A 286,058-nucleotide genomic window follows, 5' to 3' on the forward strand; every position below is an offset into this window, starting at 1 on the left:
GTGGCTGATAAAAGTGAAGAGAGAGGAGAGTCTGAGTCCCTATATCTGAACATATTATCTAAAAAGAAAGGTCAGACTAAGGGAAAGACTCTGTGGCTGCATCCCCATCCCTCCACATGTTCACATTCGTTGAGGGACTATAGGGAAAGAGTTTAAAGGCCTAAACTGCTGTCTCGCTTTGGGATAAGTGATCATAACCATAAGTATCAGTGTATCTTCTGGAAGTGGGAACCAGCATTATGCCTGGAGCTGTGAGTAGGGACAGTGCATCTCTGCCTCAGTGTTTTCATATGTAAATTGGTAGTTATTAAAATAGTATCTACCTTATAGAGTTACTGTGAGGATTAATGGGACAATCCAAATAAAACATTTAGCACAGTGCCTGGTACAAAGTTAATGCTCAATAAATGTAAACTGTAATTCTTAAGGGCACTGCATCCATCCATCTACTCCCCCACATTCACCCAGTGTCTGGCTTGGCTTAATTCCCCAAACTAGCCCAGAGTATTGATGTGGAACCCTGAAAATCTGAACATTTTTTGGCCTTACAGGCCACTCCAGGACCTGATACACAATCCCAGATGACCAGTGCATTGAGTACCCAGACAGCCTCAACCATTCTTTCTGGGCCCTAATAATGGTATACAGCTGTGTTTGAGGGAAGCAGAATCTGGATTTGGAGTTGGGAGATTGTCAAGGATGGAACCCAGGCTCTGCCACTTACCAACTTTGTTACCTTGAGCATTTCTCTCCTTCTCCAATCTCTCTGCCTGTGTTACTTGTATCTGAAATGGCTATCCTGGCTATTTCACAGGTGTCCTGAGAGACTCATAATCAGGTAATATTTGCATGATGAAAGTCACATTCTTATAGGTCATTTATATGTTTTCACTCAATCTGCATAACAACTCTCTGAAGTAGTTATTAGCATCCCCATTTTACAGATGAGAAAATCAAGTCACTGAAAGATCAATAATTTGCCTAAAAAAAACACCCAAATAGCAAGTGGCAGAACAGGATTCAAACCAATGTAGCTTGGTTCCCCATCCAGCGGGTGCTTTCAACCTTAGCCTCACCAGTTCTCTAAGTGAGCTAACAGCAAAAACCCCCTTCAGTTTAGCAGAATGCTGGACTATCTCCTGGAGGGGAAGAGGTGAGGGCTGCGGGTAGGGGTTGTTTTGCAGCTCCAGACCTGCCCAGGCGATGGGACATGATCTGCGACTCTAGATTCCAAGGTTGGAGAACGAAGGGAGGGGAGCGCTGCTCTCTTCCCAAAGCACCCGTTCATTTTAATACAGGTGTCTTCGGCTTTGGCTTTCCTCGCTGATGAGGGTAGGTGGAGCGGGGGACACTTCTTTCTTTCCAACGCTGGAGGCTGTGGGTGTGTCTCCTCGAGGGGTGGGGGTACTGAGCCTCCTGCTTTACTCGTCCGGGAACAAATTGCTGTTTTGGCCGCGGCGGCTTTTCTGGGCGCGGGCGGCAGCCGCGTTCGCTGGCAAATCGTGGGAAGGAGGAGGAGCGGCGCTGGCAGCAAGGCAACGGGGACCGCCGCGGCGCGGGAGACGGACTGGAGACAGCAGTGCGTCCCGCCCGGTCCCTGCTCCGCACCTCCTCCCTGTAGCGCAGGGTCCAGCGCAGAGCCGAGCTCCCTGGGACTGACACGAGTGGGCCCGATCTTCCTCACTCCCGAACTGCAAGACCTGCATGCCTAAGATTAGGAAGTTTTCCCCAGCGTCTGATCTCTAGCGGTCTCCGACCCTGTAGCGCGACCTAAGAGCAGAAAAGGTGACAGGCTAGACAGAAGCATAGAGCGAGACAAGGGTCTAGGTTCCTTTCTCCACTGCACTCCTTCTCCACTCTGGAGTCAAACGAAAGCCATCCGAATCACACTCCTAGGGTTACCCACCCTCCAGTTTTCTCAAGAATGCTGCCTGCAGTTGCATCTCCTAGGAGCAGCTCCATTTTCCAGAGTCAAGCTAAGGCTAAGAAAGGCTTGCACGCCCCAAAGCTGTGTTCAGAAGCCCCTCCCCTGCGCAGTTTGAGTTCCTCTGGGGCCTAAACCTCCACCAACCACCCAGTCTTCACCGCCTCCTGGTCGCTAGTCCCCTTTCCTATGACACTCTTCTCTGGAAATGCATCTTCTATCACATACATCCCTCCGCCCCCCCCCCCACACACACACCCGAGCCCTCCTCCAGTCCCTCCAGGGAAGGAGAGGCTGCTAGGAGGCTCTCAGAGAACTCCCAGTCTATAGAGAAGACGCCTCGCCCCTGCTGAGGCTGAGTCAGCCTGAGCAGACCAGGCTGCCGTTCTCCGAGGGGCGGGCGGAGCGGCCAGGGCGGTCTGAGCGTCAGGGACAGTGGGGCGGCAACCTCCCCCTGCCCTCGCCGAGGTCTCGAGGGGAGGGGGACAACTCGGCAGGAGGCCTGTCCCTTTAAGGAGGCGGCCCTGACTGGGTGTGCCCCGTCTCCATGGTTACCCCGGTGCAGGCGGCGGCGCGGGAGGTTGGGAGGGAGGCTGCCGCTTCTCCCCGACAGACGGAGAGAGCTGCGGGGATCCGGCGGTGGCGCCAAGCGGAGCCGCCCGCAGCAGAGACGGGAGCCCAGCGGGCGAGAGGTGCCGAGAGGGCCGCAGCTTCGGAGCTTGGAGCCCGGGATTCGTGGGCGGCGAGGGCGCTAGGGGCCGCGTGTCATGCTCAGGGCCCCGACGGCGCGGACGCCCCCTCGCGCGCTGGCGGCTGGCGGGGCCTGCGAGACCCTGTTGGGCATTGCCCCCCGACGGCTGCTCTAGGGGGCGCAGGGCCCGGAGGGGGGCGGGCGCCCTCCCCGGGCGCTGAGTCCCCGCGCCCCGGAGGGATGGGGCGGGCGGCCGAGGCCGCCTAAGATGCCGGCCATGCGGGGGCTACTGGCGCCGCAGAACACCTTTCTGGACACCATCGCCACACGCTTCGACGGCACGCGTGAGTCAAACCCTAACCCCTAGCTCCCGGACAAACGATCCCCATCCAGGACTGCAGCCAGCCCTAAGCCCCACTTGTCAGCTTGGCGCCCACAAGTTCTCACCTTCTCTCCCTTCCTCGTCCCTCTGAAGCGGGGACCATTGTATTCTTCAAGGCACCGTTTCCCTGAAGGGTTCAGGTCAGTGCAGCTCCTGGCGAGGCAACACTGGGTAGAAGATGTCCCTTGATGTGGAGCCCGGGATGCATTCTTTTCCCGGGAGCATGAATCCGGACCTAATCAATCAGACCCACCTCCTGATCTAGCGCTGTTACAAGGACTACCCTCACCCCAACCGAATGGGGGTTGGGGTGAGCAGTGCTCACCGACAGACAAGAGGGCGCGCGCACACACACACACACACACACACACACAGAGAGAGAGAGAGAGAGAGAGAGAGAGAGAGAGAGAGCGCTTTGCAAACAGAGATAGAGTAGAGGGTACTCCGGGGAGTACCATGTGTCCAAGCCCATCTTACAGCTTAAATGCACCTGCCTCAAGGAGCTAAATCAGCCCCAAAGAAGATGGACTTGGGGACTCCCACCAGGATTGAGGAAATTTGGAGAAGGCAACCTGAGCTTCTGAATCCTGTGTTCCTGGGGTTCTGAGCACAGGGAAAGTCATGAAAGTCAGATCCCTTCTGCACATTCACATTTAGTGGAGCTTTCCAGCTCTCTGCATAGTTCTCCATAGTCTCTCATTCTTAATAGGGGGGTGAGAGCCAATCTCTGAGCTCTCCCCACTCCGGATTCCTCCATCAGCTTTTCCATTATGCTTGGCTTTTGCGGGCCTGCTGATTCAGCACCCCTGCTCCCCGGTACATGCCTGGCTCTAGTTTTCAGCCACCGTTCTTACACCCCCATTCATAATCATATTCACTATTTCTTGAACAGATTAGACAGGTGGGGCTCAAACACTGAGGGCAGATGGACACTGGGCTGGGTTGCTTCCCAGTCCAGGTGGGTCCCAGTGGAAGGAGCCACAGCCAATCTAGTTATCTGGCTTGTGGGTGAGCCTGGAAGAAATAGAGGAGTTGCTGAAGCCAGTCTAGGGCAGGTGGTGTAATCCTTTGGACATCACCAACCCCACTCTTTACCCCAAACTGCTCAGGATACACTCCAGAGGGCACAATGCCCACAAAGGGCTATACTCACCAAACTGTGTTCTTACATGCTTCTCAAATGCATTCAAATACATTGACTAAGAAGGGACCCTTGCAGGGCACTGACATACAGGTGACACACTGAGTGCCATTCACAAACAGCTCTTGCCCAGTACACACTACAGGTTTCCTGGGATTTGTAAAACCAGTTGTAGACTTTTTGCCTCTTCACTCCTCTAAGAGGTGCTCTCTTGCAGATAGTAACTTCGTGCTGGGCAATGCCCAGGTGGCAGGGCTCTTCCCTGTTGTCTACTGCTCTGATGGCTTCTGTGACCTTACGGGCTTCTCCCGGGCTGAGGTCATGCAGCGGGGCTGTGCCTGCTCTTTCCTCTATGGACCAGATACCAGTGAGCTCGTCCGCCAACAGATTCGAAAGGCCCTGGATGAGCACAAGGAATTCAAGGCTGAGCTGATCCTATACCGGAAAAGCGGTGAGGAGCCATCTTGTCTTACCTTTACGGCCTCAGCCAGCCAGACACCTGGTCCATCCGCTGTCCCTCCTCCTTTGCCTTCCCATCTTCCCATGCACCATGCACATTTCCATCCCCTCTTTCTCCACCCCACCTCCTCTCCACCATCCTCACCCTAGCTTCAGCCTCTGCTCAGTTCCAGTCTTGGGTTTCCCACATCCAACAGGAAAACATCCCATCTCAGCAGGACACATGTCTGACAGCCATGTCTGCTCTCCCTTGCTCCCCTTGTCCTGAGTGAAGCAGCACTGTTTCTCCTCCCTCAGGAAGCCCTGCTTCTTCTTATGTTTTGCCCAGCATGTCAGTGGACAGGTCCTCTGTCGTCTTAGGCAGGGCTGAGAATGGGAGGTAGGATGAGTCTGTTTTTATGCCCAGGGCTTCCTTTCTGGTGTCTTCTGGATGTGATACCCATAAAGAATGAGAAAGGGGAGGTGGCCCTCTTCCTGGTCTCTCACAAGGACATCAGTGACACCAAGAACCGAGGGGGCCCTGACAGCTGGAAGGAGACAGGTGGGTGCCTGTTGGGGTATTGCTTTAATTGATGTGGCTGTTTGTTGGGTATCTCAGGCTTGGGCAGGGCCTTAGCATCCAATCTGGGCTTATGGATCCCCCTCCCTCTTGTACTCACAGGGTCCTACTCTGGCTGGCTGAGAGGGCTGTGCTGCTCTCATCTGTGCATGCCCAGGGATGGGAATCTTATTTCCAAATAGGCCTGTTGAGACAAAGTTGGAGTTTTCAAGTTAACTTTATTAAGAAGTTGAAAGCAAATTCCACTCATGCTTATGAAGCACTCCTTTCCCACTAGTTAGTGAGGTTGACCACAGACTTTTCCTTTTCCCCACAGCATACCTGTCAGGGGAGCCCCAGCCCTCTTTTAAATTCTTGGAGTCTTTCCCCCACCTTTTCCCCCCAGAGACATAGACAGAGGTTTATTTAGGAAAGCAAATATGTATTCAAGGGCTATCTCCAGAGAGAAGATAGCACTTGCTCCCTTCTTGTGTCCCTCCAACGGCTGGGGCAGGCCTTTGGGCAGGTCACAGAATTGTCATCAGATGCTGCTCCAAGGACTCTTGGGATATAGGGGGCACACTCCATTCCAATTCTCTACCCCACCCCTGGGTCTGCTTCTCCAATATCATCAATATCACCTTCTGACCCCTGCATCTGAACCCTGGGCTCCTTCTCTGAGCTCCCACACCTCTGATGATGGCTTTCTACTAACTCTGCCTTCCTTCTCTGTGACCAAACTCCCTCTCCCAGGCCTTTCCCTGTAAACCTTCTCCTGTTTTCTCCTGGAAACCTTCTCCTAGAAGTGGTGTCTATAATGCCAATCTGCCCATTGCTATGGTTGGCAAGTGGCTTCAGGAAATAAGGAATGCCTAAGCCCCCAACTCTAAACAGACAAAATGGTCAATAAGCCAGATCAGTCCATGGGCCAGCAACTGGTGTCCCACACCCAGAACCCTGTGATGGGGTATGTGGGTATACCCCACACCATCTTTATGGGCCCCTCTTCTTTTTCAGGTGGTGGCCGGCGCCGATATGGCCGGGCAGGAGCCAAAGGCTTTAATGCCAACCGGCGGCGGAGCAGGGCTGTGCTCTACCACCTCTCTGGGCACTTACAGAAGCAGCCCAAGGGCAAGCACAAGCTCAATAAGGTGGATTAAATACTAGGGTGTGTGTTTGGGATGGGGAACAGGAAGAGGACATGGAAGAGGGGAACTGATCCTACCAGAGAGAAAGAGTCCTGGAAGCCACCCAGGCCCCACCTGCATTTCTGGGGTTAGGACTGAGGGAGGGACTGTCTCATGTCTGACCCATCAAAGGTCTTGGCTTTAGAGTCAGATGTGCCTTAGCTCAATCCTTGCTTGTCCCCTAAATAGCTGTGTGACCTCAGTTAAGTTATTTGATTTCCCAAAACTTCTTTTGTTTTTTGGTACCTGGGATTGAACCCAAGGGCACTTTTCCACTTCCTTGATTGTTTTTTTTTTTTTTTGAGACAGGGCCTCACCAAGTTGCTTAGGGCCTCACTAAGTTGCTGAGGCTAGCTTTGAAACTGCAATTCTCCTGCCTCAGTCTCCAGAGTCATTGGGATTATAAGTGTGTGCCACCATGCCTGGCAAACTCCTTTTTTTTTTTTAAATCTATAAAATGGGGATTCTAATGCTCACCTCAGAGGTTGCTTTGAGAGTGCAGGGAGAGGTAAATGCCTTTCTCAGACACTATCCAAACTCAGCCTGTGCCATTATCCTTTCCTCCCTGACTGGATCTTCCCTGCCTCACTCAGGGAGTATTTGGGGAGAAGCCAAACTTGCCAGAATACAAAGTTGCTGCCATCCGGAAGTCACCTTTCATCCTGCTGCACTGCGGGGCACTGAGAGCCACCTGGGATGGCTTCATCCTGCTCGCCACACTCTATGTGGCTGTCACTGTGCCCTACAGTGTGTGTGTGAGCACAGCCCGGGAGCCCAGTGCCGCTCGTGGCCCACCCAGTGTCTGTGACCTGGCCGTGGAGGTCCTCTTCATCCTTGGTATGTGCACTCTGCTCCTTCCTCTTCATTCCGTCAGACACCTTCGGGCTTTGATGGGAATCATCTATCTGTATGGCTTCCAGTCCCTCACTAGTGTCCCCTTTGCCCTCCCTGTGTTTGTGACTCATGAGCTTTGAAATCAGATCTAGGTTCCAAATGTGTCTCTGCTTCTAATGTGGTATAGGACCCTGAGCTAGTCATAGCCTAGCCAAGCCTGTTTCTCTCTCCATAAAAGAGGCAAAATAATGTGTGCCTGCTTGAGTTACTGTGACAGTTATGTCATACTGTGGCATATGTGAAGGGCTCAGGATAGTGTCAAGTACTGAGCAGGTGCCCAGTGGTAAACAGTGACTGCCCACCCCATACTGACTCCCACCTGATTCCCTGCAGATATTGTGCTGAATTTCCGCACCACATTTGTGTCCAAGTCGGGCCAGGTGGTGTTTGCTCCAAAGTCTATTTGCCTGCACTATGTCACCACCTGGTTCCTGCTGGATGTCATCGCAGCGCTGCCCTTTGACCTACTACACGCCTTCAAGGTCAATGTGGTCAGTGTGGCTGGGCTGGGTAGGGGGGCTTTGGGCTGGTACAGGCACAGCCAGCCTGAGATGACTACCCTTCCCCATCTCAGTACTTCGGGGCCCATCTGTTGAAGACCGTGAGGCTGCTGCGCCTGTTGCGCCTGCTGCCACGCCTGGACCGGTACTCCCAGTACAGCGCTGTGGTACTGACCCTGCTCATGGCTGTGTTCGCCCTGCTCGCCCACTGGGTGGCCTGCATCTGGTTCTACATCGGCCAGCAGGAGATTGAGAGCAGTGAATCTGAGCTGCCTGAGATTGGTACTGGAGGTTGGGGTGGGTGTGTGGATGCTGAGGAGTGATGCCCGGTGTCAGAGACGTGTGCAAGTTTGCAAGTGTGTGACAGATGAGGGGTATACGGGTGTGTATGACAGCCACCATCGTATGGCTACTCTCCACCAGCTGGCCATTGTATAGACAGCCTGGTTGTGTAAGCTGCTTGGGGAGTTTCAGTCACCCATTGTGTCTTCCTGGTAGTCAAACCTTTGTCACATTCCTAAGGCCCTTGCCCAACTGGGAAGGCCAGGGAGGGAGCTGCTGCCCTTGCCTTTCCTCTAATGTCACCCTCTATGAAGCTTGTACCCATCAAGGATCCCAGGCCCTTGCCTCACTGTTGTCACCTACAGCCCACATCTCTCTCAGCTGTGTCCACATTCTCCCTGAGCCTAAAAAAAAAAAAACAAAAAAAAAACATTTTCTGTGTCCCCAGTGTCTTTGCTCTCCTCCATTTCACCTTCACTGCCACAGCTCCTCCCTTTGCTCACCACCCACTCAGTCTTAACTACTTCCAGGAGGGCTTCCACCCCCACCTTCCCACCCAAAATGTTGTGTGAAAGGTTGCAGTGACCTTCTGGGGCCAAACCTTTGCCTTCTGTGAAGCTAACCCTGCCAATCATGCTCTCTTGCCTTGGGAAGGATAACCCTGGTCTGGCCCCCTTCTTCCCCAGCCCCTCCAAGTTCTAGAGACTCCAGATAGGCTTTCCTTCCTTCTTACTCGCCTTGTTTTCCCTTGGCCATCCCACTGAGGCTACTACATGAACATTGCAACTCCCATCTTTTCCCTTTATCAGAACCATTCTGTTCCAGCCATTTCTAACTCTATGCTCTCAGTTCCCAAAATGAGTGCACACCTTCCTCCCACAACCTCCAGCCCTCTGTCACTTTGCAGTAACTGACATTTAGTGCATTTCCAGTGCTCAGGTAGCCTCTCATGTCAGTTTGCTCCTTGGTGGGGTCATCAGGAGTCCAGGTCAGTCTTAGAAACCTGCTCTGATCAGTTCCCCAGAGATGATGAGGCTTCTGCAAATCCTCTCCTCCTTGCCAAGTGCACAGGAGATTGGTGTGTGCCTAGAGGTTCCACTTGGCTATTCCCCGGAGGACTCCAGTTGCTGAGCAGGTGGAAACTGGGACACACCAGCAGTGTCAGCTCCTTGGTGCCTGTCCCAGAGGGAGTCTGTGGTGGAGGCTGCTGTGGGGTCAGCAGATGCCCTGACCCTGTTTCTGCCCCTACAAAGTGACCTAAGACACCAAATCCCCAGGTTGGCCCCATCCCCTACAGCAGGCCAGACAACCTTGGCCTTGAGTCCACAAAGCTCCTCTGTTCCAACCACCTCATGGGGGCTGATGATCTGAAATCAAGAATATCTCTGGCTCTCAAAGAAGCTCTGGGCCCTACCACAATGAGCATGGGAGTACAGGGGTGACTGAGTCTTGGTAATTCTTTCACCCTTGGTCTGAGTTCCAGAGAGGATTCTTTCCGTCTAGAACTTGTACTGGTCCACATTAGAAGATTTTGAAGTCCTTTATATTATCACCTCCCACTTCTTCTGGGAAGCTTCTTCTTTTTTTTTTAATTTTTTTAATATTTATTTTTAGTTTTCGGCGGACACAACATCTTTGTTTGTATGTGGTGCTGAGGATCGAACCCGGGCCGCACGCATGCCAGGCGAGCGCGCTACCGCTTGAGCCACATCCCCAGCCCCGTGGGAAGCTTCTTCTTTATGGCTTTCTTGTGTTGGTCCCCTGTTCTACTGCCTGTGGTGTGGACAGAGTTCTTTCCCCAGATTCCCATTAGCCCAGTGAAGATGAGCAGTTGTTTTAAAAGATTGTGCTGAATACTGAGGAGAAAATTCAGAGCATTTCTCAGTGTGAAAGGCACCAACCTCCAGGAACAACTTTGGCTGGCCTAACCCCCTCATGCACTCTCCTAGCACTAGCTCTAAGGCTGCTGATGTCCCATGAAAATGAAAAGTCCCTTTTTACCCTCATCTCTATCTGGTTGTTTCCTGCCACCACTACTACCCCTTTACCACTGGACATCTGACTACCCAACTAAATAGTGACTGAAGGGTTCTGCATGTAAAACCCCTCCGTCACATCCCCACAGCACACCTGAGAGAACAGGAGTGAAGTCTCATCTTGGTCCAGGCCTTACTGAATCCCACCAAACTCCTTAGCCTGGAATTTGATGCCCTCAGTGTTAACCACACATTCTAGCCACACTGAGCTACTTGACTGTACTTTCTTAAAGTCTCCATCTCCAGGTTTGGCCCATGCCTTTCCCTCTATCAGAAATGACTCCCTCTCAAGTTTGCTTAGATCAAAACCTTCTCTATCCTTTGAAACCAAGCACACACATCCCCCCACTTAGGTTTGAGCCCCCTCATTTGGCACCTCTGGGATGTAGTGCCTACTCTATAGTAGTTACTTGTTCTTCTGAACTAGAGTCCTCAAGAAGCTCCTGGCCCTCAGTGCTGAGAGAATGGGTGTATGCATGACAGGAGGGGTGTGGGGACCACAATGACTGCATGTAATAGGTGTCAGGAAGAGGGTGGTACATGATCTGTGTGTTGAGATGGGAGGGCAGAGCTTGTGTAGAGAGGTGGATCCCGCCGCAGTCTGTGACCCTGCACTTGTCCTCTGCCACTCCATTCCCCATCAGCTAAACTGCCCTCTCTCCCATCCAGCACCATAGAGCTCCCACAACCCTCCAGCCAGGTTCACAGTGACTTCTTGAAGGCATAGGCTTCTTAGAGACCCAGTACACAGCTCTGCCTCCTGCCAAGGCCAGACAAGAAGTGGGCCCATATCTGTGTGTGCATTCAAGCATCTGCTTATGTGCACATGCCTGTGCAAGTGCACAGGTGCCTGCTGAGGCCTCTGAATGTATTCACCTATGTGCAAGTGTGCCCCAGGCCTGTGTGTCGGTGTGCAAGCTCCTATGTGCCTTTGCCTCTCTTCAGAGTATACAGAGGCCATTTCAGTGTGAGTGGCTGTGACTGTGTCTGGGCATCTATAAGGTGCTCACATGTGTGTCCTTGTCATCTTGACTGTGTGTGCAGCATGTGTAAGTCTCAGCAGTATCTGTAACCATATCCATATGGGTGTACTTAAGAGCACCTTTGTGAAGTTGGGTGGCTTGTGTGGTTTGGGTGAGGGATGAGGTTGAATGGTGCCAGGGGGAGCATTTCTGCAGCAGATGGGCTGAGATAGACAGGAAGAAGGGTCTGGGTAGAAAGGGCAAAGGAGATGGCCTCTGTTATCCAGCATTAGAGACCAGGCTGTGATTGAATGCCACGAACCCCAGTCTCTATCCCTCCAGCTAGACCCATTCCCTGAGATTAGTACCAGACATAGGAAAGAGGGTGTGATTCTCCTTGCTCCAACCTTGGCACCAACAGGAGCCAGCTGGGGAGGTGGCAACATTTTCCTTATGTGCTTGTCATGCTGAGGGTTGAGAGGGTGGTTGGGTATGCTGGGCTGGCAGAGAAGGGGAAAAAGTAGTGGCAACTCATGAGGGTGAGTCTGTGTCTGCATGTCCCCAACCCTAGGGGGCTAGCACACCTGTACCCTCAGAGCCGTCAAGTTGTCCTGCCTGCTCAGACCTTTCCCTTGCCCTCTCCCCAGGCTGGCTGCAGGAGCTGGCCCGAAGACTGGAGACCCCCTACTACCTGGTGGGCAAGAGACCAGTTGGAGAGAACAGCTCTGGCCAGAATGACAACTGCAGCAGCAGCAGCAGCAGCAGCGAGGCTAATGGGACTGGGCTGGAGCTCCTGGGCGGCCCGTCACTACGCAGTGCCTACATCACTTCCCTCTACTTCGCACTCAGCAGCCTCACAAGCGTGGGCTTTGGCAATGTGTCTGCCAACACGGACACTGAGAAGATCTTCTCCATCTGCACCATGCTGATTGGTGGTGAGGCCTGGCCTGCAGGTTTCTCTGGGCCCACTCCCAGACTGCTGGCCTCAACCCTCCCCTCTCACCTCCCCCAGGGCCCCAGGCCAGGGGTTCTTCTGCCTTAGGTGGTCTGTGGAATACAAGGCCAGGGCTGGGAGAGACACAGGGCTACACAGATCCCATGCGCCTTGCATAAGAGCATGTGGAGTGGGGAGGGGGCAGAGGACAGATGTGTCCAGCACGGTATCAACCAGGTCAGGCCAGGCCTGCAGATGACCTGCTCTTACTGCCCTCCCCAGCCCTGATGCACGCAGTGGTGTTTGGGAACGTGACTGCCATCATCCAGCGCATGTACGCCCGCCGCTTTCTGTACCACAGCCGCACTCGTGACCTGCGTGACTATATCCGTATCCATCGGATCCCCAAGCCCCTCAAGCAGCGCATGCTTGAGTACTTCCAGGCTACCTGGGCTGTGAACAATGGCATCGATACCACTGAGGTGTGGCGGGCTTCCAGGGTTAGCCCTTCTAGCCTTTTCTCCCTCAAGGGGTTTGCACTTGGCCTAAGGAGTAGGGATGGAGGGTGAGGAATGCCTCCCTGCTTCGGCTCTCCTGTGGGGACAGCAGCCAAGACGGCTTGGAGCTCCTGTGGACCTCAGTTAGGACTGGAGGCTCTGTGCTCGCTGAAATCTGAGCCTGAGGTTGGAGGAGGAAAGGGGCTGCTCAGAGAGGACTAAAGCCAGGTGTGGTAACACAGGCCTGTAATCACAGCTACTTGTGAGGCTGAAACAGGAGGATTGCAAGTTGGAGGTCAGCCTGAACAATTTAGTGAGACCCCATCTCAAAATGAAAGCTGGGTTTGTGGCTCAGTGGTAGAGCGTCCCTGGGTTCAATCCCCAATACTGCAAGGGGGAAAATTCTGTAAGGAATTGAGAGGGTGGCAGGGCTAGCCCCCTTTACTGAGTGCACCCTCAGTGTGGAGCCTCTGTTGTCACCTCCCCTTGCTCCTAAGGCCTGTGAGGATGGAGAGGGCTTGGCTGGCTGGGATCCCTTCTGCCACCCCCAAACCTCTTCACCTGCTTGCCTGCAGCTGCTGCAGAGCCTCCCTGATGAGCTTCGTGCAGACATCGCCATGCACCTGCATAAGGAGGTCTTGCAGCTGCCGCTGTTTGAGGCAGCCAGCCGAGGATGCCTGAGGGCACTGTCCCTGGCCCTGCGGCCTGCCTTCTGCACACCTGGCGAATACCTCATCCACCAGGGTGACGCTCTTCAGGCCCTCTACTTCGTCTGCTCTGGCTCCATGGAGGTGCTCAAGGGTGGCACTGTGCTCGCCATCCTAGGTTTGTGTGGGTGGGAGAGAGGATACAGTGTGTGCTGTGTGTGTGTGTGTGTGAGAGAGTGTAGGGGAGACACCATGGCTCTGATCTGCAGGAAACCTAGACAGGGTGCCACAAGGCCCCAGAAGGGAGAAACAGCCAGGATGGAGTCAGGAATAGTCAAGAGTCCTGGGCAAAGGTCAGAGAAAACCCAATGACTGCACCATGAAGACACAGGAGGTGATCATGATCTTGGAGGTGTGCCTGGGAAAGCCAGTTTTTTAAAAGGAACCAAGCTTGGACTGGCACACATCTGTAATTTTAGCTATTGAGGAGGTTGAGTTCAGAGGATCACAAATAAGAGGCCAGGCTGGGAAATTTATCAAGACCCTGTCTCAAAATGAAAAATAAAAAGAATTGGGGCTATAGCTCAGTGGTAGAGCACCCCTGGGTTCAATCCCCAGTACTGCATAATAATAATTTTTAAAAATAATAAAAGGAGCCAATCTATAAGGAGATAGAAGAGTAGCACTGTCTGGCAATCAAATGCTAAAGATAGAAGTGCTAGGAAGAGTATTCAGACAGGGCTGAAAGAGGAATGAAAGCTGTCCTTGTGTGGGTCCCCTAGGTGGTAGGATGTGACTTCCCTGGGGCAGGTCACAGAGCAGGCCCAGATCCCAGGGTCAGGTCAGCCTTGAAATGGCTAGAGAAACTTGTTCTGGTAGAATGGTACCTGCAGCATGCAGACTTCTCTTCTTAGCAAAAGAAAGGTGAAGATGAGGAACCAATTTTCTAGATGAGGGTGAGGAGATTGCCATTGTGGAATGGCTGTGATAATAATGTTCAGCACAGGGGGCAGACAGCAGTACTAGCCCTGTTCCAGCTCCTTATGTGCCAGATCTAATTCAAACTTTACAGAACAGCAAAGGATTGACTAATGGGTTGGAACCTAGTCTGCTTGACTCTAAATCTCATGTTTACATGCTATTCCCAGGTGCTGTGGGAAGTCATGACCAGCAGAAAGAGAAACATCTCGGGAGGGATAAATGTGCCCCTAGACTTTAGGGAAATATTCAGGCACTTTGGGAAGCATGTGCATGCATCCAGGAAAAGCAATTAAAGAGGAGCATTTCCCTGTGGTTGTGGGAGGCTCTCAGTGGTGACCCCAAAGGATGAGGAACACTAGGACCTGCTTGGGTAAATGATAGACTCATACACAAAATGGAAAGAAGGTGCTGACCTGACCATGACTGACTGCAGCTGAGTACTTAATATGGGGACAACTGAGGCCTGGAGGGACTGAGGTTCATCATTACCTGGTGATCCACAATGAAGACTAGAAGTATGGAAAGGAACCCAGAAAGTGGTGCCATGTTACTAGATGCTCTGGCAGCTACAGGGAGTCCATCCTTGTTCCCTTGAGGAAGAGGGACCTCCAATAGAAATAAGAGGCAGAAATGCCACTAGGAGATCTTGGAGCTTGTGAGAGGTGACAGGCTGTTGATGTCCCACCCCCACCCCCTTTTTATAATCTTTTATGAGTCCAACTTCTAGGCCTATAGGAAATTTATGCCAGGACTGAGAAAATGAGGTTATGACTGGTTGTGGTGGCATGAACTTGTAGTCCCAGCTACTTGGGAGGCTGAGGCACAAGTTCTAGCAACACCCCATCTAAAAAGAAAAAGAAAAAATGGGGTTATACACTCAAGTATGGCTGGTATTTTATGAAGAATTATGGAGAACTAGGGATCAGAAGGATGGAAAGGCAGATTTTGACTATTGAGGACTAGACAATGCAAAGAAAGGTTGTCGAGAGGATTGTAAACAGATGGCATTCAGCTTGGAGCCAAGAAAACAGCATGGTTGGGAGCTGGTATGGGGAACCTCTTGGAGCTGCTCCTTGCTAGTGTCAGGCACCAAGACTTAGAATAGCCACAATCATTGTTAAGTATTCAGATGGAGCTGAGAAAATGGCCCCTGGCTGTGGCCCAGGCCTTGCCACCAGAATATTCCCAGCATCAGGATTTACACCACCTTTGATCTATCCTGTCCCAGCCTGAATCTTCTGCATAAACTATTTCTTTGTTGACTTGGAGGCTCTGGTTGCCCCAATGAATGTTTGACCCCAATCATGACCTGGGTTTTCTACTTTGCCTTCCCTACCATCTCCACATCTGCTGAGCATCTGGGTGCATTCTGCTCACTCCTGGTAGTTGAGACTGGCCCCACATTTTCCAGTGTTGATTCTGGCCCCCACCTGTTTGTGAACTGACTTAGGCTAAGCATTGTGAAGTCCTGTGAGAGAAGGAGATTGGGTGAATTTAGCCTGGAGGCTCTGGCCAAGGTGCCAATCTGGGGCAGTTTCCAGTCTTTGCAACTCTACCCTTAGTCCTTTCCTGTTTGTCATTTTTAAAAAACATATTACCTTTATTTTATTTACTCATTTATTTATCTTTATGTGGTGCTGAGGATCGAACTCAGTGCCTCACACATGCCAGGCAAGCGCTCTACCACCAAGTCACAGCCCCAGCCCCTCCTGTTTGTCATCTTCATGTCACTGCATAGATGAGGACAAAGAACACACGTTTAACCTATTTCAGATGACACAAATGAGAGAGAGAGAGAGAGAGAGAGAGAGAGAGAGAGAGATATTATTCTTCAGAGGATCACTTTGAGATCCATAGTTCTCAAAAGGAACCAGAACTTAAGTGCATTTTTCACCTAAGTTTGAGCAGAAGTCCACAAACATTTCTAAGTTCCCTGTATGATGCCAGCAGCTATCTGTCTTTGTCCTTAAGGATATGGACACTCTTTCTAATTGTGTGAATGATCTGGTGGAAGGCTGAGCTGCCTTTCATGGTAGTGAGTGTTCTGCCTGCCCAGGTTGCACCCTAATCCATGCCAGGAATAATCTAAAGGGGACTCTGCCTGAAGGGAAAGGAAGGAAGATTGTCTCTGTCATATACTTTATCTACATAACTCATTTGATTCTCATGTCCCTAAAAGCAGATACCTTGAGAACATTCTTTCTTCCCTTCCCTCCCTCCCTCCCTCCCTCCCTCCCTCCCTCCCTCCCTTCCTTCCTTCCTTCCTTCCTTCCTTCCTTCCTTCCTTCCTTCCTTCCTTTCCTCCTCCTCCTCCTCCTCCTTCTTCTTATTTTTATTTTATTTTATTTTATTTTTGCAGTACTGGGGATTGAACTCTGGGGGGGCTTTACCACTGAGCTACATTCCCAGTACTTCAAATTTTTCATTTTGAGAGAGGGTCTTGGTAAATTGTGGAGGCTGACTTCAAACTTGTGATTCTCTTGCCTAAGCCTCCTGCACTGTTGGGACTATAGGTGTGTCCCACCATACCTGGTTCTATTTCATTGATTCTAAGACACACATCGTTCCATCCCCTCCAATCCAACATTTTTGAGATTGGGTCCCAGATCATAATTGATGCCATATTAAAGTTGCTATCAGCCAGGTGGCAGTCTCAACCTGATGATGGGAAAACTCCCCATGGAGGCCTTCTGGTGAGATCAATAAAACCTCATTGACTCAGGCAGATGCAGCTTCTCTTGTGTAGAAGAGGCAGCCAGTGCCCTGGAAGATGAAGGACCTCAGCTGCCTGACATTTGGGCCATGCCACTTTAGGTACTAAACTGCTGCTTTTAACCACTGGCCCCTGGATGAGCTGCACCAGAATCATCTATGGGGCTTTAAAAAATAATCAGATCATAGGGTCTCTTATAGAAATAACAATGCTAAAGGTAGGGATGGGGCCTGGGAGTCCAATTGGTTTAACTTTCTCAGGGGATTCTAATTGATGGACTGTCTATGAACTACTAAAATTGATGGCTGTTCAGTCTCAGAGCTAAGATGCTGAGGTTTCAGCTCAGTGGTTTTGATCCTGAAAGTGAGGGCCTGGGCTCCACTTCACCGGAAGCCTATGTGGGGAGTCAGTGAGGCAGGCAACAGTGGTAAGGCCATGACCCTAACCAGGCCTCTGCTTCTCTCCACCTCACTTGAAGGTTTCACAGTGCCACTCCAGCTGGAAAAGCTTGACTCTGTAGAAGAGGGAGGCTCTGTGGTCTCTGGCCCACCTCCCCTCAGTGACTGGGGGTAAGGGTTCTTTGACCTCTGTTTCCTTTCCCCAGGGAAGGGCGATCTGATTGGCTGTGAGCTGCCCCAGCGGGAGCAGGTGGTAAAGGCCAATGCCGACGTGAAGGGGCTGACCTACTGCGTCCTGCAGTGCCTGCAGCTGGCTGGCCTGCACGATAGTCTTGCACTGTACCCTGAATTTGCCCCACGCTTCAGCCGTGGTCTCCGAGGGGAGCTCAGCTACAACCTGGGTTCTGGGGGAGGCCCTGCAGAGGTGAGGGTGCTGGGTTACGTGCATGGAGGGGCTGGGGAAGGCATGGCCCAGTGTGAAAGTCTGTCCTTTCACATCCACATAATCTTTTAGAAGTCAGCAATCAAGCCCGGCCACCCCTGTGTCCCTGCTTGGCCCATCTGAGACAGCTCACCCCTGTCCAGAGCAAAGTCAGGTTAAGGAGGGCAAGTGCACTGGTAACAAATGAGCCTCATTGGCTAATGGAGGGGTTGTCAGGCACCTGGGCAGGGGATAGGCACAATCCTCCAGGCTGCTTCTGGAGAGCACCGTGGCTTTCTCTGCTTTTTCATGGCAAAACAGGATTGTTCTGAGGGCTTTTGAATTTCCCTGGATAATATCACTAGTTCTAAACCAGTTTTGAGTACTGTAGTCTCTTGGATAGTTCTATTAGCTTGAGGGGTGGTGTATTCACATTTGGGTGGAATTTTGAGGGGCAGCTAATGCCTCAAGGGCTTGGTAGCTTTATGATGGCAGTAGCAAAACAAGTCACCCCTCCTAATGGGGCCTCTTCCTCTGCAGAGTGGAAGACACTGTGTATTCTGTTTAATAAAGATGGCTCATCCATTCTAGGGGAGATGATCTCTTTGCAGGAGAGATGAATGGGACACAACAGTTGCCATGCATGTCTATTTCCTGTCCCCAGGTAGATACCAGCTCCTTGAGTGGTGACAACACCCTCATGTCTACACTGGAGGAGAAAGAGACAGATGGGGAACAGGGCCCCACAGCCTCACCGGCCACAGCAGATGAGCCCTCCAGCCCTCTGCTGTCCCCTGGCTGCACCTCCTCATCCTCAGCTGCCAAACTGCTATCCCCTCGTCGAACTGCGCCCCGGCCACGTCTAGGTGGCAGGGGGCGACCGAGCAGGGCAAGGGCTTTGAAGGCTGAGGCTAGTGCTTCTGCTCACCCACGGACTCTGGAGGGACTGCGGCTGCCCCCCATGCCATGGAATGTACCCCCAGACCTTAGCCCCAGGTAAGCAAGGCCTTGGGCCCCATGGCAGGGTGAGAGTGGTAAGAGAGAGGTCCCAGCCAGGCATACCCACACCCTGAGCGCCCATCCTTGCATCTTCACTTCTCCCTGCCTGCGTGGTCCAAGCTTGCCCCATCTGGGAAGACTTTCTTGCCTCCTCTGTCTTCACTTGTTAGTGTATGTCACACCCTGCTCTAAGTCTGAACCCTTGTTTCATATTGCTCAAATTGTCTCCCCTGCTCAAAGGCAAGCTTGTAGGGGAAGAGATGGTGTGTTAGCTTTTTCTTGGAACCTCAAGGGTCCCCTGTCCAGCTCCATGCTGCTGCAGTCTCTGTATATAGGCACTGGAGCATCCTGTGCCCTATAACACAATAGTGGTCACCTGTCAACTGTTTGTTGATTTGTTGGGTCTACAGGGTTGTAGATGGCATTGAGGATGGTTGTGGCTCTGACCAGCACAAGTTCTCTTTCCGCGTGGGTCAATCTGGCCTGGAATGTAGCAGCAGCCCCTCCCCTGGACCAGGTACTAGGCCCAGGGACAGAGTATGTTGGTGGGGTGGCCCCTTTTCCTTGTGGAACAGCACTGTTAGAGAAACTGGCCAGGGGCAGACTCTGCCCAGAAGCCCTCTTGCCATTACATACCTCTGCACCACTGGGCAGGGAATTTGGTTGTGAAGACCAATCTGGGCCCTGGGTTTGGATTCCTATTCTGTCAGTTTTCTAGCAGTGTGAACTTGGCTTCTCTGGCTTCAGTTTCTTGTTTTATAAAATGGGTGTGCATGTTAAATAAGATACTATAACTAAACCCTTAGCTCAATGCCTCGTTCACTGGGAGGATAAAGAGATAGGGAACCAGGATTGATAGTGGTTCTAGGCCAGGTGAAGCAGCTCTGGGAAGTGGACAAAGTAGAGAGGTCTCAGGAATGTCCATTTTCCTGAAGAACAGAATAAGGGACAGTCACAAAGAACAACTTCCTGAGGGGAGAAGGGTACAGGGCAATGTGACCCAGGTCTGTTGGAAAGGGTTTTCCTGCCCTTGGCAGTTTAGGCAAAATTCAGTTCCTTGGGCAAGGCAGAAGTAGTTATTTTTGAGGTCTAACCAGGTGTGTTCTAAGGGGGACAAAAACCTGGACACTGTGCTGATTCTCATTAACCCCAATCCTATCCGCAGAAAGTGGCCTGCTCACTGTCCCCCTTGGGCCCAGCGAGGCAAGGAATACGGATACGCTGGACAAGCTGCGGCAGGCGGTGGGTGAGGGACAAGGTGGGGACAGGGAGGGGAAGGGGCAGGCACTATACTACTTGATACCCGATGTTGCTGACCTCACCTTCTCCTGCCCCTGAAGGTGATGGAGCTATCTGAGCAGGTACTACAGATGCGGGAGGGACTGCAGTCACTTCGCCAGGCTGTGCAGCTTGTCTTGGTACCCCATGGGGAGGGCCCATGCCCTAGGGCATCAGCAGAGGGGCCTTGCAGAGGTACAGTCAGTGCCTCTGGGCTCCTGCAGCCTCTCCGTGTGGACACTGGGACATCCTCCTACCTACAGCCCCCAGTTGGCTCTGTCTTAAGTGGGACCTGGCCCCACCCTCGTCCAGGGCCCCCTCCCCTCATGGCACCCTGGCCCTGGGGGCCCCCAGCATCTCAAAGCTCCCCCTGGCCTCGAGCCACAACTTTGTGGACCTCCACCTCAGACTCAGAGCCCCCTGGCTCAGGAGAACTCTGCTCTGAGCCTAGCACCCCAGCTTCGCCTCCTCCTGAGGAAGGGGCTGGGACTGGGCCCCCAGAGCCTGTGAGCCAGGCAGAGACTACCAGCACTGGAGAGCCCCCACCAGGATCAGGGAGCCGGGCCTTGCCCTGGGACCCCCACAGCCTAGAGATGGTGCTTATTGGCTGTCATGGCCCTGGCACAGTCCAGTGGACCCAGGAAGAAGGGACGGGGGTTTGACTGCCAGCCCAAGGTCAGTGCTACAGACATGCCAACCTCTGCTGCTCTGCCCAATCTCAGGACTCCATGCTGCCCGCTGGCTCAGGGCAGGGAACCAGAGACATGAGGGGGATTTGGCTCCCTGACTCTTAGGAGTGGGCTGGAGCCTCAAAAGCAAACCCCAGAGCTGAGAATCTGCAGGTCCCTACTTCTGGAGCCCTTCTATAGCCTGCTCTGTTGTTGACCTTGTCACCCTCTGTGGGCTGAGGGCAGAGGCCTGAGGACAAGGAGAGATTCCGCCCTCTCTTGCATGTGCCCCATCTCTACCTGTCCTTACATTTTTTATATTAAAAAAGCGTAATAAAAAAAGAAACTACTTTGGAATTTGGTGCTTTTTATTTACAAAAGAAAAACAATAAAGAAATCTGAAGCTAATCCTCCGGAGACACAAGATTGAAGGTGGCAATCAGGGGAGAGGGAGGGTGGTCTGCAGAGAAGACGGGGAGGGGCTCTGGCTCTAGGGAAGCACAAGGGTCCCAGCCTCTCCTGGCTTCCCAATGGCCAGCCCCACCTTCCTCAAAGACACAAATCAATGGGCCAGCAGTTGGGTCTCCTGTTCCCCACCTGGGCAGGTTTTTCCAGGAGCCTGAGTTCCCAGCTTAAGGGAGCTGGAATAACAGCAAACTGAGGCCAGAGAGAACCCAGGGCTCTTGGTACCCTGTCCTCTTCACTGTGGTGTGATCTTGGCAGCCTCTGCCCGGATAAGGGCAATAAGGTCCTGGTTGATGAGGAAGACAAATCGCAGGCTGGCAATCTGGTGGGGAGAGGACAGTGGTGGGAAAAACCAGGCCCATGTATGAGCTCACCAAGCCCCCACCTCATCCTGGCCTCTCTACCTCCCTCATCTCACCTCCACCACAGAGTTGTTGCTGAGGCGCCATTTGGAGCCACACAGTACAGGCCGTCCATCAATGTAAATGGGCCGTCGGCCCTCGTTGGCAATGAAGAAATCACCATTGTTCTTCAACTTGATAACACCTTGGGAAGTAGTGAAGCAATGGGATAATGGGATGGGGAAGGGCCAGAAGAGAGCCAGGAGCCTCCAGCCACCATCTCTGCTTCTTGGAGATGGGGTATTAAGGTACGTAGGACTCCCGAGTTAGAGACCTTGAAATGCTGGCTCCTTCAGCCTGCCTCAGCTGGTCCACAAGGATATTAAGCCTCAGGGCTGGAAAGGGCAATGAAAGACTGGGGGGAACATCCCACACTGCTTCCCAATGAGGCAGCAGTATGTGAAGGGTACCTTGCTTTCGGGAGATCTTCCAAGCTGGACCCTCCAGAGACAGGTCCACATCAATCTGGTTATCCTTGGTTGCTCTGCCCAGGGTGATCTGGAGAAATGAGGTAGGTGAGGGTTGGGCCCTGAGGAACGGGGGATGGAGTCCACACAAGCCAAGGAAGATGAGAAAAAGAAAAAGGGCAGTGACAGAGGAGGGATGCCGAGGAGGGATGCTTAGGAAGGTGAGGATGGGGAAGGCCTATCTCACCTCACGTGAGCGCATAAGATACCGCACCATGCGGCCCCGTAGCACTGCCAATGTCTGGTTGTCAAAGTCTGGAGAGCTCATCCCTGGAGGAAGAGCAGGATTAGGAAGGGCCCATCCAAGTGCAGAGTGGAAAGCAGGGAACAAGGGCAAGATCTATGAGTGACAGGAGTCAAGGCCTGGGAAAGCAGGGCATATCCAGCTAGGCAATAGGAGGGGCTCAAAGGGGATAAAGGACGCCCCAAAGGGAGCCTCTGGTCCCCTGGCCTCCTCACCTGTGATGCTGTCCACTAGCACCTGCCACTTATGCAGTTCCTGTTCCAGCTGTCTTATCTCTCGCTTCTGGCGCCGGTCAGCCACTGTGAGCTCTGAGGTAAGGTGGGGTGGTAAGGACACTTTGAGGCCATAGTACTTTGTACAGGTCTTCTCTTATTTCAGGCAAGAGCTTCTATCCCTTCCCTGTTTCCACCAGAGTACACTTACCATGTTCCAGGACTTCATCTCGCATGTCCCTGAAGGATGAAAGAAGAATGAATCAAGTCCACTTTCAGCTCACTTGCTACTTGGCTCATCAGGGCAATCCTGACACCTTTGGCCATGTGGCCCAGAAGGCTGCTTATCCAGCTTTGGCCCAGCCTCTTTCCCTGGGATTAGGGTGGGGGATAAGGGAAAGGAAGAGAGCCTAAAAGCCCCTCCCCACTCCCCACAGGAGCGGGTGCAGCAGGGAGGCCAAGCACAACAGCTGCAACTGGAGCCTGGGGGCTAAGTTGGGCTGGGCAACATGGGGTGCTCTACCTATGGGTGACAGCTCTCTCCAGCCCTGCCTGAGGCCCCAGTAACTCACTTCAGCTTATTGTCATCAATCAGGTCTTCTGCATCGGAGAAGTTCAGCACTTGGTCCCCTTTTGGAAGCGGCTGCACTGAACAAATGACAGAGGAAGAGTGAGCACCAAGACCCCTACTCCTAGTGCATTCCTAACGAGGCCCCATTCTAATTTAACTCATGGGCAGAGATGGTTCTAGATTGGGAGGAAATCAAAGCTGACCTTTTCCATGGGCTTTTGGGTATGGGTGTGTGAACGGATCTCAGTTACAAAGCCTTGAACTAAGCAGAGAAAACACTACACTTAGCTCTATTTTCAAATAAGGAAACAGATACAAAGGACAGTTTACACTATTTGACCCTATTGTGGGGCACAGCCAGAATTCAAGTCTCTCCAGATTCCAAATCCAAACTGCTCCTTCCCACCACATCACATACTCCCCAGCTTTCCTGCCTTGCTGTTGGAGGGCTAAGAGGCATATGAAGCCAGAAAAGAGCTGCCCCATGTCCAGTCAGTATCTAATTTAGTCTGTGGGTCATGACTGATCATGGGTCATGAAATTAGTTTCATTTGTTTTCAAAGAATGAAATAGAATAGGAAAATATCAGAGCCCATCCAATATGTTCATTAAATGTTTTCTACTTTTTTTTTTCCTTTGATACGGTGCTGAAGATTGAACCCAGGGCCTCATGCATGCTAGGCAAACACTTTATCACTGAGCTACATCCCCAGCCCATTTTTCAACTTTTTTCTAGACAAGATATAAAAGGGATTTGGATGCCCCAAATCTGAGAACTTAGGCCTTTATAGGCCAGCTGTTCCCAGAACTGCAGTGACCATTCTGTGGCAGGCAGTGGTTGGACTGCTATTGGCTAAGGAAGGAAGCAGGATGCCTAGGAGCACAAATGCTTTTTCTCTCTGCTGCTTAGATGAGACTGTTAGGAGACTGGGGTGGTCAACCCCACTATGACCCTCCCTGCCAGCACTGCCTAAAATTCTACCACTCTAATGTGCAACTGACTTGATAGCTAATTGGTGAAGACCACATGTTCCCTGGGACTCCCAACTCTATGCATCAAATCCCCACAGGCAAAGACTCCAAGGAAAAGATATAACCTTTAAGATAAGGCTTTCAGTTAATAAAATAACTTTTAAAATAGTGACAAAGGAACTAGATTTAGCAGTAAAAATAAATTTTACTCAGTATCTGTTTCCTCTGGAAGAATTCAGTGATAGCAGAGTCTGGGGAAGCAGCAGAGTTCTGGAAGCTGCAGGAATAAAGAGGGCTGTTCTTGGACCCATAAAACCAGATGTCCTCAGGAGGGAAAGATACAGGTAGATTCTCTAGAATACTCCTGCAGGAGTATCTTTTCCTAACCAGAAGCTGCAGGACCTGGTAAAGAGGTGAAGGGCACACCTGAAGCTTCATTTCCAGAAAAGTGTGAAAAACCTTGTGAAAGGCAGTCTCAGTGGTAGTTAGGCAGGAAGAGTGCATCTGCACCATGGAAATCGAAACCTGAATCACAAATCTCACCAAAAGGGTGCTGCAGTTTCATCAGACTGATTTCCTAGCATTTATCATTAGGAAAGAGAGTAAGTTTGGTACTGAGGGAAGAGAGAAGACGGAGTACATTCTGACCACAGGAGAAGAGACAGGTGGACTGTGTGTCAAGTCCCAATTGAGACCTTCTGAATGACCTAAAGAGCAACTGATAGCACAGAATGCTTGGTGGGAAGAGAGGAGGGCAAAGAAAGAGAAGAATGAATGCAGAGAGGCAAAGGGCAGGAAAGCTTAGAAAAAGAGGTGGGAAACAGGGGAAGGGAGAGCAGAAATGGAGGCTTTAATATCTTGTTCCTGTTTGAATGCTAGCCATAAAAAAATATACTAATGCAGCCAGGTGCAGTGGCACATACCTATAATCCTAACTACTCAGGAGACTGAAGCAGGAGGATATCAAGTTTGAGGATAGCCTTGGCAAAATTGCAAGATCCTGCCTCAAAAATAAAATTGAAAAAAAGGACTAGAGATATAGCTCAGTGGTAGAACATCCCTGGGTTCAACCCCAGTACAACCCCAGAACAACAACGAAACTAATCTATTTATGTAATAGCAAAATGCAAGAAGAAAAGACCAAAAAAAAAAAAAAAAAAAAAAAAAAAAGAAAGAAATGGTAGATGACTCTATTGGGACTTTTTGCCCAGGATTTCAGGCAATTTTGCATACCCTTAACACGATGCCAAAGACCATTCCTGATGCTCTCTCCCCTATCTGGGAGGAAGTCGTTTTTGTTGCAAAGTGAGGTGAATAAGACACTGGGGGCCACTGAATAACCTGTTATAGGGTACTAGAAGTCAGCTGTGCCCAGAGCACTTCCTACACACACTCAAGCATATCCACTTGCTCTGCCAATTCCTGGGGTGTTACCTGTCTGGTCCTCCAGCAGGTAATACTGCTTCATGAGTTGCCAGTGTGCCTGCAAGGCCTTGGCAGTTCGGGCCAGGTAGAAGGCATCAGGGTGTCTGTGCAGTAAGTCCTGAAAGGTCTCCAAGGTGGGTTGGCTGGTCTGGAGGCAAGAAACATGCTCTATGAACCTGGGTTTCCTCACTCCTACCTCTGCCTTCCTGCCATTCCCCCTACCTCAGGAACCTCAGGAGCTAGAAGAAGCAACAGAGTCACTCAGGGAGCCAGATCTGGCTCCTTTTGAAGCCAGTCACAAAGGCCTCTGCACATTTGCGTGTGCATACACGCAGTCAGTGGGTAGGGACTGAGCATTCCAACTTGCACCCTTCCCTGATTCTCAACCTTCTTAGACCCCAGCCTTACCGAGCCCACTTTGCTTAGCAGCTGCTCTTCAGCCTTGCTAAATAGGGCCTTGCTCTGGATGGCTGCAATGGCCTCTGGGTGCAGCTGCCTCATGGCCTGGCAGGCCAATCTGGACATGGGAAGAGACAGAGTGCAGAGCTGAAGGGAAAATGTCAAGCAATCTGGAGTTTCTACTTCCCCCAAACCAGCAGGCCTTTGTGATCCAGAATCTCGAGGACATGTCTTAGATAGGAAAAGTGCAAAGTTTAGCATAGAACCTGTGGTATTATGGATTTGCCAAATGAATGAATAGGCAAATCATGAAACTGAGGCTTCTATGTCCCCTGAAGCCCCAGTCCTGAGGCAGATCCTGATGCCTGCTGCTGCTCCTTCCCTAACCCTCTCTCCTCACTTGGATAAAGGTGCTACCCACTAGCCACTGCTACCACCTCTTTCCCAAGTTGAGGCCACCCATTTCCTGGTGTTTCGGGGTTATGGCTACATCTTAACTGGGGCTATGCCAGGAGCTATGGAGGAGAAGAAAATGTGTGCTCAATATCCAACCAAGATTTGAAGATCCTAAACTGGGTGAGGAAGAGGAAGAGTGTGGTGCGTGTATACATTAGTTAACACTGGCTATTAAAGCTAGAAGGGGCCTTGGTGTTCTTGTTCCAACTCTCTTTTTGTGAGCAAGAAATAGTGGGAAGTCTGTGTGGAAAGGTTGGGAAGTGACCTGCTCAAAGTCACAATACACACAGTGGTGGATCCTGGCACTAAAGTGGACATTTTCTCCTATGTCACTTCCTTTGCTTTCATATTTTCCTGCTTCTGGCATAAAGCTAGGAGTAGCAGGTTAGGGGCAGGAAGAAGCTTCCCTGTGAAGCCGAGCAGGTTCCTGGATCATCCCAGAGGATATAAGGCCCCTGGAGCCCTGCTTCCCAGGTCCCTCCCTTGGACCCTGGCACAAAATTTGGCTCTCTTGTATTAGGAGCCAAATTTTGGCATGTCCAGTACCTCTCCACTGCTGGAGCCAGTCCTACTCACTTGGAGATGACAGGATCATAGAGCAGGGCGTACCAGCGCTCCTGGACTTCCCGAAGAGTAAAACGGCAGCTGAACTTTACACCCAGGTGGACAGATGTCAGGTCATTGGTCTGCAAGGACTCAGAAGGGTTTGTTCCAGCCTCAGCACAGGGAAAAAACCTTACTGAGCTAGTATGGAGGCTAGGAACTAGAGCCTGGGGGAAATGGGGGACCCTAACCCTGTAATAGAAGCACTACCTGCAATACAGCATTGATGAGCAAGAGGTCATCCGCAGGCTTCCAGCGGCCCAGATCCTTGGTCACCTGAAGTGGCTGTTTGCTCTTTTTCACACGCTTGGTGAGTCCAGGGACTGGGGCAGGGCTGGGTGGTATAGGAGTACTGGGGACTTTGGACACCTAGGCACAGGACATAGAGAGCTCAAAGCTGGCATCAGGGCAGCTGGGGCTTCAGACCTAGAGCTTCACGTACTGTGTGGCAGCCACAGTCTCAGCTGACAATAGGAAGCCAGGCAGAGAGCTCAACTTTCTAATACCCACCCCCACCCTTGCAAAATTAATTCCACATAATTCTTGACCATATGGGGTCTTTTCTTTGCTGGTGGTACCCCCAACCCCAGAATAGAGGGTGGGTGGGGAGGATAGGAGGAAAATACTCTTGCTGGTACAGTGTCTGGGGCCAAAGCAATGCCACCTGGGGGTTATTTTTACACTCTGAAATGCTGGGAACAGGCTGTCTGCTCCCAGAATAGATGCATGCTCCATGCCTCCCACACGGAATGCGATACAGGATGCATTGGCAGAACGGGGGTGGGGGTACAGCAAGAAGGTGGAGTAGAGAGAAATGGGAGTGAAGGGATCTAGAGGGATCAGGGGTGGGGGTGGGGGCTGGGGCAGCTTGGTCCTCTCACAAGCTTCTTCTGCAGGTCTCTTGGCAGCTTGCAAAGGTTCTGGGGAAATACAAAATCTGGCACTGCCTATCCCACTACTTCTTCCAGTCCCTCACCTTCTTCTTCTCACTGGAGGAGGGTTCACTCCCTGAACAGCGCCCTGGTTCTACTCCACTGGTCCCCTTCACCCGGGTAGAGGATTTTGCTAGGCTGCTTTCCACCAGCTCATCATCGAACTTCTTCCTCTTGATAAACCTGTGGAGGGTCCTACCCAGTAAGCCATCTTTACTTCTCCCAGGTACCCACTCGAACATACTCAGCCTCCAGAACAGAACAGGCTCCCAGCAGGAGCTAACTGTTCCACTGCTTTCACTTTCCACCAGAGCCAGGCTCAGTGGACATAGAACTGTCACACTCCAACCCTGAGATACCAGGTGACTGCTGGTTGTACCCCCAACCCCAGAATAGAGGGTGGGTGGGGAGGATACGAGGAAAACACTCTTGCTGGTACAGTTCTGGGGCCAGAGCACATGAGAGTTCATGTTAGAGACCCAAGATTTCCCTCCCCTGCCCGCAGTACCATGTGAAGGGACTGGTAGGAACAGGAGAAGCACAAGACTCTGCTTAGGCCCCAGAGGGGCTCAGGTAGCCATTCCCGATAGAGGCAAAGGCACACAGTACTTAATGCCACAAGCCTTCATCCCCTTCTGGGTCCTCCAAATTCTGACTACCTGGAGGAGCTTCTCCGTTTAGGGATGGTGCCCAAGGCTTGGGAGGAGGCCCGCTTCTGCCCTGCCAGTGACTCCTCATCCTCTGAGCGACTGGCAGTGCCTGATGCCATCAGGGATGAATCTAGTAGCCCCTGAGAATCTAGAAAAAGAGAAATGGTGAACTCGGGACTCTGAAGTGTCTAGCAGAGCCCTGAGCCTCTGCACCTGGGACCCCTCCTCACCCCCCTTTCTCTGCCAGCCCTCATGGCCTCTTCCCTTGACCCGTGAAGTTTTATGGTGGGAGTTCCTCAGCCATCCAGATCTCGTCTGGACCCAGACCTGGGCCAGACCTTCCTCCATGGGCAGTTCTCCCACTGGTACATGTCATGTTGTGCAGTACACAGTGCTCAGGTCAGAGTGGTGATGCCCACATACTGGGCTCTTGACATAACTGATCCCTTTGCCATCAAAATGCAGCATGCCAAAGAGCAGCAGTTCAATAGCAAGTCAGTCAACAGTGGCTCTGCTGAGAGGTACACGGGTATTGCTGGCCCAGGAGGAGGTGGCAATGCCCAGCCAGGACCAAAAGACATATGTACCAGGCACAGGGTAGAATCAGAAGATGCTTGGTGCCCAAGCATTTTGGGAGCTGGCCCAGCCTCATACTACCTTTGTCCATCCTCTTACTGTCCCAAAGCCACTGGTTCCAAACCACAGGGCTAGGAGGAAGGGTCCCACAGCCTCATCCAAGGATTCTGACCAGGTGAACTTAGAGGCTGAGAGGAGATTCTGCAAAGGAGAAATGAGGCTCCCTGAAGCTCGGGTTTCCAACTGGCCAGCCTCACCTCCTTATACTGACTTAGGTCTCATAAACTTAGGAAAGATACAAGAAGTGGAAAGAGGTATAAGGCTCTACTCTAAATATTATGCTTATAAACCAGAAGCCTTGTGAAAGTGAGAAACCTTTGAGAATATGATAAAACCAAAGGACTCCAGAAAAACGTACAAATATACTACTTGGGGGTGCACAGGCCCCTCTAATTCTATTCCTAAAGTCCTAGGTTAAGTACCTTGACTATAAACTACCAAGAAACAATGACTTCTAAGCTCGTTCTTTTCTTCAGCTGCCCCTGCAGCTCAGCAGCCACCACCCTTCTCTCAGGCAAAGTAGGGAAAAGGAAAGGGAGATTGAACTCCAGTCGGTCTACCCCCTTCCCCGCTCCCCATTCCACCCCCAACCCATTTATAGCTCTTGCTGAAGTGGAAGTTAAGCTAAAAAAGTGGTTTGGGAACTGTGTGACTACCTACCAACCGCCCTGCTTCCCCACAAAAACTCAGGTGTAGGACAGTAATTCCTAGAGCGCTCTGCTTGCAGGTCCCGCCCCTTCTGACCAGAGTGCCTTAGCCCAGCAGGTGTGCTCGCCCGCTGGGCTCGACCTCTGGGAGAGGGCCAAGGGGCAGGATCCCATAGGCAGACTGAAGAGGAGTCTGAGCCATCCTTCAAAGGCCTCCACCCCTGCCTCTCTCACCAGAGCATACCCAAGGTGGGTGATCGGTCCAAGTCTGTTTTAGGGGTTTGGGGTAGAAGTGGTGAAGTCAGGGCTGGGGTTGCTCAGAGGTAGAGTGCTCGACTGGCACGTGTGAGGCGCTGGGTTTGATCCTCAGCACCACGTTAGAAATAAGTAAACAAAAATAAAGGTATTGTGTTCATCTACAACTAAAAAATATACTTCTTAAGGAAAAACTGAAGGCAGATCTGCAACTCAGTACAGCACCAAGTGAACCCTGAGCTTCTGCAATCTGTTAGAAGCCCCACAGACTCTTAGTAAGGAATGAGGGTCAACTCCCAACTCAATCCCCACCCAACCTTCAGCATGCCGCCTTTGCGCATGCGTAACACTTCATGCCATGTTACAACCCCATGTGCGACCTACGCATGCGCAGATTTTCGGGGCGCTGCCGGGGCGGGGCCCCAAGCCTTGTGGGGGGTTGTTCCCCGAGGCACTCTGGGAAACTCCATTTCACCCCCAACTCTACTCAGAACCCTCAGAGGCGAACCGGGAGGTCTCACCATTCCTAGGCTGCCAGTTCCAACAATTTCTCTGCGGCGACAGCAGCAGCCGCAGGGCCAAAGTCGGCTTCCGTGAGGTACGTCTACTTCCGGGTTACAAACGAGAGACTGCGCGATCTTTTCCGGTTCGTCCTGGAAACGTGAGTGAAGAGGGGTGTGGCCTAGGTCACTAACGTGTGACCCTTTTGAGAAGAATCGAAAGTCAAAATTTTCCCAGTTGAGACAGCATATAGGGAAACTTCGGGGATTATAGGTACCAGAGAAGTTACCCGGTTCGAGGGAAAGACGAGGCTTGGAATTAAAACGGAATCAAAGTTAGGAGGGTCCGAAGATTGATGGGACCACGGACTGGATTTCAGCTTCGGAATTCGTACTAGGTATGGGAGACTTAGGGGTTTTCCGAGACCAAATATGCATTGTTTGATTTCACCAGTGATTTTAGAGAAACCACTTTCTCAGGCCCCATGGTAGACATAAGACAGGGAAAAGATACTGAGGAGATCGCTCTGTCCGTGGAGATGTAGCGTATAGTAGGAACAGGGAGATTCGTGGTCCGCATTACTTTTCCTTGGGAAAAGGAGAGTACCCAGTTGGTCCCATCAACCTGACCCCACCTGGGCTGCTGGAGACAGTTGTGGGCACCGGGAAAGAGTGAAGCACCTTCATAGAGTGCCCTAGGGGCAATCTCAGGGATGGGAAAACAAAGGAAATGTTGGGAGTCCTGGACTGAGAGGTGCCTGCAAAAGCTAGAAAGGCGAGTTTACTCTAGAGTTTTGTTTGTTTTATACTTCCTTTGAGGACCACTTTAAGATGCAGCTTGGCCAGGGGTTTTAGCTCAGCGGTAGAATGCTTGTCTAATATTCGTGAGGCCATCGGTTTGATCTCCCCCACCACAAAATAAAACATATCACCAGGACATTGTCAGAAGAGTGTGTCAAAGTGAGCCTGACCCTTCTGGACCCTGACAAGTGTATGATAGCTCTCTACTTCAAGACTCTTCACCTCATTTACTGAGAACTTGTTAGATGAGTATGTACCTGCAGTTTTTTGTTTTTAATAATTTTTTTAAAAATATTTTTTAGGGGCTGGGGTGAGGCTCAGCGGTAGAGCACCTGCTTAGCGGTAGAGCGCCTACTTAGCTCATGTGAGGCCCTGGGTTCGATCCTCGGCAACATGTAAAAACAAATAAATAAAGGTATTGTGTCCAACTACAACTAAAACATTAAAAAAATATATTTTTTAGATGTTGATGAACCTTTATTTTATTCATTTATTTATATGCAGTGCTGAGAAATGAATCCAGTGCCTCATGCATGCTAGGCAAGTGCTCTACCACTGAGCCTCAACCCCTGCCCCTGCATTTTGTTTTTTGTTTGTTTTTGTTTTTTATTTTGTGGAGCTAGGGATCAAAACCTAGGGTGTCATGTAGGTAGGCAAGCCTATATCACTGTACATGTTTTATCTCCCATAAAAGATTATGAGTTTTCTGGTACACAGTATGGCGGATTATAGTGGATATAGTATAGTTTATTATAGTATCTATACCATATGACAGTTAATAGGATGGTCTTCCTAAAAAGGTGATGGTTGATCTAGGTATGAAGGTGCTTGCCTTGCTACTCAGAACAGAGGTAGAAGGGAGGCTGAGGCAGGAGGATCACAAGTTCATGGTCATCCCCAGCAACTTGGTGAGACCTTGGCTCAAAAATGAAATGAAAAAAAGGAATGTAGCTCAGTAGGGGAGCCACTTGCCTAGCATGCAAGAGGCCTTTAATATGATCCCCAATACAACGCCCCCACAAAAGTGACAACTGAGCTGAGATTTGGTGGTTAATAAGAGATCAGTCATGCAAAGAGCTAGGAAGCATCTAGAGGGGACAGCATGGCTTTGAAACAGAAAAGAGTTTGGTAAATTTGAGAAGTGAAAAGGAGCCTAGAGGAGCAGAGAGATCAAGAAAAGAAAGGGGGGGGGGCTGGGGTTGTGGCTCAGCCGTAGAGCACTCGCCCAGCACGTGCGAGGCCCTGGGTTCGATCCTCAGTACCACATAAAAATAAAATAAATAAAATAAAGATATTGTGTCCAACTACAACTAAATATAAATAAATAAAAATTAAAAAAAAAAAAAAAAAGAAAGAAAGGGAAGAGCTGGCAAAAAGGTGCACATGCCTATGATCCCAGCAGCTTGGGAGGCTGAGGCAGGACGATCGCATGTTGGAAGCCAGCCTCAGCAATTTATCAAGGCTGTAAGCAACTTAGTGAAAACCTTCTGTCTCAAAATAAGAAGGGCTGGGGATGTGGCTCAGTGGCTAAGCACCCTGGGTTCAGTCCCTGGTATTTAAAAAAAAAAAAAGAAGGAAGGAGATGAGAATGAGAAGTCTCCAGGCAGATCACATCAGCCCAGTAGTTTACAGTATAGATTTTGTCTTTTATTCTTAGTGCTGTGTAAAGCTCTTAAAGATTATAAACAAGAGCACCCTATGATATAATATAATTTTTAAAGTGTTATGGCTGCTTCTGAAGAATGACTTGTAGGGGGGCAAAAGTGGAAGCAAAGAGAGAGGTAGAGGCTATTGCAGAAGTCCAGGTGAGTGGTGTTTTAGTTGGGTTGTGGAGATGGTGAACATGAACAGAAACAGTGACATCAACATATATTTTAGACATAGAATCATAAGGACTTGCTAATGAGTTGGATTTGGATATGAAGGAAAGGAAGAATCAAGGGTAAGACTTAGTTTGACCTAAGAAATTGGGTGGATGATAAAGATCCATTCCAGATTATATCCAGAATCTGACCCTGTTTTACTAGGTTTTCCACCATTTGCCAGCCATAGTTTCCATCCACATTATCTATTGCAAAAGCTCCCCAAATGGTCTCAGTTTTCATCCATACTGTGCCTCATTTGATCTATTTACAGAGACAAGAGTCTTCCTATTAAAATAGAAATCTACTTATGTCCTGCATTTGTTGAAAATCCTCCCTCTTCCTCAGAATAAAAGTTCATGGCCTAGCCCCTATTATTTCTTTAACCCCATCTGCTCCTCTACTTTGCCGTTTTAAAAATTCTAGTCCCTATTTCCTATACTTCCTGTTTTGTTCTCAGCTTTGTTTTTCTCTCTAATCCTTACTATCTTCTAATGTATGATGTAATTTACTTATTTTTTTCTGTTTATCGTATGTCTCCCAGCAGTAGAATCTCTGAGGGCAGTAGTTTTTGTCTTATTTGGTTCATTGCCAAACAAACATTGAATAAATGTCTTAAATAAATTTACTGCAAAGGAGAAGTTTGTGGGAGGAGCATGATTGTATAGGGGCAAAAAAAGTTCTGTTAGTCATGGTAAGTTGGAGGTGCCTGTAAGGTATCTTATGGAGGTATTGAATTGGAGAGGGAGACACACTAGTTAGGTAAGGGAAGAGATCTAGGCTGGAGATATATTAGGAAGTCATTATCAGAGATGAGGATGTGGCACATTTAAGGTACAGTTGAGGAGGAGAAGCCAGCAAAGAAGCAGAAGAGTGGATGAAAAGAAAAGCTAGTGATGGCACCTATCACCCAGCCTCACAATTGACCCTCCCTGGTAGTTTTTCATTGTCTAGCACTCTTTCCCTGTTATGGATGTGGCTTATACTGGAGGTCAATTCATGGTTCCTCCTGAACTTTTGCTAAGAACTCCAGGCTCCTTCTCCTTGGTGATTAGAACACAGTAGTTAAGAATGCAGGCTCTGGAGTGAAGTACCTAGTTTCAGACCTCTATTGCCTATTAGTTTGTGACCATGAGCAAGATGCAGTTATATGCCTCCGTTTCATCATCTGTGGGGGAAAAATAATTCCCACTTCATAGGATGATTCTGAGGAGTAAATCACTACTTAAATCAGTTAGTAGCATATGGCAAGTTTTTAATATATGTTAGCTGTTGTACTGTTCTAATGGCTTGGGATTCAGCATCTCCTGCCAGGTGGACTGAATCTGTGACTCAGACTTTGATAGCACAGTCCTTCTTCATTCCTGTCCACCAAAGTGGCATCAGTTAACCTTTCACCTAAGACTGTTACCTCCTTGGACCCAGTCACAAGATACAGGATCTTTCTGCTGTATGCTCATGTACTTCACCTTCTTAAAAAGTTAAATTTAATAAAGCTGATAACCAGTATAAAGTTACCTTTGGATTCATAATGTATTTTAAGTCAATATATATACTACTTGATGTCTGTGTGATGTTTTTTTCCCTCCAAAAGAAGAGAAATGATTTGCAAAGGAAGACTTGAATACTCAGATTGAACCCTCTGAAATATCAATTCCAAGTTAGAGAGTCACAGACAAAAATTTATGAAACTTTCAACCGCTTTTAAAATTTTTTTTAAATTGTTGATGGACTTTTATTTTAATTATTTATATGTGGTGCTCAGAATTGAACCCAGTGCCTCACACATGCTAGGCTCTACCACTGAGCTAAAACCCTAGCCCCCATTCAACCTCTTTAACATTACAAAACTTACCCATCTTAGTCCAAAGTTCAGAATCGTACTTATTATAAACTTATATTATTCCCATTAAAGTTAGGTATGTGACAAGGTTGGCCCTGGTAGCTCTTTTTATTTAACATGGCTTTGGGAATACTTTCCTACATAATTATAGAAGAGAGGGGCTGGGGATGTGGCTCAAGTGGTAGTGTGCTCACCTCGCATACGTGAGGCACTGTTTTCGATCCTCAGCACCACATAAAAAAATAAATAAGTGAAATAAAGGCATGCTGTGCATCTATAACTAAAAAATAAAAAAATATTTTAAAAAATTATAGAAGAGAAAGGAATGAAATATAAAAGCATAAGAATTAAAATGTTTATGATGATAGCCTACCTGGAAAACCCAAGAATATCACCCGGAAAACTTATTCAAATAAGATAATTTAGCAAACTAGGCATAGTGGTACACACCTGTAATCCCAGCAACTTGGAAAACTGAGGCAGGAGGATTGCATGTTCAAAGCTAGCCTCAGCAATTTAGCATGATACTGTCTTAAACAAATAAAGGGCTTGGGATGTGGCTCAGTGGTTAAGTGCCCCTGGGTTCAATCCATGGTACCCTTCCCCCAAAAAAAGATAATTTAGCAAAAAAAAAAAAAAAAGATAGTTAAGCAAAATGGATATATTTAAAAAATGAACAACAGCCAATAGAAAGTATAAGGGAATAAAAGTATCATTTATAATAGCAACAACAAAGTAAATTAACCAGTAGTAACCTTAACCATAAATGTGCTGAAATGCTGTGCCCGAATCTAAAATGCTATCAAAGGTCACAAAAGGAAGCTTGAATAAATGGAAAAGCATACTTTATCTCTGAGTAGAAAGACTCAGTATCATAAAGATGTCAGTTCTCCATAAATTAATCTATAAATTTAACACAATCTAATAAAAATACCAACAGACTACATAACCTGAATATAAAGTGCAGATGGAAATTTCTGCATCAGGAATAGCATTAGCGTTTTGAAAAAGGTTAATGAAAAGGAAATAGCTCTACCAAATAGTAAACCATTAAAAAATACAATAATTAAAATAGTAAAATCCAAGGGGACATTAGCACATGCATGGGCAATTTATCAAGAAGCAAAATAGTCTGTACCCAAGACATTAAAAATTTTAGTATATTATATAAAGATGGCATTGTCTGTCAGCAGGGAAAAGATGGATTATACAATAAATAGTATTGAAACAATCGTGTAGCCACCTGGAGGAAAATAATGTGGTATCTCTACTTCAGATCTTATACTAAAATAAATCCATATGAATCGATTGTGTTTTAAGTAAATGTAAAACTACAAATTTATGTTATAAAGTTGTATTTTTGGAGACGGCACAAAATTTCTTAAAGCATAAAAGACCAATTCTGTCAACATGAAAATCTATAATTTCTGCCAAGCAAAAAAACATCATAAACAAAGACAAATGGCAAACTGGGGGAAATATTCAAAACTCATATCATAGACAAAGGGACTATTTGTATAATATTACAAAAATCTCTAAATCAATATGAAAAAGAACAAAAATTCAATAAGAAAATGGGATTGTTAACAGAAAAGGAAGATAAATGGCCTTTAATACTAACCCTCTCTCACAAGAAAATTGAAACTACATTTGTATATAATTTTCCACCTACAGATTGGTAAAAAATTCAAACATTTGACAACACACCCTTGGCATGGTTGTGGGAAAAGAAGCCCTCTCATGTTGCTGGTAGAACTGTAAATTGCCAATACTTGTCAAAATTACAATGCATATAATTTCTCATCCAGTATACTTGCTTGCATACAAAATATATACCAATTTATAGCATTGTTTATAGTTACAAAAGTTTAGAAACCATCCACACACCTCTATCACTGGAGTACTAATAAATTGTGTTACTTTCATATGATGGAATATCGTACAGCAAGGCTGAAGAACTGCCACAAGTCTTTATAGACCATGATTAGACTTTATCCTAAGAAAAAGAGAAAAGTCATTAAAGAGAGTAGTATGAGATCTATATTTTAGATCTCTCTAGAGGATTATGGAACATTGATTGAAAGAGTAAAGCCAGAGACAGGGCAACCAGTAAGTGGCCTAAATTAGGGTAGTCATTGAGAAGACACTTAAGATGTAGACTGGATAGGACTAGCAATAGATTGGGTGTACTCATGCAAGAAATAAGGCACTCATACCCTGATTTTCAGCTTTGGCAGTAGATGGAGGCATTGAAATAGGAACACAAATGGAGACACAGGCTTGGGGGTGAGATGGAAAGATGATGAGCTTCCTTTGGATGAATTGAGTCGGAGGTGCTAGTGGGCAACCTATCAAAAGTTCAGTTGAGTGTTGGCTTATACAGCTCTGTGAATCAGGGGAGAAATTGGAATTGGGGGTAAATTTAGAAATCATCTTCATAATAGCTGATGTTTAAAGCCATTGGGAAAGGTGAAGTCATGTTGGGAGAGAAGCCAGACACTGGACCCCATCTAGAGTGCATAGGCAGAAGATAATAAGTGGAGCATCTGGAAGGCAATAATCACATCACAGAGGTAAAGGAGAGACTGGTAAGGTTTTCCTGGTCTGTTTCTCAATTGAAAAATCTTTTAAGACAAATGGGGTTTTCTTTGTTTCTCCCTGTCTGTCCCATATAATAGTGTTTGGGAACAACTAAGAACATGCATGAGTAGGTCCAATCATGACTGGTTCTTCACTGTACTTTGGTTCAACCTTCATTAATGCTCCTCTGATTGCTCTCCCTGTATGCATTTATTCTCTAATTTTTTTTTTACATTGCCCCAACAACTTCTCTAAAGCACAGATGTGATACTACCATGCCTCTCCTCAAAAATTATGGTTCTCCATTGCCTACAGGTGAAAATCCTTTGGGTGGCCTTCAAGCTCATCCAAGTCCTATCCCAGCTGAACTGGTCTCCTACAACCCCTGAACCACAGCCATACCCATTACCAACTACTCTCTGTTCTGTGAACTTGTAATGTCTCATTCCCTTGGAACCCCCTCCCTTCCAAAGTTTCCACCCTGCTGGCGGAGATAGTTCTGTTACACCTCCAACATTTTGTTAAAATCTTAGTTACCGGGCTTGGGATGTGGCTTAAGCGGTAGCGCGCTCGCGTGCGCGCGGAGCTGGGTTCCATCCTCAGCACCACATAAAAATAAAATAAAGATGTGGTGTCCACTGAAAACTAAAAAATAAATATTAAAAAATTCTCTCTCTCTCTCTTTAAAAAAAACAATCTTACTTACCCCTGAAGGCTTTCCCAGACCCTCCCTGCAATGAGCATCACCTTCCCCTGTTCATTTTACTTTGTACTCATATCACAACACTTGCCATTGTTTTTTATACATGCTAGTTCCCCACTGTTTACTATTCTGTCTCCACACTGGAGTGTGAAGAGAGATGATGACCCAATGTCTCCATTACAAACTCAGCCCTTAGCACAACATACTCATGAGAGAGTTACTGAATGAGTGGGTGGATGGATGGATTGATTGTGAGTTCTCAGAAGTATAAGAACCTAGTTTTATTTATTTTTTTAACTATTCCAGTGTTTTTCATAGAATTAGAACCCTGTGTTTGTGGCAAGATCATTGGAAGTTTGTTTTATTCACTTTTGTGTATTGACTGCCTAGAATAAAGCATGGCACTACAGTAGGTGCTCAATAAATATTTAAGGAATAATAAATGAACAATTACTCATTTAGTTTGCTTTCAGGAGCCTCCAGAGAGGCCAGTAGCTTTGGCAGACAATGTTTTGTGTGTGCTTCTTAATAGCTCTGACAGGCTGCTTTGTGGGCCAGTGACCAGCTGTGTCATGTAAACATGGCCGTGCTGAGGGACTGTGAAATGTGGCTAACAGACTGCATTAGGGCTGTCATGGTTGTTAAGTGTTTAATACAATGAGATATGGTTCTTTAAGCCGAAACACAGCTTGAGAGAAGCCTCAGAGATAAAAGCAAGGCAGCTCAACTAAGGAGGAATCTCTGATTCCACAGCAAGAAAGTTTGACTTGGTTTCTACTATGTGCACAATTCTCTGAGCCAGGGGAGAAGCAGTCACAGCTGTGAAGGCAACTGGGCCTCTACTCTGTAGTGTCAAGGATAGGTTCACCAATAACCCCAGGACAAAGGCAGGATAGGCTGATGTTGCAATAGATGCATGAACAAAGGACAGCAAGCCTCCAGGAGAAGGGGAGTCTCAGGAAGTATTAGGGGAGACTTTGTGGGGGTGGGATTTGAACTCATTGACTAGGTTTTCCTTCAGCTGGGCTTCCTGCTTCCTGTTTCCAGTCTTCTGTCTGTACTTATCATTGTGCTTGATGATGTTCTTAGAGTGAAGATCAAATCATGTCACTTCTCTTCTTAAAATTCCACAATGGAATTTTATTCAGAGTCCTTTGAGTGGCCTACAAGGCCAGATGTGATCTGCCCCACCCCCCTCTGGCCTCATTTCTCCTTTCTCCTCTACACGCTCATCCACCCCAGGGACACAGGACACTTTGTTATTCCTTGAATATGCCAGGCATACTGTGCTCCCACCTGGGATTGGGCTCCCCTCTTCATCTTCTTCAAGTCTTTCCTCAAATATCACCCTCTCGAGGTTTGCCATGACTGATATTAAGTCGAAACCCCTACATTTTGTACTGTATGCTGTCTTCGGAAATGTTTCTCCATAGTACCTTTTACTATCTGACCAACTGTATTTTACTAATTTATTTTTGTTTCTTGTCTGCCCCTCTCCAACAAAACATAAGTTCCATGAAAGTACTTTTTTTTTTTGGTACCGGGGATTGAACTCAGGGGCACTTGACCACTGAACCACATCCCAGCCCTGTTTTGTATTTTATTTAGAGACAGGGTCTCACTGAGTTGCTTAGCGCCTTGCTGTTGCTGAGGCTACCTTTGAACTTGCTATCCTCCTGCTTCAGCCTCCTGAGCCTCTGGGATTACAGGCATGCGCCACTTTGCCCAGCTTCCATGAAAGTATATTTAAGAAAAAAAATCTATTGTAGGTCTGGAATTGTAGCTCAGTGGTTGAGCCCTTGCCTCACACATGAGGCACTGCGTTTGATCCTCAGCACCACATAAAATAAAGGTGTTCTATCTATAACTAAAAAGATTTTTAAAAATCTGTTGTATTCACTACTGTGTCTTTAACACTTAGAATGTTACCTAGTGTGAGATGCCCAACAGATGCTTGTTGAGTGAATAAATGAGAACATGGTACATGTTTGAAGAAGTCTACAGGAAGGGCCTGCTGGAGAAGTTCCTAAAAATAGTTGCCTAAATAATCATTTGCAAGGACAGGTCTCTGTACTACAGAGATGAAGACCTTGCTGGAGATAGGTGTTTAAGTGAGTAGGAAATGGTCTGAGACTTAGGCAGAGAAGACTCTCTCACTATGCATCATAGGCAGGATCCAGATGTCCAAAGAGTTGGGCAGGAATCACTTGTCTCCTTCTTTTCCCTTTGACATACTGTTTTAGTCATCTTTTTTTTTTAAAGAGAGAGTGAGAGAGGAGAGAGAGAGAGAGAGAGAGAGAGAGAGAGAATTTTTAATATTTATTTTTTAGTTCTCGGTGGACACAACATCTTTGTTGGTATGTGGTGCTGAGGATCGAACCCGGGCCGCATGCATGCCAGGCGAGCGCGCTACCGCTTGAGCCACATCCCCAGCCCCTAGTCATCTTTTTTGATGCTGTGACTAAATGACCTGACCAGCACAACTGTAGAGGAGGAAGAGTTTCTTTGAAGAGTTTATTTTTATGGTATGGTTTCAGAGGTCTCAATCCATAGACAGTGTGCTCCATTCCTCAGGGCTCCAGGTGAGTCAGGAACAACATGACAGAAGAGTATTTCAGAGAGAAGTGGCTTATGTGGTGATCAGGAAGGAGAGAGGGAGTCCACTCACCAGATACAAATATATACCCAAAGCCATGCCCCAATTCCCATACCCTACCACTTCAGTTATCACTCACTTAATCCCTATTAGGGGATTAAATCACTGGGTTAAGACTCTTAAAACCCATTTCTCCTCTGAACCTTCTTGCACTGTCTCACACGTGAGCTTTTGGGGTACACCTCACAACCAAACCATAACACTTACCCTCCAGGATCTGTCTCACATCTTCTCACATGGACCCCACCAGTTTCCATTGTCTACCTTTCAGGAATTCCATGCTTTTAATTCTGCATCTCTCCCCAGTAAGACTTGCCAAAGCCCTTAAACGGGCACTTTGCTGCCGCCTACTGGCTATTGCAGGTAAAAACTTCCAGAAACAACCAGCAGCCACACAGAGCTGGGTGGTAGGAGAGGAAAACTTATCTCCTTGTCCTCATGGTAAACCTGAATTATTTACAGCTGTCCCCTTCTCACAGACATGGCCATCAATGGCAATGACAGTCCCTCAGAAAAGTTTTAGGTGGTGTGCCAGAGCTTTGGGTGTTTTAGGCTGGTCAGCTCCAGGGAAACAATTTGGAGCAATAGGCAAATCAAAGAGCTTACCTTGAAGGACATTTGGGTCAGTATATCCAACCTCCATGTCCTCTTCCTTCCAACTTAAAGCTAATAAATAGTCATTAACCAGCTCAGGGCCTCATGGCCCATGTCAGCTACTGGCATGTTCCAGCCATGCATCATATTTGCAGGTAAACTATTTTTGCAGAAATCTGCCAAAGCTAGTATTTTTGGTTTCAGCAGTTTCACTATGATACTTTTAGGTGTGGGGTTTTTTTGTATTTAACCTTCTTGGACTTTTATCACATTAGACCATTTGATAGTGTCCCATACATCTTGAGTACTTAGTTTTGGGGTTGCTTGTTTGATTTTACTCACCTGTGTTAGTTTACTTTCCATTGACTTAACTTTAAGTTCACATTTTTTCCTTTGCTTTTATCTAGTTTGTTGATAATTCTGTAATTTAGTTTTGCATGTTTTTCACCTTTCTCACTAGGCTGGATTCTGTAATATATCAGATATAGCTACTTCATAGTCCTCAGCTGATATTTGCAACATTTTAGCCATGCACATTTCCTCTTTGTGAGAAGATGACTCCTCTATTCATGAAATTATTAAGCTTTTCTCCTCCTCCTCCCCCTCCTCCTTCTCCTCCCCCTCCCCTCCCCCAGGGCCTTGTGGCATGCAAGGCAAGCACTCTACCAACTGAGCTATCTCGCCAGCCTGCTTATCTTGTTTCTGACCTTTTCAGTCAGCTTCCTGTAGTAAATGGAACACATTAGAGAAAGAATAGCTACCCTCTCTCTGGTTCTTTGGGTTATTTCCAAAAGGTTTTTGTCCTTTTCACTTCATGCATTTTTGCAGCCATGTTTAGGTCTAAAGTAGACCCTTCCCCCAGGACTCCTCCTACATTAGTTTTGTTTGCTCATGTTGGAGGCTTCTGAGGCCAAGTGGTGAAAGCGATCCCCCTCTCACTGTCTTGACAAGGTCACAGTGAGGATGAATGCTGGCAAAGCCACGCTGGTTGGTGGGAAACCAAAACCATGAGACCCTTTTTTATGTAATTGGGACTTTTCATTTCCATGCTCATGTTCCTTACAGGAGGCATGACTATGTTAAATGCCAAATCAAATTGAATTTCAGATGGCTAGAAAATAACAGGTAGTTCATGCCTTGAAGGCTGTTCTACTACCCCTTAGCATATCAAGGACAAAGTAGAAAGGTGCTCTTCTATCTCAGCACATTGAGGACAAAACTGATAATGGACAACAATCATTCTCTAAAAGGTCACGAGAATTTTAGGCACCACATTGATTATATTAACTAGAACCCAAGTCCATATTTCCGGCCTCTTAGAAAACCTAATCATTATGCTCATTGTATAAAACCCACTATATGTAGTTTCATTCTTGATTAAGGAAAGTTATGTTATACACTTAGGAAAGTTAAGACATATAAGAATACATTCTTTTCATTTCTATAAACCCTCTTTTACTTTACATAGGAATTTATGATGAGCATACTTAATATTGGCAGAAAGTGGACTGATGTTTAGAACTTACTTTTTATTGAGAAGATTGTAAAGATATAAGAACTAGTGTACCTTGACTGAGAAACAAAGAAACTCTTTGAGCAAGCAGCTCAACCAGTTTTATGAGAATAAATTTAGGAATTAATTAAAGTAGCTTTATAAGACATTTTTAGAGTAATGTTAGAAATATTATTCTATTTAGATTCTTGGGTTTAGAATTCTTAAGTAAAATTTTTAGTTGTATGGGTTTCTGGTATGTTTTAAGAATAGTTTATAAACTTTAGGATATTTTAATATAAGATTTAAGGGGAATTTTAGATTAGAAATAAAGTGCAGGTGTACTTTAAAACTTAAAGGTTAATGATAGGTTAGGAGTCTGGTTATATAGTTTGGCATTAGTTAATAAGAAAATAGCATATCTTGGGGAAAATAGTACATCTTGGGAAAATCTGAAAAAAATGAAAATTAGTGACGCATTTTATTAATGATCAATAACTAAAGGTCACATCCTGGAAAAATGTAAATTGACGTTACATTTTTCTATACCCCTAATTATGGTTAAGAAAATGTTATATCTTGGCAAAGTTTTGAAATTGTATAATCAATGACGTATTCTGAATCTATAATGATGAGAAAAATTGTAATAAAAGATGACCTAGAAAAAGCTGCATTAGAGCTTTCTCTCTGGAGATTGCTCCAATGGAATGACTCCTGTCTCATCTTTTTGCTGATGCCACTCATCCTTCAGGACTCCCTGGACCCCTCTAGGGCTGGAACCCGGCAACCAAGTACCATGCAAACAGAGGTATGGCCAGCTCCCAAATAAGCTTAAAGAAATAATCCTTCCCATGCCTTTGCTTCCCTGAGTTTTTAGGGAGTGGAAACAATATCTTGTTTGACCATATATGTGAACTTTGCTCTGAAAAAAATGAGGCTTGTAGGGCTGGGGTTGTGGCTTAGAGGTAGAGTGCTCACCTAGCATGTGTAAAACACTGGGTTTGATCCTCAACATCACATAAAAATAAAGATATTGTGTAAATATTTAAAAATGAGGCTTGTGTATAGTATCTAGTCATTGCTAGAAAAACATGATATATATATATATATATATATATATATATATATGTATATACATATATATACACACATATTTACGTAACTCTCTCTATATATATACACACACACACACATTCATGTGTTTCTTTTTTTTAATTAATTAATTTATTTTAGTTTTAGGTGGACACAATATCTTTATTTTATATTTACATGGTGCTGAGGATTGAACCCAGTGCCTCACGCATACGAGGCAAGAACTCTCCCACTGCACTATAACCCCAGCCCCTCATGTGTTTCTTTTAAAAAATTTTTTTTTATAATTGTAGATGGACAGCATGCCTTTATTTGTGTATTTTTATGTGGTGCTAAGGATTGGACCCAGTGCTTCATACATGCTAGGCAAGTGCTCTACCACTGAGCTATAGCCCCAGCCCCTCATGTGTTTCTTAACAATGGGAATATGTTCTAAGAAATGTGTTGTTATGGAATTTCACCACTGTGTAAATATCAAAGACTATACTTATACAAACTACAATGGCTACCATGTCACTAGGTGATATAATCTTAGGGAATCACTGTCACATATATGGTTCATAATTTATCAAATGTTCTGTAACACATGAACATACACACACATACACACACACACACACATACATATTCTTGTTTTCTAATCCTCTTGGCTTCACAGCTTGGCCTACCCAGGCCTTCTTTGCCTTCAAGGAGATGAAGTTGTTGGCAAAGCAGGAGAAGAATCTGTCAGACACTGCTTGCTTGCCAGAGAATCTTGCTAGAGGACATCCAGAAAAGTCCTCCATCATCAGGGCAGGTTTAGTCAATAAGCACCTTAAGTACAGTGCCACGGCCTATGTAAATAGATGAAACCTTTAAAAATGCTATTGGTGCCAAAATGTAAAAAAAAAAAAATACATATATATAATGTTTATAAAACATAACATTGTCAGTTTATTCGCTGTCAAATTTCAGCTGTATGCATGATGATTGCAGAAAAGTCATAACCAACTACACATTAAATAACTTAATCCTAGCTGGCTAATTTCTAAGCCAAATTTATTTTTTAAATCCTGTCAAATTATTTAAAGTAATACATTTATGTGAAGGCATTTTAATATGTTGGATATGATTGGGTGAGGCCTCCCTAAAAGAGTGAGCCTGAGACCCAAGAGACTGAAAAGGGCCCCATACTGCCACAGCTGTCCTCTGTGTACAGCCTGCGTCAGGAACACCTTCACTTTCATTCCCAACCAGGCATTTCTCATGCTGTCTTAAGCTGTTCAGAAATCAAATTCTATTTCCAACATCATTCACAGAGCTAGCTGTTCACATCTCACATTCTCTTCTTCCTGGAGTCTCACTCTTAAACTGGGAGCAATTCCTGAGGTTCTCTTAAGATAAAAGAGCCATTTACTACTTGTTATGCTTGGTGCCCCGCTCAATGTCAGGATGATTATGGACTTGGTTCCAAAAATTAGTTAAGGAGGTGTGGGTTATAGCAATGAGACAGAATATTTTAAAATAAACCAACCTCTATTTTATTAAAATTGTACAGTTTGGGGATTGAAGGAGGAAAATAGTTTTTCTTAAAGCTCTAATAAAACTTAGCGATACCCAGAATTTTTATTTAAAAGCACTAGCTTGAACTTGCATTTAGAACAAGCTCCTGTGTGATTTTCATTTGCCCTAAAGCTTGAGAATCATTAGCTAAGGGATGGAGTGAGGACTAGAGCTGTCTCAATTCTTCTGGATTTATAGGGTTTTGGAGAGTGACACATTCAACTTCTTGCAGACAAGCTCGGCTGGTTCATCTGTGGGTTTCTGGCATTCCTTTTTTTGAGTTGATGAGGCACTGAAAGAGTTAACACAGTTATAGGTAGAGGAGCAACTGAAACAAGTCCCTGGAATGGAAGTGGCCATCTTGCCCACCTGAGAACTTGTGGGGACCAGTCCAGACTGGGATAAGACTTGACCTGGAGAAGAACCTGCTGAACACATTATGCTAAATCCTAGGGAATCTGCTGCTCTTCTTGTAAATCTGCCTTTTGTCTTACTTCACAGGACATTTCCTCTTTCCTCTCTTCATTCTTTGCTCCCTCCTACCTATCCATATTTTTTCCTCCTCACCCTGCCTAATCTCTTTTCCAGATACCAAGTTACAAGTTCCCCACCCCTGTCTATCTCCAACATGTGGGACATCTATGCAAGCCTGTGTTCTTGTGCATCTTGGAGGACACAGGGGAACCAGCATCTACTTTAGTGCGGTTATGGACCTGAGCAAGGGGATAGCAATATGATTGGATTCAAAGCCAAGATTCATCTCCAGCTACAAAAAGTGTTTGGTGTGTGCAGATGCGCACAGCTTTTGCACCTATCATGCAGAGAGTCCAAGGACCACACTTATAAGCAGGAAAAGATCTTAGAGAAGGGCTGCTGGATTTTGAAGAACATAGTCACAAACTACAAAGAGAAGATGAATAGCCTTCCCCACATGCTTAGAGGACATTCCTGTGAGCCTAGAGATAAGACAGGCTATCAGTATGAGGCAGACCAGGAAAATGGGGCAGTCAGCATGAAGTCAGTCCCTCTTATGAAACTTGATACTGCTGTGAGCTGGGCAACATGGCCAGAGGAACTGGAGGGATTGGCAGGACTACAGAGAAGTGAATGACCTAGACCCAAGCAGCAATGGGTATGAGGATGCATGGTGGACCAGGAGCAGAAGGCAAAGAAAGATGCTCTTTTGGGAATAGAAGCAGAGTGTGTCTCTAAAAGGCCACATGCATAGAACATTCACAAAGAAAGCTCTAATACACCACCAGCCCCAGACAGTGGCAGCTTAGGCAATGATAGAGAACTTCTGCTAAAGACTAGCAGCCCTAGCCAGGTGCTATGGTGCGTTCCTGTAATCCCAGCGGTTCAGGAGGCTATGGCTAGAGGATTGCAAGTTCAAAGCCAGCCTCAGCAATTTAGCAAGGCCCTAAGCAACTTAGTGAGACCCTGTTTCTAAATAAAATATTTTAAAAAGGGCTAGAGATGTGGTTCAGTGGTTGAGCACCCCTGACTTCAATCCCTGGTACAAAAAAAAAAAAAAAAAAAAAAAAAAAGACTGGCAGCCCATTTGCCATGATAACAGGGTCCCAAAGCAATATAGATGCCCCCACAATGAAGCATCAAGGAACAGGCAGACATTCAGGGAAGTGGTACCAGCCTGGGATGCAGATGAAGAGAAAGAAGAATCAAGGCTCTGCCTCTTTACCTGGTGGTGTAAGAATTCAAATAAATTTGAATAGAGTTGGAAAAGGGGAAGAAAATTGTATTCATCTAAATTCCCTTAGAAAGGGGAAGCTGTCTTTGCTGGGAATAATATTTTGATAAGTGCTTCAGCCTGCAGCTGAGATCCCAGTGGAGGCCTGGGTGTGGGTGGAAAAGCTCTGCTTGAGACATGAACGGATGTTAGAATTTTGCATGTTATACCAAAGAGAGAAGGCAAAAAAAAAAAAAAAATGGGAAGAAAGAGACTGCTGTTGGGTGCTGTTCACTGTGAATCCCTCTCTCCCTTATCCCCTTACATTTTCAGAAAGATACTGCCATTGATGCTTGAGGTCAAGTGGAGTGTGTACACTGGATATTTATGCATGTATTTCTGTGTTGAAGGGAGAATAAAGTATCTGGTCTCAAATTTCCACAGAGGCTTGGCAGACCCAGATACTTGCAGAATGCAGGGAAGAGAGACACAGAAGGAGTTTGCAGAGGGAGGACACAACTCTAGGAGGATCTCGGCTGGACAGAGACCCCAGTGACTTCTGGGTTCTACCAAAGTTCTCCTGAAGTGTTGTTTTGGTCATTCTTAATTCTGTTTGCTGTATCCAAATCAATTAACAACAACAGTAACACACAAACACACACACACTTCCCTTTGGAAATGGACACCAGGTACCTGCACTAGGGCTCTCAAGCTGGTTCCAACTGGTAAGCTCATACCCATTTCAGAGCAGAGGTACAGCCAGGGCCTTGCTTTCTCTGATGTTGCTCAACTACTATGTCTTACCTAAGTCTCCATTGGGAGGATGAAGCAGCACTAGCATCTTGGTTCTGGTTAGGTTAGACTGGCAGCCATCAGAGCTGTTTCTCTGTCAGAGAATCGGGGTAGGTACAGGGCCACAAGAGGCAGATGGAATGGTTAATCTGGAAAGGTCCCTTGGAAGAGCCTTGAGTCTGAATATTGATGTCTTTAATCCAGGAGAGGCACAGGAGAACTGAACCTGTTCTAACCAGAAAGTCCTCCTGCTGGCCTACTGAGATCTGCCACACTCGCCTTAGGTATTCTTCTTGGGACAATTCTCAAAGGCAATAAAGAAATGAAAATAATAAAGATAGGTCCAGATCCAAGTCTCAAGTTTATCATGCAATTCATGGTCTCCCCAAATCTCTCCATTCCTCTTCTTGCTCTTCCTGAGAATAACCCCCAGGTCAAGGGCTAGAATATGGCTCTTTAGAAATTCATGTGCAGCCTAGGAAATCTGTGAAGATGATACCCCTGCAGTGATCTTCGGAGTACTATGGAAAGCCTTTAAGAGAACTGGTGTTGGCATGGCTAGTTTGATGGCTAGTGAATTGAGACAGGTTAGCCTTTCTTATCTGATGTAGCACAAAAAAATGAGGCCATTACTAATGTTTAGAAAGAGATTGCCTGGGCTGTTGGACAGGGACAGTGTGTCCTTGGTGGGCAGGTCTCCAGGTTAAGTACTCAGCTTTGCACCTTACCAGGTCTTGGGGGACATCAAGCTTCTGTGGTGGGAGGAAGGTATATGCTGTACCAAAAGCCAGGGGATATCTGGGTATCTGCCTAGCTGGTCCCAGGACAGACTGACAGGGTCTTTTTTTCTATTGGCTGCCTGGAGGAGGCCACATTAGTCTTCCAGATGGCCTCTATCTGGTTCCCCTGTTGACTAGGGGTGGGAGGGTACAGAGAATGTCAAAAGAATCAGAGGCGGGGGTGGGAGAAGGAGACTGACAGAAAGAGAGACACAGAGACAGACAAACTGAGGAGCCATAAGCTCTTCAGGATCACAAGACCCAACACACTGGACCTTATTTTCTTCCCTTCTGAAATAGAATTTGTTACTGTCCTCCTTATCACCCTTCTTCTCCCCTTTTATTGGCTCTATGTCTCACTTTACTGGATCTCCTTTAGCTAAGAAGCTGCTGGAAGGGGCTCTCAGGGTACTCTGTGCTTCCAGGTACACACTATGCAGCAGAAGCCCTGAACCAGGCCATGCTGGAATGGGTGTGAACGTGGGTTCTCTTCGCTGCCCAGAGTGTTTCTGTTTGAGCCGGGGGGTCACAAGGTGGGGAAGGATCAGGCTTGTATAAATGGATAGACCAATGGTAGATGCTGGATTAATGCTCAGCTGTGCGTCCCCGGAGTCTTTCAGTTGCGTAGGTTGGAACACAATCAGGCTAGCCCCTGAAGCCCCCTCAACCTTTCCTGTAGGTCAGTGCACCAGAGCTGGACAGGGCAATGGAGAAGACAGGCTCTTTGCAGCCCATGGGACAATCTTTGTCTGTCTGTGCCTTTGCTTTGCTGCCTACCTCCCCAGGGTAGTCACCTCTACTTCTTACTTCCCCACCCATATAGATGGCTATCCCATCAGCTTCCCGGCACTTACCTGGCCATCCGCAAAGGAGCATACTCCTGGCGCTTAGATGGAAGAGGCTGTTGACAGGCAGGGCTGCTGGAGTGAATACGCCGGAGTGAAACTGGGGATGACTTGCATTTCCTTGACTTTGGGGAGGTGACCACAGGAATGTTCAGACAAATATTCCACTCCATCTTAAGCTAGAGGAACCAGCAAAGAGGCATCAGGGAGACAGGAAGTTATTCCTCTGTAGAACAAGAGGAGGCATTGCTTGACTGTTGGTACCCTTATTGGGCTCAGGGCTGAGTAGAGAGGGTATGGCCCAATTAGAAAACCACTGGGACCCCAGGTATCACACCTTTCCTAGGAATTCTTTCAATTCTTATTTGCTATGTTAGTTCCTGCTTTCTCCTTTGTTGTGAAGAATCAACACCGGGCAAAGCAGAGGGCAGCTGCAAGTGCAAGAGCACTTGCAAGGTTAATGGCAAGGGGCCAGGTGTGCACACAAACTTACCCCTGCGTGCACACAAACCTAGCCTTGGTGCTGGGCAAGGAGCTGTGTGAGCTTTCATGATGCTTGTTCCTTCTTTAACCAATTTAGCAAGTTGAGTCAGTTACAGATTATCAGGACTGATACAAGATGACGTGTACTGAGTTGGGAGAAACCTCCGGGGCCAAGGCTCTTTCCACTGTCCAATGCCAGCATGTTCACTGAATCCCTTAATATACTGTCTCTCCCACACTCAGGTCTTCTGCTCCGGATTCAGAGGAAACATCTATTACCCAACACCAGGGCAGAAAACAGCAGTTTGAGTCACTGATGGAAGATTCTACAATATTTCCAAACTGCTGGCTATCCCCCTATGTTGCATGTCAGCATTTGCTGCTTCTTTGCTCCTAGTAGTTGGAGAAAAAAGCAGAGGAAACTGAAACCAGCCCTCCTTTTCCAACCCTTCCTAAGCCTCAGATCTGAAACTGAGGTGATTCATCCCATGGACACTTATAGAGAACTGGCAAATGAGTCTAGCAAGGAATGGTATACTACTCATAGCTACTGCATAGAGCTGTTTCTGCCATATTAAGGCTGGATATATATTTTGTATAATAGGGACAAAATTGTTGATATTCCCAAAGGATATGAGTTCTTATTTTCTGGGTTGGTTCCTGTTTTCTCCTTTGTTATAGGAAATCTGGAAAAGGGGCAAAATAGCAATAAAAAAATTATAGGGACACATTCTAAGTGATGTGTCATTAGACAATTTCATCATTGTACAAACATCATAGAGCATACTTATACAAGCCAACATGGTATATGTCAATCAATGTGGTCTCTTGATGCAATAAAGACAGGAAAAATGAGATGTATGTGGCTGCTGTTGACATAATATGGCATACTGTTTTATAGTTAATTTTTTTGTTGTTGTTACCAGGGATTGAACTCAGGGACACTTGACCACTGAGCCACCCCCAGCCCTATTTTGTATTTTATTTAGAGACAGGGTCTCACTGAATTGCTTAGTGCCTTACTGTTGCCCTGAGGCTGGCTTTGAAGTCATGATCCTCCTGTATCAGCCTCCGGAGCTGCCGGGATTACAGGCATGCACCACCACACCTGGCCCCACTATAGTTAATTTTTATAAGAAAGAGGAGTGCACTCTAAACGAATGAAAAAAAGTATTGTATAGTGAATATATAAACCAGTAATATAGCCATTTATCATCATTATTAAGTTTTTTTTTTCATTACTGAGGATCAAACTCAGGGTTTCACACTTTCTAGTCAAGGCACTTTTTCAATGTTATACATTCCCAGTATTTTGTTGTTGTTGGCTCTTTTTTTTTTTTTTTTTTTTTTTTGGTATGGGGATTGAACCCAGAGGCCCTCTAACACTAAGCTTCTATAATTCCAGGCCTTATTAAATTTTATTTTGAGGTAGGGTCTCATTAAGTTGCTGAGACTGGGCTTGAATTTGCAATCCTCCTGCCCTCAGCCTCCCAAATTGCTGTGATTACAGGTATGTACCACCATGCCTGGCTTACCCCAACCTTTAAAACAATGTTGATTTTGAGAATGGGTCTCACTAAGTTGCCTAGGATGGACTTGAATTTATGAACCTCCTGCCTCAGACTCCTGAATAGCTGGGATTATGGATGTGTGCCACTGTGCCTGGCTGTGCTCTTTTTTCTTTTTAAAAATATTTTTAGTAGTAGATGGACACAATACCTTATTTATTTATTTATTTCATGTGGTGTTGAGAATTGAACCCAGTGCCTCACATATGCTAGGCAAGTGCTCTGCCACTGAGCCACAATCCCAGCCCCTGTGCTCTTTGTTTTACATGACTGACAGTGCAGTAGGTTTGTGTAAACCAGCATCACCACAAATGTGTTATGCCTTGTGCTATGACACTGTGATGCCTTGATGTCATAGAATCACTGTCATATATTCACACTGTTAATAGAAACATGGTTATGTGTTGTGTTAGTGTGTATAATAAAGAATCCAAAGAGGAAATAGGGGTCTTTGATTCCATTATCCCAAAATTTAAGCTATTATCTTTTTGGCCTTATGAGTTTTGATTTTTTAAAAAGTTCCTGGTGGTGTATGCCTATAATCCCAGCAGCTTGGGAGGCTTGGACAGGAGGATCTCTAGTTCAAAGCCAGCTTCAGCAACAGTGAGGTGCTAAGCAACTCAGTGAGACCCTGTCTCTGAATAAAATATGAAACAGGGCTGGGGATGTGACTTGGTGATTGCATGCCCCTGAGTTCAATCCCTGGTATATAAAAAAAAAAATTCCTGTACTATTTTGGATTTGGATTTTTTTTTCATGTGTGTGGTGCTAGGGATCAAACCCAGGGATGCATTCATGCATTCTGCCACTGAGCCATATCTCCATCCCTTTGGATCCATTCTAAATGTCAGAAGTTTCAAGGATTACCATCCATATGATAAGTATATTTATTTTTTATAATTTGGTATGTAGAGAATTATTATTAGGGTACTAGGGATTTAATTCAGGGGCAATTTACCACTGAGTTACATCCCCAACCTTTTTGATTTTTTTATTTAGAGACAGGGTCTCACTAAGTTGCTTAGGGCCTCAAACTTGTGATCCTCCTGCCTCAGCCTCCCAAGTCCCTGGGATTACAGGCTTGCACCATTATGCTCTGCAGTATATAGAGGATTATTGGTAGATACATGGATTCACTGTCCCTCATGTGGCTCATAAATTTATAATCACTTTTCTAGAACAGGAGAAGTTCTGGTGTCAGAGTATTTTGGAGTTTAAAAAGGTTTTCTGGATATGTGGGAATGGGAGAGAAGATAAGATAAAATAAGCATTACTATGGAGTAAAAATTGAACCCTCTTTAGTAATGCAAGTTACCCCATTAAAAATTAGGTTACTTTTAAAATTTTTTTATTTTTTTGGTACTAGGGATTGGGCCCAGGGCCTCTTCATGGTAGGCAAGTGCTCTACCACTGAGCTATATTCCTAGTCTAGAGGGTTACTTTTTAATTGTTTTTGGTTTTTAAGCCGTGAATCCCTGGGTGGCATACAAAGGCAAAACTGGATTTATTTTAGGCACACTTAATACATGAATGCTAGAACCAGGTCTGCACATTTTGGATGGGAACCTTACTGAATTCTACAAGGTATAATAGGTGGGTTTGAAAGAACACAATTTTTCCTAGTGTCAGTGCCCAGAGGGAAAAATGTGATTTCTCAGCAAGGATATGGAAAAGCTAAGGGTAGACCCTAGGAACAGAGAGTGAGATTTTTCAATTCTGGTGGCCTATACCAGTATTTCCTAACCCATGGACCATGGTATCTTGAGTGGCAATGAATTTGTTTACAAAGAGTCTAAGAATTCAAGTACATACCAAAAGTTATACACTGGATAAATATAGGAATCTTTGGAACTTAACATTAAAAATTGATCCTAATGACACGATTCCCCAGCTCCCCAGCCACACAGCTGGCCTACTAATCCCACCAACAAGTAGAAACAGGATGGTGAGCACCGGCCTCAGCTGCATTAGAGCCCACCAGGCCAGCCAGGGCCTGAGGTGAGGCTAGCCAGCACTGAGGCAACCCAGGGTATGCCAACCTTGGCCCCCTGGTGGCATGGCTTGGATTACTGCAGAAACCTACTGCACACTGCACTACAGCTCAGAACACTGGCATCTATCATCTCAGGACCTCAACCTCCTTCTTCTTGACAAGCCAGTGAAAAAACAGAAGTGAGGTAGATCTAAATGAAAGTTTAGACTCAGAGTTAACTAATAGCTGTAGTACTTTTCTAAACCCTGATTAACATGTATTTGGATCAATAGCATTAGTCCAAGTACTATATAAATCCTCAGACTAACACACTCAGGCAGCAACCCCTCTTGGGTCCCCTCTTGCCCCTGGAAGAATTCTGTTTCTCTTTACACTGGAATAAATCCTACCCTTTCACATATTCATCCTCATCAGTGGATTTCATTTCTCAAATTTTCAAGACAAAAACCTAGAAAGAAGAAATTGTCAGTGAGCTTCTGGGGTCTGCTGCAACACTGCAGGGCATAGCCTGTCATTAAGAGCTGCAACACTTTTCTTAGCTGCAGAGGTTGGCTGCTTAAGCAGACCCCACCACCAGCCGAAGTGGAAAAATTTTAGTTTCTCTTACAGGGCATCAACTGGTGATAGTGGAATAACAGATTACCTGCTGTAAGCAACTAGTAGGCTAAACAAAATATATGAAACAAGACAGACATTCAGATGATAGGCAGTGCAGGTCAGTGATCCCTGAGAGAGATGAATCAAATGAGAGAGTGGTCAGGCTACAACACAGAACAGTAACCCCCAGCCCATTCCAGTAACCTCTGAGTAGAGGAGATGGTGTTTGTCTGGAGTTCAGGGAAGGCAAGGTGACTAGAATTTGCAAAGCAGAGTAACAATGAGGAGGAAGTAATACAGTAGGAAAACTTTGGAGCTCTGAATAGGGGCCCCATCAGACATTAGCACAGGCATGGGAGGGAACACCAAAGCTGGAGGAAGAACCTCTGGGCAAGAACAGGGAGACAGTCCTCAGAGTTCATATTTGGGTAAAATGTGTTTTTACATTTTTCAAGACTGAAAGAAAAAACTGTCCACCAAGAATTTTTTCCCCCCACAGGGTCTCACTAAGTTGCCCAAGCTGGCCTTTGAACTCACAGCCCCTCCCTTTGGTCTCCTAAATATCTGGGCACCTAGAATTCTATATGAAGAGAAATATCTTTTAAAACTGAAAGCTAAATATCTTTTTAGATATACCAGAGCTGAGAAAATTAATTGCCAGAAGATGAGCACAATAAGAAATATTAAAGGAAAGCTTTAAGATAGAAGGAAAATCATGCCAGACATAAATTTGGATAAAGAGCACTGGAAATAGCAAATGTGTTGGTAAATATAGAAGATTATCAATTATTTAAAGAAAAAGTTTTAACAATGTTTTAGGGAATATATAACATATATGGAGCAAAATGTATGACAACAAGGGCAGGGATTGTAGCTCAGTGGTAGAGCACTTGCCTAACATGAGTGAGGCACTAGGTTCAATCCTCAGCACCACATCAAAATAAATAAGCTTGGGATGGGGATGTGGCTCAAATGGTAACGCGCTCGCCTAGCATGCGCGGGGCGCTGGGTTCAATCCTCAGCACCACATAAAAATAAAATAAAGATGTTGTGTCCACCGAAAACTAAAAAATAAATATTAAAAAACTCTCTCTCTCTCTCTCTCTCTCTCTCTCTCTCACTCAAATAAATAAATAAATAAGCTGGCTGCAGTGGCACACGCCTGCAATCCCAGCAGCTTGGGAGGCTGAGACAGGAGGATCGTGAGTTCAAAGCCAGCCCAAGCATCAGCGAGGCACTAAGCAACTCTGTGAGACCCTGTCTCTAAATAAAATACAAAGTAGGACTGGGGATAAGGTTCAGTGGTCAAGTGCCCCTGAGTTCAATCCTTAGTACCTAAATAAATAAATAAATAAAATAAAGGTATTGTGTCCATCTACAATAAAAAATTATACTAGCACAATTGTATATCCATATATAAACAAAACAAGAAAACCAAGCCAGTTGCAGTGGCATACATATGTAATCCCAACTACTCAGGAGGCTAAGGCAGAAAGATCACAAATTTGAGACTAGCCTGGGCAACATCTTAGTAGGATGCTGTACTAAAATAAAAAATAAAAAGAGCTAGGGCTGTAGCTTAGTGATAGAGTTACCTTGTGTACAATCCACATTATCCAGAAAGAGAGAGGAATAAAAAGAAAAAAAAAGCCAAAATCAACTTCAACCCTTACTTCATATCATATGAAATATTAACTTGGAATGAATTATAGGCCAGAATGTAAGAATAAAATTATAAAACTACTAAAAGAAAACATGAGAAAAATTTTGTGACCTTGGATTAAGAAAAAAAAAATTTTTTTTTTTTTTTTTTTTTTTTTTTTAAATAGGACACAAGCTGACTGCTGGGGTAAATGCCTGCAATTCCAGCAACTTGGGAGGCTGAGGCAGGAAGACTGCAAGTTTGAAGCCAACCTGGGCAATTTAGTGAGATCATGTCTCAAAAACAAAAAGGGCTGGGAATGTAGTTCAGTGGTAAATCCCCCCTAAGTTCAATTCCCAGTACTATAAGATAATAATAAAAATAATATAGAAAGCAAAAATTATAAATTAGACTTCATAAAATTAAAGTCTTTTGTCTTCAAAAGACATTGTTAAGTAAATGCAAAGGCATGCCACAAAGATAACATTCACAAAAAAAAAAAAAAAACGCATCTGATACAGGATTTGAACCTAGAATAATAAAGAATTTATATAACTCAATAATATACTTCACCAAAGATGATAAACAAATGACAAATAAGCACATGAAGAGATGCTCACCTTATTAATCCTTAGGAAAATATGCATTAAAATCATCATAAGATACCACTATATACCCTCTAGAATGACTAAAATTTAAAAATTTAAAAGACTGCTAAAACCAAGTGTTGGGGCTGGGGATGTGGCTCAAGCGGTAGCGCGCTTGCCTGGCATGCGTGCGGCCCGGGTTCGATCCTCAGCACCACATACCAACAAAGATGTTGTGTCCGCCGAGAACTAGAAAATAAATATTAAAAATTCTCTCTCTCTCTTTAAAAACGAACAAACAAAAAATAACTAGGACCTTTTTGGGGGGGTGGGGCAGAGTACCAGGGATTGAACTCAGGGGCACTCAACCACTGAGTCACATCCCTAGACTTATTTTGTATTTTATTTAGAGACCGACTAGGAGCTTTTTAAATGGAAAAATCAGCAGTTCTAAAAGAAAGGGCCTCCGGATAAAAACATTGGCAGCTCCCCAGTGAAATAGCCTAGCACCATGTGGTAGCTTGCCTCCAAAATAGCCCCCAAGGCTCCTGGCCCTGAATATTTCACCTTTGTGTAGTTTCCTTCCAAACTGAGTAGAACTAGTCTGGAATCTAGAGAGGATGACAGAAGTGATGGTGTGTGACTTTGATGCCTAGCTTGTAGCTATACCTTTGTTGTGGTGTGAAGTGATCAATATAATTAATTCATAGACATAGGTTATAGATTATAGGAATAAAGTAAGGCAACATTGTCAGGTCGATGGCGGTGACTTAGGACAAAGCAGCCTGTGTGGGAAAGGAACATCAATCAGGCGCTGGCAGGAACGCCTGTCAATCAGAAGGATCTCCTGACTTAACGCCTGTCAATCAGCAGAACCCCCTGGCCAATCCTGAAGTTCAGCCAGCTCCCCTGACCAACTCCAGCGACAAGGGACCCTAAAAATCCCCTTTCCTGTCCCAAGCCCTTCCCTTCCTGCTGTGAGCCCCATAAAAATCCCAATCAGGTCAAGCTCCCACGTGCTTTCTCCTCATACCCTTCTCCTGTCCACTGTCCATCTGATCCTGACCGAGTTCTGCCTGGTAGTGATATCTCAAATAAAGCCTCCTTCGGCGGCCTTTTTAAAGGTCGCTGGTGGTCGCTGCCTGCCTTGCCTGATTTTACAAACATAGATAAGCAACAGGAAAACATAAATTCATCAGGAGTAAGCCTAAGTAATAGTAATAAAATCGTGTAACTGTACGACATAGGATTTAAGCCACAGGAAAAAAGATATGGAACAGTGAAAGGTATGCCAGTATAGTTATAGATCAATATAGGCTGATAGGTTAATATAGATAAAGACAAGGTTAAATCAGCATAGTTGTGAACAATTGTATTAGCTTGACCATGTAGACATAAGGCTTATAGATATCAGTAGTAAAATGATGAATAAATGAGATAACTGCAAGCATCAAATAAGTTACTAATATTGGGATAGCAGAAATGGAGTCACTGTGGCTATACAAACAAAAAGTGTGGCCATAGGGACTCCATCTTAGCTGTTCTAGACTCCATCTTAGTTTCTCTGTTACTGCTCCTGTGAAGAGGGAACTGCATGGCCCATTTCTGAGAAACAGAAACAAAAGCTGTCTTCTTCTTAAAAATTGTTTTTCTGTACTTTGTACCCCACAGAATGTACCCAACTCAGGATATGGTGGTGATCGTGGTGAGCTACATCTTGGGTTTGAGTACATTTATAGGTCTATATAACGTGTTTTTTAAAAATATTTATTTTTCTTTTAATTTTTTTTCAGTTGTAGATGGGTACAATATCTTTATTTATTTATTTTTATTTATTTATTTTTATGTGGTGCTGAGGATCGAACCCAGGGTCTCGCATGTGCGAGGCGAGCGCTCTATTGATGAGCCACAACCCCAGCCCAACATAATTTTTTTTTTTTAAAGAAAGAGGGAGAGTGAGAGAGAGAGAGAGAATTTTTTTTTTTTAATACTTATTTTCCAGTTCTCCGCGGACATAACATCTTTTGTTTTTGTATGTGGTGCTGAGGATCGAACCCGGGCCTCACGCATGCCAGGCGAGCGCTACCGCTTGAGCCACATCCCCAGCCCCCAACATAATTTTTAAAATAGATTATTGCCCCTGCTCAGCTGAAACTCAGGATACGGTTGTCTAACACTTGTTTGAATCTGAGATGCAGTTAAACTAACTGCTTTTTTTTTAGTTTCTGTAACTTGCTTGCTTGCATAATGCTGCGAAAAGCCCTAGAGTTGTGGTTTTTGTCCTTAAATTCTCAAGACACAGGCCAGGAAATTGCTGTTCTCCCACAGAGCTTCAATCTCTAGGGATGGGTGACAGTCCTCTGGCCAGGTAAATAAAGGTCTCTTTGATTTGAATTCAGACTTAGAGTGTTTTCTGAAGTGGCTTCTCATAACACCTTGGCCTCTTGCACTACTAGCTCTGGGAAAAGTCAGACACATGCTTGATCACACTTCAGGACCACTGTGGAAGGGTCCTATGGAGAGGGACTAAGATCTGCTGACAGTCAATACCAACTACCAGGTATGTGATCTTGAAGCAGATCTTCAGCAGACTGCAGCTCTAGCTGGCATGAGACTGCAGATTCATGAGGGACCGTAAACCAGAATCAAATAGCCAAACTGCTCCCAAATCCCTGAACCATGGAAATTGTGATACATAATAAGTGATTATTGTTATTTTAAGCCGCTGAATTTGGGGGTAATGTGTTATCCATCATGAGATTAGTAATAACTCAGATTATCCTTCTTAGAACCAGAACCCACAGATGACAAGTTCCTCCTACTACCACACACACACACACACACACACACACACACTCAAAAAATGTTCATTGAGTCTCTTGTGTCTCTTCCTTAAATATGAGCAGAGAGCCAGAGACCACCATATACCCAGAACACTCTAAAATGAGAAACTTGATAGAGACCAAACCAATTGAAACAAAGAAATTTGAAGGGCATTGAGACTATCCCAGTATATTAAAACTTACCAAAATTAGTTTTAACATTCTCAAAGTGGCAAAAGAAAATATTGTATCCAAGAATAAGATATATATATATATATATATATATATATATATATATATATATATATGATTTAAATAATTGAGAACAAGAAAGAGTTCTTGGAAATTAAAAATAGGATAGTAGAGTCGGGTGAGGGATTACATCTGTAATCCCAGCCACTTGGGAGGCTGAGGCAGGAGGCCAGTCTGGGTATCTATCTCAAAATGAAATTTTTAAAAAGGATTGGAGAGATAGCTCAACAGTAAAGTGCTTCCTACTATATGTAAGGTCCTAGGTTCAATCCCCAGAACTGTGCACACACACAAAAAAAGGAATAGTAGAAATGAAAAACTCAATAACGATACTGTCCCCCAAAGGCAATGAGTATTCATGGTTGAGATTAACAATTTTTACTGCTTCATCTAATATTCTCTAATAAAAGGCAAAATAAAGAGAATGAAGAAATAACAGAGATACTTTTTCCAGAAGTTTCCGTATCTGAATCACAGGAGTTTTAAAAAGAAAATAGGGAGAATAAAAGGGAGTTGATGAATGGACCAGTTCTCAAACATTTTCTTAAAACTTATTAAGGGATGTACAGAGTTATCAATGTTCACTGTGTTAGATGTTGAAAGAGAAAAAAATTTAAAACACTTATTAACTTATTAAAGAATCACAATAATAATTCTACTTTCTGTTAATAAAAATAAAATATACTTATGAAAAATAACTATTTTGCAAACAAAAATAATTTTTTTTTTAGTCAGAAGAGTGGTATTATTTTATGTTTTAAAAAATCTATTTGATACCTAGTCAACTGGAAGACAGCAGGAATCTCAGTTCTGGCTTCTGCTCTTAATCTGTTGTATTACATTGTTTTGGTTGAAGTATATGAAGGAAAGGCAGCCTCACCAGCTATATAACTGGACAAGGCGGGAGTATTGGCATAGTCTTCAGATAATTGTGGACACTTTTCTTCAGTGCTACACCAGAACTCCACAAATGACCACCCTTTCTTTCTTTCTCTTTTTTGGTACTAGGATTGAACCCAGGGCACCATATCACTGAGCTACATCCCTATCCCTTTTTGTTTTTTATTTTGACACAGATTCTCACTTAGCTGTCCAGGCAGGCCTTGAACTTGCACTCCTCCCACTTCAGCCTCCTGATACCCAGATTACAGATGTGCCACAGCACTCCCAGATACAAATGGAGGGTTCTCAAAGGTTAGTTGCAGTATATAATCTGAACTGTATTTGTGAACATTTCATACTCTATTAGGCTAAAATATATTGGTCTATCTTGGAACTAGAATGAATCCTCATGCATTTGGTGAATAGAATATTGGGTCACTGAAATATGCAATTCTTCCCAATAGTGACACATTTCATTATACAGTAACAAAAAAATCACATTTGTTAGTATCATCACCAATTTCGTCAGGGAAGACTTTAAATATTGGCAGCATGTCAAGCTCATAGTAGTGAATATAGTTTCCCAAAATCCTAAATTTTCTCTTGAAAGCTGAAATTCTATCACTGATAACAAAGAATATTGTCAGTTGTTTGTTTTTTTACTTTAAAAAATATACTTGTCTCACTCGCTACTGGGAAAATATCTACCAAATGCCAGAATTTTTTTGTCAGTCCTTCTTTCAAGTAAAAATTGTACTCCAGGGAAAAAGCAGGTGGTTCTGTTTGCAATCCATACAGTTGCTTTTCCTCAAGACAGCTCTTGTACATTTATACACATAAGTGCTTTATGAATATTTTCCATGTTGTCACATAAAAACATTAAAAATGTGTGTACTTAGGGGTTGAGATTAATATTTTTTATTGCTTCATCTAAAATTCCCAAATAAATCATCCTACATTCCTAGGTGAAATGGACTTTTTTTTTTTAATTTTAAATGAACGTGCAGTGGAGAAGAATGTAGCAACCACTAGTACAGTTTGTTGTTACTGCCTTGACTCATGCTAATATGCCCGCAGTTTTGTCTCTACTTCTTTTGTTGTTGTTGTTTTTTATTACCGGGGATTGAATCCAGGGATGCTTTTTCACTGAGTTCCCCCCGACCCCTGCAGTCCTTTTTATTTTATTATTTTATTTTTTAAATATTTAGTTGTCAATGGACTTTGATTTTATTTATTTTTATGTGGTGCTGAGAATTGAACCTAGTGCCTCACATGTTCTAGGCAAGTGCTCTACCTACCACTGAGCCACAACCCTAGCCCTTATATTTGATTTTGATACAGAATATCTCAAAGTTGCTGAGGCTGGCCTCAAACTTGAAATCCTCTTGTCTTAGCCTCCTGAATCACTTGGATTAAAGGCATGTTCTACCACACTGGCCTCGTTTCTACTTTTGCATTATTGGTACAAATGTCAACACAGTGAAAAAAGCAGGAAAAGTCTTTTTAGAATAAAAATAGTTTTACGTTAGATGCAGTGGCACATTCCTGTAATCCCAGCAACTGGGAAGTCTAAGGTAGAAGGATTGCAAGTTCAAGGTCAACCTTAGCAATTTAGTAAAATACTGTCTCAAAATAAAATTTAGGGCTGGGGATGTGGCTCAAGCGGTAGCGCGCTCGCCTGGCATGTGTGCGACCCGGGTTCGATCCTCAGCACCACATACCAACAAAGATGTTGTGTCCGCCGAGAACTAAAAAAAAATAAATAAATATTAAAAATTCTCTCTCTCTCTCTCTCCCCCCTCTCTCACTCTCTCTTTAAAAAAAAATAAATAAATAAAATAAAATTTAAAGGGCAGAGGCTGGGGATGTAGCTCCATGGTAAAGCACCCCTGGTTTTTATCCCCAGTGCCAAAAAAGAAAATAGTTTTACAACTTAATAGATAGAAAATATATAACCCAATTTAAAAATGAGCAAATGACCTTGAATAGACTTTATCCAAGACATTAAAATGGTTTAACATCATCAATTATCAGGGAAATACAAATCAAAACCACAATAAGATATCACTATTCATACCTTAAAGTGGCTATTATCAAAAACACAAAATATAACAAGTGTTGGCAAGAGTGTAGAGAAAAAGGAATCTTTGTACACTATTAGTGGGAATTTAGATTGGTATTACCATTATGGAAAATATGATGAAGGTTCCTAAAGAAGTTAAAAATAAAACTACCATATGAATGTGCCATTTCTCTTCTGGGTTTGTACATGAAGAAAATGAAGTCACTTCATAAACACATGCACTTTTTAAAAAATATATATTTATTTTTTAGATCTAGGTGGACACAATATCTTTATTTTTATTTTTTAAATTTTTATGTGGTGCTGAGGATTGAACCCAGTGCCTCACGAATGCTAGGCGAGTGCACTACTACTTGAGCCATATCCCCAACCCCAACACATGCACTTTTTAAAAAAATCTTTTTTGTTTTGATTAGTTATACATGACAGTAGAATTCATTTATGTACTTTGATATATCATACATGGATGGGATATACTTTCTCATTTTTCTGAGTGTACATGTTATAGAATTGTTTCATTCTACTATCTTTCCTATCCCCACATCCCCTCCCCTGCCCTCCCTTCACTTCCCTCTATCTAACACTATTCTTCTCTAGTGCCCCCCCCCCGCCTTATTGTGAATTAGCATCCGCATATTAGAGAAAACTTTTGGCCTTTGGTTTTGGGGATTGGCTTATTTCGCTTAGCATGATATTCTCCAACTCAATCTGTTTATTGGCAAATGTCATAATTTTATTCTTCTTTAAAGCTGAGTAATATTCCATTGAATATATATACCACATTTCCTTTATCCATTCATCTACTGAAGGACACCTAGGTTGGTTCCATAATTTAGCTGTTGTGAATTGAGCTGCTATAAACATTGACAAAGCTGCATTATTATAGTATGCTGATTTTAAGTCCTTTGGGTATAAACCAAGGAGTGGATAGCTGGGTCAAATGGTGGTTCCATTCCAAGTTTTCTGAGGACTCTCCATACTGCTTTCCATAGTGGTTGCACCAATTTGCAGTCCCACCAGCAATGTATGAGTGTGCCTTTTCCCCCACATCCTCACCAACATTTATTGTTGCCTATATTTTTGATGATTGCCATTCTGACAGGAGTTAGATGAAATCTTAGTGTAGTTTTGATTTGCATTTCTCTAATTGCTAGGGATGTTGCACACTTTTTCATGTGTTTGTTGATCAATTGTCTTTCTTCTTCTGTGCAGTGTCTTTCAATTCCTTAGCCCATTTATTGATTGGGTTATTTGGTTTTTTGGTGTTAAGGTTTTTGAGTTCTTTATATATCCTAGGGATTAAAGCTTTATCAGAGGTGCATGTGGTAAAGATTTTCTCCCAATCTGTAGGCTCTCTCCTCACTTTATTGGTTGTTTCCTTTGCTGAGAAGAAGCTTTTTAATTATGAATCCATCCCGTTTATTGATTCTTGATTTTACTTCTTGCACTTTAGGAGTCTTGTTAAGGAAGTCAGATACTAGGCCGACAGGGTGAAGATTTGGACCTACTTTTTCTTCTATTAGGTGCAGGATCTCTGCTCTAGTGCCTAAGTCTTTGATCCACTTTGAGTTTGTTTTTTTTTTTTTTTTTAAAGAGAGAAGAGAGAGGAGAGAGAGAGAGAGAGAGAGAGAGAGAGAGAGAGAGAGAGAGAGAGAATTTTTTTTAATATTTATTTTTTAGTTCTCGGCGGACACAACATCTTTGTATGTGGTGCTGAGGATTGAACCCGGGCCGCACGCATGCCAGGCGAGCGCGCTACCGCTTGAGCCACATCCCCAGCCCCTCCACTTTGAGTTTTGTGCAGTGTAAAAGATAGAGGTTTAATTTCATTCTGCTACATATGGATTTCCAATTTTGCCAGTACCATTTGTCGAATAGTCTATCTTTTCTCCAGTGAATGTTTGGCACTTTTGTCTAGCATGATATAATCTTATTTATGTGGGTTTGTCTTTATGTCCTCTATTCTGTACCATTGGTCTACAAATCTACTTTGGTGCTAATACCATGCCGTTTTTGTTACTATAGCTCGATTGTATGTTTAAGGTCTGGTATTGTGATGCCTCCTGCTTCCCTTTTTTTGCTAAAGACTGCTTTCACTATTCTGGGTCTCTTATTTTTCCAAATAAATTTTATGATTGTTTTTTCTGTTTCTATGAAGAATGTCATTGGAATTTTAATAGGAATTGCATTGAATCTGTATAATGCTTTTGGAAGTAAGGCCATTTTGACAATATTAATTCTGCCTATCCAGGAGCCTGAGAGATCTTTCCATATTCTGAGGTTTTCTTCAGTTTCTTTCTTTAGTGTTCTGTAGATTTCATTGTAGAGGTCTTTCACCTCGTTTGTTAGATTGATTCCCAAGTTTTTTGTTTTGTTTTGTTTTGTTTTGTTTTGTTGAGGCTACTGTGAATAGAATAGTTTTCCTAATTTCTGTTTCAGTGGATTCATCACTGATATATAGGAATCCATTTGATTTATGGCTGTTGATTTTATATCCTGCTACTTTGCTGAATTCATTTATTAGTTCTAGAAGTTTTCTGGTGGAATTTTTTTGGATCTCCTAGATATAGAATCATGTTATTGGTAAATAGTGATAGTTTGAGTTCTTCTTTACTATTTGTATCCCTTTAATTTCTTTCTTTTGTCTAATTGCTCTGGCTGGAGTTTCAAGGATGATGTTGAATAGAAGTGATGAAAGAGGACATTTTTGTCTTGTTCCAGTTTTTAGAGGGAATGCTTTTAAATTTCCTCCATTTAGAATGATGCTGGCCTTGGGTTTAGCATATAGAGCTTTTACAATGTTGAAGTATATCATTAGTTTTTATCTAGTGTTTTGAACATGAGAGTGTGCTGTATTTTGCCAAATGCCTTTTCTGCATCTATTGAGATGATCATATGATTCTTGTTTTTAAGTCTATTAATATGATGAGTTATGTTTATTGACTTCCATATGTTGAACCAACCCTGCATCCCTGGGATGAACCCCACTGGATTATGGTGCACTATCTTCTTAATATGTTTTTGTATGCGATTTGCCAGAATTTTATTGAGAATTTTTGCATCTATATTTATCAGGGATATTAGTCTGAAGTTTTCTTTCCTTGATGTGTGTTTGTCTGGTTTTGGTATCAGGGTAATATTAGCCTCATAGCATGAGTTTGGAAGAGTTCCTTCCTTTTCTATTTCATGGAATACTTGGAGGAGTATTGAACACCTGCACCCTTAATGTCCACTATGCAGCACTATTCACAATAATCAAGACTTGGAAACAACCTAGGTATTCATCAGTGGATGAATGGACAAAGAAACTGGTGTAAGGGTGGGTGAGTGTGCACACGCACTTGTGTGGGTAAGGGTAGTGTCAGAGAGGATATTATTTAGTCTTTAAAAAAAAGAAGAAATCCTACCAATTTGCTACAGCATACATGATCCTGGAGGACCTTATGCTAAGTGAAATAAGCCAGACACAGAAAGACAAATACTACATGATCTCATATTTGTATGTGAAATCTAAAAAAAAAAAAAAAGTCAAATAAAAGTGTTTATCAGGATTGGGGTGGGAGGCAAGAAATCAGAAATCATATGTCAAAAGATACAAAGTAGCAAATATGAAGGGTGGCCACCTCCAAAGATCTAAAGTAAAATATGATAATAATAAAATTGTGGAACAATGGAGAGAGAGAGAGAGAGAGAGAGAAGTAGATAGACTGTCAGGCCTCAGTAAAAACAGGCCAAACCCCAAAGGAACAGAACTTAGAATGACTGGACTCTCAACAACAACATCAAAACCTAGAATGCAATTAAGCAGGGTTTCAATGATTTACCCTCCTATGCACCCTTTTTCAGAAGTGACCAAAAGGAGTTCTCTAAAACAAGGAAGTGAACCAAAAAAGAGGAGACCTGGAATCTAGAAAGCAAAAGAGAAGGATAGCAAAGGAAGTCCCTAGTGAGAGGCTGAAGACAGTTGTGATGGAAGCAGGGCAGTGAGAACCACAGGGAGGGAAATCCCAGCACAAAGTTAGGACTGCAAGACCCAGCTATCCAACCCCTCTGGAAGATCTTTTCTTCCACAGCTTTTTGAAGGGTGTCCTTTTTGCTTGCTCTCCCCATTTATATAAACTGGAAAGCTGCCCTCCCTCACAATCAAACCACTTCCAGTCTTCCCCTCTTCCTAAGTCAGAGTTGTAATCTGCTCTCTCATTTCTCAGCAGTTCCACTGCCCCTTAGTCCCCAGTCACATCCCACAATCCCATGGGCTCATTTTCTGGCCCTGGCCCTGCCCCATTCCCAAGCAGGTAGCAGGGCAGGAGGCCCACCTTGGGAAACATGGTCACCATGCTGCTTAGGCACTCTCGGCGCTTCACCTCCAGGTCCTTCTGCTTGTCTGTCCAAACCTGCAGCCTTTGTCTCTGCTGTCGGTTGATGTTTTCAAGGAAAACATAGAGGCTCTGGGCCTTGTAGGTGGCCCTTTTTTCTTGCACGTCTTGTATGTGGTTGATCACTTCCTGTCTGGGAAGAGAGAAGTGATCTAGTGGGTGGAGAGGTCTTCTCCTCCTCCCTCCAATTTGGTTGACCAGAGATGACTCTGTTTTCTATCATTCCTGGGATCATAAGTAGAGAGCTGGGGAAAGAGGGGCAGAGAAGTGAGAGGTGATATCAGGTAAGAAACCTTAGGACTGGGCTGGAAACAGGAAGAGAAGGCCACAGAAAAGAGGAAAGCATATTGAGTGGTTCACAGATAGGAAAGGAAATGAGGAAGAAATGGGGAAGTGGGCTTGCAGGGAAAGGCCACTATGAGGAGAGCAACATGTAAGTGCCTTACCTCCTACACTTTCTACAGTTGCTCAAAGGCCTAAGGATAGACAACCTTCGCTAGTGCCCTTCCTCAGGAGACCGTGTCCAGGTCTGGGTGATTCTCCCCATCCCCCATACTCCTCCTCTCCCACTGGGCTTTGGCTCTTCCTACATATTGCAGTGGGTGTGGGCAGGTGCCAGGTGGCTGTGGGGGCACCTACCGGAGGTTTTGGAAGCGTCTGTAGAGGATGTACTTATGGCACAGGCACTGCAACATGTGTGTGCTCAGCTCCATGGTAGTGGTGGTAAGCTCCAAGGCCTTGCTGCGCAGGTAGCGTGGCAGCATTGAATCCCCACCCAGGAGCTGCAGATTCTTCCTTTGGGCCTCTGTTTTCATGTGATATACCTTCTCTTTAAGGATGACTGGGGATCTCTGGAAAGATGGCCGTGTTACCCTTCGGATGAATGTCCCGGTGATAGGAAGGGAAGTAGAATTTGGGGGCTTGGTGGGAATCCTGGGGACTTGTGGTATCTGGGTAAACTCTACTGAACTCACAGTCCTCTGGTTTAAGGATTTGGGATGCTGGGCATGAGGGGACCTGAGCAAGCGTGGCCTCCTGCCTTGGCAAGCAGATTGGACCCGGCTTGGGGGAGGTACTGGCAATGTCTCTGCCTTCTCTAAGTTCTTCCACCAATTGATGGTTGTGAAGATGGGTGTCTCCACATCCTCCCCTGGCTCCTCCTTCCTTAGGCTCTTTTGATTCTCTTCCTGTGGGGCAAGTTGCTGCTGTTGCCTGGCAGCTGCTTCCATCTCCCACAACCGCAGCTTTTCCTGATGCTCTTGCTCCTGCAGGGCCCACTGCCTCTGCCGCTGTTGCCAAATCTCTTCCTCCTGCAGCCACTGCTGCCTCTGCTTCTCCCTGCTCATTTCCTTTTCCCAGTGCTCCACTTGGCTCTCCAAGGGCACCTTCCTGGAGCTCCCTGGGGACAGGTGATGATTCCTAATCTGAAACTTAGTTTGGACTCTTTCCTTCTCTGGGAAGTGGTCCTCCTGGTCTTTGTCTTCATGACCTGAGTTTTCTGCTACCAGTCTTTCCCATTTTGTAGGAAACTTGTAATCCACTGAGGGTGGCAACTCAGGCTCAAGACTGTCGGTGTCTTTGCTAAACTCATCTGCGATCCTCAAATGTGTGTTTGTGGTGGAGCGTAGCTGGCATGTAGAATGCATAACCCTTCTGTCCCAGGCTGTGGCCATGGGACGTGGAGAAAGTGGTGAAAACAATAGCTCCTCCTCCTTGGGCTCCTGTTGGGTTTCCTCTATGACTATTCCTTTTTTTGAAAGTGTTTCTTTTTCAAGGGTGCCTGGGGAGTAAATATAAACCTCAGCTGGGTCTCTAGCTGAACCTCTAGCGGTCTGAACCTTCTTCAGCTGGAACTCTAGGGCATGCTTTATCAGGAGGAGATCATGGTACTTTGCCCCTAGAACCTCTACCTGCTTTAGTAGAGCATCCCTCTTGCTCTCAAGGACTTGAATGGACTTTTGGAAGTGCAATCTCTGGCTGCTGAGCTCTTTGGTCATCTCTATTTGCAAGTACCTGTATTTGGATTCCAGGCTTCTAGTCTCTTTGTGCTGGATGATCAAGGCTTTATTGAGGTTCTCCACCACAGTGGATATGTATCTAATGGCCTTGACCTCCCCCTTGTTGAACATGGTGGAGTCCAGGAGCTCCTGTAGCATGGACTTCACTTCAGAGACCTTTGTGCAGGTGGTGTGCTTGTCTTGGAGCATCTGCTCTGGGCTCAGTGGCTGAGGGTGGAGTGAAGATTTTTGTTGGCTTTTTTCCTGCCAGCCCTGCCAGAACGTGCATTTGGATACTGGGAGAGGTGGAGAGAAAAAAGGCAACACAAACTCCTGTGGGTTCTTAGGATACACTGATTCTACAGACTCTGTTTGGTCAAGATTCTCACTTAATCCTCTTTGGGACTGGGTAAAAATAAGGAATCGGGACTATATGTGAGCCAGGGATACTGTTGGGAGAGACTTTTGCTGTGCCTGAGCTTACCCAGAACTTACCCTCAGGTCAGCTGCTCCCAAGCCCAGAGGACACTAAAACAGTTAGTTAATCCAGCTGGGTTCAATTCATCCTACTCCTGATGCTCCATATTTTCTTGAAGTAATTTTTCTTATCATATCACTTCACAGCCTCAACATCTACATTTAGCACCCTAATGCCAATTACCCAAACCCCTTAAGCCCACCTAGAAGCTTCATTCCCTTTTTCTGTTATCCTGGGGCTGGGCCTGTAGAAAATTTATCATATGGTCATGCAATTATGCTCCTGTTTTTTTTTTTTTAATGACTAGTCTTTTTTCATTTTGAGCAAATGGTTATCCTTTAATAGTCTGACAAAAGCAGTAGGTCTTCTCCCCAGGAAATGTACTCAGCACAGATTGTGTGTGCTCAGCTCTTCAAGGGCTTGACATGTCATAGTAGTATCCCCTCGGACCTACTATCTGTATAGCTGGTGGAGTGATCATCTTGGAGCACCAAGTCAATGAACATCACTGTCATAAAAAAAAATAATGGCTAACTTTAAATGAGGGACTAAAGGAAATCTGGAAATTATACTAAGGTCAGGCTAGCATCTAGCTAGTTTCGTCAGGCCATATGGTCCAGTGATTCAGAACTTTGGTTCTGGACTCAGATAACTTAAGTTTACATCTTGTTTTTCCCAATTTTTTTTTGGCGGGGGCAGGCCAAGTTTCCTAAGTTCTTGGTATCTCATCTGAAAAATGAGAATAATCATAGCATCTTCATAGGATTTACAGTATGTACATTTAGTGGCAAGTACAGTACTAGGTACCTAGCAAATACTTAATAATCCCTAAAAAGAAAGAAAGAATCTGGGCATGGCGGTATACACCTGTAATCCCAGCTACTTAGGAGGATCCCAAGTTCTTGGCCAGCCTGGGCAATTTATTGGCGCAGAGGTAGAATGCTACTTGACATGATACTACTATGACATGTCAAGCCCTTTTAAAAAATAAAAATTAAAAAAAAGGGAAGAAAGAAAGACACAGCCTTTGCTTTGCTGTTTAAGAGTTTATGCTCTAGCAAGGAAACAGGTATATAAAAAATTATATTTCAAGACAGAATGGTAAAGACTGTAGGAAAAATCCATTTTTCCTTGTCTTTTCCCTCCCTGCAACTGTGGACCTTTCTTATGGATAATGAACCTGTCCATAAGAATCAATAGGAATGCTAATGTTAGGTATTGTTTATTAAGTCCCAAGCATGTTCAAAGCATGATGTCAGCTATCTCACATACGTGGAAGTCTCTCCTAACCCTGCAAGTTGGCAGTATCCTTCTCATTTTATATATGAGGGAACAGGCTCAGACAGTTGAAGTAATTTTCCCAAAGTCATACAACCAAAAATTGGCAGAGATGGGATTTACACTCAAGTCTGTCTGACTTCAAAGCCCATGCTCTTGAAGTAAGACTCACCTAAGTGTGGCGCCCAGCTTTGCCATAAGCTTTCTTGTGGTCCCTTCTCTGGGTGTCAGTGTTCTCATCTATAAAACGCATGAGTTAGATAATATTAGGTCACTTACAGTGTCAACAAGAGTAAGATTCTAAGGTTTATCTATGTTGTCAACTCACCACCATGGGAGCAGGTACAATCAGGAAGGCTCCAGAGGGGCCTCCAGCTGAGCCTCACTGAACTTTCTGGCTCAGCAGCTAGGTTTGAAGTGAAGAAAGGATGTTCTTCAGACTCTGGCTACAAACTCTAGCCTTCCTGGCCTTCAAAACTTGTTCCCCAGAACAAGGAAAGCACCTGAACCACCTGTTTCCACCTCACTCCTATCTCTAACCTGAGGGACAGCTCAGAACTGCTCAGTGTTCAAATTGAATCCAGCACTCCCTCCCGACCCCCACCCCTTCTGTACTGTCTTTTGCACTTTTGTTATGGAGGAAGGTCAGAGAGACCTACATCTGTAGACCCAGCCTGGGTCTTTTTCTTCTGAGATGTCATCCAGCCCATCCCCACCCAGCTCCCCTCCCAGGTGCTCCAGGAACCTACTTTGTGCCCTTTTCTTTTGTTCTTCAATGAGAGTGGAGCAAAGGGAAATGAGAGACTGGATGCCTCCTTTGGTAGCAGTGAGAGAGAGAGGTAACACTTTCTCCATCACCTCAATCCATTCATCCAGAGATTCCTGTTCTTCCTCACTCTTCATGTTCCTGATCTCATAGGTCAGACTGTCACCTGGACAAGGAGTAAGTTGTGCAGGCTGAGGACATCCTGTCCTTGAGGGAGCTCTAAGCAGCCCTGTAACTTAGGGGTTGCAGCAACTTTGAGGTTGCATTGGTTTCACCTTGTACTAGCTGTGTGATATTGCCTTGTCACTTAGTTCCCTAAGCTGCAGTTTCCTTCTGTATAAGGATTGAGTGAGGTTTAAATGAGTAATGCATGTGAAATTGTTAACATGAGGCCTGTCATGTACAAATACACAATAAACATTACATATTATTGTTGTACTTTGAGGCCAGGGAGGTGTCTTTTTATTGCTTTATGTCCATTGCCTAGGCCAACATCTGAACAATTAAATGAATTAAGTGGAGTCAACAACTAACTCTGTTAGTTCTTGAGAGCAGCTGAAGGATCACTGATTTGAGAGTTCCCTGGAAACAGTAGTGTGAGGTAGCTAGGGTGCATCTCCATATCATTTTTCTCCCAACACTGCAAGATCTAGCAAACTTCAGGTCCTGTGATTGGATGACTCTGATTTGAATGATGGGGAGGGAGTAGCGCCTGGTTTCAGGTCTGTATGTGTCCTGTGTCCAAATGGTTGGATAAGTTGCTTATGTCTAGCGTCAGTGTATATACAGTAAGGGTCACTTTATTCTTCTCTATAAAATAGCTAGTGTGGGTTTGAATTCATTTTCTATCCTGCCAAAAAAAAAAAAAATGAGGTGTCATGATGGATCTGTGACTTAGGATTCATCACATGTTCAGCTAATGTATGATCTATTATGTTTTGGACAATTACATGTTTGCTTGTCTGAGAAATGGAGGTTACATGAGTGGTGGAATGTTTCTATGGGGAAGGGGTGTTACAGTGTGTCCTTTATGCTGTCCCTGCATCCGCCACCCACACACCCCTCCCAGCAAATGCTGATATAGGTAAAAAAGAAGGAGACTCAGCCAGCAGGGACCAGGGGCTACGAAGAAGTAATCCATCCTAGTAGTTACCTGGCCCACAGACTCACCCCAGTCACCCAACCAGCGGAGAATTTCATATAGGTGCTTCTCTTTCATTTTGGCATCTTTGGAGAAGGAGGCAATTTTCTCCAGCAATATAAATCTCTTCTTGCCCTTTTGCTCTATCTCATGAGATTTCACCTTTTCTTTTAAGTCATATCCTAATTCTTCCTGGAAGCGGTTGATAACAAAATTGACATTGTCCAAGATGTCTGACAGTTGGGTAGAAATATCCTATATAGGAGACAGCAGATTGTAGTGCTTAGGAGTATAGACTTTGGATTCAGATGCCTGGAGCTCGGGGTTTTTTTGTTTGTTTGTTTTGCTTTTTTGTAAAATAGAGATCAATATAGTACTTATGTCACAGGGTTTTTGTAAGAATTAAATAAATTAGTATTTGGCACAGTAAGAGCATTAGCTCTTATTATCATTTTGATTATTAAGGTCAGTAATACTAAAAATATATATCAAAAATGTCTTCAGAATATCAGAACTTGTTGGGGCCTGTACATCTGTACATATCTCCTCACCCTTGAGGCCCCAAGAAACCCTCAGGATCAGAGCCTCAAATAAAAAAAATATGCCACAGTCTCATATAAAGGGTGTTTAGAACCTTAGGTCATTATCCCTAAGTATTTCCAACACTCAATCTTGAGTATTCTGGCAGTTTGCCCTTGGCAAACAAACCCTAAATCAAGAATTCTGGACCACTCCTCCTGCCCTCCTGCATTCATAGGACCCCCACTATGGGCTATCCTGGAGCTTTCTGCCCATTTGCCTGTGGGCTGCTCCCTTCCCAGTCCAATCCCTGCCTCATTGGGGTGGTTGATCCCAGCCTACCTAACAGAGGCTAAGTGTAGGATGTGGGTATTTTGAATTAATCTGTCTGCAACCCAGGTTGCTGAGTATTCCTGGGATTTTGTTTACACGTGGGGTTAGTCCCCAGGCTCTACATCAGAGCCCAGTAGAAAGGTGTTTCCCTCATCTCATGGATTACCTCCTGAGCCCGAGTTAGCTGGGCAGCCTCAATCCTTGAGATGATGGCTTTTACTGATGCGGGAGTCACCAACTGTGGGGAATTGTCCTTTTCCATTCTGGATAACTCTTCAGTTCTAAGATGTCTTGGGTCCCTGGTACACAGTCCTGGACATACAATGTTGATTGTTTTGGCAGTTAAAGGTCCCAGGTTGGCTCTTGGGTACCCTCTGCTCAGCCACAGCTCCTCTGGTAACTGCCAGACACCCAGGTTCCAACTGATCTGCTTTTCCTTGGTGACATCATCAGTTTGATTTAAAGAATTAAAAGATTAAATTGGTGTATAACCAGAGATATGAAAATTGTGCTCTATATGTGTAATATGAATTGTAATGCATTCTGCATTAACAAATTAAAATAAAAAATAAAAAAGAATGTAAAAATTAAAAAAAATTAAACTGGATGCAAGTTTACACACCTATAATCCCAGCTAGTGAGGAGGCTGAAACAGGAGAATCACAAATTCGAGCCAGCCTAGGCAATTCAGTGAGACTCTTTCTCAAAATAAATTTGAAAGAAAGGGCCAGGAATAGGTCAATGGTAGAGCACTTGCCTAGCATGTATAAGGCCCTAAGTTTGATATCTAGTACCATGCGCATGCACACAAATTAAATTTCCTGCCATCTGTCTGCTTGGTTATCTAGCTTTTTATCCATTATCTAGTATTATATTTACGTGACCTGTTGCTTTTCTTTCTTTTTTCTGCCTTCCTTCTTTCCTTCCTTCCTTCTGTACAGTGGTAAACACAGAGGCGCTTTACCACTAAGGAGTTACATCCCCCTCCTCCTTTTTTAAAATTCCGAGACAGGGTCTTGCTAAGTTTCTGAGACTAGCCTCAAACTTGCAATCCTCCTGTCTCTGACTCCCGAGCTGCTGGGATTACAGGCATGCACCACCACATCTGGCAACATGTTTCTTTAAAAAAACCGTTAAACCTTCTGATCCCAAACTACTAATGACTAAAAATAGGAAAAAAACAATTAGAAATAATTACTTTCTGCTATAGTTTGGGTCTTAAATGTCCCCCAAAGGTCCATACGTGAAAGACTTGGTCCCTAAGTGGGCACTATTGGAAAGTTATAGAACCTTTGGGAGGCAGGCTCTGTGGGGAGGTCTTTAGGTCCCTGGAGGTGAGCCCTGGGAGGAGATTGTGGGACCCCATACTTCTTGTTACCTGACTCATGATGTAAGTGCTTTTGCTCTATCACCACACACTTAGTCATTGCCATCTAGCACCCCACCAGAAGCAACAGGGCTCCTTAGTCATGGACTGGAGCTTAAAAACTGTGAACCAAAATGACCATTTTCTCCTTTATTTTTTAGTGTTTTTTAGTTGTCAATGGACCTTTATTTTATTTATTTATATGCAGTGCTGAGAATGGAACCCAGTGCTCCACATATACTAGGCAGGCGCTCTACACTGAGCCACAACCCCACCCTGCAAAGACAGCTTTTTAAATTTTTAAAAATTAGAACCAGTAAATAACCAAATGGGAATATGTTTGCATTTTCCCTGAGGATCAAGGCTCAATTAACACTTTTAGTTACTGAAAGTGATAATCATGGCCAGAGATCTTTTTTAAATATATGACCATCATTTTATGCCCAGGACCTAGAACTGTACCTGGCACATAGTAGGTACTTACTAAACACTTATTGAATGAATGAACCACTGAATATGTAAATGCAAAGATGTATACAGCAAATAATTCTTCCTTGCTACTAAAGATATTATTATTTAATAGATAAGAAATTAAACATTGTAAGTACATTTTTCAGTATTTCATGGCCACTTAGTCACTTGTTACCTGATACCTGTCTTTCACCTTCTATCATTCATTTGTTTATTCAAAGTTAATTCTTTCATTGGCTCATTGGTTCAACAAACATTGGTAACGTGCCATGTGCTGTATTTAGGGCCAAGTTCTGGAGATAACAGAAATGTGTAAGACCTAGTCTGTCTTTGAGGTACCTGCACCTGGATTATGGATACTTATCTATCTACACATTGGGTCCTGGGTGGTTCTTCAATCCCTTATGATTTCAGAGCATGTTGTGGTTTACCAATGACTTACTTCTGTTTCCTGCCTGCCTGACTTTTCTTCTCTTCCTGCTTTCCTTCCTCTTCCTCCTCCACCTCCTCCTTCATTTTCTTCTTTCCCTCTCTTTTTTGTGGTGCTGAGGATTAAATCCAGGGCCTTGTGCATTCTAGGTAAGTGTTCTACAACTGAGCTAACATTCCCAGCCCCACATAACTTATTTATCCTCACAAACACATACAAGCCAGCTAAAGCTCAGAGAGGTTTATAAGATTTACCTAGTTACAGAGTTGGAAAATAGAGTTGGGACTCCAACCTAGTTTCCTGACTCCCAATCTGGGGCTCTACCTCCTTACCTCCCTCCCTATTTTCTCTTAAACTCAACCATACTGATAATTAGATTAAGTGTAAATGACCTAAACAAATAATTAAAATACAGGTATTATAAGGCTCAATTAAGAAAACCCTAAGATCCACTCTATCTACACAAAACACACTGTTTCCCTCTTTTTTCTCTTCTTTTCTTTTATGGTGTTGTGGACTAAACCCAAGGCACTTTGCCACTGAGCTACATCCCCAGCCCTTTTCTTTTTTTTTTAAATATTTATTTTTAGTGTAGAAGGACACAACACAATGCCTTCATTTTTATGTGGTGCTGAGGATCGAACCCGGGTCTCGCATGTTCTAGGCAAGCACTCCATCGCTGAGCCACAATCCCAACCCCAGCCCTTTTCATTTCTTATTTTGAGACAGGGTCTTGCTAAGTTGCCCAGGCTGGCCTTGAATATGTGATTCTCCTGCCTCAGCTTCCCAAGTAGCTGGAATTACAGGTGTGTGCCATGGTACCTGATTTAAATACATTTTAAATAGAAAGAGACACATAAATTAAAAGTTAAAAAGACTGGGGAAAAGAGCCAGGCCTGGTGGTATACATCTATAATCCCAGCTACTCAGAAGGCTAAGACAGGAGGATCACAAAATTGAGGCTAGTCTGGGCAACTTAGCCAGAACCTGTTTCAAAATAAAATAAAATGGACTGGGTATATAGCTCCATGGTAGAACACTTGCCTAGCAGGTGTGAGGTCCTGGGTTTAATCCCTAGTACAGAAAAAGATAAGAAAAAGAAATTCATGAGAAGTGGCATTTACCTGTAGTGCCAGTTACTCAGGAGGAGGCTAGAGGATTCCTTAAGAGAAGACATGAATTATAGTGCCAATATCATGAAAAAGAAGGAACATCACTATAGATTCTACAATGAGAATAGTAAGGGAGTATTATTAAAAGGTATTATGCCCATGAAGTTGCAGAGATGAAATGGACAAATTCATTGAAAGTTATAACAAATCCAAGTTCATTAAGATGAAAGAAGAAACCTGGATAGCCCTAAATATACTAAAGAAATTGGGGTTGTAATAAAAAAAAAACTTTCCCTCAAAGAAAGCTCTATCCCCAGATGGCTCATAAATTGTACAGAACACTGAAGAATAAAATAATCCAGCTCTAAATTAACTCTTCCATAAAATTTAATAGTAGGGAACACTTTTCAAATCATGTTATGATGTTAGCATTACCTTGATACCAAAACTAGAGAAAAACATTCCAAGAAGAAAGTACTACAGACCAATATCTCCCACAGAGACATAAAAGAAAAGGAATTAAAAGCCACTAACTGGAAAAAATTATTTGCCTAACACATATTTGATAAAGGACTTGTATTCAAAATATGTAAAGAACTATTACAATTCAGAGCTAAGACAAATAACACTGTTTTTAAAATGGTAGAAGAGTTGAATAAATAGTACTAAGTCAGGGCTGGGGCTGTATCTCACTGGCAGAGCGCTTGCTTAGCACACGTGAGGCACTGGGTTCAATCCTTAGTACCATATAAAAATAAACAAATAGGGGGCTGGGGTTGTGGCTCAGTGGTAGAGCGCTTACTTAGCATGTATGAAGCACTGAGTTCCATCCTCAACACCACATAAAAATAAATAAATAAAAATAAAGATAGTGTCCACCTACAACTAAAAATATTAAAAATAATAATAAAAAATAAATAAAATGAAGGTATGCTGTCCATCTACAACTAAAAAAAAATTTAAAGGTACCATATCATTAAAGAAGATATACAAATGATAACTGCACATATGAAATGATTCTCAACATCATTAGTGCATTAGGGTAGCACAAGTTAAAAACACAAGATACCAACTCTGATAAGAATGAGTTAAATGATAAAGAACATGAAGATACCAAAATGTTTAGAAGGATATTGGGAAAATGAAAAACTCATATTGCAGGTGGGAATGTAAAATAGTACTACCACTTTGGAAAATAGTATGGTAGTTCTTTTCTTTCTTTTTTTTCCTTTGTTTTGTTTTTTGGAACTGGCAATGGAATCCAGGAGCCTTTTGCCACTGAGCTACAGCCCCATCCCTTTTTTATTTTTTATTTTGAGTGAAGATATCACCAAGTCATGGAGGGCCTTGCTAAGTTGCTGATGCTGCCCTGAAACTTGCAATTCTTCTGTGAGCCTCCTGACTCATTGGGATTACAGGTGTGTACCATCATGACTGACCAATGTGACAATTTTTATTAAAAAAATGTTAAATACATACTACCAAACAGCCTAGCAATCCCATTCCTAAGTATTTACTAAAATAAATCAAAACAAATACCTATATAAAATATTTATAAGTGGCTCTATTTATAATAACCCAGACTATAAACAATGAAAACCCACCAATTGGTGAATGAAGAAACAAACTGCAGTATGTCTATGCAATAAAATGTACTGCTTCATACTAACAAGGAATGACCTACTACTCACATGCAATAACATGGAAAATCTCAAAATAATTATATGTACTAAGTGAAGGAAGCCAGACACAAGCCCTACAAACTCTATGTTTTCACTTACATGAAATTCTAGAAAGAAGATAGTGGAGAAAACAGATCAGCAGATGCCAGGAGCTGGATAAGACAAGAGGAGACTGACTACAAAAGGGCACAAAGAAAGTTTTTGAATGAGGGAAATGTTTTATGTCATGATTATGGTTATAATCACAATACTGTACATATTTTTGAATATTCATTGTACTGTACACTTAAAATTAATTCATTTTATTATAGTTAAATTATACCTCAATAAAACTGATTTTTAAAAATGCAACATTTCTGGGTGCAGACTCTCAAGTAGCTAGGATCATGCCTCTCCTCCTAGCTACTTGAGAGTCTGAGGCAGAAGGATCGTATGTTTAAGACCAGCCCAGGCAACTTAGCTAGGCCCTGTCTCAAAATAAAACATAAAAAGGTTTGATGATGTAGCTCAGTGTAGCACCCCTGGGTTCAATCCCCCAATATCAACACATACACACAAAAAAGCAGTGTTTTATATGCCTAAGACTGTGGAGGAATTGTGGGTAGAGAGTTATGCAAGGGGTAAGAAGTGAGGAATTCACTGAAGGGAGCAAAGAAGTAAACTCGGGGCTGGGGTTGTGGCTCAGCCGTAGAGCACTCACCTAGCATGTGAGAGGTCCTGGGTTTGATCCTCAGCACCACATAAAAATAAATAAACAAAATAAATTTATTGTACAAATAAAAAGTAAATATTTTCTCTCTTGTGTGGCAAGTCTTTTTCATACTCTGGCTTCATTTTCCAGACATTAGTCCTTCTGAGCCCTTCTCCCTATGGGCAGCTCTGTGGCCAGCTGCAACGCCTTCATCACAGTTCAGAGACTACACTTGGATGGTCACTAGCCCAGGAGAGATGGTCACAAACTTTAAAAAATAGTGACCAAATAAACCTTTTTCAAATAAACCTTTATGCTGAACCTTTTTCAAATAAACCTTTATGCTAACCTCATTAAAATAAATAAATATAGTATCTTATTAGTAAATATTTAAAAGTTCAACTTCATGACATCTTTGTATTATAAAGTCATTCAATGTCAAGAAGCCTGTTTTGGTGAACCCAGAAATTTGATTTATAGAACATACATATGTGAGTATTTTTAAACTGCTATTTAAAAACAGACTATATTTAAGATTTATGGGTAAAAATGGTAGGTTGAACACATGCATCTAAATTTGTTTTACTGGAAGCCCACTAAAACTATAACAAATATTTTTAAAGGAATAAATCCACTAAGGACAGGAAAACAGGAAAGGAGACAAGAGCACAATTTTAGGAAAAAAGGAAACCAATTGGATGAGCAATTACTCAGACCAGAGAAGAGATGCTAAAGCTAGCAGGGCAACTGCATGGCAAAGGGGATTGGTTGTGCCAGACCAGAGATTTAGCAGTTTCAACTGTCTGACCCTCTGAGAGGAAAGAACAGGTACTACCATCAGAAGTTTCCAGCCAGATCACTGTGCAGAGCAGTTCATGATCAACAAACCCACATGTGTACTTGAGTGCATGTGGGGGGGGGGGGCTTACACTTCCAATCATCTTCTTGGTAGCCTATCCTTAAGTGTGAACAGACAACCAATGATTATAAGAATTCCAAGAAAAGAATGTAATATGGAAGACAGAGACCAAACCCACAGAAAAAGAAATTTGGAGCAAACAGAGATTATGCAGAAAGAAGAAAAATTGAACAAAGCTTCCAGTAATATATTTCAAGACAAGATAAGCTATTGTAACCTGAAACAAAATAAGATGCTGCAAAAAGAAATATTTGGAGAATAAAATAAAGTGAGAGCAATAAAAATCTTTAAAATATGAAAAAAAATTCAATAGAAGGAAATAAAGTAGATGGATTCTCCCAGAAACATAAAAAACATGGAAAATTGGAGAGAAAAAATATAAATTATAAGGACAAGCCCAGCAGGTTCATCATCAAATCATAGGAGTTCTAAAAAAGAACAGAAAAGATGGAAAGGAGAAAATCATCAATGGGATAACTCAAGTCTACTGCCTGGCTGGGGCTGTAGCTCAGTAGTAGAGCACTTGCCTAGCATGAGGGAAACCCTGAGTTTGATCTTTAGGACTGGGAAAGAAAGTGGGGGCAGGGGTAGTAAATCCAGAAAGAAAAAAAAAAAAGACAAGGAATATAGAAAATAAAAGACCCAACAAAGCACAGTGTCAAAAAAAAAAAAAAAGTGGCCAAGAGAATGGGAAAGAAGATGCCTGGTTCCCAGATGTGCAGCAAGGGTCAGGGATAAAGATTGGAGCTTGTCAGAAGACTCCAGCAGAGACTGCTTCAAGGAGATGAAATGGACAAAATGGGAAAAAATCTTTTCCAGCTCCTCCTCTGAAAGGGGATTAATATTCAGAAAATATAAAGAATTTAAAATGCTTAAAACAACCCAATCAATACATGGGCAAAAAAACTAAACAGATATTTCTCAGAAGAAACACAGGTAGCCAACAGATATATGAAAAAATGTTCAACATCTCTAGCCAGGTGCAATGATGCACATCTGTAATCCCAATGACTCAGAAGGCCGAGGCAGGAAGATTGCAAGTTTTAGGCCAGCCTCAGAAACTTAGTGAGGCTCTAAGCAACTTAGTGAGATCCTGTCTCAAACAAAAAAGGGTGGGGGTGAGGTGGGATGGTCTGGGGATGTGGCTCAGGGTGAAGTACCCCTGGGTTCAATCTCCAGTGCAAAAGGAAAAAAAAAAGTTCAACATCTCTAGCAATGAGGGAAATGCTAATCAAATCTATACTAAGATTTCATCTCACTCTAGTCAGAAGGGCAATTATCAAGAACACAAATAAAAATAAATGTTGATGATGATGTGGAGAAAATAGTATACTCATTGTGGGTGGAACTTTAAATTAGTACAACCACTCTGGAAAGTAGTATGGAGAGTCCTCAGAAAACTAGGGAGTAGAACCACCATATGATCCAGCTATCCCACTCCTTGATATTTATCCAAAAAGACTAAAATCAGTATACTATAGTGATATAGCCACATCGATGTTTATAGCAGAACAGTTCACAATAGCCAAATTATGGAACCAGCCCAGATGCCCATAATAGATTAAAGGATTAAGAAAGTGTAATAAAAACACAATGGAGTTTTACTCAACTATAAAAATGAATGAAATTATGGTATTTGCAATTAAAGATGGAATGGAGAACATCTGTAAGTGAAATAAGCCAGACTCAGAAAATTAAGGGTCAAATGTTTGCTCTCATATGTGGAAGCTAGAGCAAAATAAGGGAGAAAAGTCGTGGGGAAGGGCTTGGTTATCATAAAAATATGGGAAATATCAGTGGAATTGAAGGAGATTAGGAGGGATGAGGGACAGGAAAGGGAAGGAAATGCAGAATTAATTTAACAAAATAAGAGTGAAAGGAAGATCAGAAGAGGAAGGAGAATTAGGGAGAGTCAGGAGGGAAGGGAAAGGAGGGGTGGAATGGGAATAGAAATGTAGTAAATCAAATTTCATGCATGTTTGATTTTTGTCAAAATGAACCCAATTACTGTGTATAACTATAATGCTCTAATTAAAAAAAACAGATGATGAAATGTGTAGAATATGTACTGTATCCTGCTATTCTGAGAAGAGATGCAGACAAACTCTTGTGGGAAGAGTTGAAGCAAATCTTGTAATAAATACATAGAAAATTAAGCAAATAAAAACACAAGATAGGCACCAGGGTTCCAAGATGTCATTCCCAAAGTATAACGTGTCACACCTGGCCACTCTGCCCCCTACTCTGGACCCAGCCTAGTTTCTCTGGAAACCAGGAAGACTCAAACCCAGTGGTTGGCCATAGAAGCCTGGCTTTAAACAGGATTATCTGCTTCATTCAGAACCATGACCATAACCACAGAAGGGTCATGGAAGATCCTGCCTTAATTCACTGGACCTATGCAAGATCAGCAAATATCTATCTGAATTTCAGACCCACTCCCAAGAACTTACTCTTAGGTGCTCTGATTGGAACTGGACCTCTTTTTTTCTGGTATTATGTTTTCAAAACTAATAGGATAGGAAGGAAAAACTTACCTGGGAAGGGAAATTACACTGAACATTTAATATATTAAGTCTGGCAATGATAACTAATGTTTTCTTGCTTACATAAATCTTCTATTAATCATTTAAAAAGAAAGAAAACACAAGATAATGATTAATTCCAGGAAAAATAAATTTTTTTGCAGGAAAGGAAGTTTTAGTTGTTTACCTGACTCAACTCTTAATAGCATAAGTAGTCATAGTGTTGTAAGAACTGAAGATTGAACTAACAAAAAATTATTATAGAATTAAATTTGGCAGATGGCAGATGATGAGAAAAGAACTAAATTCTCAAATCTCAAATCTGCCCTGCCCATGTTATTTGTGGAGGCTGAGACAAGACTATGAGGCAAGACTATAAATGACTCACACACTATCACACTATTTCTTTCTTTCTTTCTTTTTTTTTTTTTTTTTGGTACTGGGGATTGAACTCAGAGGTTCTATACTACTGAACTACACTCTCAGCCCTTTTTTAAAATTTTGAGACAGGGTCTCACTAAGTTGCTAAAGTTGGCCTTGAACTTGCAATCTTCCTGCCTCAGTCTCCCTAGTTGCTGGGATTACAGACATGTGACATCATGCCTAGCTACATACTAAATATTTCAACGTCATAGACTAAGTTAACAAATTATTAAATATGTTTTAAATTGCTAACTTTATAAAAATATACCTTCATAAGGTCCTGGCAGATCAGGTTCTAAATGAGAATTTTTGAACTCTCCAGAATTCTACACTAGAAAATATTCTTGCCTGGCCCCTTTGTGCTCTTGGCGCTGTACTGCATTGACAGAGCCTCATATAGAGTCCTATGGACACCCCAGCTTGTGTTCATGCCTCTCCTTGCAAACAGCTGCCAACCGGCTACTCCTTAGGCCCAGGTCATCAGCAACGTCCTCTGAGAGGCAGGTATCCAACCAAGAAGCTGGTGCAGGCCCTGAAACCGGTATCACTTCCCATCCTTGTCACCTTGGGGCAGGGTGGAGAGACTAGGGCAACAGCAACCCTAGCTGTCATTTTGTGTGTGTGTGTGTGGGGGGGGTGCTGGGGATCGAACAGGGGCACTTTATTACTGAGCTAGACCCCCAGCCCTTTTTAGATTATTACACTATTTTGAGACAGGGTGGCTCGCTAATTTGCCCAGGCTAGCCTGCGGTCCTATAGCCTCAGCCTCTCCAGTCGCGGGGATTACCATTGCGGACTACCGCGCCCAAGTGTCTTTGGAGACCAAGCCCAGAGAGATCAAAGGACTGGAATTTCCTCCAAGACTTGTCCGTAGCAAGAAGCACCTTCTGTGCAAGGACTTATAGAAGGTGATTTAAAAAGTATATCTCAACTGTCAATAATTTCGTGTCCTTGCAGCCTATCTACACAACTTGGGGCCCGAGAACCACTGCTTGGCTTTAGAAGGTGGCTTCCAAACTGGGGTTCATGCGCCTAATGACGGACCTGAAATATCTTCTTTCCTGGAGAATTCGCAGAGCCTTCCAAGGGTGTTTGGGGTTACAAGTCTCTTATTTGCGTAATACGTATTTCACATTTTTAATTCCTATAAAAGATCAGGTCCCCGCTCTCTTTGAGTTCACCACTTTATGAATTCAAAAGTAGCTTCCAGATTCCGTAAGTAACTTCAGGGTCAAGTGAAAAGCACGTGTACAGCCCATAAAGGCAGGGGTTTGGGGGATTTATCATTAAACATTTTTTTGTTTTAATTTCAAACTACTGTATGTTTAGTGCCTGAAAAAGGTGCGCTCAGTAAATAGTTCGTGGGTTAATTAATTTAAAAGTGCAAAAATAACAAAAGTTTAAAGTGTCCTATGTATTGGAACGAATGCTTCGGTTCATCCTCTGGTCTTGAGCGCCCGCGGGGTAGTGAAGGCCGGGGGATGCGGCTTCAGGCGATGTGGTGCTGGAGGCAGGTTTGGAGGTAAGAGTAGCTGAAGAGCGCTGGCGGCGGGAACCTAGCTTATAGTTGCTCCGCGGAGCCCAGAGTCTGTCAGTCGGAGGCCGGGGGCAGGCACGCCCCGCCTCCTGGGGGCGGGTCCTGGACCCAGCGGCGCGGGGGTGGGGCCTGGTTGTCCGTGCCGGGGGGCGGGGTCCGGACCGGGCGCACCGGGCCGGTTGGGGGCTCCGCTAGTCGGCGGGAGCAACCGGAGTCCCGGCCACGAAGGGGTGCGACCCCCGGCTGGCCCCGCCCTCCCGGCTACGGCCCGGCCAATCAGAGCGGCTTTTACTGGCGGGTGGGCCGAGCCGGCCCAGCTGCTCGGAGGCTCTGGCATGGTAACGTCCCCGCGCGGGGGTGGAGGGGCCCGGGGCGGTCCCACAGCGCCCCCTGCGGCCCGGGCCGTGGCCGGGGGGGCGGGGAGGTCAACCGGGGTCCCCAGGACCCCAAGGGAATACGAGGGGAGCAAGGGGTGAGGTAGGAGCCCAGGAAGGGGATGGAGGCGGGGATTTGGGGGAGAAGGGGCGGGGGAGGCCATGATGAAGCATGGCGGGGGGGCGTGCGGCCGGGTGCTGAGGCGGACGAGAGTTGCGCGACTGGGTGAGGGTTGGGAGGAAATAAGTGAAGGATGGGTTTGGGTAGAAAGGTTGAGAAAGAAGAGAGAGGGTGAGAGATGAGGAGACCACAGGACAAGGGGAGAGGTAGGGACCACAGTTTCTTTTCCTGGGCTATTTGGCATGCCCCATTCCCCTCCCCCAGTCCCAGTGGTTGTTCCCTTTGGAAGCCCTGGGTGCCCCTTAGGACCGCTAGGGGACTCCCTCCTTTCCCCGCATTTGCAAAGCCTTGTCTCCTGAGGTAAGGAGGGCTTCTGGCCCTCACCGCGGTGCTGGGTGGTCCGAAAGATTGAAGAGCAGAGGCCTCTTGGTCCCAGCCCTGGCTCTGCCATCAGCAAACTGTAACTACTCTGTGTGACCTTGGGCAAGTCACTACCTTTCTTTAGGCCTCGGATTTCTCATTGATTAAAAAAAAAAAGAAAATAGTATCCCAGATCTCTTTCAGCTCCGAAATGGGGCAGTTTTTGAGGATGAAATTAAGGCCAGTGGGTTCTAGTACGTGAGGAAGCATGAAGGAGGCAAGGCCTTCAGCTGGGCTGGAGAAAATCCCCAGGGATGTGGGGGAGGGGAGACATAAAGTCTCCAAGGCTCAGCCCGCTAGCCAGGGCCTCTGGAATTCTGTTGGAGGAATGGGAGAACTGTCTTAAGAAGAGGAGGTTGAACCCTGACGCTAGAAAGACTAGGACCAGATGTAACATTCTATTCTAAAGAGGGAGAGTGAGGAGGTGATGAGGGAGTCAAAGAAGCCAGGGAATACATTTTCTAGAAAGGCCCCCCAGGCTCTTTGGAGAGTAGGAGGAACAGTAGAGCTAGTACAGGAGAGTGCCGAGTGGGAATGTCTTGGATCAGGAATGGAAAGGTTAATGCTCTATGGGGGTGGCTAAAGAAGGATAGCAGGTAGATAAACTTCAGGGTAATCAGTTGGTCTCTAGCTATTTCTTTTTCTCTCCTTGCCACCACACAATGTTGGGGTTCCAATCCAAGGCTATTCATGTTAGGCAGATGCTAAACCACTGAGCTACAGCCCCGGCCCTCAGCTGTTTCTATTTGATGACTGCCTCCTCTTTCTGAGAGATGTGCCTCCCAGTCTTCATTTTTCCAACACCTCCAGGGAGGGAGAATGAGTCAGACCAGGCGGACCTTGGGATCCCTTGGCTCTCTGAGGATTTCAGGAGTGTATGAAGATTGGGGTGATATGAAAACAGGGGATTGAATCTGAGAATAAGAAGTACCATCTGTAGTGCCCTTCTCCTTGCTGGGAGGCAGCTTTGTGGAGTGGTTGAAAGCACAGGCTTTGGAATCAGACTCCTTGGATTCCAAACCTGCCTCTGCCATTTAATCTCTTGAAACCTTGGTCAAGTAAGTAATTTAATCTCTCTGAACCTCACTTTTTTACATATAAAATGGGCATAAAAACCTCTTAGATGGGGTTGTGAGGATTAAATGGAGTGTTTGGCATAGTATCTGGCCCATAATAGTGCTCAGTAAAGATTATCTGCTAATGGTTGTTATTCCCATTTTCCATTCTGTCTCTTCATTTTTGTCATTTTCTCTTTTTGTTCTTTTTCCTGAGTGCTCAGTTCTAAGAATACCCTCAAATATGAATGCTGAGAATAATTGATAAATCTTTTTGGGGGGGCATATCCAGGGAAGGGGTCCTTCATCTGGCCCAAGTGGACACATGATGATCATGTGTTTCTTTATTATCTCTTCCCAGCCCCTAAGTATGTTTTTATTCCAGGGAAGATGCAGGATCTGCTTCTTTCAGCTCCCATTCTTAAAACTCTTAAACTAATATCTTTTTCATAGTCTCACCTAGAAATGCAAGCAGATCCACAATTGTGCTGCCATTGCAGCAAGTGGAAGAGGGACAGGTGTTTAAGGAAAGAAAGGACATGCATAGCACAGGGGAATCTCTGGGAAGGGTGAGCTTTGGGAATTCCATAGTAATTTATATGCATTCCCTTGTTCTATCCTCTGCAGGGAACTGACCAAAATAGGCCAGTGTATGAATTCTTGCCACGGTTATTCATCTTAAGATGAAGGTGATCATATACAGTCAATTTTTATTATTTAGATTTTCCCATGCCAGTACTTGATTCCAGTTTGCTTTTCTTAAGCCAGAGAGACTTCTGCCAAGATACTTCTCTCTCTCTCACAACAAAGAAAGTACTGGGAATTTATACAAACATACCTGGACACAATTGCAGCACACTTTTAGGTATGCAAAAATCTAATAAAGTTAGGGATGAGACCAAATTTTATCACAACACTTTGTGTACAGCGCAAGGATTAGGCACTCAAGGAATGTTTAAAAGGAGAAAACTTGATTCCTAAATGTAGAGAAATCCCCATTTGAGTGAGGAGCGAGCTCGTCCCACATTACTCAGCAAACATTCACAGAGCAGCATGTCACTGCTACAAAGTGTAGCATTTATCCCAGAGGGATACACACAGGTAGGAATGTGTGTATGTGTGGGGGATAGTATAAAGGGAACCTGAAGGAGGTGAATATTGAATCATCTTGAACAAAGCAATAGACAAAACAGAATTTAAAAAAATACATGAAAGTAATCTAACAATTCCTATGTGAAGAGGAGGAAAGCCATTGAGTCAGGATGAGCCAAGGGTATGGGATGAGATGGGCTTTACTGAAAGGTTTGAGATACACACACACATATATACATACACTACACACACTTCACATTTATTTATCTATCTATTTATTTATTTATTTTACTTGTAGGTGGAGACAATGACCTTTTTTTTGTTTACTTTGTATGTGGTGCCAGGCGAGCGCTCTACCACTGAGCCACAGCCCCAGCCCCTATTGAAAGGTTTTGAATGTTAGAGATTTTGTAGATTAAATTATAAGAAACCATTCTAAGAGAAAGCAAAAAAAAAAAAAAAAAAAATCTTGGCTCCTTGCTGATTTAACCACTTAGTTTGCAGGGGAGATTAGTGTGAAAAACAGATGCTTTCTATGGCAGGAGCTGTGCTTTTAAGGAAGACAGGCTAGAGGGCAGTCCTGGTTCTCCCTAACTAGTCATGGGACCTTGGATATTACTCTCCCTTTTCTTTTTCATATGAAAAGAGAAGGCTACCTTGAGTAGTCCTCTCTGCTGAAGTCCCTTCCACCTCTGACATTCTTGTGTTCCCTCAGTAACTCCTAGGCCTTACCAATGATCCCTGCTATTTGGTGGAAAGACCATTCAGTTGTTAAGCCAATTAATATTAGCACCTACCCCTGTCCCTCAGAGTTTGGGGTGGGGACTACAGACATTATATCTCATTAATTTCTTTCTTTTTTTTTTTTTTTTAATTTTGAGACAGGTTCTTGCTAAGTTGCTTAAGACCTCACTAAGTTGGTGAGGCCGCCCTAGAACTTTTGATCCTACTGTTTCACCTTCCCAAGTTAATGGGATTCATGTGCACTTAGCATATTTCATTTATTCTAAGACTCAATATTTCTGAAGTCAGGATGTGTCTGAAAGTCAATGGGTTATCATAATAGGCAGCATTTCTTTTTTATTAGTGTCACATAAGATACTAGTACCATCAAAATTGCCCAAATAACTAAATTTCCAATGGACAGTTGCTAAAGGGAAGGCATATGGTATTCAATGAGTATATAAATAAGGGCTCTGATTAGTATAGTAGGTTAGTAAAGGCTTTCCCAGGAAATGGCTATCAAGGGGATGGCACAGTGTGAAGTGTATCTAAGTAAGTTGGTAGTGTTGTCCCAGCTACAGGTAAGATCCCTGAGGTGGGGGAACTAAGAAGTAAATATGGTTGAATGTGGTGAGCACAGACCTGGACATGGATGAGGCTGACAGTGTGATTGTCAATAGACCTCTTATAACCTCACAGGCCCTGAGCTAGGTTAAGACCTAAAAATGGTTATCTGGAAGGTTAGGTTCCTAAGGCAGCTTGAGGTCGGAGAGAGATACAGAAAATCAAATTGCTTCCCATGTTGGATAGTTTCTGACATCCATGCTGAGGAAAGTTTGAAAGGGTAAGTACAGGGCTAAAGTAGCTGAACACAGAAAAGGTGAGTCAGACTGGAGTAGCTTAGCTCATTTCATTCTCTTCTTAGGACATGGTAAAAGATATTTGCTAAAGGAAGAGATCAGAAAGCATTTTTAAAAAATATTTTTTAGTTATAGGTGGACATAATATTTTTATTTTTTTATGTGGTATTGAGGATCAAGCCCAGTGCCTCACATGTGTGAGGCAAGTGCTCTGCCACTTAGTCACAACCCCAGCCCTAAAAAGCATTTTAAATGTGAGCCTTTTAGCATAGGTAGTGGTGAGATTGCTTCTGTTTATCCAACTACCAGCTTTCCCTAGAGCTCTCCAACTTTCAAGTGGAGAGGAAGGAAGATAGGCCTTTTAGCTGTACCTCCAAACCTTAATTCACTCAAAAATGTTTTGAATGGGTCATATAGTCCTATGATCGCATATTCAAAAAGTACAAAAAGCAGGCTGGGGTTGTGGCTCAGTGGTAGAGTGCTCACCTAGTATGTGTAAGGCCCTGGGTTCAATCTTTAGCACCCCATAAAATTAAATAAATAAAATAAAGGTATTATGTCCAACTACAATTAAAAAAAATTTTTTTAAATACAAAAAGGCATACGTTGAAAAGTCTTCCTTCCACCTCTTTCCATCTTCCATCATTGTCTTATGTGTCACCCTTTATTACTTATATACAAATGATAAGACTTTAGTGTACCTTTCCTTTTTCCACTTGTAAGGAGACAGTTGAGTGGGTTCTTTATAACTGCATAGTATTCCATTTTACATTGTGTTTGGTTTCTTGGTTCATTACTGTTGGATATTTAGACTGATTATGATTTTCTATTTTTATGACTAATACTGAAATGAAAATCATGTGCACATATTATTTTGGCCACGTGCAGCTTTAAGTATAGGATGTCTTTTTAGAATATTAAGGTTCTGTATAGAGAAGATTTGTTGTATTATTTGTTCTTTCATTCAGTATTTATCGAGTACATATTATGTGCCAGACACTGTGTTGGCTACCAGGAATCCAGCTTTCAACAAATCAGATGTGATCCCGCCCTCATGGAATGTTATTACTCTCTAGTGGGGGAAACACCTATGCCAGCAAACATAATAAAAAAATCAAGGATACTATAAAAGGGGGGATCAGAATAAATTGGAAGGAATTACTTTAAATATAGTCAGGAAGCCTTCTTGGAATAATGATATTTAAGCCGAGAACTAAAGGGTGGGATATGGTTTGCCATTAGGTGTAGAACAGGGAGATTTAGGCTGTTCATAGACTTTATCCACAGTGAGATGAGTTCAGGATTTATAAAAGAAGGGTGTCTATCAGGGTATGGGGATGGTACAAAGAGATGAAGTTATTGATTGGAATTGAAAGATGCCCAAAGCAGAAGACTGAAGATGAGGTTAGTTAGGGGAGGAAGCTGGAGTGAAAAGAGGTGTGTTAGACTAGAACTGTAAAAGGCTGACAACTGTTTGTGTTTAGAGAACTTTGGATTGACTCTCTAACTGGGTTAATGGAAGTAGAGGAATAGAAAAAGAGGCCGCTGCTTTGAGAGAGGCCTTGCCACTGGCAGGAAAATGGTTAAAAGCCATGGGAAAAGCTGGATGCCTATAGTGGAGTCTTCTCTCTTTTCTGTGGCTTTGGCAAAATGGAAACTCCCAAAATAAAGATGACATTGAAGGTCTCAGCCAGCTGGCTCTAGACTGGCACGGAAAGAACAGACCTTCCCAGGACTCAGAACTTGGGGTGGGTAGGAATTTGGGCTTGGAGACCCCATCTGAACTTTGTGTTCCTTTTTCAACTTTACCCTTTCTGCTTCCCTTCCGCAAAAGCCCATCTCTCTGCCCATCCTGGGTCCTATGACTTTTCTCTCCCTCAACAGTCGGTTCCCGATTCTGGTCCCCGGCCCCCAGCAGCGCCTGCCCCCTTCCCACCGGGGCCCCCCATGATGCCACCACCCTTCGTAAGTTTTATGTGTTTCCCTGGGCTTGGCTTTTCCAGCCTGCACCCTCAACTCCCCAGCCCTTGCCACTGCTGCATCACCAGCACGGTTCTCCTGTAATGCACCTTTTTGCTGCCCTTGGAAGAGGGGTGGTTTTGTCTGGGCATTGGGGTGGGGAGAGCTACTGTTAAGCTCTAGTCCGAAAAGGTGACAGTTCCCCCTTTGTCCTTTTGTCCCTGGGACACACTGGGGATGGAAGTAGAAGTGGAAGAGAAAAGACTCCGTTAGAGTGAGCGCAGGGTGGGTCTGTCTTTCTCTTTCACTACTCCTTACCTGTGCTCTTTTTAAAAAAAGCCACAGAATTTGGGCTGGAATTGCATTGGTAGAGTTAGAGAAAAAGGGGAGGCAGAAGAACTGGGGATGGCTGCCTTCCGCCCTTCACACGAGAGGCTTCTTGGGGAACAGTGCTGAAGGGTTATAGCCTTCCCCCAGTCTGGTGCTGTTTCAGTTCCCTTTCCTTTTCCTGCCTCTTAGGAAGCTGTGTGCTTGCCTGTTAAACCCAGAGAACTCCCCAGTTACCTGTCTTTCTCAGTGGTGAGGAGGGAGGCAGTTTCATGCCTTGTGCTTCTCAAATGAAAGCCTTGGAATACCTCCAAGCCAGGGTGGAGGGCTGGGTGGACAACAGGTGGATGCTTCCTGACGGGTCTTCTCTGTCCCTAGCAAGGCAGTGTTCCTCTGTTCAATATTTCTTCCTTTCCTCACTTCCAGATGCCCCCTCCAGGGATCCCCCCACCCTTTCCTCCGATGGGGCTCCCACCCATGAGTCAGAGACCACCAGCCATCCCCCCCATGCCACCTGGCATCTTGCCCCCAATGCTTCCACCAATGGGGGCACCACCACCACTCACACAGGTAATTGTCTCCCTCCAGAGGGCCTCAGGAAACCCTGTTTGTTTAATTGGGGGTGGAAATGAGAGGTACTCAGACTTTAGAAACTGGGAAGAGAAACGATCTTTGATCCAGGCCCATGTGGATTTGTCTGCTGAATGACTGAGACAACTCTTAGGAAAGGTGAAAACCCAGAACCTGAGGATTGCCTGGGCCACCCCAGTGGGATCTGTTAGGACCCCCAACTGAAAGGGACGCTATCCACCTGCCCTAACCTCAGTGGCTGGTTTTATATCCATAGATACCAGGAATGGTACCTCCGATGATGCCAGGAATGCTGATGCCAGCAGTGCCTGTCACTGCCGCGGTAAGCTCTAGGGGCTGGCAAGAAGCAGGCTGTACCCTGCAATTCTGTGGGTCTGACTTGGAATACAAGGGCGTGGACTCCACTTCTTTCCCTCTTCTTATATCCACCCTGGTCCCCAGCAGCATTCCCCATGCTGGAATCTTCCTCCCCAGCTGCGTACTCAGCAATTTTAGTTTCCTGATCGTCCCCAAAGGCATATATATTCTTTGTTACCTCCGTGCACACACAGCACCTTTCAGGAGCACACTCATACCAGACACTTCTTTCCATCACATGGCCATGCACTGTGGACACACTAATACAGTCCTTTCTTCACATGCTCTTTGCTTCTGGAGGAGGCAGTGGCATCCAGGGATCTCGCTAAACCTTCTTGTGCTCAGTATAGTAGAGTCTGAGTGGGATATAGAATTTGGCATCTACTTTGAAGAGATGGGCCTCAGGAGTTGAAGTTGACTCAAAATACTCTGACTTGAGGACAATGAAGAAAGGAGCTGTTGTGCAATTCCCCCTGGGATCTGAGAGCCATAGCCCTGGCAGGAGGGAGGGGATCTGTTAGGGAGGAGAGATCCCTGGGAGCAGGACACACAGATCCTGGCCTGGCCTGCTTCTCCATCCCCCATGGCCTGGGTCCTGGGGGCCACTGGGCTTGGCCCCAACCCTTCCCCCTCCTCTTTCTTCGGCAGACGGCTCCGGGTGCGGACACCGCCAGCTGTGAGTCTTCTGGGGGCCTGCTCCCCCCAGGCTCGGAGGTTGGGGGGTACAGGGGAGAGGGGACCATGGACTGGAACCCACCCTGGATCATGCCTGTTGGGATGCCAGGGAGCCTGGGATGTTTATGGGACCAGGGAGATATTTACTGGGGATGGAATAAGGGAGGACTAAGTGGGGATAAGATGGGGGTTTAAACAAAAACTTAGTACATTTCCTTTGGCTTCTTTTCTAGCTGCTGTGGCTGGGACAGGCCCTCCGGTGAGTTTCTAGCTTGAGTCTCTGGGTAGGAAAGCTGAAAATGGGAGGTTGGTATTTAAATCTTTGGGATGAGAAGAAGAGGCTTTGGGAAAGGAGCCTTGACCACCATTCTGTGCCCCCCTCCTCCCAGAGGGCCCTATGGAGTGAGCATGTGGCCCCTGATGGGCGCATCTACTACTACAATGCTGACGACAAGCAGTCCGTGTGGGAGAAACCCAGCGTGCTCAAGTCCAAGGCGGAGGTCCTGAGTGGGGCTTTCTGGCCCTTCCTTTCAGCTGCACTGACCTTTCCAAGTCCTTCCCCTGAATCTCTGACTAATTATAATTAGAGGTCCCATGCTGCCTGGCCCACCCCCATGCTCCCTAGAAATACTTCCCTAGGATCTTAGGAAGTCCATGTTCCCCCATTTGAGCCAGGTTAGATGGTAGCTCAAGACTACTGTGTCCTCTATTCACTGGGTCTTATTAGCTCCCTTGTGACCAGAGAGCTCCCCAGCCTACTGATATCCTCTGACCCATCCTCTTGCAGCTGCTGCTGTCTCAGTGTCCCTGGAAAGAGTACAAGTCAGACACAGGCAAACCTTACTACTATAATAACCAGAGTCAGGAGTCCTGCTGGACCCGGCCCAAGGACCTGGATGACCTGGAGGGTGAGGGGTCCTGGGAGGAAGGGGAGGTCTGGGCAAGGTGGTGGGGGTCCTTTGCTATTCTGACTGTGTTCTTTTCCCATTGCAGCTCTAGTCAAACAAGAGGCTGCAGGGTGAGTGACTCACCCACCTATCCATTCATACTTGGGGGGTGGGAATGAATTCTGCAGTATCCCTACTCTGTGAGAGGAATCAACTCTTAGTCTCCTTGTGAGGTCATTTGCTCTGGCCCCAGTCCTTCCCAGAGTAAAGACGCCAGCAAGCACCTGCCCTTCTCTATCCCTGCTCTGCTCCAACACCACTCTTTTGGCTTATCTACAGAAAAATGCAACAGCCGCAGACACTACAGCCACAGCCACCTCAGCCTCAGCCTGAGCCCCCACCTGCACCTCCTGGCCCCACTCCAATGCCCAAGGGCCTCCTGGAACCTGAGCCAGGTGGGAGTGAAGATTGTGATGTGTCGGAGGCTGCCCAGCCCCTGGAGCAGGGGTTTCTGCAGCAGCCAGAGGAGGGCCCCAGCAGGTGAGGGCTGCCCCCAACAGCATTCCAGATGTTAGCCTCAGGCTTTTATCCTGGTTCATTCTTCATTCTCTGCCAGGCCTCTTGGGAGGGGTATAAAGATCTGGGCAATGACCTCTGAAGGGAAGAAAGTGGCTACTGTGGGAAGCAAGGAGGGTAAAATGTTGCTGAGAGTACAGCACACTGAAAGCAGTGAGGGCTGGGTACCCTGTGGCTGAGTCCCCTCTGCCCCCCAGTTCTGCTGGACAGCATCAGCTAACACAGCAAGAGGAGGAGGAATCCAAGCCAGAACCAGAGAGGTCTGGCCTCAGTTGGAGCAACCGAGAGAAGGCAAAGCAGGCATTCAAGGAACTGCTGAGGGACAAGGTGCTGAGGGTGGGGCTCCTGGAGGAAGACCTGGAAGGAGGAATCTGGAGGTGGGCAGGCCCCATGACCCCTACTTAATCTATTCCAGGCTGTCCCCTCCAATGCCTCATGGGAACAGGCCATGAAGATGGTAGTCACAGATCCCCGTTACAGGTAGGCCTGGGCAGAGGGAGCCAGGCCATGTTCATGAGAGCAGCCAGACCAGGAATTCCCTGAGAAGCCCCAACTCAAGATCAGGCTCAATGGGTCTGGAGTTAGGAAAGTGACAGACCAGATTGGAGAGCAAGGGGAGGAAAAGCTAGGACAAGAAAATGGAAAGGTATCTGACATGAGACATTCAATAAATGCTTATTGGATTAAATTGAATCGAATTGAATTAATTGGGGAAAGAAAGACCTGAGTAGGGCAGAGGTCTGATAGCAACTTGAGAACACCAAAGCAAAAGAGCCTAGTGTTAGCAGTGTCTGGGGGTTGTGTCTCTTCCCCTTATTACTTCACTCCTGCCCATATCCCACACATCTGTAGGCTGAGCCCTTACATGCCTTGCCCCCCATTCAACTCGTGGAGACCCCCAGTGTCCTGTGATCCTACTTTGTGGGCTACAGAGGATGGTTCAAGCAGACTCTTTTGTTTCCACTCCATTCTTGCCATTTGTACCCTAGTGCCTTGCCCAAACTAAGTGAGAAAAAGCAGGCATTCAATGCTTACAAGGCACAGCGGGAGAAGGAGGAGAAGGAAGAGGCCCGGCTAAGGGCCAAGGAGGCCAAGCAGACCCTACAGCATTTCCTGGAACAGCATGAACGCATGACCTCCACCACCCGCTACCGGTTAGGGGGCTGGGCTGGGCTGGGGCTTGGGAACCCGGAGAACACAAAGGCTCAGTGATCTGTTCTCTGCCTATCTACTCACAGCCCATGTGCTCCACAGGCGGGCAGAACAGACCTTTGGGGAACTGGAGGTCTGGGCTGTGGTCCCTGAGAGGGATCGAAAAGAGGTTTATGATGATGTCCTCTTCTTCCTGGCCAAGAAAGAGAAGGTAAATGGTCATTGGGCTAGATCCTTCAGACCCAATAATATCTTGGACCTTCCTTGTCTTTGCTATTTTATGGACTCTGGCCATTTATTTCTCTATTCCCCAATGTCCCAGCTCCTGACTTGGAAGCTGATGTGACACTTATAGGTCCCTCCATTTCTGCCCTGAGCCTGTAGTCTTGGGTCTGGGAGGGCAAGGAGGAATCGGACAGGTTGGTTCCTCCCCTACCTGGGGACATGAAAGTCTAGTCCTCCTCCTAGGGTTCTTGAGATACTTCCTTTCCCGAATTCTCCTCTGCCAGGCCCACTTGGGTAGCTCTGGCTTGCCTAGCCTCATCTTGATCCTGTGGCTCCCCAGGAACAGGCCAAGCAGCTCCGGCGCCGAAATATTCAGGCCCTGAAGAGCATCCTGGATGGAATGAGTAGTGTCAACTTCCAGACCACATGGTCCCAGGCACAACAATACCTCATGGATAACCCCAGTTTTGCTCAGGACCATCAGCTGCAAAGTAAGCTTGAGTCTCCACTCCCACTTGACCCTTCCCCTTTTTACATGACTTGGGACCCCAGAGCTTGCCTCATACCACTCCCTTGCACCTCCTGCTCATTCTAGAAGTCTCCAATACTCAAGTCACTAGATATCCTCTCCCTCCCTCTGGAATTCGCTGTTGACCTGGACATTGTGTGTTCTTGGAGGAAGAGCTCTGGGATATAGGAATCAGTGTTCTTTTCCTCTACATTTGTATCTCCTCCTCTCTGCCTCCCTTTCCTGGAGATGATGATCATATTTGTAGTTTATGTGACTGTAGTCTTAAATTGTCATAGCATCAGGGCATTAACTGGTCACGGATGCTACAATAAACAGTTGCTGACCTGTGATCACTGATGATATGACAAATTATTTTCGGAAGTTACATCAAAGCCTGATTGACTTTGCTTCCCTATGATGTGAAACCTCAGATCCTGAGAAAAACGGGTTTCATGGGATGGCTTCTAGTAACACACACCAGAAATCACATCAGGGCTGAAAACTTACTGATTTTTTTCTAATGCAATGAATGATCTCCCTCAAGAACTGCCGTTGAAGTAGCTACTCCCACAGAGTCCTTTTCTCTGCTTTCCCCACTAACCTGAGTGTCCCCAGTACCCATAGGAACATCAATCTTGAGACACTGGGTACTGAATCTGAGAGGGTATCCTGCTAGTATGGCACCTGCTGAGCCTCCTTCCTACCTATAGACATGGACAAGGAAGATGCCCTGATCTGCTTTGAAGAGCACATCCGAGCTTTGGAGAGGGAGGAGGAGGAAGAGCGGGAACGGGCCCGACTTCGGGAACGGCGCCAGCAGCGCAAGAACCGGGAGGCTTTCCAGGTATTTTTGCTGCCCTTGGGGATCAGAGCTCAGCTCTACCCCAGACAGTAACTTCTACCCATGCCCTGCCTGCTTTGGGCTAGGCTGCCTGCTTTGTCCCTCTTTTGTCCAAGCTTCACAAGGCCTCTCTCTGCTTCCAGTTCTGCTCCCTGCTGTGTCCCTTCAACTCTGGACTGTGCTCCTCTAGGGAGACCAGATGTATGTACCTCTCAGAAGCCACCAGCAGAGAGCACCCTGCAGGCAGTGTGGCAGCTAGGCCATGTGCATTTCCTTTGGGTGGGGAGCAGACAGGTAGAGATTATCCTCCAGTTTACGGGTGACAGTATGGGGATGATTTAATTGGATTGGATCACAAAAGAAAGTTGCAACCAAGCCATGGAAGATGGTGCTGCCTCCCAGGCTGGCTTGTTTTCATTTTTTGCTCTGTCCCTCCATATTTATATTCTCTTCTTTTAAGTAGTGTTCTCTTCCTCTACATCTGTATCTTCTCTCTGCCTCCCTTGCCTGGATTTCCTGATTCTGGATTGCCCCTGCCTTTCCCTCTGCCATTCCCTTTCTTCCTCCCTATCTCACTTTCCCTATCCCTGGCCTCTCCCTGCTTAGACCTTCCTGGACGAGCTGCACGAGACAGGGCAGCTGCACTCCATGTCCACCTGGATGGAGCTGTACCCAGCAGTCAGCACTGATGTCCGCTTTGCCAACATGCTGGGCCAGCCGGGTAAGGCAGCCAGGCTCCCCCTTCTCTGGTCTGGCTTCCTGCCCTGACACCTCTGCATTCCCACTCCCTGGTCCTGTCCTCGACCCCACCCCAGGCCTTGGGAAGCTGCCGCCCGCCAGGCCCCCCCTCCCTCCCTCCCTGCAGGCTCTACCCCTCTGGACTTGTTCAAGTTCTATGTGGAAGAGTTGAAGGCACGATTTCATGATGAGAAGAAGATCATTAAGGACATTCTTAAGGTGAGGGGAACCTGGGGTTATGGATGAACACAGGCTATGTGCAAGCCACAGCCCCTGCACAGATTCCCTGATGAGTCCCATTTTGCAAGAGTGTAGCAGCTTATTCAGCAGATATCTACTGTGGTTCTTTACCTTGAATTGGGATATGGTAATGAATAAGACAAGATTTCTGCTCATAGGAGCTCATGGTACTATACAAAGATAGACATGAGAACAGTTATGCAGGGGAGCAGGTGTTATTACAGAGATTAATTGGAAGAATTGTCATTTGAACTGCACTTTTATAAAGGAGTAGAGGAGGGCAGAATGTCCTAGGCATAAAAAGGCAGGTGGGTGGAAAGTGTATGGTGAGTTTGAGGAGCAAAAAGTATAGATAATTATAAATTAATAGGCTATAGAAGTATGCTTTCTGACCAGCATGGTGGTTTAGAAAAATTTGGAATTCATTATTAACATTTTTAAATTGGAAGATTTAACATAAAAGACAGGCAGCACTGGGCTGGTTTTGTGAGGCATTCTGTGGAATCAGACTGAGATGCCATTGCCTTCTCAGAAAGGGCACGTTGTTCTTTGCCTCACTACTCCTTAATGCCTTCTTAATACTGCATTGAGTGTCAGCTGCCATGTACCATCCCATGTGCACTGCCACTTTCTTTATACTGAAGAAATAGTGCCCATGTCTGTCACAGTTAGAAAAGATGGGTAATTATGCAAGTGAAGAGACTCTAATGTTTCAAAAGAAAAAAAGAAAGCATTTTTCCTTTGGAAGTGAAGAACATTCCAGTGCATTTTTAGGAGATAGTTCAGTCCAGTCCAGTGGTAAGAAGCAGAACCTGAGGCAGACTGGGCTAACAGTCCAGATTAATCCCTTACTAATATGTGACCTTGACTAGGCCATTTAACCTTTCTGAGCCTTGGTTTCCTTATTTAAAAAATGGTGTTCTACCAAAGGACACCTAATTACAGGTGAGATTAACTTGGTGTCTGAGTTGAGAAGGACCTGGGAATAAAGTTAATGAGATAGTACCATTGCACATACCACCTTTTTTTGGGGGGTGGGGGGGTACTGGGGCTTGAACCCAGGGCCTAGCACATGCTAGGTAAGTGCTTTACCACTGAGTACATCCTCAGCCCTATGAAGTTTCTTTGAAGTCTTTTATTTTAACTTACAAACTCATGCACATGCTGCATTTTAATCCCACATCACCTTCCTATTTAATATGAATTTAATATTTTTAAGTTACTATTAGGTAAGATGTATCATATTGTCCTGTGACTTCCTCTGTTTCTCCGGAACCATATGCCCTGTGTGGAAGTAAAGCCCTGCATGTAAAGTGTCTTGAATGCTAAAATAAGAAATTTGGATTTTTATCTTGTAAGTAATATCATATGGCATCTTGGAAAAGCCATTGGTGATAGTGTGTGGTAGCACCTCCCAGTCTGGAGTGTTTATGTCACTAGGGGAGATATTAGTGGTGGAGACAGTGGTAGAAACCTCAAGTGACAGTGGCAAGTAATTCAGATACTTCTTAAGTTTTAGTCATCCTCTGACTTATCCCCAGGCCTCTTCTCTGATACCAAGTCTACTTGGTACCAAAGTCAGAGCAGTACTAAATGCCAGAGGCTGGGTTAGGAATGAAGGAAGGAGGAATGAAGACAGGGAGACCAGTCAGCTGGCCTTCTCAGGGTCTAGGCTGGTGGTGATCTCCAGGCAAGGCAGTGGGGATGGCACATGAGGAGAATGAGCTGTAGGAATCAGCTGGGCTTGAGCTGCCATAGGCACCTTGAGAAAAGCAAGGGGTGGAGGTTTAGTATCTGGGGATTCTATACTTCTTCCTCTGTTTTTGAATGGAGGAGCTTGCATCTCTTTAATACATTGAGATGCTACATATGATTTTTATTGAAAAAAAAAGTTTCTTGTTTGAAAAGTTTAAAAACAGTGCGAAAGAGTCACTGAGAAGTGGAATTGCCAGGTTGTTTTATAAACTTGAGGGAAAAGGAGGAGGTGCAGGGATGGGGCCATGAATGATGTCATCATTAGTAAGGAATAAGCAGGAAGAGCAGGATTACAGTAGGAATTCCAATAGGGGAATTATTCTCAAAAGCAACCTGGAGCAAGGAAGAATAAAGCAAATACTGTATTTTAAATAGGATAGTTATATAAACTAATATCCCGATATAGTTAATTTTTTGCCTGGTTAACTTTTAGTCATAGAGTGGCTGATACTGACAATTGTTCTGCAGGGCTCCTGCCCTTGCTAAGTTCTGTCTTTCCACAGCACCTGAGAAATACTGTTTTAGACAGCTCCTCTTCCTGTTCCTCCATGTGGGCTACTGCTTTTAGAAGACAAATGAGCTCAGGAGTTTTCTGTGGCCATCCACAGCCAGGTGAACTATGGTGGCCCCTCTCATCTGTAGTATAACACAGGGCCTGGACTTGGGACAGGTAGATAATTGGAGGTAGATGACTGGGCCTGTGGGAGATCTGTAAGAGCTTGGAGGTGAGGAGCATATGCGAGCATATCCCAAGGGAGCATATATCTTAGGATCTGTTGAATTTGAAGTGTCTGTGAAATATACAGTCTTGTATGGGTCTGAAAATCAGCAGAGAGGTGAAGGATGAGGTTGTAAGGGAAAGTATAAATCAGGTAGTGAAAAAAGGATAAACTGCTATTATTAGGATCATACACATATAAGAGAGGTGACAAGAGGTAGGTATAGGAGGGACCTAAAGAAGGAGGGTAGTGTTGAAGAAGTAAACAGCAGAAGCACGAAGGACCAGATGAATGAAGACTGAACAGGAACCCTTGAATTTGACTATTACAATATGAGTGACTTGGGAGAGTGTGACCATGAAGCCAGTGGCTTTGGGACAACATGTTTCAGAGTCAAGTAACTCCTGGCTCTTATTGGCTGAGACGTCTGCAAGTTATATAGTACTTCTGAGCTTCAGTTTCCTTTTCTGTAAAGTAGGGATAATCCATTTGCAAGATCATGAGAATTAAAATAACATTTGTAAAACTTAAATAACATTTGTAAAACGTCTTGCCTATAACAGGCTGTCAATGTTTATTCCTTTTCCTTTGTGCTGCATTTTAAGAGATTTTGAAACTAAAGAAAAGCAAGGGTAGTTAGCTTGAGGAAGTGAGAGCAGGATGGAAGGGATGTTACAGGTAAAGTGAGGTGTGTGCTTGATGGAAGGAGCCAGTACGGATGATATTGAAGCCTTCACTTCCCTAAGAAAGAGTGAATGTATTTGAGAAGGGTTGGAGAAGTGTGAGCTGAGGAAGTACTTGTAGAGAGAACGAAGAGCAAACCTCCTCCCTCAGCGGGTAGATCAGAGGAAGTTAGAGCTGTGTAGATGTAGAGTGAGAGTAGGGAATATGGCTGTGTCCCTGCTGACTTGAGCCCTAGTGGTTCCACATCACTTGCGTTGTCTTGGGCCAAATGAATCATTCTAAGCCTCTGTCTCTTTGGGATATGAGGCTATGGTGATAAGTACAGAGCCTGGCCATGGTGCCAGAAAATGGGGCATGTTTCTAACATTGCTGGTGAGTTGCTCACCTGATGGCCTCCATTTCTGCTAGAAAGACCTGGGGTAATGTTCTTTCCCAGCCATAGGTTCACCTATGAGATCTTGAGCAGGTGCTCTCATTTCTTCTATGTAAAATTAGTATACTAGGACTTGTTCCAAATTATAACCAGGAGGATTAAATGTGTGTGAAGCACTCACAGAAGGTATCTGGTACATAACAGGTATTCAATAACTAGAACCAAAACATAGAGACCAGCAGATGTTGTTTGAGAATTCATGAAACTTCCCTGGGCAATAGGACCAGAGCTATAAGCCAAAGGAACAAAGAGCTAATTGTGAGAACTTTAGGCATCACTCAGCAAACAGAGACATCGCCAGCCCTTTAGCTCCATGTGACAACCAGACCAGGGGTAGGCATGGGAGCTTGTCAGATGATGACTTAAACCGTGTGGTTTCTGAAGTTTGGCACAGTTGTGTGGATCCTCTTAAGGACAGGGGCTTTTTGAACATCCTCTGGTCTGATTTCTATGCCTGTCAGCCTTAGGCCTCAGGCCTGTGGTGCCCTCTGCTTCATGTGTTGCTGTGCCTACAGGACCGGGGCTTCTGCGTGGAGGTGAACACAGCGTTTGAAGACTTCGCCCACGTCATAAGCTTTGACAAGAGGGCTGCTGCGCTGGACGCAGGCAACATCAAGCTGACCTTCAATAGTGTGAGGGGCAGGGTGGGGTGGGTCTTGGATTTTTTTTTACTTATCCCATTGTTTTACTCCTTCCCTTTTCACTCTTGTCCTACTGACTGTCCTGGGTTCAGGGGATCATGACAGAAGGCCAGACCCCAACTTTCTACCTCTTAAGGTATGCCTGAGTGGGCCCTGGGCACTCACCCTTCTGGGTGACCTTGTTCTGCATCTCTGTCTTCAGCTGCTGGAGAAGGCAGAGGCACGGGAGAGGGAGCGGGAAAAGGAGGAAGCACGAAGGATGCGGCGCAGAGAAGCTGCCTTTCGAAGCATGCTGAGGCAGGCCGTGCCTGCTCTGGAGCTGGGCACTGCGTGGGAAGAGGTCAGGAGCGCAGCCTGGCCCCAGTCACCCCTCAAGCCTGAGGGCAGCGGAGTTTCTCCACCACTGAGGGCCCACCCCAGTCACAGCACAGCCCTGGGCCGGCTCCAGTTCCCTTCCTTCCTCTGCCCCTGCCCTGCCCTATGCTCGTGGAGGTGTTCAAGCCCGGCTGGGTGGAGCCTGGTCTGATCAGCAGTGCTCTCCCCGTTCAAGGTCCGTGAGCGCTTTGTGTGCGACTCAGCCTTTGAGCAGATCACCCTAGAGTCGGAAAGGATCCGGCTCTTCCGGGAGTTCCTGCAGGTGCTGGAGGTGAGTCAGGCTTTGGAGCTGTCGTAAGTGCTTGAATTCCCTAGGCCAGTTCCTCAGAGACCTCAGTGGCCTCGCATCTTATCCTAGGTCTCTCCTTTCCCTGGACAGCTAAGGATGTAGAAGCCTAAGGGAGACCTGGGATAGGCAAAAGGCCCTAGCCTAAGACAGGGAGGCATAGTCCTCACCTTTCTCCCTCTGCTTCTAGCAGACTGAATGCCAGCACCTCCACACCAAAGGCCGAAAGCATGGCAGGAAGGGCAAGAAACACCATCACAAGCGTTCCCACTCACCCTCTGTGAGTTGGCAGGTAGAGGGATGTGGGGGTGAGGCTGGATTGTTTTGGGGTACTCAATACTTCTTGTTTTTCCCTATGTCACCTCCATTGGAAGGAGATTTAAGGATTCTTTTTGGAATCCTGGATCCTCTTCTCTATCCCCAATTCACAGACAAGAGCTCTAGAGGCCAGAGAACCTCTGCATTAACCCATATCTGTTTATGTGCCCAGGGCTCCGAGTCGGAAGAGGAGGAGCTGCCCCCACCATCCCTCCGGCCCCCCAAGCGGAGGAGGCGAAACCTCTCAGAGTCTGGCTCTGATCCCTCATCCTCACTTGATTCAGTTGAAAGTGGGGGTGTTGCCCTTGGAGGACGGGGCTCCCCATCCTCCCACCTTCTTCTTGGATCAGGTAAGCAGATGCTGGAAGATGGAGAACTGTGAATGATGATTAAGAGGAGGAACTCAGCAAGCTCTAGCACCCTTGAGGGTGGAGTGGATTAGGAGGGCTGACCTGTGAGGATGGGAAGAACTTCCTGTTCCTGCCTAGACAGGAAACCAGGAGAAGGAAGGAAAACTAGATTCAACCTTTCTCAAACCACAAGGCCCAGGTCTACAAAGAATGAACAGAGAGAGCTGTGGCAGAGAAGAGACCGAGCTCTCCTTTTTCTCTATGGGAGTTAGTAGGAATTTTTTATCTCCAGATCATGGCCTTCGGAAAGCCAAGAAACCAAAAAAGAAAACTAAAAAGAGAAGACACAAGTCGGTGAGTAGAGAAGGAACTCTGCTTAAGACCTTGCTATTTTGTGGGATCTGTTCCACCTACCTCCCAGCTGTACACAGAAGCTGAGGAGTTGGGCTCTGGACTTTTACAGAACAGCCCTGAGAGTGAGACAGACCCTGAGGAGAAAGCTGGCAAGGAAAGTGAAGAGAAAGAACAAGAACAAGACAAGGATAGGGAGCTTCGGCAGGCAGAGCTCCCTAATCGCTCCCCAGGCTTTGGAGTCAAGAAGGAGAAGGTGAGAGGCAGAGGCAGGGGCCCGGCCCCAGCCAGGCAGCACTCTGTCCAGGGGGCTTGGGTGAGCCATGCCTCTGCTCCAACAGACAGGCTGGGACACGTCAGAAAGCGAGCTGAGTGAGGGGGAGCTAGAGAGGCGGCGGCGGACACTCCTACAGCAGCTGGATGACCACCAGTGACCTGATAAGCTGCTCTCTGCCTCAGGCCTGCTTGAGGTGGTGGCTTCTTGACCACCCTTACCGTATGCCTCAGACTCCTTCGTCTGTTCGGTGTCCACTTTTCCTAAAGTAAATCCACCCTCAGTACACCACTGTTGGCACCTATCAAGGTTGCTCTTGGTGTTCAAGGGTTCCCCACTTCCCGGACAACTAGTGCAGTCCTTGCCCACAGCCCCAGGCCATGTTGAAGGGGGGTGGGTGATACCAGTAGATCAAGTATGAGCAATGGGGTCTCCAGGGAAGAGACAGGCTGGTGGACACAGCCTGGGTGGCATAGGGCTGAGTTCTTACCCTCTAGCATCAGTGCCTGCCCAGGGGCTTCACCACTGCTTTCTCCAGGGACCTGACGTATGTGTGTTTTGTTTTTGTTTTTTAAATAACAATATTTATAACATGGCTGGTGACTTTTGTCCTCTCCATGTGCTACTTGGGCAGGCTGGGAACTGGATTGGTGTACACATGCCCAGCAGAGGGCACTAGTGTCTCACACAGGCCTGCTTCCCTTTGTGTCGTCAGAAACCACCCAGCCTCCTTCCGGCAGGCTTCTGTGCTCCTTTCCCCAGACTTTTTAATTCAGCAGCCATCCTGGCTCCCCCACGCTCAGAAAGAGGAGACAGCCTGGTGCTTCAAGCTTTTGTTAAGAGAAGGAAGGACTAGGGTTTATGTACAAGAGAGAAGGGAAATGGTACATGTACAAAAAGAGGTGGCCCCTGATTCTCTTCCAGGGACTGAGACGAAACTGGCAGGGAACTGAGCAGATAGTCTGCAGAGACCACCATGCTTCCTACCCCCCACCAAAAAACCACCTAGCTGAGAAAAGGAGGTGAGGAGGTTGTTTGCGTGCCCTTTCTCTAGAGGTCTTGGTGTAGATAACCCTGTTCTTCAGGCCACTGCAGCAAGAACAGCATGTGACTTGAATGGGCCAAGGAGAAGGACAGTAGGCCTGGCATCACTCCTCTACACTTATCATGAGGGTGCAGCTGGGTGGGTCCAAGCATAAAAGGGCCTTCCTTGCTCCTCATAAGAGATGATCTGAGATTGGCAGGGTTCCAGGATGCCTGTATACTGCTAGACTAGTGCTGACCATGGAACTGTGAAAAGAAAGGGGGGAAAAAAGCAGGGAGACTAGCTTTTCCCCTCTCTTCTCACTGGGCTCTAGTAGGGGAGAGGGGCCTGCGTGCCCCCTGTATAAGGTAAAGCTGGAAATGGGTTTTCCCAGCTTTGAGCTAACCCCTTGATGACCTTTTAAGGAATGAAATTGAAGACCACAGGGGCAAAGTACAGTACTAGAGGCACTAGGGAAGTTCCAGGTCTGTAATAGGCCTAGTGCCCACAATGGCATAGGTAAGATCCAGCCCGAGTGCTGGGGTGGCACAGCTGAGAGCAGCATAACCTTCTGCCAGACCCTTGGCTTCAGGTCCACTGGCGGAACTTTGCAGGACTGAGGATTGAAGTGCTTCTGCCTCCAAGAGGGTCTCAGTGGGGGCCTGGAGCCCGAGGGGGGCCACTGGGTGGTGCAGCATTCCGCGCTTGGTGTCGAACAACAATGGGTTGGCGTTGGAGGCCTATAGGGAAGACAAAGGAGCTTATCAACAGGCAGGAAGTTAGGCAGGACAGCATCTTCAGGAGCACCCACAGCAGGATAGGGAGGAACCAGCCGTGAAGTGGACCATGGAATTTGAAGTGAGGCTTTAAGGCCAGCTAGGGAAAATGCTGGGACTCTGTCCTTTGAAAAAAATCAGGTGGAGAGACTAGAGGCCACTAGTCAGAAACAAAGTAGACTTAAGCAGAGCCAGAACCTGGGAAGAGACCCTTCGAATGTCAGGAAGCAGACATGAGGGGGCATCGAACTGTCCCTGGGCAGCACCTACTACCAGAGCTCTTAGGAGGGAACTGTAGAGAAGAGAAGGACCAAGATGCCCTGGACCCAGAAATGTAACCTCAGCGTCAGCAATCAAAACAATAAGCCTATGGTCCTGCCTACTCTGGCACAGCTCCCACACCTGGCCCTTGGGTCTTAGTAGAAGCCAGGACAGCATTAGTGAGAGGGAGTCTACTTCTGTGTGGGCAAATGCAGAGGATAAGCCATGCTTCTGGCATCGTGGGGCATGCAAGAAGTATGTGTTCCCATACTAAGAGGCAGCTAGGGAATGATTCCAGAGCATGCAAGGGAGTGCCTATGGGCTCCAGCAGGAGTCCAGGGAGGTGGGCATGCAGAAGGGGCAGCTGTGGTGCCCAATACCTGTCAGGGACCCCAGCCTTGGGGGTTAACAGTTTGACTCGTCATGGTGGGCTGCATCACAGAAGAAGCGTGAGCCCCGCTTGGCAGTACGAGCCGTGAAAGGGACACTCTTCAACACTGGCCCAGGAGAGAGACACAGTGGTCAGGCCTCATTGGTGGGCAGTGGGGCGGGGGTGGATCTGGATAGGTTGGGCTCTGGGATCTGGATCCAACACCAGGCCCCAAAGGAGGGCAGAAGGACCCCACCTGTGATGATGTCCTCAATGGTACCATCTTTTCCCTCATAAACTGGTCGGTGCTCCTTAGCCTGGCGTCGCCTCAACTCTGCAATTAGCTCCTGCTGTTGCCATTTGTTCCGCTGGGATGGGGTCTATGGCCAAGCATTTGAAAGGGGAAGGAAGTCATCAGTAACCTGACAAGGGGCTGGCTCCTGTCCCAAGATGCTCCTGGCTTATGTGCTACTGGGAATCCCCCTCCCAAAGCCCAGCTCCTCATCCCTCTGGATTCTAGCCTCAGGTGTATCTGTTGCAGTTTCCCATCTTCTCTCTAGCTCTACTTCCCCCTCAGTCCCCAGTTCTTTGCCCCAGTTCTTGGTCCCATGCACCTTGGCATCCAGCTTCTTGGCTTCCTGAGCCAGCTGTTTCTCCCGCATTACCTCCTCCTGCTTCTTGCGGGCTTCATTCTCTTGTTCTGCTTCCTACAGAGAACCAAGGTGGACAGTGAGGCTTACGGGCTAGGAGGGGAGGAGCTGACACTGAGAGTGGAGAGTAGGTGGCAGTGGGACCAGTGAACCCCAGGTGGCCACCCTCTGGAGGGGCACTTCCTGCTCCAAACAATGACAGGAAGAACCTGGGCCCCCACCCTGCCACACCAGTTCAGCTATGAGGCTTCTCGCCAGCTTCCATTGCTCCCTTCCCAGGACCCAGAGGAGGAGTTGGAAAAAGCCAAGACTTGAAGCCCGAGCTCTCTCTCCCTCAGTCCTTTTTAAAAGAGGGGTTTCTCACTGTCAAACCTCTCTTTAAAAACCCCTCTTCAGCTTACCTTGTAAGAACGAATGAATCGGACAAATACTGGAAAAAATACAGAAGGAGGTGTGGTTTTGGGACTCTCTCCAAAGTAGCGCACAACTGCATTGTAGGCCTCCTGGGGAAAGGGATTGGCAGAAGGGGGTCAGCCTGGCAGGAAGAAGCCCAGGAACAGGAGGCCCACAGAAAGCAGAGCACAGGGTCAAAGGAAGGAAAATCAACCACTCAAGCCAAGGTAAATTGGAGAGAATTGGGGGTCCTTGAGGGCCCCAAGTGCCCATGTCTCCAGAGATGGCTGTCTGCCACCCCCAAAGCCCTCTCTCTCTGACATAGAAGGCCTGCTGTTTGTGTTATGTAAAAGAACCAGCTAGGCTTACCTAGATAGCCTGGGTTGCTCCTGCCCACTCCATCTCTTGCTCACCTCTGCTGTCTTGGCGTCACGCTGGAGCTTATCCAGTTTGCCTTCATTGGTGCTGAGGAAGCTCCGAAGGACACTATTGTCATGAATGCTGCATTCTCGCCGAATCAGCTCCATGCCCCGGCCCAGCTCCTTCACATCTAGCAGCACATTCTCCAGGGACACTGTAGTAGTCAGAGGCCTTGCTGAGGCCCACCTATGGCCTGGGATATGCATTGCCCAGCCCAGCTACAGCAAACACCCTCTCCCTTGGCACAGCTCACTAAGGTTCTCACCCAGGTGTGGACATGAAGAAGGAAGTGCACACCAGAGAGCTGGGCTCTCTCGGGTAGAGCAACTCCAGAGAACAAGGTAGCAAAGGGAGACAAGCTACAGTTGTTGCTGGTCTCCAAAGTGGAGCTGACTTCTTGCCCAGCTTCCATGAACTGGCACAAATAACAGCTACTTAATGTCTGTGGAGGGCTTCATGGTTTTTCTAATACTGCATGCACCATAGAGAAATGCCTCTGAACCAACTTAAGGAAGTTGGAAGGAAAGAGTCAACTCCCCTTCCTGTTCCTGCTCCTACTGCACCTAACTGGGAAGGCTAGGCCAGGCCTGATGCCTAGAGAGGAAGGCCCACCCTGGGGTGGCCTGCACTCATGGCTCTAGCGGAAAGCTTTGAAGTGGTCAGAAAATTAACAAAACACTAGAAATAAATGGACCAAGAGTTCCCTCTCCTCATAGCTTCCTGGGATTGTCCTAGGCTGAACATAAGGACTGGCCTACCCTGACAAACTCGCCTCACCTGCTGCAGCCTTCTCCACAAAGTGCAGCTCATGCCAAAAGTTAGTTAGGTCTGGGTATTTCTCCTTCACTGTCAAGGCGATGAAATGCAGCAGAGTCATCTTCCGGTCAGTGGACTTAGTGTCCAGGAGCTGGAAGGGAGGGAGAGGCAGTGCCAGATAGCTAAAAACAGGCTCCACCACCACTGTACCCAGGCTCCCTGCCCATGCTACCCACCACTTTCTTACCAGATCTAGGCTCTGGAGCTTGAAGCCATACACAGCTCCTCGCTTGCTGCTATTCATGTAGTTTCCCAGTGCAAGTATGATCTGTTCAGCAGATGTGTGGGAAGCAGGTCAGGTCATGCCCTAAGGCTCCCTCTCTATAGCCCCCAGGGCCAACACCCCATTCACCCCTCTTCCCACCTCCAACATCTGCTTCAGCTTCTGTGAAGACTTGACGGAGGCAGAGGCTGCAATTATGGCATTGAGTTGCTGGAAAATGAGATGAATACTTGAGTCACTCCAGGCTGGGGTAGTGGTGTGGAGTTAAAGTCAGGGAAGAGCTAGGAGGAGAAGCAGGGCAGGGGAAGTGCTCAATAGAAAGAGATAGAGCAGCAGCAGCAGAGGATAACTATTTGGATGCGGGCTATACCGGTGTGAGCATCTGCAGGTTGTCCTGGAAGTTGCCCAGAAAGGCCATGCCAGCCATTCGCTGAGTCAGCCGCTCCACCTTGCTGAAGAGCAACATGAAGCGGTCCTCAGCTGCTAGCTCCTCTAGAGGCTGCCGCTCACGCTCGTATTGCCGCAGTAGCTTCACCTCAGCCTCCGTGGGCAGGAAGCGCATCAGGCATTCCACAAAATCCACAGGTAGTGTCTGTAGGTCATACCTGTGTAGGAGGGAGGATCACAGGATCATTTGCATATGTCTTTCCTCCAGGAGGAATGGGAGTGAGGACTGCATGAGACGAAGCTAGAAAGCAGAGCACCATCACAGTGGCACCAAAAATCTTGGGAACATTCCATGTTCCTGTTTTTTATTTGCTACAGGGGAGTGAACCCAGGGGTTACTTTACCACTGAGCTGCATCCTCAGTCCTTTTTTAGTTAATTTTAAGACAAGGGTCTTGCTAAGTTGCTGAGAGTCTTATTTGCTGAGGTTGGCTTTGAACTTGCAATCCTCCTGCCTCACTCTGCCAAATTGCTAGGATTGCAGGTGTGTGCCAGTGTGCCCAGCTTCCATACTCCTGTTTAAGAGCCCTTCAAACCGGCACAATGGTGCACACATGTAGAAGATCACAAGTTCAAGACCAGCCTGGTCTTAGTGAAATCCTCACTCAAAATAAGATTTTAAAAGGGAGTGGAGAGACTCAGGATGTAACTCAGTGGTAGAGCATTTATCTAGCATGCACTGAGGCCCTGAATTCAAACTCCAGTACTGCCAATCAGTCAATAAATGTAAGTCCATCAATTGCCGCCCTCTGTACCTATGATAAAGTCCAAACACCTGAGCAGGGCCTGCAGGGCTTCTGTCCAATTTTCTACCCTGTCCCTCCTAAATTCTCCTCCCTACATTAAAGCCAGATTCCATTTTTAGTACCCAGGGTACCAAGCTCCTCCCTCTGGGCCCTGAACTGGACTAAAGTGTGCACTTCCTTTAGATGTCAGTTGAGGTATCACCTCTTCTGGGAAGCCCTCCCTGATCACAAAGTTCAGTCATGTTGCTCTTTCTGCCCTCGAGGTGGTGTCACTTGGTGTTACTGCACTGTTCCCACTAGACTAGGAGCTCCCTGAGTGAAAGTCTAGGTTCATCTCCAGCACCTCACATGGCTTCTGGCACATAGCATGGATGCAATAAGTTCTAGCCAGGACAGTGGATGATGGAGGGGTGGAGGAACTCTGTCAGGAACCCTGGAATTTAGGAAAAACCAGGTTCCTGGGTGGAGAGCTGGGTTGCCAACTGGTTGGGGACCAGAGCCAGGTCAGTGGGAGCCTCACGTGTGAATAGCCCTGCAAATCTCCTCAGCTGAGCGGCCAGCCTTGCGCAGGGTGATGGCCAGGTTCTTGGCACGGTTGGCTTCCAAAAGGGTCACCTTGCTGGCAGCTTTTTGTGCTGTCTTATTCTTGGAGCAGATGAGGTCAAGGGCAGGGCCCTGAGCTTTCGTCTTAAACAATTCTTCAAACTTGTCCAGATCCAGGTCCTGGCAAGAGTAGATGAGAAGGGAAAATACTGCAGCCTCATACTACGCAACGATCTGCTGGCAGTACACTCAGCACGAGCCTAGCTCTGGCTCATGAAGCTGACCCTGGTCCCACTCTGCCTGAAGACAGAAGTCCAGGAGGTCTGGCAACCTGGTCTTCAGCCCCACCCTTCTGGGCCCCAGACCCTGTCACCTCCAAGATCTTCTCATCATCCAGTTCACTGAAGACAGTGCCACTGATCTGATTGGGTTTCAGTGCTGTCCAGTTGAAGACCGGCAACCGGAACTTGGTCTTGATAGGTTTCTTAATGCGAATGGCTAGTTTGGAAGGAGTATCATTGAGGATGGAGCCAAGGACACATTCCCCTGATTCCACCAGCCCTGTCCAAGGTCCTAGAGGCACTCACCTGACAGGCCCACTGTCAATACCACAGAGGGAGCAGCTCCAGGGAGAGGTGGGGCTGGGGGACACTTGCCTAGGGGAAAAAGAAATGGCACAGTGACCCAGGGGTCATGAGACTTCCTGGGCTGCCCTCTCCTCTGCCCACCTGTCCTGTCCTTACAGACTCTTAGGAGAGGAGGCTATGTGAGTTCAGCTCAAGTCACTTCCAGGAGTCCTGTCAGAGGCGGTTCAATCTAGTCTCTGCCTCAGTTTCTCCAGCCTCTCCTTGGCTGCTTTGAAGCAGCATTTTGATGATTCTTGAAACAGGCCCACCCCTATACCAGTAACCCAAGCTTCCTTAGAAGGTAGCTCCCAATCAGCCCTTTCTCTCTCTCACTTTGACTTGATAGCCTTCCATCCTTCAAATGATGCCATTTCCTAGCTGCTAAAGAAGACACTGCTGACTAGGGTTTTGGCCCCACAATGTGGCTGCCCCACTGGGCCTAGAGATCTTGGTTACTTACCTGGTAAAGGGGGAGGAGGCGGGGGCAAGGGAGGAGCCGGTGGTGGGGGCAAAGGAAGGGCCTCTTCGGCAGGTGGGGCTGGAGCTAGCAGGTCCAGGTCTGAGGGTGGTATGCCCTCGCTCAGCTCTGCAGGGCCTGCTCTGGTCACGGCCTCAACACCCATGGGCTCCAAGCCACGAGCACTTGGCTCCATGTGGCATCGGCGCTGGAAGGCCTCTTCCTTCTCCTTAATGAGCCTCCGCAGGGTATGCACCTGGTGGCTTGTGTTCTCATATGTCTCCTATTGGGCAGAGAGTGTCATTGAGGGAAGGATGGGCTAAAGGCACAGCAGTCATTACTCCTGGGAGTAAGAGAGACTTCCTACCCAAAGGATAGTCAAATAAGGGTCTCGTGAGGTGCTTAGAGTGGCAGAATTCTAGATGGGAGAGTAAGGGAAGCTGGAGTGCAGCAGAGCAAAGGAGGTGAGTAGAAGGGCTGGCCTCCCTCTGCTGACACCATGAAATGTCATTCTCTCTGTTCCGGACTGTTCTCATAGCACCAATCCTTCAGGACCCAGGATAAAGGATGCTACTGTGAAATTCTCCTTAGCTACTACCAGTCTGATGTAGCTGCTTTCTCCATAGCCCTTGGGGTCTCTTTTTTTTTTTTAGATGTTGATAGACCTTTATTTTATTCATTTATTTATATGTGGTGCTGAGATTTGAACCCAGTGCCTCACACATGCTAGGTAAACGCTCTGCCACTGAATCACAACCCCCAGCCCCCTTGGGTCTCTTTAGTGCCTTTTTTTTTTAATTTTCAAATTTTTTTTTAGTTGTACATGGACAAAATTCCATTATTTATTTATTTATGCATGCTGAGGATTGAACCCAGTGCCTTACACACACCAGGCAAGTGCTTTACCACTGAGCCACAACCTCAGCCCTTCTTTATTGCTTTTATTTAAATTTGGCCCTGTGTAATTGCTCAGTTGGAAGCCTCATGGACAGGCTTTGTCTTAGCCATCTCTGAACCCTCCATATTCCTAATTTGGTACTTAACAGAGGCTCAGCTCATGATCATATTCCTTGGGAAGAAAAAGGTTGGGGCAGGATGACAACATCATTATTATTATTTTGATACCAGGATTGAATCTAACCACTGAGCACATTCCCAGCCCTTTTTTTATTTTTTATTTTTTTGTTTGTTTAGAGAGTGAGAGGAGAGAGAGAGAGAATTTTTAATATTTATTTTTTAGTTCTCGGCAGACACAACATCTTTGTTGGTATGTGGTGCTGAGGATGGAACCCGGGCCACACGCATGCCAGGCGAGCGCGCTACCGCTTGAGCCACATCCCCAGCCCCCCTGTTTTAATTTTTTTTTTTGAGACAGGGTCTTGCTAAGTTACTTAGGGCCTCTCGAAATTGTTGAGGCTAGCTTTGAACTTGCGATCCTCCTGCCTCAGCCTCCTGAGCTGCTAGGATTACAGGTGTGCACCACCACATCCAGTGGGGCATGACTGTATAACTAACAAAAAAGTGGGGGAAGGATAAAGCAGAGAATGAAATATAAGAAGCCTCTGCATTCCTAATTTAGGATACTTTGTGGATGGCCTAAAAAACAGCTACTCCAACCCTGATCTGTAAGCAGGGTTGAGAAGCATGTGGAGGAAAAAGCAGCAAGATGGGTTGGGAGGAGACTGGAAGGGACTCCAGGGGTACCTGCGGGTGCACAGTCTGCCTCTACCCTTTCCAGTATGTCTATGTCTTGCCCACTTTGGTTTCAGCTTCCCTCCCAGACTAAAAAATAGAGTGAAATCATCAGAACACCACCATCTGTGTAACTCAAGGGTAAATCAAGATCTTTTCTTGACATAACTCAGAAGAGCAAGGTCCCAAAGCACTGGAGCCCAGGGGTGGCCATGGCTTTCCTTCCCCATATCTTTTGGTACCTTGATGCTCTCCAGCTCTTTTTCTCGCTGCAGCAGCTGCTTCTCTAGCTCTGCCACCCGCATCATGTTCTCATTCTCCAGGTCCAGAAGCTTCTCTGTGAGCTGCAGGTTGGGAAGGGCAGGTTCGGGGCTGGCCCTAAAGCCTAGACACTCTGTATGAACTAATGCCCAGTCAAGACCTGGGCCCAACATTCCCACCCCATAGGTGCCCAAACACAGCTGGGTTAAGTGGCTTCTTTACATCACCTCCCGAGGGCCCAAGGTCTGACCCCACATGAAACAGCAACACATACAAGGCAAATGGCAGCAGTCTGAATGCATGTGACTCACACCATAGCATATTCTAGAGAGCCTCAGTGGATTCTAAAGTCTTCCTGAGGCTCAATCTGGAGGCAAGCGGGTAAACACAGGATTTTGAAACTCAGTCATTACCATCCTCCCTGACACTCAACAAAGGTTATGGCAGACAAAGGAGGCCACCTACGTGAGACACATGCTCTTCTAGTTCTTCCACCTTCTCCAGAGCTACATTCTTGGTTTCAGCATCTTCCAACAAACCCCCTACATCAAACACATTGTCGAGGTATGCCTGAATCTGCACCTGCAACTTCTCACTTTCCGTATGCCTTGACTTCTGGGGAGAAATCAGAAATAGTAGTAGTTGGGGAACCACCTAAAAACTCTTGGGTCTTTGTCACCCTCTCACAGCCTATAATGCAGGGATTTCCTGCTATTTGCTGTGTCAGTATCTGGCCCTCATAGAGCTGCCTGGTTAGAGAGACCTCTGTAGGATGTCCTAAAACCCAGACCAGAGAAAACAGGCAAGTTCCAAAGGCATCAAAGACTAAGTTTTTATAAAAGAAACACTGATGTTTCTAAGCTGGATCTTTATACCAAAGCACCTGGCCAGCTCACCTGAAGGAACTCCTCCAGTCCCAGCTTTGTAAACTCATACTGTAGGTGGACCCGGAAGTTCATATCCTCCACTGAGTGTACCACAATGTTGATGAACTGCATGCAGGCCACCTAGTGAAGAACAAAAATATCAAAATACAATGTCACCATGGTCCCTTTCCCTAAGGAGCACATGGCCCTGCTTGGCATGCACCTGCCCTGGGCTGTTCCTCACCATGAAGTCAATGTTGCTGTCTTCATTACGGAAATACTCCATCAGCTTCTCAAAGCGGTGCAGCTCCTTGCACACCTGGATGAGCAAACATTCTCAGGGAAAAGATCTGCCCCATGCAGAAACTAAGCCCCTGAGCTGAGGCTCCCAGAAACATCATGGCAAAGGCATTGGTTCAGACCAAGTTTAACCATAGCTAATCTAGGAAATGAGCCATTCTGGATACTGCAGAAGAAAACCTGGGACCTGGAATCTGGCCCTGGGTCTCTGGTCTCTCACCAACTCACTAAGGGAAACCAGTAAAGCCTGTGCCCTTAGGCTGGACTTTAAGTGCCTCTGGGGCTATGCCAACAAGAAACACAGAAGTCTGATGCTGCCAAGTTACTGACAGAAGGAGAAAGGGAATCAGGACATGGCTGAAGCAAGAGGCCGAGGTCCCAGGGGAATGCAAAGGAGGAGCCAGTGTGCAGGAAAGTCCTCTGCTGGCAGGGGTCCAGAGGCTCCTGTGAGTCCCTAGGCTTCGAGGAGGAAGAGCTATTTCCTGACTTAAACAATGGATGCTAGGGAAGAGGTCCAGAGAGGAGGAAGGGGTGGGACCACAGCTATGGCTGAATGTCGAGGAATCCTACGTTCAAGCAGATTGGGGTTTCAGAACCAGGCCCAGAGGCTTAGGACATTCCACATAGAAGCTCTCTCCCCTCACTAACAGTGGACAACTATCTGAGAGACATCCTTTTCCTCCCCTAATAAACATACCTGCTTTGGTTCACTACAGCAGAATTGCCTGGCAGTTCTCATAAACTACAGATGCCCAGTCTCCAGTGGTCTGGAGTGGGGCACAGGGAGCTAGCTGTGTTAACAAGGTGAATCTGATAATGGCCAGGTTAGGACCATTACACTATAGCCCACTGTTCCTAATCTGTGCTGTTCCTAATCTGGGGAGCAGGCTGCTTAGCCAAACACTCAAGCATTAAAATCACTAGAAATCCCATGAAATGGTGCTTTAAATAAATACCAGGTTCCCCACCTTCCCCACACAGATGCAAGCAGGAGACTGACCTCTTTGAAATTGTCAAAGGCAGCCAGGATGATTTCGTGACCTCCTCGCACCAAACACACAGCTGCTAAGAGCTCCAAGACCAGGGCTTTGGTCCTAAGGAGTGAAGAAGGAAGATTAATTCTCTTATCTCCCCATCCTGACCACCACACAGCTTATGCTCTTGACTAGGGGAGTCCTTCTGGAGGACTGAGACAGCCTTGGCAGCAAAAGAGGTGATGGGTTTTGGAAGGAGATGGGTAAGCTGAGTGTGGTTGTGTATGCCTGTAATCCCAACAACTCAGGAAGCTGAAACAGGAGGATTGCAAGTTCAAGTCCAGCCTCAGCAACTTAGTGAGACCCTGTCTCAAAAATAAAAAGAACTGGGAATGTGACTCAGTGGTTAAATACCCCAAGTTCAATCCCCAGTATCAAAAAAAGAAGAAGAAGAAGAAGATGGGTAAGGAAGGTTTGTTCCCAGGATCACAGCTGTGCAGACCAGCTGTGCAGCCAGGACACTTCCCCAACAGAGGAGAGAGGCCCAAACCAAGGTTCCGACATAGGCAGACTGGTCAAGGACAAGTAGAGGCCAGACCTCTAGAGCCCTGAGAAGAGTGGGGAAGGCAAGAACCTACCTTGGATTCTTGTTGTTGAGGCTAAGTGCAATCTCATTGACAGCATGGGGATGGGACATGACCAAGTTGAAGCCATACTGCAAAGGAAAAAGATGGAGAGGACCTTGATGGGGAAGGGAGAACCCAGCAGATCTCCTTGGCCATAGGCCACTAGCAAACCTGTCTTTCATAAGCTGGTGCCCTGTTAGCTCTCCTGGTTCACCAGATGAAGCAGAAGAGGTAGAGCACCCATGGCTAATGCTGCCCCTTACCTGATAATTCATGATGGCTCTGAGACAAAGGATACAGACGTGGACGTCATCTTTTTGGCTTACCAGGCGGGAGTTCTTCAAGGCCCTGCGGCCAGGCAGAGTGCTGTACCTGGGGAAAAGGCCAGGCTGTCAGGTGGGGTTTAAGGCTGCTGATGAAAGGTCAAAGAGTGCTCACCATCACCCAAACACCAGGCTGCTCCTTAGCAGCAGAAATAGGAGAAGGACTTGGTACCATCAGTCACGAGAAGGGTGCAGAAGGCAGATTGTCAGCTTGTGTTCACCTCCCAGAACAGCAACTTCCCAACATCCCAGTTCCATAATCAGTGTTCATATCATGCTAATCCCAGAGATCCTCAAAAATATACTCAGAAGTTGTGTAGGCCTTCCTACTCCTTGAGTTGAGTCCAAAGAGATCCTTTCCCCACCCCCAAATTTCAGTTGCTGTCTGTTCTTCACATTTAGTGGGGCAGGAGCATCTTGGCTCTTATTCCACTTCTGTGACCCCAAAAGGCAGAACAGAACCCCAAAGGCTTTAGAAAGGCCAGGGGGCTATTTCTGCCTCTGCATCACCCCTCCACTGCCTCAATAATGATTTGTTAAAAAAAAAAAAAAGAGGAAGCAGGAATGGAATTTGCTTCTGCATTTATTAGAATGATTAGCAGTGTTTGAGGGACAAAAAACTCAAATAGGAGAGTAGGAGAGAAGAATGGCCACAAGACAGAGGCCAAGGAAAAGGCTACAGGGCCCAAAGGACAGCCTCCTGGGATAGAAGTTCTGAGAAGTCATCCAGTACATCTGTCTGCCTTCAGGCAGAATGGCTCTTAGGACATCATAGACAAAGGAACATGTAGCAGCCTTTGAGAGAGAAGGCCTGAAGGAAGAAGGGAAGGTGAGAGGCAGGGAGGTGAATGGGAGCTGGTCTCCTCTCCCAGCAGCTGATGGGCAGAATGAGAGCTAGAGGAAAATACATGAGTACAAGAGCTAGATCAGCCACCGAAGCCCAGGCCCTGCCCAAGAGGCTGGGGAGGAATAGCCAAGAGAGTGAGGAATGAAGGAGGGGGAGAGCTGGAACCCCAGGTGGGTGGCACAGCTAAGGACCATGTACTTACCCAGGACAGACCGCTGGGCAGAGTCAAGGAGACAGAGAGGACAGACCAGAGACAGACTGGCAGGCAGAGGGCAAGAGAGCTGAGCCTGGAAGCAAGAGTGAAGGGAGGAGCATGAGCACTCACCGCGGTTACTGAGACCTGGACTGGGGCTGGGGTGGGAGGCAGGCGGGAAGAGCGAGCACACACATACCGGAGCACAGACTGGCGCGCAGAGCGAGCGAGGCTGTTGGTGAAGGGGGCCGACAGGGCGCTGGGTGGTTGCAGGTCTTCGATTGACCTGCTCCAGGACCGGAGTTTGTCAAATGCACCATCATCACCACTCTCCAGACCCTCAAAGTCAAACCTGGAGCATGAAAGGACATACATGCGCACACACAGGCACATACACAGGAGAAATTCTGTGCCAAGCCCCCCAGTGAGCCTGTCCTCGACTCTTCAGGCAAGGGTAGCAAGAAGAGAAAGCGAAATTGGGAAGCAGAGACCCAATCCTGGTCCTGGTCATGAGAGCCACCAACACAGGACAGGGCAGAATAGGCACAGGCAGCTCCAGAAGAGGGATCTGAGGAGATGGGATGCTGAGAGGCCAGTTCCTCTGTTCCCCACTGGCCAGGCAACTCCAGGAGGAATGGTGTCCCCATGGCCCAAGGACTGTGGGGGCTGCTATCTTTTTGCACTCCCAGCCTTAGATGGGACATCTCAAAGCAGCTGTGGCTCCACATGGAGAATCTCACTCCAGAAGGAGGGTAGGGAATGTGCCAACTGTGGTCTTGCTAGTTGGCCAATGGCAATACCCAATTTATTCTGCATTGAGTAGCTCTGAATGGATAGGAAAGGAGGTCCCACCAAACCCAGAATGGCATAGTCTTTTCTGCTTAAAAGTACCCCAACCTAGCTCTGGCTGGCTTCCCCTCTCTCCATACCAAGGTGCTGGTAATGAAACCCACCCAGGGCCTTAAATGCTAGGCAAGCACTCCACTGCTGAGCTACATCCCAGCCCCCACACTATATTTTTTTTTAATTTTTTATTTTGTTCTAATTAGTTATACATGACAGTAGAATGCATTTTGACACACTGTACACAAATGGAGCACAACAACTACCTCTGGCTGAACTTGGTGCCTACACTAGTTTTAATGACCAGGTTTTCTAAGGTTGGCTACTTGAGGCTTCTAGGTTTCTCTGATATAGAGGCTTTTTGAGCTTTAGCTTTCCTGGGGGAAGAAATATGCAGGTTGAGATTATGGACTAAGGATCTGCAGTCTAGCCTCTACAGCAGCTGAGACAGTTTGTCACTTCCTACTTCTGGGATCACATGTCTCCCAACATCAGCAGTTTGTGAGTGTAGCCAGGGCAAACAGGACAGCTGATCTCAATGACCCACAGGGTCTTCGTTCACACATGCTCATCCAGGTACATGCTTTGAGAAGCAGTCCTGCACATTCTTACTGCCCTCTTCCCCTGTAGGTCATGAAGGATTAAGGAACATCTCTCACAGGCTCTTCCCCCACAGAGCATTCCATTCCACACACACACACACAGCCCCAGGTCAAAGGTACAGAGGCTGGGGCTTTGTAGAACAAATGATATCTATAGATGCCCAAATGTCCCAAATGAGGTAGAGTGAGAATCAGAGTCCTGAATCAGGAAGTAATTAATGGGGGGCCATTCAGTAGACCTCAGAGGAACCTCCTTGACAGAGAGAGAGCTTAATGGTTTACAGTAAATGCCTTACTCAGATTCTTTCTGGCCTCATCCCTTCCCAAAACACATTCTCTCACTTCCCTGAGTCTTTTTAAGAATTAAAGGTATTTCCATGGACACTTAATACAGTACTAAGTTTTCATTGTGCTCTTGGTTTAAAGCAGCTGGGATTTGTTTGCTTTCCAAATAAGCTAGGCTTATTTGGAAAAATGATCTACATCTTTTTACTATAAAGGTTCTGAATTTTAAAAATTCACTTTAGCAAATGTTTTTCATTTCTTTCTATAAAAAGAACATTTAGAAGCCAGGCACAGTGGCACATGCCTATAATCCCAGAGACTTGGGAGGCTGAGGCGGGAAGATTACAAATTCAAGGCCAGTCTCAGCAACTGAGTGAGGCCCTAAGCAACTTAGTGAGACACTATGTCTCCAGAAAAAACAACAACCACAAAAAAAAAAAAATACGTGTGGGTGGGAGTCCTTGGGATGTGGCTCCTAAGTGGTGCTTCTGGGTTTAATTGCCAGTACCAAAAAAAAAAAAAAAAAAAAAAAAAAGGCTGGGGTTGTAGCTCAGTGGTGGAGCACTTGCCACACATGCGTGAGGCGTTGGGTTCGATCCTCAACACCACATAAAAATAAATAAATAAAGGTATTGTGTTCATCTACAACTAAAAAATATATAAAAAAAACACATTTAAAGAGATAGGAGGATCATGAGGTATGGTTTCAGCAGGGATGGAGATGAGGAGTGAACTATTCTTGGTGACATGGAGACCAAACCCAGGTGAGGCACCTTAGTTTGTATCCCTAAGGTCATGACACTGAAGACCTGCTGGACAAAAGAGAATGGCTAGGGGAACAGAGACAGTAGAAAAGTAAAAGTCTAGGTAGGGGCCACCATAGCCCATGACATGGGACTTTCAGTGCTAGGTAAACTGCAGAAAGTCATTAGCAAACCAGGATGATCATTCTGTCTGGGGCTGACTTGTCTAGGGTATAACTCTGAATGTGATGGCCATCTCATTTATTATCAGTATCACTCCTCTTTCCATATTCAGATAATTATGGTAAGGCATACTGATGTGAATAACATTTAATAACAAAGCTGCTACTACAATGTAGAACTAATATGTTCCAAATACTACTAAGTGTTTTACACATATTACCATCTAATCCTTACAACTCTGAAACATGGATGTCTTTCATAGAAGAGGACAAACGTGCTTGAAGTTACACAGATAGTACATGACACAACTGAGGGCCAAACCTGGCTTCGTATGATTTGAAAGCCCTCATTCTTTGCACTATACCACACTGTTTCCTGTGGCCACATCCAAGTCCCCAGGCTGCCTTAAAAAGGTTACCAAATGCTTCATCCATCTGTCCAGATCAAAAGTAATGCTCACTGCTCCTGGGTTCAATAATGACCTGAAGTAACCCATTCACAACTGGGCCTAGAGTGGCTTTATGAAGACTTCATTCTGCAGAGATGGATGGATTCCCCCCAGAGTATCTCTTCCACAAGCCAGGACATTTCCTGGATTGCCTACAACCTGGCATTTGGATCCTTTGGGTTGATTCCAAGTTCCCTTTCCATATCACTACAGTCCCCAAAACATATTTACTCCAGCCAATAGGCCAATCTTCCCTGTTCCCAAGACATGCCCTTGGTTTGCCTGTCCACTTCCATACCACTTCTGGGCTACTTCCTCCTGTCCTGGGAGTCCCATTTCCATCTTCTCTGTTGGAATCTCACCCTTCTTCTTTTCAATAGAACAGGACTGTGTCTTCCCCAATGGGTCCCCACCCTTAGCCTTGGAGTGGTACTTACATGACAGAACACTGGGCAAAGGACAGGTAATCCACCAGCACATCCAGGCCTTTGTTTTCATCATTCAGAAACTCCCGGACCCACCTGCAAATACAGGAAACAGAGTAAAAGGCATCTGCTAAAGTGAGTAGAGGATGATTGGCCTCTGACTCAACAACGCCCGCTCCTCAGTTCTCCCAGAACCTAACACCAGGCTGGGAAAATTCTGAAGACCAAAACCCCTGACAGACCCATTTGTGGTCATGTTACCAGCCTGGAACCCTGACTCAATAATCCTCTGTATCTTTTAGGCTTAACACAAGGCTAGGCACACTGTCCTTGCTCAGTATTTGTTGGAAGAATTGGGGAGGCATCCAGAGCAGCTACCACAAGCCCATGTGTAGAGCTGTGTTTGACAGAGCCAGAAAGTCCCCAGCTTGGCTGATGTCTCAGTTAAGACACAGGCAGGAAGGGCCAGTAAGTACCCTGGAACAGAGTCTCACTGGGCCAAATGGCTCTGAGTTCAAGGATAGCAATTTTGGGAAGCAGTGAGCAAAGGGATAGGGGTTTGTGTGTTTAGACAGTGAGCCTCGTGTAACTAGAAATGCCTGAGGAAATTATCAGGAACTGGAGGAACTCCAGAATACCATGACTACTTGGAGCCTGACTGAAAAAGTGGACCCCTCAGCCAGGGAGGCAAGCAGGTACACAACAGGGCACCTAAAGGACAATGTCCTATGGCATTTTTGCCCTTCTGACTTTGCTCCTTTAGGGCTGAGATATCTCTGGGAAGAAAGTTAAGAGTGAATTCTGAATGTGACTGTTATAAGATAGGTTCATTCTACTGCAAAGACATAAAACCCTCAGATGAAACCTTGCTCTCCTGAGTGCTCTATTCTCTTGGAATGTCTGGGGGATCTATATAAACCAGTTGCACCCAACTTCCCCACCCCCTGAAGGTCTGTTTTTTCCCCACAGCTGGAACACCAGCTTGGCCTGCCACACCCCAAGGTCTGGAGAGAGGCTGGGGCTAGAACACCAGTGCTGGCTGAGATTTGGCAGCAGTCTCTGGCTGAAGCTGACTGACACCAGAGCTGCCTGAAGTTAGCTTCCTCTCTGGGGGCCTATAGGCCTCCCATTTCCTGTCTGTCTGCTCTCCAGCTCCCCACCCCCTTCTCATTTCCTGTCTGAGTCTACACTGCTATTTTCGGGATCTTGACACTTTGAGAAGAGGTTAAAGGGCAGTTAGGCAAGGCAAAGAAACCAATACAAACCAGAGAGGAAGGAGGAGGTGATGGGGCTCTGGAATACCACTTCAGAGCTGTCCCCAACTCCAAAGACTGAGTTCCCATCTGCAGGACTGCATACATGCTTCTGCAAGCCCCAACCAGATCAGGCTGAGGCCAAAGCAGAACTCTCCTCTCCTTACCTTGCCTGGCCCCCTCTTACCCTGTAGCCCCCACAAGCCAGCCTGACAAACTTCCTGCCAGGAAGGATCCTGGCCCTCCTACATAACTACCTAGAGAAGCCTCAGGTCAGATTCAGGGCTCCTAAAATGCAAGCACTAAGCTATTCTCTGGGAACCAAGGACCAGGTTTAGATCTCTAACTTGTATGCTAACTGCCAAGTGGCCTAGGGCCTAGGAACCAGGCTGCTCTGGCCCTAGTCCTTGGCCAGATGCCAGAGGGCAGGCACCAGGTAAAGGAGGAAGACAGAGGAGACTGTCATACATTGTTCTCTGGCCTTCTTCCAAAAGGAGTAGAACCCTATCTTTGCCCTGACTGTTCAACAGGATTTAAGAAAACAACAGAGCCCACAAGGGAGAGAAGGCCTATTCAAGTAATGCAGGTGGCTGGTGGTACGTTGCCCATGTCACTCTCACCCTCATATACAGGTTAACTAAAGAGCCCAGCTAGTGCTCCTTTTGTGATAGAATTCACCATAGGTGAAGGCTTGGCCACACCTTTTGCAGTGGCTTGGCTTTGCATGTCAAGCTCACAGATGAGGTATGGAAGCCATATTTTGGCCCCCACAGCACAGTTTCCAAGGCCAGGAACCATCCCTTTCCTGTTCTCTCCTGTGCCACTTCCTTTTGAGTACTGCTGCAGCTAGCTACAAACAGGTGTCCCCTTCTGCTGAAGAGCCCCAGGCAGGCTTGGCCTCATGGTGGACAAGCAGGCTGCTGCTATGACAGGAGAGGAAAGGCTGATGATGTTATTTGGCTCTTTCCACCCCATTCTTGGGAAGCTCAGGGACCTGGGGCTGGCACATGCCTAGCTATCCCATCCTACCCTAAGCTCCACTTCTCACTCACCATTCATGCAAGACCCCTCTATCAGGAGGGAACCCCTGTTTCCAGTTCTATATAAGGTGTCCCTAACTATCCTCTCTGCATGTACACACACATTTTCTGCTTTTTGCTGCATATACCCTTGCTGGTGACAGTTTCATAAAACTGAGGCATTTCCCTCTTTCACTGTACCTCCCTGAATTAGCCCTCTGCCTGTTCAGCAGTTCTGGTTACCTGACTCAGAGGCTGCAAAGAAAGACTCACACAGATCCTGAGGGCCCTCTCAATGGGTTGGCAACACAGGCTCTGTGAATACAGGAAAATTCAACTCCTGGCTGCACTACTGTACATCTTCTTTCCTGGTGCTTTAAGGAAGCTTCCTCTCCTCACGAACTAAGACTGTTTTCACCCAACTAAGCAAATAACCTTCTGGGTGCTAAAAAGTGCAAAGAGTTGCTGAATAAGAACTAGGTCTCAGCTACCCACTGGAATATGTTTCCCCCACCCTCAGACTTCTCTGGGCCCTCCTTGGCCCAGCACCAGGCCACAGGCAGACTCCATTCTCAGCTGTTGTGGGAATGTCTTCCACTCAAAGCCACAGACTGAGGACCCAGGAGAGGCCCCATGCTTGCCAGAAGCATCCAATCAGCTGCTGGCAGAGCTGAAGGGAAGAAAAGCCAGAAAGGCACAGTGTAATGCTCTGGGGAGCAAAGAACCATTCAAGAGGCTACTTTGTCCTATGGCAGGAAAATAAATAAGCAAATCATCCTCGGTGTGGTAGGCAACACCTGGGACCAGGTGGAAAGGCCGGGATGGCCAAATCTGACTTACCCAATGTGGTTGGTGCGAAGTGAAATCTCTAGTTCCCTTAGTACTTTGGTCGACTCTTGCACTCTCCTCCTGAACTTCTGTAAACATGGAATCTTCTGTCACTAAAGTCCCCCCATCCAACTTACAGTACAAGAAAAAGGGCAGAAAAGGAAATGGAGGGGGTACAAGGGTCCAATTATAGACCTCCCCTCCAGTACTGGGCAGCTAGTCCAGGCCCCTAGCCTCAGAGCCCAGAAATCCACCTCCCATTGCTCAGAAGATGTCCTAACCCCCATGGCAAAGGGTTTGAGTCCAAACCCCACAGAGCTATGAAGGGCAACAAGACAGGGCCCCACTGTCTAAATACTTCACCTTCCGAGTTACACTGGGGTCCAAGAAGCTCTGGAGTTTCTGGATATAAGTATGGGGAGGATTTTTCACCTGGAATCGTTCCTATAAGAAAAATGTACATATGTGTAATTATGTGCATGCACAGAATCACAGGATAAAACAAGGAAACTAAGGAAGGAGAGTGCCTACAATGCTCAACCTGGGGAGACTCAGTCTCCCAATTGGCACCTGTCCTTAGCATTGCCTATATCATGGTTGGGGTTCTTTGCCTTATCACACCTGTTGCAATCTTCTTTAGTCTGTTACTTGCTAAAAAGATGTGGGGTTTCAGAACTGGGAATAATACACAAAATAAAGATACAGCTGAGAAGTGCTGTTCTCTGCCTGGCCAACTCATGGGCGACGTTAGGTAGGCCAAGGGGAGAAGAGCTTGGCCTTGCAAAACTCAGCTTTCACAGCTCCAAACTCTGCAATTGGGACTGGATTGGTTTTGCAACAGTTCGGGGCTACAAATGCACTTTTTACTACTTGCCCAGGCCCCAGGCCCCAGTGATCCAAAACAACCTCAAATGCTGAAGATTGCTCCTCAGCAAGATCACTTCTCAATCCCCTCTACACAGGGCACAGAACTATGCCCTCCCTACTTTGACTCAACCAGCTCATTTGACCCAATAGGAAATTCAGAAAACAATTTAGCATTCTAGCATAAATGAACTTGGGGTGGAAGGGCCAGAAGGGGTCCAGGTGAATGATGTAATGTTAGAAAAGCATTCTTGAAAACAAATGAAAGGGGGGAAAAAAGGAAAGAAAAATCTGAGAAAGCTGAAATAATCACATGATCTTGAGCGTGTGTGTGTGTGTGTGTGTGTGTGTGCGTGCGTGCACGCCTGTAATCCCAGAGATCCAGGAGGCTGAAGCAGGAGGATTTCAAGGTCAAGGCCAGCCTCAGCAACTTAGTAAGACCCTTAGCAACTTAATGAGACCCTGTCTTAAAATAAAAAGGACTGGGGATGGGGACTAGGGTTGTGGCTCAGTGGCAGAATGCCTGCCTAGTGTGTGTGAGGTGCTGGGTTCAATCCTCAGCACCACATATGAATAAATAAAAAATAAAGGTATTGTGTCTACCTACAATTTTAAAAATACTTTTAAAAAAAGGACTAGGGATGAAGCTCAGTGGTAAAGCACCCCAGTAGCTTTACCACAAAAAAAGAAAAAGATTGAGAGATCAGCAATTAGAGAATCTCAGTATTAAGAGCTGTTGTGCTCCCAAACCCAAGCAGGTGCTAACCAACTCTTCTTAAATGCAGAAAGCAAGGAAACCAGAATCATTGAAGGAGGAGGAGGAGGAGCTTGAACTGGGACATCTGTATCATAATTCTAGCTCAGGTCAAGCAGCATGACTTGAGAGGCAGTGGAAGAGAATAGGTAGCAAAGACTTGGCACCTGCTTGCCCTAGCCCAGTCCTGCCTCCACCACTTCCTAGCATTAGGCAGGTTATAAACCCTTGGATTCTTTATCTATAAAATGCAACTAGTGTCTTCCTTAACATGTTTTTGTGAGAATGCAATGAGACCGTTTAATATGTGTAGAGAATGTGATAACACAATCAGCATTCAAAAAACATTAGTAATTATGATTTTGTTCAGAGCTTGAAAAGAAATAATAAATTTGTTGGTGACAAAACTCCATGACAAGGTGCCAGGTAAACACACTGCCCACACTCTGTGCCAGTTACTTTGATATATACCAAGAGATAAAGAAGTCAGCTCTCTCAGCCTTGCAGTCAGGCTGAGTTCAAAGACTTGGGACCTTAAATATGTGCAGGGTAAAGAGTCAAGTGGTAGATGTTAGAAAACCTTGGTTCTGAGCAAAACAATGATCTCTCTTTTCTTCCAGCTCTAAACACTATTCATATAGAGACAGCTGCAGTCCTCGACTATTTTCAGATTTGGGAACAGAACACTCGAGGACTGAGGTGCCTCATTCCTAGAGGCCTGTATATACTGAGATACTCTCTGCTATTTGTAAAGTCTGGAGCAGAGGGAGATAAAGGGTCTTCTGGGATACCCTACCAGGCAGAACCCTGACCCTTGGGAAAGGCAGAAACAGGCTCTGCTGGTAAAACTAACAACCTGCTCCACAGCTAGCCGTACATACTTTGACACCACTGTCCATTGGGAGAAATTAGGAGAGCCCTGTGTGGGAGACTGGCCTATCAGCTGTGTCTCCTTAGAACAGAAAATCAGCATAGACTAAGGCCAAGCCCTGGTCAGTGCTGCAGATGATGCCTTTGACCTTGCTACCTATCGCCTTGTCCAGCCCTGTGCAACTCCCCACCTCCCTGCTGTTCCCAACCTGTACCTGGTCACAGATCAGATCCCATTTCTTCTCATTGTCATACTGCCGCAGGAGCCGGGCCTTGTCAGGAGGCAGGTTCATGGAGCTCTGAGGAGAAAAGCTGAGTCAACAGGCCGAAACCTCCCCCATTGGAGGACAGAAAGGCTAGACTGCCATACCTTGCCCTCCTATGCCATCAGACTTCATCATGACTGTTGCTGATAAGTAGGCTCTGAAGGGAGAGAAAGTCCTCCTGCCTTCCCATTGTTATTAGTTGAGTTTGGCTGAGCAAGGTTTTCTAAAACAGGTTGTGGAACCAATTTATTGAATCAATATGAACTTTATTTCCATTAAAATGAACAGATTTAAATAGAACAGAGCCAGGTGGGGTGGTACATAACTATAATCCCAGCTACTCAGGTGGCTGAGACAGGAGGACCACAAATTCAAGACTGGGCCATTTAACAGACTCCATCTCAAAAGAAAATAAAAAGGGCTTGGAATGCAGCTCAGTGGTAGAGTATCCCTAGATTCAATCCTCAATAGTGAAAAAAAGAAAAATTAGAATGGGGCTGGGGTTCTGGCTTAGTGGTAGAGCGCTCACCTACCATGTACGAGGCATTGGGTTCGATCCTCATCACCACATAAAAAAATAAATGAAATAAAGGTATTGTGTCCAACTACAACTTATATTTATGTATATATAAAATAAAGGTGTTGTGTCCATCTACAACACCTGCCATAGCCATCTGAAAAGCCACATGACTTTTCAAGGATCTAGTCTCTTCCGAGCCTCCTGGAGAGCCAACCTCTCATCTGTCTCCTCTGCCTACTGCTCTGTGTCCAGTTCCTACTCCCTGGTAATCCAAGCATGACCACTTGGTTTACCTCTACCTACTCCTTGACATCCTCATCCCTGGGGACATGAATTATGTGTGCCAGGGTTGGAGAAGTCACATAGGCCCTGCATTATTCCAGAAGCAGAATACTGGAAGGAAGTCCTCCATTTTCTAAGGGATTGAGAGGAGATCCTTAAATATCACTTATTTACCATACTATCTATTTATCTTGTACTTATCTCACATATGATTAAACCAACTGGGTGCTCATTTCATTCCTAAGAAACCATGTCTATTTTTATAGACTCTCATGCTGGCATGCACCTAGTGGAGGGTAAGCTGAAGATAAGTTTAGGGTAAGTTGAGGGTTAAGAGGCACCAGGTAGGGGTAGAGGAGTTAGCTCAGTGCAGAGTGCATGGCAAGGTCCTTAGTTCAGTTCTGGGGGGTAGAGGAACCACGAGGAAAGAGGCTCTAGATAGCTCTGGGATACTAGATAGAAACAGGGTCACTATGCCTCAAAAAAGGAAGCAGGGTTGAGGTCTCTGGTTGGATTTTACAAGTGGAAGAGAAGTGTAGAAGGCAAGAGGAGGAAAGAAGGGGAGAAGACTACCTCATGGCACCTCTCCCCACCACTCTGCCTTAACATCCACAGGAAAGGGGCTAACAGTCCTCCCCACAGCCTGTGCAGTTAACAGCAGGAGGGGCAAATGCAAAGTCCATGTTCTCCTTGGAACTGCTTTGCTAAGGGCCAATCTCAATATGTTTGTTTAGATAACAGGACAGGAGCAGGAAACCTTAACAAATAGGAACCTAAAGGTCTAAGGCAGGCCCAGAGCTGGTCTCTAAGTCTACCTGGGGCCAGGATTCTACTAGCAGAACACAAGACAGAACTGAGTAGACACAGTCACTAGGGCTGGTCCTGGCTGTACATATCCTAAGCACATCAATGTCATCTGACTGCTTCTCCCAAGAATGTGCCATGGAAATAGTTTGCTGTTGTCTCCCCTGGAAGAAGCTGTTGGGAGAGGGAGGGGTAGCCTGTTGCTACTATGGCAGACCTCACTCATGTCCTGTCTATGCCAGCTTCCTATCATGGCCAACACTGTCAGTTGCCACAGCATCACACTTCCTCACCAGGTGAACTGGTGATGAAATGCTTGATCCTCTCTGGGCTTCAAGAATGGACAAAATCATACCCTTTGGGAACCCTAATCTGAAAACATAGAAGAGACAAATCAGGGACTTAGTCAAACTTTAGTGTCTCAGAAAAACGGACTCCTGGAGTTGAAAACAGGTGGCAGAAGCAGGAAACAGCCCTGACTATATGCCCACATCCTTTTGTCTTAGAACTTTGGTGGCACTTTCTGGACAGTGGCCCCAGCCTTCTCTACTTCTTCAGGGAGGACTAAAGTATGATGAGAAGAAGATGGGTAGGGGGTAATCCCCAACCTCCAGCATTCTCAAAAGAAGCGGGTTACCAACTATGGGGGGAGCTACCAGCCAACGCAGCAGGACCAGGACAGTTCTTTTCCTGCCAGACAAGGAACCAAGGCTCCTACTCCACCTGATAATATGCATGATGGCAGGGCTCCAGTGTCCTGAGGAAGCCGCTCTACCCTTCGGAAGGGCAACTTCCTGAGTTCTGGAAACAGCCAGGGAGCAATGCTGACACGGTTCTGGTCTCAGTCAAAGACTTGTTTCTCTACCATTTGTGAAGTTCTTCTTAACTCCTCAGTGAGAGCCTCACTAAACAAGGAAGGCAGTAGCTGTGTTGGAGAGGACAGGGCACTGAATATGGAGCCAGAGGGCCCAAAATAACTATGGAACCTCAGTGAATTCATCCATAAATTGGAGATAATCTCACTACTTCACAGGGCTTTATGAGGGTCAAATGATAAACAATATGTCTGTATGTGTCTGGAACACTGTGGGTGTTGACACAGTTCTCTACTTCTACCCCCAAAATCTGTACAATGTCTGACATCTAGGGACCTGTCTTCTTGCTTCTGGCTTATCTATCTCTGCTCCTGTCTCTCCTTCAGCAATTGTTTCAACACTCTAGCTACAGAGTAATCTTTTACTCCTTCTTTGATCCCTCTGTTTCATATAAGACTAGTAGGTAATTTGAATAGTACCATCCTTGGAGTTAGGAAAGGAAGATGGAGTAGAGGAGACAAGTCACAATCCAAACAGTCACAATATCAAACAGGAGGAGAAGAGGAAGATGAACTCAAACTGAAAGCAACTCTGGGACTGATTCCTAAGTCAGAGGGAACCAGCAAGAAGCCTGGTAATAAAAACCCATAATAGGAAGAAGCCAAAAGGCGTGGATCTGATGTTCCTCCAGCATAGCTGCACTAGCTTACTGCAAATTGGAGGCCAGGCAGATTGCCTGTTTGGTGGGTTCCATGTGAGCAAGGGCCCAGTCCTGCCAGCAAAGTTTCCTTACTCCCTACCTGATCCCTGTTGGCCCCAGTGAAGCCACAGGAGAGGGAGGTAGCTCTGCCCACAGAGGTTCCCTTCTCCTTCCTGCTCTGCATCCCCAGGCCACTTAGCCCCTCCCCATTTCCTCCCCACTGCTGGAGAAGGGAAATGCTGATGGGGTTTGGAGTTTCCTTCAAAGTTGTAGGCCCTGCTCTGGGACTTACCCCTACTCTACCAGTCTTCTCGCGCCTGGGGAAAACCCAAGTAACAGAAATAGGAACCACCAAAAATTCCCTATTCAGCTGTCTCTGTTGGTTCTAGTTGATCATGATAAATCTTAGGAACAGAGATAAATATGGCATATAGCTCCTCTGAGAAAAAGGCAGAAAGACTTCTGAAATGTTCCTGGGAAAGGGATTGTGGAGGCTTTAGAGAAGGCCAGCAAAGAGGCCATTTATTTTGAGCAAATACAGAAGAAAGTGAGTTAGTGATTCTATTTATGCCTTCTTTCTTAGAACCACTTTCTATCAAGTTTGCTATGATTGGACTATCTCCCAGTGGGAAAGCCTCAGCTCCTGTGCTCAACCCACAGGGATGGAGAGCCCTGGGAAGCTGAAATCTAGAACAACTCCACAGGTGAAGTGAGGTTCCTTATGCTTCTCAACCTGCCACTAAGCCCCTGGCCGAAGCTCCTGCTAAGTCCTCCCTGGCATCTGCCCATCAGCCCACTGGAAAGATGAGCAGAGGTGGAAAGCAGTGAGGAGGCACAATGCATGGGAGTCCAGGAAGCTGCTGCAGAAGGATCCCCCTCACACAACAAATCTGCCCCCCAGGCCAAAGCAACCCAAGGCACAAAGGAAAGAAAGTCAGAATAGTCCAGCCTGCCCTCCATGTGTCTACTGGTGGACAGTGGGCAAAGCTGGGCACTACTCCCAAAGGGTGAGGACTCAAGGAGGTAGAAGGCACCAACTCCTCCAGCTTGGCTCCTTGGCAGACAGTCTGCCACAGTAGCAGCTCCCAGACAATGAGAGTTATTTTCAGCCAGTGCTCTAACACAAGCCAGCTGGCCGGTGTGCAGGGCGGGAGTCCTCTTCCATCCAGCCCTCCCAGACAGCAGGCTGGCCAGTCAGCCAGCCCAGCCCACGGCCTACAACGCTGCCACCTCCACGTCACTGTTTGTTTATCTTGTTTTAACACAACTTCTCCTAATTCCCCCTCAAAACTGCAATCCTGTCAAAGGGAAACCAAAAAAATCAGAGTTTGATCAAAGGGCCAAGAGCTAAAATTAAAAAAGGTTCAGACACGGGAAGTACAGCAGCCCCTCCAAACACCCACACTTTTCCCCAGTCCCATGACTGGCTGGAGTAGCACAGGGGAGAAGAAGGAATGGACGGATGGCCATATCTCACTGCAGAACCAACAGATCCAAAGCTGGCTTTGTTGCCATCCTGGGGAGATTAAGCTCAAACCTGCTCTTCTCGCCCGCCTCCCTCCCATCCTCCTGTTATGCTCCTCTCCAGAGCTTGGGTTTGGAGAATTTGAGACAGTCTAGAATGAGCCTGAATCAACTGCAAAAGGTTCTGGGTGAAGAATTATCTATCCTAGAGCAGAAGGAAAATCACTGGAACAGTCAAACACACTAGCAAGACAGGCAACCCCTCTCCACCTTGGTAGAATGGGAGTAAATAGTCTAAGCAGTCCCCTTCATGACACAGAGTTCTAATAATGTAGGGCCTCCCTGGATTGTAGGCCTCCAGTCCCTTTCTGTCAAACTCCACAGCCTCAACAGCGCAGCTCCCCACTGTTCCCCTTCTCCCTCTGAATAGGACCTTGTGTACGGGAGCACATGGGTTCATCACAATTCTAGCCACACGTGCAGATTTCTCTAGGGATGCTCTGTTAGATGTCTGGGAAAGTTGCTCAGATTCCTTATAACAGAAGGCATCATCAGCCAGGTGTAGTGGCACATTCCTGTAATCCCAGCAGCTCTAGAGGCGAAGGCAGGAGGATCACCAGTTCAGAGCCAGCCTCAGCAACTTAGTGAGGCCCTAAGCAACTCAGCGAGACCCTTTCTCTAAACAAAATATAAAAAAGGGCCGGGGATGTGGCTCAGTGGTTAAGTGCCCCTGGGTTCAATCCTCAGTACCCCCCCCCCAAAAAAAGGTATCAGAAAAGTGAGTGCTCTTTGACTTAAGTGTCTGCAATAGCTTGAAGCCATTTTGGGGACAAACTGCCAGGCTCAAAGCCATGTCTGGAGAACGTGCTTCTGTGGTCACTGATGACTCTATAACCAGAAATGACTTGCTGAGCAATCATGGGCCAAGTTCCTGAGCAGCCTGCAGGAAAAAGAAATGGATTAGCCAGATGTCTCCGGCTGAGCTCTGCAATTCACACCAGGGAAGTCAAATGAAGGAGAGGTCCTAGAAGGCCAGCATCACTCAGACAAAGAGATGGCTTTTTCTAAATTCAATTACATTCTTGAGGACTCTTCTTTACCCTGGAAGATTCCTCTGTTGGATGTTGAGAAGGCAAAGGAAGTTGACCATGTCCCCAATGCCAACAAAGTACCAGTTCTACCCTCTGCCCCACTGTTGACCTCACACCTGACATCAGGTAACCTCTGCAGGTAACTTGATCTGGGCTGAAACCACACCTACCAGTCAAGAAGTATACAATCTCAGATAGGAGAACTGCTGTTTCCCAGCTAAGCCCCCAGGCCCTAGCTAAAAAGTTACCACAGAGCAATTTGATCTGTTTGTTGGCTCCTCAGCCCCTCCCCGTGGTTAGCCAGACCCACACACTCCCTAGTTACACAGAATGGAAACTATTCCACTGGGGGCAGCTGGTTTTCCAAAGCCAGGGAGTCTTGGGGCAGAGCCTCACATCTTGTTGCAGCCAAGCAAGGTCCTCACTCTTTTTTCATGAGGCTCTGTCCTCCAGCCTGGGAAGCCCAATAGGCAGTAATTGCACTTGGAGGACATAGTATTTCTGGGGTCACATCTCTCCCTATCCCACATCACAGCCCATCTCTCACTGAGGCCCAGTAAGTCCCCTTCCCGAGGTCTCTCACCTGCACCTTCTTTTCCATCCCACCTAGCCGGGCCTTCGCTGCTCACTCCCGGCCTATGGGACGACCTCTTAGCTGGCACATCTGCTTCCAGCACTGCCTTCCCCACTTTCCTGCACACATGGAGGGAACTTCCAACTATGGAAAATAGATCACATTTCTCCTTGGTTCAGAAATATTCTTTATTCATTTACACAAGAAATCTGAACTCCTTGGCTGGTGCTTTTAGTATCCTAAAGAATGTTTCTGATTGAAGATTCTCCACAAGCTGGCCCAGCACCTCTGATCAACTTCATCCTCCCCTACTCTGGACTCCCTCCTGGGACAGCTCTCCTTCCATTCCCTAACCCTAGGATTTGTTTGTGACTAGTGTTTCCCTGATCTCCAGAATCCCTACCTATAACAACCTAACTCAAATTACCTAACCTAAAACAATAGGCCCCTCTTCTGAGCTCCAAGCATAAATATATGTGAAGAATGACATGGCAGAGACCTACTTGTTATCCCCCAACCTCTCTCATCTTCCTTAGTAATATGCAGTCGAAGGTTTCCCTTGCATTTAGGTATGGTTTTGTGACTATGTAGGATGTGAATAGTAATGTGTACAACCTCTGAGAAGTGTTATTAAAGGGAAGGAGTATATCTTCTTTTTTCCTTTCTTCTTCCAGTTGGTTGGAATGCAGAAGTAATGGCTGGAACTTCAACAGCTACTCTGGACCATGAAGTAACCTTGGAAATGAAATCTAACAATCAAGAAAAATGCCTGATCCCTGATACCATGGCCTGTTAGTACAAACTGAATGTGTTCTATATAGTGTCTTTTTATGTGTGTGTTTCCTCTGTTCATAACTAGAACAGAAACTCCTTGAGGGCAGAAATTATGCCTTCTTCCTTCTTTTTTTGGTAGTGCTGGGGATTGAATCCAGAGATTCATGCATGCTAGGCAAGTGTTCTGCCACTGAACTACATCCCCACACCTCCTATTCTTCTCTGAATCATATGCAGACACTTAATTTTAAAAAACTGATTGATTCTTCTACTACCTTTCCTACCACCAAGTCCCTTATGTTGTCCCTTGGTTGTCTGGTTGGCAGAGAGCATTCTCATCACTGTCCTTGCTACTTCTGGGCTCTCTCACTTATAATCTGCCTTTTGTACTACAGCCTCAGTAATTTTCTTTATATGTTGCTTTTTCTTCAGCAAACTCTGACTTCTCATTTGGAGTCTCAACTTTTTCTTCAGTTCATGCCTAATCTAAGTCTCTTTTCCTGCCTTTCTCTTTAACCAGATCAATATTTTTATAGCCTGCTAGACCATAGGCTCTTCAGCACAGGGATCACCATCAGCCTATTAACCACCATAATAGGTGCTCAATAAAGACAGGGCAAATTTAGTTTCTCCATACACATACTCCCTCCTTCCTCTTGCCCTTAAATTTTATACTTCATCACGCCTTAGAGAGGTTCACAACAGATAAAGTTCCACTTCTCTAGCAAATAGTTTATAGAAGTGAGTGGTAAGATCCATCCACAACAGTTTCTCCATACACTGACTAATTCTGAAATGTGTCATGGAGTGATTTATGGTTAATGTTTCTTCACCTTTTCTTGGACATTCAATAAACATCCTTATCACAAATCTCAGTGACATGCTGGATGCAGTGGTGCATGCCTGTAATCCCAGCATTTTGGGAGACTGAAGCAGGAGGATCGCAAGTTCAAAGCCAGCCTCAGCAACTTAGCAAGGCCCTGTGTCAAAAAATTTTTTAAAAGGGCTGGGGATGTGGCTCAGTGGTAAAATGTCTGTGAGTTCAATTCCTGATACAAAACAAAAACAAATCTCCGTAATACTCCTATAGGCACAATGCAATGGTTAAAGCACAACTGTGGAGCTACAGGATGTTGGGTTTGAATTCTGGCTCCACCTATTTGCTAGTTACGTAGCCTGCGGGGGAGTAATTTAATGTCTGTGAGCCCCAGTTTTCTCTTCTATAAAATGGAAGTAGGAATAGTACTTGCCTCATAATATTGCTATAAGTAAATAAGTTAAAATACATACAGCACTTAAATCTATGTGTAGTGAGCCGTTTCTGCGGACTGCGGTCGCCATTACAAGATGGCGCTGGCTCGACTGTGGTTTGTGACAAACAACTCCTTAATTGGGAGAGTTGGTGCGTGGTTTTCTAACACCCTATGAGAAAGCTCCACGTGGCAGCTTCGCATTGGGGCTTGAGATGCTTTATTAAGGCTGGTAGGAGCATTCGGAGAGGAAGATGAAGAAAAGGAAGATGAAGAAGAGAGTAGAGTGGAAGAGATCTCGAGAACCTGAATAAACGACTGGAAGAAGATTCCCGGTGTTGCGTCTTCCTTGCGGGCAAGGGGGTCGCGACATCTATGGAGTAAATGATCCTGCATAGTAGGTGTTACACATAATGTGAGCTACATTTCTTTGTTTAGGGTTTCTTTTTTTCCCCTCAGTCCTGGGGATAAAATCCACAGTCTTGCATGCATTAGGCAACTGAGCTACAACCCCCAGCCCTTTTCTGTTTTTATTTTGAGACAGGGTCTTGTTAAATTGTGCAGGCTGGCCTTTAACTTGTGATCTTCGCACCCTAGCTTCCTGAGTAGCTGGGATTACAGGCATTTGCCACCACACCCAGCTCTATGTTTAGGTTTTTAATCCATCATTTAGTGGGAAACAACTATACACCAAGCACTAAGTTAGAATCTGGGAATATCAAAATAAACTAGGTATGATCACTATCTTCAAGAAGTTATATCCTGAGGCAAGGTAGGTGAGCAAACCAGGGTAAGCACAGTTGGCACTGCTATGAAAGAGGTGGAGATGGCACTGTGGGAACCCAGGGAGATAACATCTAATCAGACCCTGTCAAGAAAGGTTTCCTGGAAGAAATGTTTCACGACTCAGTCTTAAACATCAAGCAGAGTCAGACAAAGGCAATAGAGGGGAAGACGGTAATATTCTAGACAAGGAAACAGTATTTACCAATACATGGAAGCACGAAGCACGACAACAAATCCAAGAGTAGATGATTTGCTATAATGAAATAAGTTTTTATAAGGAAACTATAGCAGGCAGCAGGCAGTGAGATAACAAAGGGTCTTATGAGTTAAGGTAAGTAGGTGGGCAAAGGTAAGATAATAATGATAATACTATCAAAATGAAAATAATAATATGACAAAAGCTAACATTTATTAACAGAAATGTAATAAGCACTCTATATGGATTATCTAATTTTCACAAAACCCCAATGAAGTAGAGACAATTATTATCTATTTTACAAGTGAGGAAATGAAGAAAGGCTGTGGAACTTGCTCAGGGTCACATAGCAAATAAGTGGCAGAGCTGGGATTGGACCCCCAGCCTGACCCCAAAGCGTTAGCTTTAACCCCGTATAGTGCCTCCTCTGAGACAAGGAAATGCATCAGCCCTTCTCACACTTTTCTAAATTGTACAAATCCTTCAGGACCAACCAGCTCAATAGCAACCTTCCTCATCAAATCTGCCCCCAACAACTCAGACCTCTGAACTTCTGCAGGATTTACTGCCATTACCTGTATTAGCAATCACATTCGATCATTGGTTCAACAGCATTAATATCTTCTATGCACAGTGTACTGTGCCAAGTGGGGGACCTATTTTGCCTTGGAAAAACCTGTATATTTACAAAAAAAGGGGAAGCTAAGATTATAAACATCCTTTCTAGGCCAGTTTCTATGCTAGAACCTTTAATTACAAGATTTCATGGGAAAATTACTTATTTTTCATATTGTTATTCATCACTTATATCTTGTATTATTTCCTGAATTATACTGTAAGCTGCGTGAGGGTATGGACTTAGCTTTGAACACATTTATTCCTAGGCAAGGATGCCTAGCACACTGAAGAAGTTTAATAGATACTGTGGGCTGACAAGGTGGACAGCAGAGGCTGTGTGAGGACCAGCACTCCAACTCACCCAGTGTGCTGCCCTGGGCACAGCTCTGGTTTTCCAGGAGCCTCATTATATATCCAGGAGCTTATTATCCCACCATACAACTTTGAATCCCTTCCTACTTTCAGAGTTAGGTGGGAGGGCCACAACTTTATGGAAAGGTAAACTGAAGCTCAGTCCAGACATACAACTGTCACACATTGTATGAGCTAAAGAAACACACTATAGTCCTCTGTCTCTCCTTGCTTTTCAGCAGCTCTCAAATGAGAATACATCCTCAGTGCTTCTATCCCCTTGGGGAGGAATCATAACTACCTGTGGCTGCTCTTGTCCTCTGAACACTGTAGCACCTTTAAACAACAGCTTGACATAGATATAGTTGTGGCTCCCCACACCTCAATGCTAATTTTTTAGTTGTCCTAACTTTTTTATATTTCTTTTGATTGTCCAGCTATAAAAGATACCTCTTTGTAATCTTCTGAAGTTCCTTTCCAATCACCTAGAGATACTGACTCTGTTTCTTAAAATTCCTGGAGTCCTAAGTACCATATTTACTCAAGGGCCAGGAATGAGGAGGCAAACATTACTGATCATCTCCTATATGCCAGGCGTTTTTCTCACATTATCTCACTTACTGCTCTCAGCAATGACTACAGGTAAAAGTTGTACCTGTTTAACTAGGCAGGGAAATAAGAATCTGAAACCAACTGGCACCTGATCACACAGAAAGCAGATTCAAATCCAAACATATGGCCTCCAACATATAGGCTTTGGTTTTTTTTAATATTTGTTTATTTTTGTTTTTAGTTGTAGTTGGACACAATACCTTTTATTTATTTATTTATTTTTATGTGGTGCTAAGGATCAAACCCAGGGCTTCGAACATGCTAGGCAAGCACTCTACCGCTGAGCCAAGACCCCAGCCCTAGGTGGGTTTTTTTTTTAATATTTTTTTAGTTATACATGTACATAATATCTTTATTTTGTTTATTTATTTTATGTGGTGCTGAGGATCGAATTCAGTGCCTTACATATGCAAGGCAAGCACTCTGCCACTGAGCTACAACCCCAGCCTAACTTATAGGCTTTTTAAAGTTTTAAAAACAAACAAACAAAAAAACCCTCCACATTTCTAATTTTAGAAGGTCCAAATGAATTTGCCTGATGGCTTTGGTTGATCATTAAACAATGCTTTCCTATCCAAAATGACTGGGTAAAACCAGCTGATTGAGGAATGTGTACAGACACCTGAAGTTCAAGAGGGAGAGGGAGACTACACAGAGGACAGAGTTAAAGAAACTATCCTCTTGAACAACATGTGGTGATAAATTCCTTATACCTGAGCAGAATTTTAAACTTTCCAGTGTGTTATTTAACAGCATGCATGGGCTTTGGAATCAAGGAATGACCTGCATTTGAATCCTGGGTCATAAAATTCTGAGCAGCATCATGAATCTTAGACATTCATCTCATGAGACAGTGGGAAAGTCATTGAACTTCTCTGAACCTCAGCTTCTCCATCTATAAAATAACTCTTATTTATAGCCATTAAATTAAGCAAATTATGAATGAAAAGGAATCTGTATAGCGCCAGGCACAGAAGGACATATAAATGGTAACTGGAATGACCTACTCAAGTTGGCTTCTCAGCACATATGTTAAATACAATCTCACAGTACTTAAAACACATGAGAGAGAGAGAGAGAGAGATAACTGAACAGTATAGGTTAACACAGTCAGGACATAAAATTCCATTATCTTGCATGATCCACTAATTCTCTAGGTTAAAGCAGTTGCGAGGTATGTGTTACTTCAAAACAAGACTGAGACCCCAACAGTCACCCAGGGAATTCATCATAAAGCTGTGACCAGAACTCAGGGAGACAGAATACAGTCAAGGACTAAGTGGCTTTGTATTTTAGTAGGTGGGTGATCTGAGACAGTTCCAATAAACTTTTGGGGCCATAGTTTCATTCTCTGTGAAGATTTAGAGGTTTTGCCAAGTTATCTCTGATGATCCTGGCTAACCTCAAATCCCTCACTTCCCCAACTATCTGTCTTAGACTTCCTCAGATTAAACCTGCAAATATTAAGATCCAATTTTGCCACAAATTTCTGATTTCATTCCCTGCAACTAAACACTCTACTCAACAAATCTGTTTTGTTCCTTGTGACATTACTTAAGTCGTAGGAATTATCCCTCCCAATTGCTGATGGGCTGTGCTGTCCTTGGAAATACAGAGAAAGGCATGGAAATGTCCATGGGGATATAGAGAAAGTCCTCAAAATTTTACTTGGCTGTACACTGATAACTCTCAAACACTTCTATCCCAGGTTTCTCCTTTGAGATTCAGCTTTAAGCTGAGTGGGGTAGGGCACACCTGTAATCCCAGCAGCTCAGGAAGCTGAGGCAGGAGGATAAAAGTTCAAAACCCGCCTTAGTAAAAGCGAGGTGCTAAACAACTCAGTGAGACCTGTCTCTAAATAAAAAAATGCAAAATAGGGCTCAGTAGGTGAGTGCCTCTGAGTTCAATCCCTGGTACCTCTCCCCTCAAAGAAAGAGAGATTCTGCTTTAAATATCTAACCATTCATTAGACACTCTGCCCAGATGCCCGCAGATTCTGCAACCTCACGAGTGTTAAACTGGCCTTGGCCTCATCATTTTCTCTTCTCAGATATTTCTTCTGTGTTCCTTAGCTGATAACACCTTCATTCGACTAACAGAAACCTGGGTGTTATCCTGCATTGCTCCCTTCTTCCTTATCTCCACAAGCCCAATGTCTAAAATCTAAAATTTGCCAGGCTCAGTGGTGTGCATCTGTAATCCCAGTGATTCAGGAGGCTGAGGCAGGAGAATCACAAATTCAAAGCCAGCCTCAGCAACTTAGCGAAGCCCAAACCCACTTAGCAAGACACTGTCTCAAAATAAAATATAAAACCAGCTGGGGATGTGGCTCAGTGGTTAAGCACCCTTGAGTTCAAGTCCCAGTAACAAACAACACCACCTACAAAAATCTAATCAAGATGTCATGAAATCTTGAACATTTAATCTTAACTATCAATTGATGTTGTCCCATGATCTCCATTGTGACAACAGGCTCCTATCAGGCTCCTGTCATAACAAACTACCAAGGCCTTCTACCTAGCTGCTTCCCTCCATGCTGATTTCCCTCCCATGGAACTCACAGGGCTAACCTGCCAACAACTCAAAATCTGACCATGTTATCCTTTTGAAAAGCATGAAGTACATTCTTTTCCTTGTGGCATGCAATATCTCCTGACCACTTTAGCTTCACTTCCAACCACTCTCAACCACTCCAACCACACTTCAACAGCACTGAGCAGCTTCATGAAAATTCTCATGCTTGTCTCACCTGATGCTTCTGCCTCTGCTGTCCCCTCTACCTGGATGCTTTCTCTTCCCACGCTTCTGTCCAACTCCTAATTAGCCTTTTGGCTGGCAACATTTCTTTATGTAGGCAGTATTCCCCCAAGCCCCACCTCTGCTGTGTGCACCCCTGTATATCTATACCATTGCACTTGCCCAACTATATATTATAATTATGTGTTTAATGTGTTTTTCTCCCTCTCTAGGCTGAACTCCTGGGGGGCAGACACTGTCTTTGACATCTTTACTTCTCTTGTGCTTAATACAATTCTTAGTGGTCAATAAATGCTTGTTAAGGGGATGAGCACTATGCTGCACCTGCTGAGTTTTTGAGGGCTGGTATCTTGTCCCTCTCCCTGTTTTCAGACAGGGAAGATGATACTTTAGCCTTTCTTGGTTCACTGATGGGAATCTTTGTGTGTGTGTGTGTGTGTGTGTGTGTGTGTGTGTGTGTGTGTGTGTTTGCCAGGAATTGAACTCAAGGCCTTGTGCATGCAAGGCAAGAACTCTATCAACTGAGATATATATATATATCTCCAGCCCAATGGGAATCTCCATATAAAGGCTGGAATAAGCTCTATGCCTCCAAGACCTTGGAAACAGCTACTGTGCTTTGTTACTGTTATGATACCATCTTGACATTTCTTTGGGTATCTGTAGGCAACAAGTACTAGAGAGTTTCTTTTTTTTAATATTTTTTTTTTTAGTTTTAGGTTGATACAATATCTTTATTTTATTTTTATGTGGTGCTGAGGATTGAACCCAGTGCTTCATGCATGCTAGGCAAGGACTCTACCACTGAGCCACTACCCCAGCCCTAGATAGTCTCTTTATAATTCTCGGAAGGAATCCAGTAAGAGACCAAATGCCACCCAACACTCTAGCTGGCTCAAGACCCAAGATTATGCTTACAACCTTTAATAAGGATTTTCTAGGGAAATAACAGATAAATGCTTTGGGACCTCACCAGGGCCTGTTGCCCCATAAATGCACAAGAGATTCTTAACTCCTTAGTCACCCACCATGCCAGCAGTAATTAAACAAGTCCAAAGGGAGCAATTAGTAGCTGCTATTGGACCATCAACCTGGAACTCATGCCAGATGCATCAGGAAATAATCTGCAGACGTGAGCACATCACAAGGGAACAGGATTCACCAAGTGCCCTGACTGCCAAGGGCCTGAAGATAATGAGTGCTTGTGATGCTGATTCTGCTGAGCAGCAAGTAAAAACAAAATAACCACAACCACAATCAAGAACTCTGTTCAAAGGGGTCCAAGTATATTCTGGACATAGAAGGTTCAAATAAACCTATTTAGGGCTGGGGTTGTGGCTCAGTGGTAGAGCGCTCGCCTCGCAAGTGAAAGACCCTGTGTTCGATCCTCAGCACCACATAAAAATAAACAAAATAAAGATATTGGGTCTATGTATAACTAAAAAATAAAAAAATTTAAAAAACACAAATAAACCTATTTATATATTACTGGTGCATCCATTCTAGATACATTCAGGCCTCTCCAAGTTTCACAATGAAGGGAGGAGAGTAGGTGATCTCCAGTCTGCAAAATGAATCTGCACAGCAATGGCCCTACCTCTCCAGAGTTCAATACAGTCCAAGGAAGACATGTCTGGGCTTCAACAGGCCCATATGGCTGTTCTGACCTTTATAAAAGCCCCCAGTTCAGCACTCTCTCAAAGTCAAGTCCTAGCCAGGTGTGATAGTGCACACCTGTAATCCCAGTGACTTGGAAGGCTGAGGAAGGAAGATTGCAAGTTCAAGGCCAGCCTCAACAATTTAGTAAGACCCTGTTTCAAAATAAAAAAGTATTGGGGATGTAGCTCAGTGGTAGAGTGCCCCTGGATTCAATCCCCAGTAGCCCTCTGCTGCACAAAAAAAAAGTTGAGTCTTTCCATAGCTACATCAGAGAAAAAATATGCTAAGGGACAGGTGCACAGGATCCAGGTGTTACACAGTTCCTGAGGGGCCCCTAAGATCTGTGGAGAGGTCATGACTAGGTTAATATCATCAAGCTGGAAAAAACAGTGACTAATGTCAGTGTGCAGTTCAGAGATTTTACAAGTTTGAGGTACAGAGAAACAGTTTCTTTTCTTTCTTTCTTTTTTTTGGGGGGGGTGTATTGGGGATTGAACTCAGGGGCATTCAACCACTGATCCACATCCTCCCCAGCCCTATTTTGTATTTTATTTAGAGACAGGGTCTCACTGAGTTGCTATGTGCCTCACCATGAACTTGCAATCCTCCTGTCTCAGCCTTCTGAGCCATTGGAATTACAGGCATGTGCCACCACGCCTGGCCAGAGAAACAGTTTCTACCTATCAATGACAATTCATATTTCTTGAACATTCTCACTTGGCTCCTCAATACCAGATTCCTGGTTCAAAAGGTTAATGGCCGGGGCTGGGGATGTGGTTCAAGCGGTAGCGCGCTCGCCTGGCATGCGTGCGGCCCGGGTTCGATCCTCAGCACCACATACAAACAAAGATGTTGTGTCCACCGAAAACTAAAAAATAAATATTAAAAATTAAAAAAAAAAGGTTAATGGCCTTAGAATATTTCTACTTAAATTTATTACTGAGTACCAACTATACCAGACATTGCATTGGATCCTTTATATATGTTAGCTAATCCTCACAAAATCTCTAAAAGGTAAGTACTACTATCTTAATTATACAGAAAAAGAAACTACATTCAAGTAGGTGAACTGGCCCAAGGTCACAGAGCCAATACACAGAGGTCAAGATTCAAATCCAAATCCACTGAGCCTCAAAGCTCTTACAAAATGCCCATGTACACACATGCACACAGGCTGAAGGAATCCCTTCACTCCTCACAGCTGTTTCCCAGGCCTGACTTTGTATTCCTCTTCTAGCCCAAAATACATAGCAACTTTAGAAAATCTTGAAAGAATCGGGCTTGACAAGCCCTAGAAAGACAAGTGTCAATTTACAGTTAATCAGCACCCTGCCCGGCTCTGTAGACAGTTCTGCAACTGGAGCCAGGAAGAAGTAACCACAGACCCTGACTGGGACCCACCTGGGCCTAGGAACCAGCTGAGTCCCCAGAGGAACACTGCCTCTGATCCCTACCCACATGGCTGCACTGCCACTGGAAGTCCCCCTTCCTCAGAGACACACTCAGGCACTGTGATTCAGAGTCCACAGAAAGACCCTTTCCTATTTAACTCTTCTTGATTACTTTAACCCCCCCAATTTCCTGACCACCTTTCTGCACTATCACCCCTTTTCTACACTATCACCTCCATTATTCTCAATCTCCTTATCTTACCTTCTTTTACTACATGGCACTGATTGCTGCTTAACATTATGTTATATATCTGTATGTTTGTTTACTGTCTCTCTAATTACAATATGAATTCTATGAGAATGGTCTGTTTCTTTTGCCATTGGTATCTCTAATGTCTAAAATATACATTCAATAGTTGTTTAACACATAAACAAATATGCAGCAAGCATTTTTCAACTATTTCCATTTCCAGTGGGCTGAATAATGCCTACTTTCCAAGGAAGCCCTATCAAACCCCCATCGTCCTTTCAAATACCTCCCTAAAGTGCCCCACATCTCACCCCCAAGTTCCCAAGCTCTCAGCCACCCCAAAGCAAGTACTAAAGCAGAACTCAGAGGAGAGTCCGGGAGGAGACCCGTTTCTCCTCTACTTAAGTACAGCCCAGGATCTCTGCAAATTAAAAGCTCCCTCTTCACTGAATCCACTCAGCTTTAGTTATAGGTCACACTTTTTATTTTTGTAACCATCCAACCCACCAAATTATAGGCTCAGGCCACTGATAGGCACGCCAAACACTGGGGACAGCCTGGTACAGACACTGCCCTTTCTGGCCTGAGGGTGGGTACAGGAGTGAGGGCTGAGTACCAGTCAAACCTGAAAGGGCAAAGGGTGCCATCATTCTGGTAGCAGAGCCTCGCAAGAAGCCAGGATCTCATTCAGGGTGGCTGCTGCCCAGAGGGAAACAGATTCCAGGACTGTCACAGAAGCCACAGTGAACTTAACACTATTAAGCAAGGCAGAGTACTACCATGTCTAAAACTGCCCCTACAACTAATTTTAAAACTTCTTACCAAAGCCAGAAGTTCTCACATGATCTGGGTCCTGCTCACCTCCCTGATGCCTTCTTGGACCTCTCTTCAGCATCCTTGTCAACCAATCTGGCCTTTCAGTTCCTACCCCAAGGCTTTGCACAGGTTGTTCTTTTTTCCTCGAAAACCCTCCCCACCGCCCCATGCTCAGGAGGCTGAAGCAGGAGGATCACAAGTTCAAAGCCAGCCTCAACAATTTACAATTTAGTGAGGCCCTAAGCAACTTAACAAGAATTGTTTCAAATTTTTTTTAAAAGGGGGCTAAAGATATAGCTCGGTGGTTTGGTGCCCCCAGGGTCAAATCCCCAGTATCAAAAAAAAAAAAAAAAAAGAAAAGGAAAGAAAGAAAGAAAACCCTTTCCCTAATTCTTTTAGCTAGGACAATGGATGGGGCAGGGGTTGAGGGAAGTGTCCTGCAAGATTAGAGCAAAACTGGGTTGGGGATGTGGCTCAAGTGGTAGCACACTCACCCGGCATGCGTGAAGCACTGGGTTTGATCCTCAGCACCACATAAAAATAAAGACATTGTGTCCACCTAAAAAAACTAAAAAGTAAATATTTTAAAAAAAAGACTAGAGCAAAAAGACTCCATTACAACAGGTCAGGTGGCATTATCTCCTATTTCTCTGATATACTCCAAAGCACTTGGAAAAGTGCTGTGTATAGAGCAAGTATCTAAAATATATTTTCTTAATAAATCAAGAAAGGAAGGAAAACAAAATGAACATTTAGAATAGACCCAAGATTTCCTAATCTAAATGAAATTTTCTTTATTATGTTCTCTTAACAATCTGTTCTTTGCTTCCTAAGGACACACCCTAATTTGTAATTAAATCTTTATTTAATATTTGTCTTTTCTTCAAAACTCCATAAAGGCAATGGCATTGCTTTTTTTTTTTTTTAACAACTTTATACCCACTGGTATCACTAGCATATGGCAATTAAAAAAAAAACAAACTTATTAAATAGCAAATGTCCTAGTGGGATAGCAGGGATTCCAACTAGGACTGGCTAACTCCAAAGCCCAAATCTTTCCACCACACTCTTGGCAAAGAAGAACTTGTCCTAATATGTTCTTCCCTCATATTCTGCCATAATCTACTCAATCCTCGCCAAAGCAATACTGATAACAAGGGGAGTCAACCCTGGAAAGAGGAAAATGTAATAAAGGCGAGTTTTGAGTCACACTGTTTGGATTAAAATCCTGACTTTACTTGGGCTGGGGTTGTGGTTCAGTGGTAGAGCGCTCGCCTAGCATGTGTGAGGCGCTGGGTTCAATTCTCAGAATAAGTAAATAAAGTAAATAAAATAAACATTTAAGTTTTAAATACATATAAGTAAATAAAATAAACGGATTGTGTCCACCTACAACTAAAAAATAAATATTAAAAAAAATCCTGACTTCACTAACTACTAGCTGTATAATTCCAGTGAACTATTTAGCCTTCCTGGACTTCAGTTTCCTCATCTATAAAATGGAAATAATAAGAACCGAGGTCTTCAGTTAAGAACAAAACAAAATAAGAATAAACACACAAAAAACTCAACTGGGGATGTATCTCAGTAGGAGAGTATTTGCCCAATAAGCATGAAGCCCTAGGTTCAATGCCAAGTACCAGAAACAAAAACAAAAAACCCCTGCTTTGTAGCTGTGATGATTGAGATAATATATGTGAAGTGCTTTGCACAGTGCTTGGGATAACTATTCAATAATTGTAAGCTCTTAAAATTATTTGCCATACTTATTCCTAGGAGACAAGAATCTAGAGAAAATTATTTCCATGGGGGTCAGGGCTGCTGAGCTGACTTTAAGAAGCTTAGGTTCAGTGAAGCTCAGAGCTTGGGCTTATTCCCTTTTCCTACTCCACTGCCATGGCTCTGCCAAGACTGCAGGTTACAACTTTCACTGGCCTGGAAATGAAAGAGACTAAAAATACACAATCTGCCTGTGCCTGGGAACCGGGATCATGCATATATTTAAGAACTTAAAATATAGCCCCAGGGCAGAAGAGTATATCTCTTAGGATTCTTTTTTTTTTTTTTTAAGAGAGAGAGAGAGAGAGAGAGAGAGAGAGAGAATTTTTTAATATTTATTTTTTAGTTCTTGGCGGACACAACATCTTTGTTGGTATGTGGTGCTTAGGATCGAACCCAGGCCGCACGCATGCCAGGTGAGCGCGCTACCGCTTGAGCCACATCCCCAACCCTCTCTTAGGATTCTTAAAAACCAGTGATAAACTCCGCACAGGACAGGGAATGGGGCTGTGGCAAGCTGCTGACCCCACTGATGTCTTTTCTCTTTTCTTTTGGTTCAGTGCAGAGAGTGGAAGAGAAGAGACAGAGCTTTCTTTCTTAACACTAAAAGTTGAGTTCTAGGCTGGGAATGTAACTCAGTGATAGAGTACTTGCCTAGCATGTACAGGTAAGGCTTAGAGTTCAATCCCCAGTAATGGAAAAAAGAGACAGAGAGAAAAGCTTCTCTTTTTTTTTTTTTTGGACTGGGGATTGAACTCAGGGGCACTCAATCACTGAGCCACATCCCCAGCCCTATTTTGTATTTTATTTAGAGACAGGGTCTCACTGAGTTGCTTAGCGCCTCTCTTTTGCTGAGGCTGGCTTTGAACTCGTGATCCTCCTGCCTCAGCCTCCTAAACCACTGGAATTACAGGCATGCACCAACACACCCAGCTTCTTCTTCTTAAATGTCAGCATTGTATCTCCCAAACTCGGGATGGATCCTAACCTTTGGCCCCACTGCAAGGAACCACTAGTTTCCTGGGATTTATCAAAGAATGTTCTATCACCTCTAGCTGAATGTTCCAGGAGGTTGAAAGCTAGGTCTTAGTTCAAATGGGTAGGCCCCATCACAACAGATCTTTAAATTAAAGTGAAACCAAAGTGTCCAGGGGCCTATCTCCCTTTGAATGGGAATCAGCCAAGTTCCAACAAGCTCTCTTTGTTGGAACCACCAACAGAGGCATCACTTTATCTGTTCTGATAACAGACTCAGAATACTGTTGGCGCAGAGGAGCTCCTATAGGAGTGTCCTCATCTGCTGGCCCTTCCCATTCCTCCAGATTTGAAACCAGAACTTCCCAAAGAGATTCAAGAATGGATTTTATTAAGCTTCCCAAAATACTGTGTATACACACATAGCGTGAGGGGAGGTCACAGATTTTCCTTTCTTTTTTTTTTTTTTTTTTTTTTTTTTTTTTTTTTTTTTTTTTTTGGTACTGGAGATTGAACCCAGGTGCCATTAACTACTTAACTACTGAGCCACATCCCCATCCCTTTTTATATTTTATTTTGAGACAGGGTCTTGCTAAGTTGCTGAGGCAATCTTCCTGTCTCAGTCTTCCAAGCCACTGGGATTACAGGTCTGTGCCACTACACCTGGCCTGGTCAAAGGGATCTATTTCAAAGGGATGTTATTATTTATATCTATCTATTATCTATCTATTTCAAAGGGATCTATTATCCAAAAGATTCAGATGCACTGTCAAAAAGACTCTCAAGGGCTGGGATTGTAGCTCAGTAGAAGAGCACTTGCCTAACATGTGTGAGGGACTGGGTTCTATTCTCAGCACCACATATAAATAAACAAAGTCCATCAATAACTAAAAAATATTTAAGGAAAAAAATATTTCTCAAACATATTCCCAATGATATTGCCCAAAATATATTGTTAAATTGTGTGCATATGTCAAATCCCACCAGTATATACAACTCTAATGTACCAATAAAAATACAGGGGGGGGGGGAATTATTTATTTGTTTGTTTGTTTATTTATTTATTTATTCGTTCCCAACTTACAAAGACTTTTACACTGACTTGAGAGACTAACCAATGGGTGGGTGTAGTATATATACTCCAAACTGCTCCATGATGAGGTTTAGGCTGGTTTAGGGTAGAGCCCACAGTACAGAAAAATCAGGCACTTAACACATAGGCAGAAATAACAAGAGGGCTGTCCTTCCTGAGGTGAACAGAAAATGGGAAATCTCAGAAAGTCCAGGAACTATAACTCTGCATTGACTTTTACTCCTCTTAGAGCTTCATTCCCTATAGGGACACAGGACAGGGAAGGTTCAGATAAGCAAAGGCAAATCTTAACAGGAGTGCTACCAGCATTTGGAGCTCCTGCTAAGAGGAGGATTGACCCAACACTGTAGATCTTTAAATCCATACTCCTCAGACACTAAGTCCACTCCCAATCAGTGTGATACAAGACCTCCTCACTTGTTCTCAAAAACCCTTCTAGGACAATACCTCCTCCTTGTTTGAAAACCACATGAAATGTAGATCAGAGGTGGTATACCAAGTGATGTATATGTAATAAACTCTTATTTGTAGAACCTTTATAGATTACAAAGTCTTTTCACTATGTTGATTCCCTTAGTATCCTCACAACCTTGAAGAGTAAGTCTTATCCTCATCCATGTAATAAAAATGGTCTTTCTTTCAAAAAAGAAAGTTTGAGCCTAGAAATCTCAAACCTGTTACTTCCTTCCAGAATAGAGGGTTTTTGTTTTGTTGTGGTGCTGGAGATTGAACCCAGGGCCTTGTGCATGTGAGGCAAGCACTCTAAACAACTGAGCTATATCCCCAGCATTTTTTTTTTTAACTGTTTCATAGGAAACTCTAGGAAGATCTAGTATCTGGTTCCCCAGTTCCCTGCAACCCTGCAATGAAACTGGTAAAAACAAAGCAGAAACTCTGTTCTAAACTATTAAATAGTTCTTATAACAAAATAACAACCTCAGGCTCATATCCAGCTCTTACCTGGAGAAAGGGTCTGGGGCAATTAGAAGAGAACTTTGATTGTCTCCAGTCAGAATTTAAGCACAGATGATTAAGTAGGGGAGAAACAGTACCTCTCTCTCCTATTGGGGACCCAAAGGCAAGACTTCTGGTTCTTAACGTAGCCTTGGCCATAATCCTGGGTGAGGGTGGAAAAGTAGTTTAAAGAGGTAAGTAGGGGAGATAAGGACAATAACTGAACAGCCATTGATAAACAACAGCCTAAATCCTTCCTCCATAGGCCAAAAAAAAAAAAAAAAAAAATCTGTCATGTAATTAATTCTGATAGCCCCTCATGGTTCTGAATATTACTTAGAACACCTTTCAACAACTTCATACTTCTTTACAAACTAAGAAGAGCATGAAGATTAGTAAAGCTGGACTTAGACACTAATCCCCAAAGCTCTCCAGGTCCTCCCCTACCCAACACACAAACTCCCAACCCACACCTTTGCTGTGAGGTGCTAGAAGGCGGAAAGGGTAAGAGAACCTGGAAAGGGGCTCAGGGTATAGCTCAATAGTGTAGCACATACCAGCAGAAGCAAGAACCTGGAAAGAAAAGAACTGTGAAAAGGACAAGAAGTGGATCTCAGGACCAAGAGGCAACTTGATACCAACACACCCTTCATGAGGACTCACTCCCATGTGGATGGAAAACAAGATAAAAAGTGTACCTTTGCCATGGAGGGGAAAAAAAAAAAAAAGGCCCGGAAACAGAAATTGAGGAACTCTAGCTGCCCAGGTAGGCTCTATTCTGGAATTCCTTCCTCTTCATGAAAGACAACCTTAAAACTCTAAATTCCTATCCGTTGCTAATCCCTTCCCTGCTAATCACTTCCCTGAAGTGTCAAAAGTATATATATTTATTTCACAGACATATGTATATATAATAAATCCCCAATAGAGAGCAAAGGACACAAACATACGATGCCCAAAATACTTATGATGAAATATTCAGAAAAAATTCAAGACAAGGCAAGATGCCAATTCTTATTAATCAAGTTAATGAAGACTTTTAAAAAGTTAAACCACCCAGGGGCTGGGGGTATAGCTCAGTTGGCAGAGTGCCTGCCTTGTATGCACAAGGCCCTGGGTTCACCCTGGATTCAATCCCCAGCACCACAAAAAAAAAAAAAAAAAAAAAAAAAAAAGCTAAACCACCCAGAAATGGTTAGTTTATAGAGAAAAGGAGCCACTTATATACTATCAGTAGAAAAAGTAACTGATTAAAAAAATTTTTAAGTGTTAGAGGCCTTTAAAAAGTATAGCCCTTGGGGCTGGGATCCTGGTTCAGTGGTAGAGCACTTGCCTCATATGTGTGAGGCACTGGGTTCCAGTCTCAGCACCACATACAAATAAATGAATAAAATAAAGGTCCATCACAATTAGGAAAGGATCAGCTATTGTAACAAGGCCATAATGTATATTTAGCAATGAACTTTGGCGAGGCTGTCTTTAAAAAAAAAAGTACAACCCTTTGACACAACAATTCCATTTCTGGCAATTTATCTAAGACAATAATCAGCGATGAACACAAATATTTATGCACAGGATGTTCATCACAGTGTTATTTATAATAACAAGAAAGAAAAAGAGAGAGATTTTAAAAATGCAAGAAGCTGGGCTGCACTTGTCTCACATGCATGAGGCACTAGGTTTGATCCTCAGCACCACATAAATAAATAAAATAAAAGTACTGTGCCCAGCAACAACTAAAATGAAAATTAAAAAAAAAAAAGCAAGAGCCGGGTGCGGTAGCGCACGCCTGTAATCCCAATGGCTTGGGAGGCTGAGACAGGAGAATTGTGTGTTCAAAGCCAGCCTAAGCAACTAGGAGACACTAAGCAATTCAGTGAGACCCTGTCTCTAAATAAAGTACAAAATAAGGCTGGGGATGTGGCTCAGGGATCAAGTGCCCCTGAATTCAATCCCTAGTACAAAAAAAAAAAAAAAAGCAAGAAGCTAGGCATGGTGGCACATGCCTATAATCCCAGCAATTTAGAAGGCTGAGGCAGAAGGATCACAAATTCAATCCAGTCTCAGCAATTTAGCAGACCCTAAGCATCTTAGTGAAACTCTGTCTGAAAATAAAAAATAAAAAGGGTTGGGATATGGCTCAGTAGGTAAGTGCCCCTGGGTTCAATTTCCAGTACAAAAAAAAAAAAAAGTGGGCTGGGGTTGTAGCTCAGTGGTAGAGTGCTCGCCTAGCATGCATGAGGCACTGGGTTCGATCCCCAGCACCACATTAAAAAAAAAAAAAAAAAAGTGCCAGATAATGCAGTAAATAAATACTGTATTATGGAGTACTATGCAGCTATAAAATCATGCTAATGAAGAACATTTAGCAAGTGAGATGATGCATAAAACTGTAAAGAAAAATTCATTTTATAAAACAATATGCCCAGTATGATCCTAATTGTGTACACACACACACACACACACACACACACACACACACACTGTTAATAGTAGATGGTAATCCCAGCAACTCAGGAGGCTGAGGCAGGAGAATCATGAGTTTGAGGCCCAGCCTCAGCAATTTAGCAGGGACCTAAGCAACTCTGCAAGACCCAGTCTCAAAATAAAAAAGGGCCAGGGATGTGGCTCAGTGGTAAAGTGCTATTGGGTTCAATCCCCAGTATCTTCCTCCAAAAAAGAGAAAGATGGAGGTGCAGCTCAGTAAAGTGCCCCTGGTTCATTTCCCCAATACTGCAAAACAAAACATGGTGGTGGGGGGGAAGATGGTGAACTTTAATTTAATTTCTTTATTAGTATCTTCCAAATTGGCTTAATAAACATGCTATCAGGAGAAAAAAAATCATAATCAAGAGAAAATTTTTTTTTTTTTGGCAGTGCTGGGGTTTGAACCTGAAACCTTGCAGCATGCTAGGCAAGCACTCTACCATTGAGCATCCCCTGTCCAAGAAACTATTCTTAATCATTTTCTTTCCTTTTAAGGACCTTCACACACAACTCTTTCTTCTTTCTTTTTCTTGGTACTGAGGATTGAACCCCGGGATAAAGCATGCTAGGCAAGTGCTCTACTGCTGAGCTACATCTCTAATCCTAAACCCAGGAAGCCTCAAACTTGTGATCCTTCTGCCTCAGCCTACCCAGTTACTAGGATTATAGACATGCACCACAATGCCCAGCACATTAATCTCTTTTTTAAAAAAACACTTAAAAATATGTATTTACTACCTTAAAAAAAATTTGTATCCACAATCCAGTAAGTTTAGGTTTCTAGTCTAAGCAAAATTCTAAATATTGAAAAGATGTTGTATGCAAGATGTTCATCACAGCATTGTGTATGAGGACAAACAGAAGCAAATAACCTAATGTCCAACAATAGGAGTATGGTTTAGGTAAACAATGGTACATTCACTTCATGGACCATTGTACAAGCATTTGGAAATGTTTACAATTACTATTCTAGGAAAACTAATGAAATAACAAAAGCAAAATTTTAAAAAGTGGATAAATACATATTGTCATGTATCATAATACTGTACAACACTCTATGCAAGGAAGGAAGGAAGGAGACAGAATTTAAACTACATTGGCTGCATTTGGTAAGGGTACTAAGAAAAGATATTTTCCTTCAATCTCATCTTCTTTAAGAATTGTCCCATACTTTAGATAATGAATAAGAGAGGAAAAACAAAAGCTGACTCTCCCTGTGGGCAGTGAAAACAGACCCAAATGACAATCTACTCTACCCATCCCTAACACACAACGCCTTTCTCAGACTAAGGCTGGGCTATATAGAAAAATCAAGCAAGGGAATGAGGTTCCTCTCTGTGGCCTCTGGTCTTCTCAGTGGGTTCTCTGAACAAGGAAGAGGTTCCTCTAACCAGCTGTTGTCAAGGGCCCTTTCCCTTCTCCAAGTTCTTTCTATTCCAGCCTGAACTAATTCACCACAATCCCCAGGGCTGGGGAGAAAAAATTCAACCATGGCAATTTGGAACCTGATATTTAAACCAAGTTTTTCCCAGCCCCTTTCTGTATCAAAGCCTCTGAGACAACTAGTACCCACAACAGCTTAGCTAGTACACTTATGGTCAAACCAAGTTATCAGTCCTCACCCAGGAAATGTGAGAGAAAGAGCGGCATCAGGGACAACTCTGCCAAACAACCCCACCCTCATGCAGGAAGCCTCCTTCTGAAGGATAGTCAGGGCTTCCTCAGCATCAGAACTTTTAGATCTCTTCTGAGCCTATAATAAGTTAACAAAGAGAATAATCAGGATGCAAACAACCAAAGGCAGAAAGCTATCTTCTCAGAGCCTTCTACCTCCCCTAAGGAAAGTCCAGCTCTAGCCAAAATTTTAGCTTCAGAGCAACTCAGCTTGGGACCAAAATGCCTTATCAGATTAGAGACTGGCTCTTATTCTGATATTAATAAAGAGGAACTCCAATTATTGTCTAAACCCCAAATTTCTCAATACTCAACAGAATGCGAATTGTTGCTGGGGTGGGGGTGGGGGAATCCTCAAATGCAGTTTAACACAGCAGCTTCACAACCTTTTTCACCTCAGGGCACACCAAGAGGGGATTAATTAGGGACCTCAGCATACTCATGACCTATTTGCAGCACACCAGTAGGGAAGCCCCAGTTTAGGGTACAGGACTGGGTTAAGACTCTTAGGATCAATGTCCTAAATAAATCACTCCACAGCCTCAGGCCTCTAGCTGTACAACCTGGCTAGCAGGCTGTAGGTCAAATCATGTAATTTGTACATAAAAAGAGGGAGCCTCTGGTATTGACTCAGCACTGATACAACTTCCCTAATCAGGGTTTTTTTCAGGGGGGTTTCCATAGGGGCCTCCATCAGACAGCAGAAGGCATATCCTGAGACTCGGTATACAGAATGGGGTAACTGGATTCATCAGATTTCTGACCTTAAAACCACTTTTGGGTGGGGCATGGTGGAGCATTCCTATAACCCTAGTAATTTAGGAGGCTGAGGCAGGAGGATAACAAATTTGAGCCCAGCCTCAGTGATTTATTGAGTCTCTAAGCAACTTAGTGAGATCCTTTCTCAAAATAAAAAATAAAAAGGGCTAGCTCAGTTAAAGCATTCCTGGGTTCAATTCCCAGTATCAATCAATCAATCAATAAATAAAACAAAACATATTTGGGGAATTCAAGTGATCTTAGATCTTAGTCACTGCTGAGAGGTACACTTAAAAGTTATCATTTACTGAGCATATAATACATGACAGATTCTGCTAAGTATTTGGCTTCTAATTTCATTAAATCCACACAACAACCCCTGTGGCAAATGATATTATTTTTCTCATTTATAAGAGGAAAACAGAACATAAAGGGATTAAGTAGTAACTTACTTAAGGTAAATACTTTTCTATGAGTGAAAGTGTCTCCTTCTCAGTATTTAAACTCATTTTGACTTGAAAGTCCACATGCTTAACTGAGACACCAATGTGTTACACATCTATAACCCTCCTTTCCAAAATAGCTTTTTCACAAACCCAATTACAGTGAAGCTGACAAACTGAGAAAGAAAAAAACTAAGGAGCAACTTGTCTGTTTCATATTGCCATGCAAAGAAACTCATCTATACCAAGTACCTACTGGTGCCAAGCATATATCTGGGTCTCACAATCCCTCCAGATCAGGAATTATTAGCCCCATTTTATAGATGATGAAATCTAGGTTCAAAGAGGTTAAGAGTCCTTGCTTTTTCTACTACTATGCTTCTTCTCCTAACTGGTCAGGAAATACATGAGCCTATACCTAAGTCAAACATCTAACTCACAGTCAGTACTGTTCCCAAAGGATGGTAGAAGGAGACAGCTTGAAGAGTCCCCAGAGAAAAACTCAAATCTTCAAGTGTTATTTCTGTGTTAGAAAACTGAGGTTAAATTCCCTCCTCTTCTGAGACAGCTAACCAGCCCTGGCCTGCCCTGTTCAAACCCTCCATCAGCAGCAGCTCAGACACACAGAAACAGGACCAAAACAAAAGCCACAAGGAAACAAATCTTTATACAGAAAGGAAGGACTGAAAGTGGGTGGTCTAGTCCCCTACTTGACCTGGGCTCTTTGGGTGCTCTGGTTAATAATCAGGACATCATGTACATTTTGTGAATATTAAGCCATCAATTTGCTGATTAAACAAACTAGCCAACAAAACCCCAATAAGGACATGATAGACTGGTTCTGTATTCCCCCAAAAGCATGGCAGCCCCTACCTTGGACAGCCCCTCACTCAATACACTTCAGACCATCTCTTTCTAATTTCTATAGCGAACTGGTGCCAGCTCCCTGGGGGTTTTCACACCCCTGCTCAAGCGCAGCTTCCCTCCCACTCTTTTTTCCCAACAGTTGAGCTCTTGTTCTCAAGGGCACTATGTCCCAGTCTCTCCTCTTCAGCCTGAGATGGTCATAGCACATTAGTAATCACTGACTCACACCCCCCCCCATTCCTCTGAGGAAGCTGGGGGAAATGCGAAGGGCCACAGGATATGTGGCCCAGATCCCTCAGACCCTTCACAGTACTGGCATGCAGAGGTGCCAGGGACTTGGCTCCCCCTTGGAACATCATGGACCCTCTCTGAGCCAGCTCTGGTGCCAATGGGCTGATGGCAGGCTCTCCACCAGAGACCAGGATCTCTAGACAGTGCCAATGCTGCCAAAAGATCTAATCTTTCTCTTCTAAAGCAGATGAAACCCAATAAGGCTGCTAAGTCCATGCTTATCCCTCAACACTGGCAAAGCTAGCCCCTTCAGCCATACCAATAATAACACCAGAATTATTGCTACCTCTTAGAGAGTTCTTTGGGTAAACTAAGTATTTCCGCAAGTTTCATCTGTTAGCAAATGTTCATTTTCTTTCTCCAAAACTTAATGTTTAGCTCCGACATATTCTCCTGCTTCATGCTAGGGATATCAGCTCAGAACCTCTATTCAGGATCACTGACATCAAGATCCAATTCCCATGCCATAGTAGAATCTCAAAGTCAGCTCTAAAAATCTAACCATACCGACCATTTTGGAACCCACAGAACAACTACAAAGAAGCACAAGCAAAAGAACACAAACCAGTCACTAGGGTTTAACATGAAAAGGAGGTGGGGAGGGGGGAGGCAGAATGGGATGGTTTACGTATTGTTTCAATTGGAAAAACACTCTAGTTTGAAATGGCTTATCCACATGTTCAGCCTTTTAGGCATATCCACTATAATTTAAGATGCCTGGAGGCTGTCCTGAAAATAAGTAGAATGGCATTACTCTTTATTCTGCTGGCTTCAAGAGCTGCAAGCCCCCTCTACTTTCCCCCTCTCTCCCAAAACATCTGGTCTGGGCTGGGAGAGGGACCCACTCCCTGAGAAGCCTCCATGTTAACTTGAAAGGCAGTTTCCCTACTAACTTAAGTCCGAAGAAGCTGAGGAGTGAGCCAGCCCCATCAAAAACCTCCGAAAAGGGAATTCTCAGACCCGTGAGAACGACGAAAAGTGGGGAGAAGTGAGCACCGAGGAAGGAAGGAGGGAAAAGTCCGGATCCTGGGGCGGTACCGGACTGGGGTCCCTCTCCTCCTCCAGAATGCCCACTGGTTGAAGCGACCCCTGGAGATCCCCGACCCGCTGTCCCCGCTCAGCCACTGGTTGCACAGAGGCTCCTGGGCGGACACTGGAGGCCGGGGTCTGTCGTCCGCCCTGGCTAAGGAGTGGGCGGGACCAGGACCAGCACAAAATCCCACCCGGGGCGTCGGGACCCGGGGGGTGGTAGGAGGGGAAAGGGGGCTGGGTTCAGCTCTCACCAGCACCAGGGCGAACCTCTCCTCCAGCTCACAGGGTTCAGGCATCGGCATCTTGCCTGGCGGCAGCAGCAACGACACCGACGGCGGCTCGCCCGGGCCCCCCTCCGCGCTCTCTAGGTTGCCCATCGCGGCGGGGCCCCCTCGGGGGCCTTAGCCCCCCCTTCCACGCCCGGGGGCCTTGGGCTCGGCCGCTCGGACCCGATCCCTCCCTCAGCGCCGGCTTCCCAGTCCCGACTCCCCGGTCCCGTCGGGAGCGGCTGGGGCTCCTCCGAGTCCCGTGAGGGTAGCGCGCGGCGAGGATGGGGGCAGAGCACAGCAGACAGTGACACAGAAGCGTCCGGGACCGCGACGGCCGACTCTGGCTCCCACCCGCTGCCTCTCAGTTCTCGGCGCGCCGCCCGGGCGCTGCCCCTCCCCGCCCCCCGCGCTCTTTCCCCTCCCCCCACTTCGCTTCCTCCCACCCACTCTCCGCCAGAACTCGAGCTTCGCTCGAGAGCTAGCGCCGACTGCAGACCGCGTGCCGCGCGCCGCATTCATGCAGGCCCCGCCTCCCGCCCACGGGCCTCCCGGGCGGCCCGCCCCGCCCTCCTACGATCGATTGACGACCGCACCTGCCAATCACAGAGACTCCCGCCCCCTATGCCCTTGCGCCTGAAGCGGAGCGCGCCCTGGCGGCTCAGGTGGGTATCAGGTCGTTGGGGTCGCGAGAGGGCATGAGGCACTATTGTATTCAAATAAGTATAAAGCACAGTGTTCAAAACTACCTACCAAAAAATTAGATACATTAAGACACTCAGAAAACGGAGAGACCAAGTCTGTTAAAAGTCACTAAGAGCCGGGTGCGGTGGTCCACGCCTGTAATCCCAGCGGCTAGGGAGGTGGGACAGCCTCAGCATTGGCGCACTAAGCAACTTAGTGAGACCCTGTCTCTAAATAAAATACGAAATAGAGCTGGGTATGTGGCTCAGTGGTTGAGTGCCCCTGGAATTCAATCTCCAGTACCAAAAGGGAAAAAAAAGTCATTGAGCGTTGAAAAAGACCTTATTGGGTGAAAGGCTTTTAGGAGGAAAGGACCTTCTCAAGGTTCATCTGGCTGGTGTGAAACCCAGGAGCAGGAGAACAGTGTTGTTTTGGGTTCATCTACTGGCGGGTCATCACTGATGATGTGGTAGACATCTGTCATTTCTGCCAGCCTGCCTTCATTCCTCTTCTTCCAGGGATAGCACCCCATTTTATTTTAAGGAACTACCACTCTAGCATTTCCAGTCCAACTGGAGCCAGTTTTATCATTCCAGGAGGCCCTATGATTCCATGACCAGTTACAACATTTTCTTCCTCTACCCTCAGAGACTGTATCAATGATTGTCACTTGACCCAAACTCTGACTATAAGACTCATTTACAAAAAGACTTTCTTAGGAACAATTAGGAAATAGGCATTCTTTTTCCATTTTGGCTGCTGAATTGTTAGAGTGCAAAACTGCAGCTGCTGGTGGCTATCTTGGCATCATCCTCTGCACCAAAAACCTGCATGAGAATGAAGCCAGTGCAGAGAAAAAAAAAAAAGCTAAGAGATACAGACACAATTCTAATGACATACTGAATACCTGGATCGAATCATGCCTAAATTATCATCAGGGGTTTTATTCTTTTATTAAATCAGTATTTATTGAAAAGTATATGTCAGATACTGTTCTGGGCATTGATGATACATTTGTTAACCAAAAGGACATACAGCCAGGTGCGGTGGTGCACGCCTATAATCCCAGCAGTTCAGGTGGATGAGGTAGGAGAATCATGAGTTCAAAACCAGCCTCAGCAACAGGAGTTGCTAAGCAACTCAATACAGTGAGACCCTGTCTCTAAATAAAATATAAAATAGGGCTAGAAGGATGTAGCTCAGTGGTCAAGTGCCCCTGAGTTCAATTCCCAGTACCAAAGGGGGGGGTAGGACATATTTTCCCCTTCTGGTATTCATTGTAGAAGAGGAGGCAGGTAATAAACTAAATAAGTAAAATGTATAAGTGTTGGTGATCAGTAGTAATAAAACTGAAAGGGGATAGAGGTGGGGGAGAGGTTAAGATTGTAAGTAAGATGATTAAGAAAGGCCTTGCTGGGGCTGGGGTTGTGGCTCAGCGGTAGAGCACTCTCCTAGCACATGCAAGGCCCTGGGTTCAAGTCTCAGCACCACATAAAAATAAATAAAATAAAGGTATTGAAAACTAAACTAAAAAAATAAATATTTTTTTAAAAAAGAAAGGCCTTGCTAATAAATTGCATTTAAAGGCCATATGGATATTTGAGGGACAATTATTCAGACAGAGGGAACTCCCAATGCATATTATGTCTGATGTGTTAGAAGAACAGCAAAGAGGCTGTAATGCAATGAGCAAGGGAAAGAGTAGTGAAAGATGAAGTCAGAAAGGTAACTAGAAGACATATTGTGTAGGGCATTATAAGCTATTGTAAGGACTTTGGTTTTTCTCTAAGTAGGATAAGTAGCCTTTAAAGAATTTTGAGGAGAGTGACAGACATGCTCTAACTTATATAATAGATTCCATCTGGTTCTTACATTGAAAACAAAGTAAATAAAGGAATGGGCTGGGAGACCCATAGTAGGCTATTAAAATAAATTGAGGTGATATGATGGTGGTTTGGACCAAGGTGGTATCTGTACAGGTGGAGAGAAATGTCAGACTCTTGATGGATTTGAAAGTAGAGTCAATAAAATTTCTTGACAATTTATGGGAAGTGAATGGAAGATAACTCCAAAGTAGTTGACCTGAGCAACTGGGAGGGTAGATTTTTCATTACTTGAAATGGGGGAAGGTTTTAAGGGAGTAGGTTTGGTAAGGGGAAGTTGGAAAGAGAAGATCAGAAATCAGTGTTTGGTTGTGTTGAGTTCGATCTGCCTATTGAATGGCCAACTAGAGGTATCTACTAGGCAATTGGATATATAAGTCTGGAGATTCAGACTGGCAATATCAATTTGGAAATCATAAACATATAGATGCTATTAAAGCTAGTGTAAGGGTCCGGCGAAACGTCGGAGGAAGAGACCACAAGAGATTGTTTTATGTAACAGCAGAAGGGAGGGTTTATTTGGAGACCAGCATGTTAGGGCCCAGAGCTCTCTATAGCAAAGAGAGATAGAGTCCTGAGAACAGTTTAAGCAGAGCTTATATACTTTCCTTGGAGAGGGCAGGGAGAGAAGTTACATTTTGTAGTTTGGCAGTTGGGGACAGCTCATTTTGGGAACAAGATTAGCAAACAGTTTATAGTTGGGGACAGCACATCCTGGGAACAAGATTAGCAAACAGTGTTTTGTTAAGCATATAGAAAAATGGAGTGACAAGTACCTATTTTATTAACTTTTTATTTTTTACTTTTTTTGGTTACTTTTAATTATAAAAGTGATCATTGGGGGGTGTTACATTTTATGTTTGTTAGTGGGGTATATTGTCTGATTACCATAAGTTTGATTTGTCTAATTTGGGCCTGGAGAAAGGAAATTATATGGTTGAGCAAACAGGGTCCTAATGTTAGTAACAATATAAGAATTATTAGAGGACTGGCCAAGGCTGATAAAAGTGTAGTGAACCAGGGGGATTGTGTGAACCAAGACTTATATTATCTTTTTTGGGTTTCTTTCTCTCTTTGATGTTTTTTAAGGCTTTTTTTAGTTTACTCATTGATTTTTTTATAATTTTAGTATGGTCGGCATAAAAATAATATATTTTTTTAATGTAGCACAAAGGTTCTCTTCTCTCAAGAAGAGGAGGTCCAACCCTCGTCTGTTCTGTAAAATAACTTCAGAGAGAGAGGTTAAAGATTTCTGTAAAGCTGTGATGGAGGTTTTTAATATCTTTAAGTTTTGGTCCATTGTTGTTTTTAATTGGGTCATTTGTTGTGTCCTATGGACCAGGGCAGTAGTCCTTGTGTCCACCCCTGTAGCAATTTTTATTTTTAATAAGATGGCTAAAGTGAGGGATACAGGTTCTCGGTGAAACTGGGTTGTATGTTCTTCTATTTGATCTTCAAATGAATCTGCATCATGATAAAGCACTCTGGGAAACATCTGCACCATTATACAATAATTTACAGAGTTGTTAAATATCTGGGCTGAATGTAAGGAGTCAACCCTGTGTCATATGTCCACAAAGTTCCATTATCAGGAGTAAGGAAACCCTGTGTGATGTCAATATTTTTTGTCTGGATACATAAGTGTTGTTTACTTTTAGGTGGAGACCCTATATATAAGCCTGTCCTGGTTATTTTTGGGAGGGTTAACTTAGGATTTTTACCCCAGTTATAGGAGGAACTCTGTGTTTTTACTGTATAAGTCCCATCAATTGTTATCCCTTCATAATAAGGAGGAGCAGAGGAGAGACAGAGCCAACAAGACTGAGTGAGATCTGGTTGTGTGAAATTTAGCACAGCAAAGGTTTTTTTAATTAGCCTCCAGGGGAAGGGGTTGACTTCATTCTGAATTGGGGAAGTAAATGAAGGTGAAATTTGAGGAGTATGGGAAAGTGAAAGGTCCCTAGTAGGTTTAGGTTCAGGTGGTCTATGAGGCCCAATTTCTGGCTTGATGGGATTGGGTCCTATGGCCAAGGGAACTTTTTTTTTTTTCTAACTTGATAGTGAACTAAAGGCCAAAATCATATCCTGTGGTGTAAAATCGCATTTTATAGGTTTTTTTTTTTTTTTGAAAGTTATGTCTAGATATTTTGGTTTTTTTTTTTTTTTTGGAGGTGAAAGTTATATTTAGGGGGTTGTATAGGCTATTTGTGTTACATGGAGTAGGGTCAACTAGTCTAGAAGTTTTCGCTTGGGGGCTTCGTTTAAATGGGAGACATTGTTTGGGATTTAATTTAGTATTATTTTTTTTTTACCTGAATCAGACTGTCAGGGGAGTCTGGGTTCCATCAGACAGCCCCTGTATGTTTATATTTTTATGACTTCAGAAGAAGTTGGTTTTTTCCCCACACAGCCGTGACTGTTTGTGGCTTTGATAGTCCGCCGGGCAAACATAGTAATCTAGGCTAGCTAACTTACATCTGGCTTGTATGTTTTTGCATTTATAATATTTGTTTTTATTATCTATGATATGGAGGGGACTTAATGGAATTTTAGTGGGATCTTTTTTATCAGGGATATCCCAATAGGAAAGACCTATAGCCAGCTGACAAATATCCGGGTGGAGAGATGGTCATCAGGTCCCTAAGGGGGCTGTGTGTGAGACAGATCATATTTTTTGTCTAGTAGGATTTATGATTAGTTATCGCTGCTGAACGGGCTGATGAGGATTAGGACTATTGATGGTTAAGGGGAGGATTTATAGCCTTATTTACATGGCGAATATGTAATTTGAGAGGGTTATTAGTTTTTTTTAATTTCTAGCCAGAGTCTGGATAGGGAGCAGGCTTGAGATGAGAGGCATGGATCTAGGAAGTGATTTTGTTTACCTTTACTGCTGTAGATGTTATAAGTAGCACCTGGTATGGTCTTTTTCAGCGGAGTTTTAGGGATGACACCTGATGTCGTCTTACATAGACGAAGTTTTTTATTTGATATTGGTGTGGAGTCCCTTCGTCCCCAGGTTGGTAGGCAGTGGCCAGCTGTTTTCACAGGTATCGTTGGGTTCTTTCAAGAGCTTTTAGTCTGTCAAGCAAGGGGGTGTGAAAGGAATCGTTAGGTCTTAGAGTTGGGGTCAGGTCCCTTACTGGAGGAGGGACACCATAGAGAATTTTATAGGGGGTAAGGTTATATAAAGAAACAGAGGGAGTATTTTTTGTATGAAACAGTGTATAAGGCAGGAGTATAGTTTAATCTTTTATGTCGGTCTCTAAGCTTAATTTCGTCAAGGTTTTTTTAATGGTTTTATTTATTTTTTTTATTTGTCTTGAGCTCTGGGGTCTATAAGTGTAATGTAATTTTTAATTAATCCACAGGGTCCTGGTTAACCTCTGACTTACTTGGGCCATGAACGCCGGTTTATTATTGGACCCTATTACCTTAGGTAGGCCGTATTTTGGAAAAATATTTTTTAGGATTTTTTTGACCACCATTTGCGCCGTTTTTTTTTTTTTTTTTTTTTTTTTTTTTGTGGGGAAGGCTTTAATCTATCCTGAAAATGTATCTATAAAGATTAGGAGATATTTAAGTCTATATTTTGTTGGCTTAATTTTAGTAAAGTTTATTTTCCAGAATTGTCCTGGTCTGGTTTCTCGAAGATGTCTTCCTATAGGAAGTTTGGAGGGGTAAGCATTAACCAGTTGACAGACCCGACAGGTTTTTGTTACTCGTTCAGCTAATTTTTTTTCCGCTGTGAGCCGGTTAGTGGAAAACTCTGTTCTTGATCTTTTAGGAATGTTTGTAGTTTCTTTGAACCAAGGTTGAGTGAGTTGATGTACATTCTTGACGTAGTGTAGGGCTTTTTAAAATTGTAAGTTGGGTTCAGTGTTGTCAAGGAGTTCAGTGTCAGTGTCCTCAGATGTTAAGTTGTTGGGGTGTTTTGATGTAGTTAAATCTTTTGACTCATATTTCCCCCGTACGGAAAGTGTTAACATGGTTACTCTGTTTAGAGCTGTTAATTTAGCTTTTTTATCCGCCCTCTTGTTCCTACAGGATTGTTTCCTTTCTGGTGTCCTGGTCAGTGTACTCTAGCTAGTTCTTTAGGGCTTTGTATTGCTGAGAGGAGGCGGAGGATCTTATTTTTGTTTTTTTGGTTTTTTTTTTCGCCGAGGTTAATAGTCCCCTTTGCTGGTAGATAGCCTTATGTATATGAGCAGTAGCGAAGGCATAGCGGCTATCTGTGTATATGGTGGCCTTTTTGTCTGTTGTTAGCTTTAATGCCTTCGTGAAGGCGATCAGTTCTGCCTTTTGAGCCGATGTTCCCTCTGGGAGGTTAGAGGACCAGATGACTTTAGTTTTGTTAACAATTGCTGCTTCAGCCTACCGCTTACCGTCCTGGAGAAAGCTGCTGCCATCAGTGAACCATATGACTTCAGAGTGGGGCAGTGGTTGATCTTTTAAATCTCGTTGTATACTGGCTTTTTCTGCCAGTATATGTTGACAGTCATGAGTGACGGGTTCTGATGATTGTTCAGGTAGTAGTGTAGCCGGGTTAAGTGGGGCAGGGGGTCCCAATATTATTTTGTCTTTGTTAAGTAACAGGTTCTGATAGTGTGTTATTCTAGAGTTTGATAGCCATCTGTCTGATGGCTGGCGGATGATGCTCTCTAGGGCATGGGGGGCTATAACGGTTAGCTTCTGCCCCAGCGTTAACTTATCAGCATCTTTGATTAGTAGGGCCGCCGCTGTTATAGCTTTTAGGCAATGAGGCTATTTACTAGCCACTGGGTCCAGCTTTTTAGATAAGTAGGCTATAGGCCTTTTCCAAGGTCCTAAAGTTTGAGTAAGCACTCCTTGTGTTATTTTTTTTTTTTCTTAGAGAGTAAAGGGTTTTTCTACATCTGGGAGTGCTAAGGCCGGAGCAGATAGTAGCGTTCTTTTGATGTTATCAAAAGCTTGTTGGTGTTCAGGGTTCCATTGGAATTGGGCATTTCCCTTTAACAACAGGTATAAAGGAGCAGCTAAGGTTGCAAACCCAGGTATCCATAACCTGCAAAAGCCAGCAGTCCAAAGAAATTCTCTGAGTTGCTTCTTATTAGATGGGGGTGATATCTGCACAACAGTTTGTTTTCTGGGCTCAGTGAGCCATCGTTTATCGCCCCTAAGGGAATAGCCCAGGAAGATTACTTTTTGCTGGCAAATTTGGGCCTTTTTGATAGAAGCTCTATACCCGAGTTGAGCAAGCTCAGATAGTAGTGCTTGGGTCCCAGACTCATAGTTTTCCTTGGTGTCTGCTGCCAGTAGCAGGATATCCACATATTGGAGTAGGGTGACTTCAGGGTGCATGGTTCTGAAGTTATTGAGATCTCTGTGGAGGGCTTCATCAAAAAGAGTGGGGGAGTTCTTGAATCCCTGTGGAAGTCTGGTCTAAGTTAGTTGACCAGATGTTCCGGTTTCTGGGTCTATCTACTCGAAAGTAAACAGCAATTGACTATCTTTATGTAGAGGCAAGCAAAAGAAAGCATCTTTTAAGTTCAGGACAGTATACCATTTTTGTTCGGGGTTAAGGGTGTTAAGCAGATTGTACGGATTAGGTACTGTGGGGTGAATGTCCTGCACTCTGTTGTTGATCTCTCTTAGGTTTTGAACGGGGCGATAGTCCCCGGTTCCTGGCTTTTTTATTGGTAGCAGGGGAGTGTTCCAGGCCGATTGATAGGGCCTTAGGACCCTTAAGGCCAGATATTTCTGAATATGGGGCCTTATCCCATCTTTAGCTTCTTTGCTCAGAGGATATATATTAATTGGGGAGGCTGAGGTTTTTAACTGCATCATTATTGGAGGTTGTTTTATGGCTAGGCTTAACCCAGCAGTTTTTGCCCAGGCATCTGGGTAATCTGTTATCCATTTCTGGGGTAGCTTGCCTGTTTGATCAGTCTTGGGGGGTGTGAAGAGTTGATGTTTATCTTCTACTGACATAGTTAAAGCCATGATTATAGGAGTTTTTACTGAAGGATTTAGAAATTCCATTTGGGGGCCTTCAGGGTTAAAAGTTATTTTGGCCCGGAGTTTGGTGAGCAGATTTCTGCTTATCAATGGGGCTGGGCATTCTGGGATCACTAGGAAGGAGTGATGGACTTTTCCTTTTCCCAGGTCCATGGTCCTCTTAGTTGTCTAAGCCCAATATTTACTGTTATTAGCCCCTTGAATTAGAGACCTTTTAGTTGATAGAGGGCCCAATGGGGCCTTAAGGGCTGGGTATACTGCCCCTGTATCCATTTCAAAGTTTACTGTGGTTCCTTTCATTTTAAAAGTTACCCTGAGCTCGGGGAGGGGATCCGAGCTTTGATTTTCCTAGTCATCTTCCAAAGTTAGAATGGCTGGTTGGCGTGGCTGTTTTTTTTTTTTTTTAGGGCATTCTTTGACCCAGTGTCCTTTTTTTCTACAGTAGGCACATTGATCTGAGGCCAGATGTGGTTTCTGGTGTGGGTCTAGGTATCCCTTTCTGTCTCCCTGTCTCCTAATTTCTGGCCTATTTGTTGTTGTGACTAGGACTTTAGTCAATGCCTCAGTTTGTCTTTTGCTTCTTTCATCCTCCCTTTGCTCCCTGTCTTTCTTCCTCCTTTGTTCCTTCTCTTCCTCAGTTTCTCTCTTATAGTATACCTTCTCGGCTTCTCTGACTAAATCTCTCAAAGTCATATCTTGTAATCCATCTAAGCGTTGTAACTTTCTTTTAATATCCAGGGCAGCTTGTCCAATAAAGGCCATCGTGATAGATGTTTTTTGATCCTCTGCCTGAGGATCAAAAGGAGTATATTTCCTATATGCCTCCATAATTTTTTCTAGAAACATAGAGGGTGATTCATTAGGCCCCTGAATAATCTCTCTTATCTTGGTCAAATTAGTTGGCCGTCTAGCAGCTGCTTGGAGACCCGCTATTAGAGCCCAGCGGTAAGTGGACAGATGTTTTCTACCTTCAAAGGTGTTGGGGTCCCAGTTAGGTCGGTTCAAGGGGAAGTCAGCTTCGATTATGTTGGGAAGTTGTGTCGGTTGTCCATCTGGTCTGAGGATATTTTTTTTTTTTTTTTTGTTTCCAGGAGGATTCTCTCTCATTCCTCTGTCATGAAGAGGGTGCCTAAGAGTTGTTGGCAGTCATCCCAAGTAGGTTGATGTGAAAACATCAATGATTCGATCAGACCTGTGAGCCGGGTGGGGTCCTCGGAAAAAGGGGGATTATTATTTTTTTAGTTATATAGATCTGAAGAGGAGAAAGGCCAATACTGGTAGACTTGCATTTTTTCACCATGGTCATCCTCTATCATTGGCCCATGAGGACGGAGGGGAAGTATCATGGGGGCTTCAGGGTTTTTAATCATTTGTTGTTGGCGAGTTCCTTTAGCTGGGCCAGCTTCCTCCAGGGGAGGAGGGGCTATGTGTGTCTTGGGGAAGTCATTTGAAGGGTGCTGGGCTTGCTTAACCTCTTTCAATGGTGGAGAAGCTGAGTCAGCAGCAGGGGAATCACTTAGAGGGTGTTGGAGGTTGGGGAACGGAGGCAGGGGATAAGGAAAGGGAGGAGAGTCCAGCAGAGTCAAATTTTGAGACTCAGGGAGAACAAAGGGTGGAGGAGGAGGTTTGAGAGATAGAATCGTAGGGGGAGGGGTAGGAGCAGGAATAGGGACAAGAAAAGTCTTCACCCAAGGAGGAGGAGATTCACAAAGGTCCTGCCAAGTTAAGATATACGGCTGTTGATCTGGATGGCTATGTGGCCCCGGCTGAAAAACAATATTTCTGACTTTTTGAATCAATGGGGAGTAGAAAGATCCTTCTGGAGGCCATCTAACTCCAAAGGTGGGCCATTTTGTGGCACAGAGAGTCTGTTAGGTCCGGCGTTTTACTGAAAAAGAAAGATTCTGAGCCCTTATGCAGACTTCAGTCCAGTGATCAAGGGTCAGGGACAGAGGCGTGGAATGACTCTGTCTCATAATGAAAGTTACTTGAATAAAGACAGGGACAATACAAACGTGACACAAACATGGACACACAGTAAACAGTAAACGTGTAACACAAGTTCAGAGGCAAAGATTAAAAACAGTGAATTTAACCTGAGAGAAAGAATAGTTGCCGGCAAGACCAGATGGGTTGGCAGCAGAATACAGATGAGGGCACCTTGTTTCTCCCAGATGGGGGCACCTCCGTCCCCCTCAGAGTTTTCCAAAGCGTCCCTTGAGGAGACGTGGTCTGTGGCTTCAGGGACACATTTATCCACCACCGCCAGGGGGAGCTCATGCTCTCCGCTGACAATCATATTCTGCCAACCCAAAACCAGAAAACCAGAAAAACCAGAAGGCTCTGAGAGCTCATGCTCTTCAGTTAAAAACCAGAAGGCTCTGAGAGCTTATGCTCTCCAGCCCAAAAACAGACTCTGAGTGATCACAAAGGAAAAACAAGAAGGAGAAGAAGGAGGAGGAGGAGAAGAAGAAGATAAGGCGCCTTACTTACCCCCCTAAAGGAGTCTTGTTGAGGTCTCCCTGTCCGGCGATGCGCAGTTCCCGGCCAACGCACCAAATGTAAGGGTCCGGCGAAACGTCGGAGGAAGAGACCACAAGAGACTGTCTTATGCAACAGCAGAAGGGAGGGTTTATTTGGAGACCAGCATGCTAGGGCCCAGAGCTCTCTATAGCAAAGAGAGATAGAGCCCTGAGAATAGCCTGAGCAGAGCTTATATACTTTCCTTGGAGAGGGCAGCGAGAGAAGTTACATTTTGTAGTTTGGCAGTTGGGGACAGCTCATTCTGGGAACAAGATTAGCAAACAGTTCACAGTTGGGGACAGCACATCCTGGGAACAAGATTAGCAAACAGTGTTTTGTTAAGCATATAGAAAAATGGAGTGACAAGTACCTATTTTATTAACCTTTCACTAGTAAATTCTCTTTTTTCCTTATTTTAGTTTTTGGTACCAGGGATTGAAACCAGGGGTGCTTAACCACTGAGCCACATCCCCCAGCCTTTTTATTTTTTATTTTGAGACAGATTCCACTAAATTGCTTAGGGCCTTGCTAAGTTGCTGAGGCTGGCTTTTAACTTGTGATCCTCCTGCTTCAGCCTCCCAATCACTGGGATTACAGGCATATTCCACTGCACCAAGCTAATTCTCTTTTTCTATATCAATCTGTATTGAATTTCTGCTCTGTACAACCAAAAAGTGGATTCCCTGCCTTTGTAGATCACTGAAACCCTCTCCTTTCAAGCTCAGTCTCTTTAACCAGTTGGACAAACCAACAACTCACATCTCTATTCTTGCTCCACTACCCCAAACACATACTTTCCTGATTCCTGTAGCTGACTCTTCTAGGATAGAGGCATTATAACAAGATGGTAGACTACTACAAAAATTGAGAATTCAGAGGGGAATTAATTCTTCTGTCATTTACAATGGATACTAAAATAACATTTAGCAAAAAGAGGAAATCTGATAGGAAAGCAAATAGCTATGTGGTCATCCTTGTGTGGTATCTCAGTCCCCAAACTTTTATTTTTGTTTTTGCTTACATAAGCTTAGTCACCAGATTTGCATATTCTAGGGGCTTCTGGGGTCCATTAGATTATGCCTTTCACTGTTAATTCCTTTCTTACCTAAGTTCAATGCCTTTTTTTTTTAACTCTTTAAAGTGGTGGAGCGCACGCCTAGCATGTGTGAGACCCTGGGTTCAATCCTCAGCACCACATAAAAATAAATAAAAGTTATTGTGTCAGGCTGGGACTTTAGCTCTGTGGTAAAGCACTTGCCTCACATGTATGTGGCACTGGGTTTCATCCTTAGTACCACATAAAAATAAAGAAAGATATTGTGTGTACATCTACAACTAAAAAAAAAATTAAAAAAGAATTGTGTTCATCTACAACTAAAAAATATTTTTAAAATAATTTTTTAAAAAAGGATAAAACTAAAACTTCTTATGTAAGGGTCTATATCATCTCCAAACCTTAATCTCTCTCTTCAATCCATTTTTCCTACCTCTGGCTCTAATCTTTCAAATGAAACCTTTACTTCAGCTGGAAAGGTCCATTTGTTTCAAGTAGTAAGGAAGATCTAACAATAAACAGGTATCGTTTTCCAGATGCTCATAATCTAACAGGCTCTTGAACTAATGTTTACAAAACAGTGTGATAAGTGTCATAATAGAAGGGTGTACACAGTGCTACTGAGAGAACTGATGACAAAGGTATAAAAGAAGGCTTTGGGAAGTAGACAACACTTGAATCAGGCCTGAAAGGCAAATAGATGAGCCAGGCAGAAAAGTGAAAACAGAGTGCGAAAGGAAATTGAAGGCTGGTAATAGTGGCAAACACCTGTAAGTCCCAGCTACTTGAGAAGCTGAGGCAGGAGGAGTGCAAGTTCAAAGCCAGCCTTAGAAACTTAGCAAGGTGCTATGCAACTTATCAAGAACCTGTCTCAAAATAAAAAGAAATAAAAAGGACAGGGATGTGGTTCAGTGATTAAGACCTCTGGGTTCAATCCCTGGCACACACACACACACACACACACACACACACAAAAAAAAAAAAAAAAAAAGCAGTGGAAGGAAGGGTTCAGAAAGGGAAAAGGAATTCTGAGAAGGGGAAAATGAAGAACTATGTAAGAGTAGGATATCTGAACAATGGTAAGAAATTCAGTGAGACTGAAGTGTAGGGAGGACATGAGCTAAAGTTAAAAAGGCAGGTCAAATCAAATTCAAGAGGAGCCTTGTGCTCGGCTGAGGAGTTTGTTGCTTATTCTATACATACTCCAGTGTCTTAGACAGTTTTTAAGTATACTCTTTGGAAATAGTCCTTTAGGAACATTTGAGACTCCAGAAAGAAGTCTACTGTTATGATATGGAGAAGATAAAAGCCTGAACAAATCAGGGTAGGAGGAGAAACAGAAGTAAGGTTGAAGAAAGACAAACCTAAGATAGAATAAACCAGACTTATCTATTAGATAATAATAGTGACTAATTCTTTTACAGTGTTTTATAATTTTCAATATTTTTTCACATCCATTATCTGATTTGATCTTTACATCATTGGAGGGAATATTGTTATCGTAATTTTATAAATGAGTAAAAAGACTAAAGGAAGTTAAGTAATATGACTAAGGCCATCCAGCAAGTAGGTGTTTAACCAGGCATTGGCTCTAGTCTTCGGTTTCAGAATCTCATGTCATTCCAATTCCCTGGTGAAAATTCAGGGATTTATGAAGAGAAGAGTTGAGGACAGCTTAGGGATCCCCCTACCTAGTCTCTAGGGAAGTCCAGAATCTCCCTTAGTCAACTGCTTCCATCTTCTTACTTCAAGCACTTTCACCCCTGCTGCCAAACCTGCCCCCCGCCCCCAATCAATTCATTCTGAGAGCAAAAGTACCCTTCAGGACCTTCCCCTAGGTCCCAACTATTAAAGGCCTCTTAATGTTCCACCTCTTAATATCAGCATACTAGGGACCAAGCTTCTAACCATGGACCCTTGGGGAACACACTCAAATCATATTCAAACCAAGCACAACCTCTTGATGAAATCAATGTCAAACCACTGAAGATCATTTTGTAAAAGACCACTTGAAACAAGGCTTCTAATTCTACTGCTAAAAGAGTAATCAGGCATGCCTGTAATCCCTCTACTCAAGAGGCTGAGGCAGGAGAATCTTGAGCTCAAAGCCAGCCTCAGCGACTTAGTGAGGCCCTGTCTCCAAATAAAAAATAAAGAGGGCTGAGAATATATGTACACACACACACACACACACACACACACACACAAACATAACCAACAACAGTTGAGAAGAAGCATTTTGTATGTGTACTCAAAAAAGATGTTTATTACCTGTAAGACATTGTTTAGAAATTGCTCTATAGTGGCCTATACCTGTGATCCCACCTACAAGGGAGATTGAGGCAAGAGGATGGCAAGTTTAAGACCAGCTTAGTCAACACAGTGAGAACTTTTCTCTTATAAGAAAAATAAATGGGTGGGGGTTGCGTTTCAGTGATAGAGCATATGCTTAAGGGCCTGAGTTTGATTGGAGGTGGGGGTGGGGGTGGGGCTTGGACTTAGAGCCATTGCCTAGCATATGTGAGAATATAAAAAATGTATAAAATAAAAGTCCATTAACAACTAATATATATATAATATATATATATATATATATATATATATATATATATATATATATGAAGAGGGGAAGGGGGAGGAAGAGGAGAAGAAATTGTTACTATTTCATTTGTGATAAATGATTAGTAAAATGTATGAATGTGTGTGTATGTGAGAGAGAGAGAATGGGGATTTAATCCAGGGATGTTCTACCACTGAATTATACCTCCATCCTGCCATTTTTTATTTTATTTTACAATAGGGTCTAATTAAGTTGTTGAGGCTGGCCTTGAACTGTGATCCTCAGCTTCCTGAGCTGCTGAAATTACAGGCATGAAAATGTTTACCAATGTAAATAAAGCCCACAGAATTCCCCTCAAACAAAAACAAACAACGAAACAAAAATCCCTAAAAACCTCTACCTCGGACAGTTTTAACTTCCAGAAATAAGGTTCTCTCCATTTTGGGGGAAGCATTCAGCTCTCCATGTCTTTTATTTTTCCACTTTGATAGAGGCATGGATGTAAGAATAGTTTGTATTCTTTTAATTGTACTGCATTAAAAAAAAAAAAAACCCTCAACATTTTATATTGAGAACTTTCCCTTCCTGATGCTTCACCCATCATCCTTGATGGAAAACACCCTCCCACCCGACTCAGGTGCTCAAGTAGTGGTTGTAAACATGCTCTCAAATTCTTTGATATTGTACCCTGAAAAAGGTGTTGTCTATACTCAGGAGGCTGAGCAGGAGATCACAAGTTCAGAGTCAGCCTGGAAAACTTAGAACCTGTCTCAAAAAAAAAAAAAAAAGTCTAGAAATGTAGTTCAGTGGTAGAGCCCCCCTGGATTCAGTTCCCAGTATACCTTCCCTGAAAATGGTGTAGTCTAATTCCCTGCTCTCTGAAAGTAAATGATACTCAGAAATGGAAACAGTATTTAGAAGCAATTACTTTCTTGTGAGATTCTATTCATATAAACAATTTAATTTAAAATGTATCACATTCTTAGATATGAAACACAAAGCACAGACAACTAAAGGAAAATAAAGAAACTTGATTCACCAAAATTAAAAACTGGGCTTGGGCATAGAGGCATACATCCATAATCCCAATAACTAGGAAGACTGAGGCAAGAGAATCATACGTTAGTTATAGTTCCAGGCCAGCCTCAGCAATTTAGCAAGTACCTGGGGGCTGGGGGTGAGGGGGCGGTGCAGGACCTGGCTGGGTATGTAGCTCAGTGGTAGAATGCTTGCCTAGCATGTTGGAGGTCCCAGTACCTATAAATAAAGAAATACAAACCATCTTACTTCAAAGAACTACCAAGGAGGGTTGGGAATATAGCTCAGTTGGTAGAGGGCTTTCCTGGCAAACACAATGCCCTGGGTTCAATCCCCAACACCACTTAAAAAAAAAAAAAATCAAGGAAGAAGAAAAAATAAAACACCACATAGAATAGTTGAAAGCCATAGCCATATATCTGATAATTTAAATACTTGGAAGCCATATATCTGATAATTTAAATACTTGGAAGCCATATATCTGATAATTTCTAGATTTTATAAAGAATTCCCACAAGTGAATAATAGGACAAATATCTTTAACAATGGGCAAAAATTTTGAATAGACATTTATCCCAAGAAGATGGGATAAATGTCTATTCACAATCTTGTGAATACAGTATACTAAAAGCCACTGAAATGTATACTTTATTTTATTTTTTAGTTTTCAGAGGACACAACATCTTTGTTTGTATGTGGTGCTGAGGCGGGGTGCACGCACGCCAAGAGAGCGCGCTACCTCTTGAGCCACATCCCCACCGTGAAATGTATACTTTAAAAAGGTGAATTTTATGTAAGTGAATTTTAAAAGTTGGCATTGTTGAGCAAGTCTCAAGAGTACCCAGAAAAGATCTTGGAGGAGAAAGATGAGACTACCTGCAAAGGAATGCCTGACGTGTGTAAAATGGGGGCAGGGGTGAGTACTGACTGAAACGTAAACAACTGTAGGGCTCTAAAATTATGTAATAAAGTCAATATTTATGTAGAATGAGAAATTATTACCGATTTTAAAATGCTCACAAAACCACACACCTCACAAAATCAGAATGACATTGTCTAGTAACCAAGACACTTTAAATCCTGCGCTTCCCCCCCCCCTTTTCCTTCTCGGTATTAAGGATTTAACCCAGGGGCGCTTTATCACTGAGCTACATCTCCAACCCTTTTATTTTTCATTTTGAGACAATGGCTCTACAAGTTGCTGAAACCGGTCTCGAACTCGCAATCCTCTTGCCTCAGTCTCTGGAGTAGCTGGGATTTCAGGCATGCCGTCACCTCACCCGCAGGGAGGGAGCTTTTTCGATGTGTTCTCTGAGTCGTTTTTCCTCTTTATCGTTCCATGAGAAGCCTAAAACCAGAATCCCAGGTCTATATAGAGCTATCCCACAACGCATTATGTAGGCTCCAGGAGTCTCCAGCGGAACCTGCACCTCTTTACTTCTCCTCTAGAGACAGCGGTGTATAATCATCCCTCCTTACCATGCGGGAAGAAGGCGTAGGTCTATTGTTACGACGCCTATTGGTGACCATGCGTGATGGACAAGGACTTTGGCTAATGATTCTAAAGTAAGCAAACGTTGTTTATGCACGTACGGCCAATGGAAAGGCAAAAGTGCAGCCAATGGCCAATAAGAACTGCCCTTAAGCGTCGGGCGGGGGGGGGGGGAGGGCGGACGCTGGGTAAAGAGTCTGAAGCCGACCCTGGGAGGGTCAGAGCACATCCGGTGTTAGAAGAGCTGGTAGGCTCCTGAGTGGCGGGTTAAGAAGGTACGTCTGAAGCTAGGAATGGGCAAACCGGGAGTGAGAAATGGAAAGGGAGCCCGTGGTCGTTGTCCGAACAAGAGAGAGACTTGCTTCCGTTTTGGGACAGATTTCACGTTAGGAAACCGGGCCCACTTCGCATCGAGACCCGGAAAACTGGGCGGGGAGGAAGCCGGAGAACTATTGTCGCGCTTGCGCAACTGTACGGGGCGGGGGCAAGTCTGCGTGGTCTTTGGGGGCGCCGCCGCCGGGATTTTGCTCCAGAACGCTTTCGGTGGCGTTTTCAGTAGCTTTTTTCTGTCCCTCTCATCCGCCCTCTGCCTCTGCTTTCTTTCGCCTCTTCCTCAACTAAGTGCAGACGCAGGTTCCAGTCTTGACCTCTTGAATTCAGGGCACATCCCCCTTCCTTCCTTTCGAGGTGAATGAAAGTGAAACCTCAGTGGTTTGTGGTCACCCCCGCCCTATCAGCCGATTGCTACTCTGCTGCAGACTTTCTGGTCTGGTTGTTTCTAAGCGAGCTACTGGGATCCGGGACTGGAGGTAGGGCCTGGTTGGGCAGGCTGCCCAGTCACGGTGGCGTGGGTGATGTCACACTCCTCTATGACACGCAAGATTCCTTAGTTACTTGGGAGCCAACGGCAGAGGCAGTAAGAGAGAAGACACTGGGGCTTGGCTTCCCAGCCCCACGGGGTAACCCTGCTCTGGTCTGATTGGTTACCTTTGGACAGGTGAGGTGGCCTTGATTGCTTGTTCTTGAACTCTGTGGCCGTCCTAAAGTCTGCTCAGGAAGCACGTCGTTGGCCGATTACTTTTTTTCTTAGACTGATTGAAGCTGTGAAGTAGGCGTTGATATTTTTTGTATGTTTACAAAGTGTGGAATTGCTTTAACGTGTCAGCCCATGTTGCATTGCCTACTCCATCAGCCTTCCATTTACCGAATGTAACCGTAGCTCATCTGAAACTGTACCTAGCTCCCCTCACCTTCCTTTTGCCTTTTGCCCATTCCTTATCCTTTCTACTGAAGAGTAGCCCTTTGGGTTTTAGATAACTAACCACAGGAGGTCGAAGTCCATTGCGGTACTACCCCAGAAAAAAAGAAAACTCAGCCCTGTGTGAAAGACCCCGCCCAGCGTGCCCATTGTCTGTCTGTACCCCCTTTTTCTCCTATAAAAGCCCATTCTGCACTGTGCCCTCCGAAGCTGGAGATTTGAGGTCCTGTTGTCTTGAGGACCGGCTTTGAGTAAAACTTGATTCCTTCTATGAACTTCTCTCTCCCGAATTTGGAGAGCTCTCTTAGCATGAACATTTGATTCCATTAACATAGAACAACAAAAATCACTTTGAACTTGAGACTCTATTCTAGCAATAGTTAATTTGTTAATTTGTGAATGTGTAACCAGTAGAAGAGCTGACTGTGCTCACACAGAGGAGTTCAAGGTTAAAAGTTAATGGCAGGGGCTGGGGATGTGGCTCCAGCGGTATCGCGCTCGCCTGGCATGCGTGCGGCCCGGGTTCGATCCTCAGCACCACATACCAACAAAGATGTTGTGTCTGCCGAGAACTAAAATAAGTAAATAAATAAATTCTCTCTCTCTCTCTCTCTCTCTCTCTCTCTCTCTCTCTCTCTCTCTCTCCTCCTTTCCTCTCTCTTTAAAAAAAAAATTTAAAAAAAAAGTTAATGGCAAATGGATTTTTTTTTTTACTTATTGATATTTATTTATAGTTATCTTTTGACTGTATGGGTAGTATAAGAATTTAGTAAAAGATTACTGGAATTGTATAATCACATTTTCACGACTTCTGTATTCATATTTTTATAATTATTAGATTTACTCTGGTGTTTTCTTGTTCCTCTTTTTTTGTCTGATTTTTATAATTTCAATAATATGTCCATGTTTAGATTCACTGCCATGTTCCCTCCAGTATAGGGTTGAATCCTGAGAATTGTAATCTGTAATTTGGAACCAGAGTTTCCTTTTTCCATTATTCATCTTGTGGAAACATGTCTTAGTGCCCTCCTTCTCTCTCCCTTCCCCCACTATTGATCTGAATAAAGTCTTACTTTGCTAAAGAATAGAAAAAGGTAAACTTAATATAAATACTTAGTTAACATTTTCAATTTTTCCCTCACAATATAGAGTTCATGCTCTTTGTAGAAATGTTGAAAAATACAAGAGTGTAATAGGAATCGGCATTTATTTTGGAAGTTTTGTCTGGTTTGGTTTAAAGATTTCTTCTTCTTCTTTTTTTTTTTTTTTTTTTGGTACTAGGGATTGAACCACTGTGCCACATCCCCAGCCTTTTTTTTTTTTTTTTTTTTTTTGTATTTAGAGGCAGGTTCTCAGAGTTGCTTAGGGACTTGCTAAGTTGCTGAGGCTGGTTTTGAATTCAAAATACTCCTGCCTCAGCCTCCCAAGGCGCTAGGATGATAGGTGCCTCTGGTTTAAAGATTTCACTTGAGCTGTGGCTGAAACTGCCTTAACGGAAAGCTTACTTTTTCTATTGTAGGGTGCAATAGTAGAAAGAACACCAGACTATATAGAAGTCAGAAAACCCTGAATCTGATTCTGACTCTATTTATTTTAACTTTCTAATTCTGGCTGTGTTTATTTTGACTTTCTGATGTTGATCAAATCAGTTCTAATGTCTGTTTAGTCCTTTACAATGGAATAATACAGATTTTCCTATTGACATTCAGTAGAACAGGTTTTAATCATCTAGCTGAGGAAGCCAAGATTATGGTCAGTAAAATGATTTTTCTAAGGTTATATGGTAGAAGAAGGCAAGACTTGTAACTCCAGATGCTGTTCTCTTATCACTATTACACTGACAATTAACACCTTTTTTTTTTTTCCTTTTAATCCTTAACATGGGACTAATCATTCTTGCTCTTTCCTCATGGATTCATGTGAAGATCAAAAAAGCTTATGTATATAAAAGCACTTTGAAAGTTGTAGAATTTTCTTGTAAAATATCTTGTCAAATCCCTCGTTTTTGTTTCAGGTATCGTTTGTATCTTTACCCTTGTCCTAAAATGAAAAATAACCATCAAGGGTCAAGCCTTAAATAAAAGAAAAAAAATTTTCTACAATAATATTTTGATATACCTAATAAATACAGTGCAAATGAAACAAATGTCAAAGTCACCAAATCTATGCAAAAGAGAAATCATCATATATTTTGGTAATATTATTATAGAAGGTACTGGTCTAAAGAGTTTCATTTTATTTCATAAACTACCCAAGGGTATTAATCTCCTCTGGGAAAACCACTAAATAGTCTCATGATGTTCTTTCTTCTCAGTTTTCTTTGTCACTTAGACTTGGCTATAGAATCTGGTACAAATGTCTTCCACTTCACCCAGGTTTGTCCCCTAGTTTCTAATGAAATGTTATGGAGCCCTTTGAGTTTTTTATATTGTACACATTTCCCAAAGACAGTGCTTAAGACCAAAGAGAGAAAGGCTATAGTGATAGGATTGGCTTTGGGGAATCAGAGGAAGGACCCCTGAAGGTAGGTTCCCCTCTAAACCAATGAGGAATATTGATTTGAGGTCACAGGACTCTTGATCGGATAACAAGGTCTGGATTTGCCTAGAGACTATATTGTGTTTAAATCTGGGGGATAGTAGGGTTGAATCAGATGCAAACTACCTGTTCTCAAGGTGAGAACTTCCTGCACAATTAACTGGAATAAATTAAAAAAAAAAACTTTAAAAACAGAGCTTCACGGGTGAGGGTGAAGTGGTTGTGCTTTTGTTCTTAATTATACTTGCTCTCATTTGGGCTAAATATGATGATGTTGGGAGAGATTACTGGTTTTTGCCAGAAGAAAATTGTGTGTTTAGGATATTGGGACCTTCTTTAATTCATTTCTGTCAAACAGATGTAGTTAGAGAGAGATTTGGTAGTATCAAAGTTTGGTGCCCTCCAAAAGCACCTAATGTTGGGGTAATTCTATCTTCAATTACTGTTTTGTTATTTCTTGAGGCAGTCTCCTCCAGAGATAAACTCAGTGTTATCCGATCCATGGATTTGGGTCCAAGTTGAAAGGCTCAAGACATTTTAGGGATTTATTTATTAATTTATGCTTGGAAATTTGAACCCAGGGCCTCATGTGTGCCAGGCAAGCACTTTACCACTGAACCACATCCTCAGCCCCATTTTAGGGTCTTGATCCAGAATAATCAAAGCCCAGTCCTACTTGAAAGGGGATTCCTTGGAGTGTCCTAAAATTGATCTGACCTACCCTCAGACTACCTCCTTGGGGTGGCATCTCATTAATGACCATTTACTTTATGAAATTCTCTACCATATCAGATTATCATTTAGTGGTTATTAGGCCGTCTCAAAACACCTTGTGGCCCTGTGGGATAGGAGGTAGAGTATAAATGTGCCAGAGGAGAAGTATATCATTTAAACAAAAGTAATTTTAACCAGTAATAACATTTATCAAGATCCATTAAATTTCAGTTTACATTTTTCTTAGACCCCCCCCCCCCATTTAACTTTACTCTCAGGGATATATTAGGTATTCATGATAGAGTCAACTGTCATGAATAATATATTGAGAATTTTTTTTCCCCAGTGCTGGGAATCAAACTCAGGGTCTCATGCATGCTAGGCAAGTGCTCTACCACTGAGCTGTGTCTTTAGCCCTTGAGTACTGTATTTTAAAAAATTAATTAACATGGCATATGGGAATCAGGCCTAGGATAAATGTCTTCTAAAACTAGGCTTTTTGGGTTAGGAGTGTAGCTCAGAGGGTAGAACACTTGCCTAAAATGTGTAAGGTCCCCACGTTCCATTCCCAGCACTACCAAATAAATAAAACTAGACCTTTTAGTTTACACGTTCTGAGTTGTCCTGTGTACAAAGCACTATTCTAAGCACTTCATTTTTAAGATTTTTTTAAAAAATATTTTTCTTTAGTTGTAGATGAACACAATGACTTTATTTAATTTTATGTGGTGCTGAGGGTTGAATCCAGTGTCTTACACATGCTAGGTGAGCACTCCACCACTGAGCCACAACCCCAGCCCCATTTGTAAGATTTTACTTACTCTTCAACCCTATGAAGTAAAAAATATTTTACAAATGATGAAACTGAAACACAGTGAGATTAGTACCAGAAACTTGCTTTGGGTATAACACAACTAAGAAAATAACAGTTAGGATACAGAAACAGGCAATGCTTTTTTTTTTTTTTTGATGCTGGGAATTTGAACCCAGGGCCTCACACATTCCCTGTACCACTGAGCTACACCCCAGCCTCAGGTGGTGCTCTTAAGCACTATGTTAGGGATATAGTTATATAGTTCCAGGCCAGACTGGGCAATTTAGCAAGACCCTGTTTCAAAATTTAAAAAAAAAATTTTTTTTTTTTTTTTTTTTTAAGAGAGAGAGAGAATTTTTTTTAGTTTTTCGGTGGACACAACATCTTTGTTTGTATGTGGTACTGAGGATCGAACTGGCCCCACGCTCTACTACCGCTTGAGCCACATCCCCAGCCCCAGGTTTTTTTTTTTTTAAGAACCTTGGGGTAGTTCATGGTAGTAGAGCCCCTGAGTTCAATTCCCAGTGCTACCAGGGAATGAACTCAAGGTTGCACAACCACTGAGCTACATTCCCAACACCCTTCCCTGCTTTTTTGTTTTATTCAGGGTCTTGCTAAGTTGCTGAGGCTGGCTTTGTGGTCCTCCTGCCTCAGCCTCCCGAGTTGCTGGGAATACAGGCATGCGTCGCCACACTCAGTGAAAATAAAAATTTTAAAAGGGTTGAGGATGTAGCTCAGAGGTGAGGTGCCCCGGGGTTCAATCCCTAGTAGGTGCAAAAAAAAAAAAAGAAAAAAAGAAAGAAAAATTTCAGGCTTTCCACATGTTTTTTTTTCCCCCTAACCATTGGGATTTTTCTTATAACTCAGTTTGGTACCTTCTGAATATGTGAGGATAGGATTGAATTAATAAACGGGGAGGGAAAATTCTCAACCTAATTAATCTTGTGAACAGTGTTTTTTCTACTAACCAGTTTTTTTTTTTTTTTTTTAAGAGAGAGGAGAGGGGGAGAGAGAAAGAGAGAATTTATTTATTTTTTATTTTAGTTCTCGGCGGACACAACATCTTTGTTTGTATGTGGTGCTGAGGATCGAACCTGGAACGTACGCATGCCAGGCGAGCGCGCTACCGCTTGAGCCACATCCCCAGCCCCTACTAACCAGTTTAATGTTAAATTGTATACACTGAGGCAATTTCTCCTGACTCCAGCATTCAGCAGACTACACACACACACACACACACACCAAAAAAAAAAAAAAAAAAACCCACTAGGGATTGACCTTGAACTCAGGGGCACTTTAACACTGAACCACTTCCCCAGTTGTGTGTCCCCAACCCCCCCCCCCACCTTTTTTTTTTTTTTTTTTGTAGTGCTAGGGCCTTTTTATTTTTTGATACAGAGTCTCACTAAATTACCCAGACTGGCTTCCTGCCTCAGCCTCCCCAGTAGCTGGGATAACAGGTGTGTGCCACTACACCTGGCATTAGCAGTGATACCAAAAAATGAAAATCTTATTTATTATTTCAGATGACAAAATCAAGGAGAAATTATTATTTGATATCTCCCTTCTCACCCTTTGATGGTTTTGGCTTTTCCGTCAACAGTTGTGAGAGAGCCCTTGGGAAATGTCAAGGAACAAACTTGGATAATACTGCCCTTATCCTCTCCCACAGATTCCATTCAGAGGGGTCAGGTTACATGACTATTGCCCCTTTTTAACTAACAATTCCCTGGGTATTTGAGGTCCCCTCCCTTCTTTTGATTCTAGAAATTGGAAGAGGCTGTTGTGAATATTGAGAAACTTGGCTTTGCAGGTTGCTTCAGTATTGTTACAGGTTCTGTCTAGGGATGTCATTAGGGGCGATAATGGAAGCCTTAAGCAAAGACACTTTCCAGGTCCTGAATTCTGCCGTCCTATATGTGTGCTCTCTAGAGGAAGCATTCATCATGGTTATGGAAGGTTGTGCCTCGCCTTGCAACAGCCTGCAATAATTGCACCATCTAGATCAAGAGGGCCCAGAGCCCTGTGACTTAGAAGAGAAAGCAGCTGTTTTAGTTAAGTTCTGCAGCTTTATACTGTATCCATCTTTAAGAACAACTAACAAAAAAAGTGAGGTAAGTAGGGATATTGGTGAAAGAAGAAAGGAAGAAATTAGATAAAGCCAGCCATCTGTTTTGTTTTATTTGAGAGAGGAGGATCCCAGGAAATCAGTGGAAGTGATATTTATGAATTTTCAACAGTGGTATATTTCTACTGACCCGGACTCCTCAGGAAATTGACTTGAGGACTCCCAACTTTCATGGCTTAAATCGTGTTGAGTGTTGGCCTGGGTGTGATTAGATTGGATATAAGTAGTTAGCCCATCTAACAATTAAAGTTTGTGTCTGAATCTGGTCTTCCTTGAAGTACCTTTTGGTAGGTTTTAAGTAAGTGGTAATCATGAGTCTAATAGGAATTGAGAGGATTTTTATTTAGGAAATATGAAAGTTCTTGGTGTCATATCTTTAGTTCTGTAGATTGAATGTGTTTATTTAGGATCGCATGTGAGATAGGGGAGTGAGCAGCACTTAAAAACCTTGAGGTAATCAAGCTAAATAGCAGCTAAGTGTAGAAAAAAATCTTTTTTTTCCTACTTTTTTTTTTTTTAATATTTCCAGAGACATTTGCTTGGTGTATTTAAATTTAAAAAAAAAAAGGAAACTTGAGGTTCTGGGGGTGTGCCCAGTTCTGTGCTTGCCTGAGTATGCGTTAGGCCCTGGATTTCAATCCCTAGAATCTGGGCTGATGGTGGAACCTTGACTTTATGGTGTTCACATAATCTAACCTGGATATGGTTCAGTTTTTGACTTACTAGAATAGTTGAGAAAATCTGAATAAGGTCTGCAGGTGAGATAATAGCATTATATCAGTATTAATATCTTGGTTTTTATCATTGTTTTCAGGGTATACACACTTGACATATTTAGGAGCATTATTATGTCTACATAGTTTTTTTATTTTTTTTAAATAGTACTAGAGGGGCTGGGGATGTGGCTCAAGCGGTAGCGCGCTCACCTGGCATGCGTGCGGCCCCGGTTCGATCCTCAGCACCACATACAAACAAAGATGTTGTGTCCGCCAATAACTAAAAAATAAAATATATATATATTTTTTAAAGAGAGAGTGAGAGAGAATTTTAATATTTATTTTTTAGTTATCGGCGGACACAACATCTTTGGGTTTTTTTTGTATGTGGTGCTGAGGATCGAACCGGGGCCGCACGCATGCCAGGTGAGCGCGCTACCGCTTGAGCCACATCCCCAGCCCTAAAAAATAAAATATTAAAAAAAAAATAGTACTAGAGACTGAATCCAGGAGTGTTCTACTTCTGAGCTACATTCCCTAGTCCACATACATATATATATACATATTATATATATATGTGTGTGTATATATGTATATATATATTTATATATACATATATGTGTATATATGTATATGTGTGTGTGTATATATATGTATATATATGTGTATATATGTATATGTGTGTATATATATGTATATATATATATATATTTTTATGGTGATAGGGTTTCGCTATGTTGTTCTGGCTGGATTTGAATTCAATCTCTCAGGTAACTGAGAGTTCACGTATTTCAGGCATGCACTACCGTGCTTGTAGAAAAGTATTTATTTAAGTCTTTATATATATATGCTATTTTTAGAGAGAGAAAGAAGATAAAACATTTGGTGAAATATTAACAGTTCAAAAATCTGGGTAAAGAATATTAGGAGATCTTGGTACTATGTCAACCATTCCTTGAGAAGGTTCTGTACAAAAAAAAATGTACAGATGATGATCCTTTTTTTTTTTTTTTTTTTGTAATCTTCCTGTATAATTTTCCCTGCAGATGTAGGAACTTTTTTCCTTTTTAAATTGTGAATCCCATTTTAGTTCAATTTTAAAATGTATTATGTGTTAAATATACATGTGTATATTTAAAATTCAAGTCCTACTGCCAGAGGGAGCTTTATTGTGCTGTTTTGTGTATGTGTGTTTGTTTTTAATATCCTTGAAGTGCCCTTACTGAGGGAAATCTCTAGCATCTTATTATATAAAATGGCTTTACATACCAGTGACTGAATCCCTTTATCTATATTGCTGATTGGGAATTTGTCTTATAAACTATCTTTTAAGGGGCTAATGACCTTCTGAAAGAATAGAAATCAAATGATAATAATAAAATAATGTGAGAAAGAAAATAGTTTGGGGGGAGAAAAGGGTGGGTTAATTTCCTTTCCTCCTTAAAATGGTTGCCTGTGATTGCTAGTGTATTCCTAGGCATACATAAAGTGAAAATGGTTGTGTAAGAGCAATGGAATCTTAGAAAATCTTATTTTCTCAAGCTTGTTTCTCTCTGGTTACATCACTCTTTCCTTCTTTCTCTCTTTCTTTTTCTTTCTTTCTTTCATTTTCTTTCTTTCTTAATTTTTTTTTTTTTTTGTAGTTGTAGGTGGACAGAATGCCTTTATTTTGTTTATTTGTATGTGGTGCTAAGGATCGAACCCAGTGCCTCATGCATGCTAGGCAAGTGCTCTGCCACTGAGCCCCAGCCCCAGCCCACATCGTTATTTCTTATAAGAAAATTGTTTGTGCTATTTTATATGTGTTAGGATTTTTACAGTAACTTTTTTTCTTGATTCTACAGAGCGGAGGCTGTGTCACACAGACTCTAGAACCATGAACATATTTGATCGGAAGATCAACTTTGATGCACTTCTAAAATTTTCACATATGTAAGTGTTTTAACCATAACCATGTTTTTTTTTTTCCCCTTTCTACTTTCTTTTTTGGGGGGGTGGGGATGGGGGGGAGAGGCGGGTCCCAGGGGTGCTTTTATCGCTTTCCCAGTCCTAGTTTTTATGTTGAGATAGGGTCTCACTACATTGTTGAGGCTAGCCTTGAACCTGTGATCCTCCTGCCTCAGCCTCCCTAGTCACTGAGATTATAGGCAGGCCACACCTTGCCAGTCTTGACCTATGGTTTATTACTGCATTTCTTGTCATGTGGTTTCTTTTCCTAGTTTAGTCTATATGTATAAATTAGCAAATTAACTTGGCTAGATTTCAGAGGACTTGATAAAAGTACCTAGATTCTAATGGCTGCTATGTGGTCTCTGGAAAGTAATTAATTTTAATTTGGTTACTGATTGTTCATAAATTTGGGCTTTTGGTTCTTCCCTAGTGTTTAAGATTCTGTTAAGAACTCAGAATAGAGCTTAGTGTTAGAGCACTTGCCTAGTATGTGAGAGGCCCTACATTCAAGCCCCATCACCATACAAAAAAATATTGTTGACCTATTTTCAGAATATTCTTTTTTTGTTAAATTTGCTACCTCAAACTCTTTGTATATAACAGAGTGATATAACAAATACAGTGTTTACATTTTTCCCTGGGAAGAGAGGGAGAAATAATTCTTAGCTTGGTGATGAATTTGCTCCAGAACAATGACTGTTGTGAACATTCTTTCCTAGAACCCCCTCGACACAGCAGCACTTGAAGAAGGTCTATGCCAGTTTTGCCCTTTGTATGTTTCTGGCGGCTGTGGGAGCTTATGTCCATGTGGTCACTCATTTCATTCAGGTAAGAATGGGTTTCTCGGTTTCTCATAGGACAGAGTCCTTTAGGAAAAAACCAACTCAGCAGGGTGGTCCATTCCTGTGCCCTTCCTTAATCCTTATCAGTAGTTTGAGGTTTGAGCTCAGCCAGCCATTAAATCAAGATGTGAAAAACCATTTAAATTTCCTGGCAAGTGTGCCCCTCTAGTTACTAAAATTGTGTATCTTAACCTTGGCACTGAATGGTGTGTTGCTGCCATTAAGAGTCATCACTTGCCTGCTGAGGTTCATTTACATGGTAGCCTTTCTGTCTTTCCTCCCTTCTTTATTGCCTCAATGACTGTAGAGTATTTGAATACAGAATACTGCTTGCACCATTAATTATCAGGCAAGGCTAGATTGAGACCATTATGGATTTGACCTATTTTGTTCTCTAATCTACTGTTATCTATTTGGTTGGATGAACCTTCAACTCATTTTCCTGTTTTGAGGGAGAGTTGTGTTTGGCAACAGGAATAGAATAGAAGGCACAGTTCAAAGAATAATCACTGTGGCTCACTTCTATAATCTCATCTGCTCCAGAGGCTGAGATAGGATTGTTAGCTCAAAGCCAGCTTGAGCAATGGGGAGTCGCCAGGCAACTCAGTGAGTCCCTGTTTCTAAATAAAATACAAAACAGTACTGCAGATGTGGCTCAGTGGTTGAGTGCCCCTGAGTTCAATCCCCAGTACCAAAAAAAAAAAAAAGAATAATCAAAAAGTTTGAAGTTTTCACTAACCAAGCCTTATCCTTTTTGAGTGTCTTTTTTAACAAACATAGGAGTGTGCTTGGGTTGGTATTTGCCCACTGCAGGGGAGAACTATCTGTTGCTCAGGAATTTTTTTCTAGCAAGGGTTGTGAAAAATTGCATCAGACAGTACTAGGGGTAGAACCCAGGGCCTTGCACACACTAGGCAAGTTCTCTACCACTGAGCTAAATCTTGAGCCCATTTTATTTTTTATTTTGAGACAAGAGTTTTAAGTTGCCCAGACTATCCTAACTTTGGGATCCTCCTGCCTTGGCCTCTTGAGTTGCTGGGATTACAGGTGTGCACCACTGTGTCCCGCAAGGACTGGGCTTTTGAACCTTGAGTTCTAGATGATGCCCTTTTAGTTCCTTTCTTTCTTTTTTAAGGTAATATAGTAAAATATAGTCAGTCCTCATTATTCACTGATTCTTTATTTGGAGATTCAACTAACTATTACTAAAGTTTGTAACTCCAAAATTAGTACTGGTAGCACTTTTTGCAGAGCCTTGAAAAATTCGATTCTCATGTTGAGTCTTGTTCCCAGTGGAGGTCAGGAAACACAACTTCTGCTTTCTTGTTTCAGTTCTCAATACTGTATCAAGTGACTCTTTCACAGGGTTAATACCATGTGTGCATCTCTGGGGTTTTTTGGTTTTGTTTTGTTGGTTTTTGGTCCTGAGGATAGAAACCCAAGGCCTCACATGTGCTTTCTACCCTTGAGCTACTCCCCCAGCCCATTTTTGTGCTTTCTGTTGGTGATTTTGCTATTTGAAATTCAAACAGGATGGTATTGAGGTGCTATGTAGTATTCCTAAGATTGTGTTATACTTTTTTTTTTTTTTTTTGGTGGTTCTGGGGATTGAACCCAGGGCCCTGTGCATGTGAGGTAAGCACTCTACCAACTGAGCTATATCCCCAGCCTATGTTATACCTTAAAGAGAAAATGCGTATGTTAGATGAGCTCTATTAGACATTAGCTCTAGTGCTGTTGGCTATGAGTTCAGTGTTAATGAATCAACAACATGACAAATATCCTTAAATAGAAACACATAAACAAGGTTATGTGTTAGTTGTTTTGTGAAAATATAACAAGGGGCTTGAAAGAACCTAATCCTATAGTTACTCTGGTAGCAGTTTCTGAGTATTCACCAATTCATTGTCTACTGTGACTTTGTACTTAGTGTGTGTGCCTGGTGCTGTATAGTGCTTACACTATGACTTTGTAACAAAACTACTGTGAATGTTGAGAATGAATAGTACCTTTAAAGAAAGATAGAAACTTCAGTGTCCTTTTTACCAAATACATGTTTTTTGTAGAAAATTCAGAAATAGACTAATGATAAAAAGTCTTTAAGAAAGAAAAGAAACTCCATAAGCTCCAGAAATTATGAAAAAACAATTACTATAAACATTTTGGTACTTATCAGTTGTTTTTTTTTAAATACCAGAGATCCCCAGCCCTTTTTTATATTTTATTAGAGACAGGGTCTTGCTGTGTTGCTTAGGGCATTGCTAAGTTGCTGAGGCTGACTTTGAACTTAAGATTCTGCCTCAGCCTTGCGAGGCGAGTGGTTGGAATTACAGGCATGTGCCACCACGCCCAGTTTTTGTGTGTGTGTGTGTGGGGGGGGGCACATGGGATACCAGGTATAGAACCAGGGCTTCATACTAGGCAAGTGCTCTACCACTGATTTTTTTTTTTTTTTTTTTTTTTAATCTCCAGCCCTTTCTATTTGATTTTGAGACAGGATCTCACTTAAGATGCTCAGCAGGATCTCACTTAAGATGCTCAGCACATCTGCTCAGCACATCCTTGGATTTGATCCTCTTGCCTCTTAGTAGCCAGAATTACATGAATGCACTGTCTTGCCAGGCTACTTTTTTTTTTTCCTTCTTTTTCAAGTGATCAAAAGGGATTATTTTATTCTTCTAGATCAAATGTTCTTCAAGCATTTGTCACATTGGTTCATCTTTTTTGTTTCTGAGGCAGGACTCACTCATAGTTTGATTTGAGTAGTTGTACTACCTACCCAAGCCAGAAAAGCCTTCATTTCAGGAACTTGTGGTTTCTCTCCCCACCCCTGAGAAAATATTACCCTTTCCCTTGCCTCCAGTTTAGAAGCAAATATTAGGAAGTTTAGATTAGTATTTGAACCTAGTAAGATCTGCAAAATAAATTTGAAATTTTCAAATATTTAATTATTGTATGCCTTTGACAGGCTGGCTTACTTTCTGCCTTGGGCTCCCTGGGGTTAATGATTTGGCTGATGGCAACACCTCATAGCCATGAAACTGAGCAGAAAAGACTGGGACTTCTCTCTGGATTTGCTTTCCTTACAGGTATGTTAAAGGATTGGTCTAATTTTGAAGGGCATAGGGGGACTGTATTTTAATTATGTCATTAGACTAAAGCTTGGGATTTGTATTTATTCTGATTTACCCCAACTAGCATGCTTTCCTTCAGAAGATTTCTCTTTGGTAGAGTCATTTATGAAGTATCTCCCTGTGCTGTGATTTCTTCTTTCTCCTTATTGGCCTCTTCTAGCTTTATTTTATCTAGTCATACTTGTATTTGAATATGCTTTGTCTTGTACTACTTTCCTATTTTTTTTTTTGGTTACTACTTTCTTATTTCTTATAGGTTCATGTTGCTTCCCTATTCATAGAATAAGCTGTTTTGTGACTAGTAACTGTGACTTCTATTTTTATATCCAAAAATAGGTATTGTGTGCTGGAATGAACAAGGTTTGTGTAAATGGTACACATGGGACTGAACTAGACCTGATAATCTGGTTTAGTTAGACCCACACAAGTGATTATCACAGGAGCATCTGTTCAAAGCTTTGCCAATCATTAAACCCACACATTGAGGTTATTCATTGTATAGCACAGGTCTCTGGTTCTCAAGGGAAGAATTAAAAGTGCATTATTACGGCTGGAATATAGCTCAGTTGGTAGTGCTTGCCTTGCTTGCACAAGGCCTTGAGTTCAATCCCCAGCACCATACACATACATACACACACACACACACACACACACACACACACACACACAAAAGCATTATTGTAGAGATAGGCATACTGGTGCATGCCTGTAATCCTAGCAACTTGGGAGGCTGGTGCAGGAGGATCACAAGTTTGAGGCCATCCTCAGGAACTTATTGAGACCCTAAGCAACTTAGTGAGACACTGTCTCAAGATAAAAAATAAAAATGGCTGGGGATATGGCTCAGTGGTAAAGCCCCTCTGGGTTCAGTCCTCAGTTCCAAAGGGTCGGGGTGGGATGGGGGAGTGCATTATCATTAAAAGAAATAGGACTTAAGCTGCGGGCTGGGGTTGTAGCTCAGTGGTAGAGCGCTTGTCTTGCATGCGTGAGGCCCTGGGTTCAGTCCCCAGTACCACATAAAAATAAACAAATAAGGGCTGGGGATGTGGCTCAACTGGTAGCGCGCTCGCCTGGAGTGCGTGCGGCCCGGGTTCGATCCTCAGCACCACATACCAACAAAGATGTTGTGTCCGCCGAGAACTAAAAAATAAATATTAAAAATAAAAAATTCTCTTCTCTCTCTCTCTCTCTCTCTCTCTCTCTCTCTCTCTCTCTCTTTCTCTCTCTTTAAAAAAAATAAAAATAAACAAATAAAAATAAAGATATTTTAAAAAAATCTGAATATTCTTAAAAAAAAAGAACGCTTGCAAAACAAACTTGGATTCATACAACTTGTTCTGAGTGACATTCTAATCTATATAGTGTTAAGGAAATTTTAGAAAGGAAAGGATTTAGGGTTTAAGATTTTTGGATTAAGGAAAGCTAGTTTTTGAAGGCATTAAGGGGTAGAATTATCAGGAGAGAAAAGGAGATAGCCAGAGTAGGAGAAATGCTGGGCTGGAACAGATTGCCCTCCTGTTGGCAGACATCTACCTGCAGAACCAGTCTGGCCTTTCTTTGAAATAAAGGGAGTTAGTCCTGCATAACTGCATAGTTTCTGGTTACCTGATCCTGCTTTTATCCTATTACTAATTTAAAAAAAAATTAGTATGCCTTTATTTTGTTTGCTCATTGTTATGCAGTGTTTGGGATCAAACCCAGTGCCTTATACACGCTAGGCAAGCACTCTGCCACTGAGTCACAAACCCAGCCTCTTTCACTAATTCTTGATCAGGTCCACAAGACAGTCACACATCATTCCAACTCAAAAATATTCCATATATCTGCTTCAATTCTTTTCTAATTTCTGTTTCTCCTGGGATCCATCCATGATTTTGCATTAAGAGGACAATTTTGTAGCTGTGTTTATAAATAACTTCTATGTATAGCACTTAAAAATTATTAAGGAAGAGAGATTTAATTACTTTAGTCCACATGTTTGTGTTTTTAGGAGCACAAGTGTGCCTATGCTATTAATGATTAGTTTTTGGACAAGGATTTTCTTCAAGAATTTTTGGTAGTATTGTATTCTGGGGTTTTTTGTTTTCTAGGAGTTGGCCTGGGTCCTGCTCTGGAATTGTGCATTGCTGTCAATCCTAGGTAACTGTTTTAGTAGTAATATTTTGTGTTTTTTTACCTTTGTGAACATACTAAATATAGGCCATATACCTGTGGCCCTCAATCCGTAATGGTCTTTTTCTTTCTTTAATAGCATCCTTCCCACTGCTTTCATGGGCACAGCAATGATCTTTACCTGCTTCACCCTGAGTGCACTCTATGCCAGGCGCCGGAGCTATCTCTTTCTGGGAGGTAGGTGTGGATTGGGAAACGGAGCAGGGCTCTTCTCTAGCCAGAATTCTCACCAGATTCCTTCCCTATCTCAATTCCATGGTGACTGTTGGGTTGCTATTAAAAGCCTTCATTTGGGGCTGGGGATGTGGCTCAAGCGGTAGCGCGCTCGCCTGGCATGCGTACGGCCTGGGTTTGATCCTCAGCACCACATACAAACAAAGATGTTGTGTCCCACAAAAAACTAAAAAAAATAAATATTAAAAAATTCTCTCTCTCTTAAAAAAAAAAAAAAAAAAGCCTTCATTTTGTGGGGGTATATAAGAAATGACCTTAATGAGATTGCTTTATTTGGCTTCTCAAGATGACCTTTTATCATATCTTAATAGGTATCCTGATGTCAGCCATGAGCCTGATGCTCTTGTCTTCCCTGGGGAACCTTTTCTTTGGATCCATTTGGCTTTTCCAGGTGAGATTTTGCATGGACCTTTCCATAGCTATTTGCCTGATACTGCTTTTTTCTCACTTAACCCTAAAGCAAGATAGGCTAGGAATCCTCCAGTGCCCTCCAAGCCTTCCCACCTAACCCTGTAAAATGGAGCTTCTGCTACAGGTGAAAGTATGGGCTGAATGTTGTTGGGCATTCCTGAGGAAAAGGTTGTTTGCTCAGAGATCTTTGACCTTAGGCCAGTCTAGCTATGGCTTATTAAAAATAGTGGAAGCTCTACCAGTGACCTAAAAAAGTGAAAGTAGAATTGTGTCTTGGGAAGTAATGTGTGATCTTCATCATTGTTTACTGGGTTAGCATTTAATATACTTTTAAGTAACTAAGAGCCAGAAAATATAACTCTTTTTTTCTCCACTACTACTACTGTATGCTAACTTCATCTTATTCTTTTTTGGTTAGGCAAACCTGTATGTGGGGCTGGTCATCATGTGTGGCTTTGTCCTTTTTGATACGCAACTCATTATTGAAAAGGCTGAAAATGGCGATAAGGATTATATCTGGTGAGTAGGAGAAGTAGTCTTGTACGACTAAAGGTTGAAGCATACTATTCTGTTCCATGGCTGAACTTAGGTGGCAAAGCTTCAGGAATGTATATGGTAGCATGGTTTTAGAACTAGGTATCGATAGCATAGTATTTGCCAATTCCCTAAAGGTATGGATTTTTTAAAACTGGACTAGTGTATATTTGTTTTTCCATAGTTTCATTGTCCCTCCCACCCTGCCCTTTTTGCAGTGCTGGGAATTAAATCTAGAGCTTCATGCATGCCAGATAAGTATCAACTGAACTACACCTCCAGACCTCCTTAATTTTAATAGTAGTCACTTACAAGCAGGAGAGAAGGAAAGGGCCTTTCTCCTTTTACTCTTTATAGTTTCTGTATTTTTTAAACATTTAATATTGAAACTGGGTGCAGTGGCACATGCTTGCAATTGCGGCTACCTGGGAGGCTGAGTTAGGAGGATTGTAAATTTGAGGCCAGATTGAGCAACGTGGTGAAACCCTGTCTCAGAATACAAAATTAAAAGAACTGGGGATTTACCTTAGTAGTAGAGCACCCTTGGGTTCAATACTGGGTTCCACACTACCACCCTTTTAAAAAGAAAACTTTTTTAACAATAAGAGGTAAGATGTACATAGTTTTCTAAGTGTCATAATCCTTTCAAAGTCTTATACCAGTTGGTATAAAAGTACTTCAGAGTTCAGACTTTGGCCTCTGCATAGTCCAAAGCTCAATCTCTATATGCCACGTGGCTTCATTGAGTTGGAAAGGATTCCTGACAACAGAATTTTGCTTCCTTAGTTGGGGTGGAGTGTTGGAGAGAGCGTGTCATGGGTGGGGTTGGTATTTATTTTCTGGTCTTTGCTGGCTTGTGGATAAAGGAAAAGTGGGAAATATAGTTCATAACTTGGTTCTTCTCTTTCAGGCACTGCATTGATCTCTTCTTAGATTTCGTTACTCTCTTCAGAAAACTCATGATGATCCTGGCTATGAATGAGAAGGTTAGTCAACTACAACCTGCAGATGAGAGAATGGCTCCTTAGCTCAGCATCTGAGGAAACTTCAGATTTGGAAATTTGCCTAACACACTCTATAGGTCCAGGGTAACTGTAAAGCAGGCCCCTGAGCAAAAAAGCAGGCCACTGAGCAAGAGGTAAATGAGAATTCTTCAGCTGAGAAGAAAAAGGAAGAAGTAAAAATAATCTTTTCTTTTTTCCTTAGCTGATCCCTGAGATTAGTATCAAAAGAGAAAAGAGCTTCAGAGGCAGTAAGAAAGAGAACTACTATATAAAGAATTTAAGGGCTGTAAAGATAATTATGATTTAGTAAAAAAGATACTGGAAAGAATGTTAATATAATATCATCAGCCAGCTTTTGTAAGTTACAAAAGTAAACCAGTTTTAACCATTTGTTAGTCTTAACTTTTTTCTCAAGTAGGAATTCTGTATCAGATAATCTAGTTCAGCAGTAGAGGAGAATAAATGAAACTGCAAGGTTTTTCTTTATAGTCCTTATTGGGTAGGGGAGGTAGGTAACTTGAAGGGGTTGGTGGTTCTGTGTGGGCTGTGCTTAATTGGACTGAACATCAAACAGGTATACTAGTTTTCATTAGAGCAGCTCAATTGTTATTCCTTGAATCCATTGGGCTATCATAAGATTGATTGAAGAGTCCTCCAGACTAGATTATCTCTGAAAGTTGGCTTATACAGGAAATTCATGTTCACCTTTGGGGGGGGGGACTCCCGCTTCCCAGTCCTAAAGGAAATTTGATGATCTTGGCCTTAGTTTTGCTCTCTTAGGATAAACTGCCAATGTGTAGCCTTGACTGACTGGGATCTGAACTATGGTGGTTTTGAGTAGTCATGGCATCTACTCACACCAAAGTGAGGCAGCTCACCCAGGTACTCCTAGGTTGGGGTGGGGACAGCTACTTAAGTTTTATTCTCATCAGGTCTGTCAGCAATTTTGGGGGAAGGACCACCAGTGGAAGGTGGTTGAGATTTTAGTTCTTGCTGAGCTGTGGGAACAAGTCCAGATCCATTTCTAGTCCAGTCCCTAACCAAAAAGCTCACTCAAAAGTTTTCTTTTCCCCCATATTGGGGATTGAATCCAGTAATGAGTGCTCAGTGAGTGCTCTACCACTGAGCTATATCCTCAGCCCTTTTTATTTTTTTATTTTGAGACAAGTGTCTCTCTAAGGTGCTGAGGCTCACCTCAAACTTGTGATCTTCCTACCTCAGCATCCTGAATAGCTGGGATTATAGGAAAGCACAACTCCTAGCTTCACTCAAGACTTTGGGCTTGAATGTCAGGTGCCAAAAATTAATTGGGGGTTTTTCTCCATTTACAGGACAAAAAGAAAGAGAAGAAGTGAAATGACCATCCAGCCTTTCCCAGTTTGACTTCCTCTCCCTCCACCCCTCATGTCCTCTTTGCACACATTACAGGTGGCGTGTTCTGTGAAAATGAAAAGCATCAGAAAAGCTTTTGTACTTTGTGGTTTTCTCTATTTTGAATTTTTTGATCAAAAAACTGATTAGCAGATTATAGTTTGGAGTTTGGCTTCATATTCCTGGGGTTCTTCCTTATTTTCTTTTCTGTTACCCCATTCTTAGCCTTTTGTTCTGCTCAGGTAATCAGCCCACCATGATGAGGAGTGGAGTCAACAGAGGGAGCATACTCCAGGAGTCAGCATTCCCACCAAGCCTCACCAAGTGAACCCAAACTGTTTGGTAGAGCCACCTTGGCCCAGTCTTCCTTAGCATTGTTTGATTTGCATGCAGTTTCCATGGGACTGGACAGTGTGTTTTCCATTGGGAAGAAGTTTGACAGTCCTCTGGTTAACTCAGACTCATTGTATCTGAGCTGTCAACCCTACAAAGAATGCAGAGAGCCTGCCCCTTTCTGGGTGCTTTGCTTCCTTTGTGCTGCCCAAGCTGGTCTGGCAAACACCTTTCTGCCTTGCCATCACAAAGGGAATGTAGATTTCTGTCTGTTCCCTTTCCCACCCCTGCCTGACCCTCAGGGAATCTGCCTGCTTTTCCATCATGGGGTGGGAGAAATTTAGCACAAAGGGGAGACTAATTCTTATCAGGCATTTATGAAGAGGCTGACAATGTATGGCAAGGTAGAGGTAACAATTTCCAAATTTCTCTTGGTTTTTGTATTTTTGTCATTGTTAGTTTTTAAAATTGGTTAATATCTTAGTTACTGAGTGGCCTCCACTAGGTGGCTATAAAGGTTTCAAAAGAGGAAGGATAAGGAAGGAGAACAATTGAGCCTCTGGGCCTAATTTGAATGAATTCTGTCAAACAAACTTAGGTGAGGACATGTTTGGTAATAGGGGACAAATCTCTACCAACCCTTAGTGATTCCTTGTTCAGAACAGTGAAACAGAACTGTGGGGTCTTGCCAAGTCAGCATTCATAACAGCTGTTCGGTGTGTTTCTTTTGTCTTACCCCACCTAGACTCTATTGGTGTTTCAGGCCAGAGATTTGAGACAGTAGGTTTGTGTTCATTTTTTAGATGCACTTTAGGTTTTGGTCTTTCACTTGTTTCCAGAAGTCTACAGTCTTTTAAGGAGGAGTCAGGTGACCAGACTTGGCCAGAGCTCCCATTCCCTGCAGCTTTCTGGTTACAAGCATGAGCAGGTAGTCCTAGTGAGGATTGCCAGCTTCTTCCTCTGGACTACCACAGCCAGGTACACAGAAGGGCAGCATCAGGAGTGATTGTGGCTTAGGGTATTCACAGGTTTTAATGTAAAGGGGACAAAGTTATTGAAAGAACATTACTAATAATTCACTATTTTTGGCTCTCCCTGAACAACCAGTAAAGTTTGACACAGTGGCTGGTGGTTTGCAGTGTACGATGTCACTGTGACATTCCATGAAACTGTTCCGGAAGTGGCCTGCCACCTAGAAAATGACTTCCTTCTGTTGAGAATGCTGCCCTCTGGTGTAACTACTGCTGCCTCTAGACTCCCATTTGAGAATTTCCTAAAGGAATTTCCTTCCTGTTAAGCCCTGATTAGCAACTCTCCATAAATTTGGTGTTTCTCTGCCAAGTCTGAGAATCCAAGTTCCACCTTCGAAGCCAGACTCCATCTCTTAACGCTTTTTTGCTTGGGATAAAGGAGTTTTTCTTTAGAAACAGTGCCAAGAATGATAAGAGATAAAGAAACTACTTTTAAAGAAAATGCCTAACAGGTTTTTAATACAGGCATCACTGTAATTTCCACTTTCTTTTCTAGTTCCTTGGTTTTCAGCTCAGGCTGCATTCTCTAACTCATACTGTGAAGACAAAGGTGTTTTTGATTCAAAAATATATATCTACATAGTCTTAATTTGTAAAAAATAAAGAAAATTCCTTAACCTTTCCTGATGTGTATGTGTGTAAAATCAAGGACACAGCTAGATAGGGGGTTGGGGTACTGTCTAACTTGTTGGGAGTGGAGCTAGTTAAAGGCCGCTCTAGATAGAGAGAGGAATGAGGAACTCCCCACAGCTCCCACTTTGGTAGTCATATATGTTGGGATTTTCTCTGTGCAGTACATGACCCAGGTCTTTTTCCAGTCCTCTTCTCTCCTGTTTTTACCGTAGATTACCTGGGTAGTGGCAGATGAAGTTAGTTCAGATTTGTACTCATGCTTTGGAATTTGGGGATGAAAATGGAAAAGAAGCAGTTAATATCCACTCATTCTCCAAGTACTTTTGTTCACTAACTGGCCAGGTTCCATTCTAGATGCATCACTAAATTAAAATTGAAATTAATTCTTACCCTTGGGCTGGGGATGTGGCTCAAGCGGTAGCGCGCTCGCCTGGCGTGCGTGCGGCCCGGGTTCGATCCTTAGCACCACATACCAACAAAGATGTTGTGTCCGCCGAGAACTAAAAAATAAATATTAAAAAATTTTCTCTCTCTCTCCTCTCTCACTCTCTCTTTAAAAAAAAAATTCTTACCCTTGTAGAGCTTATATATGAGATTATAAATCAGAGCTTGCACTGCAATCAGTCTGTCTCGGCACATTTGCCCTCTAGTTGTCATGTTCACTGTAGACCCAGTCCTTCCTGTTAGGATTTGTTATTCTGAATGGTTGATCCAGGTTACTTCCAGTTGACCTATTTGGACTCGATATATAATCTCCATTCCAGCTAAATATTTTTCCCAACTTAAAAAGGATCTTTTAAATATCTTTTCTGGGGCTGGGGATGTGGCTCAAGCGGTAGCGCGCTCGCCTGGCATACGTGCGGCCCGGGTTCGATCCTCAGCACCACATACCAACAAAGATGTTGTGTCTGCCGAGAACTAAAAAATAAATATTAACAATTCTCTCTCTCTCTCCTCTCTCTCTCTCTCTTAAAAAAAATTAAATATCTTTTCTGTTGCTGACTTTGAGGACATGCTCATCTTAAAAGACTTTAAAGCCTAAGTTTATCTTTGTGCTGGGAGTAGGCACAAGCCATGATTGAGTGCTTACACATTAGGCACTGTGCAAAGTGTCTTATAGATTGTTTTGTTTTAATATTCCCAGTAGCCCAAGAAGATGGTGTGTTGACTAAATAGGATCAATTCCAAGTTCATACTGACTCCAGGGCCCCTGCTTTTCACTGTGTAAGTAACATAAAGTTAGTCCTTCTGGGCCAGTGTCATCTTTTCCATCCTGACTTATATACTGGCTATGGCTTCAGCTGAGGTGGAGAGGGAAAAGTAAAGGGTTTGTGCAAAAATCCTATCCCATATCTTTGCAATCAGTGTAGAAGACAGCATAGAAGACAGCATACTTTTTATTCTCTTTCCTCTCCCATTACTAGTTAAACTGAAGAGGGTAACAAAGTCAGGCTGCACAATCCTGTAATCCCAGCTGTTGGGAAGGCTTGGGGAAGGAAAATCTCAAATTCTAAGCCAGCCCATCTGGCCAGAATTTATCTCAAAAAACTAAAGGAAAAAAGCTGGGACGTACATCAGTGGTAGAGTGCTGACCTAGTTTGTGCACAGACCTGGACTTAATCCCCAGCACAACAGAAAAAAAAAAAAAAAAAAGACTAACTGCTTCTTGGTCCATGAGTGGTGGATCTGCAGGCCTGTACCAGACAATGGGGGGGGGGGAGTGGAAATGGAAGACTCATTGCTGGAAGAGAGTATGTCCTTCCTGTTGTGGTGATCAGATGGGGCTTCTCCCCATGCAGAAAATAAACTGGATCTCTCAGTTCTTTCTAGTCATTCACTGCTAACAGCACAGCAGAGCTACATGTAAACTAAACATTGTGTGTTGAATAGGAGAAAAGCATGAGGGCCTTGCAGCTTGCTCTGTTAAATCAGGGAAAGTGCTTTGAAGACAACTGAGCTAAACTAAATCACCAAGGTTGAGCCATGAGTCAGAACAAGAGATTAACAAAACTAAGGTTTCTGGGGCTGGGGTTGTGGCTCTGTGGCAGAGCGCTTGCCTAGCATGTGTGAGGCACTGGGTTCGTTGCTCAGCACCACGTATCAATAAAATAAAAGTCCATTGACAACTAAAAAAAAATTAAAAAAACCTAAGATTTCTTCTCACGCCAGTCAGAATGGCAATTATCAAGAATACAGACAACAATAAATGTTGGCAAGGATGTGGGGGGAAAAGGCACACATACATTGCTGGTGGGACTGCAAACTGGTGCTGCCAATCTCGATCCCACTCCTTGGTCTCTACCCAAAGGACTTAAAATCAGCATACTATAGTAACGCAGCCAAATCAATGTTTATAGCAGCTCGATTCACAATGGCTTAACTGTGGAAGCAACCTAGATGCCCTTCAGTAGATGAATGGATGAAGAAACTGTGGTATATATACACAATGGAATATTACTCAGCATTAAAAGAGAATAAAAAGTATGGCATTTGCAGGTAAATGGATGGAGTTGGAGAATATCATGCTTAGCGAAGTAAGCAAATCCAAAAAAAACAAAGGCCAAATGTTCTCTCTTATAAGTGAATCTGATCCGTAATGGGGGAGGGCATGGGGGAAATGGAGAAACTTTGATGGGGCAAAGGGGAGGGAGAGTTGGGGAGGGGATATGGGGACAGGAAAGATGGTGGAATGAGATGGACATTATTACCCTAGGTACATAATATGACTGCACATAGGGTGTGACACTACATTTTGTACAACCAGTTGTGCTGCAATTGTATGCAGTGAATCAAAATACATTCTGCTGTCATATATACCTAATTGAAATAATAATAATAAAAGACAGGCAGTAGGGGTAGTTTTTGGGGCCAAGAGATTAGCATGGGACAAGGCACGGCATGACACAATGTGGAGAGTGCAGGGAACTGCAAATGGTAGGTTTTGCTGGGTTGGAGAGACTAGGAGGGAATGGGAGGGAGAGTTAAGTAGGTGAATAGTTACTGAGGATCTAGTGTGCTGTTCTAAGCGGCAACAGAGAGCAATGAAGAACATTGAGCAAAAAGAAGTGGTTAGCTGGCTGCAGTGGGTGTGTTACTGTAATCCCAGTGGCTCAGGAGGCTGAGGCAGGAGGATCTCAAGTTGCCCAGCCTTAGCAACTTAGTGAGGCCCTAAGGTGAGACCCTGTCTCCAAATAAAATACTTAAAAGGGCTGGGCTCAGTGGTTAAGTGCCCCTGAGTTCAATCCCCAGTGCCCCCCCCCAAAAAAAAAAAGGTATGAAATGAGCTTGGAATATAATACTATGTCAGAAAGCAAAGAAGCTATCAGAGATGACTAGCATCATCATTCAAGAGGACTTGGGGGCCAACTTAGAGACTGCTGCTTGCCAGAGATGGGATAATTGGAACATCAGTAACAGTTGAATAAATGTTTTTTAAATCTGTAAATTCATGATTATATTTTTAAAGCATCTTATAGGTGGTAGGCATAGTAGCACATGGCTATGATCCCAGCTATTCAAGAGTCTAAGGCAGGAGGATTGCAAGTTCAAGGCCAGTCTGAACAATTTAGCCAGACCCTGAACTAAAACAAAACAAAAAAGGGCTGAGAGAGTAGTTCAATGGTAGAGTGCCTCTGGCAGTACTACCCACCCCTCCGCAACAAAAAAAGTACAAGTTTCTTTCAATAGAAATATTTCAAATAAACTGTGGCATAAGCCTGTAATCTCAGCTATTCAGGAGGCTGAGGCAGGAGGATTGCAAATTCAAGGCCAGCCTCAGCAATTTAGACCCTGTCTCAAAAAATAAAAAGAGTTGAGGGTGGGGCTGGGGATGTGGCTCAAGCGGTAGCGCGCTCGCCTGGCATGCGTGCGGCCCGGGTTCGATCCTCAGCACCACATACCAACAAAGATGTTGTGTCCGCTGAGAACTGAAAAATAAATATTAAAAATTCTCTCTCTCTCTCTCCCCTCTCTCACTCTCTCTTTAAAAAAAAAAAAGAGTTGAGGGTATAACTCAGTGGTAGGATCCCCTGTCTAGCATATGTGAAGTCCTGGTTTCAATCCCCAGCATAGAAAAAGCAACTATTGTTGTTTTAAACCACTGTGGCAAAGCAATAGATAACTAAGACAATTACTGACTAGATAGTTAATAATATTAAAAGTTGTCACTGTATTATGCCAATGGTATTATTGTAATTGTACTCTTCAAAAGTTATCCTTTAAAATCAGATACCGAAATATTCGTTGATGAGTGAACATGATGTAATAATATTTATCTTTCTATTGCTGTGACAAAATACCTGAGAAAAATGAACTTAAGGAAAGGTTTATTGTGGCTCATAGTTTCAGAGCTTTCAGTCAGTCCATGGTCACTTGGCTCTGTTGCCTTTGGACCTGTGATAAGGCAAAACATCCTGACAGGGAGCCCTTGGCAGAGGAGGCTCTTTACTTCATGGTGGCCAGGGAGCAAAATAAGAGACAGGAAGGGGCAGTGTTTTAATATTTCCTGGTGACCTAACTTCCTTCCATTAGGTCCTATCTCTTAAAGGTACCTCCTAATAGCCCCAGGCTGGTGACCAAAACTTCAAAACCTGGCTTTTGCGGGGACATTGAAAATCCAGGCTGGGTGCTGTAATGCCAGTGATTTGGAAGGCTGAGGCAGGAGGCTCACAAGTTCAAGGCCAGCCTCAGTTACTTACCAAGACCCTCTCTCTAAATAACCTCTCTCAAAATAAAAAATAAAAAGGACTAAGATGGAACTCAGGGGTAAAATGCCCCTGGGTTCAATCTGCAGTACTGGGGGGGAAAAAAATCCAAACCCTAACCATGATATCCGAGATTTGCTTCAGAATAATGTACCTGGGTGGTAGCAAGGAGTGGAAGGTATAAAGAAAGTGAAAGTAGTAGTTATATGAGTAATATAAAATGAGTTTATATTGGTTGTAGCTGGGCAGTGAACATATTAATTCTACTATTCTATCTATATGTTTTGGGGAAAAAAATTTATGGTGCTGAAGATCAAACCTAAGGTAACATGAACACTAGGCAAGTATTGGACCACTGAGCTATGTCCCCAGTCCAACATACTTGAAATTTTCTACAATAGAAAGCTAAAAAAGCAAAAAAAAAAAAAGCAAAATAGTCCAGGCAAGAGGAAAAAACAATCTGAAGCAGAGTAGTCATAAGAAGGAGGAGAGGAGAAAAAATGGGGACTAAAATATTCTGGGGGTAAAACTCTCCAGGCCTTGGTTCTTAATCAGCTGTGGGAAGGTGAGAGAAACAAGAGAATCAAAGATGACTCTCAGGGGCTGGGGATGTGGCTCAAGCGGTAGCGCGCTCGCCTGGCATGCGTGCGGCCCGGGTTCGATCCTCAGCACCACATACAAAGATGTTGTATCTGCCGAGAACTAAAAAATAAATATTAAACATTCTTTCTCTCTCTCTCTCTCTCTCTCTCTCTCATCTCTCACTCTCTCTTTTTAAAAAAAAAAAAAAAAGATGACTCTCAGGTGGCCTGTGTGGTCCCACCAGCTACTTGCCCTACTAGGGCCTAATTTTCCCAGGGGTCAGATGTAGGTAATAACATAGAGGTAATAACCACATAGAACTACTGTGAGGAGTAAATTAAAATATGTAAAGAATTTAGAAGAATGCTTAGCACATAACAAAATCCGAAGTGTTAGCTCTTCCACAGAGAGACTCAGGACTAGGAGTGAGATGATAGTTTTGGCTTTGGACATGTTGAGATGGCAGTGCTGTGGGACACCAATGCAGATGCATTGGGATGACTCTGAAGCTAAGGGAGAAGCTAGGGTAGAAGCATGATGATTTGTCACATTTTAAAACCAATAAAATACGCTGGGCTTGGTGGCATGTCTGTAATTTCAGTGTCTTGGTAGGCTGATGTAGGAGGATATCAAGTTTCTGTTCAACTCAGGCAACTTAGCAAGACTCTGTCTCAAAATAAAAATAAATGAATAAAAATGTCTGGAGATATATCTCAGTGGTAGAGTGCCCTAGGTTCAATCCCCAGTACCACAATAAATAAACAAACAAAACCATAAAAAAATGAGTTAGCTTGGGCTGTGGATGTAGCTCAGTGGTAGAGCTTTTGCCTAATGTGCATGAGACCCTGTGTTTAATTCCAGCACCACAAAACAAAAGACAACAAAACATGAGTTAGCTCCTGGAATAGGCTCTTTGCCAAAGAAGATATACAAATGGCAAGTTCAACATCATCAGACATTATAAAAATGTAAATTAAAGAAACAATGGGAAAAAAAGAAAGAAACAATGAGCCCAATGTGGTGTCATAGGACTGTTATCCCTGCTACTTGGGGAGCTGAGGCAAGAGGATCACAAGTTGGAGGCTAGCCTTATAAAATTAGCAAGACCTCTTGTCTCAAAATTAAAAGGGCTGGAGATAGCTCAGTGGTAGAGCATCCCTGGGTTCAATCCTCTGTACCAATAAATAAATAGACAATTAGAATGTCTAAAACTAAAAAAAAAAAAAAAAAAGTGATAATACTGAATACTGGCAAGAGTGTGGAACAACTGGTTCTCTCACATGTCACTGGTATCAAGGTAAAATGGGTCATCCTCTCTGGAAAATGGTTTGGCAATTTATTTTTTTGTGGTATCAGGGATTGTATCCAGGAGTGCTCTCCACATTCCCAGCCCATCTTTTAGTTTTTATTTTGAAACAAGGTCTTACTAAGCTGCCAAGTCTGGCCTTGAACTTGTGATCCTCCTGCTTTGGTCTCCTGGGCAATTTCTTTTTCTTTCTTTCTTTTTTATATATATTTATTGTTTAGTTTTCGGCAGACACAACATCTTTGTTTGTATGTGGTGCTGAGGATCGAACCCGGGCCACACGCATGCCAGGCGAGCGCGCTACCGCTTGAGCCACATCCCCAGCCCCCTGGGCAATTTCTTATAAAATCAAACATGAAAACCATTCAGCTCGGGCTGGGGTTGTGGCTCAGTGGTAGAGTGCTTGCCTAGTGAGTACAAGGCCCTGGGTTCAATCCTCAGCACCACATAAAAGAATAAATAAATAAAGGTATTGTGTCCAACTACAACTAAAATTTAAAATAAAATAATAAAAAAAAAAAAACATTCTGGGGCTGGGCTTATGGCTCAGTGGTAGAGCGCTTGCCTCACATGTGCAAGGCCCTGGGTTGGATCACCACATAAAAATAAATAAAAGTTACTGTGTACAACTACAAAAAAAATTCAACCCAGTAATTGTAACTACTGCATATTTATCCTAGAGAAATAAAAATTTGTGTTTACACAAAAGCTGTACATGAACGTTCTGAGAAGTTTTATTTGTTGTCACCTAAAACTAGAAACAATTCATCTTTCTTTCTTTTTTTTTAAATATTTATTTTTCAGTTCTCGGCAGACACAACATCTTTGTTGGTATGTGGCGCTGAGGATGGAACCCGGGCCGCACGCATGCCAGGCGAGCGCGCTACCGCCTGAGCCACATCCCCAGCCCTCATCTATCTTTCAATAGGTGAATGAACAAAGTATAAATACACACAATGGAACACTCTGCAATATTCTATAATGTGAGGAATGAACCACATTACATGTGACAACTTAGATGGATCTGAAGTAATTATTTTGTGCTGTTTATAAAACGGAACTGAGGTTCCATTGGGAACCCCAGGAATCTCACCATTTAAGGAGCATATGGAAACCTTTTAAATCTGTTTAGGAAGCCTCTCTGGATGGCTAGAGGCACATTTCTGGGGCCTCCTTACACCTGTGCACTCTCCCTCCTAGCGTGGCTCACATTCTCTTGTGCTCACCCAAAGACTCTTCAGCCTCACCCACGAGGGGGCTACAATCATCTGGATGCCCAGTGTCTGGCTCAGCGCTTCATGCCTACTGAGTGACTAATGAATGTTTGTGGTAGAATCATTGTAGGAAATGAAGGAATGAGAGAGGCACAGCGTGGGGAATGGGAGGAATGTCACCTTCATAGTCCTGAGTTCAGATGGATCAGGAAGAGGGAGGTAAACAAGGCCCAGAATCTGGCCTGCTGCCTTACCCTTTCTACCTCGAGGCCGGTTGCAGGAAAAGTTCCCCAAGATGCCAGGCTGGCAAGTAGGACTGACAGGGTTAGTTCCAGGAGAATCAGACAGGACAGGAAGAGTTTATGTCCAAGTCCATGTATTCATTACCCTCTGTACTTTGTACAAAGCCTGGGGTGGGCTTGAGGAGTTGGTGGCCAGCATTTGATGTGTTGTTCACAAGCGAAGGGAAGGCGCTCTGCATTTTGTCTTCTCACCACAGGGTGGCAGTGCAGCCTTGTAAACTTCTCCCATGGGTGCTGCCTCCATTGCCACCACCTGGTGGCAACATTTCCCTAATTACTTTTGTAAGAATAGTAAATTATTATTTTATTATTATTATTGGACCGAGGATTTAACCCTTTAACTCAGGGGTGCTTTACCACTACATGTCAGTACGTTTTTTTTTTGGGGGGGGAGCGTACCAGGATTGAACTCAGGGGCACTCAACCACTGAGCCAGATCCCCAGCCCTATTTTATATTTTATTTAGAGACAGGGTCTCACTGAGTTGCTTAGTGCTTCATATTTGCTGAGGCTGGCTTTTAACTCAAGATCTTCCTGCCTCAGCCTCCCAAGCCACTGGGATTACAGGTGTGCCCCTCTGCGCGCCCACTTATGTCAACCCTTTTTTTTTTTTTTTAAAGAGAGAGTGAGAGAGGAGAGAGAGAGAGAGAATTTTTAATATTTATTTATTTTTTAGTTCTCGGCGGACACAACATCTTTGTTGGTATGTGGTGCTGAGGATCGAACCCTGGCCGCACGCATGCCAGGCCAGCGCGCTACCGCTTGAGCCACATCCCCAGCCCTATGTCAACCCTTTTTAAAGCAAGACAGGGTCTCGATAAATTGCCCAGGCAGGATTCAAATTTGCCTCAGCCTGTCTAGCAGCTGAGATTACAGGCACACACCAATACACGTTTAAGATTTTTTTCTTTTCTTTTCTTTCTTTCTTTGTTTATTTATTTATTTATTTATTTTTGTGGTGTTGGGGATTGAACCCAGGGCCTTATGCATGCGAGGAAGGCACTCTACCAACTGAATTATATCCCCATATCCCCATATTTTTTTAATGTTTAAAGAGTCAAAACAGAACAATGTGATAAAATCATATTTGCTATTTAAAAATAACTCCTTTGTAGGTATCTCAACATCATAAAACCTATCTATGCTAATTTTCAGGCCAACATAATTCTAAATGGAGAAAAATTGAAAGTGTTCTAAAAACTAGAACAAGACAAGGATGCCCTCTTTCACCACTTCTGTTTAACATAGTTCTTGAAACACTGGCCAGGGCTGGGGATGTGGCTCAAGCAGTAGCGCGCTCGCCTGGCGTGCGTGCAGCCCAGGTTCGATCCTCAGCACCACATACAAGCAAAGATGTTGTGTCCGCCGAAAACTAAATAAATAAATAAATAAATATTTTTTAAAAAAAAGAAACACTGGCCAAAGCAATTAGACAAAAGACATTAAATTGATACGGATAGAAAAAGAAGAACTCAAGTTAGCACTACTTGCGGAAGATATGATTCTATATCTAGAAGACACAAAAAATTCCACCAGAAAACTTCTAGAACTAGTAAATAAATTTAGCAAAGTAGCAGGATACAAAATCAACACCCATAAATCAAAGGCATTTCTGTATATCAGTGATATATCCTCTGAAAGAGAAATGAGGAAAACTACCCCATTTACAATAGCCTCAAATCCAATAAAATACTTGGGAATCAACCTAACAAAAGAGGTGAAAGACCTCTACAATAAAAACTACAAAACACTAAAGAAAGAAATTAAAGAAGACCTCAGAAGATGGGAAGATCTCTCTTGTTCTTGGATAGGCAGAATTAATATTGTCAAAATGACCATACTACCCAAAACACTATACAGATTTAATGCAATTCCAATCAAAATCCCAATGGCATTCATCATAGAAATAGAAAAAGCAGTCATGAAATTCATGTGGAAAAATAAGAGATCCAGAATAGCTAAAGCAATCCTTAGCAGGAAGAGTGAAGCAGATAGCATCACTATACCAGACCTTAAACTATACTACAGAGCAATAGTAACAAAAACAGCATGGCATTGGCACCAAAATAGACATGTAGACCAATGGTACAGAATAGATGACACAGAGACTAACCCACATAATTACAGTTATCTTATATTAGACAAAGATGCCAAAAACATACTTTGTGTTTTTTTAATATTTATTTATTTATTAGTTATTGGCGGACACAACATCTTTGTTTGTATGTGGTGCTGGAGAATCGAACCTGGGCTGCACGCATGCCAGGCGAGCGCACTACTGCTTGAGCCACATCCCCAGCCCCCAAAAACATACTTTGGAGAAAAGACAGCCTCTTCAACAAATGGTGCTGTGCTGGGAAAACTGGAAATCCACATGCAACAAAATAAAATTAAACCCCTATCTCTCACCATGAACAAAACTCAACTCAAAGTGGATCAAGGAGCTGGGAATTAGACCAGAGACACTGAGCCTATTAGAAGAAAAAGTAGGCCCAAATCTCCATCATGTTGGATTAGGTCCCAACTTCCTTAATAAGACTCCTACAGCACAAGAATTAAAACCAAGAATCAATAAAATAGGATGGATTCAAACTAAAAAGCTTCTTCTTGGCAAAAGAAGCAATCAGTGAGGTGAATAGAGAACCTGCATCTTGGGAGCAAATTTTTACCACTTGCACATCAGATAGAGCACTGATCTCTAGGGTATATAAAGAACTCAAAAAGCTAAACACTAAAAACCCAAATAGCCCAGTCAATAATGGGCCAAGGAAATAAACAGACACCTCTCAGAAGATGAGATATAATCAATCAACAAATACTGTTTCACTTCAGCCAGGAGCACAGGATGGGAAAGTCTCCTCTGCTACTCTCTGACCACAACCACAACCATATTTGGCTCTGGCACCCTTTCTCCTTTTCACTGTTGGTGTCACCTCCCTTCTGTTGTGATTTTCTTTAAAAATCTGTTTTTGGGCTGGGGATGTGGCTCAAGCGGTAGCGCGCTCGCCTGGCATGCGTGCGGCCCGGGTTCGATCCTCAGCACCACATACCAACAAAGATGTTGTGTCCGCCGAGAACTAAAAAACAAATAAATATTAAAAATTCTCTCTCTCTCTCTCTCTCTTAAAAAAAAATTCTCTCTCTCTCTCTTAAAAAAATAAATAAAATTATATTTAATTTTTTTTGTAGACAGACATAATACCTTTATTTTATTTATTTATATTTACGTGGTGCCGAGGATCGAACCCAGGGCTTTGCTCATGCTAGGCAAGTGCTCTACTACTGAGCCACAACCCCAGCCCTCTGTTGTGATTTCTCTTTCTCTCTCTTTCTTTTCTTTTCTTTTCTTTTCTATCAAGGATTTCACCTAGGGGTGTTTAACCACGGATCCGGCCACTTTTATTTTTTAATTTTATAAAAAATATTTTTTAGCTGTTGATGGACTTTTTAAATATTTATTCTTTAGTTGTACACAATACCTTTATTTACTTTATTTTTATGTGGTGCTGAGGATCGAACCCAGGGCCTCACACATGCTAGGTGAGCGCTGAGCCACAACCCCAGCCCTGTTGATGGACTTTTATTTTATTCATTTATTTATGTGCAGTGCTGAGACTCGAACTCAGTGCCTCATACATATGAGGCAAGCACTCTACCACTGAGCCATAATCCTAGCCTTGCTATTTTAAAATTTTGAGACAGGGTCCAACTAAGTTGCTGAGGCAGGCTTTGAGCTTGCAGTCATCCTGCCTCAGCCTCCTGAGTCACTAAAACTGCAAGTGTGCACCATCTTGACTGACTTCTGTTGTGATTTTGAATGTACTGTAGAGACCAACTGCCTGGGCCTAAATCACAGATAATCTACAGATAAGCTTTGTCTTGGGGAAGTTATTGGAACTCTCTGATCCTCACTTTGTCAAATTAAAACTGGGATAATGAGGCTGGGGATATGGCTCAGATAGAGAACTTGCCTATCATGTGAGACCCTGGATATAATAGCACAGCCAAAAAAATAAAAATAAAAAAATAAAAAAAAGGATGGGGAGGAAGATAACAATAACATCTATCTAAAAAGATTGTAGCCAGGATTAACTGAGTGTGTGTGTGTGTGTGTGTGTATGTGTGTGTGTGTGTGTGTCTCAGAACATATAACATTGTTCTGTGTTATATATTATTACTGTTCAAGTTGGAGGCTATGGATAATCTTATCTAACCTCTCACCAGGCACCTCAATTCTCTTATTAGCAAAGCCTGTTCATAGGTTGAACCAGGCATTTTCACTTGCTAAGAGAGGCAACAACAACTACCAAAATCCCACTTCCCTGAAAACTGGTATCTTGGAGATCCCTGGCCTTCAGCCTCCACTGGGCTCCAGGCTCCTTGAAAACCCTGATCAGTCCTTAGCTTGGCCCCTCGACTCAGTCTGCAGCATCCACCTCTTTGTCACATTCTCTCTCCATGCAGTGTGAAATCAAAGGCTCAAAGTGTACAGTGAAATTAAGGGTTCCTCTGTGGCAAATTGATAAACATGGCTAGTATGATTTGTAACTCCTCCCATTGAATTGTGATGACCCTTTCTGGCTCACACTCCAGTCCTTAAATAGCTCTACATGTTCCTGTTTCCATTTCCTGAGTCCTCTAGCACTCGTCGCCCTACATCAGCAAAAGGCCAGTGGATACACCCTCTTCTCCGAGTGTTTTCTTGCCTTCCCGTGGCAGCAGTCCTAACTCTCCTTTGAGGACAGCATTCTCCCTGAAGCACTTTTTAGCAGGTGGAGCTTTATCTCTCATACTTTGTGCCAACAGTCCAGGGGATGTGGTAGGTGCCTTCATGCACTTCAGTGCTGCTTTTATACCTAGCTTTTCCCTAAAATCCCTCAACTTTGTCTTGTTTCCATGGCCTGTATCACCCAGTATGCCTCCTTCCACTCACCTACCAATCCCTGGGCTACTTCCTCTCATTTCTTGAAAGTTTGACTCCTAGCCTCATTCCCTCCCAGCCCCATTATAATTCTATCCCAACTTTTAGAGATTTCAATATGCACAGAGATGAATTTCACCAACATGTTAGCCTCTCAGTTCCCCTGCCTCTCTTCTCCAGTGACCTCTCATGGTCACACTCTGATCCTGTCACTATTCATAACTGCAACCCTTCTGCATGAGCCTGCTAGGGCCACTGTAACAACATACCACAAGCTGGTGGTCTAAACAACAGAAATTTATTGCCTCAACGTCTGGAGACTGGAAGCTTGAGATCCAGGAGTTCTCAGCGTTGGTTCTTTCTGAGGGCAGCGTGGGAGAATCTGTTTAGGCCTCTCACCCATCTTCTGGTGATTGCTGGCAACGATGCTGCTCCTGGACTTTTAGATGCATCACCCTAATCTCTGCTTCGTCTTCCCATGGTGATCTCCCTGTATGTCATGCCTGATTTTTCCCTTTACATAAGGATGCTAATCAAATTGGACTAGGGCCCAGTCAAATGACCTCATTTTAAATTGATTATGTTTATAGATTCTACTTCCAGATAAGGTCCCCTTCTCAGATTCTGTGGGTTAGGACTTCATTATCTATTGGAGAAGAGAATACAATTAAACCACAACATCCCCCAAACTCTCGATTTCATGCATCACACACTCTTGGCAAATTGTCAGTCATGGCTAATCCAATTCACTGTCTATTCTGTGCCTAGCAAAGCTAGAGAAGAGAACACATTTTTTTTTTAATATTTATTTTTTAGCTTTAGGTGGACACAATATTTTTATTTTATGTGGTGCGGAGGATCGAACCCAGTGCCTCACGCATGCCAGGCAAGCATGCTACTACTTAAGCCATATCCCCAGCCCCCACATTTACATTTGTAAGATTCACTTTAAATTCCTGATGGCCCAAGGGGATTCTTTGTGCTACTTGGTAATCCTACCACCTTTCCAATCCAGTCACTTTTTTTTTTTTTAAGGTATTGGGATTGAACCCTGGGCCCCATAAATGCTAGATAAGTGCTCAAATGCTCTACTCCTGAGCTATACGTCCCCAGGCCTCAGTCACTCTTTTGAGTTAGGTGGCTACTCATATTTTCTCCTTTCTTCTTAGACTTACAACATCTCCTTTCCCCCATCCTTCCTCTTAGCTGACGGTTATTTCCTTGAGACAATGGAGCACAGAAGATACTTCTACAAGAAGACACCATCACCTACACCCACGGTTCCTATACCATGCATCTTGCTTAACATTTGTGCATGGGAGTCCAATTCCCTTTTCTTTCTTCTACATCACCCAATAATCTCTATTTGATCATTCACATACATATAAGAATATACTTTCATGGGGTCCAGTGGTGTGCACCTGTAATCCAGCTACTTGGGAGGCTGAGAAAGGAGTATTGCTTGAGCCCAGGAGTTTGAGGTGTGCCTGGACAAAGTACTGAGCCCCTGCCTCAAAAACAAAAGACAGGGGCTAGGTATGGAGTTCAGGGGAGAATACACAGCACACAGGAGGCCCTTGTTTCAATCCTCAGTTCCCTTGCAAAGCTTAATTTCTTCTATGTTTAAGAAACCTTGGGCTGGGGATGTGGCTCAAGCGGTAGAGTGCTCGCCTGGCATGCGTGCGGCCCGGGTTCGATCCTCAGCACCACATACAAACAAAGATGTTGTGTCCACCGAGAACTAAAAAATAAATATTAAAAAACTCTCTCTCTCTCTCTCTCTCTCTCTCTCTCTCTCTCTCTCTGTCTCTCTCTTTAAAAAAAAAAAAAAAAAAAAAAAAGAAACCTTGTCAACTGAGCCTGATGGCACATGCCTGTAATCCCAGTGACTGAGAATACAGGTATGTGCCACCATGCCTGACCTTTAATTCCTGATTTTGATAGTCTTGGGGATATACAGGAAAATGCCCTTGTTTGGAGGAAACAAATACTGATGTATTTCAAGTGATGGGGCATCAGGTAACTTCCTCTCAAATGGTTTAAAAGAAAAAAAAAATTCTTTGTACTGCCCTTGAGACATTTGTGTATGAGATAGTTTCAAAAATAAGACTTAAAAATGTTAAAACCTGCTAGGCCTAGTGTTGCATGCCTATAATCACAGTGACTGAGACAGGAGAATTGCAAGTTTGAGACCAGCCTCAGCAATATAGTGAGGCCATAAGAACTTAGTGAGACCCTGTCTCAAAATAAAAAGGGCTGGGGATGTGGCTCAGTAGTAAATCCTGGGTTCAATCCCAACAACAACAACAACAACAACAACAACAACAACAGTAATAATGTAGTTTCTCTTTAAAAAAAAAATTAACCCCACCAGGCACTGTGATATATATCTGTAATCCCAGTTATTTGGGAGGCTGAGGCAAGAGAATGGCAAGTTTGAGGCCAGCCTTAGCAATATCAAGCCCTGTTTCAAAAATCAAATAAAAAGAGCTGAAGATGTAGCTTAGAGGGAGAGTGCTACCCTGCCATGGGTAAGACTCTGGGCTCAATTCCCAGCATTGCAGAAGAAAAAAGAAAGAAAAATTAAAGCCTCATTTCTTTCTTTTTCTGATAGTGGGAATTGAGCCCATGGGTTCTTTCCCACTGAGCTACATCCCCGGCACTTTTTATTTTGTATTTTGACTCAGTGTCCATGTTGTCCAGGCTGGCCTGGAACTTGCAATCCTCCTACCTCAGGCTCCTGAGTAGCTGATATTATAGGCAATTGCCACCATGCCTGATTGAAACTTCACTTTTGAATGTCTTCTCTCCCACTTATTTTTTCTACCTCACAAAAGAGTTGGCTGTACTCCAGTTCTTTCCTTTTTTTTTTTTTTGTTGTTGTTGTGGTGGGGGGTACCAGGGTCTCACTGAGTTCCTTAGCACCTCACTTTTTTGAACTGAGGATTGAACCCAGGAGTGCTCAACCTTTGAGCCATATGCTCAGCCCTATTTTGTATTTTATTTAGAGACAGGGTCTCACTGAGTTGCTTAGTGCCTTGCTAAATTGTTGAGACTGGCAATCCTCCTGCCTCAGCCTCCAGAGCCACTGGGATTACAGGCAAGTGCCACGGGGCCGGGCTCCCATTTTCTTCTGACAAACAGCTTTCATTTCTTCTACTGTTCTTGTTAAGGTCCCCAGTGACCTCCATGCTAAATTCAAAACACAATTTTAATCCCCATTTCATCAGATATGTCAGCAGAATTTGACAGTTGAGTATTTCTTCTTGAAACACTTGCTTCATGTATATCTAGAACCCCACATTCTCCCGGTACCACCTTTTCTGTCCCTTTAGCTGTTTCCTCATTTCTTCTGACCTCTAAGAATAGAGGATCTCAGAGTTCAGGACTCAGATCTTTCCTCTTCTCACTCCTTGGGTGATCTCATCCAGTCCTCTGGTTTTAAATAACATCCATATGTGATGACTTACTAATTAATATCTTCCCAGTTCAGATCTCTTTTCTAAACTCTGGACTTCTATAACCAACAGTTTATTCCAAACTTTCCTTTGGATGTTGTCCAATAGACATCTCAAATTTAACATGTCCAACACTTCACTCCTGATCTTTCTCTCCCCTAGACTGTTCTATCCAGTCTTCCCCATATCAGTTAATGGCAATGTCACCCTTCTAGTTGCTCTGAAGGCCTTGGAGTTATCCTTAGCTCTTCTTTCCCTCACATCAATTATATTAGGAAACCTTGTTGTCTCTATGCTTCCACCTGGACCAGGTCACCACCGCCTCTCATGGGACCACTGAGGAGGCCTCTTTAGTAGTATGCTTCCATACTGCCCTCTACAGTTTATCTTCATCACTCTGTGTTCCCTATTGTACTGAGTAAAAGCCTCAGTCCTTACCTTGTGCTGCAAGACCCTTCATGATATCTTACTCCTACCAACTTGGCTAAGAATAAAAAGTTTTGGGGGCTGGGGATGTGGCTCAAGCTGTAGCGCGCTCGCCTGGCATGCGTGCGGCCCAGGTTCGATCCTCAGCACCACATACAAACAAAGATGTTGTGTTCGCCGAAAACTAAAAAAATAAAAAAATTTAAAAAAAATAAAAAATAAAAATATTCTCTCTCTCACTCTCTCTTTAAAAAAAAGTTTGATATTGTTCAATGGAGTAGAAGATGTGGGGAGGTAAATCAACTTAAATATTGTTGATGGGAATACAATTTATTGATTTCTATAAAAATAAATTAAGCATACCCTAGGATCCAGGAATTCTATTTATAGGAATTTATCTTATGCAAATACATAAGTGGTCAAAAGTGCACTTGATTTCACTGCACCAAGTTACAGCAAAACAAATAAATACAGTGTGCCATGCAATGGAATGGAGTACCATGCGTGATGCAATGGAATGGAGTACCATGCGTGATAATGGAGATTCATGGAATTTGAAATGATCTCCAAGATATTAAACACTAAAGGGAAGCATCAGATCAGTAACTATAGAATAATATCCTTGTTAAGTAAACATGAATATGTTGTGTGTTTATGCATTTTCAAAACATCTGAAAGGATTACCAACAAACTCAGGTTGGTTTGGGAAGTGAGACTAGGGATTGAGAGGAGTATGACAGTCTGTTTTGTTTTTGTTCAATTTAAAAAAAAATATTTTATTTTTTAGTTATAGGTGGACACAATACCTTTATTTTGTTTATTTATTTTTATGTGGTGCTGAGGATTGATCCCAGGGCCTCATACATGCTAGGCGAGCACTCATGCTGAGCCACAACCCCAGCCCCTTGATTTTATTTTTTTTAAATTGAACCTAGGAGTGTTTTACCACTTGTGTACATTTCCAGTCCTTTTTATTTTTTGAGACAGGATCTCCTTAAGGTTCCCAGGCTGGCCTTGAACTTGTGATCCTCTTGTCTCAGTCTTCTGAGTCCACTATGGCTACTGGGCATAGGGGGATTACAGGCGTGCACCACCATGTCTGGTACAAACATAGACTTTTAAAATTTGTATATCTAATAATTTTTTTAAAGTTTTAAAAAAAGTTCTTCCCCAGGACTGGGGCTTAGTGGGAATGTGCTCACCACGCACATGTGAGGCATTGGGTTCAATCCTCAGCACCACATAAAAATAAATAAAATAAAGGAATTGTGTCTATCTACAACTAAAAATTAAAAAAAAAGTTCTTCCCCATCCCAAGATCATAGAAATGCTCACCTGTATTTACTTCAAGTTCATGTGGCTTTAAAAAATGATTTATATGCTTGAATGAAGTCAGGATGACAGATCAGGAATACACATCTTGAATTTGCTGTGGAGTATGATTGTTTCTTTTTTTAAAACCTTTTTTTTAAAATAAAGAAAATAAAACATACTATTTGTAGAAAATCTAGAAAAAGGTGAAAAGAAAATAAAACCACTGGCAACCTCAGTTAACAGTTTTTGAGTCATTTCCTTCAAAAGGCAGAGTGCCCAGTGGAGTGAAACCTCCTGCTTCATTTTGTGCTGATGCCTTAATGCCACTCGCGGGTGGGCAGGTATCTGGCAGTTTGGGCGTCATTTGGGAAGTCCAACAGAAAAGGTCTGACACATGGTTAAAGCAAACATTCACCCATTGGGATGTGTGTGTGTGTTTTGTGGTACTGGGGATTGAACACAACATTCTATCACTGAGCTATATCCCCAGCCCTTTTTAGTTTTTAGACAGGGTCTTGCTGAGTTGCTTATGCTGGCCTTGAACCTGTAGTCCTCTTGCTTCAGCCTCCTGAGCCACTGGGATAACAGACATGTGCCCCTATGCCCAGTAGCCAAACCTTTTCTTGAAGTGCAAGGAGAAATTGGGTTCCCTAAGGCATCTTCTTTTTTTTTTTTGGAACTGGGGATTGAACCCAGGATCACTTAACCACTGAGCAACATCCCCAGATCTTTTTATTTTTCTGTGACAGGGTCTTGCCAAGTTGCTGAGGCTGGCTTTGAACTTCTGACCTCCTGCCTCAGCCTCCCAAGTGGCTGGGATTACAGGTATGTGTCACCATGCCCAGCCCTAGAGTGTCTTTAAACTCACTTGTAAGTGCTCCTCCACAGAATTATTTCAGATAGAACACTGGGTTTGTGTGGAGGACATACAGTCATGTGGGCTGAGGGATGACTCCACTAGGACCAGCATCCCTCTGTGGCATCTGGAAGGGGTAGGGAGCAGTTAGGCAGAACAGTTGGTAAGCAGCTGGTAGGAGACAGCTGGTAGGTACCTAACAGGCACCAGGTGGGTGTACTTTGCCCTAATGCCTGACAAAGGACATTACCCCAATCAGTTCACAAGGGGACAAGGTGACATCTTGTGTTTGCAAACACTAGAGAACAGAGCCCAGAAGCAGATCAGACTCTGGCTAAGAAGAATTTGGATGAATCCTTTGCTCTCAGCTTGGAAAAGGTAAAGTCAACAATCAAGCCCACCATACCAACTTCTTCCCAGAAGGGAAATGAGAGAAATAACTTGCAGGCAAACAATTCAATTTTAACTAGGAAATGAGGTAATCCATTAGATTCAATCAGAGAAAAGGGTTTGGAAAAACAAAAAAATAAAATAAAAAAAAATTGGAGGATGCAGGCTTCTTTAAGCTCACTTGGGAGGAGGCAGAGGTTTGCAGCTTAGTTTTACGTGTGTGTGTGTGTGTGTGTGTGTGTGTGTGTGTTTATCTTTGGCCATAAAGGGAACAGAACTCAGAGATGCTCTACCACTGAGCTACATCCACAGCTCTTTTTGTTTTTATTTTGAGACAAGGTCTTGCTCAATTGTCCAGGCTGGCCTTGAGCTTGGGATCCTCTTGTCTCAGCCTCTCAAATTGCTGAGATTATAAGTGTACCACCAGCCCAACTTGCAGCTAGATAATACCCACTTAAACTTTAATACACTTAAACCATAAGAATAAAGGAACAGTGGGAGAAGAACCTGGAAGTAGGAGGTAAGGGAATGGGATTCTGACTTGAAGTAAACCAAGACATTGAACCCAGCTCTTTTCTAAGGGCTGATTTCTTCAATGATGACATTAAGGAAAACAGGAGTGAGAGATGCCAGATGCAGGAGGTGGTAAGAAAAAAAAAAAAACTAAGGAGGTCTGGGTGATGGCACCAGTGGTTCCAGCCTAACCTCCTAATCTACTGTAGATGAAGAAAACCAATGTCCAGAAAAGGGGTAGTTTTCCAAATGAAGCCCAATTCAGCGGCAAAGACTTCTGACTTCCAGTCTAGTTCTCTCAAGCCCTCCTGTTAGGAAGGGCTTAAAGGGAGAACATTAAAGTCTGGGCAAAAGAAAGCAAAGCTAAACACTCCAAAAGTCACCACCTCTACCAGGCTCCATCACAGCCCATCAATGGTGTCTGAGCTTCAGTGTCGTTACCTGAGAACAAGGACACCACTTCCTTGCCAGGGCTGTGGCTGCGGTGAAAGGCAGGTATTCGCCTTACTGAGTGAGTTATCTTGCTGCTCCCACGAAACACACTGGGGCTGGAGAGATGCTGCTAGAGGAGCTAGCATGAAGGGATGTGCTGTCACTCTCCCCATGATCAGTCTTCTTTGGTTTTGTCAGAATTCAAGACTGGTGTCTAGTGGTACCAGGCTTTTTTTTTTTTTTTTTTTTTTTTTTGTGAGACTGGGGATTAAGCCTGGGTACACTTTACCACTGAGCAATACCTTCAACCCTTTTTATATTTTGAGACAGAGTTTTGATAAGCTGAGGCTGGCTCTGAACTTATGATTCAACTGCTTTAGTCTTGAATGGACCCAGTGATACCCCATTAGTCACCTCTGATTCCAGCCTTTGGTACTAAGACAGCAGGACACTATGACCATGTGTCTATTAAGGGATCCCACCTCCTACACACCAACTATTCAGAGTCCCAACCACAAGTCCAGGTGTTTCAAGCATACACGCTGTCCTGGTGGCTTTCAGAGCTTTCATGGGGAGGAGGCAAGCACAGGCTGCATCAGGGTGCTCTGGAAGAGCCACGCTGTACCTTGTAACCTGGCAGAGAGGCCTTCCTCAATAGCTGGCAATGCCAAATGGGCCGTCTACCCCCTGGCTCAATTTAGGTTCTTACCCAACTTCTGGCCCAACAGGAAGTCCACAGAAAATTCAGAATAGCTTCTGGAAACCAGGACCCTTCTCCTTAGTCTCAGTTCTGGCCTCCCCTTCCTAAACAGAGTTTCAGAATTGGGAGAACTTCTGGTTTAAATCTGAGATAGAAATTGGGCCTTTCGGCCAGGTGCGGTGGTGCATACCTGTAATCCCAGCAGGATGGAGAGTTCAAAGCCAGCCTTAGCAATGGTGAGGCACTAAGCATAAATACAATATAAATAAAATAAATAAAATACAAAATAGGGCTGGGGATGAGTGCCCCTGAGTTCAATCCTCAGTACCAAAAAAAGAAAAGAAAAAAGAGAAATTGGACCTTTCCTAGACCCTCTTTCCCTAAATCTGAGATTAGAAGGTGGCAGTGATTTAAGACCCAGTTGTGCCTCAGTTTCATGGTAATAAGAGACTATAGTTAACTCTATCTACACTCCAACCTGAGGCTCCAAATTGGTCCACTTTGAGTGCATGTCCATGACATTCTCCCTACCTGCCTTCCCAAGGGGCTGCCTAGCCCTGTGCCCCACCCAACCCTGGCCCAGGGGAATCTCCTAAAGCCCACACATATGCAGTTCCAGGCTTAAGAAAGCCATTTCCCCAATCTCCTAGGGTGATTCCACCTTTCCACCCAAGTCCTCCCACATGACAAAGTGAGTCAGGGTGGGAAGGGGCCTCCATGTTTTATTAGGGATACGGCAGAAGCAGAGGCTGGAAGCAGAGTAGCCATGTTTTTAACAACAGATAAATTAACCGTAGTGCAGGTTGAGGGGTAGGAATTGGGCCAGGCGCCTTAATAAAAAAAAAAAAAAAAAAAAAAAAAAAAAAAAAAAAAAAAAAGACAAACAAACAGACCCCAAAGACATGGGGCAAGGGAGGGCAGCACCATCCAGACAGCAGGGAGAACCAGGGCAGAGAGAGAAGGCAGTGTGTCCCCTTACCCCCAAGCTCCAAAAGCAGGGGCCTCCAGAATGGCCCCATGAAGGCTTTGGGACAGGGGAGCAGCCAAGTTGGGCAGAGATGGCACAGCTGGTGGGCAGAAAGCCCAGCACCACAAGATGGCTCAGCCTGAAGCGGGAGCTGAGACAGTGGCTTTGAACCCCCAGTCCCTTAGAGGAAAAGCCTTATTCTGGGCAAGTGAAGGAACCAAGGGTGGGGTCTCTCCCTGAGCTGAGCGGGGCCATCTCCTCCACAGCAGCGGTGGGCAGTGGGGTGTGCCAGGGACTTCTGTCAACTTCTTCTCCACCTGCATCCTTGGTCCCTTCAGGCAGGGCCCACTGGCTATGAGGCATGGGGCATGAAGAGAGTGGGTCCAGTCCGTGGTCCCCAGATCCAGAGGGGGCTGTGGTGGGCGCAGTCCCTCAGCCCTGACTCCCACAGGAGGAGAGTGAGTCATAGAGCGAATCGCTGAGGGACTCGGAGGTCTCTAGCCCTGGAGCACCCCCACTGGCCACTCTGCCTTCCTCACCCATGTCCGAAGTGCTGGGAGTACGACTGCCCCCAAATGCTGGGCCCTGGGACGTAGAGGCTGGGCGGCTGGGCTCCAGGTTCCGCTTCCGGTCCACAGGCAGGGCCTGGAAAGGAGGTACTGCTTATAGGACATTCCTTCCCACCTGTCAGCCTAGCTTGTGAAGCATGGACTGAGGGACATTCTGCCCACCTGGTGGGAGGTGCTACTCTGGGTCCACCCCTGAGAGGGAAGAAAGCTGAAGATACAACTATACACAGACCTACCAAGGCTCCAGGGAGTGATGAAAATCCTTCCCCCAAGAAGGGTGAGTGAGCTGCCAGAGGGGCATGGAAGGGGTGCTCCCTCCACCCTCCTCCCGGGAAGTGCTGGACCTCCTGGGATATGCAGGACACATGCTGTACTACTGTGGTCTCATACCATTCCCTCCTGCCACTTAGTCCTCTTCTCATTCCCCTTCTTCAACTCTCACCATGGGGGTCCTGGGCAGCCCCTCCAATTGTCGGGGTGGGCACAGGAAAGGGTCAGAGGAGCTGCCAGCTGCCCTGGTATTGGGGAAGGTCCAGTTCTTGGCCAGCTGCACAGGAGGAGGAGGGCCTGGGTCTTCGCAGGGATCTGTGCAGGAATAAGGGGAAGGTGGATGGAGCTGTCCAATTTCTGGGGATGACCCATTCACCCTCCAGGACACTTACCATCAGGACAGGTCTGATGGCCCCGATGGCCTGGAGTAGCAGTAAGCAGTGCAGGAAAGGCTGGCATGCTGGGGTGCCGCCCACTCACTAGCAGTTCCTCTATGCCTGGCACCTCCCGCTCTAACGTGTAAGCACGACGGGGGACTTTGGTAAGGGCTGGGGGCCGAGCTGGGGGCACTCCTGGAGTAGGTTCCAGCCGTGGTGGTTTGGTCTTGGGAAGATTCTTGCTAGGGGTCCCATTGTTGCCATGGTCTGGGGGTGGGAAGGTCCCAATGCCACTGTCCAAGGTTCGCGTCAAGGAGCCACAGGCTGGAGAAGAGAGCACATAGAGGATGTTAGGTGGAAGCTCTGCCCCCTGCCTCTCCTCTAGCTTCCCACCCCCGTCCAGGCTCCACTCCAACTCTCAGGGCCTCCTGACCCAACATGCCCATCCCACAGAACCTGCCTGTCCACCCCCAAGGGTTCTGGGCTCAGAGAGGTATCCTTGATGGTAAAGGGGAGTTTCCCTTCTGTGCAGCCCCAGAGCCCACTCAGTGTTGGTCCCCAGTATGGCATTTGGGGCCTGCATCTGCCATGGTTACAGGAAAAAGTATCCTCAGCCCGGGTCCCACCTACCTGTGAAATGCGAGGTGGGCACTGGCTCGGCCAGGCTGTCTTCTGAGGGCATCTCTTCCCGCTTCCCTGGCTCATTGCTCAGCTGTGCAGATACAGGAGACCTGGGTGTCCATTCCCATCCCTCCTCCAAACCCCACTGTGCCTCTGGGAGTAGGAATGTGAGTATGGGAGCAGGGGAGTAGGAGCATTAGGGCCCTGGAGGATGGCTGTGGTTGCAGGCGCTCTGGAACCCACTCTCCTCTCCTTAGTTCCCCTTACAGACCACAAATGCATCCAGTAGCTCCCAGGCCCAAGAGAAGGGAAACCCTCCAGAACCAGGCCAGCTCTAGCCCCAAGAACTTACCTTTCCAGAAGGTTTTCCACAGCCCTGAAGTGGGCCCACCAGACCATTTCGGGGCCCACAGGCTGGCCAGGGATTCTTGGGGTCAGAGGACACTGGCTGGAAATCGCCATACTCAGGCTTAGGCTCCCGCCAACTCTTGGGCGGCAGCTCCTTGCCATCCACCCTGGGTAATAAAATAGGTAGGTGAGGGAGGTGAATACTCAGAAGACCACACCAGCCTCTATGGTTTGCTGAGTGTCCCCCAAGGATTAATACCTCATTGTAAGGGATTAAGAGAGTGGAAACTTAAATCTATGGTTTTTAGAGGTAGAACCTTTGCAGGTGTGAGAGAGATCATGATTAGGTATGGTCATTAGGGTGGAGCCTATATGGCTAACACTGGTGGACTTATAAGAGACCAAGAGCCGCACATATACATGTGCACTCTCTTGCCACCTCAGGACTCTGCCAGCACAAAGGCTATCACCAGATTCAGCTCCTAGACCTTGCATCTCCTAAACTATGAGCCAAAATAAACCTCTTCTTTATAAAGTAGCCTGCTTTGGATATTTCATTATAGTAATGGAAAAATGGACTAATAGACCAGCCTTGCACCCTCTAGGTGCTGGGTCTGGTAAGGTACTTGCTGGCACCTATCCAGGGAAAAGGGACATATTGCTCCCGCCAACCTCTCCTGATACTGGCAAAAGGCAGGGACCCTGGGGGAAACCCCAGGGAATAGTAGAGGCAAAGGTACCCAGCAATGTACTCTGTTAAATTGGCAGGTCAGGTCACATCCTGGTCCCATGCACAACACCCTGCCTGCTCCCCCTGAACTTCTGAGCACACTTGTCACCCAAACCTCATACTAGTAAGACCCAATGCCTTCAGAATTTGTTTTATCAGCCCAGAAAGTGCAATCCTGGAGTGGGTTTCTTTTCTAAACAATGAACCCCCCTAGTGTCAGGTGTCAAAATGTAAGACAAGAAGGGGACCTTCCTTGTTGCTGGAGGAACACTTTCATTAGCCTTGGTTAGGCTCTAGTATTCGTTTAACTCCCATATGTAGACCAGCTCATCTGACATGAGACAATCCAGAAAAACACAAGTTAATTCTTTTCAAATGAAAACTGGTCTCAGCAAGTCTGGGTGATAGCCAGCCCAGCAGGGAGGGGAGGATGGCTGACTTCTGATTTGAGTCCTAGATCATTCCTCCAGGCCAGGTCACTAACCCCAAGACATTCTGGTAGCATCCTATCCCTTCTGACCTCTGGGAAGCCCTAACTGCCAGAAGGGCAGTATCAGGTCCAGAATCAGGTGTGTCTGCTGAGCATCTGCTAAACGATCCCAGATCCTCACCTGTTGAGTAGTTGTTGCATGAAGGTGTCGGCACCTTGGTACATACCGGCCAGCTGGCCTTGCACCTGCCCTAGACCAGGGCTGGGTGCTGCGGTTGGACCCCCAGGCCGTGGGCGGGCCCTGCTGCTCAGGTAGGCCTTCTCTTCTTCCAGAGCCCGGCGCAGGTCTTCTGCCTTAGCCATCAGCTTGGAGATGTTGAGGCTCTCCGCCTCCAGCTTTCGGGCTTCCACCTTGACCTCCTTCCGGAGTGGGGAGCCCCCACTAGCGCCCTCCTTGCTTTTGGTGGCCTCTGTTCTGCGGTTCAGTGCTGGCAGCTTGCTCTTCTTAAGGCCGAACCAGCTGGCAATGCTGCTGGTGTTGCGGTGCTTGGCTTCAGAGCCTGGTGCTCGTTCCTGCCCCTGGAGCCGCAGCACATTCTCCTCGATGCCCTTCATCACCTTCTCTTCGATGGCTGAGTGTGGGGCTGGCCCCTCAGGTCCCTGGTTTGGGTCAGTGGGGCCAGGCACAGGGGATGTGGGCTGGCCTGTGGTGCTACCACAGTCTGCCCAAGGAGGTCCCTTCCCCTTTTCAGGCTTGGGTGGCTCCTTGGTGACTGGGGGGACCCCAGGTCGGGGCACCACCTTTGTGGGTGACTTGGAGGGTAGTTTAGTAGGGCTGCTGTGAGGGCTCTTGTTGGGCTTGCCCAGGCTGGGGGCTGAGGTTGGCACTTTCGCAGGGGTGCGAGGCACCTGGGGGCATAGGGCCCCTGCCAGCCGGCTCTTGGCCAGCTCCACTTTGGTGAGGCAGCTCCTTGGTGAGACAGGCTCCAAATCAATCCGGGCCCCCATAGAATGGGATGAGTAGACACGGGCCCCAGGATCCCCAAGTCCAAGTCCAGGTTCCTGCTGCTTCAGGCTGCTAGTGCCTAAGGCCATTGCCCCCCGCAGGGCTCCCCTTCCTTCTGGCTGCTCAAGGGGTCTAGTGGTGGTAGGCACCATATCTCCAGTACTTTCCCCTGACCTCCCTGGTCCTCGGGTTTTCTCGGTGCCAGATCTGGCAGGCAGCCCATTTTTCTCTGTGCCCAGGGGCCCCTCAGGGCCTGTTTTCAGTTTTCCCAGGGCTGCAAGTCTTTCCCGCAAAGGCGTGTAGCTGGTATCCCCAGGTCGCCGCCCTGATCCCTGGCTGGGCTTCTTGGATGAGCTGCTTGGGGTCCTGCGGCTGGGATGGGGAGACTCTGAGCCTGCCTTATCCAAACTCTTCTCCTGGGGGCTCCCATAGGGGCAGGATTCTGGGAGGCAAGGGCTGGGGGGTACTCCAGGGCTTCTGAGGACCTCAGGAGCCTGTGGTACTTCCAGAGTCAGTTGTGGGTAGGTGGGCACCTGCAGAGGGGATGGAGGTGGTTCTGGGGAAGACCCTCTAAAGGTGCCCCGGGAAAGGTCCAGGATGTTTTCATAGCAAGGAGATACCACTGGCCCTGGGGACAGTGTGGTAGACAAGGCTGATTGGGGGGGTCTGAGCTGTGCAGAGTCTGGGATTGTGGAGCAAGGTGAAGGACTGGTGGGCAGGCCCTGTGCCCCCTCTGGGGACAGTTCTCCTCCACCCAGACCCCTGCGGGCCAGCAGTGGGGAGGGGCTGCCATCTGAGCCACTATTGCGACAGGGGATTCGGGAGTTCCGGGGTAGCTGGGGGCTGAGCTGGGGGCCTCCTGGGCTGGGAGTCTTCTCCGAAGCTGAAGGCAGCTTGAGAAATTTGAGACCTCTGGCTGGAGAGGGCAGAATGGGTCCTTCGGCTTCTCCAGGAGAAGGGGGCCCAATTTGGAGCTTGCTTTTCACCTGAGATGAGGAGTGGGGTTGGCCAGGCCGCGAGCCCAGTGGGGCATCCCCTGCACCCATGAACATACTGAGGAAGGGGAGGGGCCCTTGGCCCTCTGAGGTAGCACCAAAGCCCAGCTTGTGGGCCTCTGGGGTACCCCCACCCCAAGCTGATTTAGGGAGGCCTTTGGACTTGGATAGCTGCTGAGGCCCCTGGTCTGCGGACGATGGCTGCCCAGGACCTGGGTGGTCCCCATTGAGTGGGCCTGTAGCCCCAGCCAGGAATGCCTGTAGATAAGTCTCCGTATCCTCAAGGAGCTGGCCCAGGTTCAACTGCTTGCGGGCTAAGGCACCCAGCAAGGTGTCAGGACTAGGTGCCTCATTGGGGTCACCTGCCTCATCAGAAGAGGAGGAGGAGCTACTGCCTGGAGCACAGTGTGAGCCAGAGCTAGTGCCCTGGGCCTGTGGTGGGGCCCTGCTAGGGCTCCAAGGCCGCCTGGTACCCTCTTCCTCCCCTGGTTCCCCCAAGAGGCGCTCCCAGTGCAGCAGGCTTCCTAGGTTACCAGGTCCAAGTAACAGGTAGGGGGCCCAGGGCAAAGGTTCAGGTTGTGGTGGGCCACACAGCTCTCCATTGAGGGGCTCTGGAGAGCCTGGACCCTGGCCTGGAGGCCGCCAGGGTGTGGCAGGTGAGTACAGAAGCAAGGGGTCAGTCTCTTCCAAAGCTCGAAGCACCTCCAAAATCTGGGCTTTCTTCCGAAGGAATGGGGATAGGGCATCTAGTGCTGGTGGTGGGGTGGCCGGGGGACCAGGGCCTCCTGGTCGCAGCTGCTGCTCCCAACACACCTGAGAAGGAAGTGAGAAGGAGACTTATATAGTGGGCATTCTGGTCTAGGCCCAGGCCCTGAGTTGGGCATAAAAATATGCCAGAGACAGGGCTGGCCTGGTTGCATGTCTGTGACCCGAAAAGGAATTCACAGCTCTTGGGGTATGATGGCTCAGTTTCCTCAAGTGGTGCTCTGGTCTGGTTACCCCAACTTGTACCTAGCACACTTTGGGTAGGGTAGTCACCCCGCATTCCCTTCTTACTTATCCCAGCCTCCTATCCCTATTGCTGTTTGGATTAGCAGGGATAACCAGCTATAACTCTGACATCTATGCTTGCCTCAGGAGGGAGGCCTGTCCATTTTTCAGGTTCCAGAAAGAACGGAGACTCAAGAAGGGGGTATGATGTGGCCAAGACCTAAGTCAACGTAGGCCAACCCAGGCCTTCTCTTTCCAACCAACATGCTGGCCTTATCCCCAACAGGAGAAGTGGACTGGGGATGACTCCATGAAAAACCTTCTCTGCTGCTATCCTTTTCCTTCTTGAGTCTGGAACAGTGGTTAACTATATCCTCTCTGGAGTCAGACTGTGTGGGTTCAAGTCCCAGTTCTACCTAGCAATATGACCTTCAACAAGCTATTTGGTATCATCTGTAAAATGAGATGGTAATTATGTTTAAACTAATAAAATAAAAGAGCCCTAAGGTGACCTGCACAGTGCCTGGCATGGAATGAGCTCCATAAGTGTTAACTATGACTCTCACTGCATTACTAATGCATTTGCTCACAGGCCATGGGTGGGGGTGGGGATCTGTTTTTCTTGGTTACATGGCTGACAGCTGAGGGCTCCCACTTGCAGCCTGGACAAGAGTCTGTGCGTGAGAAATAGTCCCCCTGTGTTTTGTTAGGAACCAGCAGTGGAGTACTGACTGACTAGCCCCTCTCCAGGGAAGCCGAGACCACTATGCCCACCTCTCCTACCTCTCTTTGCCCAGCACAGCGACCCAAAGGCAAAGAGGTGGCTGTTCCTTCAGCGGCACTCAGGGAGGGGGTGGCTGGTGGCTCTGATGGTGGCTGAAGTGGAGTGAGTGGGATCTGTAGAGGGAAAAGGAGAGTTAGCACAATGCTGTCTGCCCCTCATGAAGCCAGGCCTTCCCTTCCAAGTGTGCCCCTTATGGTCATCTCCAGGCCTAGTTCCTGCTGCTGCCACTACCTGCTGGTGAAGAGGAGCCTCAGGAGACCATGGCAGAGGGAGGTGGGACTTTGGGGAGAAAGACAAGTACCACAGGCCTGGAGGGCAGCTGTGGCTCTAACCCAGGGTGCCTATCTCCAGCACTGCTCTGCTTTTCTGAGGTGTTTCCTCCCTATTAAAAAGGGAGTTACCATGAAGGTCTCTTTCTGTTCTAACTACCTGTTATTCCAGCAAAGCTGAGGCTGATAATCTTAGAAAAGGATGGCAGGGAGCCATTATTTCTGCCTCCTCAACTTGGTCTCATCTATTCTGAGGATTGCAAAAGTAGGATTTAATCAAGGGCCACTTTTCTCAGTCCTTGAGAATGTTATTTCCTCTTCCCAGTCATCTCAACTGATTATGAGTCAGCTTTAACCCTTCTCTCACCCCAACTCCCCACAGTCTTCGAACCTGGTCTCTGCAGCATCTTTCAGCCTTGCCTCTGGCCATATGCCAGCAGTAACTTCAGTCTGAATCTTCCCACTTCTAGCCTGGATGCTGCTGGGCATTTCAATCAGTCTCCTTGACCTGATTCGGTGGCCTTTCCACCTCCCATGCACAGGCAGCCTAAAGCATCTTCTTTATCTTTTTTCTAAAGCACTTTTGTGCTCAGTGTGCCTGCCACTGCCTGAGGAAACAAGTCGGAACTCTCGTGGGGCTCCCGGCCTGGCCTGTAGGTTCCCTGGACATGTCTTCCCCTGATACTTGTCTGCAGCTTTTACCACTCACTGTCCTTTCACCTATCTTTTGTTCCTGCCAAGCTGAGTAGCTTGCCACTCCCTAGGCTTCCCTGCCTGCAGATCCTTACTTAGGCTCTTCTTCCCACAGGAAATCCCTTCTCCTCAACCACTGTGTCACTCTTTGAGGCTCTCCCATCAATCCAGGCCAGGTCCAAAGTTAATTCCCAATAGGAACCTTCCCTAGTCCTTCTCTGAGAGCCTGTCTCCCTCCTGGGTGGGCCCTTGGACAGAAGCACTGTCACATTCAGTTTTGTAGCATGGCTGTCTATAGACCTCATGGAGTCATGAGTACCCTGCACAGGTCACAGCCCCTAAGGCCATGTGATTCAGTTCAATTCCATATGTGTTGGAAAAGGCATTGCTCACAAATAGGAGCTTAATTAGCATTTGCTCAAAGGAGCATTCATCCCAACAAACATAACTTGGAAATCACATTAATGATAAACAGCTACCATTTATTGATTACATGCTGGGTCAAGCATTATATATTATCTCATTTAATCATCACAATATGCAATACAGGTATTTTCATCTCCATTTTTGAAGAGAAAAAATACCTAGTTTTCAAAGTTAGCTAAGTGTGACCTTGGACAGATTATCTAAGAAGTGGCTAAGTTAGGGATCTAACCCAAGCTTATGAGGTCAAGGTTTGCTCTCTTTTCATTATGTCATGTTAGCTCTGGGGAAGATAAATCTATTGGTCAAAGTTCTAAGAGGTCCTAGAATTCATTTAGATAAAAAATAAATGATTTAAGGATGCTTAGTCCTGTCATTAGCAGTCACTCAGAAGGGGTAAGCTCGGCTAGTGTGGTTGGGCCTAATGGGATTTCAGAGTGGGCCCTTCAAAGCAGGGACAACTGTAGGGCAGGGAAAACTACAGTCTCCGCTGCTGATTCAGACCCAGTTCTGCAATGTCTGGGTGAGATGGAGGCTCCAGAAACATCATGTTAATGAGAGGCTTCCTCTGCAGGGGTGAGGCTTCCCAGTGAGTGGAAGGATTCCCTGCTCAAGAGCTCCCTGATTTATAACATAGACACAAATTCAGACAGACACATAAGCTCCCACACATGAGGAAAGTGCTTCTCTTCTTGTCAAAATGGAGAAGAGGTTGGCTGCCCTCAGAAACAACCTAGTGCTCCCCTTGACCACCGGGAGCTGCTCCCAATCTCCCCACCCCTGCATCTTAACCACATCCTTGGGAGTTCCTGACAGAGTAACCTCAAGGGACATCTTGGCCCAGAATTCATTCCCAGGAGTCTCCTGCTGCTCTGAGGAAGGCAAGAGTCAGGGCTAATAGCAAAGGCCACTAACTGTGAACATGTGCATACAACAGTGACAGATGTATGCCACTATGTGTGCCCATAGTTATCAAGGGTGAAGCACCTTCCTGACTGCTCAGTGACACCATAAGCCCTGGGCTGCCTTATGTATGGCTCACTCCTGCCCCTGGCCAGGAAGCACACATCAGTGGCCAAAGGAGCCTCTTGGGAGCTTGAAATAATTTCACTTGCAGTCTCCACCCATCTCCTCATCTCCTCACACAGAGGCAGGAGCAAGTATGAACCTTCTCTGTCAGCAAGAAGGGATGCTGCTCAGCTGGGTGGGGAGCAAGTGGGATGTAAGGGCCAGCCAAGCTTGCAGGGACTCAAGTAGTTTTCATTCCATTTAAAGTGTGAAACCATCAGGCTGGGCAGGCCTTCCTGTGATGGCCACAGACCCCAGCATGAAGGGGGATGGGGGATGGCCTGCTTTTCTGTGTGTATGTGAACAAAAATAGCACTGATGACTTGGGGCAGCAGGAAGCAGACTAGGAAAGGGCAGGAGAAGTGCAAGTGCCTACCTGGGGGAGGGAGCCTGTTGTGAGCTGGAGTTTCTGCTGAAACAGGGCACTCAGCATCTGGTTCTGTCGTTCCAGGTCAAACACCCTCTTCTTTAGCTTGATGCACTCCTCTCGCAGGTCCTGCACCCGCCCAGGAGGCAGAAGAAGCGAAGGGAAGGATGGTGGGGACAGGAAGAACAGAATGAGCACAGCAGATCCTGCCTAGGAGCCCAAGGCACTCGCTGGGCATGTTCTTCTCCTGCAACCTCCTGCAAGGGATCTGAACCTGCCTGTGTGCAAATATAGACTCTTGGGGATGGTAAGTAGTTTCTAAGGTTTGCTACCCTGGTGGGAGGTAAATCCTATTCTCTTTGCCATTTTTCCTATCCCTGGAGCCAACTCTGCTTCTTAGAAACCACACTTCAAAGAAGGGTGTATTTCAGATGGAAGACAACCTTGGAGTCAGAGTGGCCCTTATGTCAAGAAGTGATCCACTTATGCTCATGAGTAAATATTTAGATCCCACTTATGCTCACAACATCAATATTACTTTGAGAACCATCACAAACTGGAGAAACCAGTTGGGACCAGGGTAAGGGGAGGATGCAAATCTAAACTAAAGTTACCATAGCTTAGAGACCTGGCTTTACTCAGTCACACCTCTGCCCCCAGGAAGAAAAGTGTGGACCTAACCAAAGCAGGCACAGGGGGACAAATGGAGGAGGGGGATAGGTCGACTCCTCCAGTTCCTAGTGAATGCTTTAGCTAAGCTGGCTCAGGGGTCCTGGGGAAGGGCTTCTCCATGTGCACTCAGGGCCTTTCCCCAGAGCAGCTGGGCTTAAGGGTGGAAGTGTTTCCTGTGGCCACTCACCTTCTGGTTCAGTAGTGCCTGCACCACATGGTTAGCAACCTGAGGACAGAAAGCCCCAAGACTGAGCAGACAAGCCATGCCTCCCCACCCCCGACCCCAGGACAGTCCTACCACAGATCCCACAGACCTCATCCAGGCAGCGCTCATACGTTTCCCGCTGGTTCTCATTGGCCTGGGCCAGTGCAGAGTTCTCTGCCTGCAGGAGTGAGGGAAAAAGAGGGTAAGAAGGAAGCTCAGGGCCTGTTATTCCCCCAGGGCAAATTCCTTTTGAAGAAGAGGAGAAAAGGAATCCACTAGCTACAGTTCAGGTGGGGAGGCCTGCAGAGGTAGACCAGGGGTAGTAACTTTGGTTTGGAGGACAGAGGTGAGACAGCTGGTTTTCTGTAAAATCCAACTTTAGGCAGTGAGGCTGGGGGGCTGAGGAGACACTGTGACCAGGGGGACCTGAGTGGGTGATGCCAAAGTAACTTTTTAAAAAAATATATTTTTTAAGTTATACATGGGCACAATATCTTTATTTTGTTTATTTAGTTTTATGTGGTGCTGAGGATTGAACCCAGGGTCTCATACATGAGATGTGAGTGCTCTACCACTGAGCCACAACCCCAACCCCCCAAAAGAGGACAGGGTCTTAATGTGGCAAGGGGTTTGGTTTGAAGATCCACACCTGTACTCCAACTCCTGGGTCCTGGATCATCTAATCCCTTCCTCCCATGCCTGCTGTGACTATTTGTTGCCCTACAGCCAGTAGAGGTATGAAAGCAGGGGAGAAGAGAGCATTTGGGGGTTAGGACAGCCCATCTTTGTGCTGCCACTTGGGCTGGAGAGCTTTAAGAGCCAGGAAAGGGCTTCTTGGAGGAGCTCTGTTGAACAAATGATCAGTCTCCTCCAGCCTGTCCACAGGGTCAGAGAGGAAGCAGACCCCACACTGAGCTCAGCAGGAGAGGCAGCCCTGCCTCCCTGCCCCCTCAGGGTTCTGGCTTGCACTCGCATTCCACACACCTCCAGCTCCCGCAGCCGGTGCAGCAGCTCCTGGCAGGTGCCTGGCTCCATGATGCCATCACCACTCTCTCCTGGCCTCAGGTTTCCAGGATCCCCGGCTGGCTGGTCCATGGCCTCTGATGTCAGGCTCTGGGAACAACTGAGAGAAACCCCAGCAGGCTACTCCAGGGCACAAGGAGGAGTGAGGGAGGAGGACAAAGATGAAACTCTTCCCTAGTCTCAGAGTTTAGATAGGTATGATCTATATGCTACAGACATTGTTACAAACTCACGGTCACCCAGGGAGATTCCTACTTACTCTTCCTGTCTCGAGAATAGACCATTGTTTTAAAAATGCCTGTACTGTCTGATCCTAGCATAGGTCAGACAGACACTGAGCAAGGGACTAAAAATCTTGAATTCTCTACTGGTATTAGCCTCGAACTGGCAAGTCAATCTGTGCCTCTAAGTTCCCTATTTACAAAATAACACCCCAAATCACCTAATCTCAGTCAGTACTGGCAAACAAAAATATTAGGTCTGTAAGGGTATTAGAAAAAGTTAAAACAAAACAAAACAAAACAAAAAAACCCAGTCTTAGCTGTGGGTACAACGCATGCCTGTAATCCCAGCTACTCAAGAGGTTGAGGCAAGAGGATCACAAGTTTCAGGCTAGCCTCAGCAACTTAGTGAAAACCTGTCTCAAAAAAAGACTTAAACCACATGACTATTATTATTCATAATAGTAGTAGTAGTAGTAATACTAACACTAATACTTCTAAAATAATATACATTAATATAATAGGTACGGGTAAGACAACTGGGATTTTGTCCAGGGAATCAGAGGTACCTTGCTTGAGGCAGGTCTCAAGTTATTGGGGCCATGGGCCAAAACCCTGGCTTTGTAGCCAAAAGGCTCTAGCTGGCTCTGCCCAGTATAAGCTGGGTGAATTGAAAACTTGCTTGTTTTGGTCACTCACTTGGTCAACCAACTGATCTTCAGTTTCCCAATCCTGAGAAATGGGCAGGGCTTCCTGACAGGGCTATTAAGAAGTCAAATGAGAGCACTACGGTCTAATACCCTGAGTTGCAACCTGCAAAAGGATCAATATGACTGACTCAGGCTCCTGTGAACAGAGTTGTGGGAGGGGCTTGGTGTGGAGACCCAGCCCTGGCTAATTTCACTTGCCAGATGACCCTGGAGCAAGGTCCCTCTCCCTGGGCCTCATCTCCTCCTGGATATAGTGGGAGGTGTCCTGCTTGCCTCCAACACTCCCTCTTCCAGCTTCAGCTGCCCGAGGCACCCAGCACCCTGAGTGGTATAGAGGGCACAGCCAATGAAGCCTCAGCAGACCAGCTTCTCTACACATGCTGGCCACTCTGCTGGGGACCTGACACCACTCCCTCCCTCCCACTTGGCTAGACCTTTCTGTCCATTCCTCAGGGCTCTCACTTCAAATCTGGATTGGGTGCTGCTCCTGTGTTAATTCTGTAATAGTCCCCATTAAGCTGTCAGCTCGTAAGGGCAGGGACATTGTAGTCATTTCTCTGTCCAAACCCACACTCCTCCCAGTACGATACCTGACATTTAGGAGACAGAGTAATGATGAAAAAACCTCATATGTCACCGACCACACAAACACAGCAGTGTTCTGACCCACACTGTGCTATGTGATCCCCCTTCAGACACTTGCCATCATTAGTTTTAACTGACTAGTCTTTATCTTCCAATTGAGTTTCAATTTCTCTGTTAGAAGAAAGCACTCACTTCCTTCTGCATAAAGATTATGACTTTTCCAGCCGATGGGAAGCCATTCTTGTTGTAAAAGGGTAGACACCCTTGTCTACCACTGACTACTCCATTGCTTCTTCCATGTTCCACTGAAGCCCCAACAAAAGTGACTTAGAGCTTTTGTACTAGAAAAGAGGGGGGCCCTCAGCAGGTCATCTCCAGGCATCTGAACCTCACTCTTCCGGAGTGGGACACAGGGATACCCCTCCTACCTCTAGTCCCCATCACCACCATACACAGGCTTCAAAGGCCTTACCTGTCTCTGCCCCTCACCTAGGCTGGCACGTTCACTCTGGCAGCCAGTCACCTCATCTGGGGAAAAACAGAGGGAGATGTCAGTCATGTACTTTTCAAATATTTACTGGGCTTATGCTGTGTGCCAGGTGCCAGGACATAGGGGCAAACAAGTCCGAAAGCCCTGCCTTTATGTAGCTTCCACTCCACTACTGTGTGAGGCAGACAAAATACAACACTGGGCATAACTAGGCACCAAGGGATGACAATTAGGCAGAGACCTGAGTAAAGTCCAGACGAAATCCCAGGATGGAAAAAGCACTCTGGGCAAAAGGAAAGAGCCACTACAAAGGTCCCTTGCTCCTTAGCCAGGAGTTACTCAGCTAACATGCTTGTCTTTAATCCTCATGACCACAAAGGGAAGTAAACTCCTATATTTTTAGAATTTGTTTACTTATTTATTGCAGGGCTGGGGTTTGAACCCCCAGCCCAATGCTGCTGGACAAGTACTCTACAACTGAGCTACATCCCCAGCCTAAGGCCTATATTTTTTTTAGATGAAAAAACTGAGGAACTGAGTATCTCATGTACTGCATGGTGCTGGAACTTTTCTTTTGCAATATGACATCTGAATCTCCTAATAACCTTGACAGGGGGTACCAGCCTGAGAAAAAAAGCAGGCTCTGGAGGAATAAGACACTGCTGAAATCACACTGGACAGGCCTGGATGTCCCTGCTCCTCTGAAGCTTCTGTATACACATCAAGTTATACTGCCAGGGGGCTGGGGATGTGGCTCAAGCAGTAGCATGCTCGCCTGGCATGCGCAGCTTGCTGGGTTCGATCCTCAGCAACACATAAAAATAAAATAAAGATGTTGTGTCCACCGAAAACTAAAAAATAAATATTAAAAAAATTCTCTCTCTCTCTCTCCCCCTCTCTCTCTTAAAAAAAAAAAAAAAAAGTTATACTGCCAGCTTCACAGAATAACCTACATGCAGGGCCCTGGTGTAGAGACTCCTGGAGCTTTGCAGTTGGATAGATCTGGGCTGAAATCCACACTCTGAAGAAGTATCTTTCCTTGCTTATAAAATGTGGGTAAAGATACTTAGTTCAAAGAGCAGTTGGAGGATAAAATGAGAGAATGGATGCAGAGTAGCCAACATGACCTCAGTAACTGGAGGCTTTTCATATTATGGTGAGTGCCAAGCCTGGGGTTGCTGTGGAGCCTGATGTTACTCTCAGCTGGCACACAGGCAACACTGGGTCCCAGCTCCTCACCCTTAGGTCTCAGTTAAAGGGGCACCTGCAGATCTCAGGTACTACCCAGCCTGCCCTGCCCTCTCAGGCTCCCTCCCCAAGTCTCCCCCAGCTCACCAGCCCCATGGTGGACCCAGCCTTCATTGTCTCTGCCTCATACCCTAGAAAGGAATTGGCTGGAGGTTTTGAGGCCAGAGGTAACGGGCAAAGGGAGAAGTCTTCTTTCTGTGTGTGTGTGTGTGCATACCACAGTGAGAAGGGGGCTTCTGAAAAAAAATAAGAAAAGGAAAAACTGTGTAATACTTATTTTTAATACTCTACAACAATTGAAAGTTCTTTTGTTTTCTGATATGGTAATAATGCATTGGATATAACTTGGTTTGCTCTGACATTATCAAGTTTGACAAATTTAGAAATATACAAGCCTGGGAAAGAAAAATAAAAGAAATTCAAGAAATATTCTCTTTTCCATACAAATAGGGTGAGAACCAAATAAGGCCTCAGGTTACCTCTACCATTCAACCATTTCCACCCTTGCTCCTCAACTCTAGTCTCTGGACATCATCTTCTCTCTTCAGTGAATAACTCCCACTACCCTAGACCTGGCTCTAGTGATCACTAGTTTTTCCCTTGATTCTACACTATTTGTTTCCCCAGAGGCAATTCCCAGGAAAGAGAGGAATCGGGATACATATGTTTATGAGCATCTATGTGCATTGTAGAGAATAAGAAAGCTGGAAATGCAAAGTAAGGGAATAGAACAAATAAGGTCCAGAAAAGAATAGCGCTAAAGGGGCTGGGGACGTGGCTCAAGCGGTAGCGTGCGTGCGGCCCAGGTTCGATCCTCAGCACCACATACAAAGATGTTGTGTCTGCCGAAAACTAAAAATAAATAAATAAATATTAAAAACTCTCTCTCTCTCTCTCTCTCTCTTTAAAAAAAAAAAAAAAAAAAAAAAGAATAGCCCTAAAGTTAGGGGAAGTCCCAAGTTTTGTGTTCTTCACAAAAACAAAACAAAATTAACACAGGATAAAGGATAAAGACAATTTAGTAGAATATCTTTTCCTAAAATAATAACTAAAAAAAAAAAAAAACAGATAAGGATGTGAAAGGTAAAGATATGAAGGCTAGCTGTGAATATTTTTCTTTCTTTTTCTTTTTTTTTTTTTGGTGGTACCAGTGATTGAACCCAGGGCCTTGTATATGCTAGGCAAATGCTTTATTACTGAGCTACATTCCCAGCTCTTTTTATTTTGTTTTTAGACAGGGTCTCCTTATGTTGCTGAGGCTAGTCTAAACTTGCAATCCCCCTGCCTCAGATTCCTGAGTAGCTGCAATTACAGGTGTGCACACCACACATGGCCTGGTTGTAGAGTAAATGGGATTATAAACTTATGCCATCATGTACACATGTACGTGGCAGTTTTATGTACTAAAGAAGGTAGAGACCCAGCACACCATGCTAGCCAACCATTGCCACCATCCAAATCTGAGCCCTCACAGATCCCAGGGCAGGGTGGGCTGAGTCCCTCTGTGAACTATGGGAGGCCCTTTAGTTTCTAAGCCTCCCAAGGGTAACATTTCTCTCCTGCATACACTGCTCTGTAGGTCCCAGCTGGAGCCTGAGTAGAGGCTCCGGAAATGTTGGCTGGAAGAAGGCTGTGACTCAGCCCCACTTTGGGAGAAATGTTTTCTGCCCTTGCACCACGATGGTCTGGGCCAACTCAGGGTGGAGAGCCTTCTCTGTGTCTGCAGGGCTGCCATAAGCAGGAGGCAGAAAACTGTCAGCCTGACTGGGGAGGAACATTTCAACTTGGTGATGGGGAGGAGCACGTGCCTATGAATCCGAGTTTGAGATTTCTAAAAAACAAAAAGCAAAACATCAACAAAAACTGCTAGACATGGTGGCATAAATTTATAATCCAATTTACTCCAGAGGGAGGAAGGAGGATTATGAGTTCAAGGCCAGCCTGGGCAACATAGTAGAAACTCTATCCCCCAACCCCCAACCCCACCTTTCTGTAGTATTCTGGGGTTGAGCCCAGGGCCTTGCTCCTGCTAGGGAAGCACTCTACCATTGAGTGACACATTTCCAGCCTGATCCGGTCTCTTAAAAAAAAATTTTTTTTTTTTTTTCTAAAAGAAAACTTCCTTAGTCTTTTTTTTAAAAAAAAAAAAAAACATTTATTTTTTAGTTGGACACAATATCTTTATTTTATTTATTTATTTTTTACATGGTGCTGAGGATCGAACCCAGAGCCTCACCCGTGCCGCTGAGCCACAACCCTAGCCCTTCCTTAGTCTTTACACCCTCTAGGGACTAACACCTCCACCTCCAAAACAAAGCCTAATTAGGAACTTGGTCTTTCAGGGTCTCCTAAGTCAGTTCCTCAGTGACTCTCCATGTGTGGTGTCAGTACCCAACTCAGTGTCCAATTATCCTCCTCTTCTCTCAGGACCCATGACTCCTACTCACAGCCTCTGTGCTCAGCCCTATGTTGATCCTGGGAAAACCTGGGCCTGAGCCTTTCAGATGGTCCTGGTTTCTAACATCCTTCTGCATGGCCTCACAGCACATCTCAGATGTTGGGTCTGGAATTCTCCCTATAGCCAGGCTGGGTAGGAAATTCTAACTTGAACTGGAGGCTTCTCCCTCCAGAACTGCCAGTGAGAGGTTTTTGCCTCCACAAAGGCCTGATTCAGAAGGAGGTGACCTCAGTGCTGAGGGGAGGGAGGGGCAGGGAAAGGAGGAAGAACAGAATGCTCTCTCCTTTAGAGGGCGTGGGGGGCAATTTTAAAGCATCAAGAGACAGGAACGGGAAACTGCTGCTCTGAAATCTCTGGGTAACCTGGAGAAGTTGTTGAGTGTGTGTGGATGACTGCTATCTCTTTGGCCTTGGTTATGTATAGCCTTAGTTTCATGCCACCCTTTTTGGTGGTGCTGGGGATTAAACCCAGGGCTTCATGCCTGTTAAGCACACACTCTACCACTGAGCCACAACCCCATCTTGAGCCCTGTTTCCTTTAAAGCCAGTAGTAGACAGGAGCTTCTAGGGCCATCCTGCCTTTCAGTCTGCCAGAAGAGGGTCTGCAATTCCTACCCATCTCTAAGTATGGTATGGGTAAAACTCCTCCCTAAACTCAGAGTCCAAATCTGGGAGCAGGGGCCAGAGAGGTGGCAGCAAGCCTGGTCTCCATCCCCCCTCATCCCTCAGCCAAGGCCCTCTGGCCCCTGAGGAGTCCCTCACTTCCCAGCTGTTCCCTCCAGAGTCCTACAGGGAGAGAAGCCAGGGGCTGGGGTGGGGGAGGGACTGGCAGCTGCAGGAAAACAGAGTTGGGGAAACTCAGAATCATCCCTAACACCACTAGTCCCCTTCACTCCCCTCCCCAGCTGCTTTCTGGAATCCCTTTCATCAGTCCCAGTGTCACACCCAAGTTCACTTGTAAACAGCAACTTCTTCACCCACAGCAAAGACCAGTCCTGGGCTGCCAAGGGAAAGGATATAAGGACAGAGGCCCGGTTCCCACAGGACACTCCTGGCTTGACAGTGGCCACTTAATCCCTGGCCAAAAACAGGGATTAAGTGGCCATTCTTTTAGCCCTAAGAATTTCAACTGGTCCCCTCCCCACCCCACCAGGGAAAGAAAGCATACAAGAATTTCCTTCCCTCCTCCTGACAACTGGCACCAGAGACACAACAGTCCTTCTGAAATGCATCTGTCCTTGGAGAAAGGACCCATGCATCCCCCTCCAGCTTCCTCTTCACAGGCACTCCAAGAACCTTGGCTACCACCATGGTATGAATTCTTTGGAACAAAATGGACAGCCAGGGCTGGGGATGTGGCTCAAGCGGTAGCGCGCTCGCCTGGCATGCGTGCGGCCCGGGTTCGATCCTCAGCACCACATACCAACAAAGATGTTGTGTCCGCCGAGAACTAAAAAATAAATATTAAAAACTCTCTCTCTCTCTCTCACTCTCTCTAAAAAAAAAAAAAAAAAAAAAAAAAAAAAAAAAAGATTTCTTTAAAAAAAAAAAAAACAAAATGGACAGCCAGATCAGCCCCTGCCCTTTCAGGTTGGTCAGGAGGAAGGGTAGCTACTTTAACAGCCCCAAAGGCTTCCAGATTTCAACATTCTTCACTCCCCTTCCCTTGTCCACAGTATAACCCAACAACAAAAATAGCAGCTGCTGGGGTGGGGAGAGAGAAGGGGTTCCCTCACAATAGGTTTATTTATAGGACCTCACACCAGTGGTTCTGCAGCCAAGAGGCCTAGGCTCCCCCTCCCAAAGTCCTGACTAGGCCCATCCTAGCCCAGGCAAAGGAATGGGAAAAGCCACAAAGAAGGTGGCAGAGGCTTGAGTTTAGCCTAACTCTGCAATGTACTTCTTGCTGTGTGACTTTAGGCAAAATATCTAGTCTCTCCAGGACAATCTCCTTCCACCATGTGTAGATTGTTTTAGAACAATCTCTCAAAGAGTGGCTTGGGGATCCTGACGTCCTTTCAAGTTACCTATAAGGTTACAACTATTCTTTTCTTTTTTTCCTTCCCAAAACAATTTTCAGAGTTCTACTAAGACACTATCTATTTTTTTATTCTCATTCTCTCATGATTTTCCAGAGGCTATGCTGTGTGAGATCGTCACAGACCAAATACAGAAGCAGATATAAGAATTCAGTTACCTTCTACTAAGTCAGACATGACAGACTTATAGAAGTAAACAGGGGACTTTTTTTCCAATGTTTTTTCTGTTTTGAAAAATATGTAATTATTTTTCATAAAATATATTAATATATAATGGGTTTATTGCTATTTTTACATGAATGAAATAAATGTTTAAAATTTTCAGGTCTCCTCCAACCCCCCCCCCCACCACCCCAGTACTAGGGGCTGATCCTAGCTAAGCAAGTGCTCTATTGCTGAGCTACTTTTCTTTTTATTTTATTATTATTATTTTTTGTAGCTGTAGATGAACAGCATGCCCTTATTTTATTTGTTTATTTTTTTATGTGGTGCTAAGGATTGAACACAGTGTTTCATACTAGGCCAGTGCTAGGCAAGCACTCTGCCCCTGAGTTACAGCCCCAGACCCTTATTTTTTATTTTGAGACAAAGTCTCACTAAGTTTCCCAGACTGGGCTCAAATTTGTGATCTTCCTCCACAGCCTCTGGAGTAGCTGGTGTGCACACAGGTGTGTACCACCATGCCTGAGTGGTCCTAAGTTCTAACTTATACTATAGTAAATGTCAATAAGTAAAACACATATAAATGAAAGCTCTTTGGGGTTTTCAATTTTGAAGAATGTGCTGGGGTCTTCAGACAAAAAAGTTTAAAAATAATTTTTCTGGTAGAATTTACTGTGATGAAAATGCTTAGTCTGGGCTGTCCGCGATGATAGACAGTAGCTATAGGTGGCTACTGTGTATTTGAAATATAGGCAGTCCAACTGGGAACTGAACTTTAAAGTAAATTTTAGACAGCCACGTGTAGTTAGTGGCCATTGCTCTGGATGGTGAAGTTTGAGAAGACCCTTGAGATATCTTGGCTAGAACATTGTAGGTCAATGCTCTTCTCCACAGGGAATGAGAGTGAGAAAGGATTAGGACTTGATACTCATTCCTGTCCCTAGGCTTTTGCTTACACTATTTTTCACACTCTGCCTCAACCAAAGGAAAGCCATGTCAGGCACATTGTCAATCTTGCTGGCTATATTATTTGTTGGAGTTGCTCTCTAATTCTCTGAAATAACTCTATTCCCTTTCTACTCTCCTCAAGCTTCTGGCCCATTACCTATCCTCCTGTTTTCCCAGAGGGTTAAAGCTGGCAAAGGGAAACTTCCTCAAACCTCCTGCCATCTTCCCAGCCCCATGGGAATCCTACCTATCCCCTCATCGCCTCTATTACAACAGAGGGACTGCCTCTCCTCAGCCCAGGCTAGTCCTTCCTGACTCAGACAGCCTCTGTTCATGTCTTCAGAATGGACATTCTGAAGGGATCTTTCCCATTCACTTTTTTTTTTTTCTTTTTTTGGTACTGGAGATTGAACCCAGGCACACTTAACCACTGAGCCATATCCCCAGCCCTTTTATATATTTTACTTTGAAATGGGGTCTTGCTGAGTTGCTTAGGGCCTCACTAAGTTACTGAGGCTGGCTCTGAACGTGGGATCTTCCTGCCTCAGTCCCCAAAGCTGCTGGGATCACAGGCATATGCCAGTAAGCCTGGCTCCCACTTTTTGTGTCTGTGTGTGTCTGTGTGTGTGTGGTGCTGGGGATTGAACCCAGGGCCTTGAGAGAAGCACTCCACCAACTGAGCTATATCCCCAGCCCTCCCGTTCACTTTTAAAACTTGTTAGGCATCTTTCATTTTAAAAACAATTCTTTCCAGACATTTATCCTGATACTGCCCTTCAAAGCCAAACTAAAAAAATAAAAAGCTGTCTTCTCATCTTTTCGTCAATCTTGTCCTATTTAGCAGTACCCACAACAATAAATCCAAATATTTTTCAGGCTTCATTGCCTTCTCAGGTATAAATGTCTCTGATGACTTTTTCCTCCTGCATTTTTTCTTTTTGGTGGCACTGGGGATTGAACCAGGGGTGCTCTATTCCTCAGCTACATCTCCAGCTCTTTTCATTTTTATTTTGAGACAGAGTTTCACTAAGTTACCCAGGATGGCCTCGAACTTGAGATCCTCCTGCTTTAGCTTTTTGTCACCAGGATTACAGGCATGTGCCACCCCATCAAGCAGCACTTTTTTTTTTTAAAGCTTTGAAATACAGTTCACATCCCATACAATTTACCTATTTAAAGTGTATGATTCAGTGTTTTGGTTTGTTTTTCTTGGTACTGGGGATTGAATCCAGGGGGCACTCTACCAATGAGCTACATCCCCAGCCCTTTTTTTAAAAAATTAAAAAATTTTGAAATAGGTCTGCTAAGTTGCCCCGGCTGGCCTTTAACTTGTAATCTTCCTTCCTCAGTCTTCTGTCTGGCAACCTGGGCATTTTTGCATTTTGGAAAATGTTTCCCAACTTGAATCTGATATATTTTTAATATTTTTATTTTAATTTTTTTAGTTGTAGATGGACACAATACTTTTATTTATTCATTTTTATGTGGTACTGAGAATTGAACCCAGTGCCTCACACACTCACACACACTAGGCAAGTGCTCTACCACTGAGCTACAACACAGCCCCATGTCTGATATTCTTGCTGATCAAATTAAGGTCATGTTTTTTGGGAAATATCACCAAATGTGCTTTTCTCAGTGATTGCATTGGGGTATGAATGAGGTCAAGATGTCTCACTACTGGTGATGTTTTAACCTTGACCATTTGGCCAGCTGGTATCTATTTGCAAGTTTCTCTATTGTAAATTTACTGTTTTTCCTTCTGTATTTAATAAATATTTTGGAAGGCAGTATGCTGTGATTACCCAACTATTCTGTTTCTCTTTAAAGTTTCATTCACTGGCCGGACATGGTGGCACTTGCCTGTAATCTCAGAGGCTCAGGAGACTGAGGAGAATCGTGAGTTCAAAGCCAGCTTCAGCAATTCAGTGAGGCGCTAAGCAACTCAGTGAGACCTTGACTTTAATAAAATACAAAATAGGGGTAGGGATGTGGCTCAGTGGTTGAGTGCCCCTAAATTTCATTCACTGATTTTAGGCTCTATCAGTGGATCTTGCTTGTATTAATTACTATGATGTTCCAATGATAATTTTCCATTTCCCTTATTTCCTGTAAGGAAGAATTGTCCATTCATTCCCATTTTTTTTAATTTAAAAACTTACATTGTTACAATTACTTATATTATTATGAATTAACTGATATTTATTTACTATGGGTTGTAATCCAATACTATCCTCAATTATTTCGTTGCTTAAACTCTGGCTTTGGCCATTGAGAATCTTTCAGATTGGCTTATGTATCCTTTTAAAATGCCCTTTTATTTTGGCACTTCCTTAATTTCTGGCTCCATAAGACGTTTCAAGTTTTTTTCATATTTTCCCTGTCACAATCACTTTTCCAAGGAGCATTCTATTGGAGCGATTTTCTAAAACTATAAATCTGATTATGTTTTTCCCACTTCAAATCTTCCCATAACCTCCTATTGGTTTGGGGATAAACCAATACCCTCAACACAATCCTAGAAGTCCATTGGTCTTATTCTAAAGCAATTCTTCTGAAAAGCTTTCTTGGGCTGACATAGCACTCATTGGTCTCTCTTCTTCTTCTTCTTCTTTTTTTAATATTTATTTATTTTTAGTTGGACATGATACCTTTATTTCACTTATTTATTTTTATGTGGTGCTGAAGATCAAACTCAGGGTCTCGCACATGTAAGGCGAGTGCTCTACTGCTGAGCCACAACCCCTGCCCCATTGGTCTCTCTTGTTAAAGTGACTCCAGCAGGATCCCTATTTCAAAAAGCAGTGTGTTCTGTGCAGTCCCTGTGAGGAGGGACTTCTCATGCTCTTCTGGAAGAAAAGTTCTCCAGGGAGGAGGGCTGCATTTCTGGACTCCCCCCACATCCTATAGGAGGATCACAAGTTCGAGGTCAGTCTGGGCAACTTAGTGAGACCTTGGCTCAAAATAAAAAGGGGGCTGGGGTTGTAGTTCAGTGGTAGAGCACTTGCCTAGCATGTGTGAGGCACTGGGTTCAATTCTCAACATCACATATAAATAAATAAAATAAAGGTCCATCAACAACTAAAAATATCAAAAGGGAGGGGGTTGGGCATGTAGCTCAGGGGTACAGCTCCCCTGTGTTCAATTCCCAGTACTACCAAAAAAAAAAAAAAAAAAAAAGAGCAGAGAGACACTTCTCAAAAGAAGACATACGAACAGCCAATAGGTATATGCAAAAACATTCGGCATCACTAATCATCAGGGAAATGCAAATTAAATTAAAACCACAATGAGATAACCTCTTCTACCTGTTACAATGGCTATTATTACAAAGATGAAAGACAACAAGTGTTGGTCAGGGTATGGAGAAAAGGGAACTCCTGGCACACTGTTGAGGGGAATATAAACTAGTATAGTCATTGTTGGAAACTGTATAGAAGTGCCTTAAAAATTAAAAATAGAAGCACCATATGATCCAGCAATTCCACTACTGGGTATACAGCCAAAGGATATGAAATCAGTATGTTGAACAGAAATCTGTACTCCAATGTTAATTGCAGCATTATTTACAATATCCAAGAGGTGGACTTAGCCTGCATTAACAGATGACTGTATAAGAGAAAATGTGCCATATATACACAGTAGAATATTATTCAGTTTCAAAAACAAAGAAAATTCTGTCATTTGCCAAAACTGGATGAATTTAGAGGACATTATGCTAAGTGAAATAAGTCAAGCACACAAAGACAAAATACCACATGATCTCACTTACATGCAGAATCTCAAAAAGTAGAACTCAGAGAAGCAGAGATTAAAATGGTAGCTAACAAAGGCTTTGAGGGGGTTGTCAAAAGATACAAAAATTTCAGTCAGACAGAAAAATAAGTTCAAGAGATCTGTTGCACATCATGGGGACTATAGTTCACAATGTGTTATAAACTCAAAAATAGCTAAGAAAGTAGACTTTAAGTATTCTCACCCCAAAAGTGAGAAAATGTATATGCTAAATTGCTTGATTTAGCCATTCTGCAATATATCCATATATCAAAATATCATTTTGTACATCATAAATGTATATAATTTTCATTTGTTAATTTAAAATAAGATAGGCAAATAACTGTACTGCAAAGGAAGGTTCACTAGAGAAGTCTTTTGAAGAACTTAAAAAAGTCATCAAGTGAATTGAGCCCCTAAAGACAAACAAGGTTTATATAGAAGGGAAAGAAGATCATTTGAAGGCACCAGAGAAGTGAGGAGGCAGAAACCTCATGTGTATATGTAAATGGGATGACTCAGTGCTGCTGGATCTAGGGGCACCTGAAGGTGAGTGTTTCCTGCTCCCCTCATCCAACTCACTTGTTCCCCATCCCTGGGCAGAATGAGGGAGTCAGCATCTTTTTAAGATCTTGGGCATAACTAGTGACATATGCTAGGTCCTGTAGGAGAAACGGAGGCAGAGAGGCTCCTGGAGGTGATAATGGAGCTGACTGTTGGAACATCAACTACATATTCTCAAATCTGAGATGGAACTGTGGGCTGGGGTTGTGGCTCAGTGGTAGAGTGCTTGCCTCTCACGTGTGGGTTCGATCCTCAGCACCACATAAAAATAAACAAAATAGAGATATTGTATCCATGTATAACTAAAAATATATATATATTTTTTTAAAAAAGGGACTGAGTTCTCAGGCTTTACCTACAGGCCTAGGAAAGCTGGGTAGATATACTTCCAGCTCCTCACTATACCCATGACCCAGTGCCCAACTCCATATCCTGCTTCTTTCTACAAATTAGGCTCTGGCAGTTTTCTGCACTCACACAGCTCCAGTGCTACACCAGCCATCCAGCCAGTGCACAGATGTCACCTCCAAAGCTGTCAGCTCTGCTCCAGAAGACAGTATCTCTGGTTCACCCACAAACTTCCACTGGGTTATGCTCTTGTTTATGCTTACAAATGGGAGACAGGCTTCTGGATTCTGGTTCTGGCTTGGCATGATCCTTGGGGGAGTAGAGAAAAGTCAAGAACTCCTTTGGGCCTCAATTTTATTATCTTTAAAATGGAGATAAGTCTTCTTTGACTCTTCTCTCAGCAGGGCATAGAAGAGAAGGATGATATCATGTCTAGGAAAGGATTGCAGCTGAGAAGACAGGTCCCCTTGTGCAGAACAAGGGGGAGAGGAAGCCTGCCAGCTTTGATGTTGTCTTTCTCCATCAAGAGCTGCAGGCTTCCTGGGAAAGCAGTGGGGGAGGACAGAGGAAGGGAGAGCAAAGCCAAGAGCTTTTAGTCTTCTTCTAGCCTGGGGGACAGGAAGTGAGGTGCTGTCTACAGAGGAAATGAAAAGTGAACACCCCCCAACTTCCCTTTCAGCCTGTAGTGGAAAGCAGGTTCCAGCTTCAGGAGCTTGCAGGCTTGGAGCTGGGGAAATAGAAGGCCACACAGTGGAGTGGGGAGGAGGCACCATCAGCACCATCTGGCAGAGAATGGGGTCTCTGTCTTGGACACTGTAAGGGGCCAGGATATCGCACAGATTGGGGAAGAGATTAGAAGAGAAGCCAATGAAGCACTCACATGTTCACATGGTACTATATCTGCAGTCCTGGCTGGACTCCTGCCTCCAGCAATGTGTCATACAAAGCCCTGGGCACATTCCTCACATGCACATACAACTCAGTCTCTTTGCTCTTACTACACATCCTTTCTGTCCTGGGGTATGAACCTCAGGGCACTCTTACCACTGAGCTACATTCCCCAACCCTTTCAATTTATTTTATTTCATGACAAAGGTTGCTCAGGCTGGCCTTGAACCTGTGCTACTCCTACCTCAGCCTCCTGAATAGCTGGGCTTACAGGCATGTACCACCATACCCAGCTATTTTTAATTTTTTTAAAGAGAAGGGTTTTTTTTGTTTTGTTTTTTTTTTAAATGTCTCCATGTTTTATTTTATTTTATTTTTTTTAAAGAGAGAGGGGGAGAGAGAGAGAGAGAGAGAATTTTTAATATTTATTTTTTAGTTCTCGGAGGACACAACATCTTTGTTGGTATGTGGTGCTGAGGATCGAACCTGGGCCGCACGCATGCCAGGCGAGCGCGCTACCGCTTGAGCCACATCCCCAGCCCCAAGAGAAGGGTTTTTTTAAAAATATTTTTTAGTTGTAGTTGGATACAACACCTTTATTTTGTTTATTCATTTTTATGTGGTGCTGAGGATAGAACCCAGGGCCTTGCACATGCTAGGCAAGCACTCTACTGCTGAGCCACAACCTATAGCCCCTAATTTTATTTTTTAACTGACATACATGTACTGACTTATGAGGTATAATATTGTAAATCAATACATGTATTTAACCTGTAATAATCAAATCAGTGTTGCACACGTCCTTTCTTTGTAGCCCCTATCACAACTATAATTTTAGAACTGTTATTTGATGAATGTGAACTGTTTTTTGGTACTGGGGATGAAGTCCAGGGGCGCTTAACCTCTGACCCACATTTCCAGCCCTTTTTATATTTTATTTTGATACAGGGCCTTGCTAAGTTGCTGAGGCTGGTTTTGAATTTGTGATCTTCTTGCCACAGCCTCCTGAGCTGCTGGGATTACAAGCTCCTTTTCTTAAAATTTGAGACTGGGTCTCCCTAAGTTGCTCAGAGCCTAAATTGCTAAGGCTGGCCTTGAACTTGTAATCTTACTGCCTCAGACTCCCAAATCAGTGGGATTATAGGCATGCGCCACCATGCCTGACTGAATGTGGACTTTCTTTCTTTCTTTTTTTTTTTTAAATGAGAGAGAATTTTAATATTTATTTATTTATTTTTTAGTTTTCGGCGGACACAACATCTTAGTTTGTATGTGGTGCTGAGGATCGAACCCCAGGCCGCACGCATGCCAGGCGAGCACGCTACCGCTTGAGCCACATCCCCAGCCCTGAATGTGGACTTTCTTGATCACCATTGTATCCTTTAGTCTAGCACAACACTGGCATACATTATGTTCTAGGATATTTACTGGCTGAATGAATGGCCTGGCCAGACCCTGAAAATTTCTCACAGGCTTGTTTGGGACAAAATCCTGACATCTGAATGAAAATCAGAATATAGAGTTGAATGACTCTGCTCATGGTCTGAGGCCAACTAGGGGAGCCTGAGTTGGGTGCTTTGGTCTGAATGTTTGCATCCCCACTCCTCTAAATTTATACACTAAAATCCTAACTCCCAAGATGTTGTTATGAGGAGGGTCTCTAAGAGGTGATTTGGTCATGGAAGTGGTGCCCTCATGAATGATATTAGTGCCTTTATAAAAGAGGCCCAAGAGAAAAAAAGAGGCTTTGTCTAATGAGCCAGAAACCAGGCCTTCACAAGACACCACATCTGCTGGCACCTGGATCTTGGATTTGCCAGACTCCCTAGGACATGAGAGCATGTGAGGTCTGGTCAGATGAATGTGGGGACTCTGACTACAAGACACTAAAGCCTTTACTCCGTTTCTTCCATAGAGCTAAGAGAGACCCTTGTTCTTCTAGGATGCAGTGTGGCACGGTAGCACCACTATTCAGTAGCTAGTCAGGGGCACATCTGCATATTTAAGAACTGGGTTCATTCTAGTAAACTGGGAAGGAGGCAAAGTCTAGTCGAGAGCAGAGGCAAGGGTAAGAGGTTAGAAAAGGGGGAGAGCTTGAAGTAGATGAGGGTAAGGTTGGTAAATGACTCCTGGAATGAGTGCCTAGAGCTACTGCAGACAGGTTCTGGGGGTGTCTCAACAGATCCCTGCACAAAAGGACCAATTATATCCCCCACATCAAGCCAGCTAAGGGTAAGGTGAATCAGCCCCTGGGAACTCAGGTGCTGAGTACCCCAGGGCTGCACCCCAGGAGTTTCAAGGCCTTTTGCAGCCTTGTCTAGGAAAAGTCATTAATCCTCTTCCCAAAGGGTCAGGGTCAGAAGCAAATTCAGGCTGAGAGTGAGAATTGTAGACTAATCTCCCCTAAGTAGCATCCACCACTCAAGTCCTGTGGACAAAAGAAGGAAAATAGAATAGGGTCTTCTTGCCTTTAAAATAGCTATAATTTTAGGTGGACACAGTAGTGCATACCTGTAATCCTACTGACTCAGGAGGCTGAGGCAGGAGGACTGCAAATTCGAGGCCAGCCTCAGCAACTTAGTGAGATCCTCTCAGAAAGGAAAACCAAAATAAAAAATGGGCTGATGGTATAGTTCAGTAGTAGAGCACCCTTGGGTTAAATCCCTACTACTACTACTACTACTACTACTACTACCAAAAAAAAAAAAAAAAAAAAGACATGTAAGAGCACTTGCTCAGCAAGTATGAAGTTCAATCCTCAGTATTTAAAAAAAAAAATATATATATATATATATATAGTTATATTTATTTAAAGCTTAGGAAGTACTGGAAAACTCCTAGAGCTCAAGGACCAGCATGAGGTTCAGGGTGCTGGGCCTGAATGTGTTCTTCTCAGAAGCTGCTGGGTTTTTAGAAATCAGTAATAACAGCAACGATAATTCACCTTAATAACAGCCTGGCCTCCTTGAGCCTCTTTCATCTACATAACTTCCAGTGCTGGGAAAATGGTAATTATGGAGCAGGTGCCACACCCCAATGATGATGTGTTATTAATCCATGAGCACTAGCTGAGAAACTAAGGTCCAGAGAGAAGGATCTTGCCTTGCACAGAACTAAGAACCTAGGTATGGAGGAGAGCTGTCCAGTGGGGAACTAGAGGTGCTGGCTCTGCCACACCTGCTATTTCGGGAAGATGCTGAAGACAGGGGCACTCACTTCAGATCTGGGTTTGGTGAGAAGGTGAGGAAAGACCCCAGACATTTGACCCAAGTCCCTTCTCCAGGCCCTCAGCAGGAGTTCTTGAGCACCTGCACCACTTTCCCAGAGTGTGGCAAAGCCGGTCAATGGCTGCCTGAGCATCCTCACCATCTCTATGGTACTCTCGGGCATCACAGGCTAAGCAAGGGCTCAGTCCTTTGAACAGCTCCACACTACAGGCATATTCCATGATGAGGAAGCAGAGAGCACCTGGCAGCTGGGCAGGGGGATCAGATCAAGAGCACATCAAGAAGTGTTCTTTTGGGCTGGGGATGTGGTTCAAGCAGTAGCGCGCTCGCCTGGCATGCGTGCGGCCCAGGTTCGATCCTCAGCACCACATACCAACAAAGATGTTGTGTTTGCCGAAAACTAAAAAATAAATATTAAAAAATTCTCTCTCTCTCTCTCTTTAAAAAAAAAAAAAAAAGAAAGAAGAAGTGTTCTTTTAGCTTAGTGGCTTCCTTGCATGCCCAAAGCTCTGGGTTCAATCCACAGGATATTAAAAAAAAAAAAAAAAGTGGGAATACTATTCTTGGGATCCCAGCTCATCTTTGTAGCCTCCATTCATCTTTGGCATTGATCCAAAATAATAAGCTCTTTCCTTTAGCAAGGTCTGTCTGGTCACTACCCTAGAAATTTGCAAAAAAAAAAAAAAAAAAAAAGCCTAAGGATGGAAAGGTTAGGCAAAAAGTCAATAGACCAAAGCTCTTAGTGATAAAGAAGCAGCAGAATCAAACTGTAGCATAGAAGGAAGTGGCAGAAACCCAAATTAGTTTGGAAGAATAAAGACAGAGGCATTGCATATATAGATGCATCCATAGCCTACTATGTGTCTAATACTGTGGCAGATACTGGAAATTTATCTCAGCTCAAGGACAAATGTTAAGTGCTAAGCCAAGTAGCAAATAATGGCCTTATCCTCTACCTCTTCAGGACAGTGTCTAGGGGAAAATATTACAGGTCTTGTTCTAAGGGATTTAAAGTTTTTTTTCTTTAGTATGTCAGAAAGCTAATCAGAGTCCCTGAGGGCCCTGGGATAACATTCTGACCCTCTAATTGCCAGATTCGATAACTGGCCTTCTCTGCTTTAAAATACAACAAGGCTCTCTCATGAATGAAAAATTACAGCAGAATGCAACCATGTAAAACTAGAGACCAGAGTCAAGAGTCCTACTGACATTCACCACTGCATCATTCACCACCATGTGAATCATTTCCCCCTCTGGACTTCAGTTTCCCCATTTTTAACTTGAGGGCGTTGGAGTAGACTGTCTCTAGGATTCCTTCCAGCCTGTGGAAGCTCCACATTGTTTTGATGTGGTGGCAGATCTCAGATTAATTTACATAAATTTGCATGTTCAATCAGAAATCCCAAACTCCAAGTATAGAAAATCCAATCAGTCCATTAGCACAGCCAGATAGGCTGGAGAAGCCTGCCAGTTTCCGTTGAGGGTTGTCAAAGCAGACGGTGGTAGTAACGGTGACTTGGGGGGAGAGGGTGGGGGAAGCAAGAGTGGGAAAGGGCATTTGTTCTGAGAAATGCAGCTCTGGGGTTCCAGGACTGATGGGGTTAGGGACCCTGCTCTGGCAATCAGGCAAGGGTCTTTCTTTTATCCTTCTGCTCCTAATGGGGCCTCTGCTGGCCAGCCTCAGAGCCACACCCCAAGAAGGAAGATCAGCCTCTGCCTAGCAACAGCTGCATCCTTCACTCTGACAGGGACTCTACCATTAGCCACTTTCTGGGAAACTGACTTCCCTGGGAGCTTCCATTATCCATTTCAAGAGCTCCCAGCAGTGAGGAAGGTTTCCTTGGGGTCTGACCTAAATACCTCCTGCTGCAGCTTCACGCATATATACAGGAGAGAGGGATCCCAGGCCCAATAGAGCCAGCAGAGGGAAAAGCAATGCAGGAGAATATGCCTCATATTCAACCAATCTGAAGGCCTCTCTAACTACTACCTCTCCTTCAACATTCCCCTTCACCTGGGAGACCAAAGATGAAAACAAACAAGAACGTAAGGCCTTTTGGCTCTTGAGCTGGAAAGCAAGTCCCAACCTGGAGAGAACTGACTCCTGAGAAAGCCCTACCCACAGGAGACAAGGGGGCTGGGAAAGATGGGGTGGGGGACAGCTTCTTGTTGCAGGAGCTGTTGAGCTGGCATGGCAGGGCCTGGGAGGCTGGCTGGACTAGGTGAGGGTAGCAGGGAAAATTCAGCCCCTTGCCTGGGAGCTGGGGTGGTAAGTACACAGAGGTGAAGTGGGTAGGGTCAGGGGGTGGGATGGGCAATAGCAGTGGGGCCCTCCTTGCCCTTTTCCCATAAGAGGGTAGATGAGTGTGCTATGCTTCCTGGCCCAGATCCTAAAACAAGTCCCAACAGCTGAGATGCAAACTGTCTCCTGGGAATCTGCTTACCCTGCTGGCCTTTGGCTGCCTCCTCCTCTCAACCCCTCCCCAAAGGTCCAACTCAAAGACTGGCTGAGCCAGATGTCTCATCAGAGGCCTTGATGGGTGGGCCAAACCCAAGCAGGAGTTCATATCCCAAGGCACCAGGGGTGAGCAGAACAATGAGTATTCCTGGGCAGGACAAGGGAGTCTGCTCCTCTCTAACCTTAGTTCTAATCCTAAGCAACTATGACACCTCACACCTTAGCTCTGTGAGGTGGAACCAGCCTGCCAGAGGACCATTCTCACCTCTAGAGTTGCCTAATAGTATAATCATTCAATATCAAAAAGGGGATTTTAGAGCTTTCTAGTCCCACTGGTGAATTTAAAAAATGATGGAAACTGAATCCCAGAAAGGGAAATTGTCTTGGCAAGGCCATACAGCAGATTAGGAAGAGAAGGGCCCAAAGATTCTCTCAGAAAGTATGTGTGTATGTGTGTCTTCATTTATGTATTTTGTGTGTATTACTGGGGATTGAACCCAGGGGTGCTCTACCAACAAGCTACACCCCTGGCCCTTTTCAGAATTCTTTGGAGACAGGTTCTGAGTTGCCCAGGCTGGCACTAAATTTGTGATCCTCCTGCCTGAGCCTACTGAATTGCTGGGATTACAGGCATGCACCACAATGGGCCTCTCCATCCATATTGATATCAGCTCAGTCCTCATACACACAGGTTTCCACTTGCCTATCATGAAATACCTTCTCCCCTGCAGCCAAGACATTGGCCTCTCTGGGTTCTCACTCTCCTCTCAAAGGCCTGAGTTGGAGAAAGATGCTGAAGGAACAGAGACACAAATGCACAGACCACAGATCTTGAAAACAAAATTGAACTACTTGGGATTACCCCTTAGACAGGAATATATATGGTTTCTCTGGGGTGAAAAACTCACTAAACCCAGGTTGGTTTTAAGAAAGGGTGGGGGAAAGAATTTGAGAGGTAAATTTTGTGTCTTCCTTCTGGCTAGACAAGGGGTCTCAAGAGAGCCAACTGACATAATGTCTCTAAGAGAAGGTCTGCAATAAGGCAACTGGGCTACATTCATTTTCCCCCAAAGTAATGACCACACAATGATTAAATACTGACCCCCTCTCTATCTGTTCCCAGACCTCTCCTGCCCCAGGCCTTTGGCTACAACTATTTCCTCTGGCTGACAATTGTGCTTAGGCAGGAGGACCTTAGTGGGGAGGCAGAGAAGTGGTAGGGAGGGAGTAGAGGGATTGCCTCTAAAGCCAGGGAACCCCTCAATCTAAGACACCAGTAGCAGCTGGGCAGACTGGGTGGGCTTGGCTGATACAGGTTTGAGCAGCCTGGAAAACCAGGCCTATGGGAGGTGAGGGCCCTCTATGCCCTTGGGGCAGTGCCAAGGCTGGAGAAACGTAGGGGGTTTGGCCCAGGATAAGAAGAAGGTAGATGGGGTGATGGCCAGCCACTTTCTTGGGCTCTATGCTAACTAGACCAGGGGAACGGGAGACACAGATTCTCTGCATTCTTTTGACACCGCAACCAGGACCCTGAGAGCCTTTTCTGCGGGGACTGCCCGGTCCCTATCCTGGCCCAACCCTTCACTCTCCCTCAGCTTTTCTTCTGTTTGCTGCCCGCCAGGATCCCTCCTCCTTCCCGCAGCCCCTTAAGCTTCGGAAGGGCTGTTCCGGGACACCAGGTCTCTCCGTCTTTCCCCGCCTCCCCCACGCCCTACAGCCCCAGGGTGTGGGGACTGGAAGAAGTGCGAAGTGGAGCCCCAGGCTCTTCTCCGCGCCTGCGCTTTGGGGAGACCCCCCCCCCCAACAACCTGGCACCGCTAAGCAGCACCCGGACCTTGGGACCCGGGTTGGGTAGAGTACGCAGCTGGGGCAAGGTCAGTGCTTTCGAAGCGGGAGGGAGGCAGGCCACCGGAACATCCCCCACTCCCGAAAGTTTCCCTTCCGGGGCCACGGAGTGTGCGCGAGGATGGCGCAGGGGGCGGGAGGGGGTGGGGTGGGGGTGGACAGAGTCGCAGCCAGACCCCCTGGGGAGAGTGCAGCGCGAGGGAGGGGCACACTGCAAGGTACGCGCAGGAAGCCGTGACGCCCCCTCCGACCCATAACTGCCACAAGAGCTTTACCCTCCACACTCCCCAGCCCCCTGCCCAGTGCTTACAGACTCTCCCACCTTGCCGCCCTTTGAATCCCAAGTAGGCCCGGAACTCACCGAAATCAGGTGTTGGGCTGGACCAGGGCAGGCAGGATCCGCTGGGTCCATGGCCGCAGCTCGGGGGCGGGGGGCAGAGAAAGGGGGGTGCCAGAGCCGCCTCTTGATGTCAAGGCTTTAAAGGGGCCAGCGAACCCCGCCCCTTGCCTAGACTCCGCCTCCCTCGTCCTGCGCAGCCAATCCGCGTTCATCATGGATGTGCACCCCTCCCACCTCCTCCAGATGTTCCCAGGACAAGAGCTAAGTCTGCCTGGCCGGCGCGCGCCGCTTCCGCCCGGGTGGGGAGGGCCTCCCCTCCCCCTATGGAGAAACACTCTCGTCAGGCCTTCCTTGGCCTGTTGTACACCTCCCCAGAGTCGCCATCGGGGACCCCGGGGCTGTGCCGAGCGGGGTAGAATGGGGCCGTCTGCAGAGAGAAAACTTAAGTAGGTACGCGCGAGCCCACGGGCTTGCGCGTCGGGTTTCGTGGGGCTGGGTGTGCACGTGTGTATGTGGTTGTGAACGTTAGTGTTTACAATTTTGCCTTCCTACATACGTGTTGGGTGTAAATTCAGGGGAAGAGTCTTGAGTTCTTCCTTGGCCTTAAGTGCGAAGTGCCTCTCTCTTCGTCCTCGAGGATCGGATCTTCCCAGTAGTCTGGAAAACTGGGCACTTAGGAAATGGCTCTGCTTGTGGGTGAACAGCGCTGTCCGTTTCCTTACTAGCTTAAGAGCAGGCAAAGTGCACAAAAAGAATACATCCTTGTTTGGGGTCACTTACTATATTGGGGAGGGGCAGGGGCGCCAGTTTGAACCACCTGCTTAAAGAGGAAATAGGCCAAACAGTCCACCAGGCCAATATAGAGGCTTAGAGCTCCCTTCATTGCTATTCTTATTGGTCCTTGATTAAACATCATTGTCTGGATAGTTTATAATCCTCACAAGCCCACATTTGGGCACTAGCCAGGATATTCAGATTCTGAACTGCGTTCTGCAGGGAAATAGAAAGGTATTTCTAGACAGTGTTTGCTTATTGCTTTTGTTGCAAATATATGTGACTTTAAAGTATCATATTAGTCCAATAAAGGAACATAATAACTGAGGGAACATAGAGTTCCCAAGTTGGCTAGGATTAATTAAGAGCTCCTTTCTGAAAGAGACTTCTTATTTAAAATGGAATTTGAAGGACAGAGGGAACTTGAGTGGGATCTAGGCAGGGTAATGACAGGAGGAGACTCTGGTAGGAAAGAGCATATTATCTGCATGAGACCGTGAGCAGATTACCTTGGTGGGAAAAGGGAGAAGTTAATCCCCCAGATTTTCCATGGAGATTAAGAATGAAGTTATGGACTTGACAGTTGATAAGTCATTTTTGGGTTCTGGAGCATAGGACTAACTTGATGAAGAGAGTATCTGAGGACAGTTACAGATGGAGGTCATGGTGATTATCCTCACCAATTCTCTCAGCCTCTTGCTTAACATTTTTTGTATTGATTTATCTTAACATGCAATAAAATGCAGAGATCTTAGATGTTGTTTAGTGAATTTCAACAATAATATAACCTATGTAATCAACACCCAAAACAAGATACTGAACCATCTCAGAAAGTTCCCTTGTGTTTACAGTTGATCACCCTGTGCCTACCACTATCCTCCGTGACAACTTTGAATTTAATTACCATAGTTTGTCTCTTCTCTTTCACATAAGTGGAAACTTATTTAGCTAAGTTATTTAGCTTAGTAATGTTTTTGAAAAACATCTGCATGTACCTGTAGTCTATTCTTTTTAGTTACTGAGTAATATTCCATTGTATGAATATATCACAACTCATATTATCCATTCTCTGCTTGATGGATATTTGGGTGCTTCCCGACTATTATGAATAAGACTGCTGTAGAAATTCTTGTATACATCTTTCTATGAACATGTTTTCATTTATTTTTCACCATATTTCATCAGACCTTGGGATTGGAAGTGGAAGGAAGCGGAGAGCTAGGCTAAGACTTTTGGATAATTTGTAGATGGTAGGGCTACTCACTGAAATCAAAAGTGCTGTTTATAGATAATGGTATCTTTGGAACACTACAACATTGATCAATTCCTATTCAGTCATCCAACTTACTGAATAGGGATCAGTTGGCTAGTCATGGGATTATAAGAAAAATTAAACATGGCCCTTTCCTCAAAAGGCTTAAAATCTCCATCTAACTCTATTTGCATGCTAAGCCTTGGGATGGAAAACCATGAAAGTCTGCCACACGTTTCTAATTATCATTGAATGTTTGCAAATAATGGAATATTTGGAAGCAAATAGAACATCTAGATGATTTCCTATTTTTCATTCTGATATTTGCCCTTGTTGAGTAAACAGACAAAATCTGTATTGTCAGAGCAAGTACCTGCCCTCCTTAAAGACACTAACACTTGATAGATTAGGCATTTAGATTTTGGCAGATTTTCTATGCTTCACAACCTTCATCTTCAGTTTCAGGAGAAAGAAATGTAGTTACCATTGCTCTGTGGTGTTCCTTTTCTGTCTTTGATGAGGCTTAAGACACTTTTAATTCTCAGTGTTGTTATTCACTTAAATTATTAAAAAATTAGGAGTCCCAAATTTGGTTCTCCACCCATGTTATATATCACTAATCATATATTGTCCCTTCCTTATTAAAATGACCCCCTCACTGCTCATGACAGTACTTTGAATAGGATTTCCCACTTCAGTATTATAGGGTCATTCCTTTAGTGTTGGGGCATTTCTACTCCTCAGTAGAAATGACATTATAGCAATGTAACAGTGGTTGCACGGGTTGATAAGCTGACAAGTTTAGAAATCATGACATCAAAAGACAGTCAAGTTAGTAACTGTTTCTCAAAACATTTTAAACTGGCTATTCACCAAGTTGGATTGACTTGTGGGCACAATTTTGATGGATTTCTTGCTCAGTAAGAGGAAGGAAGGAGCTAGTTAATGTTTGGTTCTTTTGCCAAAGGAATAGATTGTTGCTAGCACTTCTTTTTTTTTTTTTTTTTTTTTTTTTTTTTTTAAAGAGAGAGTGAGAGGGGGGAGAGAGAGAGAGAGAGAGAATGAGAGAATTTTTAATATTTATTTTTTAGTTCTTGGCGGACACAACATCTTTGTTTGTATGTGGTGCTGAGGATCGAACCCGGGCCGCACGCATGCCAGGCGAGCGCGCTACCACTTGAGCCACATCCCCAGCCCCGAGCACTTCTTAATTCTACATGGAACAGTCATGTTCCTTGGATTCTGACAGTATTGTCAATATGTGCTTTAAAACCTCTTACCTGGTATAGATATGATGGATCTGCCTCGATCTTTGAATGCTTTTCATTTTTTTTTTTTTTAAAGAGAGAGTGAGAGAGGAGAGAGAGAGAGAGAGAGAGAGAGAGAATTTTTAATATTTATTTTTTAGTTCTCGGCGGACACAACATCTTTGTTGGTATGTGGTGCTGAGGATCGAACCCGGGCCGCACGCATGCCAGGCGAGCGCGCTACCGCTTGAGCCACATCCCCAGCCCGAATGCTTTTCATTTTTATCCTTCAAAAAACAACTGAGCCAAGCACAGTGGTGCACACCTGTGTTCCCAGTGACTTGAGAGGCCGAAACAGGAGTATCACAAGTTCAAAGCCAGCCTCAGCAATGGCAAGGTGCTAAGCAACTCAGTGAGAACCTGTATCTAAATAAAGTACAAAATAGGGCTGGGGATGTGGCTCAGTGGTTGGGTGTCCCTGCGTTCAATCCCCGGTACCCTCCAAGAAAAAACCTCCCCCAAACAATTGAGCCTTTATGCCAGCCACTGTGCATATTGTATTAGGTAAGTAATGTGGATAGGATATGCAGCGAGATTGGAAAGGTAAGCAATATGAATCATCCTAAGAGCAATGCAGAACCTTTAGAATGACTTAAACAGTGGGAGGGCATAATCAGATTTGCATTTTGGAGAGATCACTGTGGTTACAGTGTAGAGAACAGGGAGCAAAATTGAAGCCAGGGATTCCAGAGAGAAAGGTTTTATAGAAACTGAGGAGAAATGTGAGAAATGATGTGTTCTGGACTAGGAAAGTGATAGAGGTGCTGGATAGATGACATCAAGAAATAAATAGGCTGAGTGAAGTCTGAGGCAGGAAGATCACAAGCTGAAGGCTAACCTCAGCAATTTAGCAAGACCCTATCCCAAAATAAAATAAGGACTGGGGTAAAGCACCTGGGTTCGACTCCTAATACCAGAGGTTGAAGATGAAGAAAGAAATAATAGCAGAATCATCAGACCTTGGGATAGGAAGTGGAGAGCCAGGCTAAGACCTTTGGATAATTTGTAGATGGTAGGGGCTACTCACTGAAATAAAAAATGCTGGAGAAAGAGGTGGTTTTGGAAATGGTATGCTTATTTCCAAACATGTTGACTTTGAAATGCCTGGAGGACATCCAAGTAGAAATGTCTATCCAAGAGATCAACTTCCCAACTATTATGCCTCAAAAAGAGGTTACAGATGAGCTGCATTTTGCTCTCACTTCTTAGGGCAGTGCAAGCTTCCTGAGACAAAGTAATCTTAATTGTGTTGGACTGCATCATCCAGCATAGAAAATGCTGTCATTTTCTATGTGTGCCATGATGTGGAAAAGGTTGGAAAACAATGATGTAAGCAGCTTGATAAATAATTTTGAAGCTCAAGAGAGGGAACTCGACCAAAGGTATTTGTGAGTCATCAAAACATTGGAAGTAACTGAAGCCATGGAGTGGAAGAGATCATGCAGGAAGAGAGGCTGGAACAGAACCCCAAAGAACACCATTAGAGGGGCTGGGGTTGTGGCTCAGTGGTAGAACACTTACCTAGCATGTGTGAGGCACTGGGTTCCATCCCTGGCACCATATAAAAATAAAAACAAATAAATAAAGGTATTGTGTCCCTCTGCAACTAAAAAATATCTTAAAAAAAAGAAAAAGAACACCATTAGAGAGGGATCTCCAGAGAAGAAAGAAAAATGGATGAATACTGTCACCAGAGCCTAAGAAAGAAGTTTCCAAAAAAAGACCAAATATAGTTTCCAGGGTTGTTGAGGTCAAGGACAGTTTGATCAGGACAGAGAATATTCCTATAGACTTTTGCACATCATTAGAGAGTGGCAAAAACAGATTTTGAAGCGACAAGAAACATGTAAGGAACACAGACAGGAAGTGCTGAAAACTCTTCCAAAAATTTTGGCTATGCTATGAAGGGAAAATTAGGCAGAGATACAGGTGGGGCAGTAGGGGAGAAGTGTTTTAGGCCATGCTTGGAGGCATATGCCCGTAACTTCAGTGATTTGGGAGGCTGAGACAAGAGGACTGTAAGTTTGGGTACAGCCTGTGAAATTTAGTGTGACTGTTGTCTGAAAATAAAAAAATAAAAGTGTTGGGGATAATATAGCTCTTAGATTTAATGTCCACTAACATATGCACATATACACACAATTATTTTAGAAAGATATTTTTAATGAAAGACATGCTTAATTAAATTTTGAAAAATATGTGAAATTAGTTTAAAAAAAATTTTTTTTTAGCTGTAGTTGGACACAATACTTTATTTATTTATTTTTGTGGTGCTAAGGATTGAACCCAGGGCCTCATATGTGCTAGGCGAGTGTTCTACCACTAAGCCACAACCCCAGTCTGTTGTGAAATTAGTTATTTATAAGTAATAAGTGCATATGGATTAAAACAAATCAACATAGGAGTAATTATTTGCTGCATTTCCCAGGGCCAGCCATGAGCCATTTTAACCTGTTGGTTGATTCTTCTATATGACCGAAGATGCTTATACTATTTTCTTTTTGTCATATAATTATCTTCTATGTGTGAATTCTTTTCAAAAGCTAGGAAGCAAGATCTTATAATTCACATTTGTTTGCATCCTTACACTTAAAATATCTTGGAGACCTTTCTATATTAGCATATATAATTCTATTTTCTTCTTTTAAACAATTACATAATAATCCATTTACAGCTGTCCCACATTGTTTGTTTCCTGCTTATGGGCATTTACTTTATTTTCAGCTGTTTGCTTTTTTTTTTAATACTTATTTTTTTTAATACTTATTTTTTAGTTGTAGTTGGACACAGTACCTTTACTTTATTTATTTATTTTTATGTGGTGCTGAGGATCGAACCCAGGGCCTCACACGCACTAGACAAGCACTGTACCTTTGAGCCACAACCTCAGTCCCTCAGCTGTTCACGTTTATCAACTAAATGCAATGAATTAACATTGCATACATATTCTTGCATAATTATATATATGAACATCTTGGCAGGATAAATTCCTAACAGTGGAATTCCTGGGTGTGTGGAGTATATGTACTTTTAAAAAACAAAATTTTTTTTTTTTTAGTTGTAGATGGACACAATACCTTTATTTATTTTTATGTGATGCTAAGAATCAAACCCAGTGCCTCACACATTAGGCAAGCGCTCTACCACTAAGCTACAACCCCAGCTCTGTACATTTTGGTAAATATTGACAAATTGCCTTCCGAAATGGTCATGCTAATTTACATTTCCACAAACAGTGTAAAATATAATATCACAAACTCACCATTACTGGTTTAAGTTTGTGATATTATATTAATCTTAAGTAACGAAACATTCTTTTTTATTTAAGAGAGAGAATTTTTTAATATTTATTTTTCAGTTTTCGGTGGACACAACATCTTTATTTTATTTTATGTGGTGTTGAGGATTGAACCCAGTGCCCTGCACATGCCAGGCGAGCGTGTTACTGCTTGAGCCTCATCCCCAGCCCATGAAACATTCTTTTGTTTTCATTTGAATATAAACTGACAAGATTAAACAAGTTTTCAGGTACTTATCTGCCATTGTTTTCTATGAATCTTTTTTCTGATAAATTTATGAATTACTTGTATTATAATGAAATTAGCCCTTTTTCACATACATTGCAGATAGTTTTCCTATTGGCAGTTTGTTATGCAACTTTATTATATTTTCTTTTTTGACTTAGTCAAATTTATTGATATTTTCCTTTACAGCTTTTTTTTAAGTACTCCAATTTTTAAAATTGATTTTATTTCCTGCTATGTTTATGGTTTTCTCTTTATGTATAAATAAATGTTCCATCCAGAACCTAGTTAAGCAGCAAAGATCACTGTTACTGGATAAAATAATTACATCCCTTCTGCACCAGCCCATCCTTTCTATTCTGAATGTGCAAATACCCATGCCTATGTGCTCTTTCCAAAAGATCTTTTTCTCCAGGCTCACAGGAAATGCTTTTTTTTTCCCTCTTGTCCATCATTCTAGAAGCTATATTCCTTTTAGAGACAGCTCAAGTTCCACATCTGCTAGAAAGTTTTCCATTTCTAAAGCTCATATGATCAAATATTACCTTCTATGAGCCTCTCCTTTTTCCAATTTTTAATTTTTTTTTTTTTTAGTTGTAGATGAACACAACACCTTCATTTTGTTTATTTTTGTGTGGTGCCAGGGATTGAACCCAGTGCTAATGCATGCTAGGCAAGCGCTCAACCACTGAACCACAACCCTGGCCCTCCTTTTCTCAATTTTAAACCTACTTTCTGAGTGAACGGAATCTAACCTTCGGATATTTAGGGTTGTTTTATCTAATTCCCTCCTTACCCTTAGAGCAGCTAAAAACATGCTGAATATATGGAAAGAATTAAATAGTACTTCTTTTTTTTTAAGTTGTAGATGACACAATACCTTTATTTATTTATTTTTAATATCTGTTTTTTTTTAGTTGTAGTTGGACACAATACCTTTACTTATTTTTATGTGGTGCTGAAGATCAAAACCAGGGCCTTGCACTTGCTAGGCAAGCACTCTACTGCTCAACCCTAGCCCCAGCACCTACCTTTATTTTATTTATTCATTTTTATGTGGTACTGAGGATCGAACTCAGTGCCTCATGCGTCTAGGCAAGCCCTCTACTGGTGAGCTACAGCCCCAGCCCTAAACAGTACTTCTTGATTTGCCATGACAGTGTGTCGTGGGCCATTCTGACACGTGATTGGGTGACTCCCGTTAAGGGCCTGAGGCGCTCTGGCTGTGTCGGAGCTTTCCCGACCCTTTCCTGATGAGAGAGCCCATCTGTGTGGGGGTGTGCGTGACCACTGACCCCGGAGACCCAATCACTGACCCTGACCTTGGAGTGCAGCCCCCCCTCAACCTTCATTGGATGGAATTCTCCCCTGAATCTCTTGTTCCCCAAATAAAAGGCTACTCCCAGGCGTGTTCGCTCTCTCTCCTGCTAGCCCAGAGTAATCCTCGCTGCCCTGCTGGGCGGCTGGAGGCGGGAACCAGGGAGGTGAGCCGTCTCGGACCTAGCAATATAAATAAGGTAACTGGTTTGTGTGTTTTATTTCAATCTCTTCTAACTAACTTTATGCCTAGAACCTCATTAATGAAACCACTGCGCAGGCCGCGTGGTAGAACAGTGTATGTGAAACTGAAGATGGGGTTGGTCCAAGTGGAGATGAAATGGAAGTATAAAATGCATACCAGGCTTTGAAAACTTAGTATATAAAAGTATCTCAAAAAATTATAACATTTTGGAGATGATCAGATTCTATAAAATATATTTTTAAAAATGTTAAAAGTATGAGCTGGGGCTGGGGATGTGGCTCAAGCGGTAGCGCGCTCGCCTGGCATGCGTGCGGCCCAGGTTCGATCCTCAGCACCACATACCAACAAAGATGTTGTGTCCGCCGAGAACTAATAAATATTAAAAAATTCTCTCTCTCTCTCTTTAAAAAAAAAAAGTAAATAAATTCAATAAACGTCTACCAACAACTAAAAAAATTTTAAAAAGTTTTCTCCCCAAACTATTTAAAAAAAAAAAAAAGTATGAGCTAGATGTGGTGGTACATGCCTATAATCCCAGCAACTTGGGAGGCAGGCAAGGCCAGCTCAAGGCCATCCTCAACAACTTAGCGAGAACCTGTCTCAAAATAAAATGGACTGGGGATGTAGCCTGTGGTAAAAGGTTAAAGTATATCTCTATTTAGTGTAAATAAAAGGTTAAAGTATATTCTCTATTTCAGAATGGTCCAGAGAGGTGGTACGCGTCTTTAATCCCAGCAACTCAGGAGGCTAAGGCAGGAGGATCAGAAATTTGAGGCTAGCCTGGGTAATTTAGTGAGACTCTGTCTCTAATAAAAGATATAAAGGACTATGGATGTAGCTTGGTGGTACAACATCACTGGGTTTAATCCCCAGTAACATTAACACACATACAGCTCATCATTATTCTTTTTTTTTGGTCCCAGGGATTGAATTCAGGGGCACTAAATCACTGAGCCTCATCCCCAGCCCTATTTTGTATTTATTTAGAGGGGTCTCACTGAGTTGCTTAGTGCCTTGCTTTTGCTGAGGCTGGCTTTGATCCTCCTGCCTCAGCCTCTCAAGCCGCTGGGATTACAGTGGCTCATTATTCTTGGTGCTGACTCCTAAATTAAGGTGATTTGAAGATAAAATGATCTTTTCTGGGGCCAAAGATATTCTGACTTCAAGGTCTGTCAGACCATTATGCAATCATTATCTTCTTGGTACCAGGGCCTCATCTTTATGAGTGCTAATTACATATTTCTTTTACACTAACTGCCACAGACTTGAAATACAATGGTCCCTCTCAACAAGTCAGGTAACTGCTTGGCCAATAAAATGTTACTAGGAGGGCCTGGGATTGTGGCTCAGCGGTAGAGTGCTCCCCTAGCACAGGGGGACCAGGGTTCCATTCTTAGCACCCATAAAAATAAAGGCATTGTATTGTGTCCATAAATATTTTTTTAAAAATGTTACTAGGAAACAAGTCAGGTTCAGATACTGAAACATCTCTCAAAGCTTTCCGTGGTCTGAAATGTTCTGTTAACAATGTAGACAAATTCTTTGCATATCCATTTAGTCACTGGGGCTATCAAGCTGTTTGGAACAGTTGCCACTTGGCCTTGTAAGCTAATCTCATTTAGTTGGAGCCCCTGTGTTACTTTTTACTGCTACAACAGATCATCACAAAATTAGTGGTTTAAAACAACGAATTTATTCTTATAGTCTGGAAAGCCAAAAATCTAAAAGTCAAAATTTTCGCATTCCTTTTGGAGGCTCCAGGGAAGAATTTATTTATTTGCCTTGTCTAACTTCTGGAAACTGCCTGCATTCTTTGGTTTACAGGCAGGACTTCCTCTCATCACTCCAACCTCTTGTTTCTGTCATCACATCTTCTACTGTGGTCTAATCACATCTGCAAAGTCCCTTTTGCTATCTCAGTTAACCTCAAGTTTTTTGTTTGTTTTTATTGGTACTGGGAATCAAAACCAGGGGCACTTTACCACTGAGCCACATCCCCAATCCTTTTTACTTATTTATGTTTGAGACATGTTAAAGTTGCTGAGGCTGGCCTGGAACTTAAATCCTCCTATATCAGCCTCCTGAGTCACTATGACTACACTGCACACAGCGTGGATAACATTTGTAGTTTCCAAGAAATGGTATTGGATATCTTAGGGGTCTGTTATTTAGCCTATCTCTGCCCCATATACATTTCTTTGCACTGCCTTGGGGAAGGGTGATAGGAGAGAGCCACCTTGCAGAATTGCAAGGTTTCCAAGTATTCTTAAATTAAGATCTATAAAGAATAGGTAAACTCAGCCCTATAAAAACTGGTCTTATTATTTCATATATATAATATAAGGGATATTAGCTCCATATCCCTTCCTCCCAACACTGCTTCATTTGAAATGCTCTGTAGTAGTGCTGGGTAAGGTGATGCACACCTGTAATCCCAGTGAGTTGGGAGGCTGAGGCAGGATGATCCCAAGTTCAATACCCTCAGCAATTTAGGCCCAAAGCAATTTAGCAAGACCCTGTATCAAAATAAAAAATAAAAACAAAGGCCTGGAATGTGGCTCAAGGGTTAAGTGACCCTGGGTTCAATCTCTAGTCTGCCCCCCACCCCCCAAAGAAAGGAAGAGAAAAAAGCAGCTCTGTAGTGCTAAAGCTGAACTCCTTATTACTGCATCCTGAAAAACTAATTATTAGACATAGTAAGATGTGAGTTTTCTATGATGATTTTTTCACATAAGCCTTTGATCCACCAGGTATAACTGTAGTCTGCACCATGCTTACAGTGTCATGAGAAGGCAACAGCACTATATTTTTTTTGTTTAATGTTGTATCCTACAAAATACCTTCACATTGTTTAGCTTACTTAGACATAGGAAAAGGGTTGTTTATTTTTTTATTGTTGTTTTGGTATCAGGGATTGAACCCAGGTGTGCCTAACCACTGAGCCCCAGACCTTTTTTATATTTTGAGACAGGGTCTCACCAAGTTGCCAATACTGGCTTTGAATCTGTAATTTTCTGCCTCAGCCTCCCAAGCTGCTGGATTACAGGCATGTACCACTGTGCTGGCTAGGTGTTATTTCAGTTGTACAGATGAGTAAACTATGGTTGCAAAGCAGAGAATGGACTAGAAGGTAGGTGACTTAACATAGAAACCCCTGGTAGGCATCATCCACATGGATGGAATGAATGAAATTTACTTATTATTTGTAGAAATGACTGGATTTCCCAGCTACTTCCCAGGCTGAGGCAGGAGGATTGAAAGTTTGATGACAGCCTCAGCCAGCCCTATCTCAAAATAAAAAATAAAAAGGACTGTGGATGTAGTTCAGTGGTAGAGTGCCTGAGTTTCAATCATCAGTACCAAAACAAAAAAGAACAGGATGGACATCATGATTATTTCAGCATGGGGATATAAATGACCCAAGAGTCAACTGAGGTTTCTGATTTGAGCAGTGGATGCCACAAATTGTGATAGGACTAGGTTTGGAGAGAGGGTAGATAATGAGTTTGCTTTTGGGATATGTTGAGTTTTAAGATGTCTTAAGGATTTATTTAGGGGGATCATGATTTTTTTTTTAATATTTATTTTTTAGTTATTGGCGGACACAACATCTTTGTTTGTATGTGGTGCTGAGAATCGAACCCGGGCCGCACGCATGCCAGGCGAGCGCGCTACGGCTTGAGCCACATCCCCAGCCCCGGGGATCATGATTTTAAGACAGGAAAAATATTAGTCTGAAACTGTAGGGTATGACTACCAGTATATTCAGGGATCGTTAATGTTGGTAATTGTTAAAAGCCTGAGAGTAGAAGAAATCACCTATGGAAAAATATGTAGAAGGCTGGATGGAACACGATAAAACCCTATATTCAAAGTGTTGTCCACTGCTTGTATCATAATCATCTGAGGGGGCTGGGGCTGTAGCTCAGTGGCAGAGCACTTGCTATCATGTGTGAGGCACTGGGTTTGATCCTCAGCATCACATAAAAATAAATAAATAAAAATTAAAAAAAAATCACCCAAGGAGCCTGTTAAAAACAGAATCCTTCAGAGTGCAGTGGCATACACCTGTAATCTTAGTAACTTGGGCTAGGCAGGATGATTGTAAGTTCAACGCCAGCCTCAGCAACTTAGAGACCATGTCTCAAAATAAAAATAAAGACTGGGAATGTGGCTCAGTTGTAGAGCATATCCAAGTTCAATCCCCAGTACTCCAAATAGCAAAACAAAAACAAAAACAACTAGAATCTACACTGTGAATATGCTGAATGTCACATTAATTATACACTTAAAAATTGGTCAGCATGGTAAATTTTGTTATATGTATATGTAGTTTACCACAATAAAAGAATACAACAAAATAGAACATCTAAGTCCTATTCCAGACCTGAACTAGTACCTCTGGGTTCATAATTTAAATCTGTTAAGTATCTTGAAATTCTAGTTAATGTATCTTTCCTAGTATCTATAATTGCTGTGCCAAGCCTGGGCATGTTAGAGACTTGAACTGCCACAGAAAGAGAAAATACATTCCCTACTGACCACTTCCTTTAGTCAGGTCAGTGGCTCTTCATTACAGATTGCATTGTGAGGTTTTGCCCAAAGGCAGGCCTAATTAAAAACACCATAAAAAAATTTTTTTTTTTTGATACCTGGGATTGAAATCAGGACTGCTTTACTATTGAGAGACATTCCCAGTCCTTATTATTTTTTTGAGATAATCCTCCTCTGTTTCCTGTGTCATTGAGATTGCAGGCTTGTTCCAGCAATCATGATTGGCTTTTTTTTTAATGGGGTACCAGGGATTGAACTCAGGGGCATTCAACCACTGAGCCACATCCCCATCCCTATTTTGTATTTTATTTAGAGACAGGGTCTCATTGAGTTGTTTAGCTCCTGGCTTTTTGCTGAGGCTGGCTTTGAACTCGTGATCCTCCTGCCTCAGACTCCTGAGCCACTGGGATTACAGGCATGTGCCACTGTACCCAGCTAAGCCTGGTCTAATTTTTAATGACCTTTAAGAGTTGGGGATATGGATCAGTGCTAGAGCATTTGTCTACCATGCACAGGCCCTGGTTTTGATCACCAGTACCACAAACAGAATCCTAGGAATAGTCTATTCCACATCCTACAACTAAGGATCATATTCTTCATCTAGATACCCTTGCTCACTGATCTTTAGATTCATTCTCCTCAGGGATTGTCCCAAATAATGGGGAACAGACATTCTTTCAGTTGCATGCTTTGGACATTTTGCCAAAAGCTTCTGCTAGGTTTTTAGGCTGCCTCACTGTTCCAGGACAGTGAGCATAATTCTCAAGTTAAAAGCCTTTTCAGTATCTTTTTCTGCCTTCCCATCTTACTGCCTCCAGAATCTTAATCTGTTCCTTTCTTTCTCTTCTATCAGTGATTCAGGGATCAGATGCCCTGAAGAGTAGAAGACTTCGGTCCCAACTGGTGTTGCCAAAGCAGCATACTAATTCCATGCCATGGTCCTGGGTCAAGATCTGCACAATCTGATTGGCCATATCACCTCGGATGGCAAGGGAATGGAAGTGATCAAAATCATGGAGTCCCAGCTTTCGGAGACGCCTTGCAGCTGCTCGGTAACACTTCCAAGGCTGTGGCTCCACAAGGAGGTAGCGGCAGAGGGAGGAAAGATGGGCCAGGAACTCCCACAGGCCATGGTCCCCATGGTTCAGATGAATCCACATGGTTATTGACATACAGAAGCCAATGTCAAAAACTGAACGTCCAAATTGACTTAAGAAGGAGCTCAAGAGAACCTTCCGGGTCCTTTGATTCATGAAGTCCAGGGTGATAAAATTCAAGCCATCAGGAAAAGGACATTCTTTTTTAGCTCGCTCCACCAGGACTGGATCTATGTCACAGCATAGGAGACGGAGTTCTCTGGAGGCATCTGAGCAGTTCTCCCCATCATGTAAGGAAAGGAAGTGTTTGTATAGAGCCACACTCAGATCCTAAAGGAATCCAAAAGAGTCATTGCAGTATTCAACATTGAATGGAAGACAAATCTCTCATCCTCTAAGACTGCCATACTTACTTCTGGCTTTATAGGATGTGAGCCTCCTAATTATAACCTACAGAGGTTGTAGTTTTTCTTGAGCAGACTCTCAGTGCCCTCCAGGGGTCATAGACTGTAAATGCACTATCCCTATATTTTCTTGATAACTGCTGGTTGGGTTGTATGGTTCAAAGTGATAGCTCAATGATACTGCAAAGGAGCCTAGAGCAATGTTTTCTGGCTTAAATAATATGTTGGTAAGCACATATTTAAAAAATATATATATATTAGTTGTTTATGGTCCTTTATTTTTGTTTATTTTATATGTGGTGCTGAGAATTGAATCCAGTGCTTCACACATGCTAGGCAAGTGCTCTACCACTGAGCCAGAACCCCAGCCCTAAACTCATCTTTTTTTGGGTATCTCAGACCCAAGTGAAAAGGAAAGGGGTCCAGGAGCGTAACCAGTGTCCCTTACCAGGAAGGTAAGGAATAGAGCAAGCACCATCTTATGAAAACCTGTTTCTCAGAATAGAAACCTGTGGTTGGAAAAGGTCTGGATTCCAAAAATCCTCATTTAGCCTTCATTCTACATCTTTTAGTTTACATACTGTTTTATACTTCATCAACTCCTTCTGAGACTTATTCTGCTTCTGCAGCCATCATTCCCAAAATACACTAATGATCTACTTCTAGCCAAATCTAACTATTTATGATTTTCACTACCTTAGGAACTTCTTGACTCTTAAAGAAGTCACTCTCTCCTTTTGCTAACTTTGATTTCTATAATCATTATAATCAACTCTAATTTGTGTTTTTCTATATAATTTTTTACATTAGGTTCCTTCCTAACGTATCACGATTCTTAAAGCTTCTTTTTCTTCCCAATACTGGGAATTGAACAAGGGGCGCTCTACCACGAGGTAAATTCCCTGCCCCATTTATTTTTCATTTTGAGATGGCTGGCCTCCAACTTGCTATTATCCTGCCTCAGCCTCCTGAATAGCTGGGATTACAGGTGTGTGCTACCATACCTGACTTGTCCTCTCAAACTTTAATGGACATATAAATCACTGATATATAAAATATACATGCTGACTTAGTAGATCTGGGGTGAGGGCTGAGATTTGTTTGTATATATTTATTTTTTGCGATGCTGGGAATCGAACCCAGGGCTTCACACATGCCAGGTAAGTTGCTCTACCACTGAGCCACATTCCCAGCCCTGAGATTATATATTTTTAATAAGCTGTCAAATCATGCCAGTGTTCAAAAATTAGTAGCAAGGCCCCAAACCACAGTGCTTATTTTCTCCCCATTCTCTGTTTACTTCTTCCATACTTTCTCATCTTGTCTGATATTGGGTGTGGTCCCATTTAACTAGTCAATCACATCAGTGATGGGCTGGATCCCCAGTACCAGGCCAAAAAAAGACATGAATGTTCCCCAGGTTATTAAATGAAAAGCAAGGTATAAAATAGTGTGCTTCTATTATTAAAATTAAATGATGGGGGATATTTATACATTTATTTATACATTTGTAAATGTTCAGGTATACACAGGATGGATACCCAAGCAATTATACTCATTGGTGCCACTGTGTGGGGGGAAAGGAGGATTTAGGGTTGACAGTAAAGACTGACTTTTTACTATGAAGTCATCCCTTGTTATCCATGGTGAACTGGTTTGAGGACCCCAGAGGATACTGAAATCCAAGGATGCTCATGTTATTATATTAAATAGTTGTGACTGTATTGTTTAGGGAATAATAAGAATTTTAAAAAAAAGATCTGTTCATGTTCAGTACAGACAAAATTTTTTTTAAAAAAATGTATTTTCAATCCATGGTTGATTAAATCCACAGATGCAGACCCATAGAAAAGCCATCTGTAGACTTTGTATTTTGATTTTTTTAAAATCAAATATAAACATTTTTTAAAAATATTTTATTTTTTAGTTGCAGTAGGATACAACACCTTTATTTTATTTATTTTTATGTGGTATTGAGGATCGAACCCAGGGCCTCGCACATGCTAGGTGAGTGCTCTACCGCTGAGCATAACCCCAGCCCCAAATATATTTTTAAAAGTGCAAAATAGAAAGCTCTTTATAATGCACAGTCACGGGCTGGGATCATGGCTCAGTGGTAGAGTGCTTGCCTCATATCTGTGAGGCACAGGGTTCGATTCTTAGCATCACATATAAATAAATGAATAAAATAAAGGTACATCAACACTAAAAAAAAAAAAGAAAAGAAAAAGAAAATGTGTGGTCACACTTAGGACCATCCATTCCTTTAGTTAATTTCAACTATGTCCTTGCTTCTGATGTGTGTAAGATATACTACTCAACTTTAAAATCTCTGGTGTTTTCTTAATTCCTTATATGAAATTCCAAGCCATAAGCCCAATGTCTCTTTTCCATTGCTTTTCCCAGATTTCCTATATCATCACGGTAGAGAAATGTTTGCAGGGACACCCACACATCTGCTCATTGCAGTCTTTGGGACTGTATCCAAATGTTCTCCCCCTCTTCTGTACCTCACGGTCTTAAATCATCTTCTAAAGTCTTCTTCCAAAAGTCTCAGACAATAAAATTGTCTGCACCTCTTCCAACCCCTATCCTGGTGTGATGAGTAGGGGAACCAACTTTTGAAGCATTTGCAATCATGGGGTGAGATAGCCTGCTCCTCTAGGCTATCCTATTGGCTACAAATAGGTGAGAGGCATTCCCTTATTTTGCATGTGGTTGGACTATAATTATTTTATGTCTAAGAATACTCTGTAGTAAGAAGAGTGGCAAGACCTCCATCTGGCTCCAGGGTCTGTCCTGCACTGTGCATGTGTAACACCTACAAGTCTTAGTTTCAGGCACGATTCTGTCACTACTGGCCCATCTCTCCCAGTTGCCCAATCCAACTGCACACTCTCAAACACAAATCCCCGGAAGCCGCCTCTCCCCAGTCAGGTCGCCAGCCAAGCAAACAGGAGACAAACGCCGTGAGTTCAGAACGGTGGCCCTCCCCACCGGGGTCTGGGAAAGAGAGCGGGGACTTGGCATGGAGTTCTGAAGGATTCCTTAAGCTTCCTGAGAGATGGTAATGGGAGGTAAGAACTGCAGGGGGTCGGTCAACATTAAGTTTAAAGCCTGTTTTGGTGGTGTGATGCCACGCCCTATCCAGAACCACACTGGACGAGCAGACAGCCAACCACTTGACTCCCGGAGCTCAGATCCCTCGCCCGTCACTCACCCCGGAGTTACACCCCACGTCGAGCCCCAGGATCGGCCTTGCCTCGGAACGCTCGGGAGGGAAGAGCCTTCGAAGCAGCTCCGGGGGCAGGAGGCGAAGCCGTTGCTCTGGAGGGTGAAAGCGGGAATAATGAGGGAAATTTCCGAACGGAGCGGCCCCGGGTTCCAGAACCCGTGGCTCCTCTTCTGCCGCATTCTCCCCAATACCCTCTCCCGTCAGTTTCGCGGGCGCTGCCATTAGCCTAAGCCCCGCCTCGGATCCGGCGGAACCGGAAATCGGTATCCTACAGCCACAGAGGACGGTAGCGGCGCTGGCGTTCGTGCGCAAAATGACGTAAAAAGACCAGAGGCAATCTTTTAGGTGGTGAAGAGGCTGCGTTTTCTTCGGGGTACACTCACTGTGCCTGGCGATGTGCTGACTCCTGGGACTTGTATTGTTTTATTAAACCCTGGCCACAGCCCTAGGAGGGGTTTAGTAATATCATCCACGGTTTACAGGGAGGAAACAGTGCAGAACTGTTAAGTAGTTTGCCCAAGACCAGTTTGAAATGGGCGACTTGACCAGAGCAACGTCGTTGTTAGGGTTTTGGAACTCAGTCTTGGCCTAATTCCTTTTCTTTACGAATGCATAAAGTGAGACCCAGAGAAAAGTAATTATTTGGGTTCGCACAGTTAAACTGACACACACGGTTAGGGAAAGGGTGGCTGGGAGGGCTGGGGATGTGGCTCAAGTGGTAGTGCGCTCGCCTAGCATGCGTGAGGCACTGGGTTCGATTCTCAGCACCATAAAGATATTGTGTCCACCTAAAACTAAAAAATAGATATTTAAAAAGAGAATCTATTCTTGGAAGTGGGCTGGGGATATAGCTCAGTAGTAGAGTGCTTCTTGCCTGGCATGCAGAAGGACCTGGGTTCAATACCCATTACTAAGAAAAAAAGAAAGATTGCCACAAGGGTAGCCCGGAGCTTCAGGTTACTTGGTACCAGAAGTCTCAGATGGCTCTGCTTGCCAGGACCGACAAGTGGACAAGGCAACTGTAGACAGTGCACTCCTTTAGAGACAAGGACCATGCCCCAAGATCCCGAACTTACCTTCCAAGCTCTTTACATATATTAATCTTCACAGAAACCTGGTAAGGAAAGGTCCATAGTTATGATTCTTTTTTTTTTTTTTTTTTTTGTAGTTGAGTTCATTGGTGCACAACGAAGTAGTGTTAGAAATACAGAAGTGCTGCAAGAAATCAAACACATGCTCATATGTGGGTCTGTTGCCGGAAGCTCTGTCCTTGTCTCCATGCCAATCTAATAATGAGGACACAGTTTTTGAGAAAAAGGAAAAAGGTCTACTGCTTTGCTAGCAAAGGAGAATTGGGGGCTGGGGCTATAGCTCAGTGGTAGAGAGCTTGCCTAGAATGTGTGAGGCCCTGGGTTGTGTTGGCATAATTACAGCCATCTTCCTTTCCCCACCCCTACTTTATGAATAAACTGTTCTTATTCTTAAGAAATAGAAGCTATCCAGAGACTTACTACTGGTCTGGAGATGTGCCGGTCTCTCTCTGTTCCCTCTTTGAGAGATAGGAGAACTGCCTGTCTCTGTTCCCAAGAAACAAATTTGCCATCCACAAAATCAGGTGATGCTTGCTATGCCAGTCACCAGGACTAAGCCCACCCCTATTGCGTGGCGACGAGTCTAATCTACAAAAAGAAACATTCAAGGCGGAGTTGCTGCTGCGCTGGCACACGCTTGTGCGCTCTTGCTCACTTTCTCTCTCTCTCTCTCTCTCTCTCTCTCTCTCTCTCTCTCTGCAGAGCAGCCTGTCAGGCTTCTGACAATAAACCTGCTTCTTATTCCAGATGTGTGAGTGATCAGTTCTACGTCACTTTTCTTTCATCTGTGCCATAAAATAGGTTCCTTTTCTGTCTAGAGATAAGTTTGGGCTCTGCACCAGGACTCTCTGGAGATGGCATTTAGCTTGGGGCCAGTGAATCATGTGGTGATGACCCCCTTCACTGCTGTCCCCTCTCACTCTGGTTTAGTCTAGAGCCAGGAATGCCTGACTCTAGTCACCCCAGCACTCCAACTCCTCCCAATCCAAAATCCCATCTGACTCACTTCTTGCCTATTTAGTTCCCTTCCATTTGGCTCCAGATCTAAAAGCCCATCAGCTAATTCAAATTTCCACTCAGCAATGGCCCTTCTATGACTTGGACAACGAATCCTAATGGCACCTTTGATCCCAGTATTTTAGGGATCTTTACAATTTTTGACAGCACTCATGTGAGGGCTTTTCTCCTTTCTCTGCTCTAAGCCTTCCCTTTGCCCCTTTTGCTCTTCTGCCCAGCTTTTACTTGCCATTAAGGCTCTGGATTCCTTCAGAGAGCCTACTTCTAGACAAACAAGGGACCAGAACCCTTCTCCCTTCTTCTATTGGCCTGCTATATTGTAAAGCCCATCAAACAGATAATTCCATTGTTATAGCAGGCAACAACGTGACAGATCAAATGGCCCAGCAGGTGGCTCTATTTTTCCTCCCCAACAAAGAATCCAACACCATTCTCCTTTCTGCACTCCCAAACACTGCCCAAAACACATCTACACACCCCTGACACTACCCAAGATACCTATCACATCCTCACCTATCTACACCACTTACTTCACCCTAACCTGTCTTTCTCTAAGGAACTTTTTCAAACAATCTCTAACCCTCACCCAGACGAAATCAAATCCCTCCAGGACCTCTCCTCTTCCTGCAAGATATATATATGTATATATATTCCTTTCTCTAACATTCACCCTCCCTCCTTTCCAACTTACCAGGCAAGAGGACATTTACCAGCCAGTAATTGGCAAATTGACTTCACATCCCCACTGTAAAACATTTCAAGTATCTCCTAGTCCTGGTTGACACATTCTCTAGAGTGGTTGAGGCCTTTCCCACCACTCACAAAAAAGAGCACAAACCATTTATAGTGATCTCCTTAAAGATCTCATTCCTCGGGGCTGGGGATGTGGCTCAAGCGGTAGCGCGCTCGCCTCGCATGCGTGTGGCCCAGGTTCGATCCTCAGCACCACATACAAACAAAGATGTTGTGTCCACCGAGAACTAAAAAATAAATATTAAAAATTCTCTCTCTCTCACTCTCTCACTCTCTCTCCTCTCTCACTCTCTCTTAAAAAAAAAAAATATCTCATTCCTCCCTTTAGCCTCCCTCCTTCCATCTGATAATGGGCTCCATCCAGCAACTTCAACAGCTTCCCTCACTCTCCTAATGGTACCACTCTTCCTCATCTCTACTAATAATGTTTCATAATTTTATACATTCAAACCTGGCCTAATTACCAATTGGAAAAATAGGGTTAAAAAGCCCTAGGCAGGGGCTGGGGTTGTGGCTCAGTGGTAGAGCACTTGCCTAGGACGTGTGGGGCCCTGGGTTCAATCCTCAGCACCACTTAAAAAATAAATAAATAAAATATAGGCATTATGTCCAACTACCACTAAAAAATAAAATATTAAAAAAAATCCCTAGGCAGCGATCTCCCTAGCCAAGGCCACACTGAAGCTAACATTGAAATACAAACGGCATACCTAGCAGGTTTGATAAGAGGCCTAAGACTAAAGGAGAAAAAAGTGTCAATTTAACTTTTACCTTGGCTGCAACACAGAAAAATGACTTCAAAACTCTCTCTCTCTCTCTCTCTCTCTCCTTCTTCCTTTCACTCTCTCTCTTTCACAATCTCTCATATCACCTTAATGAAATAATTAATAATATTTTTCCTAGGACTATTATTTTTTATATTTTTTTAAATATTTTATTTACATTTTAGTTTTCGGCAGACACAACATCTTTGTTTGTATGTGGTGCTGAGGATCGAACCCGAGCCGCACCCATGCCAGGGGAGCATGCTACTGCTTGAGCCACATCCCCAGCACCATAGGACTCTTATTTTTAAAATTCTGTATTTTTGAGCTCATACTTTTGTTCCTGTGCACCAAAATTATAATTTCTGACATTCTGCTTTGCTCAGAGACTAATTTACAAAAGTTGGCTCTTAATCTAATAAGTTTTTTTTTGTGTGTGTGTGGTGCTGGGGATAGAACCCAGAGCCTTGTGCATGCAAGGCAATCACTCTACCAATTGAGCTGTATCCCAGCTCAATAAGTTTTAAAAGTTATAAGACCTTTACTCATTTGTTCTGTGTACTGTCTTGTCTACATGTGTGTGTGTATCAAAACCAACATATAGAGTGCTCATAAACTAAAATTCAAGAATAGATCCAAATACCTTTGATTCACATGATTTAAAGTTCAATTTAAATTGGATAAAACAAGGTAATGATATCTTCAAAATTAGTAACACTTTTTTTCCAGATGATCAACATTAGAAAATCTAATTTTCTATTAAATATTTTAATATAATGTCCATTGCTTCTAATGTCCATTACTTCTTTTTTTTTAATTTTTTTTTTTAGAGAGAGAGAGAGAGAGAGAGAGAGAATTTTTTAATATTTATTTTTTAGTTATCGGCAGACACAACATCTTTGTTGGTATGTGGTGCTGAGGATCGAACCCGGGCTGCACACATGCCAGGCGAGCGCGCTACCGCTTGAGCCACATCCCCAGCCCATGTCCATTACTTCTTCCAGGATTATCCTTCAACAGAAAAGGATGACTTAAAATGTTAACTAAATTTGCTTTTCATGGGTAACCTAAATTAAAAATGGGTGAATCAGATTTAACGTAAATGTGATAAACATTATAAATGTGGTTTTCAAAATTTGCTGCTCAATGGAAAGTTTAAGATTGCTTTATTTCTGATCTCTGCTAAAAGCAAGATAATTAAAGGTTCTAACCCAGATTTTAGGCCCCTCAAAGTCAACAATCTTGCACTCCTGATTCTGGGAATCATACCAGCAATGAGGGAGAAGAAGCCTCTGAGCTAGCTGCAGTGGCTTCTACTCCTCCACCTGCCCTACATCCTTCACTATCCAAGCTAAGAAAAAAATTTGTATGTACAATTTTTTCTATTCTAAATGTTCTCGCCCTGTCAGCCCTCTCATCACCCAATCTCACACAGCCATTTGAGAGATCACCCCTTTACTCCCTGTTTGTGAAGTCACTGGGTCTGAGGGGGTAGTCAGAGTCCCTGGTCCATTCTCTTTTGGTGATCTCTTCCAAATCGATAGATGCCTAGGGTCCTTTACCTCCAAACCTGCCACATACACCAAGAAGTTCCAATACATAACACAGGCCTACAACCTCACCTTTCATGAAATACACATGAGACTATCCAACACCCTCCTCCCAGAGAAGCACGGATGAGTCTGGGAACAAGCCCAAAATTGTACCAATAAAGTCCACCAGTTGGGACTATAATTCCTCTGGAGGCCAAACAAGAAGGGACCAATTCATCACCTGTTTACTGACAGGTTTAAAAAGGGCAGCTCATAATGCCATCAATTATGATAAGAGGTCAGTCAGGATAAAAATGAAAACCCCTTTTCCTTTTTAAACTGCCTGACTCAGGCCCTACTTCAATACACCAATTTAGATCCTGACTCACCTGATGGTCAAAATTTACTCATGACCTACTTCTTCTCCCAAAGCTTCCCTGACATTAAAGCTAAACTTAAAAAGTTGGAGCGAGGTCCCCTCACCCCACAGGCTCAAGTGCTTGATGTAGCCTTCAAGGTGTACAATGGCAGAGATGAAAAGGCTCACAAGACTAAATATCAAATGCTAGCCAAAACATTTCAACAACCTGCCACTACAATCACTACCCCTATAACCCACAGAAGACCCCCCCAGAACATGCTATAGGTGTGGTCAGTTGGGCCACATTTTGTTCCAATCCTCATCAGCCTCCCAGTTCCTGTCCTAAATTGCTGAGGGCCATTACCAAGTAGGAATGACGCATCGAAATTTCCTTGCCAGCGTACCCCATGTTAATTTCGCTGTTGACCTTGCATGTGTGTGTTTTTTTTTTGGGTTTTTTTTTTTTTTTTTAAGAGAGAGTGACATAGGAGAGAGAGAGAGAGAATTTTTAATATTTATTTTTTAGTTCTCGGCGGACACAACATCTTTGTTTGTATGTGGTGCTGAGGATCGAACCCGGGCCGCACGCATGCCAGGCAAGCGCGCTACCGCTTGAGCCACATCCCCAGCCCCTTGCATGTGTGTTTGAGAAAGGTGACCCTGCTCAACGACCAGGGTGGATCCAGGATTAGGGTGTGTCCTGCAGTTTGAGGAAGTATCCCGCTCCTTGGGTTAAGGGCGTTCCCAGTTTAAGACCTTGGATTTTAGGGAAGTTCGATGTTGAGGATTATTGCTGCTGAAATTAGGGCGTTCCTGCTGCCTGAGCTCCCGTTGAGTTCTCCTGAGATTCAGAGAGCACTTTGGGAAGAAAGCCTCGTGGAGTAGATGAATTGGGTGGCAGCAGAACTGGGATTGCCCCAGAACGTGTGTGGAGGCCGGTGTGAGTTCGGGAATAAAGATTTGCTGTTTGAATCTACAAAGCTGTGTGGTGGCTCGTGATTCTGTGCCCAGCCAAGACTGCGGCACTAAATGCTGCCAGGCGGGTCATTAGGCTGTTGATTGCCCTCTTGCCCAGCGAGGTGGAAGGTGGTTAAACAGCCCCACCACATTGTGGGCAGACCTTCTGGGACTAGCTATAGACAACTGATGAGGCTTGGAATCCCAACACCCAATGACCACCATTGCAACTCGGGAAACCAGGGTAACCATTATGGTAAGCAGGTAGGCCAATCTCTTTTCTTTTGGATACCAGGGCTACATTTTCATACTGTCCAGTTTTGGGAACCCACCTCTACCTCCATGACCTCCATTGTCAGGGTGGAAGGCAAATCATATTAACCACTAAGAACCCTACCTCTTACGTGCTTCATTCACAAGATCCCTTTCTCCCACTTTTTCCTCATGCCCCACTCCCTTACTAGGTCGAGATCTCCTAAGTAAATTTGGCTCATCTATTTCCTTTAGTCTTCCCTTACAGGGCTCTCTCCCAAACTTGTCCCCATTCCCACTCCTTTTCCTTCTAGAACCTACAACCACATCCTCATTAATACCCTTGTTCCCATCCTTGGTCTGTCCCCAGGTATGGGACATATACAACCCCTCTGTAGCCACACACTAAGATAGCATCCACATCACACTTAAAAACCCATCTCTGTTTCCAACCCAATACCCACTACCTCTAAACAGCCTTATGGGACTCAGACCAATCATTTCTGACCTCTTAGCCAAAGGGCTATTGCCTTGTACAGACTCCCCTTATAACACACCCATTCTCGCTGTCAAAAGACCTTCAGGTACCTTCCATCTGTTCCAAGACCTTGGCACCATCAACACAGCAGTAGCCCCTTTATACCCCATTGTTCCAGATCCATACACTCTTTTGTCCTTCATCCCTGTCTCCACAACACACTTTTAAAAAATACCTTTGTTTTTATTTACTTATTTTTATGTGGTGCTGAGGATCGAACCAGGGCCTCTCACACTCTAGTCGAGTGCTCCACCGCTCAGCCCCAGCCCCAGCCCTCCACAACACATTTTTCTGTTCTAGACCTTAAGGATGCCTTCTTGTCCATTCCCTTACACAAAGATTTCCAAGACCTTTTTGTTTTTACCTGGACTGACCCAGACACCCAGGTATCTACTCAACTTCATGGTCCTTTCACAGGATTTTAGAGATAGCCCCCACCTTTTCGGACAAGCCTTGGCCTGAGACCTCACCCACCTATCCTTGTCACTACTATTCCTCCTCTAATATGTGGATGATCTTCTTCTCTACAGTCCTTCCCTATACCATAGTAAAACCCACACGGCCAAATTACTAAACTTCTTGGCCTTGCAAGGATATTGTGTTTCACTCTCTAAGGTTCAGCTTTCTCTTCCTACAGTCACTTATTTGGGCTTCCAACTAACCTCTTCCCACAAGGCCATTACAGTGGGTTGGGAAAAAACTCATTTCTCACCTTCCTGTTCTCACTACCAAGGCTAGGTAGTGAGGTACTCTCATTCCTGGGACTATCAGAATACTTTAGGGCATGAATTCCCAATTACTCTTTGCTGGCCCAACTCCTTTATGGGGCCCCCTTGAAGAGCCCCTCATCAAACCCATCAACACTCCCCTTCAGGCCCTCCAACAAGCCCTCCTTCAGGCCCCAGCCCTTCACTTGCCCTACCTGTCTTGCCCCTTTTCTCTATATGTAACAGAAAACCAAGGTTTTACCCTTGGAGCACTGGGTCACTGGTTAGGACCATCCTTTGCAGCAGTGGTATTTCTCTCAAAGTGCCTAGAGTCAATAATACAGGGATGGGCACCTTGCCTTCAGGTACTAGCCTCCTCAGCCATTCTAATCCAGGAGTCAAAGAAACTAACATTTGGGTCACCTCTAACAGTACTCTTCCCCCACCACTTAACTGACTCTGCATCCTTCCCTCATTCTTTCCCTTCAAATCTCACTGATTGAGGACCCCTCTCTATCCTTCAAAACCTGCCCTCACCCTCATTTCACTGCTATCCCCCAAACAGGGCCCCTTACCTTGTGGCTCAAACAGGCACAAGTCTCGAAACTTCACCGAGAACCTGAACAACCCAAAGATCACACTGCCTCAGATGAGTAACTCCCTTTCCCCTTCTCATTACTATCAATTTCTTCTCATTCTATGGACAGAGCTGGCCTCTGACCCAGGATTTCCAAGGCCTATCACTTCACTTTCTTCTTCCAGCTCGTTCAGGACTTACATTTTCAGGGATCCTTTTCTGACCTCACCCCTTAAATACAACAGAGATAAATGGACCTTGCTGGAACACTCAGTCTAACACCCACACCAATCCCACTTACTCTCCACACCATATCATCATGGGGTCAGACTTTTATATGAGCCCCCCAGAAACTTACTTCTTAGGCCAAAATAGTTTCCTCACAACATGTATCAATGCTTCTATCCCAGGTCCTGTGTCTTGATCATCCTATTTCCCCAACTCACTCTCTATACTTCGACTGAGATGGCTAGCCTCATCCCCCACCCCACTAACAATCTAAATGGGAAGTCATTCTTTAGTCCTCCTAGGCCTTAGTTAAGCATCCTTGGTGGTAACCCTGGGAACAGCAAGGGGAGCCTCGGACATAGCCTTAACTTGACCTCCTAACTTAACCAACTTGGAGAGGAAGTAACCAGAACCATCGACACTTTAACAGAGGATATCTGCCTCCTAAGGCTCTGATCATCTCCCTGGCAGAAATCACCCTACAGAACAGAAGGTCGATAGACCTAATTACAGCAGAAAAGGGAAGTACCTGCCTTTTCCTAGGAGAGCAATGTTACTATATCAACCAATCAGGAAAAATAGAACAAAACATACGGATCTTATAAAATCTAACAGCTAAGCTTTAAAGTTCTCTGTCAATTCCCTCCCTTCCTCTCTCACCAACCTATGGAACTCTATCCTTGCTTGAGTCTTACCACTTCTGGGACCCCTCACTTCCATTCTCTGCCTGGCTTTTCTGTTACCATGTGTTTTCAAGTTTTTATTGGAAACCATCATGGAAAGGACTAAGACCTTCACCAACCAAGTGATCAATTAGATGCTTCTGGGATAATATACTCACTTGACAGAAGAAACCTCCCTTTCGGACCTGCCTCTGCCCCTGTCGCCACCCCTATGCTAGCAGGAAGTAGCCATAAGAAGAGAGCTCCATCCATAAGCCACCCTAAACCCCAGTATCAAAAAAAAATTGAGGGATCTTGGCATAATTACAGCCATCTTCCTTTCCCACCCTCACTTTATAAATACTGTTCTTTTAAAAATTTTTTTATTTATTATTATTTTTTATTGGTTATTCAAAACATTACAAAGATTGCAGAATCACATCGGTTACACATCCACATTTTTACATAATGCCATAATAGTAACTGTTGTATTCTGCTACCTTTCCTATCCTCTACTATCCCCCCTCCCCTCCCCTCCCATCTTCTCTCTCTACCCCATCTACTGTAATTCGTTTCTCTCCTTATTTTTTTTATCCCATTCCCCTCACAACCTCTTATATGTAATTTTGTATAACAATGAGGGTCTCCTTCCATTTCCATGCAATTTCCCTTTTCTCTCCCTTTCCCTGCCACCTCATGACTCTATTTAATGTTAATCTTTTCCTCCTGCTCTTCCTCCCTGCTCTGTTCTTGGTTGCTCTCATTATATCAAAGAAGACATTTGGCATTTGTTTTTTAGGGATTGGCTAGCTTCATTTAGCATAATCTGCTCTAATGCCATCCATTTCCCTGCAAATTCCATGATTTTGTCATTTTTTAGTGCTGCGTAGTACTCCATTGTGTATAAATGCCACATTTTTTAATCCATTCATCTATTGAGGGGCATTGGGGTTGGTTCCACAGTCTAGCTATTGTGAATTGTGCTGCTAAGAACATCGATGTGGCAGTATCCCTGTAGTACGCTCTTTTAAGGTCTTCAGGGAATAGTCTGAGAAGGGCAATAGCTGGGTCAAATGGTGGTTCCATTCCCAGCTTTCCCAGGAATCTCCATACTGCTTTCCATATTGGCCGCACCAATTGGCAGTCCCACCAGCAATGTACAAGAGTACCCTTTTCCCCACATCCTCGCCAGCACTTGTTGTTTGACTTCATAATGGCTGCCAATCTTACTGGAGTGAGATGGTATCTTAGGGTGGTTTTGATTTGCATTTCTCTGACTGCTAGAGATGGTGAGCATTTTTTCATGTACTTGTTGATTGATTGTATATCCTCCTCTGAGAAGTGTCTGTTCAGGTCCTTGGGCCATTTGTTGATTGGGATATTTGTTTTCTTATTGTTTAATTTTTTGAGTTCTTTGTATACTCTGGATATTAGGGCTCTATCTGAAGTGTGAGGAGTAAACAATTGTTCCCATGATGTAGGCTCCCTGATAAATACTGTTCTTATTCTCAAGAAATAGAAGCTAGCCAGAAATAAAACTTACCAGTCTAGAGACTGCTGGTCTCTCTCTGTTCTCTCATTGATAGGAGACAACGTACCGGCCTCTGAGATGGGGAGATGGTGGTTTCTCTGTTCCTTCTTTTTTTCAATTAAAAAAAAAAAAACCCTTTTTAGTTGAAGATGGACACAATGCTTTTATTTTATTTGTTTATTTTTTTTATGTGGTGCTGAGGATCAAACTCAGGGCCTCACACATGCTAGGCAAACGCTACCACCAAGCTACAGCCCTAGCACTGTTCCCTCCTTGAGAGACAGGAGAACTGCCTGTCTCTGTTCTCAAGAAACAAAGTTGCCTTCCACAAAATCAGGTGATGCTTGCTATGCCATTCATCAGGACTAAATTAGCCCCTATTGCATGGCCATGATTCTAGCCTATAAAAAGTAACATTCAAGGTGGGATTGCTGCTGTGTGCTCTCTCTACTCAGAGCAGACTGTCAGGCTTCTGACAATAAACCCGCTTCTCATCCCAGGTGTATGAGTGACCAGTACTGTGTCACTTTTCTTTTAGGTTCGATCCTCAGCACCACATAAAAATAAATAAATAAAATAAAGTTATTGTGAAAAAAAAAAAGAAAAAGAAGCAGGGGACCTGTCCCAAAGGCTGTGAATCTGCCCATCAGGAGGAACAGGGGGCTTTTAAAGAGGTGGCTCAAAGGCTACATTGCATGTGTTCTCTGTTAGAGTTGTAATTCACTTGTAATTTGGATATAGTCATTTCTGAGATCTTCTGATACCATCCCAGAAATCTGGATTATTTCATTCCTATGATGGGTGTGTACTCAGAGACAGAAAACTGCCTAGATAGGGAAAAAAGGTAATCCTATTTTCCCAGAGATTTGGGAAGGAGAGATACTAGAGAGGAGAGAGGAAGAGAAATAAACACGTCCATTTTAAAAATAAGTTGCAGTGGTAGAGCAGCAAAGGCTAAATTCAACTCATAAAGTGGACCACTGTTACAGGTCGGTAAGGCAAATTGTACTTCTGCAGAAGGGTGTGCCCCCAAAGGGAATCCAGGGAACAAGCACACCTCAGCGAGCAGTCTGCCAGTAATCCTAACGAAGAACTGCCCCTTCCTCTGTTGGGAAGAGTTCGGAGGTACAGTCTAAGGGATTAGCTAATTTAAAATTGGGGTGGGCACAGTTGTAATTGGTTACCTGTTAGGGAAATTTAAAATGGCTACATTCTAGCCGTTGTGGTGGCACACTCTTGTAATCCCAGCGGCTCAGGAGGCTGAAGCAGGAGGATTGAGAGTCCAAAGCCAGCCTCAGCAATAGCAAGGTGCTAAGCAACTCAGTGAAACCCTGCTCTAAGTAAAATACAAACTAGGGCTGGAGATATGGCTCAGTGGTTGAGTGCCCCTAAGTTCAATGTCCAGTACCAAAAACAAAAACAAACAAACAAAAAGCTCCATTCTACCATGTGATTTCCTAACTTAACATGGCTTTATCATACTTTGTGAAAATCTAAGTTACAGTAAACATGCCTGTGTTGCATTGCAGATTTAAGTTTGATAGAAAAGAAAACTTAAATCTTAACAGCAGCTTGCCCAAGGTCATGGTTAGAAATGATAGTACCAAGATTTGAACCCAGGCAGTTTAGTTCCAAAGGATATGCTTGCAATATTATGTTATTCCCCTATGCTTAACATAATGCCTGACACAGATACTCAACAAATATTTGAGTGAAAATTCAGTGGAAGATATTGAGCTTTGTGGGGACACCACATACCCAAATCATAACACATGAGGAGAGAGTGGGGACATGGAGTGTGGTTCTTGCTGGTTCGGGTCATAACACAGGCAGTGCTCAGCACAGCGGGCAGCTTCCTTGCAGCCTAGCATTGGAGTACAATTTGGGGAGCTTTTCTTCAGCAATGTACAAGAGGCTGTAAGTTATTTATTCCTCTTAATATATTATTTTCATTGAATATAATGACAGTAGATTCTGTTTTCAAAAAAATCGACAAAATCTTATTAAACTTTAGTCAGTTTGTCATTTTTAATTATAATGAAAATATGATAAATAAAAAAGATAAATTGAAAAAAAATTCAGTGGAAAATGCATGTGAATGACTAAAGCCAGGTTTCTTTGGGGAAAACTAAAATGGAAGGGAGGAAAAAAACTGAATTGAAACATATGGTGGACTGGAGCTAGGTTGTGAACTGAGCCAGATTAGACAAAAAGAAAAACTGGTAACGAGAAACCAAGGAGTCCGGCCTAGGCAACGTGTTCAGATTAGAAGCTAAAATGGCCCAGCATATCCAACAAGGTCAGCTGGGGGTCAGCAGAGTTGTGCTCACCTTTCCCCATTAGGTCAGCCCACCTGAAAGAGACCTCCTATTATATGAGATCAGTGATTTGCTAAACTCTCTATAAGGGACTGAAGCATGATTCCTATATGTATAGATGGCGTGGTGGCTTAAATAGGACCTGTATCTTTTCTTCCCAGTGTTTACTTTGTACTTTTTTGTGTTTCATCTTTACCTCTTCTGCTATTTCACTATTTTCTAATGACCAAAAATTATAGTGGAATTGAGTAAATCTCAGCACTCTGCACAAAAGGGTAGGAGAAAGTGGGGAGAAAAGCAATAGCATTTCTCTGTTTTTGACAGATTTTGTTGAGCTGAGCTAGCCTATTTTTGTCACTAGATGATGCTAGCACAAATACTTGATGACCTTTTATTTTCAAGGAGCTGGAATCACCTTATTCTGTGTGTGTGTGTGTGTGTGTGTGTGTGTGTGTGTGTGTGTTGGGGATTTATCCCAAGGCTTTGAATATGTTAGGGCAAATGCTTTACTGCTGAGTGGTATAACCCTCCCTAGCCTCATCACCTTGCTTTTCTAAACATGTTTTTCTCCTTCCCATCTTTTTCCCTTTCCTTTCTTCCTTCCTCTCTTCCTCCTTGTCTTTCTTTTGTCAGTAAAGAATTAACTTTTACTAAGGCCATGGGCATGTTTTGAATTCTCATAAAGCACTGTTCACCAGAAGAAAAATAGGCAATACACCCGGATGGAGAATAGCTGGTTCCCCCTGATGTGGGAGTTCCTCCAGAAGCAAAGATAGATGTGAGCTTCGTAATGTTACTGGTGACCTAAAATGCTTCACAGGTAACCCTATAAAGAGATGTTTTAATTTGACCCACTCTGTGATCTTTGTAACCTGTGCACATTTTGTAGAGCCTGATCTACCCAAGTGACCTGACAGACAGTATGCAGCTTCTAGACCCAGGGTCTAAGTAACCAGCCTCAACACCTCAGAGACAGCTGTAACAGACCTTAAGAGCTTGTTTTGTACTTTGTTCAGTCAGATTTTGTAGAGTTTGATACTTAAGACATTTCCCAGTTATGTATGATGACAGAGGTGGAGTATCCTCTGTAAAAGAAAAACCTCACCAAATTACAAATATAAAAATAGGTATGAAGGAGAATATTTAGTACAGGCACAGTGGCACACACCTGTAATCTCAATGACTCAAGCGACTAAGGCAGGAAGATTACAAGTTCAAGGCCAGTCTCAGCAATTTTAGCAAGACTCTTTCTGAGAATTAAAAAAGGAATATAGCTCAGTGGTAGAGCATTCCTGAATTCAATCCCCAATACTGCAAAAAAAGGATAATATTTATAACAACTAATAACAAATTATAAAATATTAAAAGCTGACATATATTCCAACATCATAAAAATTCCCATAATAGTTTGATTAATTAGATGTTAGTCATACTCAAATACTAGCTTTTCTTTTTACAAATTTTTTTGGCTGCATACTATTTTTAAAAATATTTTTTAGATGTAGATGGACACAATACCTTTTTGTTGTTGTTGTTGTTTATTTTTATGTAGTGCAGGGAATCGAACCCAGTGCTTCACACATGGTAGGCAAGCACTCTACCACTGAGCCACAACCCTGTGGCTCATACTATTTTATTACTTTGCTTAATTACACCATTTTAGAAAGAGACTAGAAAGAATTCAGTCTTCAGCCAGGCGCAGTGGCACAAAGCCTGGTAATCCCAGTGACTTGGGAGGCTGAGGCAGGAGGACTGCAAGTTCCAAGCTAGCCTTAACAATT

General features: G+C 44.4%; 8 protein-coding genes across 35 annotated transcripts; 3 read left to right on the forward strand and 5 right to left on the reverse strand.

Annotated features, from left to right (window-relative positions):
- The first annotated feature begins 2,744 nt into the window (after positions 1-2,744).
- Positions 2,745-20,835, forward strand: KCNH3 (potassium voltage-gated channel subfamily H member 3). Its single transcript, XM_081311975.1, has 15 exons — positions 2,745-2,959; positions 4,356-4,589; positions 5,004-5,138; positions 6,153-6,286; positions 6,916-7,159; positions 7,550-7,707; positions 7,791-7,998; positions 11,644-11,931; positions 12,213-12,412; positions 13,003-13,252; positions 17,373-17,590; positions 18,252-18,583; positions 18,997-19,103; positions 19,752-19,828; positions 19,927-20,835. Exons 1-15 carry the CDS (start codon positions 2,884-2,886, stop codon positions 20,524-20,526), a joined length of 3,261 nt encoding a protein of 1,086 aa, XP_081168101.1. The 5' UTR covers positions 2,745-2,883; the 3' UTR covers positions 20,527-20,835.
- Positions 20,836-20,879: 44 nt separating this feature from the next.
- MCRS1 (microspherule protein 1) lies at positions 20,880-30,510 on the reverse strand. Of its 2 annotated transcripts, XM_081312007.1 has the most exons (15): positions 30,389-30,510; positions 28,987-29,106; positions 28,339-28,477; positions 27,724-27,862; positions 26,958-27,116; positions 26,721-26,830; positions 25,698-25,806; positions 25,299-25,437; positions 22,894-22,969; positions 22,533-22,561; positions 22,325-22,417; positions 22,053-22,135; positions 21,809-21,896; positions 21,416-21,543; positions 20,880-21,319 (listed from the first exon to the last, which is right to left on the reverse strand). In XM_081312007.1, exons 2-15 carry the CDS (start codon positions 28,994-28,996, stop codon positions 21,233-21,235), a joined length of 1,389 nt encoding a protein of 462 aa, XP_081168133.1. In that variant the 5' UTR covers positions 28,997-29,106; positions 30,389-30,510; the 3' UTR covers positions 20,880-21,232. The 2 variants fall into 2 exon arrangements, with proteins under 2 accessions (XP_081168133.1, XP_081168132.1); XM_081312006.1 differs by lacking the exon at positions 28,987-29,106 and having other exon boundaries at positions 30,389-30,491.
- PRPF40B (pre-mRNA processing factor 40 homolog B) lies at positions 30,382-105,094 on the forward strand. Of its 19 annotated transcripts, none has more exons than XM_081311981.1 (27): positions 30,385-30,465; positions 91,118-91,198; positions 91,712-91,771; positions 91,946-92,089; positions 92,367-92,432; positions 93,116-93,143; positions 93,376-93,401; positions 93,532-93,642; positions 93,930-94,050; positions 94,136-94,160; positions 94,369-94,569; positions 94,803-94,932; positions 95,021-95,085; positions 95,595-95,759; positions 95,860-95,968; positions 96,323-96,473; positions 97,204-97,337; positions 97,941-98,055; positions 98,200-98,291; positions 102,419-102,535; positions 102,747-102,884; positions 103,095-103,190; positions 103,396-103,485; positions 103,696-103,873; positions 104,166-104,227; positions 104,337-104,480; positions 104,566-105,094. In XM_081311981.1, exons 2-27 carry the CDS (start codon positions 91,181-91,183, stop codon positions 104,656-104,658), a joined length of 2,679 nt encoding a protein of 892 aa, XP_081168107.1. In that variant the 5' UTR covers positions 30,385-30,465; positions 91,118-91,180; the 3' UTR covers positions 104,659-105,094. The 19 variants fall into 19 exon arrangements, with proteins under 19 accessions (XP_081168119.1, XP_081168111.1, XP_081168120.1 ...); XM_081311992.1 differs by having other exon boundaries at positions 30,386-30,465; positions 103,399-103,485; XM_081311985.1 differs by having other exon boundaries at positions 30,384-30,465; positions 104,337-105,094.
- On the reverse strand, positions 49,303-73,694 carry FAM186B (family with sequence similarity 186 member B; the record flags this gene model as incomplete). Its single annotated transcript, XM_081312005.1, has 6 exons — positions 49,303-49,814; positions 66,861-67,053; positions 67,560-69,213; positions 71,423-71,605; positions 72,610-72,835; positions 73,599-73,694. The coding sequence occupies 6 exons, from the start codon at positions 73,692-73,694 to the stop codon at positions 49,641-49,643; spliced, it is 2,526 nt and encodes an 841-aa protein (XP_081168131.1). The 3' UTR covers positions 49,303-49,640.
- Positions 105,095-105,991: 897 nt separating the features above from the next.
- FMNL3 (formin like 3) lies at positions 105,992-158,524 on the reverse strand. 5 transcript variants are annotated; one of them, XM_081311977.1, is made up of 27 exons: positions 158,030-158,522; positions 127,664-127,747; positions 125,324-125,404; positions 124,973-125,049; positions 121,873-121,956; positions 118,531-118,683; positions 117,232-117,340; positions 116,981-117,057; positions 116,369-116,462; positions 115,313-115,387; positions 115,099-115,209; positions 114,668-114,814; positions 114,184-114,285; positions 112,253-112,532; positions 111,754-111,822; positions 111,540-111,664; positions 111,144-111,346; positions 109,802-110,036; positions 109,573-109,641; positions 109,396-109,476; positions 109,170-109,299; positions 108,386-108,546; positions 107,981-108,082; positions 107,544-107,636; positions 107,186-107,309; positions 106,940-107,056; positions 105,992-106,262 (listed from the first exon to the last, which is right to left on the reverse strand). In XM_081311977.1, exons 1-26 carry the CDS (start codon positions 158,153-158,155, stop codon positions 106,965-106,967), a joined length of 3,084 nt encoding a protein of 1,027 aa, XP_081168103.1. In that variant the 5' UTR covers positions 158,156-158,522; the 3' UTR covers positions 105,992-106,262; positions 106,940-106,964. The 5 variants fall into 5 exon arrangements, with proteins under 5 accessions (XP_081168103.1, XP_081168102.1, XP_081168104.1 ...); XM_081311976.1 differs by having other exon boundaries at positions 114,668-114,817; positions 158,030-158,521; XM_081311978.1 differs by lacking the exon at positions 106,940-107,056 and having other exon boundaries at positions 114,668-114,817; positions 158,030-158,523.
- Positions 158,525-175,441: 16,917 nt separating this feature from the next.
- Positions 175,442-197,081, forward strand: TMBIM6 (transmembrane BAX inhibitor motif containing 6). Its single transcript, XM_081312009.1, has 10 exons — positions 175,442-175,550; positions 185,288-185,375; positions 186,113-186,221; positions 189,204-189,324; positions 191,460-191,508; positions 191,621-191,718; positions 192,087-192,166; positions 192,605-192,705; positions 193,631-193,706; positions 195,056-197,081. The coding sequence occupies exons 2-10, from the start codon at positions 185,320-185,322 to the stop codon at positions 195,077-195,079; spliced, it is 714 nt and encodes a 237-aa protein (XP_081168135.1). The 5' UTR covers positions 175,442-175,550; positions 185,288-185,319; the 3' UTR covers positions 195,080-197,081.
- A 21,532-nt stretch (positions 197,082-218,613) lies between these two features.
- On the reverse strand, positions 218,614-253,415 carry NCKAP5L (NCK associated protein 5 like). 5 transcript variants are annotated; one of them, XM_081311973.1, is made up of 14 exons: positions 253,342-253,414; positions 234,358-234,506; positions 233,005-233,060; positions 230,978-231,116; positions 230,103-230,171; positions 229,976-230,014; positions 229,126-229,245; positions 226,296-226,409; positions 222,703-225,335; positions 221,366-221,528; positions 221,023-221,104; positions 220,408-220,716; positions 220,188-220,330; positions 218,614-219,821 (listed from the first exon to the last, which is right to left on the reverse strand). In XM_081311973.1, exons 4-14 carry the CDS (start codon positions 231,086-231,088, stop codon positions 219,609-219,611), a joined length of 3,996 nt encoding a protein of 1,331 aa, XP_081168099.1. In that variant the 5' UTR covers positions 231,089-231,116; positions 233,005-233,060; positions 234,358-234,506; positions 253,342-253,414; the 3' UTR covers positions 218,614-219,608. The 5 variants fall into 5 exon arrangements, with proteins under 5 accessions (XP_081168099.1, XP_081168098.1, XP_081168096.1 ...); XM_081311972.1 differs by having other exon boundaries at positions 230,978-231,136; XM_081311970.1 differs by lacking the exon at positions 234,358-234,506 and having other exon boundaries at positions 253,342-253,415.
- A 13,691-nt stretch (positions 253,416-267,106) lies between these two features.
- Positions 267,107-271,246, reverse strand: BCDIN3D (BCDIN3 domain containing RNA methyltransferase). The gene is made up of 2 exons (XM_081312008.1): positions 270,975-271,246; positions 267,107-267,680 (listed from the first exon to the last, which is right to left on the reverse strand). Exons 1-2 carry the CDS (start codon positions 271,209-271,211, stop codon positions 267,111-267,113), a joined length of 807 nt encoding a protein of 268 aa, XP_081168134.1. The 5' UTR covers positions 271,212-271,246; the 3' UTR covers positions 267,107-267,110.
- Between the last annotated feature and the right edge of the window lie 14,812 nt (positions 271,247-286,058).

The sequence above is a fragment of the Spermophilus citellus genome (genome assembly GCF_964194105.1).
Source record: "Spermophilus citellus genome assembly, chromosome: 10".
Classification (NCBI taxonomy): domain Eukaryota; kingdom Metazoa; phylum Chordata; class Mammalia; order Rodentia; family Sciuridae; genus Spermophilus; species Spermophilus citellus.

Coding starts and splice junctions, on each gene's coding strand:
- KCNH3 (XM_081311975.1), top strand. CDS start 2,884: ATGCCGGCCATGCGGGGGCTACTGGCGCCGCAGAACACCTTTCTGGAC. Junction 6,287..6,915: donor GCAAGCACAAGCTCAATAAG/GTGGATTAAATA, acceptor TGCCTCACTCAG/GGAGTATTTGGGGAGAAGCC. Junction 19,104..19,751: donor CAGCCCCTCCCCTGGACCAG/GTACTAGGCCCA, acceptor TCCTATCCGCAG/AAAGTGGCCTGCTCACTGTC.
- MCRS1 (XM_081312007.1), bottom strand. Junction 21,544..21,808: donor GAAGATCTCCCGAAAGCAAG/GTACCCTTCACA, acceptor CTACTTCCCAAG/GTGTTATCAAGTTGAAGAAC. Junction 21,320..21,415: donor GCAACAACTCTGTGGTGGAG/GTGAGATGAGGG, acceptor TCTCCCCACCAG/ATTGCCAGCCTGCGATTTGT.
- PRPF40B (XM_081311997.1), top strand. Junction 93,144..93,375: donor GGGTGCGGACACCGCCAGCT/GTGAGTCTTCTG, acceptor CTTCTTTTCTAG/CTGCTGTGGCTGGGACAGGC. Junction 98,056..98,199: donor CAACATGCTGGGCCAGCCGG/GTAAGGCAGCCA, acceptor CCCTCCCTGCAG/GCTCTACCCCTCTGGACTTG.
- FMNL3 (XM_081311976.1), bottom strand. CDS start 158,155: ATGGGCAACCTAGAGAGCGCGGAGGGGGGCCCGGGCGAGCCGCCGTCG. Junction 125,405..127,663: donor GGGATCTGATCTGTGACCAG/GTACAGGTTGGG, acceptor TTTTTCTTATAG/GAACGATTCCAGGTGAAAAA. Junction 110,037..111,143: donor ATTTGCAGGGCTATTCACAC/GTGAGGCTCCCA, acceptor CCTCCTACACAG/GTATGACCTACAGACACTAC.
- TMBIM6 (XM_081312009.1), top strand. CDS start 185,320: ATGAACATATTTGATCGGAAGATCAACTTTGATGCACTTCTAAAATTT. Junction 189,325..191,459: donor TGGATTTGCTTTCCTTACAG/GTATGTTAAAGG, acceptor TTTGTTTTCTAG/GAGTTGGCCTGGGTCCTGCT. Junction 193,707..195,055: donor TCCTGGCTATGAATGAGAAG/GTTAGTCAACTA, acceptor CTCCATTTACAG/GACAAAAAGAAAGAGAAGAA.
- NCKAP5L (XM_081311970.1), bottom strand. CDS start 231,088: ATGGACCAGCCAGCCGGGGATCCTGGAAACCTGAGGCCAGGAGAGAGT. Junction 230,172..230,977: donor ACCGGCTGCGGGAGCTGGAG/GTGTGTGGAATG, acceptor TCACTCCTGCAG/GCAGAGAACTCTGCACTGGC. Junction 225,336..226,295: donor GCTGTGCTGGGCAAAGAGAG/GTAGGAGAGGTG, acceptor CTTCCTTCTCAG/GTGTGTTGGGAGCAGCAGCT.
- BCDIN3D (XM_081312008.1), bottom strand. CDS start 271,211: ATGGCAGCGCCCGCGAAACTGACGGGAGAGGGTATTGGGGAGAATGCG. Junction 267,681..270,974: donor ACGTGGGGTGTAACTCCGGG/GTGAGTGACGGG, acceptor GGATTCCTTTAG/GATCTGAGTGTGGCTCTATA.